The sequence below is a fragment of the Myotis myotis genome, unplaced genomic scaffold (assembly GCF_014108235.1).
Source record: "Myotis myotis isolate mMyoMyo1 unplaced genomic scaffold, mMyoMyo1.p scaffold_m19_p_3, whole genome shotgun sequence".
Taxonomy (NCBI): domain Eukaryota; kingdom Metazoa; phylum Chordata; class Mammalia; order Chiroptera; family Vespertilionidae; genus Myotis; species Myotis myotis.
Window position 1 is genome coordinate 22156842 of NW_023416335.1, and position 288358 is coordinate 22445199.

General features: G+C 38.1%; 4 protein-coding genes and 1 pseudogene across 4 annotated transcripts in view; 3 read left to right on the forward strand and 2 right to left on the reverse strand.

The window, feature by feature from the left end:
* Window positions 1-27476: 27476 nt before the first annotated feature.
* Window positions 27477-108233, forward strand: LOC118649821 (disintegrin and metalloproteinase domain-containing protein 5-like). Its single transcript, XM_036297236.1, has 22 exons — window positions 27477-27531; window positions 28276-28355; window positions 35972-36027; window positions 40734-40812; window positions 41088-41164; window positions 42168-42333; window positions 44228-44293; window positions 48396-48467; window positions 48665-48819; window positions 49604-49685; window positions 57786-57922; window positions 64680-64866; window positions 71368-71463; window positions 75482-75680; window positions 87459-87549; window positions 88141-88360; window positions 92688-92774; window positions 93716-93827; window positions 102750-102906; window positions 105928-105978; window positions 107721-107732; window positions 108149-108233. The coding sequence occupies exons 1-22, from the start codon at window positions 27477-27479 to the stop codon at window positions 108231-108233; spliced, it is 2322 nt and encodes a 773-aa protein (XP_036153129.1).
* On the reverse strand, window positions 31066-31297 carry LOC118649635 (protein kish-A-like). The gene has a single exon (XM_036296963.1). It carries the CDS (start codon window positions 31282-31284, stop codon window positions 31066-31068), a length of 219 nt encoding a protein of 72 aa, XP_036152856.1. The 5' UTR covers window positions 31285-31297.
* A 5628-nt stretch (window positions 108234-113861) lies between the features above and the next one.
* On the forward strand, window positions 113862-186092 carry LOC118649822 (A disintegrin and metallopeptidase domain 3-like). The gene is made up of 20 exons (XM_036297237.1): window positions 113862-113964; window positions 114622-114704; window positions 120468-120523; window positions 124257-124335; window positions 131937-132013; window positions 132464-132638; window positions 139023-139088; window positions 144508-144579; window positions 144804-144970; window positions 145840-145921; window positions 151480-151616; window positions 154549-154738; window positions 162373-162471; window positions 169123-169318; window positions 169813-169906; window positions 170187-170376; window positions 175666-175752; window positions 177172-177292; window positions 183960-184125; window positions 186023-186092. The coding sequence occupies exons 1-20, from the start codon at window positions 113862-113864 to the stop codon at window positions 186090-186092; spliced, it is 2310 nt and encodes a 769-aa protein (XP_036153130.1).
* An 11283-nt stretch (window positions 186093-197375) lies between these two features.
* LOC118649823 (A disintegrin and metallopeptidase domain 3-like) overlaps window positions 197376-288358 on the forward strand; it is a 116943-nt gene continuing 25960 nt past the window's right edge. The window contains exons 1-16 of the mRNA XM_036297238.1: window positions 197376-197478; window positions 198015-198097; window positions 209240-209295; window positions 216373-216451; window positions 230481-230557; window positions 231252-231429; window positions 237316-237381; window positions 255178-255249; window positions 255722-255888; window positions 257948-258029; window positions 268661-268797; window positions 271231-271417; window positions 276012-276110; window positions 282623-282818; window positions 283308-283398; window positions 283669-283858. Of these exons, the coding sequence (XP_036153131.1) occupies window positions 197376-197478; window positions 198015-198097; window positions 209240-209295; window positions 216373-216451; window positions 230481-230557; window positions 231252-231429; window positions 237316-237381; window positions 255178-255249; window positions 255722-255888; window positions 257948-258029; window positions 268661-268797; window positions 271231-271417; window positions 276012-276110; window positions 282623-282818; window positions 283308-283398; window positions 283669-283858 (1863 nt within the window). The remainder of the gene's footprint in view (window positions 197479-198014; window positions 198098-209239; window positions 209296-216372; window positions 216452-230480; window positions 230558-231251; window positions 231430-237315; window positions 237382-255177; window positions 255250-255721; window positions 255889-257947; window positions 258030-268660; window positions 268798-271230; window positions 271418-276011; window positions 276111-282622; window positions 282819-283307; window positions 283399-283668; window positions 283859-288358) is intronic.
* Window positions 211811-213700, reverse strand: LOC118649636 (annotated as a pseudogene).

A 288358-nucleotide genomic window follows, 5' to 3' on the forward strand; every position in this document is an offset into this window, starting at 1 on the left:
TGATATTTGAGAGAGGAAGAATTCTAATATATCTATATCTATTTATTTTCAAATACCATAGAAGTTCTCAATGATCTCTGTCACATTACAGGAGAAACACCAGAGTATTTATTAAAATACAGATTTTTGGGCCTTATCACACATGAAATATTTCAATTTTCATTGCTGTGTCATATAAGAAATAGCTTTAAAATGTTTCTCTGGGTACAGTCTTCAGAAGTTGAATTCATAATTTAGTCTGCAATAAATTTTTATTTTTAAAGATAATTCAAGCACAAAGACATAGAACAAGGTGCAAATACCCATTTTCCCACCATTAGAAACAAATGCTAATATTTTTCTTATTTCTCTTATGAAATGATCATTACACGTACAGCTGCAGTCCACTTCTAGTATTTGTTTCCTACCTGCGGGAGACAATCTTTACACGGAAAGTCATCGTATCTTACATATTTTTACTACATGTGGCTGTATCCATGTGCCATATCTAGACTTATATATTATTTTACATATTTATACTTTTTCATAGATATATTTTCTAATTCTAATTTTTCTTTTGTGGTTTTCCTTTTATCATTTTTTATTTTTCATGAGCAGTTTTCTCAGAGGTTTTTCTATTTTGTTAGTAATTTGAAAAATACAGGTTTTGGTTTTGTTGAGATCCCTATATTATCTTTGTGTTTATTACCCTTAAATTATGCTCTTTTCCTCCTATGTGCTCTATTTACCTTTCCTGTTTTAATTCTTTGAGTTAAATGCTTTATTTATTACTTTTTAGTCTTTCTTATTTTCTACCATATGTTATAAAAGTTAAAACTTTCTCCTTGTATATAATTGTTTTAGATTAATGAGGGAGGGAGGGAGGGAGGGAGGGAGGGAGGGAGAGCGAGAGCGAGAGAGAGAGAGAGAGAGAGAGAGATATCATTTGTTTCCTGCATGATGCACCTCAATTGGGGATTGGACCTGCAACCTTTTGGTGTATGTGATAATGCTCCAACCAACTCAGCCACACCAACCAGGGTCCTTTGTATATCATTTTATAATTGACATCTAGTTCAAAAAATTAGAAATTTCCAGTATGATTTCCTGTTTAAATCATGACTAAATAGTGTTTTGGTTTTTTTAGTTTCCATTTATGTGATTTATTTTTGTTGCTATAAAAAGTATTTCCATTTTTTTTTTTACTTATTGGGAGAGACTTGCCCTTGACCTGTTTGTTTGCACAATGTCAGCAGCATGCTTGGTAGCATTGTGGACACTTTTAGTTTTGCCATGGTAACATTTGTGGGGCATTCCTGTATAAGTGTCCATTGCCTCCATGTCTACAATATCACCTTTCTTGTAGATTTGCATGTACATAGCCAAAAGAACAACTCTTTTCTAAAAAGCTTAAAGAATGTATAGCAGGTCTCTCTCTCTCTCTCTCTCTCTCTCTCTCTCTCTCTCTCTCTCTCTCTCTCTCTCTCTCTCTCATCTCTCTTCCTTTTGTGTTGGAAATGACTGGAAGATGGTAATTCCACCTGAAAGGCCCCATTTATTAATTGGGTTGTCTTGTTAGTGAGTCATTCAGATCTTTTAATCATTTTTAAAATGGGCTGTTTGTTTCCCTGTTATTTGATTTGAGTATTTTTCATATGTTCTGGATACAAGCACTTTATCGTTTATGTGATTTGCATATATGTTCCCCTACTCTGAGACTTGTAATAGTCATTCTTTCAAATAGCAAAAGTTTTAAATTTTGATGAAATCCACGGTTCACTTTCTTTTTTTATAGATCATGATTTTGGTGTTGCACTTAGGAAATATTTCCCTAACCAAAATTCATGAAGATTTTCTCCTAAAAATTTTATAGTTTTAGGTTTTGCATTTAGGCTTATGTTCAGTTTGAATTGAGTTTTATATGATTAAAGAAGTATGGATACAATGGGTTTTTCTTTTGCATAAGAATATCCAGTTCTTCTAATGTCATTGCCTTTTAAGCTTTGTTAAGCACAATTGGAATAGTCACCACTACTGAGGCAATACTCTTTTGAATAACTGCACAACTCACCATGAATTAGGAGATTTTTCTTTTTTTTTTTTTTTTTATTATTAGTTAAGGTATTACAAATGTGTCCTCATCCCCCCCATTAACCCCCAACCTCCCCCCCACACACACTCATGCTCCCATCCCCCTGTTGTCCATGTCCATTGGTATGGCTTATATACATGTATACAAGTCCTTCGGTTGATCTCTTCCCCTTACCCCCGCCCTCCCCTACTTTCCTTCTGGGGATTGATAGCCTGATTGCTGTTTCTCAGTCTTTGAGTCTGTCCCTTTTCATCAGTCTATGTTGTTCTCTATAATCCACAAATGAGTGAGATCATGTGGTATTTATCTTTCTCTGACTGGCTTATTTCACTTAGCATAATGCTCTCCAGTTCCATCCATGCTGTTGCAAAAGGCAAGAGTTCCTTTTTTTTTTACCGCAGCATAGTATTCCATTGTGTATATGTACCACAGTTTTCTAATCCACTCATCTGCTGATGGGCACTTGGGCTGTTTCCAAATCTTAGCTATGGTGAATTGTGCTGCTATGAACATAGGGGTGCATATATCCTTTCTGATTGGCGTTTCTGGTTTCTTGGGATATATTCCTAGTAGTGGGATCACTGGGTCAAATGGGAGTTCCATTTTTAGTCTTCTGAGGTAGCTCCATACTGTTCTCCACAGTGGCTGCACCAGTCTGCATTCCCACCAGCAGTGCAGAAGGGTTCCTTTTTCTCCACATCCTCTCCAACACTTGTTATTTGTTGATTTGTTGATGATAGCCATTCTGACAGGTGTGAGATGATAACGCATTGTCGTTTTGATTTGCATCTCTCGTATAATTAGTGACTTCGAGCAGGTTTTCATATGTCTTTCGGCCTTCTGTATGTCCTCTTTCGAAAAGTGTCTATCTAGGTCCGTTGCCCATTTTTTTATTGGATTGTTTATCTTCCTTTTGTTAAGTTTCATGAGATCCCTGTAAATGTTGGAAATTAAACCCTTATCGGTGGTATCATTGGCAAATATGTTCTCCCATGTAGTGGGTCTTCTTGTTGTTTTGTTGATGGTTTCCTTTGCTGTGCAAAAGCTTTTTATTTTGATGTAGTCCCATTTGTTTATTTTCTCTTTAGTTTCCATTGCCCTAGGAGCATTATCATAGAAGAAATTTCTTCGGCATATGTTTGCGATTTCGCTGCCTGTGGATTCCTCTAGTATTTTTATGGTTTCCCGTCTTACGTTTAAGTCTTTTATCCATTTTGAGTTTATTTTTGTGTATGGTGTGAGTTGGTGATCTAGTTTCATCCTTTTGCATGTATCTGTCCAATTTTCCCAACACCATTTATTGAAAAGACTGTCTTGACTCCATTGTATGTTCTTGCCTCCTTTGTCAAATATTAATTGGGCATAGTGGTTTGGGTTGATTTCTGGGGTCTCTATTCTATTCCATTGATCTATATGTCTGTTCTTGTGCCAGTACCAAGCTGTTTTAAGAACAGTGGCTTTGTAATACAGTTTGATATCTGGTATTGAGATCCCACCTACTTTGTTCTTTCTGAGGATTGTTGCAGCTATTCGGGGTCTTTTTTTATTCCAGATGAATTTTTGGAACGTTCGTTCTAGATCTGTGAAATATGCTGTTGGTAATTTAATGGGGATTGCATTGAATCTATAAATTGCTTTGGGTAGTATGGACATTTTGATGATGTTGATTCTACCAATCCATGAACACGGTATATTCTTCCATCTGTTTATGTCTTCCTCTATCTCTTTTTTCAGTGTCCTGTAGTTTTCAGCATATAAGTCTTTTACCTCCTTAGTTAAGTTTATTCCTAGGTATTTTAATTTTTTTGGTGCAATGGTAAATGGGATTGCTTCTGTAGTTTCACTTTCTGTAAGTTCACTATTGGTGTAAAGAAATGCCATGGATTTCTTAGCATTAATTTTGTATCCTGCTACATTGCCGAATTCATTTATTAAGTCTAATAATTTTTTGATGGAGTCTTTAGGGTTCTGTATGTACAGTATCATGTCATCTGCAAATAAGGACAGTTTTACTTCTTCTTTTCCAATCTGGATGCCTTTTATTTCTTCTTCGTGTCTGATCGCAATGGCTAGTACTTCCAGTACTATGTTGAACAGGAGTGGTGAGAGGGGGCATCCCTGTCTTGTTCCTGTTTTTAGGGGGAATGGTTTTAGTTTTTGCCCATTGATTATGATGTTGGCTGTGGGTTTGTCATATATGGCTTTTATTATGTTGAGGTATGATCCCTCAATTCCTATATTGCTGAGAGTTTTTATCAAGAAAGGGTGTTGGATTTTGTCAAATGCTTTTTCTGCATCAATTGATATGACTATGTGGTTTTTCTCTCTCAATTTGTTTATGTGATGTATCACATTTATTGATTTGCGGATATTGTACCATCCTTGCATCCCTGGGATAAATCCTACTTGGTCATGGTGTATGATCTTTTTGATGTACTGCTGGATCCGATTTGCTAGGATTTTGTTGAGGATTTTGGCATCTATGTTCATGAGGGATATTGGCCTGTAATTCTCTTTCATTGTATTGTCTTTATCTGGTTTTGGGATTAGGGTGATGTTGGCTTCATAGAATGAGCTGGGAAGTGCTCCTTCCTCTTGGATCTTTTGACATAGTCTGAGGAGGATAGGTTTTAGGTCTTCCTTGAATGTTTGGTAAAACTCCCCTGTGAAGCCATCTGGCCCCGGGCTTTTGTTTGCTGGAAGCTTTTTGATTACTGCTTCGATTTCCTCCATAGTTATTGGCCTATTGAGATTTTTAGATTCTTCCTGGTTAAGTTTTGGAAGGTTGTATTTATCTAGGAATATGTCCATTTCCTCCAGGTTGTCTAGTGTGTTGGAGTAGAGTTGTTCATAGTATTTTCTAACAATCCTTTGTATTTCTATGGGGTCTGTTGTTATTTCTCCTCTTTCATTTCTGATTTTGTTTATTTGGGTCCTCTCTCTTTGTTTCTTGGTGAGCCTGGCTAGAGGTGTATCAATCTTGTTTATCCTTTCAAAGAACCAGCTCTTGGTTTTGTTGATCTTTTGTATTGTTTTTTTGGTCTCTATGTCGTTTATCTCCGCTCTGATCTTTGTTATTTCCTTCCTTCTGCTTACAGTGGGCTTTTTTTGTTGCTCTCTTTCTAATTCTTCGAGTTGTAGAGTTAGGTCATTTATTCTCATTGTTTCTTGTTTCTTGCAGTAGGCTTGTAGAGCTATGAACTTCCCTCTCAAGACTGCTTTTGCTGTGTCCCATAGGTTTTGGATTGTTGTGTTTTCATTGTCATTTGTTGCCATGATGTTTTTTATTTCTTCTTTGATCTCACTGGTGACCCAGTCGTTGTTTAATAGCATGCTATTTAGTCTCCATGTGTTTGATTGTTTTGGATTGTTTTTGTTGTAGTTGATTTCCAGTTTTATGCCTTTGTGGTCTGAGAAGATACTTGATATGATTTCAATTTTCTTGAATTTGAAGAGACTTTGTCTGTGACCCAATATATGGTCTATCTTTGAAGATGACAAATGTGCACCCGAGGAGAATGTATATTCTGTGACTTTGGGGTGAAATGTTCTGAAGATGTCAATTAATTCCATCTGATCTAGTGAGTCATTTAGGATTGATGTTTCTTTGCTGAGTTTCTGTTTAGAGGATTTGTCCAGTGGAGATAATGGGGTGTTAAGATCCCCTACTATGATTGTATTGCTGTCAATCTCTCCCTTGATCCTCTCCAGAAGATTTCTTACGTATTTGGGTGCTCCTATATTGGGTGCATATATATTTACCAGAGTTATTTCTTCTTGTTGGACTGCTCCCTTTAGTATTATGAAGTGGCCTTCTTGATCTCTTTTTATGTCCTTCACTTTGAGATCTAATTTGTCAGATATAAGTATTGCTACCCCGGCTTTTTTTTCACTTCCATTGGCCTGAAAAACCTTTTTCCATCCCTTCACCATCAGTCTGTGTGCGTCTTTTTTTGTGAGGTGGGTTTCCTGTAGACAGCAGATATATGGGTCATGTTTTCTTATCCACTCATTTACCCTATGCCTTTTGACTGGGGAATTTAATCCATTTACATTTAAAGTTATTATTGATAGAAACTTGTTAGTCGCCATTTTTGTTCTTTACCGCTGCGTTCCTTCTTTGTTTCCTGTTTTTTCTATTTACAGCAGACCCTTTAGCATTTCTTGCATTGCTGGTTTGGTTGTAATAAACTCCCGTAGACCATTTTTGTCTGTGAAGCTCCTGATTTGACCCTCAATTTTGATTGATAGCCTCGCTGGGTATAGTATTCTTGGATTCAGACCCTTCCTTTGCATGACTTTGTATATTTCATTCCATTCCCTTCTTGCCTGATGTGTTTCTGTTGAGAAATCGGTCGCTAGTCTGATGGGGGATCCTTTGTAGGTAACTTTCTGTCTCTCTCTGGCTGCTTTTAAGATTCTTGCTTTGTCGTTGGTGTTTGCCAATTTAATTATTATGTGCCTTGGTGTCGATCTTTTCGGGTTCATTTTGTTTGGGACTCTGTGAGCTTCTTGGATTTGTGTGAGTTTTTTCCTCCCTATATCAGGGAAATTTTCTGTTACTATTTTTTCAAACAGGTTTTCTATTCCTTGCTCAGTTTCCTCTCCTTCTGGCACCCCTATTATTCGGATGTTGTTTCGTTTAGCATTGTCCCAGAGTTCTCTTAGGCTCTCCTCCTGCTTTTTAATTTTTTTTTCTAGAAGCTGTTCTGTTTGGGTATTTTTTTCTACCTTGTCTTCTAGCTCGCTGATGCGGTCCTCTGCTTCTTCTAGTCTACTGTTGATGCTTTCTATTGAGTTCTTTATGGCAGTGATGTCGTTTTTCATTTCTTCTTGGTTTCTCTTCATTTCCTCTTGGTTCTTCTTCATTTCCTCTTGGTTCCTACACATATTGTTGAATTGGTCTTCCATTTTTTTCATCCACCTTATGACCATTACTCTGAATTCTTTCTCTGACAGGTTGCTTGCCTCCATTGCCTCCATTTCGTTTACTTCCTTTTCTGATGATGCCTGTTTTTCTCTCATATTTGGGTTGGTTCTTTGTTTCACCATGATTTCTCTTCTCAAGGTGTTTGGTTATGTAGTTCTCTCTCTGCTGCGCTGATTCAAAGGCACAAAATACAACACAACAAGGCACAACATACAAGGCAACAAACTAAATGCATTCACGATATTAATAACCCCAAATAAAGGTGACCCCCCGAGCGAAGAGAATTAGGGGATATAGGAGAAAAAAGAGAAAAAGATTAAAGAGAAAAATAAAAAACAAAAAGGAGTGCCGAAATGAGATTGGGAAAAGGGAGAGAAGAAAAAAAACAAAAATACAAAAAAAAAAAAAAAAAAAGTAAGAGAATGAAATAGAGGTGGGGAAGAGGCTATTTGTATGGGGAGAGCGAGGGATTGGAAATTAGATATATAAGTAGGGTGAAATTTAGACAGTGGTTAGAAAGAAGGAATAGGTAAAATCCAAAGCAGGAATAGGGTAAGAGAAACAGGACAACAAAAGGGGAAAAGTGAAGAAGAGAGTTTTGGCTTAAGGGTAAATGTGAGCTAGAGAGAAATGATGCTAAAGGAACGATGAAAATAGTGTGTATAACACTAATCCCAAAATAAAATAAAGAAAAATTAAAAAAATAATAAAAAATAAAATGACACTTGAAAAAATGGTAAAAGGATAGCAATAATACTGGTTAAAAAAATGTAGTAATTAAAAAGGTAAAATCAAGTGATGAAAAAAATAAAAAATAAAAAAATAAAATAAAATAGGTTCTTAATGAAATGGTGAAAAAAGAATTTAGAAAAAAAAAATATATATATATATAAAAATATTCGGAAGTAAAGGTGCTTCAGATCTTCCACTCTTCTTTTTGGCACGCCTCAGTCCTGCCAGGCATTCAGGGGAGTGTTGAACTTCCCTGCGATACACTGTCCCTCCGTGCAGTAAACCACAGACCTGATTTTAAGGCAGCTTGTATTTGTTTACCAGACTGCCTTTATTTGTGATCGCAGAAGAGACAGTTCGTGGCTCTGCCTCTGGGTGGCAGTGTGTCTGGATTGACCTCCGAGGCTATAGGTCCTCTCTATCAGTAGGGTTTTTTTTTTTTTTTTTCCTCTATGGTATTGGGAACTGATTCAGGAAAGACCACTGCCCAGAGCTGGTTCCTTGCCACTGCCCGCTGTTTCCCAGGCTCCCCAAAAAGAACTTTCCCCTACAGGCTCTGTGAATGACCCCAACTGGGGAATCCCATGCACTGGGTTTAATAATCAAATGCACGGATCTAAGGGGAACTGTAACAAGAGCCTGATAGTTGTGCGAATTCGCAAGCCTCCACCTTCCAGGTCTGCGCACAGTCTCTGCGCGCAGTCTCCGCGCGCTCACTCGCCCCTGGCACCAAGCAGCCAGCAGATTGGCAAAGTCCAAGGCTGCTCCCTTACATCCAGTCCAGCTATGGGCTCATTTTTCGCGTTCCCTTCTGCCAGCAGCCCTGTGGGGCCCCTTCCCCACTCACAGGTCACGCTGGTCCCAACGGCTGCAGACTCTGTGGGGCGCAGATTCCGCCCCGTGCGCGCGCGAGCTCGGTCCTCCCTCCAACCCGAACTTCAAACCACACCTTTAGGGGATGTCCAACCTTTCCGTGAGAAGAAGCAGTGCTCGTCTGAGTTCAGGCAGTGACGCTGCTTGAGATCCCTTGTTCCCAGGTTAGTAGCTGGTCTCTGGATGCCGGCAACAACCACCCAAGATGGCGCAGTCTCCACTGCTTAGCTGGCGCACCACGAGAGGCTTCAGCCGCAGTCTCCAACCGTCCTTTTTTTCCTGGGGGTTCTCGGTCTTTCCTAGCTGCAGACAGTCTCTCAGCTGAAAATCCTCTGCCTATTCGGGCTGCATGTTACCCGTTTCAGCTGCTCACCCTTATCTGCTCCAGGACAAGGCACAGGACACGTCCGTTTATACCGCCGCCATTTTTCCTCTGTTTCCTTTCTTTCGAATTAGGAGATTTTTCACCTGAGGTGGTGGAAACACAAACTATTCCTGTCTCTACATGAGCACAGTGGACTGTTCCTTTTCTTCATTTCAAAATCCCGCCCCCTCCTCACCCCCCAACCCCCTTCTCTGGCTCCGGTGGTTTCCTCACTTGCACTCAATAATCAGTCTTCTGCTTAAGAGTCAAGAGGGCTCTAACCGGTTTGGCTCAGTGGGTAGAGCGTCGGCCTGCAGACTCAGGGGTCCCAGGTTCGATTCCGGTCAAGGGCATGTACCTTGGTTGAGGGCACATCCCCAGTGGGGAGTGTGTAGGAGGCAGCTGGTCGATGTTTCTAACTCTCTATCCCTCTCCCTTCCTCTCTGTAAAAAATCAATAAAATATATTTAAAAAAAAAAGAGTCAAGAGGGACCCTGCACAGTCTTAGGAGCTCTTTCCCTTTCTCCTTTTTTTGTCCTGTGAATTCTAGCTGCCTTTCCCTTCCTAGACTCCCTATTCTGTTACCTCAAATCAGAGAAACCTCCGGCTTTGCCTACGTCTGCCTTGCTGTGCTACAGACTGGAAATTCTCACCAGGCAATAAGAAGGGTCAAATATAGGTCTCATCTTTTTTATTCCCTTCTCTCAGAGATCACTATACTGCATTAACATATTAAATGTCTAAAATCACAGTTTCATATATCTTGTCAGGATTTCTGGTTGTTTCAGGTGGGAGGGTAAGTTCAGTCTGTTACTCCACCTCGGCCAGAATTGGAAATATGTCTTTATCATTTATAATTGCATATCTCACATTTGTTTTATTTCCTGAAGTTACTCTTTCATTTCATCAACTATTTTTTCATCTTTATCCTGTTTTATACTTATAGAATCTATTCCTGCAAAGATCTTTATGGATATTCTAAATGTTCTTATCTTAAAGTTTTAAAAATAAATCGTGTTGTATTTCTTCCTCTTTTAAAAAAAAAATATTTTTACTAGAGGCCCAGTGCACGAAATTCATGCATGGGTGGGGTCCCTAGGCCTGGCCGGAGATCTGGGCCAATCAAGTTCCCTGCCTCTCCAACCCTCCCTCCTTCCCTTGCTGCCTGTGTCCACCGCCACCCACCCACCTCCCGGTCGTTCCGTTGTAAGGTCGCTTAGGCTTTTATATATATAGATTGATTTCAGAGAGGGAGAGAGGGAGAGAGCAATTGAAACATCAGTGATGAGAGAGAACCATTGATCAGCTGCAGTGTGGGGATTGAGCCCACAACCCAGGCATGTGCCCTTGACCAGAATCGAACCTGGGACCCCTAAGTTGCAGGCCAAAACTCTATGTGCTGAGCCAAACCAGCAAGGGCTGTGCTGTATTTCTTGGAGTATGACTTTGTTGATTGCTGTGATTGCTGACACTCATGTTTAGTGGTTTGTAATCATAGACTCTTTTATCCTCAGTGCTGATGATTTTCCCATGAGAATTCTGCATGCCCTTGTTGAAGACACATACATGTGGGTTGTTCTCTTTTCCCCCCTGCTTTTAAAGCAAAACTATTTCTACAATTGCTATGCATGGTGTTCAGGGACTTGTAGTTTGTGAACTAGGATCCCGAAAGTATACTTTTTAAAGGCTTGGGATTCCTTCATTGATGCATTTTTCCCATCTATATATCCTCATTTTTTCTACATTCAGAGGTTTGTGTTGCTGTTTTTTTGTCTGTTTTTTAAATCTTGAGACAAACTTTTTATTTCTTCCCTCCTATGTGCACTTTAAAATTTTTTTAAAATTTGTTGCGGTGACATTGGTTAATAACAGTATATAGGTTTCAAATGTATAATTCTATGGTCAGAATTTTTATTATCCCTGTTTCATGGGTGGTATGGTCCTCCTGGCTCCCAGGTTTAATTAAGGTGCTCACTCACAGTTTTATGACATGCAAAGATCTTGGACTTGATTTCTTTCTAAGGAATTAAATCTCTAGACCCAAAGGTGTATCACTGGCTTAGACATCCCTGGAGTCATTCAGTTTTAGCTCCTGTTTATCCTTTGAACTCTATTTTTTATTTTTACTAGCATCAGGAGAAGTCTTTTCTTGTTTTTAACCTCAGCTATGTATTAAATTTTTATGTTTTTTTCCAGCACTCCTCTGTGTGAGGAATGGAAAGGACAAATATCTTGCCTGCCTACTGTGCAGCAATGCCTAGAAGTCAGTAGGGGTTTACATTTACCAAGTGTAGCATTTCTTTATCAATAAATACAAAGTTAAAAAGTGAGGTATGAAGGTAAGAATCAGGCATTCAGAATTAAACCTATATTTTGTATTTAGAAGTGACAAGCAAAAAGCAAGGCAAATCTGTGCCCTCTTAACACTCTGCTCACTGTGGGATTGGACATTTGCATTCTTTCTGGATGAGGTATACGGCTAAATAAGGTTATTTATTGGCATCTTTCTTCAGTGACCTTGTACATTATTTTCTTAATTGATAACCAGTCTAGTAAAGAGATAATAATGCTTATAAAATGGCCTCTTATTCATGCAGTAGGCAAACTTTCCTAGGAGTAACTTGAGACATTATTTTCTATGTCTTTCACTTTCCAGATCAGAAGGCAGTGTTCACACATATAGTACCGGGTAAGTAAATTAGAAAGTTTCTTAATATACATTTTAAAAATTAAAAATAAATTAATGATTCACAATTCAGTTCTACATTTTGTTTGAACTCCTGCAGTTGGTGAAGTAATGCCTTGAAACCAGGTTACTAATGTATAAGATTTTACTTTCTGGTAAAAGTCTTTTATTCATTTGGAAGTCTACTTTGAAGAAACAAGAAATAAAATAGCTTACTCTAATAAGAAATAGGATATGTATAATTAATAAAAAAGGGTGTGTAGTCCTACCTTGGAAATATTGCAGGTTTGGTTTTGATCATTGCAATAAAGTGAATATTGTAATAATGTGAATTTTTTGGTTTCCTTGAGCCCATAAAAGTTACATTTGCATTATATTCTAACCTATTAAGTGTGCTACAGCACTATGTTGTAAAAACCAATGTACGTAATTTAAAATCCTTTCTTGCTAAAAATTGCTAACCATCATCTGATCCTTCAGTGAGTCATGACCTTTTTGCTGGTAGAGGGTCTTGTTTCATTCAGTGTTGATGGCTGCTGACTGCTCAGGGGGATGGTTGCTGAAGGCGGGGGTGGCTGTGCAATTCCTTAAAAATGAGACAACAATGAAGTTTGACTCATCAGTTGACTTTTTTTTTTCCCCCACAAATGATTTCTCTGTAACATGTGAGGCTGTTTGATAGCATTTTCCCACAGTCCTTTCAAACCCCACCACTACTTTATCAGTTTAGTTTATGTTATAATCTAAATCTGTTGTTGTCACTTCAACAATCTTTACAGCATCTTCATTAGAAGTAGGTTCTCTCTCAAGAAACCACTTTCTTTGCTCAGCCATAAGAAGCAGCTTCTCATCTGCTCAAGTTGTATCATGAGATGGTAGCAGTTCAGTCATATCTTCAGCCCCCACTTCTCATTCTAGTTCTGCCATTTCCACCACACCTGCAGGTGCTTCCTCCGCTGAAGTCATCCTTTGCAGAAGGTTCCCAATTTCCTTTGCACAGATCTATCTATCAGAGGAATCACTGTCTATGGCAGCTATAGCCTTACAAAAATCTATTTCTTAAATAATAAGACTTGAATGTTGAAATTGCTCCTTGATCTGTGAGCTGCAGAAAGGATGTAGGGTTAGCAGGCATAAAACCAACACTAATCTTGTTGTCAGGGTTCTTTATCAGCATTCTTAGGTAACCAGATACATCATCAAAAGCAGTAATATTTTGAAGAACATCTTTTTTTTTTTTTCTTGAGCAATAAGTTTCAATACTGGGCTTAAAAATATTTATTAAACCATGTTATAAACAGATGTGGTGTCATCTAAACCTTATTGTTACATTTATACAGTGAAGGCTAAGCAGATTTAACATGATTCTTAAAAGCCCTAGGTTTTTTTGCAGTGGTAAGTGAGCATCGGCTTCACCTTAAGTCACCAGCTGCCTTAGCCCCTAACAAGAGAGTTCCTTTATTGATCTGTATGGAAATCCTAAGCATTCTTTTGTTGAAGTTTTTCTGTTACCTGTAATTCTTGGTGTATGAATTGTTTAGTTTGCTCTGGCTGTGGACATTACCTTTTAGTGGGGTTTTTTCATTGATTGTAACGCCATCTTAAGCAGCCAGGATTTTTTCCTGATAATTCTTCATATCCTTTTTGTAGAATCCTCCCTGTGGAGATTATCTCATGTTTTGTCTTCTTAAGCCATACATTTTTACAGCATTTGTTAGACCTGCAGATAGAGAATTCAGTGGAAGCATGAATTGGTATCCCGAACCTATACTTGTTAAAGACTTAAGGTTCCTGATTCTCTATGTGATATTTTTGTTCATATTCTTAAACCACTTTTTTTTAAAAAAAAAGCAATTAGGGCGCTTGTGTCTCTAGGTGATCCTTTTCCATCTACACTTCTAAAGAAACTTCCTTGCCACATCCTAAAGACTAATGGTGGAAGCTTTTATCATCTGTTTCATGGATGGAATGGCCTTTCATGGCTTCCAAATTTTGGAGATGGTTAGTTGCAGCTTTCCAGGAGGTCTCCACTCATAACCTAATGTGTACAACGGATTGGTGGAACTCTGGAGTCATCCTGCTTTCATTCTTATTTACCTTTTGTTCTTTCAAACTACATTAGAAATGTCCCTTTCTTTTTAAAATGTTGGTTGGTATTTTGTGATATTTTTTTCAACATATCTCTATGTGTGAGGTTGGAGGGGTACATAAATAACCCTTCAGCCCAGTCTGCCTGATTGTCTAGAAGTCAGTGAGGGTTTTAAATCATGACCTGTAATAATTTGTTTATCAGTAGATAAAACATTAGGTTGGATCCTGGAGGTTAGAATGAGGCATTCGAGATCAAGCATATGTTCTGTGCTGGGTAGTGATAAGGAGAAAAACAAATATATTTATTTCTTCCTTTTCCTAGTTTGGGATTTGAATTTGATATTCATTATTATCTTTTTTATATTGTATTATGAATTTATATATTTTATTAATTGAGAATGTTACTTATTTGCATGCCCTAATTTAGTAATAATTTGAGTTTATTCATTAGTGGTGATTAGTGCTCTAAAAGAGTTAATTCAGGTTATAGAATGGCCTGACTTTCATTTTTTAACAAAGGCAGATTTTTAAAAGAATGAACTTAGAACCATTATTTTCACTCTCATTTAGATCCAGATCAGAAAGCAGCAGGCAAACAGATATTGCCAAGTAAGTAAATTAGGGATTATTTCTTAAAACAAGTATGTTGAAAAATAAGATTAATCAATTGATAATCAATTAATTCCTAAGTATTAATTGAGCAGCAAAAATTGGTACAGTACTATCCAAAAAATAACCTATTTATATTTGTCAATCTAGTAGCTAGTGAGTATTTACCTAAATAAATGTCTTCATTCCTCCAGTTTGTTAATGTATATAGAGAGTTTACTCTTGGATGATTGGTAATGTCTATGGAGCTAACTCATAATTGGGGAAGTTTACTTCTTTATTTGGAGATTCTTCAACTAGAAACTCAGTGTGTACACTCATGCATAGCTGAGTGAATGCTTGCTTGCCATGGTCACTTAAAAAATTTGCTGAAGAAAAACATCATAAAGGAACAATAATTCTATTTCTCCCATTGCCTCTCAGTATTACAAAGTAGTTATAATTAGATCCCCCTCCCTTACCCAAAAGGTGGATATCTCTATGTAATAATACAATAAGTGTTTAATTTCTTACATCTAACAATTTTGGATTTGGGGTCCTTCAGCAGATATAAAGTAGTTGAGAGTTTTCACTCCTCCCCCTCTGATTTAAAAATTCTTTATTTACTTGGTTAGGGGCTGTTTTATACCTTCTAGATTCCTCCAAAGCCCACTGCTATTCCAAGACACATCCAAATCCACAGAGTAAACTTTTTAGGCTGCACATTGGTTGTATAATTCCTCTTATTCCACGTTTCCCTTCATAGGAATGCCTGCTATTCCTGTCCTTTACTTCTCATTTATTACTATGATCTTATTCTCATGGTGACACTTTGCAGTCACGAGTTACTATTAACAGACTAAAAAATAATTTCCATTATTATGTCCTCTCGGTGCTATGGAGCTATTATGGTGCTCAAACTCAGCAATAAGGTCTCAGTTAGCCTTTTCCTTGCCTTGGGCTTATGTCTTATCATACACTGCCATTTTAGAGGATAAAGGCCATGTTTAGTTTGGTCAGCATTGTGTAGCCAGCATGTAACTGAGTTCTTGGTTAATAGTAAGTGCTTAATAAATATAGTTGACCCTTAAAAAACACAGATTTGTACTGTGTGGGTCCACATGTATATGGATTTTTTTCAGTAAACACATAGAATATTATAAATTTATTTTCTCTTCCTTACAATGTTTTCTTAATAATATTTTCTTTCCTCTAGCTTATTATTAGAATACAGTATATAACACATATAAGATACAAAATACTTGTTAATTAACTATTAATGTAATGAGGTTTCTGGTTAAAAGTAGGCTATTAGTAGTAAGTTGTTGGGGATTAAAGTTATACCCAGATTTTTGACTGCACAGGGTCAGTCAAAACCCATGTTGTTCAAGGGTTAGTTGTACTTGTTGAATGAATGAATGATTACTTTTGTATCACTCAGTTATAGCACTTTATTTTTTTATATGAGGTCTTCACACGCATAGGCAGCCAAAACAAACAAACAAACAAACAAACAAACAAACCACCCACAAAGACAAATACACACACACACACACACACACCCGTATGTCTATAATGTTATAACTGCCTCCATTTCTTCTCTCATTATATCATCTCTCCTAGGAGCCTTATTCACCTACACAGAGTGAGAGATTAATGCATTACCCATAGGAAAATGTTCATTTCAATTGGAGTACAATTTGGAACATTAATTTACTGGTCTTTCTGGCTTAGTGTGCACAGGGAAACAGTTTTGGGATAATTCTTTTTATTTGAATTTTAATAATGTCACTTGACACTGTTGCTGTGTTTTACTGCTATAGCATCCACTATAGTTTAAGGTTATTTATTTATTTTGGCTTAAGACAACAGAAATTTATTATTTCACAGTTCAGAAGGCTAAAAGTCCAAAACCAAGTTGTCAGCAGGATTGGGTCCTTCTGGAGGCTCTGAGGAAAAATGTGCTCCATCCCTTTCTCTCAGCTTCCTGTGGTTGCCAGCAGTCGTTGGTGTTCCTGGCTTGCTGCTGCATCACTCCAGCTTTTGCTTTCGTCTTCACATGGCTGTCTTTCCTATGGATCTGTGTGTCTCTACAACTCTACACCTCCCTTTCCTGGTATAATGACCCTAATCATTAGCAGTTAGGGCCCACCCTAATGTAGTATAACCTTATCTTGAACTTGTTACAGCTGTAAATTCCCTATCTCCAAATAAAGTCACATTCACAAATACCTGGTGTTAGGACTTCAACCTAGCTTTTTTGGGGACAAAATGTAAAACACAACACTATATATATATATATATATATATATATATATATATATATATATATATATATATATAAAATTTTTCCCAAGTGAAATCAATACCCTGGTTATCATTAGAAACATAAGCCTATAAATTCATAAAACATATAAAAAACCCAATGTATAAATAAGTATAAAAGATAAATAGGAAATTTCAACATGCAAACTAAGCTTTTTTTCCTTTCACTTTTTGCCTTCTGCTCCCTTACCAAACACAAGGCATGCTTTTCTTCCCACTTAAACTATTTCTGATAATTTCTCCTCAAAAACTCCTAAACATATCTTCCAACTACTTATTTATAGTTCACACATTGTTATTTATTGCCAAATTTTAATTTTTTCATCATACAGTATTAGAACCTTCTCCTTTATAGATGATCAACATAGTTTTCAGATAGTTGCTATCTTGACCAAGGTCACCAAGATAGTTAATGAAAGAATCAGAAGTAGAATCTAGGTTTTTATTTTATTAAATTTATTGAGGTGACATTGGTTAATAAAGTTATACAGCGTATCATCAGTATATCAACAAGTAACAAGTGTTGGCAAAGATGTGGAGAAAAGGGAACCCTCAGGCACTGTTGGTGGGAGTGCAGACTGGTACAGCTACTGCAGAAAGCAGTATGGAGTTACCTCAAAAAATTAAAAATGGAACTGCCTATGACCCAGCAATTCCACTTCTGGGAATATATCTGAAGACACCCCAAACACTAATTCAAAAGAATATATACACCCCTATGTTTATTGACCTGGGGATTATTATGCTAAGTGAAATCAGCCAGTGAGAGAAAGGCAAATACCATATGATTTAACTTATATGTGGAATCTAATGAAAAAACAACAACTAACAAACAAAATAGAATCATATTCATAAGTACAGAGAACAGACTGATAGCCATCAGAGGGGAAGAGGATAGGGGGCTGAGCAAAAAAGGTAAAGGAATTAAGCAAAACAAACAAACAAACAAAAAAACCCCAAAACACAACCATATAGACACAGACAACAGTATGTTGATTATCAGAGTAAATGGGGGTCGGGGAGGTCAAAGAGGGTAAAGGGGAGATAAATGGAAGGATGCGAAGGATAAAATTATACTATCACTGAAGTTTATAACTAATCTGTATTATTTTCTCTGTCAATTAAACTCAGTCTGTCTTCAATTTATTCTTTTACTTCTTTATTCTTTTTGTTGGGGGTTCTGCCATAAGAAGTCTGTGAATATAAAAATAGAAAAGAGGCCCAATAGTTTGATTTCAACACTCGATGATAATTTGTATAAAATATACATTTGGCTGATATTTCTCTTTCATCAAAATTTTGAAAGGAAAGAAGAAACTTTCATAAACATTGTAAGTTTGTCAGATTGTATTATTTCCTTATTTATTTAGCTCTGAATCACAGGAAAACACCCAGACCTAAAACACTAGGTGAGTACATTAAGAGATGTCTCAAAATAAATGTTTGAAATTACAATGAAATTCATAATCCACAACTAATTCCTAAGTTATTTATTGGGTAGATGAATTGGTAAAGTAATATATAAAAATAGTCTATTAATCTTCACTAACCTTGAATGGGCATTTAAGTCACTTAGTCTTTTTTCTTTAGTTTCTTAAAGTTCTTTTAAGTTATTTGGGAAGTTGTTCTTGAGGAGAGGACGGAATTAAACTATTGAATGTAATAAGATATAAGATACGTAAATTAGCCTGTAAAATGAATCAGGGCCACTTTATCCATTAGGCACTATAGTCACAATGCATAAGGCCCGTGAGTTCCCAAGTTCCAAAAAAAATTGTCTATAACGTGAAAAACAAAAATGATTGCTGCACAATATGAAAAAGTAAAGGTAACATGTATCTAAATTTCTAAAAAATGCAAAGATTAACAGAATGTTAATTCATGAACATTTCATTGTATGTAGGAAAAAATGTTGGATTTTCTCATTCGCAAATACTTCTCATTAAATATGACTTTTCCTTAAAAAATCTCAGAAAACTGTAGGGTAAGTTATAGCCAAGTAATATCACAAGCAAAATTACAAAAATTCTTTCTAAAATTCTTTTTTTCTGCCATATGAATTTTTAACTTGCCCATACCCCAACTCCTTGTACGTTTTGCAGTGCAAGGGAATTTATTTGCTCTCAGTACTCTAAGTATGTGTGTCTTTGTTCTCTTCCACAGTAACTAGTGATTTCTTCAGAAGCCCAAGGATGATACTGAATGTCTCACTGAGAAATAGAAATTCTGGCTTCCCTCTCCTAGTCACAGCTGAAGGAAACAATAAACCAAGTGTGGACCAATTTTCCTGCCTGTCTGTTTTTCTCTCTTCCGTCATTTCAGGGCCCTTAACTGAAGATAGTCATCTCAACCAGGCATTCCCATCTATACCCGGCTACCCGAGCTCTTCCCACAGCTCTCCCACAACCCACTTGGGTTTACTGCCTGAGGCCCCAGATGCTGGGGATTGGCACCAACTACTCTTACCCAGGAAGGGCTCTGGGTGGTGGGTGGTGTTCCTCCTCCTGGTCCTTCTCATTGGATTTGGCTGGCAGCATGCGGGTCTCAGTAAATCCAGATATTTGCCCATTTCACCCGTCTCACACCCCAAACCAGGCTTCTGAGAGAGTCTGTGTTCACTTCGGAGGCTGTACTTTAACCCCCGGGCCTCTTGCTGTACCCACCACCTTTCTGCTAGGTCACCCACAGGGTAAATGGGTCATTTGCCTGTGTGCCATAAAGCCCAGTGAAACACAAACAAGGGTTCGCAGTAGGGCCATTCAGCTTTCATGGGCCTGGGACTAAAACAAAACTGAATTGGGGCTTTATTCTTAAGTTTGAATTGATCAGAACCTGACATTCTAGGAGAGATGCAGGCCAAAGTCAGCCACTGCCTGTGTTCTGCACAGGGCCACCCAGCCTCAGCTACAAAGAGATCTGCAGCTGGTTTGTACTTGTGCTGGTTCTATTCTGGTCAAGGGCACATGCCCAGGTTGCAGGCTCGATCCCCAGTGGGGGCGTGCAGGAGGCAGCCGATCAATAATTCTCTCTCATCATTGATGTTTCTCTCTCTCCCTCTTCCTTCCTCTCTGAAATCAATGAAAAAAATAAAAAAATTATTTATTTTAAAAATAAATAAATAAATCTTTATTGTTGAAAGTATTATATAGCCCCCCCCCCTCCATTAACCTTTTCCAGCTGGCTCCTGTTCCCCCACCCTTCCCTCAGGGCCTCACCACCCCATCGTCTGTGTCCATGGGTTATGCATATATGCACAAGTTCATTGGTTGATCTCTTCCCACCTACCCTCTACTGCCTTCCCTCTGAGGTTCAACAGTTTGTTCATACTTCTATGTCTCTGGGTCTATTTTTGATCATCAGTTTATCTGGTTCACTAGATTCCACATATGAGTGAGATCATGTGGTACTTATCTTTCTCTGACTGGTTTATTTCACTCAGCCCACTACATGGGAGAACATATTTGCCAATGACACATCCAATAAGGGGTTAATCTCCAAAATATATAGGGAACTCATACAACTTAGCAAAAGGAAGATAATCCAATTTAAAAATGGGCAAAGGACCTAAATAGACACTTCTCCAAAGTGGACATACAGAAAGTCAAGAGACATTTAAAAAATGCTCAAAGTCACTAATCATCTGAGACATGCAAATCAAAATGACACAATCACCTCACACCTGTCAGAATGGCTATCATCAACAAACAAGTGTAGAGATTGTAGAGAAAAGGGAACCCTAGTACACTGCTGGTGGGAATGCAGACTGATACAGCCACTGTGGAAAACAGTATGGAGTTTCCTCAAAAAATTAAATAGGGAACTCCCATTTGACCCAGTGATCCCACTTCTAGGAATATATCTTAAGAAACCCCAAAACACTCATCAGAAAGAATGTATGCACCTCTATGCTCATAGCAGCACAATTTATAATAGCTAAGTTTTAAAAACAGCCTAAGTGCACATCAGCAGATGAGTGGATAAAAAAAGCTGTGGCACATCTACACCATGGAATACTACAAGGCAATAAAAAGGAAAGAACTCTTACCATTTGTAACAGCATGGATGGAACTGGAGAGTTTTCATGAACTTTACTATGTTGTATTTTCATTATTCTTCAGGTCAAAATGTTTTCTAATTTGTACCTTGAAATTAATTGTGCAGAGTGGTTACCCCAGAGAAGTGAAACTGGGTAGCGGGCAAAGCAGATCTGCATATTTTCATGTTACATAGAAACCATTACTGGGTACAGTGACGTCTTTTCCACTGTAATCACTTTATTCAGTCTTTTGCTTCTCTATCCAGTTTTCTTCAATACAATACAATACAATACAATACAATACAATACAATACAATACAATACAATATAATACAATACAATACAATATTGATGGACCTTAATTATTTTCATTTTTTATTATTATAAAACATTATTGGAATGAATATCTTGATACATATACCTATGTGCATTTGTAAGTGCAAGTATTTCTGCAAAAATGATACTTGGGCATGGAATTGGTGAGTGAGACGATATGTGCATTTGAAATTTTTTGACTGACACTTTTAATTTTCAATAAAATGTGTTAATACCAGTGGGTTTTGTGAGCCTAATTATACTCAGGTGATTCTTGCCATAACAAATATCTACTTCAAAGTGGCTAGATAGTTTTAAATCTAGCCTATTAATTATCCACCCCCTTCCATTGTTTTTTATTGCCTTATTCAGCATCCTAATATAAGTGCTGACTTTGATTATGTCTCTTGACTTCTGTGGGGTGTTTCAGAACTTTTAAGCTCATTCTCTGATCCTGCATTACTCTATCCCCAAAAAGTCTCATTGCTTATTTAGTAAGAAGAATGTGCAAGGAACATTTAATGGATTATGGTATTAGAAATATGTCAATTCCTTTCCTGATTTTTGGGATTTTTTTTCTGTCAGGAAAAAAATATGAAATACTTGGGAAAATGCAAAAGGATGACTGCACATACTTCCAGTGATAAATTTGAGCACAATAGGCCTGCCCAAGTTTACCCAGTTTTCCAGGAGAATACACCCTTATGTGACTTCTATTTACTATTGATTAGAATACTGCCACAGTCTCAGCAAAGATAGATGTTAAACATAAGAATACTGATACGTTGCAAGTGATTTATGTACAGCAAAGATGTAATAATCTCTGCTCTGTATAAAAATATTTCAAAGGTTCAATTTTATTGCTTTGAAGAACATAAGTTTTATATAATAATTTATCTATTTATCCCCTTATAGCTCACTGTTCTTCAAACAGTCATTGAACCAGCTTTATCATCATACTGATTCTCTGAAGAATAATGAGTTTGTCCTAACCGGTATGGTTCAGTGGATAGAGCGTCGGCCTGTGGGCTGAAGGGTCCCAGGTTCGATTCTGGTCAAGGGCATGTATCTTGGTTGCGGGCACATCCCCAGTAGGGGGTGTGCAGGAGGCAGCTGATGGATGTTTCTCTCTTCTCAATGTTTCTAACTCTCTATCCCTCTCCCTCCCTCTCTGTAAAAAAAAAATCAATAAAATATATTAAAAAAAGAATAATGAGTTTAATATTTGATATATACCCATTATACATTTATGTGAGATTCTTGTTTTTAACATTTTGGAAATTATATTTTGATTCTTCCAATGAATAGGGAAATTATGTTTCCAGGAAGCTCAGGGATGAGCAAGCAACATGCTTTCAAATGAGGTTCATGATGAGCTGATGGGTAGGTATGAGCAATAAATGAACAGTTATCAGGCAACTTTACTCTGAAAACAAATGTAATGATGAATAGCAGGCACACAGGCAGCCACTCCCCATCGCAGTACAAAGGCCTGAAGTTTCAAGGATTCATATGGGAAGGTAAGCTTCAGCTAGTACTGTAAAATGAGTTTTCCAAAAGTTGGTACTATTGAAGAAAACTGGATAGAGAAACAAAAGACTGAATAAAGTGATTACAGTGGAAAAGACGTCACTACGTACAAAAGAACCACTTAACTATATTGTGACATTTGAACATGTTACAAAATATGTGTATGTTGTAACCTATCTATCATCTATGTATCTCGGTGCTTTTCAACCTTTAGATGCATCAAAATCATCACCTGCGGCGCCTCATCCCAGAGATTCTCATTCTGTGGGTTTGGGGAAGGGCCTGAGGTTCTGCATTTCTACAAGCTCCTTGGCGTTGCTGACCACCCTTTGAGCAGGCCTGCTGTCGTTAGTTGTCTTTTAGCAAATTGATCAGAGGCTAGAAGCTTTGAGTTGACGCTCACCGTACAAATTTTCTCACTTAAGATATTGGGAAATAACTTTTCATTAGTGTTTTCATCTGTCATATCTAACTAAAGGAATATATTGTCAATGTCAAATGGGGATGCCATTCCCTCTCTAAATTCTAAATTCAATAGCAAGATAGATAAAAGAGGAAGACAAATGTAGATCAAATAATCATTTTTTATTGCTGGTTTAGCTGAGATGAGAATAAGGCTGAGAATATTACTGGCTAAGCTGAAATGGAATATGAAGCTGAGAAATGGAGCTTCTCAAAATTTGCCCCTGAATTAAACTTATACATCTACGTATGCCTCATGAAGGTACAGAAAGGAATTTTGGCCAAAGACCAGGAAAAATTCCCTTCTCTTTATAAAAATTCTCTCCCCTCATCCAATATAAATAGGTTATTTTCATGAGGCAATGAGGAAAAGTTCAGATTCAGAACATGAGAGATAACCATCAAGCAGCGGGCTTTCCAACAATTTTTATTTGTTACTCAAGGTATCATTGAATAATCATCAGCTGTTACCCAAATTAATTTCTCAACTTTTTGCTTATACAGTAGTTTTCCTCTTTGTTTCAAAAGTCCCAGCAGAACTCGAGACCTTTCTCTGTCCTCCCCTCCCCCTTATTGTTCTTCTTTCCCAACCGTCTTGGGAAGGAACACAATTTATTTATACTTAAATTTCCTGTTCACAACCTAATATGTGCTTTTCTACTGACCCAGTGGTGAATGCCCTCTTTATTTTTAATTTATTGGGAGTAACATCTATATATATAAAAGCCTAATATGCAAAATGTCCCCTCGGGTGTTCAACCGACCAGGAGTTTGTTCGCTCGCTATGATGTGCTCTGAGCACCAGGGGGTGGCACGGAATAAAGGAAGGCCTTGGCCAGCAGCCAGCATTCAGGGAAGGGAAGCTCCAGCCGGCAGCCAGCAGCCAGCAGCCAGCTGCCAGCAGCCAGCAGCCAGCAGCCACTAGGGACCCTACCTATGCATGAATTTTGTGCACTGGGCCTCTAGTTGATTAATAAGATCATATAAGTTTCAAGTGTACATTTCTATGATACTTGATCTGTATACTGCATTGTGTGCCTATCACCCAAAGTCCAGTCATTATATATCACCGTATATTTGGCCTCCTTTACCCTTTATTTCCCCGCACCATCTCTTCCCTCTGGTAACCACCACACTGTTGTCTGTGTCTATGGGTTTCAGTTTTATATCCCACATATGAGTGAAATCATATGGTTCTTAGCTCTTTCTGACTGACTTATTTCACTTAGCATGGTATTCTCAAGATCCATTCACATTGTTGTAAATGGTGTTATTTCATCTTTGTTATGGCTGAGTAGTATTCCACTGTATATATGTACCACATGTTCTTTAGGCAATCAGCTGATGAAGGACACTTTGGTTGTTTCCATGTCTTGGTCACCATGAATAATGCTGAAATGAACATAGGAGCATGTATCTTTGCAAATAAATGTTTTCAATTTTTTTTAGGTAGATACCCCAAAGAGGGATTTCTGGGTCATTAGTAGCTCTATTCTTAATTTTTTGAGGAACCTCCATACTGTTTTCCTTATGAGCAGTACCAACTTACTTTCCTACCAGCATTGAATAAGGGTTGCTTTATCAATGAGTGTCCTCTTATTTTAGGCCTATATTGTCCAATATGGTAGCCATTACCAAATATGGCCATTAAGCACTTGAAAAGTGGCTAGTCTGATTGAGACTAGTATCAAATACACATCACATTATGAAAACTTAGTACAAAAAGGAAGGTAAGATGTCAATAATGTTTTGCATTGATTACATGATGAAATATTTTATTATTTTTTCATTTCATTTCTTTTTATTCTTTAATGTAGCTGTTAGAAAACTTAACACTGAATCTGTGGCTTCTATTATGTGCCTATATGACAGGATTAATTTATACCCTAGATGACTGACAATATCATCTATTATTAATTCCGATTACAACTTCATCCTCAGGGCACAAAAAAGTGAGGCTCCTAGCTATTCAGAGAAATATTACAAAGTAAGTAGATTATAAAAATTCTAATGATGAAGAGTATGTGTAAAGACAGTATCACTGCCTTGTCTCTTGAGTCTTAAAATACAATCTCTCGTAGGAATGCCCAAGCTTTGGGTCCCGTGCTCTTCTAGAGACAATGTGTCAAGTGTATCTTCCCTAAAGTAAGCATTTTTAAAAAAAAATACATTTTATTGATTTTTTACAGAGAGGAAGGGAGAGGGATAGAGAGTTAGAAGCATCGGTGAGAGAGAAACATCGATCAGCTGCCTCCTGCACACTCCCCACTGGGGATGTGCCCGCAACCCAGGTACATGCCCTTGACCAGAATCGAACCTGGGACCCTTGACTCCGAAGGCTGATGCTCTATCCACTGCGCCAAACCGTTAGGGCTAAAGTAAGCAGTTTTATATGAGAGAGAGAGAGAGAGAGAGAGAGAGAGTGAGAGAGAGAGAGAGAGAGAGAGTGTAACTAAGAGATTTGCCTGCTAATGAGAAGTTTCACAAGGTTCCTGAGCATATTCTACTCAGCTATTCTTTATCTATTAGAAACAAATGTATAGGATATTCTCTAAGGCAGAATAGAGTCTTAAATCCGCCATTATCCAAGGCAAAATAAACACAAGCTGGTGTTGTTTAGCATATAAATCCAGAACAGGTGAAATGATAAGAACCCTAGGCTGACAGACAAAGGGGCATTTATAATATAGAGATCACCATTTATCACATTTAAAATGGTTGCTGTTTAATATATTTGCTTTGTTGCTAGCTTTATTTAATTTCCAACTCTATGACTTCTCCATCTGTGTTAACTCTCTATACCGTATTCAGAATATAATTTCCCATTTTAGCATGATCTAGTACACACTAGTAAGGTAGGTGTCAATTCACCCCATCCTAGTAGATCTAGGTCTAAGACTGACACTACTGCCTCTCATAAGTTTTGATCCCAAAATGGTATATTTTGTTATTATGTTCATTAATTCTTTCCTCTGTATTCTCGATTCTACTGTCGAACTCATCCAGTGAGTTTTTTTAAAATTTATTTTGCCAATGTATTTTTCCAATTCAAAAATTTCCATGTAGTTCTTCTTTGCAGCTTTTATTTCTTTGCTGAGACTTTCTATTTCTTCAGTTGGTTTCAAGTGGTTCTTAATTTCCCATTAAAGCTTTTTATAATAGCTTTCTTAAAATCTTCATCAGATTAATTCCCACATCTCTCCATGTCATCTTGTGGCAGTTTATTGTCTTTTCTCATTCAGTTCAAGATTTTCTTGTATTTGGTTTGACACTTGGATTTTACTTTTTGAGACTCTTAAGTTTCCTCCAGCACTTCCAATGGCATTGTGGGTAGGTAAGAAACGTCCATCTTCCCACGTGGTCTTCTCTGCGACCACCCTGATACTTGGGGGGGAGTGGTTTCTTGTTCTAGCCAGCAGGGTGGAAGTCTAGGCTCTCTACCCTGCCTCTGCTGATGGGGTTGTGTTTTTCCCTGTGGCCCAGAGGGAAATTGTCAAAGTCCACTGTCTTGTTAGGTTGCCCCTGCTGTGGTCCTTTGGCTGGGGAAAGGAGGCTTTTCTTGGAGATTATGATGATTTTTTGTCTGCTCCTGTTGAGTTTTCCAAGCCACTGGCTCCTCTAGCACCCAGCCTGGGATATATGAGGCAAAGGAAAACTCAAGGCGCTCACTGCCATTTTGTGGCATAAAGAAGTAAAAACGAGGGCCTGCATGATTACAGTGTGGCAATAATAATGGGATATTAAAAGAGGTTTTTTTGAAGTGTCTCTATTTGAACAGGGATTGTATGGGGTTTCCTGCATGCAATAGCTGTCCAATCATGGCATATCCAACAATTCAATTTAGAAAAGTCACAATGTTTGCAGCGGTTTTTGCAAATACGTGCATTTTGCCTGTTTGGCCGGCCTGAAAATGTAATAGGTGGAAAATTGTCTGCTATGAGTAATTTGAGCATTTTTATCGTTATTCCTCCTTCTCGCTGTAACTAGAAATTACTTCAAAAATCATGGACCTAAGTAAACGATACAAACACAAGCCTCACTAAGCACCACCCGAATCTGAGAATTATAAATCACCCCGCCGTTCCTTCCTTAACAGTACACTGAATGTGAGCGAATGCTGTCAGTCTTCCCTGAGCCCTCGCCTGCCCACCGGCTTTATGCCAGCTCACCTCCAAAGCAGCTCGCCCAGGTTTTCTTTAAAAAAAAAAAAAATTATATATATTATTGCTGATAGCATTACAGGTATCTCCCATTTCCTATTCCCTCCCTCCCTCTTTCCCACCTTCCTCTCACCAACCTCCCCTCGGCCCCACCCCCACACCCCCCGCCCGCTTGTTCCTTCTCGGGTGGAGCCACTGCTGCCCTCCCCGTCCAGTTTCGCGCATCTCCTGCTTCTGCGCGAGCTGCCCCTTTACTGGACGCAACGCCTCAACTGCTGTTACTCGGCCAGCGGGACTCCTAGAGAACGGAGCCATGTTCTCTCTTCTGGTCCTTTTCATGGGACTTGCTGGTCTGCAGGCAGGCCTCAGTAAGTCCAGACCCGTGTTCATCCCCACCCCGAGCTTTGGAGGGGACTTGGTTTGCTTAGCGGGGCCTGTACATTTTGGGTCCAGCTTCTAGGCCCAGACCTTACCCAGGCCCCTCTCCTGCCCCACCCATTTTCTCCTTGCCCTTTGCTTCAGGGTCTTGAGGCAAAAAGGCAAAGAGCCAGCCTCTGGGCAGAAAACCTTTCACTTCTCGGGAATGGTTTCCTTTTCCGTGAAATATGTGGTCTTTTCCACATTCAGAATTCTGCTGTTGTAGAAATGATTGCATCACCATACAGAAGGTATTTAATCTAGGATTTTTTTCTGATTGACTGACCGCTGTCCTCAGCCTGCTCCACTGAAGATTGTGGGTCACCCTTGTATTCAATATTCAGTCTTCTCCCTGCAAGATCCCTCTTTTTCGATATACCTGTTCTCCCATTTCCACGCTTTTGCAACATAGTAACACTGTGTTTGTTACTCAGTGTTGCTTACTCAAATTCTCAAACTGCCTAACTAGGGGTGTGTGTGCGGAGAGACAAAGATAAAATAAAAACTTGAGATCTTGGCAAGGGTTAAGAAATTTGTAGGTAAGAGTGGCCAGAAAGACAGTGGAAAGGAAAAGTAGATGCATAGATTATACAATAATTTTTTGGTAATGTAGAGAGACAAATGGAGAACTGGATTTTAGAAATTGATAATGTAAAATCAGGTACCAAAGTAACTTTGCTTATTTTTATTTTTAGATCATCATAAAACATTTCTGCAGAGCACGGTTCCTGAAAAGATTTCATCCACTGACACAGAAAGAGATCCAGAAAATAATGTAATGGGAAATAATATTTTTATATCTTAAATTGTGTTGTTTCTAATGTGAAGACCAGCACTGCAGAACAAAGAGCATTTTTTTAAATGTGTATGAATGTGTGTGACTCCATGTTTGTGTGTTTCTGTTGAGGATGAAGGATTTTAAGGAAAAGAGTCACCAGGGCCAGACTAGGGAGAGGCAAGCAAAGTGCTTGACTCAGGCACAACATTTAAGGGGTTGGCAAAAAGCTAGGGATATTAAAGCAGAGGTTAAGGTGAAGTGAATGAGGTGAGTCAGGATCAGATGTCTTTCTTTAAAATGCTGATATTTTGTTTACCATGTATTTTTTTGCATTAATTTTGATAATTTAAAATATTGCATTCAAATAGTATTTATATTGATTACTGAGTTTTCTGGACCCCTAGTCCTGGACCTGATGGTTCCTCTAGCCACAATAGTCCTCCCCCCCCCCACCCCATCTATGGTTTTGCTTTCTGTAGTTTCAGCTATTCCCAGTCAACTGTTGTCCAACAATATGAAATAGAAAATCCCAGAAATAATCATAAGTTTTAAATTGTGTGCTGTTCTGAATAACATGGTGAAATCTTGCTCTGTCCAGCTCCATCCCACCAAGATCGTGAATCATCCCTTTGTCCAGTGTCTCCACCTCACTTCATCTAATCATGTAGGCACTGTATCATCTCACATCATCATAAGAAGAAGGGTGGCTATAGTTATAATAAGAATAGTGGCCTGGTGCATGGATTCATGCACCTTGAAAGGAAATTAATTAGAAGAAATATTTTAATATTGCTATTTTCTCTTTATCTATAATAGAAGTGTCAGAGATGAAGTGTCAGAGGTATGTTGTGCCAATAGTTGGTCTTCAGACATATTCTGTCGATGACGCTGCTTTCTTTCAGCTTCTGAATGTCAACAAAAACAATTAAATTCACAATCAACAGTGACAGATCGAAACACACGCATGTGATTGGCGCCAGCAAGAGCTTTATATGCATTGTGCATGCGCTTGTCAATGTTTATTTTTAAATTGCCAGTGCGCATCATATGTACTGGCTGGTTGGTCGGATGGTCAGACAGATGGATGGCTGGTCACTTAGCCATATATATGTATGTGTGTGTGTGTATATATATATATATATATATATATATATATATATATATATAGAGAGAGAGAGAGAGAGAGAGAGAGAGAGAGAGAGAGAGAGATTGATTTTGAGAGAGAGGGACCTTGTCACATAACTTTTATTACAAGATATTGTTATAATTGTTCTATTTTATTATTAGTTTTTTATTAATCTCTTACTGTGCCTAATTTATCATTTAAACTTTGTCATAGGTATGTACATATATTAAAAAACATAGTGTAACAGTATATATAGGGTTCATTATTATTCATGCTTTCAGGCATTCACTGGGGGGTTGTCATAGGACCTATCCCCCATGGATAAGGGAGGGCTACTGTACTTGCCTCACCTTTCAATGAGTCAGTGAGGAGCTTAAAGGTGATCAGCACATAGACTTCACAGTTGGAACCCAGATATCAGTACACATTCCTTCTCTAATTCCCCAGGAAAATCTACTTCTCACATGGTCCGTTCTATTATAGGATAATCTAATGTTAGTCATAATTGTAGTCTTGGATTTTGTGTTTTCCTTTTAGTGGTTTTAAAAAACCTTCTCACTCTGTTTCACATAAGGATACACTGTTTGTACCAGGATTTCCTTTCCCCATCACTCCAAATTCTCCAAAGGTAGTCTTATGTCCCTATATACTGGTTCTCTACCTTTTTTTCTTTTTCTTTTTTTTTTTTTTTTTTAACCAGATTCAAAGTGCTGTATTAAAAAACAAAAAAAATACAGTTTGCATTTTAGGGTAATTAAAATAAGTGGAGACCTGACTCTACACAATACAGGATTATCATTTTGTAATTGTTCTGTTTTGTTCTTTTTATTCTAAGAATATAGTTTTACTTAGAAAATGACAGCTGGTCAAATTTACGCTTAAGACATTTATCCGTACTTAACCAGAGAGGCTGCTGGAGCGACTACACCAATCAGCTATTCTAAATCCTTTCACGTTAAATATGAACACTTTCTCAATACTACTCAAGTCACATCTCATTTATCTTTCTCCTTAGAACGGCACAGGCTTCTTTTAAATAGTTTGAAAACCTGCTATAACCTCAGAGTTCGTTAAGAGTAGAGGTACTCTGGTTAATGCTCAAAATGGTGTGGCCAGAGGTAAAGCAAGTATTACTAAATATGAATGCAACCCTTAGCAACACAAATTGAACCCCTTTTTTCCCCAATAAAAAAGCTAGTTCAATATACGGTCTCATTCCATAAAGATATATCACTTCCAAGTCACAGTGAAAGGAACTTGAATAATTTACCAAAATTTTCTACTATGTGCCTTAGAGATACCTCACTAAAAACTGGTATTGGACACAACGAAATGACATTTGCAGAGTGTAATATTGTAGTGACAGTACTGAGATTGATTGCTACAAACTCTTTGAGTATTAAATGGTTACATACTAATTATATAGAACATTGGTCCAATAACAAAATAGAGAAGAGCAGCTGGGAATTTATTTCATTCAATGTTGAAACAAAGTTATCCATTCTTTATATTATTTTCTGCAGATAAGTCCCCTTTTTATATTAAAATCTGATGGCAATTAAATTCAGGTATTTTTCCAAGCTAATGTATGAATAGGATGCTGAAGGCCATCACTATACAGCATACTGCAACATAAGAACTCTTCTGTTCACCAGTTCTGGTGCACTTCCAAAATATACCAAACAATTCAGTTTTATTTCTGTCCAGGAGGCTGGATGCCAAGGATCGGATATAAGCATAGGTACATATAAGCAGCAAGATTACAGTCAACAGACTCTGAAAATTGAAAATGGCAGACATAGTGAGGCCGGCGAAGCCCTTTTTTTCTTTTTGTAGCTAGATTTTATTTACAACCCTCCCCCTCCCCCTCACCCCCCGAGTGAATTCTCAGTCATGCTGTGATGTAGGATTCGAAAGAAGGGTCTCCATTTGATTTTTAATTTAATTTCCTTTTTTTCTGAAATTCATACCAATCCTCTTCCCTTATTATGACTGACCAATCTTTGAATTCTCCATTTGTCTAATCTCTAACATTTAAAAAGGGACATTTAATATTATGGAAATTCAGTGTTTCTTTGAACTATAACAACTTTAAAAGCTCTCTTTTAATATTTTTGCAACAGAAAATTATTATTAATGTGGGCTGTGATTATATTTTAATATATTTAGTATAATATGAGGTAGGACCTTCAAAAATAGTAGGGCTTAGGGGACAATTAGAGAGCTCCTAGATATTACAAATAAAACATGGGGCACCCAATTAAATTTGAAATATATATATATATATGTATATATATATATATAGATAGATAGATATAGATATAGATATATATATTTATATAAATATTGTATGTTGTGCCAAAGCCGGTTTGGCTCAGTGGATAGAGCGTTGTCCTGCGGACTGAAGGGTCCCGGGTTCGATTCCGGTCAAGGGCATGTACCTGGGTTGCGGGCACATCCCCAGTAGGAGATGTGCAGGAGGCAGCTGATCGATGTTTCTCTCTCATCGATGTTTCTAACTCTCTATCTCTCTCCCTTCCTCTCTGTAAAAAATCAATAAAATATATTTAAAAAAATATTGTATGTTGCCATACTAAATAATTTTAAATACAAAAAATTATTGTTCAGCAGAAATAAATTACAAATATCTAAATTACATACCTCTCTCTTTCTTAAGTTGTATTTCCATGATGATTTGACTTTCTTAAATAGTTCCTTGTTTTGCAGAATTTGCTTATAAAATTCCTTGCAGTTATTCCATTTATATTGTAACATAGTTTCTGCAGTGGTCACATCCAATTTATTTCATTGTTTTTTCCACTGAACATTTTCTAGTGAGAAAAAAAACACTGGATATTAGCATTGTGAGATAGTGTACAAAACCTGTGATGACATAAATTGGTCTTAATTTGCTTTTCTATTCTTCACTATTACGTTGCATCTCTCTTTCCCCTTTTTTCCTTTATATATATATTTAAATTAAATTTATTGGGTAAAAAGATCATATAGGTTTCAAGTGTATTCTATGATACATGATCTGTATATTGCATTGTGTGCCCACTACCCAAAGTCAATTAATCTTCATACTTTCTTAATTACTGTAGCTTTATAATAAAAAATTGATCTCTGGTAGCGCAAGCTTCCAACTTTCTTCTTCTTTTTCAAGATAGTCTTGATTATTATTCTCCTTTGCATTTCAATGGAAATATTAGAAGCATTTGTCAGTTTCTGCTAACAGTTCTTCATCTGTCTCCAGATGAGATCACAGTGACAGCCAACACCTTAATTAGTATATTTTAACAATGTGATTTGTTATCCTGATGGACTTAAGTGTTACAGCATTATTGTTTTAATTTGCATTTCTTAAACAATTATTAACATGAACTTTTTGAGGGATAACTTATACACAGTGAAAAATAGAGATTTTAAGTGTACAGTTCTTTGAGTTTTTACAAATGTACATGTTCTTATAATCAACACCCAAATCAAGAAAAAGATTGTCCCAGATATTTCCATATGTCCACCACCCTAATGACACTGTTCTGCTTTCTATCATCATAGATTAGTTTTGTCTATTATGAACATTTTTGTACACATTGTAAACATCTGTATAACCACCACACATTTCTAGGTATAGAATGTCTAGCATTTCAGAAGGAGCCCTCCTATAGCCTCCTAGTCAATACCCAAAAGTAGTAACACTATTCTTATTTCTATCAGCTAGATAAATGATGTCTATTCTTGATACATATGTGATTCCTTATAAATATATATATATATATACATATATTAAATAAATATACGTTTACATATACATGAATACATGTCTGTATATGGTCTCATAACTGTGCAATCTTTTTGCATAGCCTCTTTTTTTTAACCTTCTGTCTTTTAATCTATGCCATTGCATGTAGTCCAGTTTATTCTCTTACATTGTTATATAGTATTCCATTGTATGAATATATTATAATTTTATATCCTTTTGACTGTTGCTGAACATTTAGGTTGTTTCCAATGTGGTGATAGTATGAATAAGATGCTCTGATTATTTTTGCATGTCTTTGGTATGTACATGGTTACTCATTTCAGTTGGATGTGTGCCCAGAAGTGAAATTTCAGTGTCACAGGATTATCTACTAGAGGTCGAGTGCATGAATTCATGCACGGGTGGGGTCCCGAGGGGAGTCGAGTGGGGCCGGCCCTCTGGGTGGGTGGTGGGACACTCTTGCCAGCCTGGGATTGGATCCATCCCTCTGATGTTCACGACAGTTGTTGGGAGCCACCTGGTGGCCGCTTTTATATCCCTTTTTCTTTACAGGTTGTCTAGGGAGGGGAAGCACTCTAGGTGCCGGAGGCCAACTTCCTGTTCTGTAGCATTACTTACAATTTTTTATTGAATTTTGGTGTATTACTTTTGTAGAGTTGACATAACAAAGTAACACAAAAACCGTGGCTTAAACAACAGAAATTGTCTCAGTTCTGGAATCTAGGAGTCCAAAATCAAGGTGTGGGCAAAGTTTGTTCTTTCTGAAGATTATGAGGGGAGGATCTGTTTCAGGCCCCTGTCCTTGGCTTGCAGATGGATATGTTCTCCTTATGAATCTTCATGTGGCTTTCTGCCTTTGAGTATGTCTGTGTCCAAATTTTCTCTTTTGATAAGGACCACAGTTATATTGGATTAGGGCCTGCACTAACGACGTTATTTTAACTTCATTATCTCTATAAAGACCCAATCCGAGTAGGATCACATTCAGAGATCTTAAGGTTGGAAATTCACATATAAAGTTAGAGCGAAACAATTCAACCCAAATAGCTGGATGCTTGTGCCTGGAAAATTGTAAAAACTCTGGATGATATCTCTTTGGAGTTACTGTTTTTCCCCCCTCCTATCAGTTTTGTACATTTTTTTGTTAATTACATTCTAGGGGTTTTTTTTCCATTGTAATATATGTAGATTTAAATTTTTAATGGTACTGTCATATGCCACTGTATTTTTCATATTTGTTTAATAACAAGGGATTTTTAGAGGGCACAGTATTCAAGGTCCCATCCAGACTCCACTTACACCTCGTTCCAGTGACTCTTCTTAGATCATTTATCTGTTGCAAAGAATCTTATTTGGCTATAATAGTAAAGTTAAGGTACTGAAAACTTTTAAATGGCTTTTTCTCTGGCTAAAACAATCCTATATAATAAAAGGGTAATACGCAAATTGACCCCAATGGCAGAAGGACCACTCAACCAGTCACTATGAGGTGCACTGACCACCTCTCAATCTCTTTCCCTGGCCTGATGGTGAATGGGGAACTGGGTATGGGTGGTTGGGAATGCGGGCAGCACCAGGCCAAGGCCCCTGCCCCACCAGTCATCACACACTCAGAGGAAAACCTGCAGCGGGGGCGGGGCCAGCGAGCGGGAGGGAACAGCCAATCTCTCAGTCCCTTCCCCTGGCCATCAGGCTCCAAAAAGGGGACCTGGGGCGGGGGGCAGGGCTGGCTGCGAGCAGCCTGGGAAGATGGCCCTAATCACAGGCCAGGCCTAGGGACCGTATCCGCACATGAATTTTGTGCGCTGGGCCTCTAGTTTTTAAATATTAACCAAATAAATAATTTAATGACTCATTTTCTGTTATGTTCTAGAGCAGTGGTTCTCAACCTTCCTAATGCCTTGACCCTTTAATACAGTTCCTCATGTTGTGGTGACCCCCAACCATAAAATTATTTTTGTTGCTACTTCGTAACTGTAATTTTGCTACTGTTATGAATCGTAATGTAAATATCTGATATGCAGGATGTATTTTCATTGAACATAATGAAAGCATAGTAATTAATCACAAAAACAATATATAATTATATATGTGTTTTCCGATGGTCTTAGGCGACCCCTGCAAAAGGGTCATTTGACCCCAAAGGGGTTGCCACCCACAGGTTGAGAACCGCTGCTCTAGAGGGTTCTCCATACTTGTCTCTGCTCTCTCCCTATCCTCTCCTACATTCTATCCCAGGGGAATGTCCTTGCTTAACTGGAGAGGCAAAGTACAAAGGTAGTTGTTGTGGAATGTTGCTAGAGGTGTAGTGCATTCCTTGTAGTCCTATCTATAGAACTACCAGTTCCAATGAATAGGGAAATTTACTTTCCAGGAGGGCTGGGAGTGGCAAGCAACAAGTTCTCTCAAGTGAGGGGGGCACCTTTGGCATTTACCTTCAGCATGGCGAATTGGTCTCAGCCAAAAGATAGCAGTAATCAGCTAGGCTTTTCCCTCAGATATACTAATTATGGTGACTGGAAGGCATGTGGGGACTCTACCACCTTTTCCTCAGTGTAGAACTTTGAAGCTTCACGTATCCATCCACATAGGAAGGGAAGCACATATAATTATTGTATATTATTATTGATTTAGTCAGCATTTTAAAAGCATAACTGACAGGAAACATTATTTAACATATTTATAATCATTATGAAAGTATTTTGAATTTTCATATTACAGGTTGCTTATATGATTACAATAAAAGAAAAACCATATTTTGTTCACCTCAAAAAGCAGTAAGTAATTATTTTACCTTTTTAAATTTTAATTCTTTGGTTTCTTGATTTTTTAAACAGTTATGAATAGGATAAATTCAAATCAGATGTATATTTGATACCTATATGTATTTGAAATCTAATGTATATTGGTTATTGAATAAAGTCTTAGGCATACAAAAAACAAAAAAATATGATCCACATTTAAAGAATTTATTATGCAGAGTGATATATTCAAACACATTAGTAGAGAAATGGGAAATTTTATTATAATATGGTATTATGATAAGTGTGTAATCAGTAGTCTCTGAAAATCTGGGAAGGCTTTTTGGGAAGAGGTAAGAGATGACTTATATCTTGAGGGAAGATGCCTTTACCTCTGTAAAGAAATGGGGTACCATAGGGGGGCATTATGTTTAGAGGAAATCATATGTAAAACATAGAGGTGTGAGACTAAGTAGATTCTGTGGTGTTCAAAAAAGTCAGTGTGAGTTACTAAAGAACATATTTTGGGGGGATAGAAGTAAAATATTTGGAAAGGTAGTAGGTAGATTCGATTTGTAGAAGATCTAGCATGCCATGGTAAGGATATTGCAAGCCAAAATGTTTTCAAGAATATACTTATGTAGGCTCATTGAGTCTTGTAGGTTGATTCTGAGGGAGCAAAAGTAGAGTAGGGTGTCTAATTATTCTTCCTATCTAATAAAAGAGTAATATGTAAATTAACCATCACTCCATGACAAAGATGGTGGTGCCCATAGTGGCCAAGGCGGGACACTGGTGGCGCCGCCCTGGCAATGCGAGCCCAGCGTCCGCGCCCTGGCCCCATGGAGGGTGGGGAGGGGCCTCAGGCCGGAGGCTGGGGCAAGGGACACTGGCGTCATTGCAGGCCGGGCTGAGTGACCCCCCTCCCACCCGTGCATGAATTTCATGCACTGGGCCTCTAGGATGATTATATAATAATTTAGGTGAGTGATGATTGGTGGCTTGAATATGTAGTATAGGTCATAGTATAGGAAAGAAAACATTCAGTATGCCTTGAAGACAAATTTGGTAGAATGACTGGGAAACAGTGAGAATCTTGGATAATTTAGTTGTTGCTTAAGAAAAGGTCACTTATAGTATAATTAAATGAGGAGCATGAACAAGGGAGATCTTTATGTGAGGAGGGTAAGTTTAATTTGCAGTGCCTATAAGATATACAAGTGGGTTATATTTCATAAATACAGGAATGTGAATCTCTGAGCAGAGATTGGTAATTGAGATATAGATTTAGCAATAATCAATAGTTTGGCTTTAATTTTTTAAAAAATGAGAGCTTATTTAAGTTCTTATAAATAGATTGGTGGCTAAAGACTAAATCCTACTAAAGACCAATATTTTGGGGGCAGGTAGAACAAAAAAACAACAACAAAAAACGCCATGAAGACTATGCCCTAGACCAGGGGTTGACAATCTTTTTCTGTAAAGAGCTCTGGCTACTATGCTATGTACTCTGTTGGAACTAAGCAATTTTTCACTGTAGTGCAAAAGCAGCTATACACAATATGCAAACCAATGAACACGGCTGTATTTCAAGAAGATTTTATTTACAAAAGATGCAGCCAGCCAGATCTGGCCCAGGGGTTATTGCTGTTTGACCTCTGGGAGAGGAACAGAGGAGGGATGTGTGATTACACTGACTGGGTGTGGTTTCCAAAGTGATACTAGAAAGTCTAATACAATGATTATTTTAAAATTGTCTTTTGGGTTTGACATTCTGGTGATTATGAATCTTTTCAGAGCAGTTTCATGGTAAGTAAATATTGGCAAAGTAGAGAAACTGTCTGTAGACTAATCTTTTAATACAAATAGGTTGCAAATTGAAAATATGTAAGAAATAGACGACACAGAGTCATGGGAAGTTATTTAGGATATAATGGCTTGATAATAAATTCTCAGAATAGTGTTAGGATAAAAAGCTGTAGAGAGGAAGTTTGGAATTATAGGACTGAAAAAGGTAGGTATCTTCAACATGTGTCACAGAATGGGATTTGTAGCACGAGTATACGGATTGGCTTTGAACCAAAGTCGTCATCTTCTGGAAATAAAGTTAAGATGTGAGGATGGGTACAGGTTATCTGTAATGAGGTGACATAGAGGTTATGTGGGATGATGGACAGGAGTTGTGCCAAGTTGTTTTGATTGTTACTGAGGAAAATGAGATAAAATTCTGACCGAGTTTGTTGAGAAGAACTTGGTATGTAACTAAGCTTAGTGAATATGAGTTTGTAGCAATGCAAAGGAAATCTTTCTAAATTGTGTTCTAACCCTATATTTTAATTTTGAGATTCAGGTTTAAAATGTGGAATCAATGAGCAATAAAGACAAAGATTTGGAAGTTCTGTGCTAGAAATTAAGACCTATGTTGTTTTAGTATTTGATATTTCTAGCAATTTAGGTTGTTCATTAGCACATATTTTGATATTATTTGTCACTATAGTTAAAATGCCTCTCTCAGTGTCTAATTTATTGTAAACTAGTGGCCCAGTGCATGAAATTCATGCATGGGGGGCGGGGGAGTGTGTGGTTTCCCTCAGCCCAGCCTGCACCCTCTCCAATTGGGAACCCCTGTAGGATCGGAACTAAACCGGCAGTTGGATATCCCTCTCGCAATCTGGGACTGCTGGCTCCTAACTGCTCAACTGCCTGCCTGCCTGATTGCCCCTAACCCCTCTGCCTGCCTGCCTGATGGCCCTCAACTGCCCTCCCCTGCTGGCCTGATCACCCCCAACTGCCCTCCCTTGCTGGCCTGATCGCCCCCAACTGCCCTCCCTTGCTGGCCTGATTACCCCCAATGGCCCTCCCCTACTGGTCCAATCACCCCCAACTGCCCCTGCCTACTGGCCCCATTGCCCCCAACTGCCCTCCCCTGCTGGCCTGATTGCCCCTAACTGCCTCTGCCTCAGCCCTGCCACCATGACTTTGTCCAGAAGGACATCCAGAAGGTCTCTGGAAGGTCTCCTGGTCAAATTAGCATATTACTCTTTTATTAGTAGACTAGAGGCCTGGTGCACAAAAAATTTGTGCACTCGGGGGAAGGGGGGGTCCCTCAGACCAGCCTGTGCCCTCTCGCAGTCTGGGACCCCTTGGGAGATAACGACCTGCTGGCTTAGGCCTGCTCCCGGGTGGCAGAGGGCAGGCCCAATCCCTAGGTGCAGCCCCTGGTCGGGCTCAGAGCAGGGCTGATTGGGGAGTTGGGGTGCCACCCCCTGTCATGCACAGAGCAGGGCAGATGGGGAGGTTGCGATGCCACCCTCAGTCACGATCAGGGTAGGGCCGATTGGGGGGTTGGGGCACCGCCCCCTGTCACACTCAAGGCAGGGTCGATGGGGAGGTTGCGGTGCCACCCCCTGTCACGCACAGAGCAGGGCCCATCAGGGGGGTTGGGTCTCCATACCCTGTCATGCACAGAGCAGGGTCAATCAGAGGGTTGGGGAGCCCCCCCCCCGTCACGCACAGAGCAGGGCTGATCAGGGGGTTGAGGAGCTCCCCCCTGTCACTCACAGAGTAGGGCCGATAGGGGAGTTGGGGCACTGCCCCCTGTCACACTCAGGGCAGGGCGGATCAGGGTGTTGGGGCGGCACCACTGTCACACTCAGGGCAGGGCAGATGGGGAGGTTATGACTCTACCCCATCACACACAGAGCAGGGCCCGTGGGGGGGGGGGTTGGGGGTTTGGGTGCCGCCCTCTATCACCCACAGAGCAGGGTCGATCAGGTGGTTGGGGCGCTGCCACTGTCGCACTCAGGGCAGGGCCAATGGGGAGGTTATGGCTCTACCCCATCACACAAAGAGCAGGCCCCGTGGGAGGCGGGGGGGTTGGGGCGCCGCACCCTGTCACACACAGAGCTGCAGGACGATCCGGGGGTTTGGGCGCTGCCCCCTGTCACGCTGATCCCGGTGCTGGGAGGCCTCGCGGCTCCACTGATCCTGGTGCTGGGAGGCATATTACCCTTTTACTATATAGAATAGAGGCCTGGTGCACAGGTGGGGCTGGCTGGTTTGCCCTGAAGGGTGTCCTGGATCAGGGTGGGGGTCCCCACTGGGGTGCCTGGCCAGTCTGGCTGAGGGGCTGAGGGCTGTTTTCAGGCTGGGACTGAAGCTCCGAACTGCTCCTTTTTTTCTTTTTCTTTTTCTTTTATTCTGGGCCAGCTTTAGCTCTGAGGCCTCGGCTGCTGAAAACAGGTTTCTGGCCTTGGTTTACTGTCTGTATTTGATACACTGTTGTGGTCCGGCTGGCTGAAGCTCCGCTGAGTAAAGCAGGTTTCTGGGTTTTTTTTAGCTTCTTTATTCGCAACATAGTTGCTGAGAGTTGCAGCTGAGAGGCTGGCAAGTCAGGCGGGAACGTTGGAGTTCTCCATCACTGAAGCAAGCAAGCCTCCCTGTTCGCATCAGCTGCCTGGCTGCCGGCCGTCATCTTGGCTGCCAGTTTATTTGCATATCTCGTCCCTACTCTGTGAGTGACAGGGGGATTAGCCAATGGGAAGGGTAGCGGAGTGACACTAATTACCATGTTTCTCTTTTATTAGTGTAGATGATAGAGAAGTATTTGGAAAATAGGATAGGCCAAGATAATTGGCACTGCTTTAAATTTCCTAGTAAAAAAAAAATTTGTAGTATGAAGAGTAATTATTTCTATGCTTTCTGTTTCACAACTTGGGCATGTTTTTGTGCTTTCTGCCTAGATCATTTTTATCCCCAGTTTCTGTTGTTTATTCTTATGACAAATATGACACCCAGAAAACTAACCATCCGTTTGATCAGGTAAGACTTACGGTGTTTTTTTCCTTACATATTTCTTATTCTGAATTTTCTTTAAAAATATGAATATTCTAAACTCCTAGAATATTATTTTACATATTCACTAAAATGAATAAGCTGGACTAGTTCTTATTTCTACATGGCACAGCTTCATTAGGTAAATGCCATACACATTAATGTACTAAGGTAGCTAATCTAATACATGTAAATGCCATATATGGGACGTCCATGTTTAAAATAAGTTATCCATTTGTTTATCTTTGTGTACTTTTTTTCAGATGGATTGCAGTTATTATGGATATATTGCAGGCATTCCAAATTCTCTTGTGTCACTCAGCACTTGTTCAGGACTCAGGTTGTAACCATTTGCCATTACCAGATCCTGCTAGTGTATTAGTTGCTATGCCATATATCTTTTCTGATTCTACAGTCACCTGTGTTATTTCAATTCCCTAAAAAATGAGCAAGAATTACTGACAAAATAGAGTTGGTCACCCTGACAGCATCTGTGCCTGATGGGCGGCTACTTGTGGATTCTTATAGGATCTGCTGCTTGAGGCTTTGAGCAGTCTTGAGTGTAGTGGGTGTTGATTGGTCTCTCCATACTTCTTTAGTTTTCCCAAATTTTTATGTTTTCTTAATTCCTAGAATGGGTGACAATTGCCAAAAACCTCAATCTGATAGATACTTTGCCTCAGCTCCAATCATGTTTAGGCTGGCAGTGTCTTCAATAAAGCCCACAAAAATTATTTAGACATTTAGTGTCAGGGAGAGTTAGGTATCTCAAAAAGAGGAAAGGGCCCTGGTCAGTGTGCTAAGTGGTTAGAGCTTCTCCCCACACACCAAAAGGATGTGGGTTGGATTCCTGGTAAAAGGCACATACCTCGGTTGCAGGTTTGATCCTCTGCCCTGGTCAGGGTGCATGTGGGAGGTAACCAATGGATATGTCTCTCTCAGATTAATGTTTCTCTCACCCCCTTTTTTCCCTTTCACTCTCTCTAAAAAAAAGAAAAGAAAAAAGAAAAGAAAAGAAAAGAAAAAAGGGACTTATAACTAAGGGAGAGAGTGCCTATAGTTCCTACAGACTGGCTTAGAAAATCTGTACCTTAGGAAAGGGTCTTAACTTGTTTAAGCACGTGGATCCATGCCACCAACATAGTTTCTGTAAGATATTTTTGTTAGGATATGTATAATATGAAGCGATACATATCCTGCTGTTACTAGTTCTGTTCTGGGTAACAAACACCTCAAAAAACAAAGAGATAAAGTAGAAACTAAGATGACTTTAAATGTAAATCTATTAGTTTATAGTTTTGGTAGAATCATTTTAGATTTGTTTTGATTATTTCAACATTCAGGGGAATATTGCAGTTGAAAAACATCTCCTATGGAATCGAACCAATGGAGGTTGCATCAGGATTCATGCACATGATTTATGAAGACAAAGATGATTACACTAACATTTCTCTCTTAGGAATCAGTGACATTTATAATTCCAACTATCAATATAGAAAAAGTTCAGAAGTAAGTATTGACTTTTTAATTTTAATATATTCTGTATAATTTTGTGAACTGAAAATGAATTTCAGAGTAAAATTTGGTGACTTGCAAATACAAAAGTTATTTTAGTTTTTCATGAGATTCCTCCATGAATTTTAAAATACATAGAGATAAATAGAGAATGAAATCTCAGAGGGAGGGGTGTGGGGGGACTGGAAGAGATGAACTAAAGAACATATATACATACTAGAGGCCCGGTGCATGAATTTGTGCACCAATGGGGTCCGTTGGCCTGGCCTGCAGGATTGGGCCAAAACCGGCTCTCCAACTTCCCCAAGGGGTCCTGGATTGTGAGAGGGTACAGGCCAGGCCGAGGGAACCCACCAGTGCATGATCAGGGCTGGGGAGGGATATGGGAGTTTGGCCAACAGGGGAGGGACTATGGGAGGGCTCCAGGGCATGTCTGACCCGTCTTGCTCAGTCCTGATTGGCCAGACCCCAGCAGCAAGCTAACCTACCTATTGGAGCATCTGTCCCCTGGTAGTCAGTGCATGTCATAGCAACTGGTCGACCATCTGCCCCTTGGTGGTAAATGCATGTCATAGCGAGCAGTTAAGCAACCTTAGCATATCATTAGCATATTATGCTTTGATTGGTTGAATGGCTGACCGGACATTTAGCATATTAGGCTTTTATTATATACTAGAGGCCCGGTGCACAAAATTCATGCACAAGGGTATGTGTGTCCCTCAGCCCAGTCTGCACCCTCTCCAATCTGGGACCCCTTGAGGGATGTCCGACTGCCTGTTTAGGCCCGAACCCATTGGGGGACTGCTGGCTCCCAACCGCCCACCTGCCTGCCTGCCTGATTGCCCCTAACCGCTTCTGCCTGCCAGCCTGATCACCCCCTAACCACTCCCCTACCAGCCTGATTGATGCCAAACTGCTCCCTGCTGTCCTGATTGTCCCTAACTGCCCTCCCCTGCTGGCCTGATCGCCCCTAACTGCCCTCCCCTGCCAGGCCTGGTTCTCCCCAACTGTCCCCTCCCCTGCAGGCCTGGTTGCTCCCAACTGTCCTCTCCTGCAGGCCTGGGTCCCCCCAGCTGTCCTCCCCTGCTGGCCATCTTTTGGTGGCCATCTTGTGTCCACATGGGAGCGGCCATCTTGTGTGTTGGAGTGATGGTCAGTTTGCATATTACTGTTTTATTAGGAGTATATGCATAGCCCATGGATAGAGACAATAATGTGGTGAAGGACTGGAGGGGACTGAGTGGAGGGGGGCAATGGAGGGGAATGGGGGAACATCTGTAATAGTGTCAACAATAAAAAATAAGTAGAAAATAAAATTGAATTCTTTGTTATGCTTGTTATATGAAAGGTTAGCAAAAACATAGTTAACAGATTTAGAATATAGGGTTAAATAAACCAAAAAATGTTTACATGTGGGCATTTGGACAATTAATGTAAATTATTCCTTTTTCTCAATTGTCTGGCAATTTACATGATATAAATATTATGTGATCTACCTGGCCAGTTTTTTAAACTATATTGTTTGCCAAAAGTAGTTTCCTAAAATTGGTAGCAGAAAATCTTCCCACATGGAAGATTACTGTGAAAATTATTACAAGGCTAAGGAAAGAAAAGCTATATGTTATAAAGTTAATATTTCTAATTTCAGATATTTCTAAAAGCAAAAGATACCTGGGTTCTTGTATAGCTTGGGGTCTCATTAAAAATTATTTTAAACCACAAACTTTTTTTGGATTGAAATTTTCCAAATAGTACCTAAATTTTGTATTTGAAAATACCCTTGTTATATAATCAGTAGTGACATGTTTCTCAGTTTATCTTTGAACATAATTTCAGTAGAAAGTAAATTTTTAGAAATTCCTTAGTATTCATGTTGTATGTTTTTCAGAGAGTTGAATTTTTCAAGTTGATTCCTCAATACCTTGAACTATATATTGTTGTGGATAAAAATATGGTAGGTCCTTTTAATATATTATTATTTTAAAATTATTTAACATTTGTCTTTTACTTGATTTCAATGATATAATAAAAATTTAAAACCCATTTTTGATGTTCATTTTGATTTTAGAACAATTGATAAATTCTTTAAATTATAAATAAGCCAAATTTTTGTTAATTAATTTATTTTGTGTATATGATCTCTAATTGCATTTGTAAAGTGAAGCATATTTTCATTTTCTAAACCTTGTTTGTTATTTTTTCTTTTTTTCAAAAGGACTACATTCTCAATGAAAGTATATATTAGAACAGCGATGGCGAACCTTTTGAGCTTGGCGTGTCAGCATTTTGAAAAACCCTAACTTAACTCTGGTGCCATGTCACATATAGAAATTTTTTGATATTTGCAACCATAGTAAAACTAAGATTTATATTTTTGATATTTATTTTATATATTTAAATGCCATTTAACAAAGAAAAATCAACCAAAAAAATGAGTTCACGTGTCACCTCTGACACGCGTGTCATAAGTTCGCCATCATTGTATTAGAATATCCCCAAACCCTCAAACCCACATGCAATAATATTTAATTGCCTACGCCTAATTGGTAGGGTAGTCTACTGAACACATATGGCACCTCTTTCAGGCAAAGGAAGAAAACAAGTCATCTGTTCTGTTCTCAATTCTTAGTGAATGAAATGACAGAAAAACAAAAGAGCAAAATTTTCATAATGAGGATTCACGATTATACTTCAGATCTTGCATGGGTTTAAGTCAGCCGTGGGCAAACTACGGCCCGCGGGCCGGATCCGGCCCGTTTGAAATGAATAAAACTAAAAAAAAAAAGACCGTACCCTTTTATGTAATGATGTTTACTTTGAATTTATATTAGTTCACACAAACACTCCATCCATGCTTTTGTTCCGGCCCTCCGGTCCAGTTTAAGAACCCATTGTGGCCCTCGAGTCAAAAAGTTTGCCCACCCCTGGTTTAAGTTGTGAATTCGTACAACGTAGGTAGGTAGGGGATTCTAAGCTATAAGGCTGCATTTGTCCTAGATTGGTAAGATATGAAGGCACCTGATGGAAGCAAATGGTATTTCTCCCTGGTGAAATACAACTTTAAATAGGATTCCCACAGATTAATAACAGCCATGTATTAGCTCAAAATCCATTAAAAAAATTAGCCACAGTGAAACAAAACAAAAAATAATAGATTTAGATACACAAAACCTTCAGATATTAATATTTTAAGACATAGGTTATAAAACAAAAATATTTCCCCTAAAAAAAGTTGGTTGATTCTCAAAGAAGTAAATATGAGGCAGGGAAGTGTAGACATAATTGTTGGCAGAGGTAACAAAAATTGAAGTGCGATGGCTCACTAAAGAGTTGGAGAGCTTTTCGTTATAGCTAAGTTGACCCAGTACAAAGCCAATACATATGCTAAAATCATATTCCTGTAAATTTACAAAGCAATTAGAAGTTGGTAATCAAAATTTTAAGCATAATAAACAAAAAGAAGGCAATAAAGGAAAACAAATATTATGTATTAAGCATTTGTTTAATATGGAACAAATTTTAAAGCTAAGGTTAAGTTAAAATATTTCAACTCAAATATTTCATTAGACGTAGAGGGAATAAATACTGCAATTAAAAACAAAAGTTAAAGATTAATGAAAAGCAAGACAAATGACAGTATTTTATCTTTTGTTATGGCTGAGTAGTATTCTTTTCATATATGTACCACATCTTTAACCAATCATCTATCAAGGACACTTCAGTTGTTTTCATGTCTTGGCCACCATGAATAATTCTGCAATGAAAATAGGGGTACATAAATCTTTATAAATAAACTAGAGGCCCAGTGCATGAAATTTGTGCATGGTGGGGGGTCCCTCAGCCCAGACTGTACCCTCTCTAATCCAGGACCCCTTGGGGGATGTCTGACTGCCACTTGCAATCCAGGACCTCTGGCTCCTAACTGCTCACCTGCCTGCTTGTCTGATCGCCCCTAACCACCTCTGCCTGCCTGCCTGATGGCCCCTAACTGCTCCCCTACCGACCTGATTGCCCTTAACTGCTCCCTTGCTGGCCTGATTGCCCCTAATCACCTCTGCCTCACCCACTCCTGGGACCCAGGATTCCCTCCTCTGGCCAGTCACAGGCACATGGGAGCCAGGCTTCCTTCCCTTTGGCTGGCTGCAGGCACCCAGGACTCAAGCTGGCTTCGCCCAGGCTGGCCGCAGTCACAGCCGCAGGGGACCATGGGTGGGTGGCTTTGCCTGGGCCGCAGCTGCAGACGCTGGCTCCCAGGACCGCGGGGTGGGCAGCTTATCCCTCTTCTTGGCCACAGGCGCAGCCACTGGCACCCAGGACCATGGGGCGTGTGGCTTGTCCCTCTCCCGGGCTGCAGCCTGGCTGGTCCCCATTTCTCTCTTGCAAGCTCATTTGTGCCTGACTGGTCCCCATTCCTCTCTTGTGAGCTCATTTGTGCCTGGCTGGTCTCCATTCCTCTCTCCCCAGTGTTGAGTGTCTGAGCCGTTATGGCATTATGGTGTGAGGGCATGATGGCCATTTGCATATTAGCTCTTTGTCAGATAGGATGTTTTGAAAATTTTCCAGTAGGTACCCAGAAGACAGGTTGCTGGGTCATATGGTAACTCTGTTTTTTGTTTTTTCTTTTTATAAATTTATCAAGGTGATGTTGGTTAGTAAGATTATATAGGGTTCAAGTGTACATTTCTATGATCCTCAATCTATATATTGCATAGTGTGCACCTCACCCAAAGTCGAATTATCTTCTGTCTCTGTATATTTGACTCCCTTTACCCTTAATACCCTTCCCACTTCTTTCCCTCTGGTAACCCCCATACTGTTGTCCGTGTCTATGCTTTTCTTTTGTTTGTTGTTCTTGTTGGTTCATTTGTTGTTTTCAGTTTTATACCCCACATATTATTCTTAACTTTTTGAGGAACCTCCATACTATTTTCCATGGAGGCTGTACCAGTTTACATTCCCACCAGTACTGAATAAGGATTCCTTTGTCCCCACAACCTCTCTAACCCTGTTACTTGTCTTGTTGCTAACAGGCATTCCAAGAGGTGTGACGTGGTATCTCATTGTAGTTTTGATCTGCATTTCCCTAATAGCTAGTGAAATGGAACATCTTTTCATATATCTCTTGGCCATTTGTATGCCTTCTTGGGAGAAGTGTCTGTTCAGGTCCTCTGCCCATTTTTTAATTGGATTATTTGTTTGGTGTTAAGTTATATGAGTTCTTTACATATTTTGGATATTCACCCCTTGTCAGAACTGTTGTTTGCAAATATCTTCTCCCAATTAGTAGTTTGCCTTTTTGTTGGCAGTTTCTTTTGCTGTGCAGAAGATTTTTAGTTTGATACAGTCCTATTCATTTATGAAATACCGCATTTAAAAAAGTTATGATTGCCCTAGACGGTTTGGCTCAGTGGATAGAGTGTTGGCCTGCGGACTCAAGGGTCCCAGGTTCGATTCCGGTCAAGGGCATGTACCTTGGTTGCGGACACAACCCGGTGGGGAGTTGTGCAGGGGGCAGCTGATCGATGTTTCTCTCTCATCGATGTTTCTAACTCTCTATCCCTCTCCCTCCCTCTCTGTAAAAAATCAATAAAATATATTAAAAAAAATAAAAAAGTTATGATTCAGTTTCATAAATAATAAAGGGCACAAGTTAAATGCTTTAAACATTGCTTAAAGTCATGTTATTAAGAGTCTCATGCTCTATTGACTGAACTAGCCTGGCAGGCACTTAATAGAACTGAAACTTATATAATTGTATTAAATAAGATTACCCCAGTAAATTTAATGAAAAATTTATAACTTTAGAACTATCATTAGAGTTTTCAAAAAATAACAGTATCACAAAAGACAGAAAAACAAAATCACGTTATTGTGTTTTTATTTATTGCATAAATTATAGCACTTTTACAAATCATTACTTATACATCATTATTTCTTGGATTATAATTGGAATGTAGTCCTATCACTAATTTAGAATATAGTACATTGTATATATAAAGGGTATGTGATATATTAATGGCATTCACCAGTTTTTAAAAGTAATTTATGTTTTACAGTTTGATTACATGGGCTCTGATATAAAGGCTGTAACACAGAAGGTTATTCAGATATTTGGACTTGTTAACACTGTAAGTTTTTAAAAACTCTTTTGTTTATATATTTTGTAAAATTATCTGTAATATGTATTGATTTGTTTAATATTTGGTTGTGCTGTTGAACAGTTTTCCATGATCAACATACCAAATTAAATGTCTTAAATATGTTTTTATAGAAGTTTAATGTAATGTTTAAATTTTAAAAATGTTTATTTGTCTTCTCTTTTTAGATGTTTAGTCAGTTAAAACTGACTGTTGTAATATCTTCCATAGAAATCTGGTCAAATAAAAACAAAATTTCTACTTTTGGAAATCCTTATTCAATATTATACAGATTTTTACAATGGAAATCTGAACATGTCTTCCAGCCTGCATACTTACTTGTGTGAGTATAGTATTCCATATTTGTACAGTATTATAGAAAAAATGAAAAATGATTTCATATGTTAATTATGAAAAATAATCATCTACTTAATATGTACTATATTCTATAAATTTGGTGAACATGATTGGGATGGGGGAAAACTGTAAGTTAAAGTCCTTGTCCTCAATGAGCTAATGTGAAGCGAGACTTAAAAATTTCTAACTGACATAAAATAACCTAATAAAAGTGAAGTTACATAAAAGCATTGAAATAACTAAAGGAGATTAATTATAAGTGATAATACTTTCTTTAATGTTGCTTGGCTTATAAACTTTTACTACCTGTTATATAATCTCTATATTGTGTCTCCTGATTACTTTTTATGTTTTTATTTTCTAATAAATATATTGAATTGTTTTCCTATCTAGAATTTTATGTGCAGGAAAATTTATTAATTTTTGTAAATGAGTGAATAAGTAGGTCACAGAAAATTGAATTTTCAGGGCTGTAAATGTTGAGGGAACCAGAATAATAACTATAAACCATTAGTGCAAATGCATTTGGCATAATTGTTAGGCTTTATCCTTATTACACTTCTGAGTGTTTATCAAACACAAAATTTGCATATATATGCTGACATATTCTTAATGTTGTAGGTATGAGAAAATATGTGTTTAAATTAGGTTAATTCAGAGTAGCATGGTCCTTAGGACATAGTAATTGTTCACTAATGTTTGTTGTTATGAAAATTTATCACCAATAATACCACTCTTAAATGCAATTGTGAGGAAATCCTTATTTTTAGCTTCAAGAAACAAATTCATTTTAAAGGAGCCGTACTGCCTGGAAAAATATGTTATAAGAATGAGGATGCAGGAGTTGCTCTGGTATGTAATTTTTATCCAGTTTGTTCTCATTATTTTCATGTATAAAAATTTCCTAAATATTTTAAAGAATGAATAAATATATTACATAGTTTACTCATTCTTTAATAGTATTTTATATTACTAACTAGAGGCCTAATGGCATGAAGATTTGTGCAAGAATAGGCCTTACTTCCCCTGGCTGCCAGCACCACCTTCACTCTGGCCCAGAGATGCCTTTCCGCCTTCCCACGCTGCCCAAAGGCCCAAAGCGGCTGGGGGCGGGGTGGAACGCCTGCGTTGTTGCCATGGTGATGACTCAAGCGTCCGCCCTGCCCCTGGCTGCTCGGCATCTGCGCAAGTGTGCGCTGCCCACAGGCCCGTCGTCTTTGTCGGGTTAATTTGCATACTCACTCCTGATTGGCTGTGGGCATCGTGGAGGGACAGTCAATTTACACATATTTGTCTATTATTAGTATAGATTTTGGAACATAAAAATTAAACTGTATATAATTGCTTTTAAAAATAGAACAACTATAAGTTGAACTGATCATAATACAAGTCAAAGTTTGTTTTGAACAGTGTTATGCTTGCATCAATATTTATTATATATTCAATAATGTTAATTATTGAACATATCAAATTTTCTCTCAAAATTAAGAATTTGTATACATTCATTAGCTTTTTTATTAAGTGACATTTTTTCTATTTTATGCTAACTATTTTATTACTGCATTCAAATCTTTATACTTTGGAGGAGCAGACTTATAGGAAAAAATAGCTATCAAATATCCATAATCCACTGTTTTCTGGGGAAAGTAAGAATAAGCTCTAACTAAAATGCTATATTCCATTTGTCACAAGTTATTTAAAAACTAGGAAAGGGAACTAACTTGAGAATGTCTCAGAAAAAGATGTGTGCACTGTGATTTTCATATTGAGCAATTTGTGCAGTTGGTTAACTTTTATTAGCAACTACAATGAAGCAAATTGCCATTGACAGATTAAAAAGATTTAAAATCACTTCTGGTATGTATTTTTTATAACATTATGTAAATTTAAGGCCCACAATGTGATGATATGATATATTTATATATGGGAAATTATTTCCACAAAACCTAAGGTTAACACATCCATCATCTCATATCGTTACTATTTGTGTGTGTATATGTGTGTGTGTGTGTGTGCTGAGAATCTTTAAATCTATTCTCTTAGAAATTTTCAAATATATAATACAGTATTGTTAATTCTCATTACTATGCTATACTTTGCATCCCCAGAAACTAGACGTTTGTACCCTTAGACTACTTTTACTCATTCCCACCTCATAGTCCCAACTCTTGACACCACCAATCCATTCTTTGCTTCAAGATTCATCCATATTGTTTGTGTACGTATATGTATACATACATACATACGTACATTTATACATATACTAGAGGCCCAGTGCACGAAATTCGTGCAAGGGCCTTGGCCCTGGTTCCCGCCTGCCCGCTGCTGTGGCCAGGGGCCTCTGCTGCCTCTGTGTGGTCCCTGACCACTGCGGCTTTATCTGAAAGGAAGGATGTCTGGAAGGATGTCTGGTCTAATTAGCATATTACACTTTTATTATTATAGATATAGATATATCACAATTTCTTTATCCACTCATCTATTGATGGACATTTAGGTTATTTCCTAATAACCTAAGGTTATTTCCTAATAACCTAATAACCAAGATATGGTTATTTCCATATCTTGGCTATTGTGAAAAATTTGCATTGAATATGGCCTACAGATATCTCTTTGAGAGAGATTTCATTTTCTTCAGATGTAGGGTACCCCCCCCCGAAATGTATACACGACATTGAATAATTATAAAGGCAGAGTTTATTAAAATACATTTCATTTTCAAAATTGATCTATCAGCTGTTAAAGTGTGTATACATTTTTTTTGGAGATACCCTACACCAACTAGTGGAACTGCTGATCCATATGATAGTTCTATTTTTAATAGTTTTAGTAACCACCATGCTGTTTTCTATACTGGTTATACCAATTTATATTTCCTAAAACAGGAAACAGGCTTCCATTTTCTTCACATTGTTTCCAGTACTTGTTATCTCTTGTATTTTTGATAATAGCCGTTCTAATAGGTGTGGTGATATTTCTTGTGGCTTTGATTTGTATTTCCCTGATGTTTATTGATGTTAAGCACCTTTCAGTGTATTTGGTGGCCATTTTAAATCTTCTTTGGAGAAATGTCTATTCAGGTTTTATGACCATTTCTTAATCAGATTACTTGTTTTTTTGCTAGTGAATTGTATATGAGTTCCTACATTTTGGATATTAACTCCTTATCAAATATATAATTTGCACACTTTCTCATACTCTGTAGGTAACCTTTTCATTTTGTTGATCAGTTCTTTTGTTGTGTAGAACCTTTTTATTGATGTAGTTCCACTTGTTTATTTTTGCTTTTGTTTGTGGTTTTGGTATCATATCCATAAAATAATTGGCAAGACCAATGTCAAGGAGATTTTTTACTACCATTTCTTTTTAAAGTTTTATGATTTTACTTCTTATATGTATATTTAATGTATAATTTTTATTGTTGTTAGTATTACAGATGTCTCACATTTACCCCTCTTTACCCCAATCTTCCCAGCCCCTACCTTCCCTCCAAGGTCTCTGTGTACAAGTATATAAGTTTTTTTGGTTTAACTCTTCTCATTCCCCAGTGGTCGGCAAACTGCGGCTTGCGAGCCACATGCGGCTCTTTGGCCCTGTGAGTGTGGCTCTTCCACAAAATACCACGTGAGGGTGCGCATATACAGTGTGATTGAAACTTTGTGGCACATGTGCAGAAGTTGGTATTTTGTGGAAGAGCCACACTCAAGGGACCAAAGAGCCGCATGTGGCTCGCGAGCCGCAGTTTCCTGACCACTGCCCTAACCCCACATCAAGAGAGATGAAGGGATAGGAATAGAGAGATAGAAACATCAATGGGAGGGAACCATCATTGATTGGCTACATCCTGCATGCCCCCTAGTGGGGGTTGAACCTGTAATCTGGGCATGTGCTCTGACCAGAAATTGAACTGGTGACCCCTTGGTTGCTGGGTCAGTGCTCAACCACTGAACGACATTGGCTGGGGTCACTTCATACATTTTAATTTTCAATTCATTTGTAAATTTTTGTGAGCAGTCTAAGATAAAGGGTCCCGTTTAATTATTTGCATGTAAATATTCAGTTTTTTCAGCACCATTTATTGAAGAGGCTATCTTTGCCGGGACCAGTTTGGCTCAGTGGATAGAGCGTCAGCCTGTGGACTCAAAGGTCCCAGGTTCGATTCCGGTCAAGGGCATGTACCTTGGTTGCGGGCACATCCCCAGTGGGGGGTGTGCAGGAGGCGGCTGATCGATGTTTCTCTCTCATCGATGTTTCTAACTCTCTATCTCTCTCCTTTCCTCTCTGTGAAAAATCAATAAAATATATTAAAAAAAAAAAAAGAAAAAAAAGAAGAGGCTATCTTTGTTCAGTTGAGTATTCTTGACTCCCTTGTCAAATATTAGTTGATCATATCTTCAGGGGTTTATTTTGGGGCCCTATTTCTTACCTATACCATACTTTAAAAAAATGTTTTTCTTGATTTTAGTGAAAGAGGATGGGGAGAGAGAAAAAAGAGACATATGAGAGGGAATCATTGATTGCTTTGCCTCTTGCTACTACCACTTCCAGGGACTGAGCCCGCAACCTAGGCATGTGCCATGACCAGGAATTGATCCAATGACATTTTGGTGCACAGGATGACACTCAACCAACTGAGCCACACCAGCCAGGGCTATACCATACTTTTGGATTACTATAGCTTTGTAATATAGTTTCAAAACCGGAAGTGTGATGCCTTTAGCTTTGTTCTTTCTCAGGATTGTTTTTGGGGTCTGTTGTAGTTCTATACAAATTTTAGCATTTTTTTTCAATTTCTATGAAAAATGGCATTGGAATTTTTAGTAGGGATTGCATTGAATCTATACTATAGTTTGGGTATGGACATTTTAACAATATTAATGGGATATCTTTTCAGTTTCTTTCAATATTGTATAGTTTTCAGAGTAGAGATCTTTCACCAGCTTGGTTAAATTTATTCCTAATATTTTCAGTTATGTTACAATTGTAAATGAGCTTGTTTTTTTAAGTTACTCTGATAGTTTATTAGTGTACATAAATGCAACAGATTTTTGTGTATTAATTTTGTATCCAGCTGCTTTACAGAATTCATTTTTTACTCCTAACATTTTTGTTTGTTTCTTTGTTTTATGAGTTTTAGGGTTTTCTATATATAATAGCATGTCATATGCAAATAGTGACATCTTTACTTCTTCTTTACCAATTTGGATGCCTTTCCCCCTTTGCTTAATTGCTCTAATTAGTTCTTCCAATATTATATTGAATAAAAGTGGTGAGAGAGCACATCCTTGTCTTTTTCCTGATCTTAGAAGAAAAACTTTTAGCTTTTCACGTTGAGTATGATGCTAGCTGTAGACTTGTCCCATAGAGCCTTTTTCTTGTTGTGGTACTTTCCCTCTCTACATACTGTGTTGATAATTTTTAATAAATAGATATTGAATTGTTTCTATTCATTGTTCTTGTTCATAGTTGTTGTTTTTTTAATTTCCCCTCTCTGTTTTTGCCTTCTGTGGTTTTAATTGCCCATTTTATTTAATTAAGTTATTTTTATTGTTGAGAATATTATAGATGTCCCCCAATTTGCCCCATTTGTCCCCCTCTACCTGGCTCCTGCTGCAACCCAGGCCTTCATCACACTATTGCCTGTGTCCATGGGCTATGCATACATGTATATAAGTTCTCTGGTTAATCGCTTCCCACTCTCTCTCCCCCAGTCCTTCTGATATCTGTCAGTGTTTTCCATGCTTTCATGACTCTGGATCTATTTTTGTTCATCAGTTTATTTTGTTCATTAGATTCCACATGTAAGTAAGAACATGTGATATTTGTCTTTCTCTGAGTGGCTTATTTTGTTTAGCACAAAAATCTCCTGGTCTGAAACACTGAACAGACCATCCAATCTCAGAGAGAAAGCAAGGAAAGGGGGGTAAGAGAACAACCAAAGGACTTGTATGCATGCATATTAGCATAACCGATGGACACAGATACTGGGGTGGTGGGGGCTTGTCCTGGGGGGAGGGTGGGACAGGGGAGGTCAGTCTGGGAAAAGGGAGATATATCTAATACTTTAAAAAATAGAAAAATAAAAAAAAGAAAGAAAACATTAAAAAAAAAATCTCCAGGTCCATCCATGCTGTCAAAAAGGTTAAGAGATCCTTCCTTTTTACAGGTGCATAGTATTCCATTATGTAAATGTACCACAGATTTTTATAGTCATTCATCTACTTATGGGCATTTGGGTTGTTTCCCTTCTTACTACTGTAAATAATGCTGCTGTGAGCATAAGGGTGCATATATTCTTTCTGATTAGTGTTTTGGGATTCTTAGGATATAGTCTAAAAGTGGGTCAAACAGCAGTTCCATTTTTAATTTTTTGAGGAAACTCCATACAGTTTTCCACCATGACTGTACCAGTCTGTATTCCCACCAGCAGTGCAAGAGGGTTACTTTTTTTCCACATCCTCACCAGTACATGTTATTTGTTTGTTATTTATTGATGGTAGCCATTCTGGCAAGTGTGAGGTGATACTCAATGTAGTTTTAATTTGCATCTCTCTGATGATTAGTGACTTTTAGCATTTTTTCACGTGTCTGTTGGCCATCTGTATATCCTCTTTAGAGAAATATCTAATCAGGTCCTTTGCCCATTTTTTTTTTTAAATTGGATTGTTTGTCTTCCTTTTGTTGAGTTAAATGAGTTCTTTATATATTTTGAAAATTAACTCCTTATCAGATGTATCACTGGCAAATAAATGTCTCATATTCAGTGCGTTCCCTTTTCATTTTGAAGATGGTTTCTTTTGCTGTGCAGAAGCTTTTAATTTTGATGTAGTCCCATTTGTTTATTTTCTCCTTTGTTTTACTCCATGAGATGTATTGGTAAACATATTGCTATGAGAGATGTCTGAGATTTTGCTACCTATGGTTTCTTCTAGGATTTTTATGGTTTCACAACTTATATTTTAGTCTGTTATCCATTTTGAGCTTATTCTTGTGTATGGTATAAGTTGGTCTAGTTTCATTTTTTTTGCATGTACCTGTCCAATTTACCCAGCACCATTTATTGAAGAGACTTTCTTTACTCTATTGCATGCACTTGCCTTCTTTGTCATATATTAATTGACCATAAAGGTGTGGGTTGATTTCTGGGGTATCTGTTCTGTTCCATTGGTCTGCATGCCTGCATTGGTATTTTAATAGGGTTTGCATTGAATCTATAGATTGTTTTGGTTAGTATGAACATTTTAATGATGTTAATTCTTCCTATCTATGAACACAGTATATGCTTGCTCTTGTTTGTCTCTTCCTCTATGTCTTTTTTCAATGACCCATAGTTTGCTGAGTCAGGTCTTTAACTCACTTGGTTAATTCCCAGGTTATTTATTTAATTTTTTTGTTGCAATGGTACATGTTTTCTTTTATTTCTCTTGCTGAGAGCTCATTCTTAGTGTACAAAAATGCCATTGATTTCTGGGTGTTAATTTTCTATGCTGCTACTTTGTCAAATTTATTTATTAAATCTAGTAGTTTTTGGTGAGGTCTTTAGGGTTTTCTCTGCACAATATCATTTCTAGCAGTTAGATCCTGAGCCAAGGTAATGTTGTTTGAGATGTGGATACCCTCAAGGTGATACCCTCTTGTGTTAATATAGGTCTTGTTTTTGTGGCTCTGTGGTATTATAATGATGCTGAAGCCCTGTTGTGTTATAGGAATTACTAGGCCTGGAACTTGGGACCCCAACTTATAAATATTATTTAAATCAAGGGGCTTGTAGGTGCACAGATAGCAAAAGGGACATTGGTATCTGTGCCAGAGCTTGACTAGCACAAGCAACCACAAATCTTGTCATTGTCTCCATAATTTTGTTTTTCTCAGAATGACATATAGTTGGAGTTATACAGTATGTAGCCTTTTCAGATTGGGTTCTTTCACTTAGTAATATGCATTTGAGGTTCCTCCATTTCTTTTCATTACTTGATAACTCATTTCTTTTTAGTGCTGAATAATATTCCATTGTTTGAAATGTGCCATAGCTTATGTAACTGTTTACCTACTCAAGGATACCATGGTTGCTTGCAAGTTTTGGCAATTATGAATAAAGCTGCTATAAACATCTGTCTGCAGAAACTGGAAATAATACAAAGGAGAGCAACAATACCTACCTATTGATTGCTATATAACTGATTTTACCAAAACTTAGCAGATAAAAATGTAGTTCCGTGGGGTAGGATTTTGGGAACAGCTAAGTGAGCAAAATCAAAGTGTCAGTTAGACCTGTAGTAATCTCAGGCTTCAGCACAGAGAGAATTTGTTTCCAAGCTCAGTCACGTGGCTATTGGAAGACCCCCAGAAAATCTTTTCCAAGTTAACTTACGTGGACCTCTTATTAGGCTGACTTCTTTGCAGAATAGCTGGCTGGTTTTCCCCCAAGTGAGGAAAATGAGACAGAATCCAAGAAGTCAGTCTTTTTCTTACCTATCTTGGAAATGATGACCCATCACTTCTGCTATATTCAGTTAACTAGAAGTATGTCAGTAAGTCCAGCTTACATTCAAGGACATGAATAGCAGAAGGCAGAAATCATTGAAACCTATTTCAGAGGTTGCTTTCTACAGAGAAAAATGTAGAATTGATTATTAAAATATTAGAGGAATTTTTTAAAAAATAATTCAAAGATGAAATATAAATGTGGTGTTTAAGACTCCAAGATAGCTGCTCTTGTCCTTAAGTAATAGAATTTTGAAATTAAACTTTTGTGCTTATTTATCCATGTTTACCAAATTTATCATCCAAATGCTTATATAACGAATTTCATCTACATAGGTATCTTGGATGCATTGATACCTTTTAAAAAATGAATTTCATTTACTAATTTTTTATTATAGTAAGTATTGTGTGTTTTTTTAAATAACAATAAGGTTCTTAGCTGAATCATTTTCTTTTCCTTAAATTTAGCAAGTAGAGGGTTCATCTTTGGAGTCATATGCTGTCAGTATCGTGCAGTTGCTTAGCCTTCATATGGGATTGAGTTTTGACAATACTGATACCTGCTATTGTTCAGGAGATGTTTGCACAATGTCACCAGAAGCAATGTAAGATAATTTTCTTTATTAAATACACATATTCCTTTAAAGAAATTGTTTGGTTAAGAGCTTTTACATTTCCATTAACCAAACTAAAGTAATTGACAATTCCAGAACACAGAATCCAACAACTACATACATATTCTTTTTAAGTACCGTTGGAAACACACCAAGATGGTTCAGCACTTCCCAAGCCCTCCATACCTGGGTAAACTCTCTTCTTCCTACCTTCCAGAGTCTGATTTGTATATATACACTGAGTGGCCAGATTATTATGGCCACCCTGTCAGTACAATGAAGTGAATTAGTTATGCAAATAATAATAATAATAAAACCTTGAGAGTATTTGCTTAGGAAGTTTTCAATAGTCAGTATTTTTGGAAGTGTCAATGAAGTACTGATGGGGTGGTCATAATTACCTGGCCGGTCATAAAAATCTGGCCACTCAGTGTATGTGTGTGTGTGTGTGTGTGTATGTGTGTGTGTGTGTATACACACACACACACATACACACACACATATATATATGTATATACATATATTTTTTTTTCTGGCCTGCTTGAAAGCTCCTTCTAGGAACAAGCCAGATGAATTGTGTGATCTCAGTGATTCAGCCTAAAGTTAAATGCTTTGATATTTGCATTTAAACTGGCATTGTACAATATGAAGATGTACAATTCATGGTAATTACATTTTATTTATCTTGAAAGACACTAAATTGTAAATAAATAACACCATGACCCATTGAGAAAGAGAGACTTTGAAGCAAGGAGAAAAAGCTTTTAATTTTAATATTACTAATAATACTTTTCTCTTGCTTTATAAACAAGGGGGGGGGCTGCATTTTCATTTTGCATTGGTTTCCACAAATTGTGTAGCCAGTTCTGATTGTTTTACATTATCACCAAGACTTGATATCATCAGTATGTTTAATTTGAATCATTTTAGTAAGTAGGTAATATTATCTCATATGGGTTTTAATCTGCTTTTTCCAAGGAGCTAATAATGTGAACATATTTTCATGTTTAATAGTGTTGTATATCTTCTTTGATAAAGAGTTTATTCAAATATTTTTTTCAATTTTTAAAAACAAAATATATTTTTGTGCTTTTATTGAGTTGTAAGAATTGTTCATATATTTTGGGTATCAGATACATAATTTCCTCTTTACAATGCATTTTTTAAGAACATGTTTTTAATTTTGATGTTGTACACTTTATCAGTTTTATGATACATTTTTAGTTAAATTACTGTATATGTGTTTTAGTTGATTTTTATTTTTTTCCATATGGATTTTCAATTATTCCAAGACCACTTGTTTTCCTCACTTAATTGCCTTGGCCACTTTTTCAAAAATCAAGTGACCATATATGTGTGGATTTTTAATAGGAATCTCTATTTTATATCATTAATCTGTATGTCTACACTTATGCAGAAGCATATTACCTTTATTGCTGTACCTTTATATTGAATTTTGAAATCAGGTAGTGTAAATATCCAAGTTTTTTCATCTCCTCTAAAGTTCTTTTTTGGCTAATCTAGGCCCTTTGCATTTTAATATATATTTTATCAGCTTTTAAATTTTTACAAAATATCCTGTTGAGCTTTTAAAAAGCATTGCATTATTTAATTGCATAGTTCCATTTTGGGAGTATTATAATAATATGGAGTATTTTGATATTTGAATATGGTATATGCCTTCATTTATGTAGGTCTTTAATTTTTTCCAGCAATGGAATTGTATTTCATAATTTAAATTTATCTTTAAGCATTTATCTTTAAGTATTCTTTTTTTGTTAGCATGAATGAAATTGTTTACTTATCATCTTCAAATTGCTCTTTTCTAGTACATAGAAATATAATTGATTTTAGTACATTGACTTTGGATGCTGCAAAATTGTTAAATACTTCAGAAGTTTCAGGAGATTTTATTTGTTGATTCTGTAATATTTTCTCTAAACAAGATCTTGTCATTCATCAATAAGAACAGTTAATTTTTTTCTTTCCATCTTTTTGGGTGTAATTCTTTTTTCCTTCCTTAATTACACTTGAATTAACTTCAGCCCAATATGAATTGATATGGTGAGAGTGGCTATCCTTGCCTTGTTTCCAATCTTAAGGGAAAAGCATAAATATATTCTTTAAATATATTTTTACTTATTTTGTTTCTTTTTTAAAATTTATTTTTATTGATTTTAGAGAGGAAGGGAGAGGGATAGAAACATCAATGATGAGAGAGAATCATTGATTGGCTGCCTCCTGCACACCCACTACTGGAGATCAAGCCTGCAACCCAGGCGTGTGCCCTTGACTGGAATCAAACCCGGGACCCTTCACTCCACAGGCCAATGCCCTATCCATTGAGGAAAACCAACTAGAGTGCCATAGTTCTTTTTTTTTTTTTTAATATATTTTATTGATTTCTTACAGAGAGGAAGGGAGAGAGATAGAGAGTTAGAAACATCGATGAGAGAGAAACATCGATCAGCTGCCTCCTGCACATCTCCTACTGGGGATATGCCCGCAACCCAGGTACATGCCCTTGACCGGAATCGAACCTGGGACCTTTCAGTCCGCAGGCCGACGCTCTATCCACTGAGCCAAACCGGTTTTGGCAATAGTTCTTTTTTAAATTAAATGTCCTCTCTTCTAAAATAGTGTCTTTTATTCCCTTGTATAATATGTTGTTTTATTTTTGTTCTTCATCATTTTAATAACTATCTGACTTATTTCACATGTGTGTTTCCTGATATTCATTTTTTGCTCCTAGTAAGCACTTGTTCTACTTTTTACTAAATAACAGTTGCCTATAAAAATGCTCAGTAAATGATGCAAATACTGACCTAAATTAGCTAAGGATACTTGCTTATTATTTAACTCAGGGGTCCTCAAACTATGGCCCGCGGGCCACATGCAAATACAAATATTGTATTTGTTCCCATTTTGTTTTTTTTTACTTCAAAATAAGATATGTGCAGTGTGCATAGGAATTTGTTCATAGTTTTTTTTTAAAACTATAGTCCAGCCCTCCAATGGTCTGAGGGACAGTGAACTGGCCCCCTGTTTAAAAAGTTTGAGGACCCCTGATTTAACTAGAGGCCCGGTGCACGAAATTCATGCATGGGGGAATGTCCCTCAGCCCAGCCTGCACCCTCTCACAATCCGGGACCACTGGCTCCAAACTGCTTGCCTGCCTGCCTGCCCTATCACCCCTAACCACTCGCCTGCCTACCTGGTCACCTCTAACCGCTCTCCTGCCTGCCTGATTGCCCTTAACCGCTCACTTGCCTGCCTGATCACCCCTAACCACCTCTGTCTGCCTGCCTGATTGCCCCTAACCACATGCCTGCCTGCCTGATCACCCCAACCACTCTGCCTGCCTGATTGCCCCTAACCATTCGCCTGCCTGCCTGATCACCTCTAACTGCTTGCCTGCCTGCCTGATTGCCCCTAACCGTCTTTGCCTTGTCCCCCGCCACTGTAGCTTCGTCCGGAAGGACGTCTAGAAGATCTTTCAGCTGTCTGGTCTAATTAGCATATTGCACTTTTATTATTATAGATTTCATCCTTTGATATAGATGATATCCTAAGTTTTTATTAAAACAAAAAGTAGATAAATTTATTTTGTCTTCCTTGTGATAATTTCTCAGAAGAATAGTTTCACCATATTTTTGAGTGTTTTATTTATGTACTTCATAAGCAGTCAACTTTATTGATATATAATTTGTTCATAATAAAATTGACATGCTTTGTACAAGTTTATGATTTTTGAGAAATATATATAAGCTAGAGGCCCGGTGCACAAATTTATGTACCATAGGGTCCCTCAGCCTGGCCTGTGGGATCGGGCCAAAACCGGCTCTCTGACATCCCCCGAGGGGTCCCAGATTTCGAGAGGGCACAGGCCAGGCTGAGGGACCCCACTGGTGCATGATTGGGGCTGGGGAGGGACACAGGAGGTTGGCCAGCCGGGGAGGCCCTGTGGGAGGGCTCCAGGGCGTGTCTAGCCCAATTGGCCAGACCCCAGCAGCAAGCTAACCTACTGGTTGGAGTGTTTGCCTCCTGAAGGTCAGTGCACGTCATAGCTACTCGTCCACTGGTTGACTGTTTGCCCCCTAGTGGTCATTGCATGTCATAGCAAGTGGTTGAGTGTCCTTAGCATATCATTAGCATATTACGCCTTGATTGGTTGAATGGCTGACCGGTCGACTGGACACTTAGCATATTAGGCTTTTATTTTTTTGAACCACAGTGTTAGTCAGGCTATGCATCCTTTCTCCCCCTATAGGAAGTTCTTTTGTGACCTTCAGCAGTCCTTCTGCCTTCCACACTGGCCCCAGGCAACAGCTAATCTGATTTCTACCACTATAGTTAGTTTACCTTGCTCTGCAATTTAATGTAAATTGAATTTGTACTATCCCTTGCATGTTCACTGTATAAGACTGTAATCTCTCTGAATTAGCTAAACATTTATTCTTAAAATTTTAAAATATATAATATCAGTTCCTTTTAAGTATTTGTATGCCAACTTTAACACTAGGGCAATCTCAGTGTTGATTTCTATTGATTGCATTTTTTATTGGGTATGGATCACATTTCCTCATTTATTTGATGTCTATTATTAATTAATTAATTAATTATTATTAGCATATTAGATATGGTTGTTTTATAATAGAAAGCTTGGCCTCTCCTACCTCCTTCTGAAAAACATTGATTCTTTTTCTACTAGACAATTCAACTATTGGGTAATCATTTTGAACTTTATTTGCTTGCTTTTATGTGTGCACCAGTCCGCTAGTCTATATATATATATAAGCCTAAGCGACCGTTAGGACTGGTCAACCGCTCGACCAGTAGACCAGTCGCTATGATGTGCATTGACCACCAGGGGGCAGACATCAATGCAGGAGCTGCCCCCTGGTGGTCAGTGCGCTCCCACAGCAGGAGCACTGCTCAGCCAGAAGCTGGGCTCATGGCTGGCGAGCACATCTGCTGTGGCAGGAGCCTCTCCTGCCTCCGTGGCAGCACTACCAAGTGGCGGCAGCAGGCACTGCGGGACTGGGATGAGCGGGAGCGGCATGGCACCTGGCCCCAGCTCGGGCTCCTCTCCGGCTGCCTGCCTCTTCTCACACTGCTACATCTCTTGGGCTGTAGCTTGGGGATCGCACTGAAACCAGCAGTCTGACATCCCTCAGTGGGTCCCAGATTGCAAGAGGGCACAGGCCAGGCTGAGGGACCCCACTAGTGCACTGTGCACTGGGCCTCTTGTGTGGATATATGGAAGCTCAAGGTATTTCCAACTTGGTCTCCTCTGGAGATCCTGTCGGAGCTTGAATTAGGCTTGTTGGAACTGATACTGAGCAGATTTTAGTATAGGGCAGAGATCAGCCAACAATAATTCATGGGCCAAATTTGGTGGGCTACCTGATTTGTAAATAAAACTGAAACACAGGAATTATACTGGAACGTGTTGTTTTCCTCTGGGCAGGATGCAAAGATGATATTCCAGGTTATTGTCCAGGTAGATTCGAAGAATGAAGCCACGGAAAAAGGTGGAAATTTATTGAGAAACAAGCACAGACTCCCATGTGGGGAGGAGGAGAGAGATCCACCAAGTCCCTCTTTCTTAAGGCTTATAAAGGCTGCAGTTCTTTGTTTCCTGATATCCCCTCTGATTGGTCACTATAGTGGCTTCAGAGCTCAAACCCCAAGAGGTGTTCTCTCTTTTTTCCCCTTTTATTTTTCTATTCCCTAATACCTTCTTCTTTATTCTGTGAATGAGTGGATTCCTCTCCTTTATTCTGTAAATGTGTGTCTTCCTCTCCCTTTATTCTGTAAATGTATACCGTTTGGCAGCTCCCAGCTCCCTTATTCTGTAAATTTATGCCTTCTGGCAGCTCCCAGTTTTGCAGCCCCACGGGTCTCCCTCATGGGCCCCCTAATTCCTAACTCGTCCCGAACCTGCCTATTTTACCCCTAAAAACTCCTTTCAAAATCTTATTACATCCAGTCTTATTGGTTTGCATATTATGTATGACTTCTTTCGGACTATAGTGGAAAATTTCTTAGTTCCAAGAGAGTATACAGCATATAAGCTGATACTATTTACTATCGGCTCCTTATAGAAAAAGTTTCTCAATCCCTGGTTTAGGGCACAGTCTTTAGTCTCTTAAATCATATTCTTTCAAATGTTTTGGAAGGGAGAGAGGAAGGGGAGAGAAAGAGAGAAACACATTGATTGCTTGTGCTAACAGCTTTTATTCTGTCAGGACAGGTACTCCTACTGCTCCTCCCATATAAGCTCAAACAACTAATTTTTATTTGAAAAGTGTTCACTTATGGAGAGAAAAAAAGCTCTAAAATATACTATTAAAGTTAATATTAATAAATAGTAGTAAATACTATTAATAAATATACTATGAAGTGATTCATATTGGCATTTATAGGAAAAAGCATAAAAATAATATTAAATAGATTAAAGTATATTAAATACTGAAGTCAAAAATTTTAAATTCAGTTGTTTGGCACTGGGAAAGTAAGTAAGTATAAAACAGTTCCTGTTTTTACATTACAATAATTTTCTTGGTGACATTGAAAAAGTGTGTTAAACATATTAGCGATGCAATTAATATTTTTGAAAATGTGCATTTTGTTTTCTATGAAAAATAATGCTCTTTAAATCTCTCTTAAATTGCCTTACATTAGGAGAACTGTAGAAATATGTAGCAATAATTTTTATCATACCCATGTTTTTTTAATATTTTAGGCACTCTCGGGGTGTAAAGGATTTTAGTACCTGTAGCTTGGATGAGTTTAAATATTTTGCTTCAAATTCTAGTCTTGAATGTCTTCGTAACAGCTTTCCTATTAAGCCAGTTTACAAAAGAAAAAAGTATGTTTGTGGCAATGGAATATTGGAAAAAGGTGAACAATGTGATTGTGGCCTTGCAAAGGTGAGTAGAAAATTTTTCAAAAACTTTTTATTTTTTATATATGTATATAATAGGTATAAAAGAAGACAAACACCTTATTGTTAAGAAAAATAAATTTAAAGAAGACTTTTTTGAAAAGAAGATGGCAGCCTTTAAGTTTCCTAATTTTTATTATTTTTGAAAATGGAGAGCAAATGTTCTTAAGGTAATGTTTATCTTCAAATATTGTCTTTTGACATTCTTTAGTGTATGAATCAGCCACACACTTAGAATTAGTGACCACAAGAGTATTGAGAGTTCAAGAAATATATTTAACAGCAAGCAGTAACAAAAGCAGACAAGAACATCTGGAGACTATAGACTATTATCAGCGGGATAACAAAATAATATTGTGAGAAAAAAATTTGTATTGACAGGTTATGCCAACTAAAAATATTTTAAAATTAAATCTATTACATGTAGAAAATATAAAAATACACAACAAAGATTAAACTGTAAGATGAAAGATGATGGAGGAGGTATTGGCAACAAAGTGAAGTAGACATGAAAATTCTCAGAGATAGAAATTGTAAAATACAGACTATATTATATTTAAATATAATATGTTAAAAGTATACTTCTGTATTAAAATATGCACTGGGGGTGGGAGGGCCCCTCAGCCTGGCCTGTGCCCTCTCGCAGTTTGGACCCCTTGCTCCTTACCGCCTGCCTGCTTGCTGCTCCCTACCACTCAGCTCGCTGCTCCTTAGTGCTGCCACAGAGGCTCCTGCCACCGCTGCTGCACTCATCAGCTGTGAGCCTGGCTTCCGGCTGAGCGGCGCTCCCCCTGTGGGAGCACACTGACCACCAGGGGGCAGCTCCTGCATTGAGCGTCTGCCTCCTGGTAGTCAGTTCATAGTGACCAGTCATTCCACTGTTTGGTCGATTTGTATATTAGGGTTTTATTATATAGGACAGGATATTGAATGAGAACTGTAAATGAAAAATAAAATTTAAAAAAGAACCAAATAAAATTTTACATCTGAAAAATTTTTAATATATATATTTTTAATTCTCACCTGAGAAAGTTTTTAAAATTGATTTTTAGAGAGAGAAACATCCATGTGACAGAGAAATACTGGTAGTTTGCCTCTGCACCTGCTGACCCACCGGGATCTAACCTAAACCTAAGTATGTGCCCTAACCTAGAATCCAACAGGAAATCCTTCGGTGTACAGATTGAGACTCCAACCAATTGAGCAACCTGGCTAGGGCAGATCTGAAAAATTCTTTTTAAGTGTACCTCCAGGCTCTGGTCGGTGTGGATCAGTAGTTAGAGTGTCCCCCCACACACCAAAGGGTCATGGGTTTGATTCCATGTGAGGGAACATACACAGGTTGTGGGTTCCATCCCTGTCAGATTGCTTAGGCAATTAATTGATGTTTCTCTTTCTCTTTCCCTCTCCCTTCCTCTCTCTCTAAAATCAATGAAAAAAGCATAACCGTAGAGGAGGAGTTAAAAAGAAAAAAAAAATGCTGGTTTGGTTCAGTAGATAGTGCTTCTGCAGGAGGACTGAAGGGTACTGGGTGGGATTCTGATCAAGGGCATGTACCTGGGTTGCAGGCTCAATATAGGGCCCTGGCTGGGGATTCAGCAAGAGGCAACCAATTGATGTCTCTCACATTAGTTTCTGTCTTTCTCCTTCCCTTTTACTCTCTCTAAAAAAAAACCTCAATGCAAAAATGTCCTCAGGTGAGGATTATCCAAAACATACAAACACCCATCCCCAGTGTGATTATTATTATTATTTTTTTAATATATTTTATTGATTTTTCAGAGAGAGGAAGGGAGAGAGATAGAAAGTTAGAAACATCGATGAGAGAGAAACATTGATCAGCTGCCTCCTGCACATCTCCCACTGGGGATGTGCCCGCAACCCAGGTACATGCCCTTGACCGGAATCGAACCTGGGACCCTTCAGTCCGCAGGCCAACGCTCTATCCACTGAGCCAAACCGGTTTCGGCCCCAGTGTGATTATTGAAGGAGTATGTGAAGTATTTGTTGAATGAACGGGAAGGGATGGGACTTCACTTTTTAACTGTTTTAGCAACTCTGCAAGGCAGAGGGTTTATTTTTTATTTTAATTTTTATTGATTGATTATTTTAGAGAGAGGAAAGGAGTGAGAGAAACACCAGTGTGTTGTTTCACTTATTATTCACTCTTTGGGTGCTTCTTGTCTGTGCTCTGACCAGGGATCCAACCTGCAACCTTGCTGTATCAGGAGGAGGTTCTAACCCACTGCGCTGCGGGCTGCCTGTCAGGGCCCCTCAACAAACCCCCTTTGGCATGCCCTGGCCCCTGCTGTGGGCCGGAGATCCTTTGCTACACCAAAGGTTTGGGTTCCATTCTATCAGGGCACCTACTTAGGTTTTGGGTTTGATCCTCAGTCAGGGCTGACTGCTGCTCAGGAAGTGACTGAGGACCGTTGAGGTCTGTGTGCTCTAGTCATTCGGCGGGGAGCTGGGCTTCCATTGCCGACATGGCCGACTCTGATCCCTGCTACCCCTGCTCCTCCATCGAGGACGGCTTCAACTATGGCAGCTGTGTAGCCTCCGCTAGCATACATATCCTCATGGGTAGGTCGACCTTTCCATGGTTTGCCTGGCCCAGCTGCTGCGCAGTCGCTTCAGGAAGTGGATGTCCAGGTTCCCAGGTAGAGTGCCCTCTGTGCTGAACTCCCAGGGAGAGCGGGATCCTGAAAGGGAAAGCACTTAGCTTCACCTCCCCTTGGGGCTCCCAGGCCAGAGTGCCCGTCCTGTGCAGGGCTCAGAGGGGAGAGCTGCCCCAGGGAGGCCCCCTAGCTAGGTACTGAGAAAACAAAACTGGAGCCCTTCCTCCTTGAACCCTGTCGTCTTCAGTGTAGGAAGGGACAGATGAAAGCCTTAGCAGTCTTACTGGGGCATGCTGTGCATGTAGCATGCTGATTGGTCGTTATGTGACAGTGTCCCGGACAATTTGCATATTCCTCTATTATTAGTATAGTTTATGCCCAGGCCAACTTCCTACTAAGAAAACAAAAACAACCTGCAGAAGCACACAGCTGAATAGTCATTATATCATCTTTTCCTGTAATGTCCAACTGATTAACAAAAATTACTAGACATTCAGAGAAACAAGGAGTATGAACCATATACAGGAAAATAGGTAGTTCAGGAAAACTGACTCTGAAAAGTTTAAGATATTGCATTTAACACATAAAGCCTTCTCAGTAGTTTTTATGAATATGTTAAGAGAATTAAAGAAAATTTTGCTCAAATAATTTAAATTATCTTAATGAGTGAGCAGCTAAGGAATCTCAACAAATATAATTAATATATTTAACAACTAAATATAAACATTCTTTTCAAATGTACTTGAAATACTTATCAAGACAGAATATATTCTGAGCCATGCAGTAAGTATCATCACACTTATTTTATTTTGAGAATTAAATTAGAAATCGAGAATAATAAGATATCTTGCAAAACACCCAAATATTTGGAAATGACTATATCATTTCTAAATGGTCCATGGCTCAAAGAAATCACAAAGGCAATTAGAATATATTTTTATTTCATTATTATTATTTTTAAATCCTCACCTGAGGTTATTTTTTTCCATTGATTTTCAGACAGATTGGAATGGAGAGAGGAAGGGAGAGAAAGAAAGATCAGTGTGAGAGAGACATATTGATTGGTTGCCTCTTGCACGTGCTCTGACCAGAGCTGGGGAACCTGCAGCCGAGGTATGTGCCCTTGACTGGGAATTGAACCTGTGACCCTAGAGTGTGCGAACTCATGCTCTAACTACTGAACAACCAACCAGGTCTAGAATATATTTTTAAAAGTGTGCAGATGAAAACATGAAAATATATGCGAATCAGCTACAACAGTGTTTTCAGAAAAATGTATATCTTTAAATATTTATATTAGAGGGAAAGAATAATAAATTATTTGGAATGTAACTCTAGGGAACTAAAATATAACTCTAAATTAAAACCAAAATAAATGGAAGGAACAAATGATAAAGATAAAAGCAGAAATTGATGAGGTAGAAACTATAGAATGAAAATAAAAGCTGATGCTTTCCAAAAAAAGCAATATACTTGATTTGGTATACCTCTTATTGTACTCATGAAGGAAAAATGAGAGAAAAAACTAATTACTATTCTCAGGAATGGAAGCGGGCATATTACCACACACCCTATAAATGTAAAATTATGGAATATTAAAAACTTTATATAAATTAATTTGACAATTTAGATAAAACTGACAAGTTTCTTAAGACACAAATTATCACAACTGATAATAAGATAAAATTTGAATTGTTTATATTTAGTCAATAAATTAAATTTGTAATTAAACTATTTTTCACAGAGAAACTCCAAATCTATGTCTCTTCACTACTGATTTTATCAAACATATAAGGAAAAAATAATGCCAATTATACATGAATCTTCTCATGCTTCTTGAAGAATGTAGGTTAAAAGGAGCCATTTCAAAATAGCCAGAATATTCTATTTTTCTTAAGAAGGTTTGCCCTTACAAAGTGGATTAAAAAAAATCAAAGGACAGCCACATATTTGATTAAAAGAAACAGTATTTTAAAAAGCTAACAAAATAATATTTAAAGTTGGAATACATGAGTCAATGTAAAATAACTTTTAAAAAATATAGCACTGTAGCCTATGGTCAAGTTGTTCATATGGAGTTTCCTCAAAAAACTAAAAATGAAACTCCCATTTGACCCAGTGATCCCAATTCTGGGAATATATCCCAAGAAACTAACTAGAAACACCAATCCGAAAGGATATATGCACCCTTATGTTCATAGCAGCACAATTTACAATAGCTAAGATCTGGAAACAGCCTAAGTGCCCAGCAGATGAGTGGATTAGAAAACAGTGGTATATCTACACAATGGAACACTATGCTGCTGTAAAAAAGAAGGAATTCTTCCCATTTGCAACAGCATGGATAGACCTGGAGAGCATTATGCTAAGTGAAATAAGTCAGTTAGAGAAACATAAATATCACATGATCTCACTCATTTGTGGAATATAATGAACAACATAAACTGATGAACAAAAACGGATCCAGAGACAGAGAAGCATCAATCAGACCGTCAAACCTCAGAGGGAAGGTAGGGGAGGGTGGAGTTAATGGGCAGAGATCAACCAAAGGACTTATATGCATGCATATAAGCCTAACCAATGGACACAGACAACAGGGGGGTGAGGGCATGAGCGGAGGGGGGGGGGGCCCAAGGGGGAATAAGGACACATATATAATGCCCTAATCAATAAAGAAAATAAAAAAATAAAAAAGAAATGGAACAAAGCTGTAGCACAAAAAAAGAAAAGAAAAGAAAATACTAATAGCAAAAAAGGCTACACTAGGAGAGAAACATCTGATATTGGTAGACTACATAATTTAAAACAAACTTGATACTGAAGACTAGAAAAGCTGACTGAAGCCACTGAATTTTGTAAAATACTAGAGGCCTGGTGCACAAAATCCATGCATGGGGTGGGGAGGTCCCCTCAGCCCAGCCTGCACCCTCTCCAATCCAGGACCACTTGGGGGAGGTCTGACTGCTGATTTAGGCCCGGTCCTGGGGATTGTGCCTAAACTGGCAGTCATCCCTCTCACAATCCTGTACTGCTGGCTCCTAATCGCTCACCTGCCTGTCAGCCTGGTTGTCCCTAACTTCCCCCCACTACTGGCCTGATTGCCCCACACTACCTCTGTGTGCCAGCCTGATTGCTCCTAACTGCCCCCCCCCCCCCCGCTGGCCTGGTCACCCCTAACTGCCCCCCACTGCTGGCCAGGTTGCCCCCACCTGTCTACCCCCCCCCCCCACCACCACCACCAGCCTGGTCTTCCCTCGCAGCCTGCTGTTCAGTCATTTGGTCATCCTTCACTAACCCCCCTACCGGCTTGGTCATAGGCAGCCATCTTGTGAGGGTGTGAGGGTTAATTTGCATATCACCTCTTTATTATATAGAATAAATAACTATAGGGCCAGCATCCCAGTGACATCAGAGGTCTAAATAGATGAATCTGGCTTCTGGGACCACCTTTTTTTAAGGGTGGGTTTGGGGATTTTGCCATTTCAGAGAGAAGAATGTTGCTTCTGACAGCTTCACATCAGAGAAGTTCTCTATGTGAACAGATCTGACTAGTACAAGTTATTATCAAAGCAAGAATATAAGAAAATTTTTGAAGAGAATGGTAGTTAACAAGGCATCTAATAATTATTTCCTCTAAAGTGTTGGCTCCGCAGTATGTTCATGTTCAGATTACATGGAGCGTAGTGAAACAACGCTCTTCTTTTACAAACTAGTGAATGAGATGTTGATTCCTATAAATTTCATTGAAGAATGGGATTACTAAAACTGTGAGTGAAGAAAAGCCTCCTACTTTGTAAAGAAATCCCGAGTTGCAGTTTTATTTGATGGCACCTAATTACACATGATTGAGTAATAGCATTTGTTTACAGGATTGTACACATAAAAAATGCTGTGATCCTACATCATGTCGATTCAAAGGTAGGGTAGCCTGTGGTTCCGGGGAATGCTGCACACAAAGCTGCAAGGTAAGAGGCAATATGTATTTTATAATAGCTCAGCATTAATTTCTTGAAATTCTTGTTTAAAGAAGATGGAAAACATATTTCACCCTTCTCATTTTATTATATCCAAGTAACATTGGACCCACTCTCCCACTTCAGTCTTTTCAGCAATCTATCATTTACAGGACTCTCATGTACATAATACCTGATGCTCCTTCTCTACTAACTTGACTTCCCATTTTTATACCTCATTACAAATCTTTCTGGTACCCATAGAGATTTCTCAATGAGGAACATACATCACCCCCACCTATGGGGTCAGAAAGTTTGATTAGCTCCTTTTGTTAGCTAAATTCTCTTCACTGTCTTCTGGTGAAGTCCTCTGTTCCTTTGCAATTCATTCAGTTATTGTTGCAATCATTCAATCCCTCTTTTTTATTGAAAGCATTTAAAGAATTCCTGAGCAGTTGCCCCATGGTGGCACAATTCACTGGAATCTTAAGGAAAAAGGAAACAAACTCCTAAGCAAGGTGTAAACATCTGTAAGATTAGAGAAAGAGTATTTAAAAGATTTCCCCCAGCTTTATTGAGATATAAATGACACATACATAGTATAAATTTAAGGTTTACAGCATAATTATTTGGTAGAACTATATATTGCAAAATATTTACCATGTAAGATTAGTTGACACATCTATCACTTCATATAGTGAGAATATTTAAGAGTTACTATTTTAGCAACTTTCAAATATATAATACGTTATTGTTAATTATAGTCACCATGCTGTCCATTAAATTCCCAGACTTAGTCATTTTATAGTTGAAAATTTGACCTCTTGACCAATATCGTCCCATTTCCCCCACCTTGTAGCATCTGGCAACTATTATTCTATTTTCTGTTTTGGTGAAAAAAAAAATTATATATATATATCTTGTTTGACTTATTTCATTTAGAATGATACCCTCAAGTTTAATCTGGCAGAGTTTTCTTCTTTTTCTATAGTCGAATATTATTCCATTGCATATATACACTATATTTAAAATATACGTTCATCCATTGATGAACACTTAAGTTATTTCCATGTCTGTTGTGTATAATGCTGCAATGAACATCAAGGCACATATATCACTTCAAGATACTAATTTTATATTCTTCAGATGCATAGTCCTAAATTGGATTCCTTTTATTTTAAAATTTTTGAGGTTTCTTTTATCGTATGGATATTGCAACAATATTAGTTCTTATCCGTGAACACAGAATATCTTTTCATTTACTTGTGTCTCTCTCAATTTTTTTCATCAGTGTTTTCTGTGGACAAGACTTTTACCTCCTTTGTTAAATTTATTACTAAGTATTTTGTTCTTTTTGGTACTATTGTAAATGGGCTTTAAAAAATTTCTTCTACATACATTTTGTTGTAAATGTATAGAAATAAAATATGTTTGTACTCTGATTCCATAACCTTGGCTTTACTGACTTTATTTCTCAGTTCCGTTGTTTGATGGCTTCTTTAGGTTTTTCTGTGTATAAGATCATGTTATCTGCAAACAGACACAACTTTCTTCTTTCTTTATGATTTGGGTTCCTTTTATTTACTCCCCCCTCCCTTTAGTGCTCTAGCTAGAGCTCCCAGTACTTTGTTGAATAGGAACTGAGAAAGAGGATGCCTTTGTCTTGTTCATGATCTTTTTTTTTTTTTTAAATATATTTTATTGATTTTTTTACAGAGAGAAAGGGAGAGAGATAGAGAGTTAGAAACATCGATGAGAGAGAAACATCGATCAGCTGCCTCCTGCACATCTCCCACTGGGGAAATGCCCGCAACCCAGGTACATGCCCTTGACCGGAATCGAACCTGGGACCCTTCAGTCCGCAGGCTGACGCTCTATCTACTGAGCCAAACCGGTTTCAGCTTGTTCATGATCTTAAAAGGACACCCTTTAACCTTTTCCCTATTGAATATGACGCGAGCCAAGGCTTGTCATATGTGGCCTTTATTATGCTGAGAAATGTTTTTTTTTTGTATACTCAAATTGTTGAGAGCTTTTATCATAAAAGGGTGTTGAGTTTTGTCAAGTGTGTGTTTGTTTTTGCATCTCTCCAGAGGATAATATAATTATTGCCCTTAATTCTATTAATGGGGTGTATCATTGAAATTCGGAAATTAAACTGAAACACGTGGTTTTCCTCTGAGTAGGATGCAAAAGTGGCTTTCTTCCCGAGTTCTTATCCAGGTGGATTTGAAGAATGAAGCCACAGACAAAAGGTGGTATAGGAAAAGGTGGAAATTTATTGGGAAATAAACACAGACTCCCAGGTGGGGAGGGGGAGAGACCCTCTTTCTAAGGTTTATAAAGGTTACAGTTCTATGTGTCCTGATATCCCATCTTATTGGTCACTATAGCAGCTTCAAGACTCAAACACCATGTGGGGTCCCTCTTTTTTTCTCCCCCTCTTGTGGTAGAATTCTCTATTCCCTATGAAAATCTGTTTTCCTCTTTCTCCCTTTTGTTTTTCTACTCCCTGTGGCTTTCCCCTTATCTTCTGTGAATGAGTGTCTTCCTCTCCCCTTATTCTGTGAAGTTATGCCTTTTGGCAGCTCCCAGTCCCCCAGCTTTGCAGCCCTGCCCCATGAGCCCCCTTTATTTCTAGACTTCCCTAAACCTGCCTATTTTACCCCTAAAAACTCCTTTCATCATGTTTCCTAATTTCCATGTGTTGCATTGTCCATGCATCCTAGGGATAAGTCCCACTTGATCATGGTTTATGAGCCTTTAATGTGTGGTTGAACTTGGTGTGTTAGTGTTTTGTTGAAAACTTTTATATTTATATTCATTAGGATATTAGCCTATAGTTTTCATTTCTTGTTGTGTCCTTATCTGTCTTTGATGTCTTGGTAATGCTGGCCTTGTAAAATGAGTTTGGGCTTTTTAAAAAGTACTGAAAGAATTTGAGAAGAATTAGCATTATTTAAATTTCGCCTCTGAAACCAACTGGTCCTGGGCTTCTCTTTGTTAAGAGGTGTGATAACAAATTCAATCTCTTTAGTTGTGATTATTTTCTTCAAGCTTTCTGTTTCTTCATGATTCATTCTTGGTAGGTTGTCTGTTTCTAGGCATCTGTTTCTTGTAGTTTACATAATTTTAACATATAATTATTCACAGTAGCTTTCTACATTCCTTGGTATTTCTATGTTATCAGTTTTAGTGTCGACTCTTTAATTGAGTCCTGATTTTTTTTTTTTTTAGTTAGCTTACTTAAAGGTTTGCCATTTTGTTTCACTGATTTTTTTTAAAGTTACTTTTGAAACAAATAAATGAGTTTATCAAAGTCACAGGTTACACAATTACTAAACAAAAACCAATTGTGTACAATAGCTTCAATAGCTATGAACAATCTGAAAATGAAGTTACAAAACCAATGCTATTCACAATAGCATAAAATACTTAGGAAAACAATACATGAAATGTAAAACATACACTTAACAAAACATAATTGAAAAAATAAAAATAATCTAAGCACTGAGGAGACCAGAGATATGTAATTGAAGAAGTTATTTTTTTAAAACAGTTGTTTGCAGTGTGGTTTTGAAATAAAATTCCTATGTATACTTACATTTTCTTTTTTTTAAATCTACAAACTTTGTTCTACATGTTTATGGTCTGTATGTTTTGTTTTGTAAATGGTTGCTGATACCTGGCATATGGAGAAACCAAAGGCTACATATCTGAGCATAGCCATAATGGATCAAAAGTAATTTTTATATTAATTCCTTAGATTTACTTTCTTTTTTATAATAATGGTAGCCTGATTATCTTTGAGTTTATCACATCTCTCTGAAATATTACCCACTCATTTGTGCATGATAAATTCAATCACCTACGTTGCTATGCAGTGCTTAAGTAGTTGACAAGAAACATTTCCTCATTGATCTTAGTTAGCAACTTAGAAAAAAATGGATGGAAATTCAAAGTCTGATGAGAAAGAAAACTTGGGTATCACCGATATGTAATCTTTTCTTATGTTTCTTTTTCCTTCTAGCTAAAACCAGGTGGTGACATTTGTAGGAAACAATATGATGAAGATTGTGATTTTCTTGAGTATTGCAATGGGATTGACGCACATTGTGTGCCTGACACTTTTAAACGTGATGGGGAATATTGTAATGGAAATGAATCCTTCTGTTATAAAGGGCAATGTCGGATATTTGATAAACAGTGTAGAGATTTAATTGGAGGAGGTAATGACCATATTTTCTTCTTAGTTCTAAACTCTACCAATTCTGTAGAACAAAAATGTAGATGTAATTTGTTAATAAGTGAAGTCTTGTCTAGTGTATATTATTGTTAAAGGGAATAAAATTTTCTTGATTCTTTAAAACAAACAAAAAACCCTGTGCAACTAGAGACCTGATGCACAAAATTTGTGCAAGAGTAGACCCTCGCAGCCCCAGCTGCCTCAGCCCTCACAGCCCCAGCTTCACCCAGAAGGTCATCTGGACAGTCGTTCTGCTGTTCAGCTATTTGGTTGATTTTCGTATTATGCTTTTATTATTATAGATTCTTATTTGCACATAAAAGAACCCTCAAGTAGAAATGAAGCTTCTCAGGATGGTATATAGAATTTGAGGTGGTGGAGGTTAGTTTAGACTTACATGAAACAAAGGTTTTTACTAGAACAAAGCAGGGCTAGTCACTGGTTGTGTGGATTTCAAAACTGGCTCTGTTCAAAGGGGCTTCCTGAAGAGTGAGGGCTTCAGCTAGTTTAGTTCAATTTGATAGTTTCCTCTAAATGTGAGGATTATTAGCTTCATTGAAATACTATTCATTTTCCTACACATCTGTAGTTTAGATTCTTTGAGAGAGAGAGAGAAATTTTTTATTCTTAGTCCTCCCTCTAGGTCTTCCTTTGCCAGGTCAGAATAGAAAATTCTAAGTAGTGTCCAGATCAATAGGAATGCCAGGAATTTAAAAGGACAGGACATACAGGTTTTGGTAATTATTCTACTTTTGTTCTTTTCTATAGAATTGTAGGTGTGCCAGGCTACATTACAGCAATATTTAAAACATAACTAAGATAAAAACAAATTACCATTAAAATCAGGAAAAATAGAAATGTGTACTTCAGATTCAATATTTCCCCAAATAAAAGCAAGAAAATAAGTCTCAGTACTGGCCAGGTATTTTTAGTATTAGATAGTGGGATGTCAGCTAGATGTTCCCCAGGTATTTTGTTTACTGTTTTATTTAGTATTAACAGTGATTTTTAAAGCCCTCTATGGGAAACTATATGTGAATAAGTATAATAATCATCTCCTAAAATAGTATAGCTGTCTGTATGGAGGAAAGTATAACATGTAATGAATCTTGATTTCAAAAAATGTCTGTCCAATCCAAGTGATCACTGTGTTGATGTGTCTAGAAAAAGATAAGTCTGGCTATCAGTCAACTTTTGTAGTTAATTTTGGAAAACAATCCCATTTTTGTAGCTTCATGTAGATCTTGGAGGCCATAGGAGCTGTTGAAAATAATTACTGTTTTTAAATCCAAATTAACTATAATTCTTTGACTAGATCATCCATGGAAGCCTATGATGGACATTAGTGACTAGAACAGGGGTGGGCAAACTTTTTGACTCGAGGACCACAATGGGTTCTTAAACTGGACCGGAGGTCCAGAACAAAAGCATGGATGGAGTGTTTGTGTGAACTAATATAAATTCAAAGTAAACATCATTACATAAAAGGGTACAGTCTTTTTTTTTTTTAGTTTTATTCATTTTTTTAGTTTTATTCATTTCAAACGGGCCGTAGTTTGCCCACGGCTGGACTAGAATCATCTTAAAGAGGGTTTCATGTAATTCTGAAGTAGGCATTAGCTTTCCAGCATAAAAACTATATATGATTTACAGGCAACAGCCAATAAAAATCTCAGTCCACAGACCTTTTACTTAGTTTAGGATTCATCACAAAGGGAACTTATCCCGAATTATTGCTGAATCAATAGGATTTTTTAGAGGAGAGGGGAGTCTAAGACTTCCTGCACTGTAATGTTGCTGGTGTCTTTCTCCCTCTGGAATATCTTTTCCTCCCCAACGTTATTGAGATATAAATGATATATAACACTATATAAATTTGAGATTTAGAACATGTTGATTTGATATATTTACACATTGCTAAATGATTACCACTATAGTGTTAGTTAACACCTCCATCTTGTCACATAATTTCCATTTCTTTTTTATGTTGAGAACTTTGGTATACTCTCTTAGCAACTTTCAAGTATATAATACAGTTTTCTTAGCTATAACTACTATGCTGTACATTATATCCCAGAACTTGTAAATACTATAACTGGAAGTTTTTACCCTTTGGCCATATCTCCCTATTTCTACTACCCAATGTCTCTGATAATAACTACACTACACTACACTACTCTCTGTTTTCATGAGTTTTTTGGTTTTTTTTTAGATTCCACATATAAGTGATGTTATATATTTGTTTTTCTTTGCCTTATTTCACTTAGCATAATGCCTTCAAGATTTATCTAGGGTATATCAAATGGCAAGAATTCCTTCTTTTCATGGCTGAATAATATTCCTAGATTCACATATATACACACCGCTCCTTTTACATTTATCTGTTGATGGACACTTACATTGTTTGTATATCTTAGATATTGTGAATAAGGCTGCAATGAATGTGGGAGTGCAGGTATTTATTTGAGATCCTGATTTCAATTTCTTTGAATATAGACCCAGAAGTGGGATTGCTGGATCTATTTAGTCCTATTTTTAAGTTTTTGTGGAACCTCCATACTGTGCCCTCTTACAGTCCGGGAGCCCTTGGGGGATGTCTGACTGCCGGCTTAGGCCCGCTCCCCGCCAGCTGTGAGCCTGGCTTCTGGCTGAGAGGCGCTCCCCCTGTGGGAGCACATTGACCGTCCTGCGTTGAGCATCTGCCCCCTGGTGGTCAGTGCATGTCATAGCGACTCATCGTTCCACTGTTCAGTCGTTTTGCTTATTAGTCTTATATAGGAATTGCTGATAACTCCTAGAGGCTCAAACTTAGGAGTAGCTGCTTGTAATATTCTTTAGCATTGAGATCAATGTCACCAAGTGCAGTACACTAGGTTTCCCCATCCATATACAGAAACATTAACACCTGCCTACCTTCATTGCAGTCCTGCCTTGGTAATAAAATGCGATGAGAAAGCACTATGAGTTATAAAATACAAGGGATTAACAAGCCAGATGAACAAGTATATATAAGTACACATAAATGCCTTTCTTCTAGAGATCATTGCAGCCACATAGGAAACAAAACGAAAGAGAAACAACCCCTCTCCCCCAAAACAACCTCTCCCCAGTGGTTGACCCTACCAAGTGAAAAATGTATCCTCTTGATCCCACTACTTTCTCAAAATCTCCTCCAAGAGCATGCCTAACCACAGCAGGTCACTGCAGTTGCTGATGTTTCCATCAAGGAACTTGCACCATCTGGGTTCTGGGAACCCCAGCTGTAAGAGTGTCAAATTTCTGTCCTAAAATGTCCCAAACTTCTGATCACTGTCTTTCTATATTCATTTGAATTTCATGGTAACCTCAATTCAAAGCCTGCCAAATGGAGGCAAGAATAGGAAAGTTGATACCATATATTCTTAAATCTCTCAGGCCCCAGGAGAATTAGGTGACAGAACCACAAAAGTTATAATTTTGGGAGAAAAAGAAAATTCTAGCCAGGAGTAAGTCAGCCAGGGCAGTGGGACTTTGGTGTGAAGAAAACAATGTAGAAATACCTGTTACTCTGAGCCTCAAAAGGTGAGCTGAAAAAGGCCACTATAGAGGATGTTAGGTTGTTCACAGTGGTGGGTTACTGACATGGCTCCCCATGCCCATTAAGAGAACTGTGGATGGATTGGAAGAATTGTTCAAATGGCACAGGCTTTATAAAACAAACAATGACCCATCCCAATCTAACATTTACTGTTTTGTCCATGATGAATTTTTCTTGTAATCAACTTTGATTTTTTTAATATTCTTGATTGATTAAAGTATTACATATGTCTCCTTTTCCCCCATTGGCCTCTACCCTGCCACTCCCACCCCCCAGCACATGCCCTCACCTCCCTAGTGTCTATGTCTATTGGTTAGGCTTATATGCATGCATACAAGTCCTTTGGTTGAGCTCTTACCCAACCCCCACCCCACACCCCTCTACACACACACACACACACACACACACACACACACACACACACTCTCTCTCTCTCCCCTGCCTTCCCTCTGAGGTTTGACGGTCTGTTCGATACTGCTCTGTTTCTGGATCTATTTTTGTTCATCAGTTTATGTTGTTCATTATATTCCACAAATGAGTGACATCATGTGATATTTATCTTTTTCCAACTGGCTTATTTCTCTTCGCATAATGCTCTCCAGTTCTATCCATTCTGTTGGGAATGGTAAGAGTTCCTTCTTTTTTATGGCAGGGTAGTATTCCATTGTGTAGATGTACCACAGTTTATTATCCACTTATTGATGGGCACTTAGGCTGTTTCCAAATATTAGCTATGGTAAATTGTGCTGCTATGAACATAGGGGTGCATATATCCTTTCTGATTGGTGTTTCTGATTTCTTGGGATATATTCCTAGAAGTGGGATTACTGGGTCAAATGGGAGTTCCCATTTTTAATTTTTTTGAGGGAACTCCATACTGTTTTCCACAGTGGCTGCAACAGTCTGCATTCCCACCAGCAGTGCAAGAGGGTTCCTTTTTCTCTGCATCCTCACCAGCACTTGTCGTTTGTTGATGTGTTGATGATAGCTATTCTGACAGGTGTGAGATGGTAACTCCTTGTCATTTTGATTTGCATCTCTCAGATGATTAGTGACTTTGAGCATGTTTTCATATGTCTCTTGGCCTTCTGTATGTCCTCTTCCGAAAAGTGTCCATTTAGGTCCTTTGTCCATTTTGGGGGTGGATTGTTTATCTTCTTTTGTTAGGTTGTAGGAGTGCCCTATAAATTTTGGAGATTAAACCCCTATTGGATATAGCATTGGCAAATATGTTCACCCATGCAGTGGGCTTTCCTGTAGTTTTGTCAATGGTTTCTTTTGCTGTGCAGAAGCATTTTATTTTTATGTAGTCCCTTTTATATATTCTTTTCTTAGTTTCCATTGTCCTAGGAGCTGTGTCAGTAAAGATATTGCTATGACATATATCTTATATTTTGCTGCCTGTGGATTCCTCTAAGATTTTTATGGTTTCCATTCTTATGTTTAAGTCCTTTATCCATTTTGAGTTTATTTTTGTGTGTGGTGTAACTTGGTGGTCTAGATTCATTTATTTTTTTCATGTGTCTGTCCAATTTTCCTAACACCATTTATTGAAGAGGCTATCTTGACTTCATTGTATGCTCTTGCTTCCTTTGAAAAATATTAATTGAACATCATGGCTTGGGTTGATTTCTGGGTTCTCTGTTCTGTTCCATTGGTCTATATATCTGTTCTTGTGCCAGTTTTGAGGACAGTGGCTTTGTAATATAGCTTGATATCCGGTATTGAGATCCCGCCTACTTTGTTCTTCTTTCTCAGGATTGCTGTGGCTATTTTTTTCTTCCATATGAATTTTGGAGAGTTTGTTTTAGGTCTGTGAAATATTCCTTTGGTATCTTAATGGGGATTGCATTGAATCTATAGATTGTTTTGGGTAGTATGGACATTTTAATGATGTTGATTCTACCAATCCATGAACACGGTATATTCTTCCATTTGTTTATATTTTCCTCTATCTCTTTTTTCAACATCCTATAGTTTTCTGAGTTCAGGTCTTTTACCTACTTAGATAAGTGTATTCCTAAGTATCATATTTTTTGTTGTTGCAATGGTTGTAAATGGGATTGTTTTTTTAAATGTCTCTTTCTGTAAGTTCACTATTGGTATATAAAAAAACCCATAGATTTCTGGGTGTTAATTTTGTATCCTGCTACATTGCTGAATTCATTTATGAATTTGAAGGTTTTTTTTTTTACATTTTAAAATATATTTTATTGATTAAGATATTACATATGTGTCCTTATCGCCACGTTACCCCCTCCCCCCCGGCCCCCCACTCATGCCCTCCCCCCCTCCCCCCCGCCCCCTCCCCCCCCCCCCGCTGTCCATGTCCATTGGTTAGGCCTATATGTTTGCATATAAGTCCTTTGGTTGATCTTTCCCCCTTACCCTCACCCTCCCCTACCTTCCTTCCAAGGCCCGACAGTCCAATCAATGCCTCTCCGTTTCTGGATCAGTCCTTGTTCATCAGTTTATGTTGTTCATTATATTCCACAAATGAGTGAGATCATGTGGTATTTAGCCTTCTCTGACTGGTTTATTTCACTTAGCATAATGCTCTCCAGTTCCATCCATGCTGTGGCAAATGGTAAGAGTTCCTTTTCCTTCTTCCTCTTCTTAAAGAATACCTTTCAGCATTTCATATAATGCTGGTTTGGTGGTGATGAACTCCTTTAGCTTTTTCTTATCTGTGAAGCTCTTTATCTGACCTTCAATTCTGAATGATAGCTTTGCTGTATAAAGTAATCTTGGTTGTAGGTTCTTGCTATTCATCACTTTGAATATTTCTTGCCACTCTCTTCTGGCCTGCATGGTTTCTGTTGAGAAATCAGCTGACAGTTGTATGGGTACTCCCTTGTAGGTAACTGACTTTTTTTTCTCTTGCTGCTTTTAAGATTCTCTCTTTGTCCTTTGCTCTTGGCATTTTAATGATGATGTGTCTTGGTGTGGTCCTCTTTGGATTTCTTTTGTTTGGGGTTCTCTGCGCTTCTTTTACCAGGCAGGGGAAGTTTTCTGTCATTATTTCTTCAAATAGGTTTTCAATATCTTGCTGTCTCTCTTCTTCTGGCACCCTTATAATTCTGATGTTGATACGCTTGAAGTTGTCCCAGAGGCTCCTTACACTATCTTCATATTTTTGGATTCTTTTTTCTTTTTGCTTTTTCGGTTGGGTATTTTTTGTTTCTTTGTATTTCAAATTTTTTTTTTTTTTGGAGTCTTTACATCAAATAGTTTATTGATGATGGACAATATCATGTCATCTGCGAATAATGACAGTTTTACTTCTTCTTTTCCAATTTTGATGCCTTTTATTTCTTCTTCTCTTCTGATTGCTATGGCTAACATTTTCAGTACTAGGTCAAACAGGAGTGGTGAGAGTGGGCATCCTGTCTTGTTCCTGTTCTTAGGGGGAATGGTTTTAGTTTTTCCCCATTGAGTATGATGTTGGCTGTGGGTTTGTCATATATGGCTTTTATGTTGAGGTATGATCCCTCTATTCCCACTTTGCTGAGGGTTTTTATCAAGAAAGGATGTTGGATTTTATCAAATGCTTTTTCTGCATCAATTGATATGACTGTGATTTTTACCTCTCAATTTGTTTATGTGATGTATTACATTTATTGATTTGCAGATATTGTACCATCTTTGCATCTCCAGAATAAATCCCACTTGGTCATAGTGTATGATCTTTCTAATGTAATGCTGGAATTTTGTTGAGGATTTTAGCATCTATGTTCATCAGGGATATTGGCCTGTAATACTTCTTCTTTTTAGTGTCTTTATCTGGTTTTGGGATTAGGGTAATGCTGGCATCATAGAAAGAGCTTGGAAGTGTTCCTTCCTCTTGAATTTTTTGGAATAGTCTGAGGAGGATAGAGTTTTATTCTTCTTTGAATGTTTTGTAAAACTCCCCTGTGAAGCCATCTAGCCCAGGGCATTGTTTGTTGGACATTTTTTTGATAATTGCTTTAATTTCCTCCATAGTTATTGGCCCATTCAATTTTTTTAATTCTTCTTGATTGAGTTTTGAAAGGTTGTATTTTTCTAGGTATGTCCTTTTCTTCTAGGTTTTCCAGTTTGTTAGAATAGAGTTGTTTATATATATATATTAAACAATCTTTTGGATTTCAGTGGGTCTGTTCTTATTCTACCTCTTTCATTTATGATTTTTTAAATTTGGGTCCTCTCTCTTTGCTTCTTGGTGAGCCTGGCTAGAAGATCATCAATCTTTTTTATCCTTTCAAAGAACCAGCTCTTGGTTTTTTTTATCTTTTGAATTGTTTTTTTTGGTCTCTATGTCATTTATTTCTGCTCTGATCTTTATTATCTCCTTCCTTCTGCTCACTCTGAGCTTTTCTTGCTGCTCTCTTCCTAATTATTTAAATTATAGAGTTAGATAATTTATTACCCTTTTTTCTTATTTTTTTGAGATGCTATGAACTTCCTTCTTAGGACTGCTTTCACTGTGTCCCATAGATTTTGGATTGTTGTGTTTTCATTGTCATTTGTTTCCAGCATGTTTTTAATTTCTTCTTTGATCTCTTTGGTAACCCAACCATTGTTTAATAGCATGCTATTTAGCCTATAAGCATGATTTGTTTTTATTGTTTTTATTGTAGTTGATTTCTAATATTATGCCATTGTGGTCTGAGAAGATGCTTGATATGATTTCAGTCTTCTTGAATTTGGAGAGATATTGCCTGTGACCCAATATATGGTCTATCTTTTACAATGTCCCATGTGCACTTGATAAGAATGTATATTCCATAGCTTTGGGATGAAATGTTCTGAAGATATCAATTAAATCCATCTGATCTAGTGAGTCATTTAGAATTTCTGTTTCTTTGCTGATTTTTTATCTAGAGGATTTATTCAGTGATGTCAATGGGGTGTTAAAGTCCCCTACTATGATTTATTGCTGTTGATCTCTCCCTTGATATCATGTAAAAGTTTTTTTAAAAATGTATTTGGGTGCCTCTGCATTGGGTGCATATATGTTTACCAGAGTTATATCCTCTTGTTGTATCAATCCCTTTAGTATTATGAAGTGGTCTTCCTTATCTCTTGTTATGGTCTTCACTTTGAAGCCTATTTTGTCAGATATAAGTATTGCTACCCCAGCTTTTTTTTCATTTCCATTTGCCTGGAAGATATTTTTCCATCCCTTCATTTTTAGTCTGAATGAGTCCCTTGTTCTGAGGTGGGTCTCTTGTAGACAGCATATATATGGGTCATGTTTTCTTATCCATTTAGCCACTCGATGTCTTTTGATTGGAGCATTTAGTTCATTTATGTTTAAGGTTATTATTGATAGATACTTGTTTGTAGCCATTTTTTTTTGTGTGCCTGTGTTCCTTTTCCCCTTTCTATTCCTTCTTTCTACAACAGTCCCTTTAGCATTTCTTGCAGTGCTGGTTTGATAGTGATAAACTCCCTTAGCCTTTTTTTGTCTTTGAAGCTCTTAATTCCCCTTCAATTTTGAATGATAGCCTTACTGGATAGAGTATTCTTGGATTCATTTCCTTGGTTTGCATCACTTTGTATACTTCATTCCAGTCCCTTCTGACCTGATGTGTTTCTGTTGATGAATCCTTTGATAATCTAATGGGATCCCCTGTAGGTAACTTTCTGTCTCTTGCAGCCTTTAAGATCCTCTCTTTGTCATTAATGTTTGCCACTGTTATTATGAGGTGCCTTGCTGTGGGTCTCTATGGGTTCATCTTGTTTGGGACTCTCTGTGTGTGTGTGATGTTTTTATTACCCCAAATCCTGGAAGTTTTCTGTCATTATTTCTTCTAATAGGTTTTCTAAACCTTGTTTCTCCTTTTGTCCTTCTGGAACCCCTATTATACATATGTTATTTCATTTCTTGTTGTCCCAAAGCTCCAGTAGGTCCTCTTCCTGCTTTTTAATGTTTTTATCCAATTGCTGTTCAGATTGGGTGTGTTTTTCCTGCCCTTTCTTCTAATTTGTGAATTTGTTTCTCCACTTCTAGTCTACTGTTGAAACCTCTGTTATGTTTTTATTGTAGCTATATCACTCTTTATTTCCTCATGATTCATACATAAGTTGTTGATTTTCTCATTCAGCCAGTTTAGAAATTATATGATCCTTACTCTGAATTATTTCTTGACATATTGCATGCCTCTGTTTCATTTAGTACCTTTTCTGGTGACTCCTTTTCCCCTTTCCTTTGGGGGTTGTGTCTTTCTCTCCCCGTTTTTGCTCTCACAGGAGGATGTAGGTGCTGAGCCATGTAGGGCCTGGCTGCAGCGGTGGGCTCAGTATTAGGATCATGCTCTCTGAAACTTCCTGGTGGGCCCAGGTGCCAGGACACAGGAGGCCTGTGATTAAAGCGGCAGGCTTGGCATGTGGGTTGCACAGTCCCAGACTTGTTAGTGGGCCCAATTGCCAGGTCATGCAGTACCTGGTGATTGAAGCAATGGCTTTCCAGACGGGTTGTACAGTTGCAGGGCCTGGGGCCAAAGTGGCTCACGGTAGGGGAACATGCTCTAGAACTCACAGGAGCCTGCAGCTGCGGGGGATGGAGTCCCAGTGTCTGTGGGTCTGCAGATGAGGTAGCCGGTCTTTTTTCAGAGTGGCTGTAGGTTCTGGGGTGATGTCTGAGGCCAACTGGATATTGGTGAGAGTGGGCTTATAGTCACAGAAGCTCTCCCCTTCAAGATAGCATGGTTTCTGTGTCAGAGCTGGCCACCTCAGGAGTGACTGCAGAGGTTCAGGGCCTCCACACCTGGAGAGCCCAGTCCACCAGCCCCTGAAAGTCCTGCAGGATCTAACTGTCCCTCACTCAAACACACATACACACCACACATCCATCCATTCCTCTTTTGCTCCCTCACTCACTCACACTCTCTTCCTTACTACTGTCTTTCCAGCCACCATTTGGCTGTCCTCTGATTTTTTAAAATGCACTAAGGTGTTATTTAATTATTGAGTTTTTGTTCCTATACTCCCTTAAAATTTCCACTATCACAGTCTTGGTCCTGTATATAATTTGAGGAGAATTGGTAAATTTAAATTGGATTTAATCAAAGCAATATTTTTATTTGGGCAAAACAAACAGAAACTTAATTTCTTACTGGGCATGTTCAAGAGAATGTCTTGCCCTGGCTGGTGGTTCTCGGTTGTTAGAGTGTCAACCTGCACACCAAAGGGAAGAGAGTTCGATTTCAAGTCTAGGACATACACCTGGGTTGTAGGTTTGATCCCCACTCTGGTCGGGGCAAGTATGGGAAACAACCAATCAATGCATCTTTCTCATATTGATGACTCTCTCTCTCCCTTTCTCTCTCTCTCTCTTCCTCTCTCTCTCTCTTTCTCTCTTTCCCTTCTCCCTCCCCTCCTTCCCTTTTACTCTCACTAAAAAATCAATGGAAAAAAATAACCTCTGGTAAGGATGAACAAAAACAAACAAACAAACAAACAAAAGAGTAGGTCTTTTAATAAGAGAAAAGGCTGATTATGGTAGATTCTGCTCTCTATTTTGACTGTTTACGAGCAATATATATAATAGATACATTTATATAATAACATGATCAACCCAACCCATCTCTACCTCTAAATCACCCAGTCTAAGTGATGAAGCAGTTATTGCATACATTTGAATTATTCTCATTTTTAAAATTAGACATAACTAAATATATAAAAGGGCTGAAGTAGATAAACATTTATGTCCTTCCTATTTTTAAAATTCAACAGTTCTTATTTAGTGATTGTTAGGATGCTTTGGAACAGAGATGAGAAATCTAGTATGGAATAGGAACAGTTAAGTGATCTCTGGGTTTGTTATCAGTATTTCATTATGGATATTATTTCCCTCCCATTTTCTTTAGAATAAGAGAAAACTCTATTTTCACATTGGATAGGGAATGAAGGGATACAAGTGATCAATTTAGCAAAAATAAGGTTGCTCATTTTAACAATATAGAACCATTTGAATCATGTTGCTGTTTACTTTATCTGTTTCATACAGAAGAAAGTCTAGCAGGCTTAAAATGACGGGGTCTCTTTTTAATCCTAGTTCTACCCCCTGCTACTATTTAATGCAAGGTAAATTATAAACCTCTGTAGGGAATCACATTATAATGTCCAGTGTGAGTTTATTATTTCTTCAATGATAATTGTAATTATGTATTATAACTTAACTTATTTTTTTTCTTTCAGCTGCTAGAGGTGGTCAATTTGCTTGTTATGATGAGATAAATTCAAGAGGAGATAGATATGGAAACTGTGGAAAAAATTTTTGTTCTTTTCCGTATGTATTAGGCAATTCTAATTTTGTTTGTAATGTAGCTTATATGTTGCTAAGATCCTAGAATATATTATTATGTACAGTCTAAAGTGGTATTTTGTACCAGGTTTTCTTTGTTTCATTATCTGAGAACAATGTTATTACCTATTGCCTACAAATAACATGTGCCTATAATGTTACAACAACAATGACCATAAAATAGCCTCTGTTTATTGTTGTGATGAGCTAGGCATTGTGTTAGGTAGTTTATATACATTATATAATAAATATATTTAATGCATCACACATTTATAGTAAGAGCTATTCTATTTTACTAATGAAAAAAAATTGAAGACCAGCAACCATTGGTTTAAATATCAGAAGCCAATATAGGAGAGATCAGAGTCATCAAATTGCAAAAATCATTAATCTTTTCCCTTGCTACATTGCCTCACAAAACAAAAAGGCACACATCATACATAACTCAGTGGACTCAGGAAATTACTGAGAAAACTCTTGAAACCTGGATTTAAGTCAGTGACATGCCTTTTTAACTTAGCCATATCAGCAATCTATGTTAATATGAGAATTTTTTTTTCTGCCTTATGCTTCTAGTCATGTCATGTGTGGAAAATTAGTTTGTGCCTGGCCACATAAAGCAATAGTATCAAAAGCAAATTTATCTGTGATTTACACACAAATACGAAATGAAATATGTGTGTCTACATTTCTAAGATCGGACAGGATACCTGCCAATGACATAACAACAGTAAATACACCTGAAGATAGAGATAAAACATTTACAGAAGATGGCACTTCGTGTGGTCCTGATATGGTAATTAGAACTATAAAATTATAAGTGTTTTCAACATCTTTTATGGTTATCCTCATTTTGACAATATACCAACCAATGAACTTTAAAATAACCTGATTGAGGCATCATTTACATAAAATTCACCTATGATAAGGGTGTAATTCATTGCTTTTGATTAATTTAGAGTTGTACAACCATCACATCTTCCCTCTTGCCCACTTGCCCATGCCTAGCCCTAAGCTACACAGCCAGTTTCCTCTGTTAACATTTAGCACTAGTATGATACATTTGTCATAATTAATAAACTAATGTTGATGCATTATTATTAACTAAATCTAGTAGTACATTCAGATTTCCTTAGCTTTTACTTAATGACCTTTTCTAGGATTCAGCCCAGAGGACCACTTTGCATTTATTTGCTGTGTGAATTTAGGCTCCTCTTAACAGTACAGTTTCTTAAATGTCCATCTCCCCCTCCCCCCTTTCTTGGGAAGAAGATCACATCATATCAAATATACATGCTTGTTGATATTAATTTTGATCACATGGGTGTGGTAATATTTGACAAATTTATCACTGTAAATTATTTTTTCTTTGTATATTGTACTTCATTGAAAGAAATTACTATGCATAGCCTACACCTAAGGAGTAATAAGTTGTGTTCCACCTTCTTGGAAATTCAGTATCATTCAGTATCATTAAATCATTTTGAATTCTGCATAGTTTTGTCTATTTTTCTCTATTTATTCAATCATATATTTGTAGCAGTATGGAATCCATGGATATTTATATTATAGTTTTGGTTATTATCCAGTATGACTTTTTTTTATTGTTCAAATTGTTCTAACTGGCTATTGGGAGTTCTTTCAACTTGTTTCTATGTTGCTTTGACATACTATTATCATTGTGTGTGCTTTTCTTTTGGAGTGCTTCCTTACTTTCTGGAATGACAAACTGTTCTAGGTCCATTTTGTATATTTTGTGTCTTAGTTCCTAGAATTTGCATTCTCCCAGGAGTCCTGGTTTATTTTAACTAGAAATGCCAGTTAGAAACCAAGATCTAGGGCTAATTGTGCTTTTGCTACTGGAGTTTCACTGGTTTGGCCCTATCAGTAGACAGAACTAGGAAATATGTATCTGACTGGTGTGGCACAGTTGGCTGAGCATGATCTCATGCACCAAGAGGTCACTGATTTCATTCCTGGTCAGGGCACATGCTCCAGTTGCAGGCTCAATTCCCCAGTGGGGGGTGTATAGGAGGCAGCTGATTGATGTTTCTCTCTAATCAATGTTTCTATTTCTCTCTCCCCTTCCCTTCTTCTCAAATTAATAAAAACAATATTTAAAAATATTTTTTCCAAATGTTTTTAATTTCTTGCTCTCTCTTCTCCTTTTAGCACACCTATGATGTGAGTGTTTGAATGTTTGAAGTTGTCTCAGAGGCTTTTTGCACTATCTTCATTCTTTTTTAATTCTTTTTTCTTTTTTCCATTTGATTGTATACTTTTTGCTTACTTGTATTTCAAATTGCTGATTTGATTGCAAATTATTCTTTATTTCAATTAGTGTATCCTTCATTTACAACTGGTTCTTTTTTATGGTTTCTGTTTTTTTCATACTATTGAAGTTTTCACTAAGTTCCTTGAGCATCCGTATAACCATTGTTTTGAACGGTGTCTGGTAGTTTGCTTGTCTCCATTTCAATTAGTTCTTTTTCTGGAGATGTCTCCTGTTCTTTCATATTGGATCTTTTTTTTTGTTTCTGCATTTTGGAAGCTTCCCTGTCTTGTTTTTATGTATTAACTAGAGCTGCTACATCTTCTGGACTAGCTGGAGTGGCCTTCTTTAGTAGGTGCCTGTAGGCTTCAGTGGCACAGCTTTCCCAGTCAACTGAGCTGGGTGTTCCAGGCACCCTGATGTGGACTGTGAGAACTGTACTTTTGTATTTGAGCTTTGATTACTGTTGGCATGTCACTGGGAGGAATTGACCTCCCAGGCTAATTGGCTGTGAAGGCCAGCTGTGACTACAGAAGACCAGCTGCTGCTATACAGGAGCTGACCCTACAAAGCAGAATTTATTTTAGAGGGGCTTTGGTCATCATCTTGAGTGTGTTGTTTGTGGAGGTGGGAGGCTTTTAATCTAGTGTAGTCTGAAGCTGTTAACTTGGTACACTGGCTCTTAGGACTTCTGGGAGGCCCAAGGTCAAGGTCATCCACTGTCTATGATCCGCCTGAGGTACCTGGCATGAGCTACAGAGTGATCTGTAGATGGCTGTTACTTGTGCTGGGGTTGAAGGTGCCCAGGAGAGGCCAAGCTGCAAATCAAGGCTGTTTGCTGCTAGTGTTGAGCCTGGGACCATTTAGCAAGAGGTACAGGGTACACAGAGGCTATTCAGGGGTGGGCAAACTTTTTGACTCGAGGACCACAATGGGTTCTTAAACTGGACCGGAGGGCCGGAACAAAAGCATGGATGGAGTGTTTGTATGAACTAATATAAATTCAAAGTAAACATCATTACATAAAAGGGTACGGTATTTTTTTTTTTTTTTATTCATTTCAAACGGTCCGGATCCGGCCCGCGGGATGTAGTTTGCCCATGGCTGGGCTAGATGCTACTTGTTTGAGAGATTTTAGGAAAATCTGAAGCATGAGCTGCAATAGTCCATTTGTATGGGAAAGCCTCTGGAAACAGCTGAGGGGGACCAGCAAGTTTGGTGTGCCAGGGTGTCAGGGAATCACGAGGGCAGGGTGAACAGACTGAGGCAGTTTGATGGAGACTCAAATATGGTGCCCACCTGCCTGCTTGGGCATGGGGGGACTGTCTCAGTAAAGAAACAATGGCTTTCACTAGCACTTTTTTCTAGCAATAAGCTGATACCCCCCAGCTTTTGCCCTGATGCCAGACTATTCAGTTCCTGCCTATGTGTCTCTGATTCCTTTCAAGCTGCTATCCTAGCTGTAACTCAGAGGGAGTGGCCATGTTCAGGCCTTTAAGGGGAACTGCCTGGGACTCCAGCACCACTCCATCTCACTCAGCCACAATCTCCACTGGTTTGGATAGTAAGAAGCTATGTGGACTTCTCCTTTTGGCACTGGAACCCTGGGCTTGGAGGCCTGGTGTGGGGCTAGGACCCCTTGATTCTCATGAGTAACCTCCACAGGAAAAGCATCTCTTCCAATTTTTATTTGCCACACATAGGTGTGGGAACAGCCAATTCTAGGTCTCTGCCCCTCCTACCAATCTCAATATGGCTTCTTCTTTAAATCTCTAGTTATAGGACATCAATGCTGCTATATTTCAGGTGGTTCTGAATGATGGTTGTTATGTAGTTGTAATTTTATGTGGTTGTGGGAGTATCCTCATACTAATGATTTTAAGACCTCAGTCTCCCATCAGATAGTACTCAAACCTGACTGCTCACAATAATTGCCTGGACCCTGTCCCAGGTATCTGTACTAATAATAGAGGAATATGCAAATTAGCTGGGATGCAATCACATAACGATCAATCAGGATGGGGGTGGGGCTGCAGCACAGAGCTCTCAGCATGCCTGCACCAGGGGTCTGAAGGGCATGGAGAGAAAGGGAGAGCAGATAGGCAGTTAAGGGGATCAGGCAAGGAGAGGAGAGCAGATAGGCAGTTAGGGGAATCAGGCAAGGAGAGGAGAGCAGATAGGCAGTTAGGGGAATCAGGCAAGGAAGGCAGAGCAGATAGGGGGATCAGGCCAGCAGGGGAGAGAAGTTAGGCAGTTAGGGGGATTAGGCCAGGAGGGGAAAGCAGTTAGGGGGATCAGGCTGGCAGGGGAGAGCAGTTGGGGCCATTAGGCCGGCAGGAGAGCAGTTAGGAGCTAGTGGTTCCGGATTGTGAGAGGGATCCTGGATTGGAGAGGGTGCAGGCCAGGCTTAGGGGACCTGTCTCCTCCCTCCCCCCGCCCCCCCGTGCATGAATTTCATGCGCCAACTGGGCCTCTAGTTTTGATATAATGGTCTCAGGTGGAGCCCAGGCATAGGCCTTTAAAAAATGTTCTTCAGTGAATTCTTAAACTTAAAGAACTAATCAAATAATTTTTTCAGGAATATATCTTTCTAAGAGGACTTCTGGAGTTAGATGGTAAGAAAATAAAATTTCCACCTTCTTACATATGATTACAACTTTATAATCTGAAGGTACATAGCTTATTTCACATTTATTTCAATGAATTTACAATTACTTTATTTTTTGGATTTTTATGTCAATCCTTGGTAATATGAATTCTGGAATTTTCTATAGTTTTTCATCTGTATTATCAATGTACACAATAGATTGCTTTCTGACTTTATTTTTCATTTCCTTTTGAATTGTTTTAGTATTGTATCAACTTTACCTGTAGGGAGATTAGACACATGGTTGATTATTCTGCATGCAACGATACTAGAGACTGTAATAACAAGGGAGTAAGTAATTTCAATTTTCATTTTAAGCTACATGTTTTGAAAATTTAATAAACAGTTTAGAGATTTACAAAATTATTTGAATAATTTTCTAAATCATTTTTATACTACGCAGTGCCATTTAATGATCTGTAATTTATAGCTTTAACATTATTTTACTAAGAAATCTTGCCAAACTATTTATTAAAGAAGATAAAGTAGAAACATTTAAGATAATTCTGGATGTATAAAATGTTTGGTAAATATGTGGGGTGGATGTGCTATAAGCACTATGTGTTACAAGATAACCAAAATCATATTAATTTTACAGAGAGAAGGCAGAAACTGGAAATAAAAAGGGGGGGGAGGGGTATATGAATTTTCTTGCTAGTCTTGCTTGTTAATTTAGGGTCTGGGCTGTTATGTGAAGCTAGAAAGTAAATGATAATTAATGGCATGTTACTGGTAATTGCCAATATTTGTGTTTGGCTACATGAAGAGTTGAAAGAATTAAAAAAATTTAACTTGGTAACAGAAGCTAGATGTGCTTTTTTTTTTTTTTAAATATATTTTATTGATTTTCTACAGAGAGGAAGGGAGAGAGATAGAGAGTTAGAAACATCGATGAGAGAGAAACATCGATCAGCTGCCTCCTGCACATCTCCTACTGGGGATGTGCCCGCAACCCAGGTACATGCCCTTGACCGGAATCGAACCTGGGACCTTTTAGTCCACAGGCTGATGCTCTATCCACTGAGCCAAACCGGTTTCGGCATAGATGTGCTTTTTAAGGTATAGATACTTTCAAGAGAAAATTTGTTGAATTGTTTATTTAAGATCAATTTTCTAGAATGGATAGCTTCTTTGGCATAAATTACCTGTTGAATAAGCATAGAATATTCATTTGTCTCTATTGTAAAACATCTTTACACATAAAAAAATGTTCTATTTCCTGATTATTCTAGGTTTGCAACAATTTCCAGCATTGCCATTGTGACAAAGGATTTGCTCCTCCTTATTGCAAACCACAAAAAAATGCATTTGGAAGTCAGGATGATGGGCACATATATGCTGGTGGTTAGTGTCTTTATCTAATGAATATACATATATGCAAACCCCTTAGACATGGACAATTGTGTGAAGACCAATCAAGGGGAGGTGTGGGTGGATGAAGGTGAGCAAAGGGAGAAGGGAAGGAGGACACCTATATTTATGTCAATATTAAAAATGTTTAATGGGAATTAACTAAGGAGGTAAAAGACTTGCACTCAAAAAAAATGTTTAATAAAAAATAAAAAAATAATATGGAGCAGAATGAATTAAAGTATAGATTACAAACTAGATTACCAAAGAATTGAAGCAAAAAAAAGTTTTATTTTTTTTTCATTTTTCTGATTTTCATTCCCTTTATTTTTTATTTATTTATTTTTTAAATTTTATTTTATGGTTTAAGGTATTACAAATAGTAGTACATATGTCTCCTTTTTTTCCCCATTGACCTTCCCCCACCCCCCCCATCCCCCAGCACATGCCCTCACCCACCACCCCCAATGTCTTGCATCCATTTGTTATGCTTATATGCATGCATACAAGTCCTTTGGTTGATCTCTTACCTCCCCCCTCACAATCCTCCTCAGCCTTCCTGCTGTAGTTTGACAGTCTGTCTGATGCTTCTATTACTCTGGTTCTGTTTTTGTTTATCAGTTTATGTTGTTCATTATATTCCACAAATGAGTGAGATCATGTGATATTTATCTTTCTCCGACTGGCTTATTTTGCTTAGCATAATGCTCTCCAGTTCCATCCATGCTCTTGCAAATGGTAATTTTCCTTCTTTTTTTTACAGCAGCATAGTATTCCATTGTGTAGATGTACTACAGTTTTATAATCCACTCATCTGCTGATGGGCACTTAGGCTGTCTCCAAATCTTAGCTATGGTAAATTGTGCTGCTATGAACATAGGGGTACATATATATCCTTTCTGATTGGTGTTTCTGTTTTCTTGGGATATATTCTATAAGATGGATTGCTGGGTCAAATGGAAGTTTCATTTTTAATTTTTTGAGGAAATGCCATACTGTCTTTCACAGAGGCTGTACCAGTCTGCATTCCCACCAGCAGTGCAAAAGTGTTCCTTTTTTACTGCATCCTCTTCAGCACTTGTCGTTTGTTGATTTGTTGATAATAGCCATTCTAACAGGTGTGAGATGGTACTGCATTGTTGTTTTGATTTGCATCTTGGATGATTAGTGACTTTGAGCATGTTTTCATGTGTCTCTTGGCCTTCAGTATGTCCTCTTTTGAAAGGTGTCTATTTAGGTCCTTTGCCCACTTTTTAAAAAAAATATATATTTTATTAATTTTTTACAGAAAGGAAGGGAGAGGGATAGAGAGTTAGAAACATCGATGAGAGAGAAATATTGATCGGCTGCCTCCTGCACCCCCCCCACTGTGGATGTGCCTGCAACCAAGGTACATGCCCTTGATCGGAATTGAGCCTGAAACCCTTCAGTTCACAGGCCGAAGCTCTATCCACTGAACCAAACCAGTTAGGGCCTTTGCCCACTTTTTGAATGGATTGTTTATGTTCTTTTTGTTAAGTTGTAGGAGTGCCCTATAAATTTTGGAGATTAAACCCCTACTGGAGATAGCACTGGCAAATATGTTCTCCCATGCAGTGGGCTTTCTTGCTGTTTTGTTGATGGTTTCTTGTGCTGTGCAGAGTCTTTTTATTTTGATGTAGACCCATTTGTTTATTTTCTCTTTAGTTTCCATTGCCCAGAGCTGTATTGGTAAAGATATTGCTGTGACAAATATCTGCTATTCTGCTGCCAATGGCTTCTGCTAAGATTTTTTATGGTTTCTCATCTTATGTTTAAATCCTTTAGCCATTTTGAGTTTTAGTTTGCTTGAATTTGATTTTTGTCTTTCAATTTGTTTATATGATGTATCATGTTTATTGATTTGCGGATATTATATCAGGGCATCCCTGTCATTTTTTGCATGTATCTGTCCAATTTTCCCAACACCATTTATTGGAGAGACAGTCTTAACTCCATTGTATGCTCTTGCTTCCTTTGTCAAATATTAATTCAGCATAATGGCTTGGGTCGATTTCTTGGCTCTCTCTTCTGTTCCATTTGTCTATATATCTGTTCTTGTGCTAGTACCAGGCAGTTGTGAGGACAGTGGCCTTGTAATATAGCTTGATATCTGGTATTGTGATCCCTACAACTTTTTTCTACTTCCTCAAGACCGCTGTAGCTTTTTGTAGGGTCTTTTTGTTCCAGATGAATTTTTGGAGAGTTTGTTCTGGATCTTGGAAGTATGCCATTGGTATTTTAATGGGAATTACATTAAATCTATAAATTGCTTTGGGTGGGATGGATATTTTAATGATGTTGATTCCAATCCATGAACACGGAATATTCTTCCCATTGTTTATGTCTTCATGTATCTCTGTTTTCGGCATCCTGTAATTTTCTGAAGACAGGGCCTTTACCTCCTTAGTTAAATTTATTCCTAGATACCTTAATTTTTGTGTTGCAATGGTAAATGGGATTGTTTTTTTTTGTTTGTTTCTCTTTCTGTGATTTCATTATTGTTGTATAAAAAAGCCATAGATTTCTGGGTGTTAAGTTTGTATCTTGCTACATTGCCGAATTCATTTATTAAGTCTAGTAGTTTTATGATGGAGTCTTTAGCGTTTTCTAAGTACAATATCATGTCATCTGGAAATAATGACAATGTTACTTCTTTTCCAATTTGGATGCCTTTTATTTCTTTGTCTTGTCTGATCACTATGGCTAGCACTTCCAGTACTATGGTGAAAGTGGGCATCCCTGTCTTGTTCCTGTTCTTAGGGGAAATGGTTTTAGTTTTTGCCCATTGAGTATGATGTTTGCTGTAGGTTTGTCATATATGGCTTTTATTATGTTAAATTATGTTCCCTCTATTCCCACTTTGCTGAGAGTTTTTATCTGGAAAGGGTGTTGGATTTTGTCAAATGCTTTTTATGCATCAATTGATATGATTATGTGATTTTTGTCTTTCAGTTTGTTTATATGATGTATCATGTTTATTGATTTGTGGATATTGTACCAGCCTTGCATCCCTGGGATAAATCCCACTTGGTCATGGTGTATAATCTTTCTGTTGTAATGCTGGATCCAATTTGCTAGGAGTTTGTTGAAGATTGTAGCACCTATGTTCATTCGGGATGTAATTCTCTTTCTTTATATAGTGTCTTTATCTGTTTTGGGATTAGGGTGATCCTGGCTTCATAGAAAGAGCTAGGAAATGTGCCTCCCTCTTGATTTTTTTTGGAATAGTCTGAGAAGGATACGTTTTAGTTCTTTTTTGAATGTTTGTTAAAACTCTCCTGTGAAGCTGTCTGGCCCTGGGCTTTTTTCTTGCTGGGAGCATTTTGATGACTTGCTTCAATTTCCTCTTTAGTTATCAGCCTGTGAGATTTTTTGATTCTTCTTGATTGAGTTTTAGAAGGTCATCTTTTTCTAGGAATATGTTCATTTCCTCTAGGTTGTAATGTTTGTTGGAATAGAGATGTTCATAGTATTTTTTTTTATAATCCTTTGTATTTCTCTGGGGTCTATTGTTATTTTGCCTCTTTTGTTTCTGATTTTGTTTATTTGGGTCCTTTCTCTTTGCTTCTTGGTGAGCCTGGCTATTGGTCATCAATCTTGTTTATCCTTTCAAAGAACCAGCTCTTGCATTCATTGATCTTTTGTATTGTTTTGTTTTTTTTAGGTCTCTATGTCATTTATTTCTGCTCCGATCTTTATTATCATCTTCCATCTGCTCACTATGGGCTTTTCTTGTTGTTCTCTTTCTAATTATTTAAGTTGTAGAGTTACATAATTTGTTAAATTGTTGTTGTTTTTTGAGGTAGGCCTGTACTGCTATGAACCTCCCTCTCAGGACTGCTTTCACTGTGTCCCATGGGTTTTGGATTGTTGTATTATCATTTTCATTCATTTCCAGGATGTTTTAAATTTCTTCTTTGATCTCTTTGGTAACCCAATCATTGTTTAATAGCATGCTATTTAGCCTCCAAGTGTTTGAATTTTTTAAAATTGTTTTTATTGTAGTTGATTTCTAATATTAAGCCATTGTGGTCTGAGAAGATGCTTGATATGATTTCAATCTTCTTGAATTTGGAGAGACTTTGCCTGTGATCCAATATGTGGTCTATATTTGAAAATGTCCCATGTGCACTTGAGAAGAAGGTATATTCTGTGGATTTAGGGTGAAATGTTCTGAAGATGTCAATTAAGTCCATCTGATAGTGAGTCATTTAGGATAGCTGATTCTCTGCTGATTTTTTGTCTATAGGATTTATCCAGTAATGTCAGTGGGGCATTAAATTCCTACTATTTTCATGTTGCTATTGATCTCTCCCTTGATATCTTCCAGATGTTTTTTTTAATATATAATTGGGTGCTCCTGCATTGGGTGCATATATGTTTACCAGGGTTATATCCTCTTGTTTTATTGATCCCTGTAGTATTATGAAGTGGCCTTCCATATTTCTTGTTATGACCTTCACTTTGAGGTCTATTTTGTCAGATATAAGTATTGTTATTCCAGCTTTTTTTTTCATTTCTATTTGCCTGAAAGATATTTTTCCATCCCTTCACTTTCAGTCTGTGTGAGTCTCTTGTTCTGAGGTGGGTCTCTTTTATACAGCAAATACATGGGTCATGTTTTCTTATCCATTCAGCCACTCACTATCTTTTGATTGGAGCATCTAGTCCAGTTACATTTAAAGCTATTATTGATAGGTACTTATTTGTAGCCATTTTTTCTTTGCCTGTGTTCATTCTTCTCCCTTTTTATTTTTTTTCTTCTTTTTACAACTATCCCTTGAGCATTTCCTGGCATGGTAGTGATAAACTCCCTTTACTTTTCTTTGTCTGTGAAGCTCCTGATTTCCCCTTTAATTTTGAATGATAGCCTTGCAGGATGAAGTATTCTTAGATTCAGTCCCTTACTTTGTATCACTTTGTATACTTCCTTCCATTCCTTTCTGGCCTGATATGTTTCTGTTGAGATATCATTTGATAATGTAATAGGAGATCCCTTGTAGACACTTTCTGTGTGTCTCTTGCAGTCTTTAAGATTCTCTCTCTGTCGTTAACATTTGCCACTGTAATTACGATGTGTCTTGGTGTTGATCTTTTCGGGTTAATCTGGTTTGGAACTCTTTGTGCTTGTGTGACTTTTTTGTTTCCCTAACCAGGGAAGTTTTCTGACATTATGTCTTCGAGTAGGTTTTCTAGCCCTTGCTCTTCTTCTTGTCATTCTTACACCCCTATTTTATGTATGTTGCTTTGTTTCATATTGTCCCAAAGCTTCCTCAGTCTCTCCTCCTGTCTTTTGATTTTTTTCTCCTATTGCAGTTCAGATTTGGTATGTTTTGCTTCCTGTCTTCTAATTTGCTAATTTGGTCCTCCGCTTCTCCTAGTCTACTGTTGAAAGCTTCCATAGTGTTTTTTTTAATTGTATCTATATCACTCTTTATTTTTTCTTGGTTCTAACATAGGCTATTGATTTTCTCATCCATCTGGTTTATGAACTGTATGACCCTTATTCTGAATTATTTTTCTGACATATTCTATGCCTACATTTCCTATAGTTCTTTTTCTGGCGATTCCTCCTTTTCTTTCCTTTGGTGGTGGTTCTTCTGACTCCCCATTTTTGCTCTCACTGAAGGATCTAAGTGTTGAATTATGTAGGGCCTGAGGCTATAGTGGAGGGCCTGGTGTTGGGTCTCACAGTTGCTGGTGGTGGCTTCTCCTCTTGTGGTGAAGGTGGGCAGCTGCTACTCTGGCAGGTGTGTGGTCACCAGCTGCTTTCCGGGGTTGTGGGGCAGCTGCTGGCTCCCCGTGTGGTCACCAGCAATGGCTGCTGACTTCCTTGATATGTTTGTGGGTGGAGTCTGTTGGCTCCCCACACATGCGTGCAGTCTCGTGCAGTGGCTGCTGGCTCCCCTCACATGTACAGTCGCAGGCAGTGGCTGCTGGCTCCCCTCACATGTATGGTCGCAGGCAGTGGCTGCTGGCTTCCCTCACATGTGTGATTGCAGGTGGTGGCTGTTGGCTCCCCTCACGGTTGCAGGTGGCGTCTTCTGACTCTCCGTGTGTGTGTGTGGTCACGGGCAGTGGCTGCTGACTCCCTGTGAGGTAGCAGACAGCAGCTGCTGCCTCCCCGCATGTGCATAGTTGCCAGCAGCAGCAGTTGGCTCCCCTGGTACATGTGGTTATGGGTAGTGGCTGCTGGCTCTCACCTTCAAGATGGTGCAGCCACTATGGCAGAGCCGGTGCTTCAGGAGAGGTTACAGCAGAAGAGGCTGCCTGGCCATGTGAGCCCAGTCTACCATCCCCTGAAAGTCCTGCAAGGTCTAGCTGTTCCTCTCTCAGACACACATGTCCACATACTCCCCTTTCGCTCCCTCACTCACTCACACTCACCCTCACTGCCATCCTCCCAACCACCATCTTGGAACCACAAAGTCCCAATCTATTTTTAAAATACATTTTTTTACTGTTGATAGTGTTACAGATATCTCCAATTTTCCCCCCTGTTCCCCCCTTTTTAAAACCTCCCGCTTTTTTTGATTATCTTATATATATTCCTAGTTTAAAATAGTGTTAATACTCATTGTTATATTAATGCTGTTAGAATCTTTCAGGATGTCTTTTATTTCTTTCTTCTGAATTATAAGGGTTCCAATTTAAAATTGGAAATTTCCCCTTCAGAATCTCTACTCCCCTACCCTAGGTTTCCTGAATATTGTTTTAAGATCAATAAGGACTGGATGAGGCTGAGTACAACTGGGGGATACTCCCTGTTCCAGAATGTATGGGAGCCCACCAAAAACAACCTGATTGTAGAAGAGGGATGTCCCCCTTACTCTCTTTTCTTTGGGGGCAAATAAATAATGAATCTCCTGGGCAGGCTAATCTGCAGCTTAGATACTAGGGAGTAGTCATACCTATGGTGACCCACTTTATAGAGAGCTAACACAAAGCTATACCAGATTATATATGAGATCAAAATAAAAGCATGATAATTAACATGTAAGTATACACATATATTATTTTCTCATAAATATGTGAATAGTTAAGTGCTGGAATGATTCCCCAAAGTATCTTTGGAATGAAATAGAAGAAGATTTGAGGCAGATTATGGGGGACTATTTTTTACCAGTGAAAAATGGAGACTCGGGGTAATTAATTAAATAAATAACACCAAACTAAAAGGAGAGCTAATAGAAAATATGCTTTCTTGGCTGTTAGTAGTAGAGTTTGTTAAAACTAGACAGTAGTATAAGGGAAAGAAGTAAGAGCAATTTTTCTGGTTCTTGGAAATTTTACTCATGCTTTTGAGGCCACCTCGGAATATATTACAGTCTTTTCAAATAACTCATGTAGTGTCATTGATCACCCAAAGATTATACAAGTAGCTGAGAATCAATCTGCAGCACATTGTCAGAGAGGTTGATCGTTCCATCTGATTTAGTGGCTTTCTGGTTACAAATATAATGTAATCCTTTTCCTAATAACACTGGGAACCTCAATCACATACACAAAGCAGACAAACAGAAAGTGTTGAACTTCCTACCTAGAACTCACTTGAAAACTTATGAGAAAAACTCACTTATGAGAAAAAGTCAGAAGCTTCGGGGCAGTTCTAATAGGAGTTTGTTGAGATTCAATAATCATAGATAAGTGTAGCTAGAGAGTGGCTCCTCTGCCTGTCTTCTCCTGTTTTCCAATTGGAAAAGAAGCGATAATACTATTCTGTATACATTAAAAGTAGGCAGACTAACAAACTGTGGAGAAAGTAAACTTGACACAGTATAAATCCAGAAAGGAGGCTACTATATATAAAGAGATGGAACCTGAGGAGCCACATTCTCAGTTGAGAATGAATAAGAACTGATGAGAAAAATGTAGATATTAGCATTAGTCAAAAGTGGGTTAATGCCAGGCTTAGCCATGCATTGTATAAAGTAATCCTAGAGCTGTTTTAATTTTTTATTGCTGCATATTTGATTAAACAACTTAGTTAAATAAGTTATTTAGTGACTATTAATTTTTAATTTTTAGAAAGAAATTGTTCTATATAATAAAAGAGAAACATGTAAATTGACCATCCCTCTGCTACGCTCACCAACCAATCAGGAGTGAGTATGCAAATTAACCTGACAATGATGGTGGGTTAATTTGCATACATAGGCGCTGGGCAGAGAGCAGAGTGGGAGAGCCGGAGGCTTGGGGGGACGTAGCTCCCTTGGTTGCTCCCAGCAACTTAATGTCTAGGAAAAATTAAAGGGAAGATATCCTAAAACTTCCAGGAAATCTCCACCAATGAAGCAAAGAAAAAAAATGCCTCTATTATTCTGTGAGCTACAAACAAAACTGGACTGGGGGGGGGTCTCAGACAATTCGCTCATATGGTTGTAAAGACAGACAGAAACTCCTGGATTGGAGAGGGCTCCCCTGAGGGCTCCCAGTTTGGAGAGAGTGCAGGTTGGGCTGAGGGACCCACCCCCAGTGCATGAATCTTCATGCACTGGGCCCCTAATAGTAATATAAGAGAAATTAAATGCCTAGGTTTCTTTCACACATTTAGGTATGATTCCAATAATCTCTGTGATATGCATGTTTGAATTTTGGAGAGCTGTATCAGAAAAGAATTGAAGAATGTTTACAAGTATTAAACATATGCTTCATGAAAAAACATTACCTTCAGTCAAAAATATGGTAGAAAATGGAAAATGCAAAATCATCAGTAAAGCACTAGTGACAATTCATTTTGTACATTAGTTGGTTTTGATTTTATAATATTCCTAATATATATGAATGAAATGTTTAGTGTTTGGGAATAGTGCTGGTAATGATAGCCACTCCACCTCTTCATTTGGGTAATAAAAAATCTCTGACATAATTTAAAATGGCCATTTTCTTTTCTAGGTAAAAGTTCATTGGCCCAAAGATCTGCTTCTTCAAAACGCAGAATTCAACTCATTTTCTACATTTCTTTACCTATGTTTGTCATTATTGCTGCTGTTTTAATAAAGCAGGATAAAATAAGAGATCTATGCTACAGAGGTGAAACTGGAAGTGAAAGGTATATATATCTCTATACTAATAAAGGGTGATATGCTAATTAGACTGGATGTCTTTCGGACGACCTTCTGGACATCCTTCCTGACAAAGCCGGGCCTGGGCAAAGCAGCCCCTGGTGCTGGGAGCCTGCGGCTGCGGCCGGACCAGGCAAAGCCACCCCTGGTCCCTGGCACCTGCAGCTGGCCTGGGCAAAGCCGGCCTGAGTCCCAGGTGCCTGCGGCCAGCCAGAGGGAGGGAAGCCTGGGTCCTGGGTGCCTGTGACCAGCTGGAGGAGGGAAACCTGGGTCCTGGGTGTGGGGGCTGAGCCAGAGACAACTGGGTCAATCAGGCCAGCAGGGGAACAGTTAGGGGTGATCTGGCAGGCAGGCAGGCAGAGGTGGTTTGGGGCAATCAGGCAGGTAGGGGAGACGTTAAGGGTGATCAGGCAGGCAGGCAGAGGGTTTAAGGGTGATCAGGCAGGCAGGCAAGCGGTTAGGAGCCAGTGGTCCTGGATTCCAAGAGGGATGTCCAGGGATTGGGCCTAAACTGGCAGTAGGACATCCCCCAAAGGGTTCCAGATTGGAGAGGGTGTAGGCCGGGCTGAGTGTACGAAGTGACTCCCTTCCTAAGTGTACGGATTTCGTGCACCAGGCCTCTAAAATATATATATATATATATGTATATGTATATATATATATATATATATATATATATATATATATATATATATCCTATCTAATAAAGGGTGAATATGCAAATTGACCATCACACCATCACAAGATGGCTGCACCTACAGCGGAGGTAGGGATTCCGTAACATAAGATGGCTGAGCCCACAGCAGTTGCTGAGTTCCTGTAATGAGCCTTAATGAGCAATCAGCAGGGACCTGAAGCTGTGTGGTGCTGGGCTGGGGCAGGGGACCTGAGCCTGCAACCCCCTGCCTGGTGGGGCTTGACAGGGGACCTCAGGCTGTGCGCCCCCACCCCAGTGCCAGGCTGGGAGACCTCAGGGTGCACCCCCCACCTGGCAGGGCTTGACAGAGGACCTCAGGCTGTGTCCCCCACCTGGCAGGGCTTGATGGGGGACCTCAGGCCGTGCTCCCTGCCCCGGCACTGGGCCAGGGGACCTGAGGTCATGCCCCGTGCCCAGTGGGGCTTGACAGGGAACCACAAGGCCATACCCCCTGCCCCAGTGCTACGCTGGGGGACCTAAGGCCATGCTCCCCACTTTGGCGCTAGGCTGGAGTACCTGAGGCCGTGACCCCTGCTCCGGTGCCAGGCCAGGGGACCTGAGGCCATGGCCCCTGCCATGCGGGACTTGATGGGGGAACTTAGGCCACACTGCCCACCTGTGGAGCTTGACGGGGGACCTCAGACTGTGTCCCCCACCCGCAGGGATGATGGGGGGACCTTAAGGCATGCCCCCTTCCCTGACCCGGGCTGAGGGACCTCAGTCCTCGCCCCCCGCTCCAGGGCTGGGCTGGGGGTCCCGATGCTGTGCCCCCCCACCCCAGCACCAGGCCAGGCTACCTGAGGCCACCCCCCCCCCCCCACCAAGTGGGGCTTGATGGGGTTGGGGCTGGTGGGTCTGGGTCTTGCGCAATTTTGTGGTGCATGTGGGTGGGCGGGGACTTGACTCTGGTTCCTGTGGCATGCCCTAGACTCTGACAAGAGGAAGATTTTCATATACATTTTACTAATTTCCTTTCATCTCTGACATTTCTATTATAGAGAAAGGGCAAATAGCAATGTTAAAATATTTTCTCTAATTAATTCCCTTTTAATGGACACGAATTTCATGCACCAGGTCACTAGTATATATGTAATTCATTAAATAAGCCCAAAAAAATGTGTTCAGATTTCATCAGGTATAATCTAAGACTATAAGTAAAGCAATATGTGGAGAGGCCCAGGGATATATTTAAAACCAGTTTGGTATCCTCTGTATGTTTTCTGGTTTTATTCATTTTACCACTAGGCTTGATGAGACTAGGTGGCACTTTCAGAAAATTAATGTTTGAGATAAGGAGTCTCACACCAGTGGGAAACACCTTTATTAGAGCACCTCTTAGAGATAATATTTATGAACCTGAATGTAAAGGCTATGATATTTTCAAGTTCTTAGAATTATTCTCCATCCCCAGCCAGAGTGGCTCAGTGGTTGAGCATCAACCCATAAACCAAGAGGTCACTGGTCTGATTCCTGGTCAGGGCACATGCCCCAGTTGTGGGCCCCCAGTGGGGCATGTGTAGGAGGAAGCTGATTGATGTTTCTCTCTCATCAATGTTTTTATCTCTCTACTCGTCTCCCTTCCTTTCTCTGTAAAAATATCCATAAAGACATATTTAAAAATTAATCTCCATAACTCTATAAGTGGGAGATCATAATGGTTTTCCAATGTATTATAAACTTTAGATATAGCAAATTAGTAAGTGAAATCACCACATTAGCTGTAATCAGTTACATAAATATTTATGAACTTAGAACACTTCCACTGCACAGCTCTGCTAGCTGTGTGGGTTACCCTAATATTCGAACATCATTATTGAGGCCGTTGTTAATAATTTACTGTATTTTCCTACAGAAGTATTTACCTCTCGTTTTGCATTCCAAAAATTGATAGGAAGAGCATACATAAAGTGTGTGTTATGAGAGGAAGAATGAAATACGTACAAATATATAGAAAATTTAACTGAAATCTTTGACTACTACTTAATGTTTTTTTTGGCTTAATTTGACCTGAAGAGTTAGGGATAACATAGAATTGGAGGGAGGGGCTGTCTGTACAAATGTGGCTTCTCACATAAACTCTTAAAAAATATATAAGATGAGGATAAGAGGATTTAATCAACAAAGCAAGGTGGCTGGTGGCATTTGTTCTAATATTGAGACAGCATCTGTTTTTTTGTATTATTTTATTTTGTTACAAGAAGATATTTCATTTATTGAATCACTCTTTCTTTGAAAACATTTATTTAAATAGTCACTCAATTAAGATTTAAATATTTTCTCCACTTTAAAATAAGTTTTATTATGTTTATAGGTCTGTGTCAGTAGAAGACAGCATTAACAGCAAATTATCCTCAACTGTAAGGTGAGTGTAGAACTGTGTGATTAATCATTTTGCATTGTATGTTTCGAACCACAACACAATAACATTTCTAAAAATTTAAGATGTCTTGTTTCCCAAAGGGCTTCCTTTTCAAAGGGAAGACACAAAGTGGGAAAACACATTTTTAATACATATTTCCAATGAAGACTCATATTCAGATTCTATAAAGAATTTATATGAAACAATAACAAAAGGTGGGAGAACCTACTAGTCAAAATATCTGAAGAGTTACTTCATAAAAAAACATGTAGTATATGTTATAAGAATGAAATATATAGAAAATGTAACTGAAATTTTGACTAATACTTAATGGTTTTTATATCAAAGGGTATCAAAACATGAAAAAATGATCAACATCAGTACTCCTCAGAAAAAGACAAAATAAAAATGAAGGTCCCCTACATTCCTATAAGAATGGATCACATTAAAAGAGGTGACATTTAGGGTTGGTGAGAATATCAAACAATTAGAACTCACACATTGCAGGTGGGAGTATATATATATATATATATATATTGGTACAGCATACTTTTTATCACAGTTCAGCAGTTTATCATCTTCTGAAGCTATTAGGCTTCAATCATATTTGTAACTTACATTTTCATTTTTAAAACTATCATACATATCATATTTACATTTTATATGTACTTTATAATTAATTTAACATTTATTTTCTAGACTTAATGATAAAGGAAATTCCCCATGAATTTTGAATCTTATTATCTAAAATATTTCTCTTTCCTTTTAAGTTGAAGCTGACAGTATTTACCTTTTCCTTTTTAATCTTTTAACTTTAAAACGTATCCTCTTCCAACATCTATCTATATGTGGGTTTCTGTATATTTTGAGGGCAAAGAATTGAGGGGATGAAGGTGTAAGGTAGGGCAGGCAGGTAGGGAGCAGTTGCCAGGTTTTACTTTGCCTTCTCCCCTTTCTGTGCTTACACATAAAACTTTTCCAGTGCCGGAGAGTTTAAAAAATATATTATTATTATTATTTTATAATTGTATTAAAAATAAACTCAATGAAAATATATTAAGGATACATGGGTACATATAATTGGGAAAAAGATTCTGAAATGCATATAAAAGGAAAGTAGGAATATCCAGGTAAATTTTGGTTTTAGACCTAAACTAACAGTGAATTACAATATAGGTAATTTTATTTTCAAACTTCATATTTCTGATTGTTAATATATGATCAAATATTTATTAAAATATCAACGTTACCTTGGTAGATATATAAATTAAGTATACATTTTCATAATCAACACACAAAGACGATTTTCATTAATAATATAGATGCATGTCTTCTTAAATGTTTTCCTAAGTAAACTAAAAAGTACTTTTTTAAACTTAGAGACTATTATGGACATTTCCTATCTTAAAATTAGGCCTATGTAATTATTTTCTGACATTTGGTATTCAATTTAAAAATGAAAAAGAATTTATTTTAAAATTGATTATTATGAATGTTTAGAGTACCTCCAGTTTTTCATTATTACAAATTCCCTGTAAATAATATCCTTAAATGGATACACATTTTGGAGCAATTGTCTGATTATAGTCTCAGGTTAAATCACTAGAAGAGAGATTGATCAAAGCATAAATATAGTATGTACACTCTTATTGTTTTTTGATATCTATTGCCAAATTACCTAATTGTAATGATCACCACCAATCTGTATGTGTCCAGTTGTAACTTCATAAATTATTTACTTTTAGTCAGTTGGACAGGTAAGTGGTATATTTTCTGAGAGGTAGCATATCTTAAAATTTTACTATTTTTTACTGTCTTATTGGCTTTTTTGTTGTTTTTTTTCACTATGTCATTTAGTAATGAGCTATGTCTATAAAGAGTATGACAGAAATGGAAATACAAAATATTACCATATGGAACTAGAGGCAATTTTGAGATGACCTTTAGTATTAGGAATGCTAATTATATTTTTACCTTCTGCCTTTGGGCTGATTTTTCTGTTATGTAAGTTAGGGTTTTAGATCTAGCATACTGTTAACAAATAACATTTTTTAAACATTTTTTATCTTGGTTCTAAAAATATTTTGTCATTTTTGCTTTTGTACTTAAATTTACAATAAACATTTTGACTTTATTTCATGCTTAATTGGTTTCATTTTTCATAATTCTACAGAGTGATTTTAGATTTTAATGGCATTAGAGCCTCATCATTCAGAGTCCCTGGAATGCCAAATATTGCCTTGGCTTTCCTCTCCTAATTCGTTCAGTAAATTGTATGTGTATCAAAGTGTGTGACTCATTCTACGGAACATGGATAAATAGAGTATTTATAAAACCACTTCTGTTATAAAATTCAGAGTATTTGCAGTTAAGACAACAGATCCTTGTTTTGTTTCTTTTTTCTCCTAGATTTAGTTTTCATTTCCTTGATCCTTACAATTACCCGCATCTTTGAAATTACTTGTGTTCGAAATATGTTAGCTCAGAAAAAAAAGAAGCAACTTTGGTATTTTGTTTGTTTTCTCTTACAGCAACAGTCTCTAACAACTTTGGCCTGAAGAGAGGATAAATCCAAATAAATCATCAGAAACTGGCCTAAACCAAGAAGGGATAAAAACATAATTTATTCCTCACCTCTGTTGTCACTACTGAAGGTTTAAATTATGAAATAATAAATAATCTGCATCTGAGTCACCTGAATTATGTCTGGTGTTTATGTATTTACAGCATCAATTTTCACCCTATCTACTCCAACTTGAATCCTGAAGAGGCTCTGAATCAGGGGAAAGCAACCTAGGATCCTTGTCCCATGAAGCCAAGAGGGCCTACTTTTCTGTTTTCCATCAGACGAAATAGTCCTTCACAACAGTGTCCCAATCGGGCAGCCGAACACCATCTGGCAAATACATATCTTTCTCACAAAGTAGTAGCAGTCGCTGTACCCACTGTTATTATCTGCCTCTAAACTCACCACCTTACATCGGAGCGGATTCTGAACTCTCTGGCTTAGCAGCTTCTGTCCCTCCTGCCCAGCACACTCTAGCTGGTTAACATGGAGCTATACCTAAGCTCTCTGCGAGCTCTTAGCCTTACATCTTGGCAGTACCAGCTCTCAGCTCCATCTGAGCTCTCTATCCTTTTCCCTTCCCAGCTGCTCTCTGGCCAGCTAGCTGGTCAGTAACCTGTACATCACTCCAGAGACAAAGAAGGCTGGTTGCCAACAGTGACAATCATTTGGGTTATAGAAGGGCACAGCACACTGTGAGACTGTTGTGGCCTTGCAGCTGCTTATGGTATCGTAGCCTAGGGGCAGAGTGGTCTTGGACATTCGGTATACTATCACCAAAGCCTACACACTCTAGCCTTGATTATCCGGGGACTCTGGCATGCTTCCCATATTGGTTATATCTTTATAGTGAAGTTACTATGTTATGGTGTGCAACTCATGTCTCTTTCCATCTCTGCCTCTAAAAATACCAAGTGACAGTTTGAAATTAGCCTTCACTGAAACTGATAAACCCGTAAGTCTCCCTCCCTGCCCCTCTCCACCCCCACCTCCAGATAGATAGTTGTGTAATATCATTGAGCATACAACTGCCCTTGGGGGTATCTTTTTTTTTTCCTTTTCTATTTTCCTTTAAATACCTTATTTGAGACGCATTTCTATCATGGCTGTACTATACAAATCATCCTGGACAAGAATACTCAATTGCCTCGATGTTTGACCTGGGTTGGCAGAGCCTGTGAGCCATGCCTGTAGGAAGCAAAGAAGGTATATTTCAGATCTGCTTTCTGTTACGGAGAGTAGAGAAGCTGCTAAGAAGTACTATTGTTGCACGACTGAAAGTGGTAAGGTTGGCCAGTCTGTTGTTACTAGTAGAGATAACTTTACCCTATCTTTAGGGCTCTCCAAATACTGATGAGTTGGGCGATCTGAAGAGAGGATCATCATATGAGGCCAATATTTATCAGTTGTTGAAATGACCAAATGAGGAAAGCCTAAACTAAGTAAAATATCAAGTGGCTCTGGGCCAGGGTGAGTTTGGGACTTCTTATAAGGCAGCATTTCTACTTTCACTGTCTCTCTGCGCTGAAATTGTAGAAAGATATGAGCAAAGAACAATTCAAACGCGGAGTTGAAATGTCTTGCCCCCAAACCATTTTGCTTTTAAATTTGAAGAGGAAAATGAGTGCTGAAAAATGAGGGGCTGTTAAAATAAAAATTTTGCATACAGTGAGGAAACTTCTGTTACTCATACTTCCATACAAATTGTGTAAAAGGGCAGTGAAAATTTGGAAACCATATAGTTGTGTAATACTCTGAAGATTGTCCTTCCTAATTGAGAAACATACGGCTTTAGTAATTTTGTATCAGTTAAAATCTGTGCTGTTGTGCAGATATAGCCCAATATGAAATCTTTAATAATAAATAGCTATAAGCTTTCAGAAATAAAAATTGCCTCGTTGCTTACCTGCAGACAAGCTTTGATCCCTGGCTGTTTTCTGAAATTATTTTGGCAAAAGAATCACTTATCTCGGCTGTGTTAAATTCCAGTAATTACCTTCAGTCTTTTTTTTTGTTTTGTTTTGTTTTTTCCTTAGCTGACATTTGATTATTCCTCATTTGAAACTGGAACTGTTTTTTCATGTCTGAAACATTTCCATCTCTTCTTAATCCTAGTTGTTTATCGGCCTCTGAGAATTCTTCCTCAGTTTGCTTTGTTACCATCCACTTACTTGACTTTAAATGATGGTGTTATTGACTTCCATCTGTTTTCATTGAACACCAGCTTGTCATAACTGATTGTGTGCATCATTACTACCTGGGGAGGTTTCCTTTTTCTTTTTCTTTTTTTTTTTTTTTTGGAGGTTTTCTAAAATACTCATTCTGAAGCACTAACCCTAGAGATTCAGATTTGGTGGATATTTCTCTGATAATGCTGGTCATTCTCTTGATACAAAATACTTCTCAGTGCTATTCGCTTACATGCACATATATACAGAATAATGCTTTTTTCTTTTTCTTTTTTTGTTTTGTTTTCAGGTCAATGTTTTGTCTAGTTCATATGCCTACCTAAATTCCTAGTAGGCTCATGATGGACTGGACACAGATTACCAAAATAATTCTTGGTTGTTGTAACTGCTCCTGAGTGTAATATGCAAGGTCATTTTTAAAAAATTTCTTGGGAAAGGGAGAGCCCTACTGAAACAGGTGGAGCTCAGGTCGTGCAGTGTACTCACATGTGGATCACCGAATGATAGCAGACAGAGCTTGCTTACATCTTCAGAAGTACAATGAGAAGTCAAGACAAGTTCCCAAGGTATAAGCTTGCCATAGTTCCCATGGTGGTAGACCTTTTAATGCATCCTTTGACAGGATTGTGGTCACTGATATGGCTAATGCTCCCCTCTGCACCATCCCCTACAAGTCCCTGTGGAATCAGTTTGCCAGTTTCCAAGTTGAATGCCAAACTAATCTCTCAGGTACACCAATGTCAGAAAAGTGCTCTTGCTGCGCTGACAAGGCCTATAGCCATTTCTAAAAGTTGGACACCCTGGAAGCAGATAAGTGTGTGCAAGTAGAGGGACATAATGGCAGCCAGGAATGTACTCTGGATAGCTCCTAGAATAAGGAGCATGGATGATGAAGAGCTGCTGCTCTCTGAAATGCATCTGTTCAATTTTGTCGAGGCTATACCTCCCATGGTCTGCTCCCAATCAATGATGGAACATATTTTTAACTGAACTCATTATCTCTCACTCTCTGTTTGAATCTGCTTCCTATAACATTGGTGACCTCCTATCATCCCAGTTGTTTAACATCTTAACAATTTTACCCTCCTCCATATCAAATGATTCAACAAACCTATTTTTCTCCCTAAAAGGTCTCCGATATCTTTACTACTTTATTCCCCGCCCACTCTTTATTGCTGAGGATGTAGACAGTACTGGCCCAACCCATGGAAAATTCGCCTTTAATGAAGTTACTGCTTCCGGTCTTCATCATTTTAATCCCCTCACACTATTACAAGTTATCATTCTAACACCCAAATCTATCATTCATTTGCACATAAATCTTTATAAAATTTTAAAATTACTTAAGAAAAAAGTTATAAAATGCATTAACATCAGTACAAGTCATTCACAAAACCCAAAATGTCACAGCTACTCTTTAGCTTCACTTGATATCTGTATAGAAAACAAAATTATCTTGGCTGTGATCCCAGAGAACTTTGAACATCCCTCTAACAAGGGTTTTTTTGCTTCTATCTGTGGCATCTCTTGTACAAATCTAGTTTTCTGTTAGTCTCTGATGGACTTGGAAATGGGGAGAGTGTCACACGTATTTTGATATCAGCTTAGTTCCATGCTTGTAGTAAACATGTAAAAAAATAATTGCAGGTATGAACACAAATGATTTGAATGCCTATAATTCTTGCATATTAAAAACTGAGCAGTTGATACCAGTCATGAAAATTAAGTCATTAATTTAAATAATGAATACATATTTCACCTTTTTGTTACTTGACTGAGCAACATAAATTTTTAGAACCATTGAACAACCTTTTAATACTCATCATGCCTTCAGCAACATTTAGAAGACTTCAAAAATTTGATAAGGTTTTAGACAATCAGAAAAGCAGTTTATTTTAAGAGCAACATAATATTGATATACTAAATCTATTAATAGTCATAATTTTGCAAAATATACAAATGCTAATTTTAAAGTATATAAAAGAATTCAAATAAATGAGTATAGTATAGAGCATGCATCACAACAAAACTAAATAATTAGGCTGTGAATATGTTAGTGAAATATTGTATACAGAACTGGCTATTTAGAAGTATAATTTTCTATGCTATATTTGGTACTTGCATATAGTTTTTTTTTGATAAATCACGCTAAAATGATTTAAGAAAAGCATGAAAAATATATTTTCATTGTTTTGTTTTATTTTACATATTGGGAAAACTCAATCACTTTATTGTGTTTATAAATATTGCAAGTAAGGAATGAAAGCACATGTATTCCATAGAGGAACAAGTTAGGAACTGTTCGGCATAGAAATCCTTGCAAAAGTTAAAAATTGGCTGCATATTAAGCCATCAAATGAAAGCTCTTTCCAAGTTAATTCCATGCCTTTCCACAGGTAAACTTCACACTTGATGGGGGAAAAGCTTACTTTTAACTTTTATTTAGTCTGATTAGCTGCAAAAACCAAATTATACACAAGGAATAAATAATGAGAATATAAAGTTGTTTTTACAGGATCACTTCATACTTGTTTTTTTTTTTTTTTTCTGCTTAATACTTTAATTGTAACTTCATACTGGGGGATTAAAACGAATATGTACACACATATTTAGTATTTAAATTTAGGTTTTTTTAAACCAAAGATTTTCTAAGGAATGAACTTACTGCCAATTGAAGAATTGAATATATATATATATATATATATATATATATATATATATTACAATATAACTTTATGTTCATGGGTATGTCTGTATTTGTTTAGACCCGAGACATCTGGCACTAGATATGATTAAAAAAGGCAATTGTCTACTACTAAACATATTGAGAATTTTTATTGTCTTTTTCCTTTAATGCAGTAATTCAGTCTTTTTACCAGAAAGCTATGACGTGAACTCTTCATATTGCCAAGAACTTCACCAACAATAGCTGCTTCCAGAGAAGAAAGTGGCTTTATAACCGAATGTGACCCCCAAAGGCCTTTAAAATGTCAGCCTGGGAGAAATGAGGCACCTGGCAGGAGGCAGGACTCCCCGGCTGAGTCCTCAGTGGTGGGCGGGGCCGAGCAGTCTCACATTCCATCCTCCTGGCCCAGAACTCAGCCCCCTGCGCATGCGCGAGACCCTCAGTTATGCCACCAACTGCCTGCGCTGTGGCGAGGGTCACCTGGCTCGCAATGCTGTTTCTCTTGCTGATCCTCTCAGGCCTCGGCAGGCTGACCTTCGCAGACCATTGTAAGTGGGGGAACCTGCGCCATAGGAGGGCCGCCCAGCACAGTGTCCCCGGGCGAGGCCAGTGTCTCCCTTCTTGCTCCAGATCCCAGGGCCAGGCTGGGGGTCCCCAGTCATGCTGTCAGAGCCACCTAGTTTCAGGGTCCTGCTGAGCCTGGTGGTTGGAGAGCTCAGAGCAGGCCCGGGGCAGTTGGCCCTCACTTACCTGAGTCTGCAGGGGCAGGAGAGGGCGCCCTGCTGCTGGGGCGGTGGGGCCCTAGAGAGCCTGGATGGGGTCCTGAGACCAGCACTTCCTCCCCGAGTCAGGGTTGAGGTCAGCGAGTCCCAGGCTCTCTGGACAGTGGTAGGGCAACACTCTCACATGAGATGGACCTCTTCCAGGAGTCCCACAATGTGTGTGTGTGTGTGTGTGTGTGTGTGTGTGTGTGTGTGTGTGTGTGTGTGTTGGGGCTTGGAAGTTCAGAGTGACATGGCAGGAGAGGACAAATAAATGAAGATGAAGGATGCTACACCCTGGGAAAGCTCACACGTTCTCTTCTTTTTCCCCTCCTCCTCCTCCTCCTCCTCCTAATAGTATAAGCTATGTTATTTTTATTTATTTTTTAAAATTCTTTATTGTTTAAAGTATTACATATGTCTCCTTTTGTTTTCTTACTGCAGACTCTGAAACATCACATCTGCAAATTACAGTTCCACAGAAGCTCGGAACCACCAACAACGATATCGATGTTTCAGAAACACAAGTAATTAAGAAATCACTTTAAAAAAATAAGTGTTTTATTTTTACTGGACTGCAGAACCTAAGTTAATTCATGAATATCCCTTTGTAAAATTTTGTGTTCTAATATATGTGTTTAAGTGACATTTTATCTGAATGACAGCAAGTATTTTGATTCTTTTAATTTCTTAAGTGATATATGAAAATTGTGAAATTATAAAGGTACTCAGTGATATGTTAGGAATCCAAGGAGTGGAACCTCAGTAGCAGGGCCAAAGAGGAATATTTAATTGCCAACTGAAAAACTATTAGATACTGAGGCAGGTTTTATAGAATGATGGTCTGACTGTCTCACATTATGGCACCAAATTTTAAAAAAATCCAGTCTTTATGAGTTTATAAAAGCGATTACTTTAAAAACATAAGTATCCCAAGAGGTTAAAATTTTTAGGAGAGTATAACATATACCGGGATAATGGGAACAAAAAGAAAACTTGAGTGTCCACAATAATAACAGAAAAAGAAAGAAGTACATTTAATGCACTCAAACATCCTTAATACACACACTCAACACACACAACATTATGAGGGTTAAGCTTTATTAAAATATTCAGTTCCGCAGGCATATATAACAATTATAAATTTGTACAACTTTAACATGTACCCTCAGCACATATAAAATCAGATCTTATAGCACTAGGGGGAGACATTTTCAAATTCATTTTCATAGTGAGTCCAAAAAAATATGGTTTTCTCTAAACATAATCCGTGTTGTTGCAAATGGTAAGTTTTCATTCTTTTTATGTGGTCGAGAAATATTCCACTGCATGTAGTATGTACCACATCTTCTTTATCCATTTGTCTATTGATGGCAACTTAGGTTGCTGCCATATCTTGGCTATTGTGAATAATGCTGCAAAAACAAATAACCATAGGATTTAACTTATATGTGGAATCTAAAGAACAAAGGAAATGAAGAATCAAAACACAGACTCATAGGTACAGAGAACAAACTGATGGTTGCCAGAAATGAGGGTGGTTGAGGGGCAGCTGGGTGACAATGGTGACGGTATTAAGAAATACAAATTGGTTCTTACAATTAGTCATGGGCATGTAAAGTACAGCATAAGGGATATAGTCAATAATATCATAGTAACTATGTATGCTGCCAAGTGGGGACCAGACTTATCCAGGAGATCACTTCCTAAATTATATAAATATGTAACCACCATGCTGTACACCTGGGACTAATATAATACTGAATATCAACTGTAATTGAAAAATAAAAATTAAGAGAAAAAATGTTCTGTTCAAATGGTGGTGGACAAATCATAAAGATATAAAGAATACTTGAGAAATAAAAATAAACATTTTATTCAATGGATATATATTAATTGAATGATCCCATGGAGTGAATGCACTGGTTTCCCCTTTCTGCTATTTGTTAGGATTCACTAGACCCCACAGTATATCACACATGAGGCTTTTTAAGGGCAAAGCACCTGGTGCAGCAGGACAAAGAGAATTCAGGCAAATATCAGGATCCAAGAAACACCCACAGTCAGCTCCTCATGAACCCAGTCTCTGCTCCTGAAACATGCTGAGTCTCTGGTTTGGAATAACAAGACCTGGGGGAGGAACTTTTGCCTTGAGAGCCTACTCCTCACAAAGCTTCAGTCACTAGGAAGCCAAGCCAGCCCTGTCTAGATAGGGAGGGCAACACTAAGGAAGCTAACTTTAGCCAGGAAAGTTTTGTTCCCTAAGTGTGCATTACAAATCTCACAGTCCTTTTGACTAAGAAGAGTCAGACACATTCAGGCTGGAGGCATCCCCAGAAATAAAGGCAGAACTTTGCTGATCCTGCTGTAAATCCGGTCTGTCTCCACAGTAATTAATGCTTCTTAAGAATATACAGGTGATTCAACAAAATTGACAAGAGCACGTTAAAGAATTAAAAATCAAACACAGTACAAAACTCCTTATATGGTCACAATTTAAAATTTATCAAAAAGACTGAAATATGTATTTGGTAATTTAAAAATACACATGTACTTAATTCATGAGTTGAAGATGAAGTTTGTTCTCTGTATCTATGAGTATAAAATGGATAATAAATAATAACTAATCAATAATGAAAAAATTGCAAACCAAAGTTTGAGTCATGCTCATAAGATGGTAGAGGGGAATAATTTATAATTACAAATACTTAAATAAGCAAAAAAAGGTCTGGAAATTCAAATTTAAAAATAATTATAACCTTAAAAAAGTTAAAGATGTGACTGAAATTAAGAAGTAGAACTAATGAAAAAGAAAGTTAAGCTAAAATTTTCTGGATCCATAGTATCAAAGGTTGATTTCTGGGGAGAAAATGATATATTTTGGTAAGGTAGACTAAGGAAAATGGAAAAGAGAAGAAAAATATGTAACATTGGGAATGAGAAATATATGAAGGTGTAAATAAAATCTAAAAAATATATGCATATTAAGTGTTATTTGAACGAAATAGTTAAATTCATAAAAATATAACACAACCGACCTAAGATGAAACAAACAGCACTGCTGCTCTTTTCCTATTAAAGTAAAACATTTTTTAAATCATGTGACACCACCCCTCCCGCCATTACAGGCTAAACTGATTCTATGATAGGATAAAGAAGATGTAGTACATACATCCTCCTCAACCACAGAAAAAGATGAAATATTGCCATTTGGGACACATTGGATGCATGCCATGCTAAGCAAAATATGTCAGAAAAAGTTAAGAGCCATTTGATTTCACTCATATGTGCGATATAAAACCAAAAGCAACAAATGAAAAAACAAAAACAAACAAAAACTCAAAGACACAGACGACAGAGGGAAAGGAGGTGGTTGGAGTAGTAAAGGGTAGTAAAGAGTAGTAAAGAGTCCAGTTTACAGTGAGGGAAGATGATGTGACTTTGGGTGGTGGGCACACAATGCAATATGAAGTTCACGTGTCCCCTTTTTTACCCCTTAGCCACTTCCAGCCTGCCCTTGCCCTCACCCCCTTCCCTCTGGCCATTCCCACACTTTTGTCTTTTGTCTGTGTCTAGGGGTTTGGCATATATGTTCTTTGGCTAATCCTTTCATCTCCTTTCATCTAGTTCCCCCTCCCTATCCTCCTCTAACAGCTGTCAGTCTGTTCCCTGTATCCATGCCTCTGTTTCTGTTTTGTTCCTCTGTTTATTTTGTTTGTTAGATTCCACATATTTGTGAGGTCATATGGTATTTGTCTTTCACTGACGGGCTTGTTTCACTTAGCACAATAATCTCCAGGTCCATCCATGCTGTTGCAAAAGGTAAGATTTCCTTCTTTTTTTTACAGTCACATAGTATTCCACTGTGTAAATGTAACACAGCTTTTTATCCACTCATCTACGGATGGACATTTGGGCTATTTTCAGACTTTGGCTATTGTTAATAATACATCTCTGAACATAGGGGTGCATATATTCTTTTGAATTGGTGTTTTCAGATTCTTAGCATATATTTCCAGAAGTGGGATCACAGGGTCAGAAGAGAGTTCCACTTATAATTTTTGGAGGAAAGTCCATACTGTTTTCCACAGTGGCTGCCTTCTGATCAAGAGTGCTCTAGGGTAATCTTTTCTCCACATCCTCGCAAAGCCTTGTTATTTGTTGATGGATTGATTGTAGGCAGTTAGGTGTGAGATTTCCACTAGCGAGGTATGAGTTTCTGTTAGTCCACACCGTCACTAACACTTGGCATTCTCAATCTTTGTTGTTGGCAATTTTGTTAATTTTATTCCCTTTTCGCTATCCTTTTTAGTTTTTGGCATCCCACAAACAGTGATGATGAGTGATATGTAGAATGTTAATAGGCCAATTGGATATGAATTGCAAATATCATTCTTTAGTATTGTTTAGGAATCCACTCTGATTTTGAGTAGCAGGTAGTAGTTCATCTAGTTTATCGATGCTTTTGTGTTTGTTTTTATTGTAGGAAGAAAATTATCAATATTTTAAAATTAAGTATGATGTTGGCTGTTCATTTCATGAAAGACCTTTATTAGCTTTTTGGAAGGTTTTCAAATTGTCCATAGAACTATCTATCTAGAGATACATATAAGCATATATATCGATGTGTCTATGTATGTATACATTTCCTGTCACTGTAGGGAAGTAGCCTTTCATTCCTGGGATAAAGGCCATTTTGTCATGATATATTTTGTTGTTACATTTAATTTGTAAATATTTTTTAAGGCTTTGAAATTATGATCATGAGAAGTGTTTTGCTTCCTCAGAGTACAGTTATCTTGTTGCAATATCTGGATTATACTGTCTCATATAATTAGTTGGGAAGTGTTCTGTCTTTATATTCCATGAATTTTTGTAAGATTAGTATTTTTCCTTATTCAAATGTTTAGTGCAGTTCACCATTGAATGAATATCTCTGGACTTGGAGATTCCTTTGTGAGAAGATTTGTAATTACAAAATTAAATTCTTGATAGAGTGGTTTTAAGCCTATCAATTTTTATTATCTCTCTGTGTCCTTTTGTTTCCATTTTATTTTTCAGTTGTTACCATGTTTTCTTTTTCACTGTTTAATCTATTTTAATTGGATTTTAGCTTTTTTTTTTTTTCAATTAAAGAGCCTGTTTCCTATTAGTGGGGAGAGGGAAATGTTGTTTAGTAGTCAATCTCTATGCTTGGTATGCTCATTGTGACAGGGGTTTCACTACTTATATGTAATTCAGTGGCCCACGCCAGAAAAAACATGGATGTATACACACAACATGATTGTAGGGTGTGTGTGCACATGTGTGTGGATGTGCATAAATATGCATACTAAATCTGTTTGCACCCAAAAACAAAGCTCTGAAAATATGCAGGGCCAAAAACTCAGATTAAAAGAAGAAAGAAACAATGTCACAATAATCTTGGAAATGCACACACGTCTTTTTCAATAGACTACAGAAGATTGAACACTGTAAGTTGAAAATGACATTATCCCAAAATTGCACCCAATGACAAAATTCACGTTCTTTGCAAACATGGAACCTTTACCAGAATTAACTACGTGCTACCCCATAAGAAATGGATACGTTTGATGCTGATGCTTTGAGTTCTCTGAGCTGCAATCTCTGAGGGGATTTGTGTAAACTAGGGTTTGCTCTTATGATGAGCACTGTGGAAGGGGAGGGAAAAAACCAGGAATGGGGAGAGCATCAACTGAGTCTCAACAAGAGGGAAGCTGCATGACCCATGTAAAGATCTGGAGTTGGGGTGAGGGGGCTTCTTATTAAATGTGGACTGTCCCTGAACGCTGTGAGGTAAATCCTGGAGAGAACAGCAAGGTGAAAGTCTGTGTGCAGGCATTGCTTCTGGCAGTTATGGCTACTCCCTTTCACCTTAAAAGGGGACCTGCATTATAGTCCTCGGATTTTCCATGTATCTGTGCTAGAAGCTGAAAAGTAGAACAAAAGATAATTAAATTCAAGTTTCTTCAAAGGTTCCTCAGCATTTCTAAATGTAATCATTGTAAATTACACTTGTTTATGATACGTAATAAATGCCAATGACTCATGCTCTTAATTTGAAATAGTTTTAGACTCCTTGAATTTCTTTCATACTTTCTGTGATTAAAGAAAGATAGCAATATACTTCTATATGTGGATATAATTTTGACAAACACATGATACAATTTTGGTTTACGTGAATGAGTGCATTTTTAAAAAGTATGGCTTTTGATTTGAAGAATTTCACATTTTTAATTATTACTTTCTCTCTGAATACTTTGCTATAGGTCATTTATGCCATCCAAATTAACAGGAAAACATACACTCTCCATCTTAAAAAACAGTAAGTGGCCATTCTTTTTTTCATATACTTGTTTTTAGTTTCTTAAATTTGTATAGTCACTACCCTAAATTGGGACTAAACAAAAGCATGACTATTTAAGCTGTTTAACATGTTATATCTTCTTCATGAATCATGTAAGACTAGAATTTCAGCCTTGATTTTGAGATTTGAAATTTAATTTTAAGCCAAATTCTAACTTAATGATGTAAATATTAAGGTATGTTAGATATATTAAGATTACTCTGTGTAACTCCTTAAAATGCAACCACAATTGCAACGATTAAGGGTATAATTTTATTTGACTAGGTTTAGCTTTTTTTTGTCTTCATGTTACTTCACATATTTACATGATTTTAAGACTTTTACTTGATATTCTACAATACCTTTTTTTCTCACTTTGCAATAGCATGTATTTTTAACGTCTTAAATATTCTATTATCTATCTTCACTCTAGGAAATCAATATTAATAATTTTGCGTGTACTTTTCTCAATTTTCTATTTAAATTTCATTCTTCTATTAGACAAAACCTATCCCCATGTTTTTTATGAAAGTGGAAATAGGGTATTGCAACTGGCAAGTCTTATAAAAATGATGCTTATTTTCCTGCTCTTTGTATATTTTGTAACTCATTCTTTAATAGATAACATTAGAAAATATGTAATATTGATAGGTAATGAGGTAATTTCCAAGGATTGTTGCTAATGAGCCCTGCAATAAGCATTCTTGTATGTATATTTTTATTTAAATAGATTTTGTTTGGTACCCTTGATATTAAGAAATAGGTTTTTGAAACAAGGAGTGTGAATAATAATGACAATAATGATGATAATAAAAACAACAAAAGTAACTGGCATTTATTGAACACATACCATTTGCAGGGCATATTTCTAAGCAATTTGCATGTAGTAACTGATTTAAGATTTTGAGAGACATTGCCAGTGTCTTTCTGAAAAGATGGTAGCAACTTATATTTCCAAAAGCCTGCATGATGTGCTAAAATATTTGATTTCATCTTAACATCAGTTTGTATTTCCCTAAATAATTACTCTGAATATTTATCTATATGTGGCTTGCATATTCATATAATTTTCTCAATATATATTTTTAAATATACTTTACTTAGTAGAGCAGTTTTAGGTTTATAGCAAAGTTGACTGGAATGCACAGATATTTCACATGCCCTCTGCCCCACATATGTATAGACTTCCACGTTAACAACAACTTCCATCAAAATGATATATTTTTATAATTGACTAGAGGCCCAGTGCATGAAATTCGGCAGGGTCAGCTGGGGGGAGGGGCCACAGGCAGTTGGCTGGCTGGCCCCGCCCCCTGGTCGAACTCCCGGTTGAACTCCCAGTTGAGGGGACAATTTGCATATTAGGCTTTTATTATATAGGATTATCCTGGCTTGACATATCATTATCACCCAAAGTCCATAGTTTATATTAGATCAATATTTTTATGCTGTTTTTTTCTTTTGAATGATAAAAAACTGTATAATTCTGAGAATAATTTAAATAATTAATGACAAACGTGGGAAGGCTGAACTTTTGTAGCATGTTCATATTGGGTTTGTCTACAGAGATTCTTTAGGTTAGCTTAGGAAACGTGAGTGGTAACACTAGTATCCTATTTCTTAAGAAAGGCTTTGAGAACTATTGCATGCTTCTATAATTATTTTTCTCTCTCTGCTAAAAGGAAGATGTGTTCCAAGGAGGGGCCATGCCTTTTGCTGGGTTCCAAAGTAAAGGTAGCATGTGGCAGAACCTGAAGTAAACGTGCAAAAAACATCCATTGCTGTTTTAAGGCAATGAGAACACAGGGGCTGTTTTTACCACAGAATCTATATATATAAAAGCCTAAGCGACCGTTATGACCAAACAACTGAAATGACCAGAACGACTAGAAGACTGGTTGACCAGTGGCTATGATGTGCACTGACCAGCAGGTTTCAGATGCTCAATGCAGGAGCCGCCCCCGGTGGTCAGTGTGCTCCCACAGCCAACCTGCCATGGCCCTTCCCCCCGGCTGTCCAACTTACTGCGGCCCAGCCCCTCGGCCAACCAACAACCCACAGCCCCTCCCCCCAGCTGGCCAACCTCCCGTGGCCCCTGCCACTGGCTGAACAACCTCCTGCAGGCCCTCCCCCTGGATGGCCAACCTCTTGAGGTCCCTCCCTCTTGCTGGCTGTCCCCCCAATAGGCCCTGATCTGGAGGCCAGCTGGCCAACCTCCTGGGGTTCCTCTCCATGGCCAGCCAGCCCCCCCAATAGACCTCGGTCACCAGCCAGGCTGAGGGGCCCCATCTGTGCACGAATTCATGCATTAGGCCTCTAGTCCTATATAATCCTATAAAATAAAAGACTAATATGCTAAGTGTCCAGTCACCTGGTCGTCCATCTACACTAATAAAAGAGAAAGATGCAAATTGACCATACCTTCATGACACCCACCAGCCAATCAGGAGTGAGTATGCAAATTAACCACCAAAGATGGCAGGTTAATTTGCATGCACAGGTGCTGAGAGGCCGGTGGCTGGGCAGGACACTTGCGTCCTCACCATGGCAACAACGCAGGCATTCCACACTGCCCCAACTGCTCCAGGCCTCTGGGCAGCGTGGGAAGGCAGAAAGGCACCTCCAGGCTGGAGCAAAGGCGGTGCCAGCAGCTAAGGGCAGGAAGGCCCATTCTTGCACGAATCTTCATGCATTGGGCCTCTAGTTCAACCAATAAAAGAGTAATATGCTAATGATATGCTAAGGCCACTCAACTGCTTGCTATGACATGCACTGACCACCAGGGGGCAGAAGCTCTGACTGGTAGGTTAGCTTGCTGCTGGAGTCTGGCTAATTGGGACTGAGTGAGACAGGCCGGACATGACCTGGAGCTCTCCCGCGGTCCTTCCCTGGCTGGCCAACCTCCCATGTCCCTCCCCAGCCCCGATTATGCACCGGTGGGGTCCCTCGGCCTGGTCTGCACCCTCTAGCAATCTGAGACCTCTCAGGGGATGTTGGAGAGCCGGTTTGGCCCAATTCTGCTCAACACAGGAGCTGCCCCCTGATAGTCAGTGCACCCCCACAGTGGGAGCGCCACTCAGCCAGAAGCTGGGCTCATGGCTGGGGAGCGCAGCGGCCATGGCAGGAGCCTTTTCCACCTCTGTGGCAGCGATAAGGATGTCTGACTGCCGGCTTAGGGGACTGGGCCTAAGCCAGCAGGTGGACATCCCCTGAGGGCTCCCAGACTGTGATAGGGCACAGGCCGAGCTGAAGGGCTCCCCCGCCCCCCCCCCCAAGTGCACTGATTTCATGCACTGGGCCTCTGGTAACTTCATAAACACTAATGATAAATGCATATTTTTTTGTCATTATCATTGGATGGCTACCTTTTAGTAAATATTAACTGGCATACTTATGTTATTAGATTTATTGATGGTTAAATCTAAAAGTAAACTTTGTGGTGGGAACCTAGTAGCTTTGGTTTTTACTTCAGGTGAAGTTGTGTTATTGCAGCTTCCATACTGGTGTATGGTTATACTGGTTATTCTTTTCTCTTATACACACATTATGCTATTAGAAAGCAATTTTGATCATGGAAAGCTGAGTCCATTTAATTTTTTGGATATTTGAGCTTGTATAATTGACAGTAAATTTTGTTTGATTTCATGATTCTGTAACTTAATTTTATCAATGAAATTAATACCATGAAATGTCATTATCTTGGTTGAATTAGGTCATTTTTACATCCTCATTTCCTGGTATATTCATACAATAAGTCAGGAAAGTTGTATCCAGATTCTTCATTTGAAAAGGTAAGTTTTGCTTTTATACTGTGTAGATTATATGTTTTACATGGTTAATATGCCATCGGTGGGGAGAAAAATAATGTTTTATACTCCACTGTATTATTGGGCAAACAGATAAAAAAAATCCAAGTATAATGTGGCAATTACAATAAAATCATATGGAATAGAACAACTACTTTTTAAAATTTAGGAGTTGCTTATTCAAGATGGTCATTTAATATCTGGAAGTATTAGTAGGAGTTTGAGAAGAAACAAACAAACAAAAAATAGATGAAGGTGCTAAAAAAAGCTAAAAACTCCCAAACACACTGAGTAGTTTAAATTGATATATTCTCAGATCTGAGTGGGGAGGTAATGATGGAAATTGTAGATTGACCACTCAGAAAGTGAGGACACAAAAACATATTAGGTACAGAAACTGAATATGTTCAGCGTGAAACATAGGAATTTCAATTGTAACGCAAGATGCAGGTAGGAGTGAAAAAATTTTCAAAGCATGTGAGAAAGTTAGCTTTAGTCTGAAAGGTTTTCATTTTGCCAGAACATATGATTGGGAAGAAACCAGTGTTTGACAAATGATTGGTCAAATTCAATTTCTGAAATTGAATTGGTTGGTTTTCTATTGTTAATTTTTGAGCAATTTATAGATTCTAAATACAGGTATGTATTATTGAAACTGAGAGATTAAAATATATGCATTGTGGTGGGAGCCAGGTGGAGGGGAGTGGACAGGGAGAAAATGGGGGATATCTGTAATACTCTCAACAATAAAAATAAATTCAAAACAAAGTAAGTAAACAAAAAATGGTATCTGGTATAGCATGTTATACTCACCATCTACAGGTAGAAAGCACAACAGAATATTATACATGAGGTACCTGTTTCTAGACATTTGACAATAGGCAGGTCAGGAATTTTCTCTGTGAGAAAAAAGGCACCTAGAAAATGAGTTTCACATTCAACTTGACTCTCTGACTGTGAATAATGTCATAAGCACTGCATAGGGAGGTGGAACCAAGCAGCCACTGAGATTAGAGTTCAGGGATGCTGCAGCTGCTAGGAACTGGAAGGAGACAGGGCTAGAGGTGAATGTTTTGGTGGGAGTGTAGTTGCCTTGTGTTCTTGATTGAGGATTAGGCAGCATATGTGCTGGGTAAGACTCTACTGAAGGGTACAGAGTAAAATGGAAATAATGCTATAGGTCAGTGGTTTATAACCTTTTTTATCTCATGGCTCACATTAACTAATTACCAAAATTTTTCAGCTCACCAAAAATATATATTATTATTGGCTGATCTGACAAAAAAATAGGTATAGTTTTGATTCATTTACACTGGATGGCTATTGTGTTGGATGCTGTCATTATTTTTATTTCACAATCTAATGGAAAAGAGAACTGGGCTCCTGACTAATAGTCAGGTATGGCATGTTTTAAAAATTCTTGCAGCATGCTGGTTGCAAATCGTTACTCTGGGTCAAACAGTATTGTCCAGCCCAGTTAGCTTAGTGTGAGTAGGCATTCAGCTGAGACCAAAAGGGATCTAGAGTAATATCACCCCCATTCTTCACCCCATAGCCCGAAGCCCAGCAATGGGAGGAGTAAGGAGGGTTACCATTAAATTAATTGCCTTCCTCTACAAAATGCAGCCTCTGTAAAGGCTTCCAACATTGTAGAGGAAGACAATAATTCATTGAGGGCAGAAATCAAACCGTAGGAAAATTTAAAACCCAGAAATTAGTTCCTTAAAACAACTAAAAATTAATAATCCTAGTAAGACTTCTGCAGAATAAGAAGTAAATCCATCAATATTAGGGATGAAAGTAGATTTTATTAGTCATAGAGAAAAATATTTGGGAGTATTGTAAATGCTTTACAGCAATAATTCTGTTGATTTATATAAAATGTAAATTTTTATTTCTCTGGAGTACAAACCCAGGTATATGATTGGCAGGCTATATGGTAGGTGTAAGTTTATATTTTAAAAGAAATTACCAAAATATTTGTCAAAGTGCTGTAGTATCTTACACTTCCAGTGGCAATGTAAGAGAGGTGAGTGTCTGCATTCTGGCGACTGTTTGATCACTATTCAAGATTAAAAAAAAATATCCCTTCTGATAGATGTGTAGTGATATCTCCTGTGATTCTGATTTGCATTTCCCAATGACTAATGATGTTGGACATATTTTCATGTGCTTATTAGTGAAATATCCATGAAATGAGTTTTACCAATTTTCTAGTTTGATTGGTTGGTTTTCTATTGTTAATTTTTGAGCAATTTATAGATTCTAAATACAGGTATGTATTATGCGAATATGTATTATGCCAGATATGCAGGATGCAGATATTTTCTCCTATATTGTAATTTTTCTTTTCTTGTTTTTTAATCTTTAATTTCTTTATTGGTTAAGGTATTACAAATGTGTCCTCATCCACCCTTTAACCCCCAACTCCCCCCCACCCCACTCATGCTCTCATCCCCCTGTTGTCCGTGTGCCGGGAGCCGGTCCATCCTTGCTGTTTCAAGGGACCTGGCATATATGGCATATTGTTCTTAATATGTTTGCTCACCTTCTTGGCACTATGTGTTTTAACCAAGGTCTCCTCTCTGAGAAAGGTTGTTTCCCCAGGTAGGGATTTTCCCCTGAAGTTAGGGAGGGAATAAAACCCCTCAACTAAGTGCCAGGCGGGTAATTAATCACTTTAACTACGAACAATCATGCTTAAGCTACATAATCTTTACTCCCTGGAATGGAGATAAGAAACGCCCTAACCTTTGTAATAGAGATTGATAGGATTGAATCAACTGGTATAAATACAGATGTAACAAGACAGCAAAACACAGAACTTAGAATACAGAGCTTAGAACACAGAACTAAGAAGACAGAACCTACACAGAACCCACAGACAGAAGAACTTTGCTGGAGAGAACATGGCAAAAGATCCTGGACTGAACCTGACTACAGAAATTGACAAAAGAACCTGACTAGAACCTGGTTACTGAACCTGGCTGGAGAACCTGGACAAAACCTGGCTGGAGAACCTAGCGAGGGAACATGGCTACAGAACCTGGCTGGAGAACCTGGAGAACCTAGCAAGAGAACATGGACACAGAACCTAGCTGGAGATCCTAAGCAGAACTTCGCTGGAGATCCAGACCAGAACTTGGCTGGAGATCCTAGCTAGAGATCCTGGCTAGGCTGCTGATCAACTGAACGCTATCTCCGTGTCCTTCCTTCTTCGCCGACTCCGTCCACACCTTTGGGGACCCCTGGACCTGCTGGGGTTGGAACCCAGCATCCGTGTCCATTGGTTTGGCTTATATGCATGCATACAAGTCTTTTAGTTGATCTCTTCCCCTTACCCCCACCCTCCCCTACTTTCCCTCTGGATATTGATAGTCTTATCACTGTTTCTCTGTCTTTGGATCTGTCCCTGTTCATCAGTCTATGTTGTTCTCTATATTCCACAAATGAGTGAGATCATGTGGTATTTATCTTTCTCTGACTGGCTTATTTCACTTAGCATAATGCTCTCCAGTTCCATCCATGCTGTTGCAAAAGGCAAGAGTTCCTTCTTTTTTACCGCAGTGTAGTATTTCATTGTGTAGATGTACCACAGTTTTTTAATCCACTCATCTGCTGATGGGCACTTAGGCTGTTTCCAAATCTTAGCTATGGTGAATTGAGCTGCTATGAACATAGGGGTGCATATATCCTGTCTGATTGGTGTTTCTGGCTTCTTGGGTTGTAATTTTTCTTTTCATCCTTTTTATAAGGCCTCTCATTGATCAGACATTTTTGCATTGTTCTCTTGGGCTCAGTGAGCATGCTCAGGAGAGTTCATTTTAATTCTCTGTCAGCTAAATCATTTAACTTCATTTCACTAGGGTCAGTTTTGGAGATTTATCTTATTCCTTTGTGTGAGACATCTTTTCCTGATTGTTTTATTAATTCACTGTTTTGGTGTTTGCTTCTTAGAAGGCTCTCTCAGCCTTCACTTTGGGGGAGTACAGAAGAGGATCCCACAAAACATCCTGGAAAGAGATTTGGGGGCCTCCACTAGCACTTTGTCATCTACAGGGCAAAGCAGGCATCTATTTATTCCTGCGTTCTCTGTGCTGCTCAGCAGAAAGGACCAGTGGCATTTACCATCCCGAGCTGCTGCCTCTGTTCTTTCCCTGACAACCAGAGTGTGTGGGACTCATCAGGGCTCCAGGATTGGTGAGACAGATGCTAGTTCCTTGGGCAATTGTGGTGAAGTGGAGGCACTGCATGCGTGGATCAACTCTTTCCTACCCCAGGAGGAAGCACAGAGCTGGGATTTTCCATCCACTCACTCTGGGCAGAGTTGGGGTGGGGATGAATCAACAGTGTCTGGTAGCCACCGCCTCTATTGCTGCCTGGGTGGCTAGACTGTGCTGAACCCATCAGATCTCCAGGACTCCTGTCACAGATACTAGTTCTTTGGGTCAGCCCCTCAGAAACATTAGGGCCCTGGCCTTGTGAGCAAACTGCTTCCCACCCATCAGTAGGACGGTAACTAGAGGATGTCTTTCTGATCATATGGCAGGGCTCTGGGGCAGAGTTTTGGTGAAAATGTCTCCCAATCCTCCCTACTGGCTTTGGTAACTGATTTTCCACTCTTTTATGTTGTGCAAGAGGCTTTCTATTCGTTTCTGGTTTCTCACAAAGGGAAATTGTCTGTGAAGTGTTGCTGAATTGGTGTGTTTGTTGGGGGATGGAGGAGCCAGGGCTTCTTACTCCACCATCGAATTTAATTTCGATGTTCATTGTATTTTCATAGCTTTTTAAGAATCTTTGTGTGATAATTTCAATACATGCCTCATGTCAATATTAGTATCAGTGGTTGTGTTTTACTGTTTTTGCTTTGATTTCCTTGCTTGTTGATATAGGGTGTGATTTCCAGTTGCATTTCTTTTTTGTTTTCTTTTTTCTTTTTTTTTAATTGTCCAAAGTTTTACATATGTCTCCTTTTCCCCTGATTGGCCCCCACCCCCCTGCAGCCATGCTGCGCTCCCCCCTCCCCCACAGCAAACTCCCACTGCCCCAGTGTCTGTATCCATTGGTTATGCTAATAATATGCATGCATACAGTTCTTTCCTTGCTTTCTGCACCTTTAAATAATCTAAATTTGAAAGCAGTCACCCAGGTTAAGTGTAGATTTAGTGTTTTATATTGTTCCAATGGCAATTAGCCTTTCTTGGGTCCTTTGATGTTATATTGTTGTGCTCTGCTGGAGCTCCTACTGGAGCTCTGCCTGTGCAGCCTGTAGGGGTAAAAGGCACGTTGCTGTGCCAACCTGTATTGCCAGGTGCGGTTGGATGGTGAAGAACCCATGGGAGGGAGAGCATTTCCTCTGACTTCTCCAGCCACAGGATGCCAGTTGTTTCTGCGTTAACTTTTTTTTATATATATATTTGCTAGTGTCTCTTGGTTAAGGAAGATCCTAAGTGGGAAATCTCTCATGAGGATCATTTTCTCTAACTGGGTGCAGGGCCAGGAGCTGAGAGTCTGAATTGCCCCCTGCTGCTGTGTAGAGTTTGGGAAACCTTATACTTTATGAAGGGCTTGTAGCTACAATGTCTGCTGGCACCAGGGCTGGTGGAGGTAGCTGCAGCTGTTGCTTGGCATGGAGCAGGGTGTGTTCAGCTGCTGGCAGTGGGTGGGAGATGGTGTTTCACTGTATTTTTGAGGAAAATCAAATGGTTACTGATGGAGATGTATGAATGGGAACTTAAAATGCATAAGGAAATACATAGGAGAGAATGGGATGCTTCTAAAGTTTTAATAGCACAAGATTAACAAAGGAATAGGACTGATTCTAGACATCACTAGACTTTTAAGGGAAGAGAAGGGAGTATTTACCGAAAGAGAATATTGGGGGAGAACCTGAGAAGACTGTTGCTATGAAAGTCCTTGGGGATGAGAGTTTGAACTAAGGATTATCAATAAGGTGAAAAATTAATGACAAAAATTTGATGAAATGTCAGTTAATGTACTTTTGGTTAATTTAGAAGTCAAATGAAGTTGTCAATTACATGAAATTAGCAGTTACAGACCATGCATATATGAAATGCAGCTGAGATAGGAAAGGTAAGAAAGCTTCTGTCAAGGATGTATTTATTTATATTTTTACTTATTTAGACTGGTTTTGTTATAAGTATTTGTGTTCGCATTCTTATTGGAAAACATGCTTTATTTCTTGGGTACATGCTTAGCACTGAAATCTTTGGATCATTATGTTTATTTTACATTTAACTTTATGAGGAACCTCCACATTGTAAAGTATAACTACTATGCTGTACAGATATTAATACAAAATAATAATAATGTAAACTGTAATTGTGAAAAATAAAATTTAAATTAAAAAATAAATAAATGAAATAAAATATATGTTTTGTGAATCATTTCATCTAATCCATTGCTTGTCTTTTTATTTCCTCAATAATATCTTTTAAAATGTTAATAGACCTTATTTCTGTTCAGCATATTTAGCTTTACATAAGATAAAATGGAAAGTAGAGAAAGCTTCCCTGCACACCCCAAATTCTTAGTTACCCTATTACTAACATCTTGTATTAGTATGCTTTTTGGGTTACAATTTATTAGCCAATACTGATATATTACTATTAATTAAATCTTACAGATTGCATTAGGATTTATTCTTTTTTTCTATTTCTGTTCTGCTTGTTTTGTTTATTTTATTTTTTAGATTTTAGATTTGATGGTTGATAGATATGTATTTATTGCCATATTAATGTTCATATTTTTATCTTTTTTTCTTCTTATTATTCTTATTATACATTTCATGTAATACTGGTTTGGTGGTGGCAAACTCCTTTAGGTTTTTCTAGTCTGGAAAGCTCTTTATACATGTTTCGATTCTAAAAGGTACTGTCAAAATTATAGAAGTTGGAATTATAGCAAAAATAGGCAGAAGAGTGTTAAGAAGAAGAAACTGCAGGTAGACCAAAAGGAAATGGGATATCTGGTGAATAGCATTGGTTAATTCAGAAATCTGCACATTTTATATTATCTAGGACAGGGGTCCTCAAACTATGGCCCGCGGGTCACATGCGGCCCGCCGAAAACATTTATCCAGCCCTCTGGGTGTTTTTGCCACTGCTGTCTGCATAGGAATTTGTTCATAGTTTTTTTTTAAACTATAGTCCGGCCCTCCAACGGTCTGAGGGACAGTGAACTGGCCCCCTGTTTAAACAGTTTGAGGACCCCTGATCTAGGAAGTAAGTTTAAAACCCAAAACTTTAGCCCTAGCCCGGTTTTGCTAAGTGGAAAGAGCATCGACTAGCAGACTGAAGGATCCCAGGTTTGATTCCGGTTAAGGGCACCTACCTAGGTTTCAGGCTTGATCTCTGGTCCTGGTCAGGGCACATATGGGAGGCAACCAATTAATGTTTCTCTCTCACATAGATGCTTCTCTCTCTTTCTCTCTCCCTCTCCCTTCGAATCTCTCTAAAAATAAATGGAAAAATATCCTCATGTGAGGATTAAAAAACAATAAGGGAATAAAACTCTCCACCAAATTTTATTTACAAATCAATGTACCTTTATGTACTCCTGTTTAGGGGCATTGCTTTTATCAAGGATATGCTGCAGAGATTCCATTTTCAGTGGTGACACTTAGCACCTGTTCTGGACTCAGGTAATGGCAAATTCCAGAGATGCGCATGATTGACCATCTTTATAACACTTTAATTTTTCCAAATTCCTTGAGTGATAGAGTGAAAGCAAAGAAAATATAGGCTTTGATTGTGTTTCTTCACATATAGTTTCTTTTCCTCATCCTCCTCTTATATTTTTTTATATTTTGTTGTCTCTATCCTAGGCTTATAGTCATAAAATTTATTCAGGAAAAATCTACTAGTATAAAGAATACTCATATTTATTAGCCATACTAGAACTCAGTGACTTATAATAGCCATAATAGACAGGATATATAAATGGGGTTGAAAGTGAATTTGAGTAAAATGGGATGATTATTTGACTAAATTAGACCATAAAGATCACTGTCAAATTTCTATAAAATGTTTTTATTTAGTATTGATATGCATTTCTCAGTGCATATAATTACTATTATACTTTTTTATGTCAGGGGATTATTGCAGTTCGAGAATATCAGTTATGGAATTGAACCATTGGAATCCTCAGCTAAGTATGAGCATATGCTTTATCAAATAAAGAATAAAGCTGATTTTCTCCCCTTACAAGACAATTATTCTATGATCCATTTGGGAGATGAGGCCTACAGGATTCTGGGGAAGTCAGAAGTAAGCAAACATTTTTTGGAATCTTCATTTTTGCTACTTTTGATAAACATATTCACATTGAAATTTGTTATACTTGGAGAACAAATTTAAATTGATATTAATTATATTAAAACCTCATGTAAAATATTTATTTTTAATGCTATATGAATATTTATTAACATATTAATAGGAATATGTTTATTCATATAAAAATTAGAAATGCAATAGATTAACTCACATATTGCAAACATGAACATCCTTATATTTCCCTAATTGCAAATATTTTTATGCATGAATTTGCATAAAATACTGAATTTGCATCCTACTAACATAATGATACTCAGATTTGCTAATTATAATTTTGTCAATATTTTCCTTGCCAATACATATTTTTCTTTGTAAAATAGTATTATTTTGATAGAAAATGTAAAAGTAGAAAAAAGTCAAGATGCTTTTCCATATCATTTTCTAGAGATAATGATCTTAAAATTTTGCAATTTTTGGTCCATTTCTTTGACTATATCTATTTACAAACGTAGATTTATAAATGTATAGATTATTTTAAATAAAAAATGATTTAACCATATATGTTTCTTCTTGCTTTTAAAAGAAAAATTTTTTTGCTCTTAAGAGGACAATGCATTTTCCCACTTATTAAATTATTTTACATGTATTATTTTAAATGAAATAATATTGGTTAATAATGATTAAAATATTAAATATGCTGGTATGTATAAATAGGAAAGAATATACTATAATGCTATTGCCTAGAGGTAAAAGTTGTTGTGCAATCCACTGCATTTATTTTGATGTATACTCTGTTACACTTTTTTATATATTTACTAGAGGCCCAGTGCATGAAATTCGTGCACGGGGGTGGGGGGTCCCCTCAGCCCCACCTGTACCCTCTCCAATCCGGGAGCTCTTGGGGGATGTCCAACTGCAGATTTTGGCCTGATCCCACAGGTTTCGGGCCTAAACCAGCAGTCAGACATCCCTCTCACAATCCGGGACCATTAGCTCCGAACTGCTCACCTGCCTGCCTCCTAATCACCCCTCACTGCTTGGCCCTGCGGCCCCACGCAGCCTGCTGCTCAGTTGTTTGGTCGTCCCTCACTAGCCCCCCTCCTGGCCTGGTCGCCCCACACAGCCTGCTTGGTCATCTGTTCAGCTGTTTCGGTTGTGACAGTCGCTTAGGCTTTTATATATAGAGATGTATAGACTTAAAATATTGCTCCTGCTACTGTTAATATTTACCATATTTTCTAATGTACTGGAACAGGGTAATTGGAAGTAATTAGAAAGTTTCAGATATAAAACAAAGTGCAATCATAAAATAAAATACAGACAAAAATTTCAGAACCTAGAAGAAACCAGGGTTATCACTGCAGGAATGGGGATATGTAAGTGCTGACATGTGTTTTTGAATTTTGGTCTTTCACAGGGGAACTCGATAGTTGCTTTTCATTCTGAATTTGATAGGCTTAAATCTATAGGTTTAATTAAGCATATTTTCACATGCACTAGTGCTATAAGTAGCACATATAAAGTGAACGTTTTCAATATAACAGATTTTTTAACAGAAACAAAAATAATATAAAAGCCATATTTTAGGCACATTTTACATTTATGAAAGTGAACACAAATTTATAGACAAGGTGATCACTTTCATTATAACAACAACTGAAAAATGGAATAGAAATCAAACAAAATGCAAGAAAGGGATTATCTGTTAAAAGCATGTTAGACACATGTATTCACCCAAGCCCTTTCCGTAGAGCCCAATAAAGTGAAAATGGTTATTTTTTTTTAATGGCATATACGTATAAGCACAAACAGCACAGAAGAGTAGTAATAACATGGGAAGTTGAAGAACAGAGGTAGCTAACTGATTTAGGCTCCAAAAAGCTAAATCTTAAACTGGCAATTCGGATAAGCTATAGAAAACTTGATATATACTGCAGTTCTACACAAACATTTCTATAACATATCCAGATTCCTTAGGAAGTGACTTTAAAGTCAGACCTATGAAGAGACTTGGTTGAAAATAAGTATTTAGAAATCCTGTGATCTTCCCCTAATCAATTGTCTCTGTGGTAGACTGATAGATAATTGAAGGCTGTTTCTTTTGGGACACAAGGCACAAATGTGCTATTGTATGTCACAATAGAGGAGAAATACTAATTTGAAAGTAGTGTGACTAAGTTAAACTTAGAGTCCTTGATATTGGGAACCAGACTTAAACATTCCTGGAATGTATTGAAGATCCCTTTCTAGTAGTGAATCACATCAGCCAAAAGAATCAAAATTGACCACATTGAAAGCAGGGTTTTTCTAAACTACAACCCAGACAAATCATCCTCTATGAAGACAACAGCTCTTAAACACCATATGTGGTCACAGATGTTGGAATAAGCTGTTACATGCTCAATTCCTAATATGAAGAGGCAGCAGACATATGATGGAAGAATTTAATATGAATAATAGAGACATGAAAAAAATAAAAAATTAAAAGTTGAGACACCAAAAATACATCAGAATAATACAGAGAATAATAAGATACAGAGAATAATAAAAAATACAGAGTAATAAAATAGAAAAGGTCCTTAGACTATAGAGAGGTAAGATAAAATATTTCATCTACAAAATAAAGGACAGAGTAAAAAATGACATTCAGCAGATAACAGTTCTTAGAAATTAAAAGCATAATAATAAAAATGTACAGTGAACCTAAAGTTCATAAGATAAAATTCCAGTGAGAACACAAAAAGTAAAGTATAAAGATAAGTAAATGATCTGGAAATTTGGCAGATAAGAAATTAAATTAAAATATAAATTTGGGTGCTACAGTAGGAGTTCCAATCATTTTGGAGAAAATTGAGTTGAATAAATCAGAAAATAATCTAAGACAAATATTCAGAATTATTTGAGTTTCTTTACTGATATAAAGAATCTGTTTTCTAATACATTAATAAGATACAGAATGGCATATATTTCATAGCAGCCATATTGGAAGCTAAAAGGCAATACCCACCCAACCCAGTGATCCCATTTTGAGGAATATATCCTAAGAAACTCAAAACACCAATCAGAAAGAATGTATGCACCACTATGTTCATAGCAGCATAATTTACAATAACCAAGATCTGGAAACAGTCTTAAGTGTCCATCTGTAGATGAGTGGATCAAAAGCTGTGGTTCATTTACATCATGGAACACTATGCAGCAGTAAAAAAGAAGGATTTCTTATCCTTTGAGACAGCATGGAGGGACCTTAAGAGTATTATGCTAAGCAAAATAAGCCAGTCAGACAACAATAACAGGTATCACATGACCTCACTCATATGTGGAACCTAAAGAACAAAATAAACTGATGAACAAAATAGATCCAGAGACATAGAAGCATGGAATAGACTGTAGAATCTCAGAGGAAAGGTGGGGGTGGGAAGAGATTAACCAAAGAATTTATATGCATATATGTATAACCCATGGACACAGATAATAGTGTGGTGAAGGCCTGAGGTGGACAGTGGGTGTGGGCTAGAAGAAGTCAATGGGGAAAAAAGGGGACATCTGTAATACTTTCAACAATAAGGATAATTTTTTTTTAAAAAATGAAGCAAAGTAATTTACAGTCTATAATTCTGTATCCAGCCAGAACTACATAATTATATTTTTTTTATTATAACTGTTCTTTCCTCCCTATTGTGGAAAATCCTTCCTAATATGCAAAACAAACCATTGATAAACATAAATATTCTTATCTCATAATGAGATTTTACAAAGAATAATTGCTAAATACAGTGAACTTTTAACCAAGTGAAAAGGAAGAACAACTAAGTACCTACCCTCACACACTGTATTGTTCATGAAAATCTTTGTTAGATCAAGTACCCCTAAATTTTTAAGCAAACAATGTCCAACTCTCAGTGGTGTAACATAAGGCTCATGTCTTGCTCGTGCAGAGACCAAGGTGGATGAAATTCTGGTTGATTCCCTTCCTGGCTTTGACTCAAGGTGCCTAAGGGTCCCCCACTAGACTACATGAATCTAAAGTGAATCAGGAGTAAAGTGAAAACAGAATGTCTCCACATTATACAAGTGAGCTAGGACAGATGCTTCTTATTGATCTCTTCTCTTGGAGAGGGAGCAAATATCATTTGTGGATAATTGGCCATTTCTTATGCTATAACCCAAAGTATAATATGTCACTAATCTCCTCCCTTTGCTCAAGAAAGGTTTGATTGCCTAGCGAGTGGTGTTCAATGGTTGAACATTGACCCATGAACCAGGAGGTAAGGGTTTGATTCCTGGTCAGGGCACATGCCAGGGTTGCAGGCTCAATCCCCAGGAGGGGTCATGCAGAAGGCAGCAGGTCAATGATACTCTCAATGATACTCTCTCATCTATGATGATTCTATCTCCCTTTCTCTGAAATAATTTATCTATATAAAAGCCTAAATGACCATTGCAACTGAACGGATGACCAAACAGGCTGCGTGGGGTGACCAGGCTGGCAGGTGGGGCAGTTGGGGTCAACCAGGCCAGTGAGGAGGGGGTAGTTGGGGGTGATCAAACTAGCAGTCAGAGGCAGGTAGGGATGATCAGGCTGTCATGGGGGCAGTTAGGGGCAATAAGGCTGGCAGAGGGGGCAGTAGGGGCAATCAGACCAGCAGGCAGAGGTAGTTAGGGGTGATCAGGCTGGCAGGCAGGTAAGTGGTCATGAGCCAGCGGTCCCAGATTGTGAGAGGGTTGCTTGATTGCTGGTTTAGGCTTGATCCTCAGGAGTTCTGGATTGGAGAGGGTGCAGGCTGGGTGGAGGGGACCATACCCACTCCATGCATGAATTTTGTGCACCGGGCCACTAGCATATATGTGTATATATATAAAAGTTTGACTTGCCCTAGCCAGTTTGCCTAATTTGATAGAGTGTAGGCCTGTGGACTGAAAGGTCCCAGGTTCAATTTCTGTCAAGGGCACATACCTAGGTTGCAGGCTCCTCCCCGGCCTGGGTCCTGGTCAGGGCATGTGCAGGAGACAACCAATTGATGTGTTTCTCTCACATTGATGTTTCTCTCTGTCTTTCCCTCTCTCTTCCACTCTCTCTAAAATCAATGGAAAAATATTCTTGAGTGAGGATTAAAAAAAGAAAAGTTTGGTTGAAGGAACTCCATGTATTAAACAATAACCAGAAAGAAATAAACGTGGCTCATATGAATGAATACAAATATAAACAATATAGGAAAAGCAAAATTTAAAGCGAATTAAAGCCAATGTTGATATAATTTTATATTCACACACTGACTCATAGGTGCCACATGTTCTTTAAAGTACTTTATGTACAGCCTATCTTTCAACAGTTCTAGAATTATACCATGACCAAATGTAGGCAAGAATGTGGAAAAACTGGTTTTTAATTCTTGGTGAAAATGCAGAATGATGAAATGACTTTAGCAAACAATCTGGCACTTTCATACCACTTTGTAGACCCACAATTACTATACGACTCAGGTATTCCATTTCTAAGTACCAAGAAAAATGAAAGAAAAAAATTGCACAAAGACCTGTACATTAATATTTATAGCAGCTTTATCTATAAAAGCAAAAATGCCTATATCAGTCAAATGATCAACAGGTAAATGTATAAACATGTTGCAATGTATATCTCCAATGACACACTGCTTAGAAAAAAACTAATGAATTATTAATAATCACAACAGGGATGAATGCTTAATGAAAGAAACCAGATAGAAATGAGTATATGCCATATGATTTCATTTATATGAAATTCTAGAATAGATCATTGTAACTTATATTGAAAAACAGCATATCATTGGTTTCCTTGAGCTGTGTGGCTATTAACTTGGAAGAAGGTAATGACAACATTCTTTGTCTTACTTATGGAAATGGTTACATGGCTGTATATATTAACACCAACACATAAACCTGTATACTTAAAATGGATGCACTTTATTGTGTGTAAACCCCAATAAAGTTAGTATAAAAATTAAAAATATAAAAATGATGCTAAAATAGAGGCAATATTTGGGGGAAAGTTGATGGGAGTTTGTTAGCTTGAAGGTTGGAGCAGGATCCTAGAAGAGGGTTGTGAGAGAAAGGAAATATGGCTTCTCCCTCATTGTAGCAACAATTTTTTAAAAAGATTCTAATTATCAAAAATATAGAGTAAAAGCTTCTGATTGGTTCCTAAAATATTTGTTTGGAATATCACCTGCTTATTTACTTAGTTGGCACCTGTCCTTTTATTTTCCTGTTATCTGTATTTTTATGTATCAGTATTTATTTATCTGTACCTCTCTGTGTGTACATATCTAATGTACATAATTACAAACCACATAAGAATTTAAAAAATGTTTTATTTATCTCATGTCCTCTGTTTCACAGAAAAAGTCAGATGATGTACTATTGAAAAGAACTTTGAAAATACAAATCATTATGGATAAAGCCTTGGTATGCATTATTGATACATTTCCTCATATCTTTGTTTTGTGTTTAAATACAAAAGGAATAAGAAACATCCTTTCTTTTTTGCAGCACAGAGGTATTTTAACATGATCAAAATATCTCAGTACAACAAGGCATAGAAAAATGTCAGTTGCCTCTTCATTGAAATAGATATCAATACCAATATTTATGGCATTGATATCTAAATCAATATGGAATTCTAGTAAGAATGTATAATTTTTGTGTGGAAGGCTTCCAATATGCGATAATCCATCTATATATATATAAAAGCCTAAACGACCATTATGACCAAATGACCAGAATGACCGGAATGACCGGTCGACCAGTCACTATGATGCACACTGACCATGAGGGGGCAGACACTCAAAGTAGAAGCTGCTGCCTGATGGTCAGTGCATTCCTGCAGCCAACCTCCTGCAGCCGGCCAACCTCCCTTGGTCCCTAACCTTGGCCAGCTAGCCTGCAGTCCCTCCTCCTGTCCTTCCCCCCGGCCGGCAGGCCCTGATTGGCCCGGTCCCGATTGGGACTGGGTGAGATAGCCCCAATTGGCCCTGATTGCTGGCCAGGCCTAGGGACTCCACCCATGCACGAATTCGTGCACCAGGCCTCTAGCTGGAATACAACTAGCTGCAGATATTTCTGAATTTACCCCCAATTGTGGTGAAATTTTCTTTCTTAAATTTATTTCCATTTTAAAACAAGGCATTTCATTTTTCCCATTTGGTGGTCCGTGTTATTATTTTCTTTTATAAGATTATTTTATGCTTTATAAACACTTTGGTTCCCTGGTAGAAGTTCTGCATGTTAATGATGGGAAGAATTATTCATAAGAATATTCATTTAGTTATGGAAATTTTTAACAAAGCCATATAGCTTAGAAGTTAAAATGTCAAATTTGTCCATTATCACTGATAAATTTTTCCATCAGGTCTCTCAATGAGTGCCATAATGTTCTATATTTTCTTCACAATAGGAAATATTCTGGTCTCTAAATAATTTTTTTAAAAACAATAACAGGAATGAATAGATGAACAAAATAATGAAGAAAAAATACAATTTTCTTTTCCAAGAGATAAAGTATTTGCATGTTTTCCTGTTTTTAATAATACACACACATATATGTATATATTCAGGTACTTTTGCTTTATATATGCTATTTTGTAAATGAGTTTATGCTGTCTCATATTAATGTGTTATTTCAATTTAATTTTAATATATTGTCCAATCAATATATTTAATATAATTTAATTGATTTTACGAGCTAATCCCCTTTGAGGGGCATTTACATTTTTTATTGTTGTTGCTGCTACGTGGGAATAATACTGTGTGGCCTCTTCATTAGGATGTTGAACACATCCTGAAATATCTGCAATTTTCACTCACCTTTCCTAGTGTATGTCCTTATAATATTTCGTAATTCCTTTGTCCATATGTGTCTGTGTGCACCCCTTAATTTCTTGGTGTGATTACACATGATTTTCCTAATTTGGATTTTTAACCTTTGAGCTTTTTTTTTTTTTTTTTTTTAATATATTTTATTGATTTTTTACAGAGAGGAAGAGAGAGAGATAGAGAGTCAGAAACATCGATGAGAGAGAAACATCGACCAGCCGCCTCCTATACATCCCCCACCGGGGATGTGCCCGCAACCCAGGTACATGCCCTTGACCGGAATCGAACCTGGGACCCCTCAGTCCGCAGGCCGACGCTCTATCCACTGAGCCAAACCGGTTTCGGCAACCTTTGAGCTTTAACATTGGTTGAACCACTGCCTTTACTAAATGTTTGCCCTTGTCTGAGAGAGTTTTTTTCTTTCCTATATTTTCTTTCTGTTGCAAAACTAAATAACCAAACAATACATACATTGTAGCTGAACCTCATGTACGTGGGAAAGTTAGAGACCTACATTCAGGAGAGCTTCAGAGATAAAAAGTGGGACTGCAGTATATATGACCTTCTGAGCTAGGGATGAGGTAATGTGCTATGGGGCTTTTGAAGGGTCACTGCAGGATGATAATAAGAGCAGATGTTTAGTAAATAAAAGTTTTCCTTGCCATGTCAATGGATTAAAAAGATTCTTGCTGTTAACGTCTAATATTTATGATCTTGTGTATTCTTCTTAAAAATGTCCCTATAACTTTTCTTGTAATAGTTGTTTAGAAGTGATGAACTTTGTCAGGGAAATCTTTATTTCTCCTTTGATTCTAAATAATACCCTTACTGGGTAGTGCAATCTTAGTTGTAGGTCTTCGTATTTTGTAACTAAATGTTTTGTGCCAGTCTCTTTGGCCTGTAAAGTTTTTGTCGAGTAATCAGCTTAATAGTCGGAAGTACCTGATTTTCTCTCAGTGCTTTAAAAATTCTCACTCTGACTTGAACATTTAGCATTTTAATAATGATATATATTGGTATAGGCCTTTTTTGGGTTCATCTTATTTGGTACCTCTGTACTTTCTGGATTTGTATGTCTACTTTCTTTACCAGATAAGGGAAACTTTCTGTCATTTTTTTTCCCTAAAAGCTTTTCAATTATTGCTCTCACTCTTTTACCTCTGGTACCCCTATTGTGTGAATGTTGGTATGCCTGATGTAGTTTCAGAGGGCCTTTAATATATCCTTATTTTTAAAATTTTGTCTTTTCTTCCTTTTTTCTATTTTTTTGTTTGTTCTGATTGTGTGTTTTCTGTGACTTTGTCTTCCAGATCACTGCTTTGATCTTCTACTTCACCTTATCTTTTGTTCCTTCCCTCTAATGTACTCTTCATTTTTTGTTATTATAGTCTTCATTTCTCACTGGTTCTCTTTTATGTTTTCTATATTCATTTTTTGTTTCCAATAAATTTGTTGACATTATCACTGAGTTCCTCTATTCTTCCTCTAAGGCAGGGGTCCTCAAACTACAGCCCGTGGGCCACATGCAAATACAAATATTGTATTTGTTCCCGTTTTGTTTTTTTACTTCAAAATAAGATATGTACGGTGTGCATAGGAATTGGTTCATAGCTTTTTTTTTAAACTATAGTCCGGCCCGCCAGCGGTCTGAGGGACCGTGAACTGGCCCCTGTTTAAAAGGTTTGAGGACCCCTGCTCTAAGGCATTGAGCACCCTTAATACCAGTGTTTTGTACTCTTCATGTGATGGATTGCTTTTCTCCATTTCGTTTAGTTCTTTCTCTGGAGTTTTGTTCTGTTTTTTTCTTTTGGGACACGTTTCTTGCCTCCTTGAATTATCTGACTTCCTGTGTGTGTTATGTTTTAGGTGTATCAGCTATGTCTCGTGATTTTGGCAGATTAGCCTTATCTAGTAGGTGTCCTGTAATGCCCACTGGCAAGTCTCCATGGTCACCTGAGGCAGATGCTCCTGGGTTTCATTTTTGTAGGTTATGAGTGCCCTCTTGTTGAAGTTAATCCTTAGTTACTGTTGGACTGTCAGTAGGTGGGATTGACCCTTAGGTTGACTGACCTTGAGGAAAGGTTGTGACCTCAGCACATGAGCTGTTGTTCAGGGACTGTCCTCACAAAAAAGGATGTGATATAGAAGGGCTCTAGTGCCTGCTGTGTCTGCCCTTTGGGGGTGTTTTTTTGGAGCTGGTTTGGTGTTGCTCTGCTGTGATCTAAAGCCAGCCATGAGTGTGGGCCTCATGAGAGGGACTCTTGTGCAGGCTAAGGTCAGCCATTTCCTGTGCTTTGTTGGGGCCACCTGATAGGATCTACAAAGTGATCTGAAGTTGGTTGCTGCCTATGCTTGTAGGTACCCGGGTGTGGCCAGGCTGTGAACTGAAGATGTGATTGGGGCTCTTAGTAAGAGGCATAGGGCATGTCCAACACCAGCTGCTAGTTGTTTGGGGGTTTTGAACCTTTGAAAGATTTTAAGAAAGTCTTCAGAATAAGCCAAAGTAGGTGGCTTATGTGGAAAAACTGCTGGGAGAGATTCAGGCAGGGTGTGGTGTGTGAGTTTGTTGGGGTGGGTTTCAGGGAATCACTAGGGAGCAGCCTTTTCAGCATTTCTGGTCCTCATACCATTTTTGTGATAGCTTCCTCTTTTTATCCTAAGTCATAGGCCTTGTGTTCAGCTAGTCTTCAGGAGATTCTCTTTGATGGCTGTTCTGTAAGTTAGTTGTAATTTTGATGTCATTGTGGGAAGAAGTGAGCACAGTATTTACCCATCCGGCCATCATGACTGCATGGCAGCCTAGATTTCTTAATGATTAAGGGAACTATGTTAATATCCTTTACTATGACAGTTAATTTCTATTTATAATTCTCTTAAAGTTTATTTTATACATTTTTTTGCTATGTTATTAGTTACCATGAAGTTTAGAATGCTTCCTTCTTTCTGATGAATTGAATATTTTATCAATGTTCAATTATATTGATAAATATTATGTTTATTTTTTGCCTCAAGCTTTTTTATAATAATGTAACTATTATACTATTAATATAACTATCGTATTATATGGCATCTGCTTTTTATCTAATAATTTTTTGTGCATATTTTCATACTTTTAATACTGTAATGTCTTCATAATGAAGATGTTTTTAAATTTGAATTTGCACATAGTGGTTTTTTTATAGTTGTTGCCATTTGGGGTATTGATAATTTGTGATTATTGACTCATTTCCATAATCATATATTTTTCTTTTGTGTCGCTTTTTACATTTTTAGCCTCATAGAGGTCCATCCTCACCCATACCACACACATGCTGTAGTGTATAAATTTATAATGTGGTTTATTGAGAAAGGTCATATACAGATAAATAGCAAAGTGCAAACGATCTCCAATGAGCTAGGAGAAGAGAATCATAGACTCCCTTTTGTCTTTATCAGAGACCTGTGGCCAATGCATTTTCTTTTCTGTCACTAGTCTTCTGCAGACTTGCTGGAAATTATTGAAAATCTCAAACTGCCACTTTTGTGCTTTTCACAAACACTTAGACATGTGTGTGAACATATAATATGAAGGATTTCAGAGAAAATATTAATTTTGTTCTCTTAAATGAGGGTATATTCTTAATTTTTTTTCACGATTATGGTACTCAGAGCTCTGTGTTAGACCAAAAGACTTAGTGGTTTAGCTAGAGACTTGAGTTCTGGTTCTTACCCTTAGCATTTATAATCTTAAATTTTGACCCTTAATTTTTGTATCTTAAATTTAGGAATTTTAAATTTTGACCCTTAATTTTTGTATGTGTAAACAGGAAGATAATCATAACTCTATCATTTTAATTGTATTGACTAATATGTAAATGCTATAGGTTTATGCCTAAAACTTAAGCATTTGATAAATCTTAATCTTCTGCTTTTATCCTTTCACTTAAGCACTTATTGTAATATTTTATATATATTGAAATGTGGTAACTTAGTAATTTTCACCGGAAATTAAGAAACAGAATTTGTCTTTCAGTATGGTTATATGGGCTCTGAAGTGGCTGCTGCAACTGAGAAAATTGTCCATATCTTTGGTCTTGTCAACACTGTAAGTTTTTATGATCCATAAGAAACATTCTCATTTATGCAATAACATTATTTGTATGGGTAAAATTTACATTGTTATAAAAGTATAGTCCTACCAAGCTGTTTTACTTGCAGTGGGTTTCATGCCCAAATTATAGCAAATTGAATATATTAGCATTCTGTATAGAGATGTAATAATATATTTCTGATTGTCTAAACTGTATATCATGTATCTTCTGTTTTCAGATGTTTTCCCAGCTGAAACTGACTGTTATGTTAACATCTTTGGAGATCTGGTCAGATCAAAATAAGATTTTATGTACTGGGGATGCTAATGAACTACTACAAAGATTTGTGTCATGGAAAGAAAGCAATTTGCTTCACAGGTCCTATAATATGGCATTCTTGTTGATGTAAGTTCCTTATTTGCATTGATAATAGTGCTTATCAAATTATTTGATATATTAGCTATAAACAGTATATACCAAATTTTATATATAATGACCAAAAATAGTGTATGAGTACAATGTTGGCAAAATGCAAAATAAAAACATCAGATAACAAGGTGAATCAAGGTCAGGTTTGGGAATTCAGGAGCAACATTTCCTAAGAATAAAAATGAATGATGACAGTTTGTACATCCTACCTCTCTTTTTTTTTCTTAGCATTTTCTGTCTCTCTACTTGCACTCCAAGCCAACATTTTTATATACTTTAAAGGTTTTTCTATGTGCAAATCATGGCAATAAGCTTTCCTGAGTTTTACATCCTAGCATTATATCCACCCAGAAGTGACAAGGGTGTTGATTAATTTTTTGGAAGGATTAGCCACTGCTGGATTCTGGGATGTGTATCAAATAATGTTGAAGCATCTCTTAGAACCTAACTTTGCAGACTATCTACCCCAACACAAAAATGATTAATCACATTGGACTTGATATGTAATATTCACATTTAAAAAAAACATAGCTTTATTGAGGAATCCAATTCTTAAAAAGTGATTGAGCCCTAATCGGTTTGGCTCAGTGGATAGACGTCGGCCTGCAGACTCAAAGGTCCCAGGTTCAATTCCGGTCAAGGGCATGTACCTTGGTTGCGGGCACATCCCCAGTTGGGGGTGTGCAGGAGGCAGCTGATTGATGTTTCTCTCTCATCGATGTTTCTAACTCTCTATCCCTCTCCCTTCCTCTCTGTAAAAATTCAATAAAATATATTTTAAAAAAGTGATTGAGTTACTAATAATTTAAAATGCACTTATTCTCAAGAAAAATTTTATTATTTAGTTATAGGAATTATCCTAATTACATGGGAGCAACATATCATGGAAGGATATGCGATCGAAAGCTTGCTGTAGCAATTGCTCTGGTATGCATTTTATTCCTATTTCTTCAGTAATTACATACCCTTTTGAAAGTTAATATATATACTTCAAGAAAAATACATACAGTGTATCAACCATACTGTTTTGACATATTTTAGAAAGTGATTTTTAATGGATTTAGAAACTCAAATGATGAAATTTTAAAAGGATTTTTATAATGGTAAGATACATATACTAGTAAAATATAGTTATCTTAACTATTTTTAAGTATACAGTGTTAAGTTTATTTATATTGTGTGAAACATATCTGCACAACTTTTCATCTTGCAAAGCTGAAACTTTGTACCCTTTGAGCAACATGGCCCTATTTTCCAAACCTCCTAGCTCCTGGCAACCACCATTGTACTCTGCTTCTGAGTATGACATTTTTACATTCCACGTATGAGGGAGATCATGTAATATTTGTCTTTGTCTGGTTTATTTCATTTAGCATTATCCAAAGGCAGGGTTAAATTATTTTTATGGCTGAATAATAGTCCATGTATGTATGTACGTATGTATGCATGCATGCATGCATATGTGTGTGAGTGTGTGTATGTGTAACATTTTCTTTATCCATCTGTCAATAGATACTTAGGTTGTTTATATAGCTTGGCTATTGTGAATAATACTGCAATGAAATAGCAGTGCAGATACCTCTTCTATTTCAATTATTTTGGATATATACCCAGAACTGTTTTTGCTGTATCATATGGTAATTCTATTTTTAATAATTTGATGAAACATCATACTGTTTACACCAGTTTATAATCCTAGCAGTTCACATCATCAACACTTGTTATTTTCTGTTGTTTTTTATCCTCACCTGACCCCAGAACATGAGGTCAAAGAGAGGAAGGAAGGAAAGAAGAAAGGGAGGGAGGAAGAAAGAGAGAGAGAGAGAGAGAGAGAGAGAGAGAGAGAGAGAGAGAGAGAGAGAGAGAGAGAGAGAGAGAGAGAGAGAGAGAATGAATGAGAAACATAGATGTGAGAGAAAAATATCAATTGGTTGCAGCCTGGGGATTGAACCTGAAACCTAGGTGTGTTCCCTGACTGAGAATCTAACCTGCAACCCTTTTGTGTATAGGATGTTGCTCCAAAAAAATGAACCACCCAGCCAGGGCATATTCTGGGCTTTTAAATAGCAGTCATCCTAATTGATACGAGGTGATATCTCATTGTGGTTTTGATTTGCATTATTATGATTATTAGTGATATTGAGCATCTTTTCATGTGCATTTTGGCTTTTTGTATATCACCTCTGGAGAAATGTCTATTCAAATCTTTAGTCCTTATTTTAATTGACCTATTTAACTTTTTGTTGTTAAGTGGTAGGAGTTCTTCAAAGTATGGATATTAATCTCTTATCAGATATATGATTTACAAATAATTTCTACCATTCTGTACGTTGTCTCTACACTTCATTGATTGTGCCCTTTGAAACACAAAAAGTTCAAGTTGGATGTAGTCCCATTTGCCTATTTTTGCTTTTGTTGCCGGTGCTTTTGGAATTATATTCAAGAAATTCAAGAAAATATATGTCACAAAGCTTTTCCTGTGTGTTTTATTCTAGTTGTTTTGCAGTTTTGGGTCTTATCTTTAGATTTTTCATCCATTTTGAATTACATTTTGCATAGGGTGTAACATAAGGGTCCAAGTTTACTCTTTCCCATGAGGGTATTCAGTTTTCCCATCACCACTTATTGGAGAGACTTATCTTTTCTCCATTCGATATTCTTGTTGAACAGATTATCTTTTCCTCATTTTGTGTTCTTGGGAGCCTTTTTATAGACATTTGAACATATATATGAGGGTTAATTTCTAGGCTCCCTATTCTATTTCAATGATTTATAGGTTTTTCTTTAAGTCAACATAACACCATTTTTATTGCGTTGGCTTTGTACTATCTTTTGAAATCAGTAAAAGTGAGTCCTTCTACTTTGTTCTTTTTTTCAAATTGTTATTCATGGTCTCTTGAGATTCCATAGGAATGTTGAGATTATTTTTATTTCTACTTCTACCAGTAAATGCCGTTGTGATTGTTGTGGGGAATGCATTGAATATTAAGATGCTTTTGGAAAGTAGTGACATCTTAACAATATGTTGTCCTCCATTTATGGACATGGACTTTTCATTTATTTGTGTCTTCTGTAATTTCTTTCAGCAATATTTTGCATGTTCACTGTACAAGGCTTTGAAAACCTTGTTTAAGTTTGTCCCAAGTATTTCACTTTTATATGCTATTGCATCTTGAATTACTTTTCTTTTTAAAAAATAGACATAATTATATTTTAGTACACAACTTTTGTCTAACCAAAAAATAAAATACCACAGTAAAATAATAACAAAAAAACATGGTATTTCATTTGCAATGCATGACAAATGGTTAACATCTCTAGTCTTAAGGAGCTTTTAGAAACCAGTAACAAAAACACTAATCAGCCCTAGCAACTGAAAAAAAGAGAAAGAAAATGAAATAATACAAATGACAATTAATGATTAAGAATTTATGACGATTGAGTTGACCAATGACAGAAAATAATTTCTTTGCAATATCACACAATCAAAGAATAAAGACACTAATATCTATGTTTTCGGTTTTGAATGATTTTGTACAGTTTCTACTCCCTCCCTTAAGCAAATGCTGGGACATAAATTGATGAGGAGTATCTACATTATGAAAAAGCTACAGTTGTGACTAAAAATATAAATTTAGGATACTTTAGACCTAGAATTTCAAATTTTGGAAATTATTTCAACAAATTAGTCGAACAAATTCAAAATGAGCTATATAATAACCAATATATATGCCCCAAAGCACTACTTGCCTATCAACTGTTCATCAACACAAACCAAAAGGACGTGCACAAAACTCCATTAATCGTAGATAAGAGCATAGGGAATCTAGTCAATACAATTATGGTAACTGTGTGTGGTGCCAAGTGGATACTAGAAACATCAGGGGGAAACTGTGTGAAGTATATGTTTGTCTAATTACTGTGCTGTACACTAAAACAATACAAAATAATACTGAATGTAAGCTGTAATTGAACAATAAAAAAAGAGATTATATAAACTGGGGAGCAAAATTAAAAGGAAAACAAAGGCACTTGAACTAAAACTGTATACTTAACAAATTTCTATATCCTCTAGAATCTCAAATAGATGATTGTTTAATGAAAATATTTTACCCCATGATGAGTGAAATTAGGAACATATTCACCTAGTACTCATGGGAGCACTGGGGTAAGGTGTTGCAATGACAAGTCCTAGGCTTCTCTGTAATGATGTCTCTTCCATTCCCTGGATCCAACAGCAGCAGTGAAAACAGTCAACAATGCCTGGGTACAATTCTCTCCATGACACACTTTAGGTCACTTTTAAACATTAAAGTTTCTGAGTCTCATGTTTCTGATCTGCAGGGAATGTCCAGTGCAGTTGAGATTATTCGTTTTAAGTATATGGAAACGTAACACATTTGTTTTGATTTTATATCCTGCAATTCATTTATTAGTTCTAAGAGTTTCTTTTATGTGGAATCTTTAGTGTTTTCTCTGGCTGCTTTCATCATTCTCTGTTTGTATTTGGTCTTTGCTCCTATTATAATGTGTCTTTTTTTGTGATTCTCTTTGGATTTACTCTCGGTGGAGTTCATTGAATATTTTAAATCTGCGTGTTCATTTTCTGCCACAGTTTTCCAGCCCATTATTTCTTCAGTTAAGCTCTCTGCCCCTTTCTCTAACCCTTTTCCTTAGGAGACTTATAATCCATAGACTGGTCTGCTTGCCAGTGTCCATGGGCTCTTTATATTTTCTTTATTCTTTTTCTTTTTTGTCCTCTGACTCAGTGATTCCAACTGACCTATATTTAGGAGTGATTGCTTCTTCTGCCTCATTAAGTCTGCTTTTGAATCCCTCTGCAGTGGTTCTCAACCTTCTGGCCCTTTAAATACATTTCCTCATGTTGTGACCCAACCATAAAATTATTTTCGTCGCTACTTCATAACTTTCATAACTGTAATGTTGCTACTGTTATGAATTGTAATGTAAATATCTGATACGCAGGATGGTCTTAGGCGACCCCTGTGAAAGGGTCATTTGACTGCCAAAGGGGTCGCGACCCACAGGTTGAGAACCGCTGCTCTAGGGAATTTTTAAGGTCATTTATTGTATTTTTTTAGTGCAAGAATTAAAAAACATAATTTATATCTTTTTGTTAATATTATACCTGGAATTTATTTCAGACATTTAAGTCTTGTTCATCATTTGAAAATCAATTAATGCAATCTAGCCCATCAGTATACCAAAGAAGAAAAATCATGTGATCAATATCAATAGATATGAAAAAAGCATTTGACAAAATCCAGTACTATTTATAATTAAAAAATATGGCAAACTAGGACTAGAAGGGAAATTCTTCAATTGAGAAAGAACATTTATAAAAAATCCTATAACTAATATCACTACCTTTTGGTGAGAAACTAAATGCTTTTCCACTAAGATATGGGAAAGGCAAGACTATAGCTTGCCACTCCAATTTAATATTGTACTGGGAGGGAAAAACACAATAACAAATGCTGTGAGGATGTGAAGAAATAGGATCTCTCCATTCATTGTTGATGAGAATGAAAAATGGTGCAGACACTGTGGAAAACAATTTTCAATTTCTTACAAGATTTGACATACTTTTACCATATGATCCAGATATTTTTCTCTTTGGCATTTACAGAAATGAGTCGGTTAATTACACCCATATACAAACCTGCACATGAATGTTTAGAGCAGCTTTATTCATAACTACCAAATATCAGATGTCCTTCTGTAGGTGAAAGGGTAAACAAACTGGGGTAAATCCATATTAAGGAATATTATTTCGTGACTAAATAATGGGCAATTTAGTCACTAAAAGACATGAAGAAAACTTAAGTCATTAGTCAAAGAAGCCAATCAGAAATGGTTAAATACCATGTGATTCCAACTCCATGGCATTATGGAGAAAGAAAACCTGTGCAGATAGTAAAAGATCGTTGGTTGTGAGGGGTTTATGTCTTCCTGACATTACTGCTTCTCAAGTATTTTATTTTCTCCTTTATTTTTAAAGAAAAGAAATGCTACTTGAAAGGTTACAGTATTCTGCCTTATTCAGAAAAATCAAATAATTTGACTTTTTTCCTAAAACTACTTATGAAGTCAAAACTGAATGCCAACTTAACCCTTAAGAATTTGTGTATTCTTTTCATGGGAAAATAATACAGTGACTGAAAAAATGCTTATTATAAAAAAAATTTTAAATTATTTTTATTTAAATCAGCAACATACAATAAAAGTGTAAAATTGCATTAATTTGTTTCATGTCAATGCCATTTGGATTTAAAAAAAACACTTCTTAAAACAATCCACTACAATTTACCATATTTTCATATTCCTAAGAAATTATTGAGCTTTAGAGTGCTATTTTCTTAAATGTGTATTTGCATTTAGGTAGTATGACCACGAATTATTTATTGAAATGATCAAATGGGTGAAGAAATAACTTAAGCAACGTATTTTTTGTTTGTATTTAGTATCCAAAGAGGATGTCTTTAGAGGCATTTTCAGTAGTTATTGCACAGCTGCTTGGAGTTAATCTGGGGTTAAGTTATGATGACAGCTATAATTGTAACTGTCCAGGAACTACATGCATTATGAATCCTCAAGCAATGTAAGATGTTGTTTCTATCAATCTATATATTTTTTGATAAATGTTTGCAGTAGTTTTTGATGTATAATCTCTTGCATGATCACTTAAGAGTAAGACTATTTTTATTAAATATATTTGTGCTTTTTTAAAACATATGAAATAAAACTAGGATTTGATATTGTAGAAAATGTGCTTAATATTTCTATATTCAATGTCTAGAAAGAAAGTGTTTGTTGTAATGACTTTCTGGGGCTTATAGAGTCTTGAAGTGAAATTTATTTATCATTTAAAAAATGTAACAAGCATTGACTGTGTTGCAGAGTTTTATATGTTTGCCTTATCAATGGTTAACAAGATAGGTAAGTTCTAAATATCTTAATGTTAGCCCATTAGGAACAGGAAAGAAAAAGTGGCCATAGAATAAACAAAATATAAACATCTTATGATAGGTGCCCAGAAGGAGGTAAATAAGGAATACATGGGGAGAGGAAACTTTTTAATAACGTGGCCTAGGAAGTAATTCTGGGACCTGAAGAGAAAGAATGAATTTGGTCATGTAAAGAACTTGTTAAGTACTTTTTAGGGAAAGCAAGTGACTGATATTTGTATAGCAAGAAGCTTGAAAAACTCAACAGATTAGAATAAGGAGATTGAGCGGGGGGTTTGGGGGGAAGTGATAAAAATGCAAAATAAAAGAAATAGCTTGGACTATAAGGACATATATAGAAGGCATAAGGAGAATAAAGTAAAATGCAAGGAGGCTAAAGAACAATCCATCAGGGAAGAAGTCCAGGAGTAACTAACATGGGGTATGTAGGAAAGAGCCTGATTGTGTAATCATGATGTGAGAGGTGGGATTTTATGATCAATGTAGCAAACCACATTTTAAATTGATTTATACAGAATGGCTAATAAAAATTATCTTAAAAAATGAATGAACAATATATCAGAGTGAAATCATTATAATAATATTTGGGAGATGATTCTCATAAATGCAGCAATTTATTAAGATCAAGATAAATGAAAATGGCAAGTATTATTGTAGATTTTTGGATAGCACAACTTATTAACTGATATTGAAAAAGGCAAATGTTAGGAATGGAGAAGTTGCAAAATCTTTAGGCATTTTGTATATGTTATATTGGAGGCATCGAGTCATTCATTAGAGTTAAGTGCACAGTTATATGGATCAGGATCTCTGAGGACAAGGGATCTAGAGTGTGTGAGCCATCAGCATATTGATGGGAATTAAAACCATGGACAGATAATTTAGAAAGGAGTTGAAACTAGTAAAAGAGGTGCCCTAAGATATAGCTTTGCATTCTTGTCATAGAAAGGAAGGCACTATTAGAATAAAAACCAAGATAGGATGGCTCCTTCCCTGGGGAGTACTATGTTTTAAAAAAGGGAGACGATGGAATTCGGATGGTAATTTAGTCCCCACAAGTCTCTCACAAACTAAAGAATAAAACTAGGAAAAAAACAAAGAGCAAAAGCATATTCTATGTTTCCAAAACTGGAATGCACCAAGTATACCAGCAGGTGGGTTCAAACCGCTAACAAAATAAAACCTACATGAAGTAAGTAGCTGTGCAGGAGGAAATAAAATTAACACAGTGGGATCTCTAAAAATCTGAGAGACCTGGGAGCTCAGAAATCATTGACTCATCTGCACACCCCAAACTTGACCCTATTGAGCCTGAAATACCATGAAGCTCATGCCATTACTGGAACCCAAATTGGTGGGAAAATTGCAAATATCTTGCATAACATCAATGTAATTATAAGAAAGCATTTCATAAACTGAAATTGAGGAACAATTTACCAAAAAATCAGGCTGTAATAATAAAACTTTTGAGGTCATAAAATCCAATGAAAAATCATAGGTGACTAGATTAAGGATACATGAGAACTAAATGCAATGATTGATTCTGAACTTTATCCTTTTGCTATCAAAGTTCCAATATTGTGCTGAAGGAAAATTCTGAATAAAATTTTACGATTAGGCATTGATAATATGTCATCACTTCCTGGTTTTAAAGTATCTGTTTTAGGTGAATTCATTTCTATGTATGAATTACACATTAAAATATTTACACTTATGAAAACATGCTAACCTTGGTTGGTGTTAGTTGAGCATAGTCTCATGCAGGTTGCTGGTTCAATTGCTGGTAAGAGCACATGCCCAGGTTGAGGGCTTGATCCCCGGTAGGGGCCATGCAGGATGTATCTGATTGATGTTTCTCTCTCTCCCTCTCCCTTCCTCTTTCTCTAAAATTAATGAAAACATATTTAGAAAAATATTCTGATGTTAACTTTTTACTGTTTCAGGAAAAAAATATTGGACTATATTTGTATTATTTTTCTAAGTTTTAGATTGTTACACGATTAAACAAAAACTCATTCAACAGTACACATAGAAATATAGAAATTTGAAACTAAGAAATAATCTAAGGCTTATACATTTTATATACTTAATGTTGAGATCTTTTAATGGATTATTACCAAGGAACAAGTGTTGATTTTTCACTAATACAATCAACTATCTTTTCTTCTTTAATTTTCCATATATATTTTTTAGTATACTTAATATTCTTAATTCTAATCAGTGCTACTTATAATAATGATTATAAATATGATGTTGACAATAATAATGCAAAAATGAATATTGGGGCATACTTAAATAGTTTGTTATTCCAGGCATTGTTGTTTTTAATATATTCTAACTCATGTCACCTTAACTTCTCTACTTTCTAGATTTCTATTACATTAAATTACAATATAAATGAACTCGTTGCTTACATTTATGACTACCATTAAAAATCAAAGCACTCTCCCCTCCTTCTTGTTTTTCTCTGACTGAAGGTGTACAGAATTAATAATGCTATATTGACGAGTGTGACTTTGATAGTGATTTTATTCCATTTATCTAAAGAATATAATTTAATTTTAGACGTTCCCGTGGTGTAAAGTCTTTTAGCAGTTGCAGTGTGAATGAATATGAAGGTGTAGTTTCACAGCCTGGATTTGAATGTCTTCAAAATCAAACCATTTCAAAAGTGGTTGTCCAAGGAAGACTAGAACCAAGCTGTGGTAATAAACGTTTGGACTTTGGAGAGGAATGTGATTGTGGCCCTCCAGAGGTTAGTGGCAAACATTGATAGCTTACCTAAAGATTCATTTTTGCTTGTTTGTCATATAGTGCTATAAATATAGATGTGATACAAAAGGGGGGGGGCTTTTGTCAAATGCTGCACCATTTTATCAAATTTCTAAGACATGGAGATAAGGGACATGTGAGAACTGACTCATCTGAATTTGAAACATTTGAAAAATTTAAGTATGGAGTAAGTATAGCATGGATTCAATACGATTTTCTTTGTTGTGTAACCATTAATAGCAACAGTCACCTTTCTGTATCACAAACACCAGTCCCTTCAATAATATAATCATCACCTAAATCATCTGGATTCTTCCCAAGCGAGTGCCTTGGTTCCCTAAGTTATAAAATGTGTGTTATTTACCTCCCCATCCTTGCATCTGGGAAACTTCATTTATTTTAACCTGATTGCACAGAATTGAATAAATCATAATCCATCATTCATTATTGTTATATTTGTTTTTTGCTATTATTTTTTTTCAGTTGTGCTTGGTAAGATGACTAATCAAAGAAGTTTGTTGTGCCTGTCTTCATATACTTATGCATGGTGAAGTTGATTGATATAGATTTTTTAGAAAATATGAAAGGTCTCTCATTATTAGGAATAAAATTCTGTATAACTTGATTGCATTATAATTGAATGACTCAAGTTTTCTGTATCTTTATTAATTTTGATTGCTTTTCTCCTCAGAACTTGAGAAATAATATTGATACCTCCAACGATCCAGTTGTATTTGCCTAACTCTCACTAGAACTTAATTCATTCTTTATATTTTGAAGCTGTTTTATGGTGCAAACTTAAATGCAATTGGTTTTCTTCCTAGAAATTAACTTTTTACCTATAAAGAGTGAATATTCTTATATCTATGTTGCTTTCTGTTTTAAGTATACTTGGTCTGACATAACTACCTCTAACTCCATCTCCATCTCTGTTTCTATCTCTGTCTCTGCTCTGACTCTGTCTCTATGTCTTTAGGTTCCTTTGAGTTGGCATTTCCCTGATATTACTCTATTCTCATTTAGTTTTTTTGTACTATTTACTTCAATACCTACATTGTTTTAATTTATTATTTGATCTGTATTTGATTTGTAAAGTTATTAGTTTAGATGTTATTGTGATTAATAGTTTGCATATTTAAAAATTAACTGAGGTCCATGGTTTATTCTTTTTTTTTTTTTTCCTTATGGCTTCTTTCTGCTCGAGGATCTCTTCCAGGATCCTTATTGTATTAAGTTGTTATGACTCTTTACACCCCTCTAGAATGAATTTCTGTAAGTGTAGTTCTCTCAAAATTTTTATATTTTCTATGTCCATTTTGTTACATTTGTTTTCTAATTTAATTTTAGCTTATTTCTTCTGACCTGTGTGATCCCCCACCCCCACCCCCCACACACACTATTTATTTTCAGTGATTTAGTGGGTATGCATTTTTTTCCTCTTTAGTGATTATCTTCTCCTTTTGACCATGACTGTTCTTGCAAGTCTGCTGCTGCATATGTGCCTGCATTTCTCTAGGCTAGTTTTGTGATCTACCCTTGAGAATGTTCCATGTGCACTGGAGAAGAATGGATAATGTGATGTTCTGGGATGAAAAGCTCTGATAAGTGAATGTGCTATAGCCTTTCATCTATTCTAGTATGCCCCTTTGTATATCTGTGATGTCTGTGATAACTTCTCCTCTTTCATTTCTGATTTTGTTTATATAAGTCTTTTCTCTTTTTTTGCTCAGTGAGTCTGGCCTGGAGACTGTCATTTTATTAGTCTTTTTAAAGAACCAGTTCTTTGTTGTATTAATTTTTGTATAGTATTTTCTTCTCTATTTCATTTAATTCTGCTGTAATTTTTATTATTTCCTGTCTTCTGCTGACTTTGGGTTGGTTACCTTTGACCTTTTTCTAGTTATTTTTTCTTATTATTTTCTTATTAAAAATTTTAATGTTGACACTATTGCAGATGTACCTCATCCCACCCGCCTTTGCCCACCTCCACCCACCCCACCTCTCCTTCCGTTTACCTTCACCACACTAATATGTGTCCATGGGCTGTGCATATGTGTTCTTTAACTGATCCCTTCACCTTCTTTTTCCAGTCATTCTTATCCTCCTAGTTCATTTTTAAAACTTGAGTTTAGAGAGAGAGAGAGAAAGGAAGAAAGGAAGAAAGGAAGAGAGAGAGAGAGAGAGAGAGAGAGAGAGAGAGAGAGAGAGAGAGAGTGAGAGAGAGAGAGAATTTGTTGTTCCACTTTTTTATGCATTTGTTGGTTGCTTCTTGTATGTGTCCTGACAAGGGATCAGACCTGCAAACTTTCCATATTGGGACCATGCTCTAAGCAACTGAACTACCAGGTCAAGGCTCATTTTCTAATTCTTTAAGATGTAATGTTTGGGTGTTTACTTGGGATTTCTCTTGTTTTTTGAAATAGGCCTGTAATGATAAACTTCCTTTTTTTATTACTGCTTTCACTGCATCCCCAAAATTCATATGTCATATTTTCATTCTCATTTGTCTCTATATATCTTTTGATGTCACCTTTATTTCTTCTTTGACCCAGTCTTTTTTAAAAAATAGTATATTGTTTAATCTTCACATGTTTGTGGTTTTCTTTACTTCTTTTTTGCAGTTGATTTCTAATTTCAAAGCTTGTGGTCACAGAATGTGCTTGGTTCAATTTCAATCTTTTTGAATTTGTTGAGGCTAGTTTTGTGATCTACCCTTGAGAATGTTCCATGTGCACTGGAGAAGAATGGATAATGTTCTGGGATGAAAAGCTCTGTAAATGTCAATTATGTCCATTTTGTCTAATGTGTCATTTAAAGTTAACATTTTTTTTCGTTGATTTTCTGTCTGGATGAACCATCCAGAGCTTTGATTGGAGTATTACGGTCCCCAACTATGATTGTGCTTTTGACTGTTTCTCCCTAGAGTTCTGTTAGTGCTTACTTTATGTATTTTGCTGCATGCTATGTGCATATGAATTAAGTGTTATAGCTCCTTAATGTAGTGCCCAATTTTTCATATAAAATGTCCGTCTGGGTCTCTCTTTACCTTTGCCACTTTGAGATATGTTTGTAAGGTATAAGTGTGGCCGCACCAGCTTTTCTGTGGATGTCATTTGCTTTGAGATATGTTTGTAAGGTATAAGTGTGGCCGCGCCAGCTTTTCTGTGGATGTTATTTGCTTTGAGATATGTTTGTAAGGTATTAAGTGTGGCCGCGCCAGCTTTTCTGTGGATGTCATTCGCTCGGGGAATCATTTCCAACCTTTCATCTTGATTCTAGCTTTTTCTTTGCGGCTTAGAGGCGTCTCCTGAGGAAGCAAGGCTCCGTGGCTCTGTTTCTCTGTCTCGAATGCCAACCCGCCCACAACCATGGCTGAACCCTATGCTGTGTCCTTGCCCAGTTCCTGTCTCCAGGCTCAGCCACAGCTCATTCTGCTCACTCCTGCAGGAATGTCCGTGGAATCTCTTTGCTTCTACCAGATGAAGGGAGTGCCAGCCACTACACGATTCCTCCACTCTCTAGCCATGAGCCACTTACTGGCTGCAGTAGAGCTTCTGTGGCTTGTCTCAGTCCTTCTCCCTTCTCTCCTCCCCCATTTGCTCCCACTCGCCTACCTTTAGATATTTCAATGTGCAGATCTCTGAAGCATTTTTGTGAGTTGACCAGGGAATCCTTTGTTGATTTATAGCTATTCAAATTGCTGAAATTTTAAGGCTGAAACCAAGGGGATCCCTCAAGCTGCCATTCTTTTGATATCATTCCCTCTGTAATTGATTTTTATATATACTATAATAATATCATCTTTTTCAATTACAATTTTTTAATTGATTTCAGAAGAATAGAGAGGGAGAGAGAGTTTGAAACACCAATGATGAGAGAGAATCATTGATCTGCTGCCTTCTGCATGCACCCCCCTTCACCCCACTAGGAATCGAGCCCTTATCCAGGGAATGAGCCCTTGACTGGAATCGAAACAGGAAATCTTCAGTCCTTAGACCAATGCACTATCCACGGACCAAACCAGCTAGGGCAAAAATATCAACTTTTAAAGATCACAATTTATTTAAAGACTAGAGGCCCGGTGCACAAAATTTGTGCACTGAGGGGGGGGGGATGTTCCTCAGCCCAGCCTGCACCCTCTCCAATCTGGAACCCCTCGGGGGATGTCTGACTGCCAGATTAGGCATGTTCCCACAGGAAGTTGGACATCCCTCTCACAATCTGGGACTGCTGGCTCCAACTGCTTACCTGCCTGCCTGATTACCTCTAACTGCTCTGTCTGCTAGCCTGATCACCTCCTAACCACTTCTCTGCCACTCCGATCAACACCTAACTGCTTCCTGCCGGCCCAATTGCCCCCAACTGCCCTCCCCTGCCAGCCTGATCATCTCTAACTGCCCTCCCCTGCCAGCCTGGTTGCCCCCAACTGCCCTCCCCTGCTGGCCTGGTCGCCCACAAAAGCCCTTTCCTGCCGGCCATTTTGTGGTGGCCATCTTGTGCCCACATGGGGGTGGCCATCTTGTGTGAGGGTGTGATGGTCAATTTGCATATTATCTCTTTATTTTATAGGATTGTCCTCTCATTGCTGTGAATCAATCTTGGTTATTGACCAAGTAAACATTTATGAGTTTTTCTGTTTTTTTCTACTCTAATGCCACCATTTTAATTACTATAAATTTCTATTAATTTGTGGGATATGATTATATATCCTCCAGCATGATTTTTTTTGGTGATCATGGCCTTTTGCATTTAGTAAGAATATCTGATTTGTTTCTTTTAGTTTCTACAGATAAAAAGACGGAAGAAATTGCATTGAACCTTAGATAAATTTGATGTTAGATAAAATGGAGGTATATGCCTTCATTTTTTATTTCTTTTAATTTATCTCAACAGTATTTTCTAGTACTCCTTATATAGGTTTTTTACTGATAAACTTTTAAATTTTTACTGTGATGTTTTAAAATTTTTATGATAGTTTAAATCATATATTTTAAAATGTTTTCTTTATTACTCATTTTTAAAAATACACTAGATATTTATAGTCTTAATTTTTTACTGCAATCTTGCTGAATTTATTTATTAATCCCATTAGTTTTTTTAGAGCAATTTATCTGTTAGGAGCATAATGTGAATCATATGTATTTTATATTTTCTAGTAACATTTATAAAATAAAATAGGTGAGATAAATTTGCATAATATAATTTGATTTAATATGTCAAATGTAGTATTATTTCAACATATAATCTGCATAAAGTTATTGTTGAGTATTTTTATTTTTAATATGTATGTGTTAATACATTTTATTAATAAAATACATATAGGCATATGCACACACATACACAAACACAAACACATGTGAATAAGTATAGAAACAGAGAGACATCATAAGAATTGGCTTATACAATAATGGAGACTTTGTCATGAAATTGAACATACTGTCACCAAACCTAGATGTCAAAATGAAGGAAGATCCAGGAGGAAGGAAGAATAATTGCAGACTTAACTGTTCCTTCACTCCATTGAGATGAGTCAGCAATCAGCCACTTTAAGTTAATGCTGTCATGAGTTTTGATTCTATGGATGTTGGGATGGAGTGCATGTGTTTTGCCTAGGAGGTAAACATGATGAATCTTTGGAGACCAGATGGTGAAATGTGATAGAATATCCCCCAAAGCTTTGCATGTCCTAATATTAATAACTTGGAAATATGTTACTATACATGGCAAAAAGTACTCTGAAGAGATGATCAAGTTTAGGATCTTGAGAGGGAGAGATCTCCTATGTTTCTTAGTGGGCCATATGTAATCACAGGGATACTTATTAGAGGGAGGCAGGCAGGTCAGAGGCTATGTGAGAATGATATTTGAAGATGCTACATCACTGGTTTTGAAGATGGAGTAAGAATCCATAACCCAATGAATGCAGGTGCCCTCTAGAAGCTGAAAAGGCAGTAAAATGATTTTTCTCTATAGTTTCCAGGAGGAATGAAGAACTTTCAAAATCTTAATTTTAGTCTCTTGGTCTTTTGACTTCCAGAACTGTAAAATAATACTAGCACATGCACGTAGTTTTAAGCTACTAAATTTATGGTAATTTTTACAGCAGAAATAGGTAGTAAGTATAAGATTGAATTAATTCTGTGTTCCTTGTGATACACAAACACCTTGAATGGATTTAAAGATTCCTAGCAAATGGACTGCAGTTTTTCTGCAGAGAACAACAATTTCTTTATCACAGCATGTGTAGATTCAACACTTTGGCCATCTGGGCAAGATAATTTCTACCAATACATTTGTATCAACCCCAGAAGCAGCATTTGGGTGGCATGAAGTCAAGATCCAAGTTTTAAGAGACTGTTAGTAAGGATTGTTAGTGTGAGAAAGATGTAAATACATGAAGGAACTCTGTAGGAGGAAATCAATATTCCAAGAGGTTCAAAAGGAGCACCTAACGATTTTCATTAACTGGGTCAGTGATATGATAGATACAGTAATCAGAGTAGAAGTACGCGTCAGAGGAAAGTTTACAAGAGCGTTTGTTTTTCCTTAGATAATAAAGGCACACCTCCAGATATATACAACGTGGCTAAGGGGAATCATGTCAGTGTTCAAAAGTTTGGGCAAAAGCTGTCTACCTCCAAAGTCAATAAGTCTCAGGTTAAGTTTTCCTGATAGAATGGCTATTCAATCCTTAGGTTAAGGGCAGTGATGATAATCTGGTACAAGATCACCAAAGCATTCTGAATTATATTCATTTGTGTTGTTTTCCTTCTGGCTAGCTCAGTTTTTGAATTGTATATCATTAATATACAAGTACTTATAAGTAAAGTAAATAAACAGACTACCTCAAGGGAAATTGGTGCATAGAAATATAAAGTAAACCAGAATGTGCATATATATTCAATATGAACACATTATTAGTACAATAAATAAATTGAAACAGACCTAAATTCCTAGTTATTTTTGCCTATACGTTTTGCTAATTTTTAAATATTCTTACCAGTCTAGTAAAATATCACTCTTGCACTGAATAGACAACTATAAGAAAGTTGGAAATCAGAGTATACTATTATAAAGAGCATTTATTCTTTTTGTTCTCCAAGACTCCAATATCTTTTTGAATTAATCTTTAATATAAAATTTTGGAGCTAAAAATAATAATGAAGAACAATTTTCTCTGAATAGGTTTTTATAATGATAAAATATTTTAATTTAGAAACCTCTATTTTATCACAATCATAACTTGTAATATATTCCCATAATTATTTTTGAGAAGACTTGATAATATGGAAAAGTACTTATGATGTACTCAATGAAAAAAACCCCTGAAAACTCATTGTTCATATTTTTACAAAATCAAAGAGGATTGAAAATGATTAGATTAAATTATTAACAGTTCCATTTCTTGAGCATGAAATCATGAATAATTTATTACCATTGTCTTCTTTACTAAAACTATATGAAGTTTAAATAAACAGTGTTACAAGTAAATATAGAAGTAAACATTATACTGTAATTGTAATTAACTTAGAGACAAATTTTAATACCCTTTGACAAATGAAATTATTTATTTGATTTAAAATTTCTATTATTTAACTTGATTGTATTTGCTTTTAGAACTGTAGTTTTGCAAAATGCTGTAATGCGAACACTTGTAAATTGATTGGAGGTGCAAAATGTGGCACTGGAGTATGCTGTAATCGAAAAACTTGTCAGGTAACCTCTCAGAATATTACATTTTTTTCTTCACGAAGTTTTTATGTTCTTGTGCATTAATTATGGTTCAGGTTTTTAAAAACTTGTTTTTATACACCTTTCAAATATGTTACTTTATGTACCCTCTTTATACACAGTTGGTTTTATAATTTAGGTGATATCCTTAGGTCTTTTTCTCCCTACTATTTAGCTCCACCACTCAAACAACTGTGTTGTTTCAATTTCTACTCAAGATCCATCTGGTTATTGCACTCAATACCAATTCCAGATTATTTGGGTGCTATGAATTCCTTGCAGCGATGCCTGAGTGAAGCTCTTCATCATCAAACAACTTACGATAAAATTATAGATGAGCCAGCTAACACACACTTGACATGCAATGCTCCAATAAAAGACAGTGATTTTTAAAAAATCCCATTTTGAAAGTAACAGAAAAGGAATCCATGTAGAATAATCATCAACATGCAACACAAACAATAGTGGAGTTTGCCTTGGGCAAAGACTTCTAGCCTAGAAGTGGATTGAATTGATTTCCCTTCGGAAGTTTTCCATTCAAGTTTTTCTTTGTAGCCACATCTGAGCGGAGATTGGTTAGGATTTGCCTTCTGTGGATTGCATCATTATAGCACCTCATTTAGTATCACTTTCAGGATTCTATGACAAATATAAAAGCTAATTAATGAGAGATTTTGCTTGCCAGATGTGTTTTCTCTGTGTCAATGGAATCTCTCACAGCATTATTCTACTTTGTTCTATATGTGTTCTTTTTTACTCTATAGGCTAGTAAATAGAACTAATGGTCGTTTGTGTTCAAGGCACATGAATGTAGAAGGCAGTGTAGGGTTCCTACTTCTTAGCAATAAATCTTATTGCCTTTCCCTTCATTAAAGCTCTCATTTTAACCTTTGTCTCCAAATCACCGAATATGGCTTTTCTAAACAGCCTATTGCCGTTTATCTACATCCCAAAGGGTAGTTCTTTAAAATGGAGATAATCACTACATTTGGTTGAGTGAAAATTCACAGTACAAGTTGCTAGGGAGAGCTTCAGGGCAAGAGTTAAATCTACTTTATTAGTTTAAATTAATTTTATTATGTGGTATAGTATAGTACTTTGCTTTTGCTCTCATTTTGTTGTATTGTCAATCAGCAAGCTAGAGAAGATGCCTTACTGAGCCAATTAGTTAGGAGTCATTTTTAGTACGTGCAGGTTCAGAGCAGAATATCTCTGTCAAATGCCGAACAAATAAAGGAAGGAGCATTCCCTTTTTATATCTTTCTAGGTCTTTGTGTAAGTTATTTTTGCAGACAGCTTGTAATGTTGAGTATACATCATATCTAACAAACACTTATCATATTTATACAGACAACTTGTAACCTTGAGTACATATCATATCTAACAAACACTTGGCATGAGATTATTATCAGTATCAGTGTATTAGCCCCTTTAGATGGCTAGCTTGCAAGGTCAGACAGTTAAGTTTATCTTTTCTATTATTTAAGTTAAATAACAAAGTTATTTTTACAGAATAAGAGACCGTCTAAAAATAGCAGAGTTGACTTATGGAACAAGGGACTAGCAAGAAATAGCAGAGAGCTTCAAAACAGCAGTTTCAAACAGCAGTTTTTCTAAAGGAGGGATCATTACTATGTGTCAATTTAAGGCTGACAATTGTCTTATACTCTGCTCTCTTTCATTGTTGGCTATCAGTGTAAAAGGCTTCCTGTTTTCTTCTCTGTTTTACTTTCAGTTAGGCTAGTTTCCACCAATGCTTTTCCAAAATTTAACAATTTTACTTAATATTTTATAAATAACATTTCTACTCAAATAGACAAAAATCCAAGTGCAAAGCTGTGGAAGATAATAATTTAACCAGCTTTTTTACTGAAACATAACAGTGAATAGCTTATTTCTAACTAGTACTCAGAAATTTCTATTTGTAATTTAAAAAATTGTATTTGGTACTGTATTGGTACAATTATGTATTTGTCAGTTGCATCTTTTTTTTGAATTTGTTCAAAATGATGTTTATTATAAATTCCTTATACATACACTTTATTTATGTGTGAAAAAAATTTAAAGACATGACCATTGTAACTACATGTAGACTTCAGATTCAAAGTTACTAAAAATTTGAAATAAAGATAGTTTCCAATATTATTTTTATTTCACACTTTAGATATACTATAATTTTAATGGCATAGTAGAACAACAAAGGTGAATACTTCTACATATACAGCTTTAGTTGTTTGAATACCAAGTGACTAATATATCATTTAACATTACTTAACTTCATTTTTTTAAAGAATAAGCTAATGAGTTCTTTTATTTTCTAAAAATATATATCAAAATATTTTGGAATTTGTTTTATAACAAATAAGTCAACACTTATAACTTCTTTATTTTATTTAAAAAATACAAAATTTTTATTTATTCATTTTAAAAATCTTTATTGTTGAAAGTATTATATATGTCTTTTTTTTTTTTCCATCATTGACCCCTTCTAGCCTGCCTCTGTTCCCCCTCACCCTTCAGCCTACCCCAGGTCTTCACAACCCTATTGTCTGTGTCCATGGATTATTCATCCTATCTAATAATAGACAAAGATTGAAATTGACCATACCTTTGCTACACCTCCCATTGGCTAATCAGCGAGATATGCAAATTAACCACCAACAAATATGGAGGTTAATTTGCATACATAGGTGCGAAGCGGCGGAGCGAATACTGAAGGCGGCTCCGGCTGGAGTAGCGAGGGCTGTGAAGGAGGCTCCGGCCGGAGTGGAACCAGTTTTCCTCTGGCACCAGGGACCCAAGCCTATTGCATGAATCTTTTCGTGCAACAGGCCTCTAGTATATGCATACAAGTACTTTGGTTTATCTCTTCACCCCTCCTCCCCCACCCTCACCTACCCCTGCCTTCTCAGAGAAAGATAATCACACAAAATCACTCATATGTGGAATCTAAGGAACAAAATAAACTGATGAACAAATAGAACCAGAGACAAGCATGGAACAGACAGACAAACGTCAGAGGGAAGGTTAAGATTGATTAACCTGGGAATTTATATGTATATATGCATAGTCCATGGACATGAAGCAGGATTTTTTGGACTGGAATACGCACTGTTCCCCTGGGCAAGATGGTTCGCCAGATTCTTTGTCTGAGAGAGTCGAAGAATGAGTCCACGGAAGTAAGGTGCTATAGCAAAGGTGGAAATTTTATTGAAGAAAAAGTATAGACTCCCACGTGGGGAAGGGAAAAGAATCTCACAGCACAGACTCCCACATGGGGAGGGGGACAGAGTCCCATGGAGTCCCTGTTTCCATGGTTTATAAAGGCTGTAGGTCTTTGTGCCTTGATATCCCCTCTGATTGGTCACTATTCCCTTAGACTGGTTACTATAGTAACTCCTGAGCTCAAAGGTCGAATCTCACATGGGACATGTGAGGTTTTCCTCCCCTCCCCCCTTATTGTTTTCCTATCCCCTTTGGGTCTTCTTCTTCCTCTGAATGAGGGGCTTCCTTCCCTATATTTTATAAATATAGACCTGCTGCTGCTCTGCAGCCCTGTGCTTCTTCCATGGTTCCCTTAATTTCTAAAATTTCCTAAACCTGCCTTTTTTTCACCCCTAAAAATTCCTATTTCAGACGCAGACAATAGAGTGGTGATGGCCTGAAGGGGCAAGTGCAGGGTGAGGGGGTCAATGAGAAAAACAACAACAGGGACATCTGTAATACTTCCAACAATAAAGATTTAAAAAGTTTGATCCCAGCCAGGAAATAAAAGATTTTATAATTAAAAAAGAAAAAAGAAAAAAATAAGGAATAGCATTCTGGCTTTTATTCTTGGGAAAAATCAATGGGCCATTTGCCCATTTTTAGTCAATACTATATGAAACAAAATTTTCTACCTGACACAATTCCTTTAATTTTTATTTTCTTTTCAACCACAGTTTACATCTACTACTATTCCTCACCAGTTTCAGATGTATAGGAGAGTGGCCAAACACCCATGCACTTTACAGAGTTGACTCCCTGCTGCCCACCTAGCCCTGTACCCAGTTTTCTTGATATTTTTTACTATATTTCCCATGCTGAAAACTGCATCTCTGTGGCTATTCTGTAGCTACCAATTTGCACTGTTTAATCCCTTCATCTTTTTCACCCAACCCCCAAACCCCCTCCCCTCCAATAACTATCAGTCTGTTCTCTGAATTTATGAGTTTGTTGCTTTAGTTTGTTCATTAGATTCCGCATATAAATATGTGAAATCATATGATATCTGTCTTTCTCTGACTGGCTTTTATTTCACTTAGCATAAAACTCCCTAGGTCCATTCTTGTTGTCACAAAAGATTGTATCTTGATAATGGCCAAGCAAAGGAAAACAAACAAACACTCATGAAGCTCAACTTCATGCTCAGGTGAAGATTTCAAACAGGAACAATAGAATTCTTATTCTGGACATCTATTGAATAGCCTCACAGTTCTGTTGACAGGGCTCAAACAAGGTTTCTGCATATATAATACAGATAGCTCATTGCACCTCCTGGGTTTTCGAGTCCACAGTACAATATTTCAGAAGCGTAGAGAGATCCTTTCTTTTCCAACATCTGCCTCTCTGCTTGGTAATGGAGGAAACCATGCCTGATCCTGCTGAGTTAAATTTCCACTCCCTGTGTCTAGGGAGAAGTGTTCTGATTATCATCCTGAGTCCGGAGCATATTCCTGATTTATAACCCCTCATGGTAGAGGTGGAGTAGGTCCTGAAAGAAAAATTATTTGAAATAAGAATGATGTCCATTGAGCAGTAGTTTAGGATTATGGTAAAAACTAGCAACTGAGTTAGTATAGCATATCAGGAATACAATTAGTCCCAAGAATTAAAGTTGAAAAATGAATATGCATAGCCTGATATCAGATATTTTCTATTGTTGATCTTGAAGTAAATATTTAGTATCAATCACCACAGCATTATGACTATGAGAGCTTTCACTAGACCCTTTTTTAAATATTGAGGTGAAAATCATAAAAAATAAAATTGACTATTTTCAAGTGAACAATTTAATGTCATTTATAATATTCACAATGTTGTGCAGCTACCACCTCTAGCTCCAAAAAATGTTTATCATCAAACAGACAAACATGCTCTCCTTTCTCCCTTCCTGTCAGTCTCTGGCACCCACCAATGTGAAACCTGCCTTTCAGGTTTCACTTATTCCAGATATTTCATGTAAGTGGAAGCACACAATGACCTATAGTGTCTTGCTTTCTTCATTTAATGTAGTGATTTAAAAGTTTATTCATTCTTAGATTATATATCAGTCTACCATTCCTATATCTGGCTGAAAATATTCTGTTGTATGTATATACCACAACTTACCTATTCATTAATTGATAGACATTTGGGTTCTTTCCAATCTATTTTTCTAGAACTTTTAAGTAAACTTTTAATTTGCTAAAAAGGTAATAGAATCCACATGTCTGTTTGGATTCTTATTTACACTTTTTGGTTAGTACTTTACAAACATATTTCGTTCAGAAAGATAAAAAAAAATGAACAGTGTCCCTTTTTCTCTGACAGTTAGGTGTAATCATAAAATCTGAGCACCAGACTTTTTAAAAGACTTCATTCTAGAACTTCTGCTTTGGTAACAGCCCCCACTTACTATGTCACTGGAAACCAATTTTAAATTTCCCATTGTTCTCACATTGGAAGTTACTAGAAAATATGAGAGAGCTCAACACTATTTTAAAGGCAATGCATCCATGCTTCTGGTTCTGTTTTGTTCATCAGTTTATTTTGTTCATTAGATTCCACATATTAGTGAGATCAAATGGCATTTGTCTTTCTCTGACTGGCTTATTCTGCTAACATAATACCCTCAAGTCTGTCTGTGCTGTCACAAAATATAAGAGTTCCTTCTTTTTTGCAGTGGTGTAGAAGCAGGGACACATGGAACAGTCTGATAAATGTCAGAGGAGAGGGGCGTAGAAGGGACTGGATAAATAAGGTGAAGGATTTAGGTAAAAAACATATATGCATAGCACATGGACACAGACAATAGTGTGGTGAAGGTCAAGGGAGGGGTAGGCAAGAGTGTGTGAAAGTGTCAAAGAAATCTGAGACACCTGCAATAGTGTCAACATTAAAAATGTAAAGGCAATGCAACATTTTCTGATGAAAATTAAAAAAGAATGTTGACTTATGTGTTTAACATTTCTGCATCTTTCAGAAAATTGCATACATACTGTCTCAGAACTTGGCATTTGGTATGAATACATGACCTGATTCCATTATGTTCATATTTAGTTAAACTTCATAATAGATTAGCCCCTAGTAAATTATTTCAAAAGAAGGGTGTTGTGCTCAGTGGATACTATGCACAGTGACTGTGCTTAATGTTAATACCATCAGTTAGGAATTTGAGTTATACCGCTCCAGTACTGAATTATGGTATGTGATCTTTGACAAGTCATTTAATCTTTCATCATTCTTAACTATAATGACAGTTTATCTAAATTATAGTAGAAGATAACAATACCTTGCTTGGAGTAGTGTGGTAAGACTTGATTAATTGTCATGTGTGAAGCAGTTTGTCGTTGTATAAAAAGTATTACAAAAAAATTGTCTCTATTTGTCTCACAGATGATAGAAAGAGGACGTCTATGTCGGAAAGGCATAGATCCATGTGATTTTCCAGAATTTTGTAATGGAATTTATGAGACTTGTCCGTTGGATGTAAAATCTGCTGATTTAGAACCATGCAATAATAATACCGCCTTTTGCTATAAAGGAATATGCCGAGAACCGACTAAACAGTGTGCAGAGTTATTTGGAAAATGTAATAGTTGTGTTTATTTTTCTGGGATTCCTTTTTAAACTGTATTTTTCTAAAGTCAGTAATTCACCCTAACCACAAGGAAAGGTATTGTTTATTTAAATCCAAATTTAAAAATAAAATTGCAAATCAAAGCACCTTTGAATTATGTCAAGAGGCAAAATAGGATTACTAAGTATAGGATAAAGACACTAGGACATTAGTGAAAATTCAGATGATTGGTGCAAAGGGAATATATTGTTAGAATTGTAGATATTAAATCAAATGACTGATTTCTTAGTCATTTCTGCAATTTGATACCAACTTTTCCCTTCTCAAGTGGGTAGTTTCTGGGGAGTGATTCTCACTCTCAAAGAGCCAATAGGTGACATCAAAAATTTGGACATGGCACCCACTGACTGGACATTGCTGCTGTCCAGCTGTCTCTATATTAATATACCATATTTTTAGTTTTAATTGTTTTTTTGAGATGACTAATTGGAACTTTATGTTTTCAGTTGCTAAAAGTGCTGCGTATGTATGTATAGAAGAAGTGAATTATCTCGCAGATGCATTTGGAATCTGTCTTCACAACAAACGATGTCATTTTCAGTGTGTATTTTTAAAAAAAACTATCCATTTTTCAAATGCGTGTATTTGTGTGTATATGTTTTCTGCAATGAGTCACTTAATTCAAATGAAAGATGACTATAGTACATACAGATAAATTTATATGTTGTTCTTCATAAGATGGTGTATGCACTGAATAGCCTTGCTGTTATGGTTTGAGTAACATTCTGAATTATCCTCATACTTTGAATTATTATTTACCTAAAACATTAGTCTTATAGTAAGTGACACGTGGGAACTTTTCTCTGCTTTATATTGCCAGGGATACCTTTTGTGCAAAGTTAGTTTGTCAATGGACAAACTCACGGGTAATATCATGGAGTCCATTTGATATTCAATATACTTACCTTAGAGGCTATGTATGTATGTCAGCAAAACTGAGAAATCCTTTATTAGCGGGAGAAGTGGATGTAACCCGCGTAGCTGATGGCACTATATGTGGTGAAGATAGGGTAAATATAAATTCTTCTTGATTTTATATGATGTGTGTGTCCGAGTGCCTGTGTGTGTGTGTGTGTGTGTGTGGGAGAGAGAGAGAGAGAGAGGGGGAGAGAGAGAGAGAGAGAGAGAGAGAGAGAGAATATTAAGATTTTTTTAATTTGCAATCATACAAACTGGTCACTGTATCTTAAGATTCAAAGGTCAGATTTCTGCTGGTCAAAGGATCACTTGCTTTCTGATCTGTTTTATTATGAACTTTGCTATAGATATTTAAACTGGTTGCCTCACACTTGAGAATCTGAGCCTCTTTATTAGGCTAGGATTTGGTCTGCAATAATTTGTGTAAACAGAGAACAAAAAAGAATCAAATAATACACTAATAATTAGAATGGAACAATCTGAATACTAAGAACAACAACAAAAGACACCCTAAGTATTTAGTCTTACAATAATTAATTGGAATGAATTTGATTATAATGACAGTAAAACATTTATTTACTTGCTTATTAGCCTACTCCCCTAATTATTTCTCCAAAAGCATAATATACTTGTTGAAAATTTGACCCTCCAACAAGATACAATAATAAAAGAATCTAAGCTTTATTTAATTTATTTTTCTTAAAAACATTAAGAAACATGATAAATGATTTTTAGACTATTATCACTAAAAATAATTGACTAAAGAAAAACATGCATAATTAGCTTACATTTTAATTAAAATAATTTACAATGAGAAGCAGTATTTTAAGAATTAAAAAAATAAGAAGAAAAATGAAGTGAGTAAATTTATTTCAGAATGCAAAGACATTTTAACATAAAAATAATAAAGTAATTACAACGGAACTTACTGATACTAGCTACATTGTTGGCAAAAGTATGTTCAGGCTTAGAAAAAATCTTATGAGAGTTTATTTGAGCCAAACTGACAACAATTGCCAGGATGAAAAATCTCAATAGGTTGAGAAAGTGCTCTGGAGAATAGCAGTTTTACTGCTTATTTTATACATCAGAATCAAAGGGGAAGTTATAGGGGTGGTTACCTGAAATCCATTGGTTGTAGATTAGGCAGGCTGGAGAAAGCAAAGCTGGGAAATCTGTGAGACTGGATAAAAAGTAATACAAATAGACACATACTTCTTTTATATTGGTGGGCACAGGAGGGTTTGCTGGGAGCCGGTCCATCCTTGCTGTTTCAAGGGACCTGGCATATATGGCATACTGTTCTTAATATGTTTGCTCACCTTCTTGGCACTATGTGTTTTAACCAAGGTCTCTGAGAAAGGTTGTTTCCCCAGGTAGGGATTTTCCCCTGAAGTTAGGGAGGGAATAAAACCTCTTAACTAAGTGCCAGGCGGGTAATTAATCACTTTAACTATGAACAATCATGCTTAAGCTACATAATCTTTACTCCCTGGAATGGAGATAAGAAACGCCCTAACCTTTGGAATAGAGATTGATAGGATTGAATCAACTGGTATAAATACAGATGTAATAAGACAGCAAGACACAGAACTTAGGACACAGAACTTAGAATACAGAGCTTAGAACACAGAACTAAGGAGACAGAACCTACACAGGAACGAGAAGACAGAACCTACACACAGAACTTAGAACTCAGAACCTAGACACAGAACCTACACAGAATCTAGAGACAGAAGAACTTCGCTGGAGAGAACATGGCAAAAGATCCTGGACTGAACCTGACTACAGAAATTGGCAAGAGACCCTGACTAGAACCTGGTGACTGAACCTGGCTGGAGAACCTGGACAGAACCTGGCTGGAGAACCTAGCGAGGGAACATGGCTACAGAACCTGGCTGGAGAACCTGGAGAACCTAGCAAGAGAACATGGACACAGAACCTGGCTGGAGATCCTAACCAGAACTTCGCTGGAGATCCACAGCAGAACCTCTCTGGAGATCCAGACCAGAACTTGGCTGGAGATCCTGGCTGGAGATCCTGGCTAGGCTGCTGATCAACTGAACACTGTCTCCGTGTCCTTCCTTCTTCGCCGACTCCGTCTACACCTTTGGGAACCCCTGGACCTGCTGGGGTTGGACCCCGGCAAGGGTTGATAATGAATATTTAGAGCACGTGAAGATGGTATGCAGGAGCAAGGTAGCACTGAGGGCTTCTGTGGTCTCTAGCTCTGGTACAGAGACCACAGAACCTTGAGTTGTGCTCTGAGGGGTCTGAAAAAGGAAATTACTCTGACATGCCTAAGGTATGTTATTTTAGATGCAAAAAGACAATCTATAGGCTCAGTTATGGTAAATACTGACCTCTGTCAAGGAAGATTCTAGCCTAGGACATGAATACACACGAAGACTCGCTTTTAGTTATAAATTTTTAGTTTCAGACCAACTTATGTGGTTACTTTCTGTCTCTGAGTTTATAAAACCCACAATCCAGGCCTTTCCTGAGCTTGTCAGGTTTAGCATATGGCCCCTTTCTGTCCACAGCATTATAAAGTAATATATCTTCCCTTCAAAGATCATTTAAAGCAAAGTGAAAAGGTATTTACTATAAATAAGGCAGAGTAAACACAGAACTTTATTAACTAATTTAATCATTATTTAATTAGAAAATAAAGCAGCGAAATGGCACACGCCCATGTGTGCGTGCACATCACACACACACACACACACACACACACACACACACACGTCAAATATATTTTGGGATTGGTCTCTGGTTTCTGGCACAGAGCTCCCATAGCCCTTGGAATTTCCTGAGTGATAACAAACAATGTTTTGTGTTATTCATTCCCGCCCAAACAGACCAATGGAGTGATTTAGGAGAGGCCTCTAGATAGCTTTAGGATTGGGCTGGCCACCAAAGAGACTAAATGGTTAGAGGATTGGAACTTTTAGCCACGCTCCCAACCCAGCCCCACAGAACAGAACTCCATGATGGGGAATGGTATGGCTGAAGAGTGAACTCTATAGAAACTTTGGACTGTGAGATTCGGAGAGTTTCTAAGTTGATGAACTCATCACCTCCTGTGCTTTCAATATGCCTGGAGCGGACATAGAAACTAACTCCCCCGACCCCACAAATAGCTTATATTTCTTCTACTTGGCTGTTCCTGAGTTGTAGCCTTTTAATAAACCAGTAAACATAACTAAAGTGTTGTTTTGACTGCTATGAGCCAAATAGGCAAATTATGAAACCTGAGTAGGAGTTTATGGGAACCTCCAATGTCTAGATGGTTGGTCAAAATTAGGGTGGTCTGGGACTTGCATCTAGTATCTGAAGTGGAGGCATCCTTATGGGCCTAAGCCCTTTAATTTGTGGATCTGATTCTAACTCTAGGTAGATAGTGTCAGAATTGAGTTGAGTTGAATTGTTGGACATCTACTTTGTCAGAGAATACATCTTAGACTATATAAGTATGTCAAAATATTTATGTATATTATGTATGTGTGCATACAAGCATACTCAAACACATCCCCACACGTGTTTTGCCCATATCAGTGCAAAAATACCTCACAATATTGAGCATATAACTAAGAAACATGAAAATGTTTCACCTTACTTGTGACTACATAAATACAAAGTAACTTAGTATTAAGTTGTTGTTTTAATCATTTTTTATTTTTCAATAACAGTTGACTTTCAAAAGTATATTAATTTCAGATATACAGCATAGTGGTTAGACATATATAAAATGTATGCAGTATAGCTTACTGTTTGCAAGTTAGCATTTGGGCATTGAAAGTAATATCTGATGGTGAGAAGAATAACATTATCATTCTAAAGTAAGTATAAATTATCACATATTTTCTGGAAAGTGATTGGGAAATGTGTAAGGAGTCAAATATCATATTTTTTTATCCATTGCTAATGGAATAATGTGAAATTAATTTTCTGATATTAGGAACTATTCATGGGTATAGAGCAATTATGATGTTTGTTATAACAGAAAAGTTATGAAGACTTGTTAAATGACAATTATAGGTTGGTCAGATAAATTAAAGTTTATCCAATACGCTATTTCTTTCTAAAATAACACTTGCATGTAATTTTTAATGACATGGAAGGATATTAGTAAAATTATGGTGAGTGAGAAATCAGAGCACATCCTTGAAAACATGCATTTCTGCTGTTTGGATTGCACATGGAAATTTTGTGGGTTGTGATTTTAATAAAGTAGAGGTGATATCTTTGGTTTAAGTGGTCTTGCTGGTCATCCCCAAGTCAAGATTGTAGCAAGCCTGTGACTTTATGTCTTAGTAATTGTACCTTTATAACAAGTAAAAAATAAAGATTTTAGAAGTAGCCTTAGCATCAAGATATTGTGGCCTTGATAGCATTCAAAAGCATTTAAAACCTAGGATGATCCCTGAAAGATATGCAAGTAACCGCTGCATTGAAAACTGCAAAGCATTACTAGAGAAGCAAAGAAGACTTACATAAATGAGGGGTAAGCAATACTGATTAATTGGAAGACTTAACATGTCAATGTTCTCAAAAATCAATTGATTAATATGATGCTATCAAGAATCCAAATCACAGCAGGTATTTTTTTTTGGAAGGGGGAAATGTGTTGTTGGGAAAATGAAAGATTGATTTAAAGGTTTATATGGAAATACAAAAGGCCAAAAATACAAAATAGCGAATGTAATTTTAAAGATGAAAATGGAAACTGGACATTTATACTACTATATATCAAGACATACTATAAAGTTAAAGTAATTAAAACAATGCAATATTGGAACAAGGATAGATAAACTGACCTATAGACTAAACTGGTAAGTGGACATCCCCTGAGGGGTCCCGGAATGTGAGAGGTTGCAGGCTGGGCTGAGGGACCCCCTGACCCCACTCAGTACACGAATGTCATGCACGGGGCCTCTAGTTTATGATAAAATCTCTCAGCAAAGTGGGAATAGAATGATCATACCTGAGCATAATAAAGGTCATGAATGAAAAATCTACAGTCAGCATCATATTCAATGGGCAAAAACTAAACATGCTTCTCTTAACATAAGGAACAAGGCAGGGATGTCTGCTTTCACCACTCTTATTCAACAGATTTATGTGTTTTATATACACAGTGGTGGGCAAATGGAGGTTTACAGTCATGTGTATGTAAAATGCAGAGTAGACTACAAATATCTGTAAATATTGTAAATAATTGTTACCCGCATGTCTTTTTCAATACTAACAACTGCAAACCTATGCTTGCACATCCCTATACTTACAAATCTTGAGCATCTCTATTTGTAGCAATAATGATTGCTCAACTCTTTACATTTCATGGTGGTTGTTATTGTTGCTTGTTTTTAAAATGGTAGGTTTGTCTGAATGGATCTTGTCAACCTGTGAGTACCCACAAAGATAGTCGACTCTGTAATGCCACAGTGATTTGCCGTGGAAATGGGGTAGGTAATGCCTATGTGTGGTTTTATTTAAAAAATTCATGTCAATAACATTTCCAGGATAATAATAAGGTTCAGAATTAATTTATGTGGAAATTTCTTATGGAAAATTAAAGGCAAATAAGGAAAGCAGTTTCCATAATTTATACTTATGTACATGAATTATGTGTTCAATAAGATTGTTATAGGTCTCATGAGTTCATAAGCTTTGAACTTTGTACAAAATACAATATAAAACAATCTTTTAAAACGTTACATCAAGAATGTAAACGTTTGGAAATATATTTATTAAAGATTATATAGACACATTTATACATAGATATAAAATTATAATTAAGTGTATGTTACTGAAATATATTTAAATACATACAATATATTTACGTTACACATATAACTTATGGTCTAATATTTTGTGAGAGCAGAGTTTCTTATCCGATTTCTTAAATTGTTAGCAATAAAAACTGATGGGCCAAATGTATGCACCATAAAAATTTCAGTAATGTTATATTGTCTTCAAGAAATAGTGTACCAGTTTTTGCTCCCACTTGCTGTGAAAAAAAAAAAAAAAATGGTGCATTTCCTCCAATTCTGGCCAAACTAGTTTCTCAGTTTTTCAATGTCTTCTAACATGGTAAATCCATTGTTAATTTTCATTTATTTAATAATTAATGACACAGTTCTTAAGCATGTATGTATGGTCATATTTTCCATTTGTATTTCTATTTTACCATTCATTGTGAAAGTTTTGACTGGATTATAGAAATTTTGTAGGCTTTGGAAGGTTTCCAAGTATGCCTTTGGCTTCTGCCATATTGATGCTTCATGTATTGTACTATAGTAATCCAGGAAAAAATGATGTGCCTTTGAGTTTTTATTCAAGATTTTCTCCCAAATAACTTAAATGTCCTATTAGTTACAGTTTATTTTCTGTTGTTTTTTTTTTAAATTTAATTTTAATTGAATTTTTGCATAAGTTTACTTCTAGATTCTCTATTCTGCTCCGACTCCTCTTTTAATTCATACACCAGCTCATATTTATAGATATTTACTAGCAAGATAAATTTTTCTATTTGTGTCTTTTTAAGCAAATTTTTCCTTTTAATTCTCTCTCTCTCTCTCTCTCTCTCTCTCTCTCTCTCTTTTAAGTTGGGTCTTCTCACAGCAATTTTTGTATCTGACACAATTCATAAAAATTTTAAATTTCCACAAATTTATATCTAGCTTCATACTTTCTATGCTTCTCCAGAATAAGATATTTCAGTTTTATAAAAAATGTTATCTACTTTTACTTAAAAATATAAGAGATAAATAATAGGAAATTCATGTGACATTTGAAAAGATGTTGCATGGACATTTGTTTTATTAAATTTTATTTAAGAATTATTTTCCACATTAAAATAAACAATTTGTTTTTGGTTTTAGGTTTGCAATACTGAATATACTTGTCAATGTTTTCGTGGATTTGCTCCTCCAAATTGTAGAGAAAGTCCATCATCACCAGGAGGAAGTATCTATGACGGGTATTGGGGATTCATTTCTGACAGTTAGTATCTCGATCAGTGTGATCCCACAGAAATTTCTGCACTTATAGACATGTTTGACATCTCCACTGTTGATAAGGCTGTTGTGCACCTGACATGTAGATAGTGCAACTGAGGAAGTAAAATTTTCACTTTATTTTATGTTACTTAATTTAAATTTAAATGGCCACCTGTGGCCAGGGGGCTACCCTATAAATCATACTGTCAATCAAAGTGTTGTATACCTCTTTAATTCAGATCTAGAAGTGAACTTTTCATTAGACTTCTCCTTAATTTTAACCACGGGCGCTCAAACATTGCTATTTATATAGCAGAGTTTTCTAGATTGGTGCTATTAAATTATAGAATGGGCGACAGATTTTTATATAGTCCATATCCCAAGGATGTTAACTATTGTGATGTGCTAGTTTATAACTAAGTTGCATTTTGAAGCTGAACATACTATAGAAAGATAAAAATAATGAAATCTTTCATAACTTTAGCAAATGGCTAGTAGATGGTACCAAAAGTTCCCGCTTATTTGGTGAACATTCATATACAAATGTGGTATATTATATTTCTCTAAACTTCACCATGTATAAATCTCATAAGGGCTTATTTCTACTAATGTCTTTTCATCATTGGTACTTTTGTTGTTATATATTTTATTTATATATTATATTATAAAACTGACAAGACATTATTATTTGCCTTTAGTAGCTAATAGTTTCCTAAATATTTTTAATATTTGTATATATTATATATTTATATATTAATATATATTTGTATATATTAGCCCACTGAGTTACTGTTTTTGGGGGGCTTTTCAACTCTTGCAGCACATTCAAATTTCCCTATGGGTCATTTCCTTTCAGACTGAAAAACTTCCTATTGTATTTCTTTTTGGTCTATTTTGCAGTGACCATATGTTTCAGCCTTTGTTTGTCTTTAGAGTGGTTTTATAATGTCTACATTTGCCAAAAATATTTCAGTGGAAGTAGATTTCTAACATTGAAAATTGTTCCTCTCAGCTGTTCAAAGATATAATCACACTGTATCCTGGCTTCCTTTTCCTGATGAGAATACAGCTGTCATTCTTCTTATGCATCTCAATAATATAATTATTCTTTTACTCTTTGTCTTTCAGGCTTATTTTCTGTTTTTGATTACCCACTGTCTCACTATGATTTGCCAAATGTGTTTTTCTTTGAATTTATCCTGTTTGAAATAAATTGGCTGAGATTCTTGAATCTATAGATGGATGTATTCTTGGAAATTTTGAAAATAAAATCCCAGCCTTTCTCTCTTTTTAATGCTTATTTTTTATTAAACATATTTGCCTTTTAAAAATGTATATGCATTAGTGCCGGGAGCCGGTCCATGCTTGCTGTTTCAAGGGACCTGGCATATATGGCATACTGTTCTTAATATGTTTGCTCACCTTCTTGGCACTATGTGTTTTAACCAAGGTCTCTGAGAAAGGTTGTTTCCCCAGGTAGGGATTTTCCCCTGAAGTTAGGGAGGAAATAAAACCTCTTAACTAAGTGCCAGGCGGATAATTAATCACTTTAACTATGAACAATCATACTTAAGCTACATAATCTTTACTCCCTGGAATGGAGATAAGAAACGCCCTAACCTTTGGAATAGAGATTGATAGGATTGAATCAACTGGTATAAAAACAGATGTAATAAGACAGCAAGACACAGAACTTAGAATACTGAACAAAGAGAGACAGAACCTAGGCACAGAACCTACACAGAACGTTCTCTAGAGACAGAAGAACTTCGCTGGAGAGAACATGGCAAAAGATCCTGGACAGAAACTGGCCTCAGAACCTAGAGACAGAACCTAGCGAGAGAACATGGCAAAAGATCCTGGACTGAACCTGACTACAGAAATTGGCAAGAGAACCTGACTAGAACCTGGTGACTGAACCTGGCTGGAGAACCTGGACAGAACCTGGCTGAAGAACCTAGCGAGGGAACATGGCTACAGAACTTGGCTGGAGAACCTGGAGAACCTAGCAAGAGAACATGGACACAGAACCTAGTTGGAGATCCTAAGCAGAACCTCTCTGGAGATCCAGACCAGAACTTGGCTGGAGATCCTGGCTGGAGATCCTGGCTAGGCTGCTGATCAACTGAACGCTGTCTCTGTGTCCTTCCTTCTTCGCCGACTCCGTCTACGCCTTTGGGAACCCGGGGACCTGCTGGGGTTGGACCCCGGCACATTAGCATATTCACTCTGTGGTATACAATTCTATGGGTCCAAAAAAAATGAACAGACTTATTTGCCCATCAGCTGTCATCATGATACATAATAGACTTAGCACCAAAAATCCTTCCTCTGGCTCCGTTTTTTGCAGTCGTCCCCTACTGTTAATTCCCGGAAAGTAGTTACCTGTTCTCTGCTCCTAGATATTCGCCTTTCCCAGAATGACATATGCATTTGAGATTCATTTCTGTTGTCATGTTTTAATAGTTCATTAATTTTTATTTCTAACTAGCCTTCTATTAAAAAGATGTACTATAGTTAGCTTATCAATTCATCCATTGAAGGTTATTTGTGTTATTTCAAGATTTTGGCAATGAAGAATAAAGCTGATATAAATATATAGAATTTTATATACATATGTATAATATATATACTGTACATATAGAATATACATATATTGTCACATTTTGGTGGGTAAACAGCTAAGGATAAGATTGCTGGGTCACTTAATAAGTGTATCATTTTAGTGAGTGTACTTATAGTTTTATAAGAAATGGCCAAATTATTTTCAAAAGTGGCTGTACCATTTTTCCTTCACCCCATTCATCAATGAGAGAGCCAGTTTCTCTGCACAGATAGCACGCACCTCACAAGCACTTAGATATTGTTATTTTTGATTGTTTGTTTAGTTCAATTTTGTTTTGCCAGTTTTAGATATGTAATGATCTTTTATTGGGTGTTTATTTAATTTATAGTTATATATTCACAATAAATAGCAAAAACTGTAAAAGGAAGTTTCGTGTACCCTTCAGTCAGACTCCATCAATGAAACATGTCTCAATACTATAGTCCAATATCAAAACCTGGAAGTGGACATTGACAAAATACATAGATCTTTTTCAATTGTCACCAGTATGCACTCACTCACTTCTGTATGTGGGGGCACATATTTAGTTCTGTGCAATTTTGTTACATGTTCAAATTGATGTAGTCACCACCACAATTGAGATGCAGAACTGTACCATCACAACATGTATTATCACTAAACTAATATTAGTCCTTTTTACAGATACACTGATCCCTTCTTTCCTCCTTTCCTAACTCCTGGCAACTCCTGAACTGCTCTGTCTCTCTAATTATGTTATTTCACAAATGTTATATAAATACTTTCATACAATTTGTCTCTAAGATTGACCTCTTTCTCTTGTATAAATTTCATGAACTCAATATAAGTTGTTGCATATATGAATACTTCATTTTTTATTGATGATTGGTATTTCTTTGTATGGGTGTATCAGAATTTCTTTAATTATTCACTCATGAAGGACATTTGCTTGGTTGCCAATATTTAGCTACTGGTATCATGATTAGATCTGCTATGAATATTCATGTGGAATACTATGAATAAAAGTAAATTTTTAATTCTCTGGAAAACATGCTCATGAGTGAAATTAATGGATAGATAGTAAGACTTTTATAGTTTTAAAAGTGGTTATAATTTGCACTTCCCTAATGGGTAATGATATTAAATATATTCAATGTGTTAATTTGGCCTCTGCATATCTTTTAGCGAAAAGTCTGCTCTGCTCTCTTTTATTCTGCATTAGACTGAGTACAAATGATAAAATACACTCCTCCATCAATATTCTTTTCTTTATCACTGTGGGCAGTAAAATAAAATTTATGAATTTTCAGTTTTGTCCAGTAGAAACTAACATAAAAAGAAAGAAATGGACCCCAGGGTTCTTTTTTACCTTCTTGGAAATGGATACAGTATATTAATTTGGAGACCAAAATCAGAAAACTGCAATTTTCCAATGGAATAAATTTTGGAAACCAGATATAAACCCTTGCTTATGTGGTCCAATTATTTTCCATAATGATGCCATGATCATTCAATGGAGGAAAGAACAGCCTTTTCAGCAAGTGGTATTGGCATAGCATATATCAACAAGCAAAAGAATAAGCTTGGATGTTTACTGAAATGATATGCAAAAATTAACTACAAATGGATCAGAAATTGAATGTGAGAGCTAAAATGATAAAATTCTTAGAAGAAAGCAGAGGGAATTATTAAAAACATTGGGTTTTGCAGTAATTTATTGGCCATAGGACCAGAAATAAGCAAAGAGAAACAGATACATTTGAATTCATAATCATTAAAAACTGTTTTCCAGCAAAGAGTATGATCAACTCAAAGTGAAAAGGATTGCCCATGTTATAGGAGAAAATGTTTACAAATTATATATCTGATGAAAAATTAATATCCATTTTATGTAAAGAACTCCTACAGATTTACAACAAGAAAACAACCAAATTAACAAATGGGTAAAAGACTTGAATAAACATTTCTACAAATAATTTACCCACATGGTCAATAAGCACATGAAAACATGCTCAACATCTCAAATTGATAGGATATTGTGGGCCAAACCTACAGGCTTATAAAAAAATTGAGAAAATATTGCGTTGATGAGGATATGAAGAGAGTGGAGCCCCTGTGCATTGTTGGTGGAATGTAAAATTATGCAGCCTTTTTGGAAAATAGTATAAGCACAAGCAAAGAATGAAACAAGAGATTGATCCAACTTCATCAAAATTAAGAACTTTTATGCTGCAAATGACACAACCAAGAAAGTGAAAGACAAATTACAGAATGGGTGAAGATATTTGCAAATATTGTATCTGATATGCAGCTTGTATATCTAGAATATAAAAAGAACTCTTACAAGTCCATAATAAAAATCCAACCCAATTAAAACTGAGAAGGGGTTTAAATAAACATATCTCCATAGGAGATATACCAATAGCTCATAAACTCATGAACATGTGCTAAACATTTTAGAAAAATATAAATCAAAACCACATGAATCACTAGTTCATACTCCTTAAGTAGATTATAATAAAACATATTAGGCAACATGTTATTAGTGAGGATGTGGAGAAATTGGGATCATCTTAATGCTATTTTTCCAGCAGTGCTCAAGCTCTGGTATCTTATTTTCAATCTCAAACCAGTAAGAGCTGCTGTTTGATTAGCTTCAGGTTGGACCTCTACCAAGGACACTTGGAAGGCTATCACAACACTTCTGGGTCCCTAATCTACAGAGCAACTGTTTCACCCTGCAGATCCAGCCATTTCTGCTGCTGTGAACTCTGTGCCTTGCTTCATTAACTCACTGAAGTGCTGCCCTTTGCTTAGTACCCCAGTTCTCTGCTGACATCAGCAAATTTTCCATAGGTAGAGTTGAATTCTCATAAACTCAACAGCATATTAAGTTTCCTTCCTATATTATAGTTTTGCATTTCCTGTTGACTTCCAGAAATCACTTTCCTCATGTAGATTGTCTTGTTTTATATTTTTATTATAAGAGGGCTAGACCAGCACCATTCAATGGCAATATTTCATCAGAGCTGAAGTGGAAGCCCTACCTTCCTTAGGGCAATGGGTATCTCTCAGTCCAATAAGTAGGTGCAATTCCTTTAGTCAGCCTTTAGTGCATGAGAAGAAAGATCCACTTCCATTATGATACTGTGAGTGAAGATGGACTAGTGGAGAATTGACCTTTTCAGATGGATGAAGCAGGAAAAGGAGAGTTTTAAAACTATTGTGTTCTCCCATAGTGTATGACTGCTACATATTTGCATGATTTCAATATTTTTGCATATATTTTCCAATTTATTTCTATAACACATAAACATTGTGAATCACTTTATTTTAGTCAAATCACTGCTTATCAACATGTAATTGGGTTTTATTTCTAAGTTATTGGACTTTTCTCTTTTGTGTGGGGGGAACACTAACTGCATTTACATTTAATATTATCACAGGTTTATTGGTGGTAATTCTGGTCGCTTAATTTAGTTTTCTGTATTCTAGTTGTCTGGAATATTTCTTTTGTTAAATTGGGCCTAGTTTTCATAGATTTAAAATGTTTTCCTATAGTATCTTCTAACACCTATAGGAATATCTATTTTTTCTAATTAATATAATCAAAATTAGGACAACATCATCTTACACAGTCAATATGAAAATTTCACCTGGTTTACTATCATTAATTGGGCTTTGCAACCTTGAGTTATGTCAATAATTTTTCATTAAATCATTTTTTTAAAAACAGTTCTTTTGTATGCTCCATATTTTTAAACTGAAGAGCTTATTAGGTTGTAATATCCATTTCATCTGTTTTCAGCAGGAATTAATAGACAAGAATATGATAAAATACATTGGAATATAAAATATTAAAAAAGATTATATGTGTAATGATTTGAAATAAAGTATGACAATGATATTGATATGTGTTGAGTGGCATGAATATACAATGCACTTTGTGGCATAGTCATAGAATATTGGAAAACACTTTTAAATTTAATTTTATTCATTGTATGACTATTATTGGAATCACAAATTTTTATAAATCAAAATTATAATATGATTAAATTTAACTTTAAAAATTATTTCATATTTTCAGAAAAAGTTGCATACATGCCTACAACATATCATCGTTCTGGTCTTCAAAAAGGTTTCCTCTTGTTCAGTGTCTGCCTTTTCCTATCTCTCCTTATTTTAATCGCCATCATTGCTCTTACATGGAATAAAATGAAATTTTGGAAAAGAGAGGGAACACTAAGTGAAGGGTAAGTAAACTTATTATTTCTTATATTTATATTGAAATGTATTATGGAAAAAATTAAAATGTAATTCAGAATATTACAAGTAGGAATTCTTGGATGGATTGGGTTGATGGGTAGAAATACTGACTCTCAGTATATAGTTTGTTTTTTTCAGGTTGTAGGCAGGTAGGTACTCTTCATGTGCGTATAGGCCCAGGAGCAACTGAAGCTACTCAATAAATCCTCAGTGCCTTTCAAATAGAAAGCCATTCAGGTAAAATTGCTTTAGGAGGTTTTTGTTTCCCAAGCAACCCCACATTCAGGAGTGCCATGGAGATTCATAGAGATAGGGAAGCCAATTTTATGAACAAAATATGTAGAAGGTAAGAAAAATGTTAGACAGCAAAGAGTAAGAGAGAGAACACAGGCTACTGCCCATTTTACACATAATTAATATTTCTCATGTGTGTCTACAGTTAGAATTAGGGTACTTGCTTAGCTTTACACACCAGTAAAAGCTATAATTTGATTAGTGAATATTCAGGAAAATGAGAATGCAGAACAGAAGATAAATAAGTGGGTCTCTTTTTTCCATGCTAAAGAAAAATGCTTTTCTTTCTTACTTTTGGAGAGATAAATACAATAATGGTAGAAAATCTTCAACACCTCTATTTGCCAAATTAGTTAATTTTATTTACAGTATAAACAAGTGAACAGTAACTAATTAAAGTCAGTGTATTATTCTGCCTGATTTATATAGATATTTACATAATCATCAAATTGATATAAATGAACTTGAATGAATATCTGGCATAAGTCTTCTTGTGCCCTTGCTTAAGACTTCTTGGACAAATCTGAATAGTTGCTGGAAGTAAACCTGACTTTTAAAAGAGATGTTATAGTGGGGAATGATTGATCATAACTAAAACTGGTCTTGACAGTCTAAGTTTTAGAGCAACACTAAGGAGCTTCAGGGTTGCAAGGATAAGAAATGATGTGGAGCTGAATCATCAGTGGGTGGTAATGAACTGCACTGTCAGGAGCTACTGTGCAGTTCGTTTCATCACTCAAAGGCTTTATGATTGACACCATCTCTTCCTGTGTATGTTTGTCCATTCTCAAAAAATGACTGCTCTGCCTGCACAAGGCAGAGAATACCTATCTAAACTTTGACTAAATTCATTAAAAAAGAAATCACCAAGAGTCAGTCTATAATCAATGCCTCTTAGTTCACATTCTCAAGAGACAGAAGGAAATCGGTGTGGAAGTGTACCTAAATTCAGCCTGTGTTCTGTCTGGACTTATAAACCTGAGTTAGTTGTTCAAATCTGATCTTATTACCTTGGCCAAGGAATTATAGCCATGTAGCAGGAACCTGGGCACCATGATATTTTTCTTCCACAGGAACTGTATAGTTATTGGAGTTTTCCAAAGGAAAAATTGGAGATTATAAATACCACCAAAAGTAACTACATGTAGATGAAAGACTTAGAGGCCTCACTAAGGACCTCATGAATGATAGTGAAAAGTTAGTGATTTACATAGTTTTTGGTAGAAATATCGTAACCGGATAGATAATAATTTAAATATTTGCCTATTTGCATATAGGTTACCTTTATAACTTTGGATGTGCATTATTTACTTATATATCCCTCTTTTCTTCCTTGTAGAGAAGATAGAGAAAATAGTAGATTGGTTTTTAGTTTGAAATGTATATAAGCTTAATATACTTAGTAGTTAGGTCAACATTAGAAAGATCAAATATTTAATATAGCCTCATGGAGTGAAGATGGGAAGTAAGTAAATAATGATATATATTTTTTGAGTTATTAGTACAAATATAGCTTTGTTACTTTTCTTGATTTTGCTTAAGATTACCATATTTCCTAAACCTAAAACTAATGTTATTTCTTTTATACAGAACTACTAGTATGTTAGAAGACAGCAGTGATGATAGCAGCAGGACATACACAGAGTTAAAGGTGAAATGAAGGGTTCAAGCTGTTAACAAAATATCATTGCCCATATATTTTTAAAATCTTTAATTATACCTCAGTATGAGATCCATTATTTCCATGTTGATCATCATTACTCTTAACTTGTAAATATCTTATATTAAAACAAAAGCTAATTAAAATTTTATTTTGGACTCTTTAGAAATAGTCAATGTCAACTAGTTTTAGTCAGTGATGTTTTTTTCAACTATTTTTCTTTTCATAAAAGAAGTGACTTTGAAGAGATTTAAATATATTCTTAAAATAGTTATGAGTTATCATGTATCCTGCTCATTTACCTAATGTGCTAACTGATAGACTTATATGAATTATTTCCAAACATTTACATTTCATCCTCACTAAGATCCCATGATTTTGGTTATTCTTGTTTTATAAATGAGAAAACAGACATATGAATTTAAATAATTCCCCATGTGTATAGAATTTTAGTAAGTTTTGGAGCTAGAGTTTAAGGTAATCTGACTCAAGGGTTTAAGTTAAAAACTCCACCATTTTGACACATATAGCCTGTTGTATAACTACATGTGGGGAATAAAATTTACATTTACTGAGGATGTATTAGAGGCCATGGAAAATGTTACATGCACTCTCTAAGGCAGAAAGACAATAACTTACTCTAAGATGTAATAAAGTCAGCATATGTATATAGTTTTCAAATTTTAACTCATATGATAAAGAAATCACGACATTTGACATATTAGGCTTATCACTTGGGGTAAATGGAAGAATTAAAAAATCAAATCATGAGCGAGGTCAGAGTTCATCCAATAAATTATGTGTCATTCCTCCATATTTGACCTTGAGAGTTAAGTCAATGTATCTGTTTCCTCATCTGCCACCAGAACACATTTATAACTCAAAAGCAGAATGTAAATTAGTCTTATTTTTGACTAGACCAATCTCTACTTCTTTGATTACTGTATTAAAATCCACATCTGAGGTGAGGATTTTGGTACTTGGCTCACTGTCTTCCTTTCATGTCCTTGTCCTCCAATCATAGTCTTATCCTTGTGCTGGGTTATCTTCCCTTAAACTAATCATCACCACCCAACTTCAGTCATTTTCTCCTAGAGCAGTGATGGTGAACTTATGACACGCGAACTCATTTTTTTGGTTGATTTTTCTTTGTTAAATAGCATTTAAATATATAAAATAAACATCAAAAATACAAATCTTTGTTTTACTATGGTTGCAAATATTAAAAAATTTCTATATGTGACATGGCACCAGAGTTAAGTTAGGGTTTTTCAAAATGCTGACACGCTGAGCTCAAAAGGTTCGCCATCACTGTCCTAGAGCAATACAGTAATCTTGCCACTTCTCTGATTTCTTCCAAATCTTAAGTTATAAATTCAATATCTTGCTTTGTTTTACATTTTTTTCCCTTTTTTTTTTTTTTTTTTTTTTTTTTTGGTCTTTCTCAGTCTTCATCTGCCATCAGTACTTTAGAGTTGCATTAAGATCTTGCCTCAAAAATTTGAAATAGTGGGTTTGGCACTTAGTCCATAAGCAACAAATACATTTCATAAGTTGATTGTATTGTGTATTGAAAGTGATTAATCCGATGGGAAAGATTAGGGCAAGAGGGGTAATTGGAAGAGTTGATGTTGATGAAAGAATTTGATAGCAATTTTTAAAAATATGGTTGATTAAGAAGGTCCTATTGAGCAAGTGATATGTAAGCAAAGAATTGAAGGAGGTGAAAATATTTACCCAGTTTAGATGTTTGAAAGAACATCTCAAGGACTCACAGGATCATCTAAAATGAAGCTTTTATTTAAATGCAAAGCATACAGCACAGCAAGAGAAAGTGCAGGCAAGTAATGAAGGTCAGAGACACCCCTCAGGTACAAGGTCTCAAGGTTCCTTTAAAAATGTTTTTAAATAGATGATCATCAATTTCACTGCCCTTATCTTGGCAAAATGTGAAAGCAGGCATCCAGCCTTTCCCAGAATTAAAGATAGAGCTTCACCTTTTCTCCCATAATTCAATGCTGTCTTACACAGAAATTCAGCTGGCAGAGTTATACTTGCATATATCTGGGCAGGAACTTTCCACATACTAGAATGATCCAATGGGAAAAAAAGTCAGGAATATTTATTAAATAACAGTGATGTCAGTTTATCTCGAGCAGAGTTGAAAGAAACAAGGACAGAGAATAAAATTGAAGAAACCAGATAGTGGAGAACTCCTGCAATAACCTAAGAGAAAACAGTATGGTACCTAAGACCAGCAATAGTAAAAACAGGTTTAGGAATAAATTTTTTAAGAAGAACTAACAAAATGAATTGACAGCTTGGATGTAGACTAAGAAAAAGTACATAAATAATGTTTATTGATCAAGAGCAGGATGATAGGAAGGGTAAAATGTAAACCCAGACCGGTTTCTAAATTTGTGCTCTTAATACATTTTAAGATTTATTTTTAAATGTTATGAACATTGAGAGGTAAAATCTACATAGGTAATCATGAGCCAAGACAATTGTCTGGTGTGCCCTGGTAAGGAGTTTACATTTTGTCATATATGAATGGGAACATGTGAAAGTATTTTTGAAGTATACTGGGAGGCATTTAACATGATATAGTTTGCTGTAACGAGGCAGTGAAAAATTCAGTCAGATTCAGGCAGGACTAGAGTTGAGCGAAACATCTATGAGAGTATGGACTACACAGGAAAGATGTGCTGAGGGCAGGTTTGGAAAAGAAGAAAAGATCAAAAAGGTTTGTGGGATATAACAGAGGTCAAGTCCAGTAAGTGGTCAGTGAAGGATATATTTGAGGTAGAATAACAAAGAATTATGAAGACTAGAACATTTCTGACAAAATTGAAAATCACACCTCTTACTAATGACATATTGTAGAGTAGGCTAGAAGCACTTTGGTTTCGGAAAGATGATATGCAGGGGAGTGAAGTGTGAGTTCTGTTTTGAATATGTGTATGTGGGATGCCTGATGGATATGCACAGAAAGCTCTCAGAAGTACTCCTCCTCTGTAGACAAAAATAGACCAAGTAATCATTATTATTATTATTTATTTCTTCCGATATTTTTATTGTTCTTTTCCTCTCTGTTTCCTTGTGGGTGATTTTCTTTTATCCATGTGAAGCATAGAGACTGTGTAAGTGAGATATTTATAAATTTACGATATATTTACCAATTTATGATATATTTTTAATGTGGCTATCACAAAAGGTTCAAGAAAAAGAAATGGGTTTACAAATTTCATGGAACACAGGCACAGATTGTGACAGTATAACCAGTGTTTTATTAGACTATTTAAATGCTATACCTGTAGATGCATAGTAAAATTAGATAGTTTTATTAAGTAAAAATTTAACCTTTCTATTTTCTATATTTCTTTCACAGCAGTAACTGGGCAATATTGTCAAAAAAGCCATAGGTTGGAGAAAAGATATTACCAAGAAATTCACTTGATCCAAAAATGAATAAACATCTGCTTTTTTCTCCTTTTGTTATGGATTAAAGCTTTCAGTTTCACAAACCAAAATAAATCCTGTGAGTGAAAGTATATAGGCTTGTGCCTGCTGATTCTTCTACCTGCTGGGATCCTTTAGTGGAAAATAAGTGGTTTTGCGTCTTTTGAATGTGGGAGGCTGTTACATCCCAAGGAGGACATTCCTTCATCCACTGCAGCTGCCTGCCTTCAGATACCCAAGGCCATGCTAACTGCTCCCATCTCAACAGAGGACACCTACAGTCCACATCTCTCCAATACCTTGTGATTCCCTTCCCCATACATTCCAGGCTTGGGATTTGAAAGGTTGCCAAGTAAGCCCAGCCCCAAGCCCTAAAAGAGTCACTAACATCCCACTCATCTTCAAGGATTTGCTCCCACTGAGTTCCTGGTCATAGATAACTATTCTGTCTCCAGGTAATACGTTCTTGACCTCATGTAACTTGCGATCTAGGCTATATCTTTGTTCTTTTGTGGCACCCAGTTTGCTGCTCTTTCTTTACTTAAAGCTGAGCTTTTCTGGGTGAGATTTTCTGGCTTTAGTGTTGCTTCTCCCCATCTTGCTCTTACTGAGATAGGTACACTTCTGCATACCTCAAACCATTATACATGGGTTAGAAACCATCAGCCTCCCTGGAGATAATTAGGAATTTCAGATTCTCCATTAATACGAAAAGATGTTCTTGGGTCAGGATTGGGAGTACCTCGCCACAAAGGCTAAGAATCTCCTTTTCTAAATGTCCATCAGCTGTGGAGGTAATGATGCTTTTGCCAGAGTAATTTTAAAAAACTCAAGGGATCAAAGCCTGTCTGCAATAAGCAATGAGGAAATGGTTTGCATTTTGATTTTTGAGAACTTACATCTGTCATTAAATAAAGATTTCATACCAGAGTATACCTATATAACTTTTAATTAGTTTATTTTTATTGCTATTGAGTTGAGTTCCTTATATAGTTTGGATACTAATCCATTATCAGATGTAAAATTTATAAATATTCATTCACATAACATAGAAAATCTCTTCAGTCTACTAATTGTTTCTTTTGCTGTGCAGAAACTTCTTAGTTTGATGCAATTCCATGGTCTATTTTTGCTTTTGCCACCTGTGTTTTGGGATCATACCGAAAATACTGCTGTCCAGACCACAATCAAGAAGCTTTTGCCTATGTTTCCTTGTAATTGTTTTAGAGTTTCAGGTCTTATGTGTAAGTCTTTTATCCATTTTGAGTTTATTTTGGTGTAAGATTCCAGATCAGGGCCAATTTCCTTCCTTTGCATGCAAATATACAGTTTTCCTAACACCATTTATTGAAAGGATTATACTTTCCCCAGTGTGTGTTCCTGGCAGTCCTGGGCTGTTCCCACATTTTAGTTATTGTGAATAATGCTACTGTAAACATTAGTGTACAGATATCTAATTGAGACCATGCTTTCAAATTTCTTTTGTGTGTGCGTATACTCAGAAGTTGGATTGTGCTGGTCCATACAGTAATTTTTGTATGTGCCATGACTGGAGATCCAACCTGCAACCTTGGGATATGGGGACTAGGACCACACTATCACCAACTGGCCAGGGCATGAATGTGTGATTTTTAAAATATTAAAAATATTATTTGAAAAGTAAATATAGAAACACTTGTTATTCAGACAAAATGATTCTTTAACAAAGTAAGTGTAATAATAAACATAATTTTAAAATGGATATGTATGGACTCTGGCATGTAGTTCATTCAGTTGGTTAGAGTGTCTGGGGATATAACATTACAGTTCCAACTCCAGTCAGGGCACATACAAGAAACAAGCAATGAATGCAAAACTTTGTGGAACAATAAATCAATACTTCTTCTCTCTCTCTCTCTTTCTCTCTCTCTATCCCTCTCTCCATTTTTCACTCTCTCTCTATAAATCAATAAATAAGATAAAATGGATATATATTAATTGATTTGGGCCATGTTGTCCAGTAAGAATAGCCATAAAACAAGAATAATTTTTTAATTTCAAGCAATTCTGTATCATCATGATCATTGGTGTTGGCCCAACCTTCTGTGGCACTGTACTTTGCAGATGTGATGTTTCAGAGTCTACAGTAAGGAAAACTGGTGTGTGCTTTACACACACACACACACACACACACACACACACACACACACACACACAGACACAGAGACACACATACATACATTGTGTGATTCCAGGAAGAGGCTCCTCTCATTAGATGCTAAGCACTGTCAGAAACTGTCCTTCTTTGGCTCTCAGCTTGAAGCTCCAAGCAATCCACAGGTTGTGTCTGTCTCCATAGGACTTGGCTGCAAGTAGGAGGGCCCAATCTGCCCTCTAAAACAGGTTCCTTAGCAGCCTGGGGTCCAGCAAACCTTGGTTGGTTCCCGGGACTCTGCCTATGCCTTCCTTGGCCTGCTAGCCAACTGTCAATCTTAATCACTCAGAAGTTTGTTTCTGAAAGGGCTTTAGGTGGGGGAAGTGCTGTTCAGATTTCAGGGAATTTTGTGGGTGTGTTTTCCTGTCCCAGAGCCTCTGTGAGTGGCCCAAAGTATTACTCTGCCCTGTATGCAGTCCAGTGGGATCAGCTGGAAAGCTGGAATTTCTATCAGCCTTCCCAGGGGGGAAGTGCCAGTCAGGTTCCTGGGTGAGTGGGTTGGACAGCCCCTCTCCCAATCATGTCACTGACACTCCCTGAGGCTGTTCAAACCTGTAGACTTGGCCTCTGCTTTTGTAGCCTCTGAGAAGGTCAAAATTCAGGGTGTGGCAGGCAGGACTCCTGAGGGTAGGGTGCACTGAATCCCCTAGGGCAGGGTTTTATCTTTTCATGTCCTACAAACTACTGGGAGCTGCTAGCTCCTTTCAGGAAAAATGGTCATTTCAGCCCAGCAGGTGTGGCTCAGTGGTTGAGCGTAGACCAATGAACCAGGAGGCCACAGTTCCATTCCTGTTCAGTGCACATGCCAGGGTAGTGGGCTCAATCCCCTGTGGGGGGTATGTAGGAGGCAAATGATCAATGTTTCTCTTTCATCATTGATGTTTCTGTCTTTCTCTCCCTCTCCCTTCCTCTCTGAAATCAATAAAAAAATATTTTTTTAAAAAAATTGCCATTTCAGTTTGGGGGCATATGACCAAATGCAGGACTCCTGGCCATCGCTTTTCTACATCTCCCCTCAATGTTTTTCACCCCAGCTTCTCCTTGGCACCTCAAGTCTGCACCTCCCTCCCTGTACCAAGGCCTCCAGTGAGTAGCTGCAGATTAAAACTCCTGTGCTCTGGGTTTAAAAAAAAAAAAAAAAAAAAAAAGACACACACAGAAAAACAGAAACTGAGGCTGTCGTTCTGATCAGCTCTGGACTACTGGCTCCAGACCCTGCCATGGCCACAGCCCTGCCACCTTTCACAGCTGAATGTTTCGAGGGCCACAGGTCTTAGCACTGGTGCTCCGAGCGGTGGAGCCCAGCCTGGGTTCCAGGCCTGGGTCTCCCCAGGGAACAGACCCTCCTGTAGCCAAGTGTTCCCTCCTCATCTTGGCCTGCCACCTTGGAAGCTGGGTCAGGTCCTCTCCTGACCTCACCCTTCCTACCAGTGTCCAGGTATATTCTGTCTGCCCTTCCTATAAGTCTGCTCCTCAGCGGGGCCTCAGTTGGTGATTCCGGGTATATGTTCCCCGCTTCACTTTTATCTAGTCTAACTCTGGAGGTGGCAAGAAGGGTCTGCCTGTTAGGCTGCCGTTTTATCCTACACATCAAATTGAGGAAGTTCCTTTATATCAGGGGTTCTCAACCTGTGGGTCGCGACCCCTTTGGCGGTCGAACAACCCTTTCACAAGGGTCGCCTAAGACCATCCTGCACATCAGATATTTACATTATGAGTAATAACAGTAGCAACATTACAGTTATGAAGTAGCAACGAAAATAATTTTATGATTGGGGTCACAACATGAGGAACTGTATTTAAAGGGCCAGAAGGTTGAGAACCACTGCTTTATGTCCTTAATTTATTGAGTGCTTTTATATTGAATAGACATTGATTTTTCTAAAACTTTTGTACATCTACTGGCTTGATTAGATTAGCAGAATATTAATTTACTAGAGGCCCGGTGCACGAAATTCATGCACAGGGGGAGGGGTGTCCCTCAGTCCAGCCTGCACCTTCTCCAATCTGGGACCCCTTGAGGGATGTCTGACTGCCGGTAGTCAGAAATCCCTCTCACAATCCGGGACTGCTGGCTCCCAACCGCTTGCCTGCCTGACTGCCTGATTGCCCCTAACTGCTTCTGCCTGTCAGCCTGATGACCCCCTAACTACTCCCCTGCCACCCTGATCGATGCCTAACTGCTCCCCTGTTGGCCTGATCACCCCCAACTGCCCTCCCCTGATAGCCTGGTTGCCCCAACTGCCCTCCCCTGAAGGCCTGGTCCCCCTCAACTGCCCTCCCCTGCAGGCCTGGTTGCCCCAGCTGCCCTCCCCTGCTGGCCTGATTGCCCACAACTGCCTTCCCCTGCAGGCCTGATCACCCACAACTACCCTCCTTTGCTGGCCATCTTGTGGTGGCCATCTTGTGACCACATCAGTGTGGCCATCATTTGACCACATGGGGGCAGCCATCTTGTGCAAGGGCCTGATGGTAAATTTGCATATTAGATAGGATTGGATATTACATAAATTAATATTTAGAAAAAGACAAATTATTAGAATACCTCAGCTGAGAACAGTGTATAATTCCTTTTAGATGTTGCTGATATTATTTTGCTAATTTTTAAAAAATAAATTTTGTGCCTGAATGCCGTGGCTGACTGGCAGACCCTGAATGATGGATAAATGATTACTCTAACACACGTTTCTGTGAGAGGGCTAAGGCACTACTTAGCGTAAGCAATACTTGGCTGTCGCCATCAAGTAGCCCTGTTCGCCTGCCTCCTTTGGCCAGTATTGTCATAACAGCTTGAACTAAAATTAACCTCTAGATATGATCAGCAAGGTAAGCATCCTTGATAAAGCACATGCTTTTCTACAAGGTCGGGTCTTTAAAGACTAAACATAGAGATTCTAGCAAAACACCCCTGGGATCAGACTTGTTTGGAAAAGTCGAGGTAAGGGCTGCCGCCTTTGGCAAGGTCCCCTCAGAGGCCCCCCGACCTCTCAGAGATTCCTCCTTACAGACCTCCAACCAAGTCACCTGCTTCCCTACACCAGAAGGATGGAAATATGAAGAAATAGAAGAACCCAGCTTTGCCATCTCTACAGAAAGATGTCTGATTGGACAGCTATCCATTAACAAAAACAGCTCTGGGATATGTTGCTTGAGCAGAGTACTGTGGACCCGAAAGGTGGCCACGCAAGTTCAACTCCAAGTCAGGGCAAATGCACGTGTTTTGGTCTCTGTCCCTAGTATGGGGTGTGCAGGAGGCAGCCAATCAATGATGCACTCTCACATCAATGTTTCTTTCTCTCTTTCTACCTTCATTTCACTCTAAAAATTAAGTTAAAAATCTTAAGCAAATTAGAAAGATCTCAAACAGACCAACTTAACACCTCAAGGAATCAGAAAATAATAAGCCCAAAGTTAGCAGAGGGAAGGAAATAATAAAGGTAAGATGAGAGTGGAATTAAATTATATAGAGGCTAGAAAAAGAATAGAAAAGATAAACAGAACTAAGAGCTGTTTTCTCCAAAGGTGAACAAAATTGACAAACCTTTAGCTAGAAAAACTAAAAAAATAAAAATAAAAGAGTAAACTCAATGAAATATAATCAGAAATAAAGGAGATACTATAACTGATACTAAGATATATACAGAATCATAAGAGACTATTATGAACAATTATACATCAACAAATTAGAAAACCTAAAAGAAATTGGTAAATTCCTAGGCTCCATATACCCAATGTTATGGTACTTTCTAAAAACATTTTGCTCTCTAACTCTTCCTCAGCATCTGATTCTTGGAGAATACAATAGGGACATTCATTACTGACTCATTACCACCAAAAGAATAATCACTTTCTCAGTTTTCATTCTACCTGCTCTCTGAAATGCATTTGCAGTACTTGACTACTATTTTATTAAGTAACTCTATTTTATTTTTAATCACCATATTACCATCTTAATATTTGATCATTTTATCTTCTGTTTGTATTCTTTGCCTGTAATCCTCCAATCATCTCTATTACCCATAATTCTACTTTAAGTCTCCTTTTTCTTTCCATATGCTTCCTCTTAGATGTTTTTTATTCACTCTTTTCCTGCATGTTATTCTTTAATGTGCTCACAAATGTATATTTTTCAACTCAAATCTCTTGTGTCAATCACATATTTCTAACTCCTCCTCCATATTCTATACCTACTATTCCATAAGCACCTCCAATTTAACATATTTTTAACTCATTATCTCTTTCCTGATTTAATCTGATTCTTATAACATTGGTGCTCTCCTCTCCTCTCATCCCAATTGTTTAGTCATCTTAACAATTTCATCATCCTCCACAACAAATAATTCAACAAACCTATTTTTCTCCTTAAATATCATATATATATTTAAATCCTTTTGGTTAAGAGTATTACGGATATCCCCCCTACCCTCCCCCCAATGCCTCCCTCCACCCAGTTCCCTCACCCCCAGGCCTTCACCACCCTATTGTCTGTGTCCATAGATAATGCATATATGCATATAAATTCTTTGGTTAATCTCCCCCCCCCCCCCCCCCCCGCAAACCTTCTTCCCTCTGAGATTTATCAGTCTGTACCATGTTTCCATGCTTGTTTGTTTATTTTAATTTTTAGATTCAATTGTTGTATTTATTGCCATTTTATTCTTCATATATTTTCCTCCTCCTCCTCCTCCTCCTCCTCCTCTTCCTCCTCCTCCTCTCCTTCTTCTTATTTTTCTTCTTCATCTTCCTGTTTATAAAATATACCCTTCAACATTTCATCAAATACTGGTTTGGTAGTGATAAAGTGCTTTACCTTTTTCTTGTCTGTCAAGATCTTTTTAAAAAATATATATATTTTTATTGATTTCAGAGATGAAGAGACAGGGGAAGAGCAATAGAAACATCAATGATGAGAGAGAAGCATTGATTGGCTGCCTCATGTATGCCCCACACTGGGGATTGAGCCTGCAACCTAAGCATGTGCCCTGATGGACTTGGAACTAGGAATAGTGTCACACGTATTTTGATATCAGCCTAGTTTCAGGCTTGTAGTAAACATGTAAAAAAATAATTGTTGATATAAACACAAATTATTTGAATGCCTATAAGTCTCCCATCTTTTCTAAGAAGCAAGCTGGCAATTGAAGAGTTGATTTATATTTGTTTTTTCACAACATCTCTTTATGTTCATGGGTGCGTTTGTATTTCTTTAGACAGACATAAGTATAAATCTGCGACATAGTAGAAATCTGGCAGTATATATGATTAAAGCAGGCAGTTGTCCACTACTAAGTATTGTGTAAATTTCTATTGCCTTTTCCCTTCACTATAGTAATTCAGCTATTGTACCAGAAAGCTATGACGTGAACTCTTCATATTGCCAAGAACTTCACCACCAATAGCTGCTTCCAGAGGAGAAAGTGACTTTATAACGGAATGTGACCCCCAAAGACCTTTAAAACTTCAGCTTTGGGGAAATAAAGCACAGGCAGCAAATAGGCTCCCCTGAGCTCCTGTGCTCAGCTGGCCCGTGGGCGGGGTCGTCAGTGGTGGGCGGGGCCGAGCAGTCTCACATTCCATCCTCCTGGCCCAGAACTCAGCCCCCTGCGCATGCGCTAGACCCCTCAGTTATGCCACCAACTGCCTGCGCTGTGGCGAGGGTCACCTGGCTCGCAATGCTGTTTCTCTTGCTGATCCTCTCAGGCCTCGGCAGGCTGACCTTCGCAGACCATTGTAAGTGGGGGAACCTGCGCCATAGGAGGGCCGCCCAGCACAGTGTCCCCGGGCGAGGCCAGTGTCTCCCTTCTTGCTCCAGATCCCAGGGCCAGGCTGGGGGTCCCCAGTCATGCTGTCAGAGCCACCTAGTTTCAGGGTCCTGCTGAGCCTGGTGGTTGGAGAGCTCAGAGCAGGCCCGGGGCAGTTGGCCCTCACTTACCTGAGTCTGCAGGGGCAGGAGAGGGCGCCCTGCTGCTGGGGCGGTGGGGCCCTAGAGAGCCTGGATGGGGTCCTGAGACCAGCACTTCCTCCCCGAGTCAGGGTTGAGGTCAGCGAGTCCCAGGCTCTCTGGACAGTGGTAGGGCAACACTCTCACATGAGATGGACCTCTTCCAGGAGTCCCACAATGTGTGTGTGTGTGTGTGTGTGTGTGTGTGTGTGTGTGTGTGTGTGTTGGGACATGGAATTTCAGAGTGACATGGCAGGAGAGGACAAATAAATGAAGATGAAAGATGCTACACCCTGGGAATGCTCACACGTTTGTCTTACTGCAGACTCAGAAACAACACATCTGCAGATTACAGTGCCACAGAAGCTTGGAACCACCACCAATGATGTCGATGTTTCAGAAACACAAGTAATTAAGAAATCACTTTATAAAAATGTTTTATTTTTACTGATCGGCATGGCTCAAGTTAATTCATGAGTATCCCTTTGTGAAATGTGGTGTTCTAATTAATGTATTTAAGAGTCATTTTATCTGAATGAGAACAAGTGTTTTGATAGCTTTAATTTCCCGAGTGATATAGGAACATTATGAAGTGATAAAGGTACTTAGTAATGTGATAGGAATCCAAGGATTGGAACCTCAGTGGCAGGGCCGGAGAGGAGCATGAATTGCCAATTGAAAAACTATTAGACACTGAGGCAGGTTTTACAGACTGAATGGTCTGACTGTCTCACTTTATGGCACTCCCCCCAAAATCCAGTGATTATGAGTTTCCAAAATCTGTAATTCCAAAAACATAAGTATCCCAAGAGGTTAAAAATCTTAGAAGAGTTTAACACATACCGGGATAATGGTAACAAAACTAAAAGAAGAATGTCCACAAGAACAGCAGAAAAAGAAAGGAAAGCATTTAGTACACTCAAACACAATACACATACTCAACATACCGAACATTAATGAAGGGTAAGCATTTTTAAATATTCAGTTCACTAAGAACATTTAACAATTATAAATTTGTAAAACTTTGATAAGTGCCTTCAGCACATTCTATATAATAAAAGGCTATTATGCATATTATCCCCTCAACCAGGAATTCAACCAGGAGGTCAATGAGGAGTTTGACCAGGGTGCTGGGCCAGCCAGCCAACCGCCCGTGGGCCCTCCCCCTAGTAGCCCCACCCTGATCTCCCCACCTGTGCATGAATTCAGGCACCAGGCCTCTAGTGTAAAATAAAATCTTATAGCACTAAAGGGAAAAATTTTCAAATTCATTTTCATAGTGAGTCCAAAAAATTATTTCCTCTAAGCATAATACCCTCTAAATCCATCCATATTGTTGCAAATGGTAAGATTTCATTTCTTTTAGTGGCCATGTAATATTCTATTACATATAGTATGTGCCACATCTTCTTTATCCATTTGTCTATCAGTGGAAACTTCGGTTGCTGCCATATCTTGACGATTGTGAATAATACTACAAAGACAAATACCATATGATTTCACTTATATGTGGGATCTAAAGAACAAAATAAATGAAGAAATAAACAGACTCATAGATACAGAGAACAAACTGGTGGTTGTCAGATATAAGGGGGGTTGAGAGGAAGCTGGGTGACAATGGTGAAGGTATTAAGAAACACAAATTGGCTCTTACAACATAGTCATGGGCATGTAAACTACATGTAAAGTACAGAATACGGAATATAGTCAATAATATCATAGTAATTATGTATGCTGCCAAGTGGGGACCAGAATTATTTGGGGGATCACTTCCTAAATTATATAAATATGTAACCACCATGCTGTACACCTGGGACTAATATAATATTGAATATCAACTGTAATTGAAAAATAAAAATTGAGAGAAAAAACATTTTTTTTCAAATGGTGGTGGACAAATCATAAAGATATAAAGAATACTTGAAAAACAAAAATAAACATTTTATTCAGTGGATATATATTAATTGAATGATCCCACGGAGTAAATGCACTGGTTTCCCCTTTCTGCTATTTGTTAGGATTCACTAGACCCCACAGTGTATCACACATGAGGCTTTTTAAGGGCAAAGCACCTGGTGCAGCAGGACAAAGAGAATTCAGGCAAATATCAGGATCCAAGAAACAACCACAGTCAGCTCCTCATGAACCCAGTCTCTGCTCCTGAAACATGCTGAGTCTCTGGTTTGGAATAACAAGACCTGGGGGAGGAACTTTTGCCTTGAGAGCCTACTCCTCACAAAGCTTCAGTCACTAGGAAGCCAAGCCAGCCCTGTCTAGATAGGGAGGGCAACTAAGGAAGCTAACTTTAGCCAGGGAAGTTTTGTTCCCTAAGTGTGCATTACAAGTCTCACAGTCCTTTTGACTAAGAGTCAGACACATTCAGGCTGGAGGCATCCCCAGAAATAAAGGCAGAACTTTGCTGATCCTGCTGTAAATCAGCTCTGTCTCCACAGTAATTAATGCTTCTTAAGAATGTACAGGTGGCCCTAACCGGTTTGGCTCAGTGGATAGAGCGTCAGCTTGCAGACTCAAGGGTCCCAGGTTTGATTCCTGTCAAGGGCATGTACCTTGGTTGTGGGTACATCCCCAGTAGGGAGTGTTCAGGAGGCAGCTGATCGATGTTTCTCTCTCATTGATGTTTCTAACTCTCTATCCCTCTCTTTTCCTCTCTGTAAAAAATCAATAAAATATATTTTAAAAAAAGGAATATACAGGTGATTCAACAAAATTGACAAGAGGACGTTAAAAAATTAAAAATCAATCACAGTACAAATCTCCTTATATGGTCACAATTTAAAATTTATCAAAAAGACTGAAATCTCTATTTGTAATTTAAAAATACACATGTATGTCCATCATTCATGAATTGAAGAAGATATCATACATTACAATGGATATTAGATAACTAATGTTTAGGAATTAAAAAACTACAAACCAAAATACTTTACCTTGAGTCATGCTCTTAAGATGATATAGGGAATAATTTATAATTACAAATACCTGCAAAGCAAAAAAAGTTTTGAATATTAGAACTTAAAATTAATTATAACCTTAAATTTTAAAGATATGGCTAAAATTAAGATGTAGAAGTAATGAAAGAGAGAGTTAAGCTAGAATAGTCTGGATCCACAGTGTCAAAAGTTTATTTCTGATAGAAATGTAGGACATATTTTGGTGAGGTAGACTAAGGAAAATGGAAATGAGAGTAAAAAATATGTCACATTTTCCCTAACCGGTTTGGCTCAGTGGATGGAGCATCAGCCTGTGGACTGAAAGGTCCCAGTTTCGATTCCGGTCAAGGGCATGTACCTTGGTTGCAGGCACATCCCCAGTAGGAGGTGTGCAGGAGGCAGCTGATCGATGTCTCTCTCTCATCGATGTTTCTAACTCTATCCCTCTCCCTTCCTCTTTGTAAAAAAAATCAATAAAATATATATTTTTTAAAAAGTCACATTAGGAATGAGAAATATATAAATGGGTAAATAAATTATCAAACATATATGCATCTATATTTTTTTAAATAGTTAAATTCATAGAAATATAATAGAGCTGACCTAAGATAAAACAGACAGCACTGATACTTTTTTCCTTTTGAGAAACTAACACATCTTTAAAATCATATGACACCACCCTTCCCACAATCCCAGGATACACTGATTCCATGGTAGGATAAAGAAGATGTGATATGTACATAGTACTCAACCATAAGAAAAGAGGAAATACTACCATTTGTGAGAACATGAATGGATATTGAGAATACCATGCTAAGCAGAATAAGTCATAAATAGTTAACAATCTTCTGATTTCACTCATATGTGGGATATAAAACCAAAAGCAACAAATGAACAAATAAGAAAAACAAACAAATACTCGTAGAATTAGACAACAAGCTGTATAGTGGTTACCAGAGGGAAGCAGGGTGGAGGAGGTAGTAGAGGGTAAGGGGTGTCAAATATATGGTGAGGGAAGATGATTTAACTGTGGATGATTTGAAAATACAATATGAAGATCATATATCATAGAAATGTACACTTGTAAGGTATATAATCTTATAATCAAACTAGAGGCCCAGTGCATGAAATTTGTGCACAGAGGGGCATCCCCTCAGCCCAGTCTGAATCCTCTCCAATCCAGGACTCCTTGGGGGATGTCCGATCCTTGGGATTGGACCTAAACCAGCAGTCGGACATCCCTCTCACAATCCTGGACCACTGGCTCCTAATTGCTCACCTGCCTGCCTGCCTGGTTGCCCCTAACTGCCCTCCCTCCCCCGCTGGCCTTATTGCCCCTCACTGCCTCTATGTACCAACCTAATCGCCCCTAACTGCCCCCCCCCAATGGCCTGGTTGCCCCCAACTGCCCTCCACTCCTGGCCAGGTCACCCCCAACTTCCCCCTCCCTGCCAGCCTAGTCACTCCTAACTGCCCCCTCCTCCAGCCTGGTCACCCCTTACTGCCGCCCCTGCCAGCCTGGTTGCCCCTAACTGACACCACCCCCTGCTGGTCTGGTTGCCCCCAACTGTCCTACCACTGGCCTAGTTGCCCCTCACTCTCCCCCCTGCAAGTCTAATTGCCCTTAACTGCCCTCCCCATGCTGGCCTGGTCACCTCCAACTGTCCCCACTGCTGGCCTGGTCGCTCCTATGGCCCCCACTCTGGCTTTGTCTCCCCATGCAGCCTGCTGTTCAGTTGTTTGATCATTCCACTTTTAATTTTGGGGGAAACTCCATATGTTTCTACAGTGGCTGCATTCCCACCATCAGTGCACTAGGATTTCCTTTTCTCCACATCCTTGCCAACACTTGTTATTTGTTGGTTTATTGGTGGTAGATAGCCATTCTGGCAGGTGTTAGATTTCCACTAGCAGGGTATGAGTTTCTGTTATTCCACATTCTTACTAATACTTGGCATTCTCAATATTTGTTGTTTGCAATTTTGCTACTTTTATTCCCTTTTCCTATCCTTTTTTATTTATTTGTCATCCCACAAATAATGATGATGAGTGACATGTAGAATATTAATAGGCCAATTGGATATGAATTGCAAGTATCAACCTTTAGTCTGGGGATTGCCTTTTAACATTCTTAATTGTTTCTTTAGATCAGCGGTTCTCAACCTGATATGCAAATTAGGCATATTGACCCCTTTCACAGGGGTCGCCTAAGACCATCAGAAAACACATATATAATAACATATTGTTTTGTGATTAATCACTATGCTTTAATTATGTTCAATTTGTAACGATGAAATTGGGGGTCACCACAACATGAGGAACTGTATTAAAGGGTTGTGGCATTAGGAAGGTTGAGAACCACTGCTTTAGATGCACAACAGTTTTTAATTTTGATGGTGTTTAATTAATTAACTATTTATTTTATGGCCATTCTTTTTTTGTCTATTTAATAATTATTGACTAACACAAGGTCATGGAAATATTCTCCTATAGTTTCTTCTCAAAACATTATAATATTAGTTTTGACATATCTGTGAACATTTCTAAGATACTTTTATCATATGGAAAGGCGTCAAAAGTAATTTTTTCCTATGGCCTTCATGTAAGTCAATAGATACTCATAGGAAAAATATTATTTTTCCTTTAATTTAAATAGGCACCTCTGTCCCCCCCCCAAAATTATCTTTTGTGGATTTATTCTAAACTCATTTTTTTTTTCTAGGTGATATAATTGTTTTTAAACAAATGGCCCACTATCTTAATTACTGTAGCTTTATAGTAAGTCTTGAAATTTAGTATTTAAAGTCTTTCTGTTTTTGCCATGGCTACTGTGGCTCAGTTGTTTGAGCTTTGTCTCATGTACCAAAAGTTTGCTGGTTTGATTCCTCTTAGGGCACATGCCCAGGTTGCAGGCTTGGATCCCCAGTAGGGGGCGTGCAAGAGGCAGCACCCATGGATATTGCTCTCTCACATTTATGTTTGTCTCTCCCTTTCTCTTCTCTCCCTCCCTCTCCCTTCATCTTTCTCTCTAAAATCAGTTAAATAAATAAATATATGTCTTTCTACATTTTGCTTTTCTTCAGAATTTTGTCTATTTAAAGTCTCTTGTTTTTATGTATATACTTGAAATTATCTTGCCAAAATTTTACAAATAAGTTGTTGGATAACATTCAAACTACAATTAAATTTTGATTGTAATAAAAACTTAATATCAATATTTCCAATTCATGGTATTGATACATCATTTTCTTAGCTCTTATTTAATTTTCTCTTTTATAGTTTGTAGTTTTATGTTGAGGTATGCATATGTTTTTATTCTGATGCTTTCGTAAATGGTATTAATAACATTTATCTTTCCAATATTTTATCTCTAACATTATAGAAATAAAATTGATTCTTATATATTTAACTATATCAATATTTGCAAATAATAAATCACTGTCATAAATAATAGTTTTCTGTTGTTTCTTTTGGCTTTTCTATTTGTTGCATTCATATCAGTTGCAGAAAAACACAGTTTTTCCCCCAAATCTCTATGCCTTTTTTTTTTTTACTGTCTAGGAATCCCCTATGATGTTGAGTAGCAGGTAATAGTTCATTTAGTTTATTGATGCTTTTGTGTTTGTTTTGCTTTTATTGTAGGAAGAAGCTATCAATATTTTAAAAAATAACTATGACATTTGCTGTAGGTATTTTGCAGTTGTCTTATTGCAATATCTGGTTGATACTGCTCCATTTAAGTAGTTGGGAAGTGTTCTGACTATATTTCATGCATTTTTATAAGATTAGTATTTTTCCTTATTCAAATGTTTAGTGCAGTTCACCATTGAATGAATATCTCTGGACTTGGAGATTCTTAAAATTTAATTCTTGATAGAGTGGATTTAAACCTATTGATTTTTATTATCTTTGTATGTTCTTTGTTTCTGTTACATTTTTCACTTCTTACCATGTTTTCTTTTTCATTGTTTAATCTATTTTTAATTACATTTTAGCTATTTTTTCAATTTATGCACCTGTTTCCTATCAGTAGGGAGAGGAAAATGGTGTTTAGAAGTCAATCTATATGTTTGGTATGCTAATTATGACAGGGATTTCACTGTTTATATGTAATTCAGTGGCTTATGTCAGAAAATATGTGTGTGTTATGCACAAACATGATATAAGGTGTGTGTGTGCACATGTGTTGGGGTGTGTATAAATATGCATGTGTGTTTATATTAAAACCTTGTTTATATTGATATATCCAATTTTAGTAAAGAAAAATGGGGGGGGCAAACATATATGGCAAAAGTAAACAACAACATATTTGCTTTATACTCTAATATACAAATTTCTTTAAAAGTAATAAGTGTAAACTTTCCAACTACATCAGAGATGGCCACTTTGGGTGAAAAAATTAAATGCTATCTGCAAGAAATACTCTTTAAATATAAGACAAATAGATTAAAAGAAAAGAATGTAAAAAATTTAAACTGAAACCCTAATCCATAGTAAATGTAAGTTGATAAATTGATATAAAAGAAGTAGCCTGCAGGACAAGGCTATTAATAGGATAAGTAATTGCATGTCCTAATATTTATCTTAATGATAAATATCTTCCTTTATCAAGAAGGCATAATAATCTTAAAAATATTTGCATCTACTAAGAGTGTATCAAAACATGACTCAAAAATATGTAGTAGTAAAATAGTTGACAAATCCACAATTACATTAGAGATTTTAAAATGATTCTCTCAGTAAATTAAAAAAAATACACCTTAACAGTGATATGGAAAAATTAAAGTGGTAATAGTCTCCTTGATTTTAATTGACATGTGTAGAAGACAGGCAGTGGGTATTGAATTCATATAAAATTAATTTTCTGTAGTAATTATTGATAAGGTTTGTTATAAAACTATCATCTTGATATCTGTTTTTCCCCCAATAGGTTTCTTTTGACTAAAGTAGAAATGCAATATCTGATTATAGATTATACTTACAATCATGAAAACATTTTTATTAATAAACTAGAGGCCTGGTGCATGAATTCATGCATGGGTGGGGTCCCTCAGCCTGGCCAGTGATGGGGAACAATCGGGGAAGTGGGGGTGTGGTTGGCTGGGGGGAAGGACTGTGGGAGGTTGGCTGGCCATGGGAGGTTGACTGTGGGAGCACACAGTCAACCTGCATTGAGCATCTGCCCCCTGGTGGTCAGTGCACATCATAGCAACTGGTCGACCAGTTGTTCAGTCGTTTGTTTGATTGCTTAGGCTTTTATAAAGGGTGTCCCAAAATTCACGCAAGAAGTAATTTTGATAGAAAACACAGGTTTATAATTAAAAATTGTAATTTTGTTATTGATTCATAAAGTATACAGTATAAGATTATGTATGGAATAGCATATTGGGCAAAATATCCACAACGTGTCACTGTGTGGTGCAGATTTTGGGCTGGAGGCATCATAGGACCATTCTTCTTCAAAAATGCGGCTGCTCAGGCAATAAGAGTTAATGGTGCTCGCTATCACAACATGATAATCCAGTTTTTTGTGCCTAACTTGCAAGATATGGATGTGGACGACATGTGGTTTCAACAAGACGGTGCCACATGCCATACAGCCTGTGAAACAATTCAATTACTGCATGAATCATTTCCTGGTCGTGTAATTTCCCGTTCTGGTGATCAGAATTGGCCGCCCAGATGATGCTATTTAACGCTGTTGGACTTTTTTCTTTGGGGTTTTTTGAAGTCTAATTTTTATGCCAACAAGCCCACTACCACCCATGCCTTGAAGGAGGAAATTGAGCACTGTATCAACGAAATTCAGCCACTTATGCAAAACGGTCATGGAAAATTTCAACAAAAGAGTGTGTATGTGCCAGCAAAGCCTTGGATGCCATTTACCCAATATGCTATTCATACATAACCCTATACTGTATACTTTATGAATCAATAAAGAATTACAATTTTTAATTATAAAACTGTGTTTTTCTGTCAAAATTACTTTTTTGCGTGAATTTTGGCACACCCTTTATATATAGATAGATTTAAAGAAGTTGCCCACAAAATTCTACTAGTCAAAAGGCTTTAAGCCTTCAGGCAATATTTAAGAAAAGATAAGTATCTTTTTCAGAGAATAGAACATAAATCAATCCTTCAGAATTTTAATCATTTTAAGAGGTTAATGTAACGTTGTTATATAGCAGACAAATAAAGTGGGAGAAAAGAAAGTTATAGGTTCTTATACTTGAAGAATATTTAAAATTGAAATTAGCAAATAATTGTGAAACATTATGACCAAGTAGCTTTATTCTCTGTGGAAGGATCTCTTAATATTAGAAATATGTATTCAATAACTCACCACACTAACATATTGAGAAAAATAATGACTATATCCAGAAAGAATATTTCAGAAAATTATTCACACATTTACACACACATACTCACCAAATACTCACACAGTATCTCACTTTAGAAGAGAACAGACTCAATGAGATTTACATGAATCTAAGTAAAACAATAGCACCAAGAGGAAACTGTAACAAGTGTCAAGCTTAATGTTATGAATAGTAAGGCATTTTATTTTAGGGCCAGAGTAAGGCAGAATTTTTATTATTCCCATTTTATTCAATAATTTATTATATAAAAATCAGGGAACAGAAATGTAGAACATGTAGGTTTTAGATACAGGGGTGGGCAAACTTTTTGACTCGAGGGCCACAATGGGTTCTTAAACTGGACCGGAGTGCCGGAACAAAAGCATGGATGGAGTGTTTGTGTGAACTAATATAAATTCAAAGTAAACATCATTACATAAAAGGGTATGGTCTTTTTTTTTTTTTTTTTAGTTTTATTCATTTCAAACGGGCCAGATCCGGCCCGTGGCCTGTAGTTTGCCCACGGCTGGTTTAGAAGGTAAGACAGAGACCAACTATTGCATAGATCAGGCTTCTGCCTTCAATAACTGGATATTTGATCATGCCATTATTTGATTTCCACAATGTAGAAGAGAAATTATACAGATTTATTCTCAAACAATAGAATAAAGATAGGATACTAAAAGAAGTAGTACTCAAAACTATTCTTTTTCTACATACTTTGTGTAGATATAAAAAGAAAGTTACAAAGCACATCATGAAATTTGTAAGATTTGGGAGTCATCTTTATATGTACAATACCCTGGAAATTGCTACTTGTTATTATCTTTCAGATGCATCTCTAAATTATAAATAAATATGTAAAATTTAAAAACTACTTCTCTCTATATAAAAGCCTAAGTGACCATTAAGACCAGATAACCGGATGACCAGCTGGTAGCTATGATGCACACTGACCAACAGGGGGCAGATGCTCAATGCAGGAGCTACCCTTGGTGGTCAATGTGCTCCCATGGCCAACTTCCCACAGTCCCTCCCTCCCCCCTTCCCCCCCCACCCCATGAAGGCCAGCTCTGATCGCCCGATCGCCAGCTGTGCACAAATTTGTGCACCGGGCCTCTAGTATTACATAAAATGGATCAAAAGTTAAAGTAAAATAGTTAAAACATCAACAGTAGATTGGTGTAACTATACTAATATCAGAGTAGAATTTGAAGAAATACTTTCAGAAATAAATGCTACCTTATTATTGATAAAGTGCTCAATTTATCCTGAAGATATCAACATACTAAATCTGTTCGCACTCAACAACATAGCTCCAAAATGATGCAGGGCATAAAACCCTCAGATTGAAAGGAGAAAGAAACAATGTCACGATAAACTTGGAAATGCCAACACACCTTTTTCAATAGACTGCAGATCACTGAACACTACAGGGTTGAAAATGACAACACAGAAAATTGCATCCAATGACAAAATTCACATTCTTTGCAAACATGGAACCTTTACCAGAATTAACTACGTGCTACCCCATAAGAAATGGATATGCTTGATGCTGATGTTCCAGAGTGTGTTCTCTGAGCTGCAATCTCTGAGGGGATTTGTGTAAATTAGGGGTTGCCCTTATGATGAGCACTGTGGGAGGGGAGGGAAATAAAAATAGGAATGGGGAGAGCATCAACTGAGTCTCAACAAGAGGGAAGCTGCATGACCCATGAAAAGATCTGGAGTTGGGGTGAGGGGGCTTCTTATTAAACGTGGACTGCCCCTGAACGCTGTGAGGTAAATCCTGGAGAGAGCAGTAAGGTGAAAGGTTGAGTGCAGGCAGTGCTTCTGGCAGTTATGGCTACTCCCTTTCACCTTAAAAGGGGACCTGCATTATAGTCCTCGGATTTTCCATGTATCTGTGCTAGAAGCTGAAAAGTAGAAAAAAAGATAATAATAATCAAGTTTCTTCAAGGTTCCTCAGCATTTCTAAATGTAATCATTTTAAATTACATTGATTATGATAGGTAATAAATGCCAATGACTAATTCTCTTAATTTGAAATAGATTTAGACTCCTTGAATTTCTGTCATACATCCTGTGATTAAAGAAAGATAGCAATATACTTCTATATGTGAATATAATTTTGGCATACGCATGATACAATCTTAGTTTACATTTTAAAGAAGTATGTCTTTGGTTTGAAGAATTTCACATTTTTAATGATTATTTTCTCTCTGAATACTCTGTTGTAGGTCATTTATGCCATCCAAATGAACAGAAAAACATACTCAATCCATCTTAAAAAACAGTAAGTGAACATTCTTTTTTCATATAGTTTTTAGTGTCTTAAAATTGTATAGTCAGTACCCTAAATTGTGACTAAACAAAAACATGAATATTTCACTTGTTTAACATGTTATATCTTCTTCATGAATCATGTAAGACTAGAATTTCAGCCTTGATTTTGAGATTTGAAACTTAATTTTCAAGCCAAATTCTGATTTAATGATGTCAATATTAGGCATGTTAGATAGATTAAGATTACTCTGTGTAGCTCCTTAAAATGCAACTACAATTGTAACAATTGAAGGTATAATTTTATTTGACTACTAGAGGCCTGATGCACAAAAATTTGTGCACTCGGGGGTAGGGGGTCCTTCAGCTGGGCCTGTGCCTTCTCACAGTCTGGAACCCCTTGGGGGATGACCACCTGCTGGCTTAGGCCTGCTCCCTGGAGGATTGGGCCTAAGATGGCAATCAGACATCCCTCTGGCAGCCCGGCAGCCCTCGGGGGATGTCCATTTGCCAGCGGGGAGCAGACCTAAGCTGCAGTCAGACATCCTTAGTGCTGCTGAGGAGGCAGGAGAGGCTCCCACCACCACTGCTGTACTGGTAGCCATCAGCCTGGCTTGTGGCTGAGCAGAGCTCCCCCCTGTGAGAGCACATGACCACCAGGGGGCAGCTCCTGCATTGAGCATCTGCCCCCTGGTGGTCAGTGTGTGTCATAGTGACCAGTCATTCCCAGTCTTTCTGCTGTTAGGGTCAGTTTGCATATCACCCTTTTATTATATAGGATAGAGGCCTGGTGCACAGGTGGGGGCCTGCTGGTTTGCCCTGAAGGGTGTCCCGGATCAGGGTGGGGGTCCCGCTTGCGTGCCTGGCCAGCCTGGATGACGGGCTGGTGGCTGTTTGCAGCTGGTCACACCTCCTTCAGGGTGGGGGTACCCACTGGGGTGCCTGGCCAGTCTGGGTGAGGGGCTGAGGGCCATTTTCAGGCTGGTGGGTGACTGAAGCTCCCAGCCTTTTTTTTTTTTTTTTTCTTTTTAATTCTGGGATTTATTTACCTTCTATAGCTGTCACTGGAGCTTAGAGCCGGCTCCAGCTCTGAGGCTGTGTGTCGTAAGTGTTTCCCTCCACGTCCTGCATGGTTCAGGGTTTGGGTCTGGAAGAGGAGCCACACAACAAATGAAAAAGAAAAGACACAAGATAATTTGGGAATATTGGGGGACCAGGCGGCAAGTCCAACTCAAGAGGAAGGACTTCCACTGTGCTCAGGCCTCACCAAGCTTTTTATAGTGATGGGTAAACAAGGTAGTGGTTACCAACGTTACACTTTTCTTGTGAGTTTCACTTGTTTACACCATGGTTATACTTCCTGCACTTCCTCAGCCCATTAGATTCCCAGATAAGATCTAGGGAGTGTTATAAGGTCAAGCCTAATTATGCTAAGAGGACTGTGCCCTCTAAGCTAGGACTTGTTTGTGACTTTGCCAGCAGGTCAGTCCGAGGCTTAGCCCTATATCAGTTTCCCACAGCTGTGGCTGGCTGAAAGCAGGTATCTGGGTTTGTTTAGCTTCTATAATTGAAACTCTGTTGCCATCACTGGCCACTCTAAGCTCTGAGCCTGCTGGCGGCTGAAAGCAGGTTTCTGGGTTTGTTTAGCTTCTATAATTGCAACATGGTTGCATATGGAGCTCAGAGCTGGACTGCGGCAGGCGAGGAACCTTGGCTTCCTCGTCACTGAGCAAGCAAGCCTCATGTTCGCTTCAGCTGCCTGGCTGCTGGCCGCCATCTTGGTTGGCAGTTAATTTGCATATCCTGCTGATTAGCCAATGGGAAGGGTAGCGAAGTTATGGTTAATTACCATGTTTCTCTATTATTAGATAGGATGTTTAGCTTCTTTTGTCTTCTTGTTATTTCACATATGTACGTAATTTTAAGAGCTTTACTTGACATTCTAGAATATTTTTTCTCATTTTGTATGTACTTTTAGCATATTAAGTATTCTGTTTTCTATCTTCATTCTAGGAAATCAATATTAATAACTTTGTGCGTACTTTTCCCAATGTTCTATTTATATTTCATTTTTCTATTAAATAAAACCTACCCACAATTTTGTTTTTACGAAAGTGGAAATAGGGTGTTATTACTGGCAGGTATTATTGATTAATGGTGCTTATTTCCTTGCTCTTTATGTAGTTCATAACTCATCCTTCAATAGATAACATTTAACAGTATGTTTTATATACATATATGTAGGGTTTAACACACCCTTTCAATTTGTTTTTAAATATTTTTAAGGTTTAAAAGTGTTTAAACTTTGTAATTTCCAGTAGGAAAACATTATCTGAATGCATACCATAATGGCAAACCATTGTGAAATGTTACAGCTGCATTTGTGGTAGAGGGGTCGGGATTCTCTTCAAGCACCCCAGCTTTTGTCATGAGAAGGTCAGAGGTACACTGGTTTGTATTATTGCGACATCCATTGGGCGATCCAAGTTGCTTTTCCTTCAGCAAGGGCTTTATCTGTCACAAGGGCATTATGCTGGCCCTCCAAATTTGGCTGACAATTTACTGATGACATTCATAACCTTTGGGTTGCTCTGATATTTTGACATATTTGCTGGGTTCTGAGCCACATCCTAGAAGGCCACCATAACTTCTGGATTCTGCATGGCTGAAAGAACCTCTGGATCACTAAGAATTTCATTGAGCTCAGGCATTCCTGCTATTCCAGGCATGCCTCCTCCCATTCCAGGCATGCCTCCAGGAAAATTACCAGGCATTCCCCCAGGAAAGCCCCCTGGAAAAGAGCCATACTGAGCTCCTGATTGACTTCTGGCTTCTTCCTCTCTCTGGGCTTTCTCATGTTCTCCCTGAGCCTTCTTAACCCTTTCCATTCTTTCTTTGATCTCTCGCTCTTCCCATTTCTACTCATACTTTCTCCGATGTTCTGCAATTTTCTGAGCCTTTGGTTGAACTTCTTTCAGCATTGCAACAGCATCTTCATTATAATCCAACTTATATGCAAGGGCAAGATCACGGGCTGCTTCTTCCCAGTGGCCCAGAAGTCTGTGTGCTTTCCCTCACCACTTGCCAGGCTGAGCTGAATCAGGATTTTTCAATAGCTCTGTCACAGTCTCGATGGCAGCATTTGGCTTCTGTAATTTGATGAAGACACTGGCTCTCTTGGCATACAGAATGGCCAAACGAGGAGGATTCAGCTTGATGTCATCTGGACCCCTCAGGGGATGTTGGAGAGCTGATTTGGCCCGATGGTAGAATGACCAATCCCTATGATGTTCACTGACCACAAGGGGGCAGACGCTCAATGCAGGAGCTGCCCTTGGTGGTCAGTGAGCTCCCATAGTGGGAACGCCACTCAGCCAGAAGCTGGGCTCATGGCTGGCGAGTGCAGCGGAGGTGGCAGGAGCCTCTCCCGCCTCGGAGGCAGTGCTAAGGATGTTCCACTACCAGCTTATGCCTGCCCCCTGTGGGGAGTGGGCCTAAGCCATCAGTCGGATCCCCTCCCAAGTGCATGAACTTTGTGCACTAGGCCTCTAGTATTGTTATAATTGATTACCTAAATCCACACATCATTACAACCCAAAGTCCATAATTTATATTAGATCAATATTTTATGCCTTTTTTTCTTTTGAATGATAAAAAAGAAATGGATAATTCTGAGAATAATGTAAAGAATTAGTGACAGACATGGAAGTATTGTGCCTACACTATTTAAATTGAAGTGTATTGCCCATGCCTGGTAATAGTGAAATTTGTTATTTCCTTACCCAGATCTATTTCTCTTACTTCCCAGTGCCAATCACAATTACAATAATGGCAATATTCTTATGTTTTATCTTCATTCATTTATGTCTAGAGATCAATAAGAATCCTAATGTTTTGAGTATTTCTTAATAAATGTAATGACTCAATACCATATATTCCATCAATTTATTTATATTAATATGGTGCACCACAAAAGTACACCCAAAACTTTACCTTTTCCTATATCTTCACTCTTTTCCATATAACTAAGTGTGTGACTATCATCAAGAGATGGGATAAATACATTTCCGTCAGTCCCCCCACTATCCAGCCCTTGAATCTGAATTCACTTATGCAAGGCCAAATTCATGATGTGTGGTGCCTCAGGGCCTTATGGTTAGAAGGGCCCTGTATTTGGTTTAATGTTCCAGTGTTGCTGTCCTGAGATTCTTAATAGTTTTAGACAAGAGGCTTCTCATCATTTTTACCTCGGACCCCACGCTTATATAGACTATTTGATTTCTTTGGCGAAAATGTTATTACCTGACTTGATTCAAACAGAGGCTTGAAAAGCTCTCATGCTTTTCTGCTTTCTTTCCTGTTTGTCTGCCATCCTCGTGACAATATGCATAGGCCAGCATGCTGAAAGCTAGATACATGTGGACTACAGCCAAGGTGCCCTAATCATTCCTAAATATGGCTGAATCCAGTACCATAGATCAAGCCTGGCCAATTAGCAGAACTTCCATGGCCAGCCACATGTGACAAAGAAGTGTGAGCAATAGATACGTATTCGGTTGTATGTGGTTGTTTATTATACAACATTTTACATAATGTTACTTTTCTGAGATTCATATTGCTCTGTGCCAAATGAGTTTATTTTTACTAGACATACAGCCTTCAAATGAATATTTCTCATTTATTAATTATCCACCCATTATTTATAGCAAGGAAAGCTTTACTATGGATATCCCTAGCCATGACTTCCTGGGCACCAGTGAAATTGATGGGTAATAAATAAGAAAATTCTCATTGCCAATTTTTACTTCAAAGAATTATACCAGTTTTCACTCACACCAACAATTCAAATGCATCCCTATACTCTACATTGCCAACAAAATGAGTATCTTTACTCATTTATTTTGTTAACCAATGGATAAGAACTACTACTTTATTGTTGTTTTAATATGCACTTCACTGCTTCTTAATATCATATAGTATCTTTTCAAATGTTTACTGACCATTCTAATTGAATTGCCTCTCCCAAGATTTTGTTTTTTCTTTTGGGTTTTTATTTTTATTCATGTGTCTTCAGTATTTATTTTCAATCTGTGCCTTGTCATTCTGCTTTTCTTTCTTATTTTCTATAATCAGATTTTGAGAATTTTTGTTACTACAGAGCAGTGGTTCTCAACCTTCCTAATGCCGCGACCCTTTAATACAGTTCCTCATGTTGTGGTGACCCCCAATTTCATTGTTACAAATTGAACATAATTAAAGCATAGTAATTAATCACAAAAACAATATGTAATTGTATATGTGTTTTCCAATGGTCTTAGGTGACTCCTGTGAAAGGGTCGCTCGGCCCCCAAATGGGTCGCGACCCACAGGTTGAGAACCGCTGCTATAGAGATTAGCCCTTTATCTGTTCTATATGTTGCAAATATGCCACCCTATTGATTGTCTTCTTACTTTCTTTGTGGGATTTATTGATACAAAATAAAATTTTATCATCATTATATTTTTATTTTCCTTTCTAGGTCCTCCTCAGATTCCTCTCTTGTGCCTCTCACATCTAAATTTATATCGTAATATTGTTACTTTATTTTTTTAAATTCTTACATTTAAGATGTAAATCCAGTGCTTTCAGTTACTTAAATGTCTTGTATTTTTCAAATTTTATCACTGTTTTGTATTTTTTTTCTGTTGTAATTTTATGTTAATTCAGATATTGTTCCCGTAGAATACTTTCACATTATATTCTTTAGAGAGAATATGCAGATGGCATGCTTTCTGAATCTGCATATCTGCAAAAGTCCCTTTTGTTTTCCTAATTGAGTAATTTGGTAATCTGTGCAGAATCTGTGAGTCTTATTCTTTTGCTATAAATTCTTGCAATTTGATAGAGTCCATTTGATAGATTGAATTTTCCAGTATGTTGTCTGTGTGGATGGTTTTATATTAATTCTCCCTGATATATTATTTTTCCCAGGTACTTGCACCTGAACCAGCCCAGGCCATTCAGAGATTTTTCCATAAGAGTGTATATAAAATGTGAACTGATCAATATCTGTTTTTCTCAGGGGATCTCTCTAGTTTTGTTATGTGACTGGAGGAAAAGGAAAGGTTATCAGGAATGAGAGACAACGAAGAGGACTGAGAGTTCGTGGTGACTGAAAGTACCCTGCGAATGCTCTAGTCCTCTCAATGCTGGCCTTGAAATGCCTTTTGGTGTTTGGCATCCTTGAGAAAGTCCAGTCTCCCTACAATAAATAATGTTGTTAGATTGTTCCGTGATGACCACTTTCTTCCAGGAGAAAGACTTAACTTCTGAGGCATGTTTATATTGGGTTTGTCCACAGAGACCCTTTAGGTTGGCTTATGAACTGTGAGCAGGACACTAGTATCCCGCTTCTAAACAAAGGCTTTGAGAACTATGCTGTGCTTCTACAATTTTTTTTCTCTTTCTGCTAAAACGAAAGTTGTTCTCCAAGGAGGGGCCAGGCCTTTTCCTGGGTCCCAGAATGAAGGTAGCATTAGCCCAACCTGCAGTAAATGTGTGAACATCCATGAAAGGGCGAGGGCTATGCCCTCCATCTTACAAGCAAGGGATGTGCGCGCCATAGAGATGACCCCTGGCGTGGTTTCTTGGGGATCTTGAATTCTGGGCATAACAATCCATTGATTGCTGTTTTAAGGCAATGAGAACAATGGGGTTGTTTTAACGGCAAAATAACTGCATAAAAACTAATAATAAAAGCATGTTTTTTGCCTTTATCAACTAATGGCTACTTGTTTGTAAATATTAACTGGCATTAGATGTATTGATGGTTAAATCTACAAGAGAACTTCGCGGTGGGAATCTAGAAGCTCTGGTTTTTACTACAGGTGAAGCTGTGTCATTGCAGCTTACTGGAATCTGGTTATTCTGCTTATTTTTTTCTCTTATACACACATTATGCTATTAGATCATGGAAATATGAGTACATTTAATTGTTTAGATATCTGAGCTTATATAATTGAAAGTAAATTTGTTTAATTTTATGATTCTGGAAGTTTCTTTTATTAATTAAATTCATACAATGAAGTGTCATTATTTTGGTTGAATTAGGTCATTTTTAGACCCTCATTTCCTGGTATATACATACAACAAGTCAGGAACGTTGTATCCACATTCTTCATTTAAAAAGGTAAGCTTTCCTTTTATTTTGTGTGGATTCTATTTTTTACCTGCCATTAGTGAGAAGAAAAGGATTGTTATATACTCCACAGAATTATTGGGCAAACAAATAAAAAATCCAAGTATAATATAGCAATTACAATAAAATCATATAGGATAGAACAACTACTTTTTAAGTTTAAAATTTAGGAGTCACTTATCCAAAAAGGTCATTTAATATCTAGAAGTATTAGTAGGAGTTTGAGAAGAAACAAACAAACAAAAAATAGATGAAGGAGCTAAAAAAGCTAAAAAAAACCCCCAAAACCAACAACCCCAAACACATTGAGTAGTTTACATTGATATATCTTAGTCTCTGAGCAGGGAGGTAATGGTGGAAATTGTAGATTGACCACTGAGAAAATGAGGACACAAAAGCATATTAGGTACAGAAACTGAATGTGTTCAGTATGAAACATTGGAATTTCAATTGTATCCTAAAATGCTGGTAGGAGTGAAGAAATTTTTCAAAGTATGTGAGAAAGTTAGCATTAGTCTGCAAGGTTCTCATTTTGCCAGAATATATGATTTGGAAGAAACCAATGTTGACAAATTATTGGCCAAATTCTATTTCCTTATTGTAATTGAGAGAGTAATATAAATCCATATAGGCTCAGCCCATGGACACAGACAATATTGAGATGACAGCCTGGGAGGGAGGGGGATGGGAGTCAGATGGAGAGGACTTGGGGGGGGGTTCAAAACGGAGGTCATCTGTAATACTCTCAACAATAAAAATGAATTAAAAACAAAATAAATTGAAAAATGGTATCTGGCATAGCATGTTAAACTCACTATCTACAAGTAGAAAGCACAATAAAATATTGTACATGAGGTACCTGTTTTTAGACATTTGGCAATAAGCAGATCAGAAGATTTCTCACTGAGAGACAAGTCACCTAGAAGGTGAGTCTCAAATTTAACTTGACCCTCTTACTGGGAATAATGTCTTAACCACAGCATAAGGAAGTGGAACCAAGCAGCCACTAAGAGATTGGAGTTCAGAGATGCTGAAGCAGTTGGAACTTGAAGGAGACAGGAACAGAGATGAACAGAGCCTATCAGATATATGTATTTGGGGGGAGGGTAGCTGCCTTAATGTCCTTGATTGAGGATTAGGCTACATATTTGCTGGGTAAGACTCTACTAAAGGGTAGAGAGTCAAATGGAGATAATGCTATAGGTTAGTGATTTTTTAAAATATATTTTTATTAATTTCAGATAGGAAGAGGTAGAGAGAGAGAGAGAGAGAGAGAGAGAGAGAGAGAGAGAGAAACATTAATAATGAGTTAGAATGATTGATCAGCTACTTCCAACATGCCCCCTACTGGGAGTTGACCCCACAATCCTGGCATGTTCCCTGACTAGGAATTGAATAGCGATATCCTGGTTCATAGGTCAATGCTCAACGTCTGAGTCATGCCAGCTGGGCGAGGTCAATGATTTTTTTTTTTTTTTTACCTTTTCTGTCTCATGGTACACATAAACTAATTACAAAAATTCTGTGTCACACCCGAAAAAATGTACAGGTATAATTTTGATTCACTGACACTGCATGGATATTGTTGTGTTTGCTGTTGTCATTTTTTTTTTTTTTCACTTGACAATGTAAGGGAAAAGATGCCTCTGCCCCTGACTAAATAATCAGGTATTACATGTTTTAAAAATTCTTGCAGCACACCAGTTGATAATCGTTGCTCTGGGTCAAACAGTGTTGGAAGATAATGGGTTGTTCAGCCCAGGCAGCATAGTGTGAGCAGGCATTCAGCTGAGACCAGAAAGGCTCGTTCTTAGGAGAAGGCATCTAGAGTAATGGGTATTTTTATCACCCCATTCTCCACCCCATAGCCTGAAGCACAGCAATGGGAGGAGTAAGGAGGGTTACCATTAAATTAATCACCTTCCTCTACAAGATGCAGCGCTCTAGCCCCAGCTGGTTTGGCTCAGTGGGTACAGTGGTGGCCTGCAGTCCTAGGTGTGACTCCTGTAAGTACCTTGGTTGCAGACTCCTCCTGGGCCTGGGTCCTGGTCAGGGCTCATGCAGCAGGCAACCAATTGATGTGTTTCTCTCACATCAATGTTTCTCTCTGCCTTTCCCTCTCTCTTCCATACTTCCTAAAAAAAATCAATGGAAAAATGTCCTCAGATGAGGATTAACAGAATGAAATATCCTATAAGGGTTCCAACATTGTAGTGGAAGGCAATAATGCACATAAAAGCAGAAATAAATGATATAGAAACATGAAAAAGAAAACATTAAAGCCCAGAAATTAGGTCTTAAATTACTAAAAATTAATAATCCTGTTAAGACTTCTGCGGAATAAGAACTAATTCCATCAATATCAGGGATAAAAGGAGATTTTATTAGTAACAGAGAAAAATAAATATTTGGGAGTATTTTAAAAGCTTTACACCAGTCTGTTCAATGCGTCTATGACTCTGATTCTATTTTTGTTCTTCAGTTTATGTTGTTCATTATATTCCACAAATGAGTGATATCATGTGATATTTATCTTTCTCTGATTGGTTTATTTCCCTTAGCATAATGCTCTCCAGTTCCTAAGGCAGGGGGTGAGGGGGTAAGAGATCAACCAAAGGACTTGTATGCATGCATATGAACATATGGGGAGGTGAGGGCCTGTGCTGGGGGGTGGGGGCAGCCAGGGAGAAGTCAATGGAGGAAAAAGGAGACTTATGTAATACTTTAAACAATAAAGAATCTAAATTGAAAAAATAGCTTTGCACCAATAAATCTAATAGTTTAGATGAAATGCAAATTTTTATTTCTCTGGAACACATACCCAGGTATATGATTGGCAGACCATATTATGAGTGTATTTTTATATTTTAAAAGGAATTAATAAAAGGAATTAAAGCAGGGGAGGAACAGTGGGTTGGAAGAGATCCACCAATGAACTCATATCACATATGCATAACCCATGGACACAGACAAAAGAATGGTGAAGACCTGGGTTGGGGGGTGGGGCCAGGGTGGTAGAGGTCAAGGGAGGAAACAGGGGACATATGCAATACTTTCATCAATCAAGATTTTTGTAAAAAAGGAATTACCAAAATATTTGCCAGGGTGTTGTACTATCTTACATTTCCACTGGCAATGTATGAGAGATGAGTGTCTGCATTCCAGCCGTGGTGATCACAATTCAGGATTAAAATTAATAGACCTTCTTATAGATATGGAGTGATATCTCCTGTGATTCTGACTTGCATTTCCCAGTAACTAATGATGTAGAACATATTTTCATGTACTTATTTGTTCCCTTTTTGTGAAATATCCCTTAAATGTCTTTTCCCATTTTCTAGTTTGATTTGTTTTTTAATAAATTTTTTAACAACCTATACATTCAAAATAGAGATATCTATTATGTGAATATGTATTATGCCAGATATGTGGTATGCAAATATATTCTCCATTTTAGTCATTTGTCTACATTATTTTCAAAAGGACATTGATCAGACATTTTTGCATTTTTCTCTTGGGCTCAGTGAGCATGTTCAGGAGAGTTCATTTTAATTCTCTGTCAGGTAAATCATTTAACTTCATTTCACTAGGGTCAGTTTTGGAGATTTATCTTATTCCTTTGTGTGAGACATCTTTTCCTGATTCTTTATTTTATTAATTCTGTTTCGGTGTCTGCTTCCTAGAAGGCTCTCTCAGCCTTCACTTTGGGGGAGTACAGAAGTACTGTTTTGTTTCCACAAAACATCCTGGAAAGAGATTTGGGGGCCTCCACTAGCACTTTACCATCTTCTGGGAAAAGCAGGCATCTATTTATTCCTGCGTTCTCTGTGCTGCTCAGCAGAAAGGACCAGTGGCATTTACTATCCTGAGCTGCTGCCTCTGTTCTTTCCCTGACAACCAGAGTGTGCGGGACTCATCAGGGCTCCAGGATTGGTGAGACAGATGCTAGCTCCTTGGGCAATTGTGGTGAAGTGAAGGCATGGCATGCGTGGATCAACTCTTTCCTACCCCAGGAGGAAGCACAGAGCTGGGATTTTCCATCCACTCACTCTGGGCAGATTTTGGGGGGGGATGAATCAACAGTGTCTAGTAGCCACTGCCTCTATTGCTGCCTGGGTGGCTAGACTGTGCTGAACCCATCAGATCTCTGTGAGAATAAACAAGTCATCTTTTCTGTCGAGGAACAGTTTAGACAGCCACCATTTTGGACTGCATGACTTGGCAGCTGCTATGTTGGCCGCGTGGCTTGCAGCTCCCTGGGGGGCCGCCATCTTGAAATAGCAAAGGCCAACCCCTTCCTTTGAATTAGCCAATCCTGAAAGACTGTGCACCTGAGCTCCAATCAAGAGCAAGGGACAGGTCATCTGTGTCAGAGATTATAAAGCGGAGCAGCCCACCTGCTAGGTGTGCATGTACTTCCAGACCATGTGTGCACATCCTTCTATGTAGAAGTAAAGATGTTTGCCTTGCTGTCTGGCTCCCCAGTATGTTTTGTATTCTACCAGAACCCCCGGCTTGGGTGGCTCGCCTTACATATAACAGTTTGGGGGTGCGTCCGGGATACCGTCTGTTGCCACAAGGAAAATAAACTCCTCTGCTGAGGAGGTGCACCCCGCTGCCAAGTTGTGGCGGCCTCGGTGAGGAGGCAGAGCCATTACCCATGGGCCAACTACGAGCTCAGAATCAAGAGTCAGCCAGCAACGCAGGAAGGGCCCAAGCAAGACCCACGGCAATCAGGTAACCTCATGTATGAGCCAAGGTAGGAAATGGACTGAGTACTACTTTGGTGATTGGGTGTCCTCGGAAGTAGGGCATATGTGACTGGGATGTGTCTTGGACATACAGCGAGTGAAGAGATCTGATCTGTGGTTCTGTTCTCCTGTGAGGGAAGTGGCCAGAGAGGGATGAAGCAGATCTTGGGGAGTATGAGAAACCTCCAACATGGGAGGTTAAGTACATAGTCACAAGCGACCTGCCGAGGATGAGAAACAGAAATGCTAGGCCTAGGGAATATATTCCACTGAAATAGCCCATTGGGAGAATGCTGAGGTGATGGAGAGGCAAGTTCCCGGACCAGGGACAGAGACATTGCTCTCGGTGTAAACTTTTAGTGTTGCGCGTGCCTGTATGAGAATGTGTGTTGATGTTTTATGTCTGTTTTTGTTTGTTTGTTTGTTTAATTTGTTTACTTAGCTAGTGAAATTTCTGTCTGTCTGTGATGCAATTTTGGCTAACTTTTAGGTACTTTAATTTGCTCTTCCCTGATTTATGATTTTGCTGTGCTGGGTTAAAATTTTAAGATTCTAAGATTAATTTAAAAGTGTAAAATTTGTAAAGATTGCAATCCAGGATAGTTTAAAACAAAGGCCAGGCAGTTCCAAGACTGTTTGTTGTTAATAAAACATTATCTTCTCCACCTGAGGCAAAGCAGGAAGGGAAAGGAAAAAAAAAAAAAGCCAGAGGTTTCCAAGTGGCAGAATGGAAGACGGTACTTGGGTGCTTGCTGAACTGGGAAGGGCGGAGAAATTTGCAAAACCCCACCCAGCATCACCTCCATTAAACATCCAGTTGTCAGCATTGGTATTAATTGGAACAGGGTCAGAATAGGACCAGAATGGGACTGGAATGGGACCAGAATGGGACCGGGATGGAAGCGAGTGGCCCGAGATGGGAAGTAGGTGGCCCGCGCCTTCTTTGATGTCACAAACCTGCACAGGCCAGCTGAGCCAGAACTAAGGCTGACCTTGGGGGCACGCAGCAAGAGAATGGGCAGTTCTTGAATGAGGATGGACCACATTCCAAGGGTGGTCCTGGAGGCATAGGACTCCCAGCCAGATTAGCGTGTCCTTTCTTTGAACAGAAGGGGCAATGATAGTTAACAGCATAATTCAAATCCCTGTTACAAAATTAGTCAAGAAAATGCTTTAGGTAATAATTGGCTTTAAAAACCTCAAAGTTGTTAAGATATAAAGCTTTTCAGGAAAAATCTAAAAATCTAAAAGTGATCCCAGACAAATGGGATCCCTTGAGTTGCCTCGCCCCTTCCTATGCCAACCTGAGGAAACAGGTTGAGACAACCTGAGGAAATATCCAAGATGGCCGATTTACAATCCCAGTCAGGCCCTTTGGCCACCATGCTACCAGAAACAAGCTTTTCTAGGCTGCGAAGGAAGTTGGAGCAGTAAAAAAAAGAAAAAAGAAAAAGAAAAGAGTTAAAGCCTCTACTGGAAGACCCACAGGGCGTAGCTGGCCAATTAGATCAACTATATACAAGTATATACGTGGACAAAGTTAATGTCCATTTTAGGAATCCTATTCTCGGGAGAAGAGAGAGCAATGACTCGAAGGTCAGCTATGATTCCAAGGTCAGCTATGGTGGTCTGGGAGTGAGAGTACCCGACTGGCCCTGGGGCACTTCAAGCAGAGGTAAATTTTTCAAACCAAGAGCCCCAGTGGGACCATAACAACATAGACCATAGAGGTCACATGAGAGACCTTAGGGAGCTAATCATTAAAGAAATTAGGGAAGCAGTTCCCTGGTCTCAGAACCTAAATAAAGCCTTTAATATTCAATGAGGCAAAGAAAGGTCTTCCAAATTTACCAAGACTGCCCTGACCGGTTTGGCTCAGTGGATAGAGCGTCAGCCTGCAGACTCAAGGGTCCCAGGTTCTATTCCAGTCAAGGGCGTGTACCTTGGTTGCGAGCACATCCCCAGTTAGGGTGTGTGTAGGGGGAAGCTGATAGATGTTTCTGACTCTCTATCCCTCTCCCTTCCTCTCTATAAAAAATCAATAAAATATATTTAAAAAAAATTTTACCAAGACTAAAAGATCAAATGAGAAAGTACTCTGGCCAGACCCAGAAGACCTGTTGGGCCAAGAGATATTATAAATTACATTTTGCCACCAACAGTTGGCCTGACATCTCAAGAAAGTGGCCTAGGGAAGGGCTGGCCCAGAAGGTCAGAAATAGAAGCGGCAGCACTAACCTTAGGTAATGTATCTCTAAGGAATAATGTAGCAGTTTATACATAATTTTCCAAAGTCTTTCCAAAGTCTAACTTAAAACTTCGGAGTTTGCTGAATTAAATAATAAAAATTATTAAATATCTAGGTTTTTAAAATGAAATATTAAGCTGAGTTTGCCTTGTTTGAAAAATCTAGAGGAAAAAATGCATAAAGTATAGAAATTCATTTTTGAGAAAAATAAATCTTTTATTTTCTATGGAAAAATTAGTAGTTCAAAATATATTATAATCCTTATGTGTAATATGTGTGGTAAAATTTCACCTAAGATATAATATTTTATTGGTCTGATACAAAAAGGATTAATTGGTCCAAACCAAATTTTTAATATTAAAACTGGTTTAAATTTAATTAATGTCTTTTAGAATAATTACAAAAAGTGTGTTGATAAATGTTAATCTAAGAAACTCTGACTATTTACTTTTTGGTAAATTATTGAAAAATTAAGGTTTCTAAGAATGAAGAATTCTAATACATTAAAAAAAAGAGGAAAGGTCTGTACAAATTGCTGATGATGTAACAGAGAGAAAGAATATTGGAATGGAGATGCTTAATGGAAGGACTGAGGCATGGTTATGCATTTTGAAGGAAAAAGGTGGTTATTTCTGGAAATTGTAAAAATGATTTTGGAAGCTGTAAGAATGTTAGCAGAAATTATAATCTATAATAATAAAAGCATAATATGCTAATTAGACCAGATGTCTTTCTGGACGTCCTTCCAGACAACCTTCTGGACGAAGCTGGGGCTGTGAGGGAAGCTGGGGTCCCGGGTGCCAGAGAGAAGCTGGTGCCGGCAGCCGGGGGAAGGAAGGCCTACTCTTGCACGAATTTCGTGCATCGGGCCTCTAGTAAGTTTATAAAAAAGAAATGTTAAAAGGAATTTGATTAAATGATAAAGGCCAGTAAGCCAGGACAGAGCAGGGCAACTGAAATATTAAAACAGCAGTTTGCAACCATCAAGAAAACTCTGTCTTCCCTAAACCAAGGACACTTAAAAGTCAGTAATTTACATTTTGCCTCCCTAAACAGAGGGTAAATAGTTTATGCCAAAGTTCTTAGGAAGACTGATGGGAGAAATCCAATTAATGTCATTTGCTGTCCACAACCAAGGACAAATGAAGTTAGAAAATAAGCCTTATTTTGGTCAGTTCTTTTCTAGTAAAATAATTATATTAATCAGGTATTTAATAAAAAGATCATCTTTTAATCATAGGAACTGAAGTTTGCTGGCCTATGTTCCTATCTAATACACTTTAATATATAATCTTTTGGTAAAATCAAATTTGACAACTTTCTAGGGTTTTAATTTTAAGAAAAATTTTTTTTTTTTTTAACCTGGAGTTGACTATAGGTGATTCCAAGAGGCCCTTGAATGCCTCAAGATCTTCCTACAATGGAAAGTAGGAACCACTTTCTTAAGAACTGTGTACTGGGTATCTCTTCTATTTTAATCACTCTCAGGTTAGAAGGCCTCCTGACCCAAGGCCCTCTTGAGTTTCCGGTTCATCACCATTGGCTGGAAAACTACATTTGTTCTAATCAAGATTTGGAAGGGAAGCAAGTTGGAACCCTCCTGGGAAGGACCTTACCTGTCTTGCTTACCTCGAGACTGCTGTTTGGAGCGAGGTTGGACCCATCACACATGGGTTGAGGGTGGACACACCTCAACTTGGACAGCCATACCAGGACATGTCCCCTTGAAACTGACTCTAAAAACTGTGAGCTGTCTTAATAACCATCATGTACTGGGCTCTATTTGCTTAAGGAATCTGGAAAATTGCAGGGGCTTACAATGTGGGCTGGAGAAATGTGTGCAATCTGGATCATGCTTACCCAGTTAAGTTATTGGTTATAGATAACTTGAATGACTTGGATATTTCAGGTCAAAAGATTGGCTAGGACTAGATTTAGGAGTAGGATGTCACAGGACAAGATCCCCTAGACCCGTGGTTGACAAACTGTGGCCCTCGAGCCACATGCTGCTCTTTGGCCCCTTGAGTGTGGCTCTTCCACAAAATACCATGTGAGGGCGCGCGAACAGTGAGATTGAAACTTCATGGCCCAGGCACAGAAGTCGGTTTTTGGCCTGGGCGAGTCTATTTTGAAGAAGTACTGTTGATATTTGGCTCTGTTGACTAATGAGTTTGCCGATCACTGCCCTAGACTACTGTCACCACTATGCAAATAGAAGTAGGATATAAGAGAACGAATGCCCAGCTGGAATGGATTACATATTCTGTACATGCCCTGAGTAAAAGCGATTATTATGCTTGTATGGCAGGAAGACTAGAGGCCCAAGGGGTCCCATTCCCATTCGGATGGACCTCAGACAGTAACGGGATGGAATGTGTGCTTGCCTTGTACCAGGGGGAAACCACCTGGGGAAACGCTTCCTGTAAGACTCTCGCCTTGTTGTTCCCACCCAACAGAAGTAAAGATCTAGGACCCCCCCAAAATGATCTGGCCCGTCCTCCAATGTAAACTATGCCTCTCAAAGGGGGGAACAGTGCTCGGAGTTTATGAGAAGTTTATCCAGATGTGCAAATAGCCAAGCATCTTCCGAAGCCCATCATGCTGCACTGTCGATACCCCCAGCTGATGTCGGGTGGTGTCATGGGGGACCCTGACTTGTGGCCTTGCCCAGCAGTTGGAGTGGAACTTGTGCTCTGATTGGTTATCCCTTTCACGTTGGCATATCATAAACCTTTTTCAATGGACAGACTAGGAAGAGGAGAGAGAGTCTAAGGGGCTCCTTTGATCCCCATATACACACAGATCCCCTTGGGGTTCCAGGAGGAGTGCCAGGGAGTTTAAGGGTAGAAGTCTGTCCTGTGCTGGTGGTCACTGTGAACAAGAATCTGGTGGATTAATTATATTTACTATCACCAGCAAAGGCTTGTTAACTACACTCGAGACGCAGTTAAAGGGATAGTGAAGAGCTAGATGCCAGCAGTAGGGTGACCTGGGGGAACAGGCAGAAAAAGGAGGAAGATGTGTAATGTTGGGGTCAGTCCTGTACACGCATCCCTGACAACACAGCAGACAGACGTCACTGAGGCCCTAAAGCATCGACAGTTTTAGTGACGAGAGAGCTGGAACCGGGGATCGAGGGTCCTTTCTTTAATGCACTAGGGTGATGGTGTCCACATTCACCCCTTGGATTAGGAGCTACAGTGATGGGATGGGGGGGTCTTACCCAAGGGTTAATTGAAATGGCATTGACCAAACAGCAAATTAGTCTCCTCCTAGACACTGCAGAGCATGAAAGTCAATGAATGTGAGCCGAGTTTGAAGAAAAGAGTTTCAATAAAGTATAGGGGGGAATTGTGAGAATAAACAAGTCATCTTTTCTGTCAAAGAACAGTTTAGACAGCCGCCATTTTGGACTGCGTGACTTGGCAGTGGCCATGTTGGCTGCATGGCTTGCAGCTCCCCTGGAGGCTGCCATCTGAAATAACAAAGGCCAAACCCTCCCTTTGGATTAGCCAATCTCAAAGACTGTGAGCCAGAGCTCCAATCAAGAGCAAGGGAGAGGTCACGTGCATCAGGGGCTATAAAGCCGAGCAGCCGCCTGCTCTGTGTGCATGCACTTCCCGACCACGTGTGCGCACCTTTCTACATAGAAGTGAAGATGTTTGCCTTGCTGCCTGGCTCCGAGTATGTTATGTATTCTACCAGAACCCCTGAACTAGGGGGCTCACCTTATTTCTAACATCTCCAGGACTCCTGTCACAGATACTAGTTCTTTGGGTCAGCCCCTCAGAAACATTAGGGCCCTGGCCTTGTGAGCAAACCGCTTCCCACCCATCAGTAGGACGGTAACTAGAGGATGTCTTTCTGATCATATGGCAGTGCTCTGGGGCAGAGTTTTGGTGAAAATGTCTCCCAATCCTCCCTACTGGCTTTGGTAACTGATTTTCCACTCTTTTATGTTGTGCAAGAGGCTTTCTATTCGTTTCTGGTTTCTCACAAAGGGAAATTGTCTGTGAAGTGTTGCTGAATTGGTGTGTTTGTTGGGGGATGGAGGAGCCAGGGCTTCTTACTCCACCATTGAATTTAATTTTGATGTTCATTGTAACACATTTTCATAGCTTTTTAAGAATCTTTGTGTGATAGTTTCAATACGTGCCTCATGTCAACATTAGTATCAGTGGTTGTGTTTTCCCTTTTTTGCTGTGATTTCCTTGTTTGTTGATATAGGGTGTGATTTCCAGTTGCATTCTTTTTTTTACGTTATTATTTTTTTTATTGTCCAAAGTTTTACATATGTCTCCTTTTCCCCCTATTGATCCCCCCCAGCCATGCTGCCCCCCTCCCCTCCCCTCCCCCCCAAAGCTCCCACTGCCCCAGTGTCTGTGTCCATTGGTTATGCTAATATGCATGCATACAGTACTTTGGTTGCTTTCTTCATGTTTAAATAATATAGATTTGAAAGCAGTCACTCTGGTTAAGTATAGGTTTAGTGTTTTCTATTGTTCCAATGGCAATTAGCCTTCTTGGGTCCTTTGATGTTATATGGTAGTGCTCTCCTGAAGCTCCTGCTGGAGCTCTGCCTGTGTAGCCTGTAGGGGTAAAAGGCACGTTGCTGTGACAAACTGTATTGCCAGGTGCGGTTGGATGGTTAAGAACCCATGGGAGGGAGAGCATTTCCTCTGACTGTTCTTCAGCCACAGGATACCAGCTGTTTCTGTGTTAAATTTATATATATATATATATATATATATATATATATATATATATATATAATATATATATATATACATATATATATTATATATATATATATATATATATATATATATATATTATTGATTTTTTACAGAGAGGAAGGGAGAGAGAGAGTTAGAAACATTGATCAGCTGCCCCCTGCACACCCCCCCACTGGGGATGTGCCCGCAACCAAGGTACATGCCCTTGACCAGAATCGAACCTGGGACCGTTCAGTCCGCAGGCCGACGCTCTATCCACTGAGCCAAACCGGTTAGGGCATCTGCGTTAACTTTGCTAGTGTCTCTTGGTTAAGGAAGATCCTAAGTGGGAAATCTCTCATGAGGATCATTTTCTCTAACTGGGTGCAGGGCCAGGAGCTGAGAGTCTGAATTGCCCCCTGCTGCTGTGTAGAGTTTGGGAAACCTTATACTTTATGAAGGGCTTGAAGCTACAATGTCTGCTGGCACCAGGGCTGGTGGAGGTAGCTGCAGCTGTTGCTTGGCATGGAGCAGGGTGTGTTCAACTGCTGGCAGTGGGTGGGGGATGGTGGTTCAGCTTAGTTTTGCAAAAATCAAATGGTTACTGATGGAGATGTATGAATGGGAACTTAAAATGCATAAGCAAATACGGAGAAGAGAATGGGATGCTTCTAAAGTTTTAATAGCACAGTATTAACAAAGGAATAGGACTGATTCTAGATTTCACTAGACTTTTAAGGGAAGAGAAGGGAGTATTTGCTGAAAGGGAATATTGGGGGAGCTTCTGAGAAGACTATTGCTATGAAAGTAAATGGGAAAAAAAAGAAAAGAAAGTCCATGGGGATGAGAGTTTGAACTAAAGATGATCAATAAGGTGAAATATTAAGGACAAAAATATGAAGAAATTAAGGTACTTTTGGGTAACTTTGAAAAATAAGTGAGATGTTCACAATTGAAGTCAAATTAATGTTGTTAATTGCATGAGTCGGCAGTTACAGATCATATACTTAAGAAATGCAGCTGAGAAAAGAAAGATAAGAAAGCTTCCATGAATTACTGATTAATTCATTTATTTATTCATTCATTTATTACTTATTTAAACAAGTATTGGTATAAGCACTTGTGTACAAATTTTTTTTTAGAAAACCTGTTTTCAATTTCTAATATATATGCTTAGAAATGAAATTTCTGGATCATTAGGATTATTCTACATTTAACTTTATGAAGAACCTCCAAACTGTTTTCCAAACCAGTTGCAGGTTTTCACATTCCTATCAGCAAGGTACCAGAGTTCCAAGTTCTCCAGATGGGGATGGGGCTTGGAGGACTGGGTGAAAAAGGGAAGGGATTAAGAAGTACAAGTTGGCATTTACAGAATATTCACAGGAATGTAGAGTACAGCTTAGAAATTATAGTCAATGATATTGCAAAAAGTATTTATGGTGCCAGGTGGGTACTAAAAATATCAAGGGAAACACATTGTAAATTATCTAATATGAAATAATATTAATGTAAACTGTAATTAAAAAAATAAAATTTAAATAAGTAAATGAAATGAAATATATGTACTATGAATCATTTCATCTAGGTCATAGCTTGCCTTTTTATTTCCTCAATAATATCTTTTTAAAAGTTAATACACCTTTTTTCCCCCAGCATATTTAGCCTTAAGAGAAAAAGTGGAAAGCACAGAAAATTTCCCTGCATCCTCCCAAATTAGTTACCCTATTATTAACATCTTGGGTTAGAATGCTATTTGGGTTACCATTTATGAGCCAATATTAATATATTACTATTTATTAAATCTTACATTTTACATTAGGATTTATTCTTTTTTTCTGTTTCTGTTTTGCTTGTTTATTTTATTTTTTTAGATTCAATTATTGACATATATTTATTGCCATTTTATTGTTCATATATTTATTGTTATCTTTTTCTTCCTATTATTCTCGAAGAAGTATTACATTAAAGTATTACAATTCATATAATACTGGTTTGGAGGTGATAAACTCCTTTAGCTTTTTTTTTTTCTTTTTTGTTTGGGAAGGTACATGTCCTTCTATTTTAAAAGGTCCTTTCAAAATTATAGAATTCTTTATTATAGCAAGGATTTTTTTTAGTGGGATTTATAGGCAGACAAGTGTTAAGAGGAAGAAATTATAGGTAGATCAAAAGGCAATGGGATATCTTGTAAATAATATTGGTTAATTGGATAAATCTCTACATTTCATAATGTCTAGAACGTAAGTATAAAACTACTTTAAGTACAGATCATTCATGAATGTACCTTTATGTACTCCTGTTAGAGGCATTGCTTTTACCAAGGATATGCCGCAGAGATTCCAAATTCAGTCGTGACACTAAGCACCTGTTCTGGACTCAGGTAATGGCAACTTCCAGAGATGTGCATGATTGACAATTTTGTGTAACACTTTAATTTTTCCAAATTCCTTGAGTGATAGAGTGAAAGCAAAGAAAATATGGGCTTTGGTTGTGTTTCTTCTCATATGTTTTCTTTTCCTTGTCCTCCTCTTATATTTTCTATTTTTTTAAAAATAATTTTATTGATTTTTTACCAAGACTAAGGGACAGGATAGAGAGTTAGAAACATCGATGAGAGAGAAGCATCGATCAGCTGCCTCCTGCACACCCCCTACTGGGGATGTGCCTGCAACCAAGGTACATGCCCTTGACCGGAATCGAACCTGGGACCCTTTAGTCCCTAGGCCGACGCTCTATCCAGTGAGCCAAACCAGCTAGGGCATTTTCTATTTTTTGTTGTCTCTATCCTAAGCATACAACCGTAAAATTTATTCAGAAAAAGTCTACTAGTAAAAAGGATATTCATATGGATTAGCTCTACAAGAACCACAGGGACTTGTAGATGACATAACAGACAGATGGTATAAAATTAGGTCAAAAATTAATTTGCGTAAAATAGGATGATTCCTAGATTTAATTAGACCATAAAATAACTATCAAAATTTGTATAAAAGTTTTTATTTAGTATTTACATTTCTCAAAAGGAAAATCTATAGTAATTACTTTTATGTCTTTTTATGTATTTAAATATTCAGGGGACTATTGCAGTTGGTGAATGTCAGTTATGGAATTGAACCATTGGAATCCTCAGCTATGTTTGAGCATATGCTTTATCAAATAAAGAATAATAAAGCTGATTTTCTCCCCTTACAAGACAATTATCCTATGATCCAATTGGGAGATCAGGCCTACAGGATTCTGGTGAAGTCAGAAGTAAGCCACCATATTCTGAAATTTTCATTTTGCTACGTTTGATAAACTTATTCTCATAGAAATTTGTTACATTTAGAAAACAAATTTAAACATATTAATTATATTGAAACCTTCTCTTATAAGATATTTAAGTATTTTATGAATATATGAATAAGAATATGTTTAGTCATATATAATTTGGAAGTATTCCTTGCCCCTAATTTCACGTTTTATATATATGAAAGCATAGTATGCTAATTAGAGCAGAAGTTCTTCCAGACTTCCTTCTGGGACATAGCTGGGTCTGCAGCTGCGGGATCGAGCCAGGAATTCAGGCAGAGAGGGAGGGATTGACGCTGCTGCAACTGGGAAGGCTTACTCTTGCAAGAATTTCATGCATCGGGCCTCTTATATATGTATACAGTTGCATTGTTATTGAATTTGCATCCTACTAATGCAATGATACCCAGATTTGCTGATTATTATTTTGTCCATATTTTCCTTGCCAATACATATTCTAACTTTGTATAAAAGTAGTATTTTGTTAGAAAATTTAAGAGTAGAAAAATTCAAGATGTTGTCCCAAATATCATCTACAGATAGTGTTCTTAGAATTTTGGAATACTTGGTCTAATTTTTACAATGTATCCTATCTAATAAAGAGAGAATATGCTAATTGTCCCTCAAGCCATTACGAAGATGGTGGTGCCCACAGCCAATAAAGAGGGAATATGCTAATTGACTGCCCTTGCCTCAAAGATGGTGGCACCCACAGACACAAGATGGCTGGCATGGGAGGGCAGTTAGGGGTGACCAGGCCAGCAGGGGAAGGCAGTTGGGTGCGACCAGGCTTGCAAGGGAGGGCAGTGGGGTGGGACCTGGCCTGTAGGGGAGGGCAGTTAGGGGTGACCAGGCCAGCAGGGGAGGACAGTTGGGGGCGACTGGGCTGGCAGGGGAGGGCATTTAGGGGTGATTGGGCCAGCCAGGGTGGGCAGTTGGGAGTGATTAGGCTGACAGGGGAGCAGTTAGGCATCGATCAGGCTGGCAGGCAGAAGAGGTTAGGGGCAATCAGGCAGTCAGTCAGGTAAGCAGTTGGGAGCCAGCAGTCCTTGATTGTGAGAGGGATGTCAGGCCTAAACTGGCAGTCAGACATCCCCCGAGGGGTCCCAGATTGGAGAGGGTGCAGGCTGGTCTGAGGAACACCCGCTCAATGCACGATTTTCATGCACCAGGCCTCTAGTCTTATAAACGTGGATTTATAAATTTATAAAATCTTTTTTAAACAAAAAATGATCTAACCATTCATGTTTCTTTGAAATTCTTTTTTTGCTCTTCAGAGGACAATGCATTCTTTCACTTATTAAATTACTAATGCCCTGGTGCATGGATTCTAAACATTGAAAGGAAATTAATTACAAGGTGGTCAGCAAGGTGGGACTGGGTGAAACCAGCCGGACATGGCCTGGAGCCAACCTCCCCTGGTCCCTCCCTAGCCAGCCACACCTGGGGTGGTGCCACGGATAGAAGGGTATCTTTGGAGTGAGTGGGGTATCTCTGGCAGGTGGGATACCTCTGCCTGGCCTGTGTGGATTGGGCCAAAACGGGCTCTCCAACATCCTCAAGGGTCCTGGATTGTGAGATTGTGGTTCTCGGGTGACACACTCCAGAATCAGGCTCCCTCTTCTCTGGTTCTAGGGTGCGTCACCCAAGAACCACCTCTGCCAAGTCACAGCAGCTCAGCAGCTCCTGTGTTGAGTGTCTGCATCCTGGTGGTCAGTGCGCGTCATATGGAGCAACCAACCAGCCAGTGAGAAAGTCGCTTAGCCTTTTATATATATGTATAGATTTTACGTGTCTTATTTTAAGTAATATTCATTAACATATTATATATATGTAAAAATTGCCACTTAATTCTTGTTAAAATGCAGCATGATCAAATGACTTTAGGAAAAAATCTGGCACTTTTTTTTCCCACAAGGAAACACAGACATGAAAATTTATTGCAGTCACTTAAGACATTGGTGTTAATATTATTTCCCAACAGAAAAGAAAAACACATCTGGACTGTCTCCAGTTTGCCCTCACAGAAAAACCATAATCTACAGTTATCAGAAACTAGTTGGTAAATTAAAATATTGTAACAACTTTCTAGAATCTTCTTTTTCATGATACTCATTAGAGGATCCTCTCCATGTCAAAGGATTCACTCTGGGGCTGCTTAAACCTGGTTGAATGACCTCACCATCTTGTGAAGAACCTCCTGGGCCTCCTGGTTGTGTTGCTATGCTCTTCCAGGGTGAGGGGGGACAGGGTGTGAGGACTCCTGTGGCATTCACTCTGGGGGAAGGGGAAAAGGAAGGGGCCTGAAGTCTGTCCCTTACAGAGGGAGCACAGTGGCCAGAGACCCAGGGTGCCATCAGCAGGGGACCATAGGGCCAGCACATTGTGAGCCTCCAGAGGGCAAGGCATGGAGGGGCTCTCAGCCTTCACATGCTGAATCTGCTATCTCCACTGCTCCACCACCTCAGCCTCACCTTTGGCAGGGCATAGAAGGAGGGGACCCCACCTGCTAGGGGCCCCAGGCTGTTGGGGGGCCCAGCCTGCTGGGAGCAGTGGCTACACCAGGCTGCTTAACTCATGCCCTGCTCCAGCAATCTGGCTCTTTCCTACCACTCTGGACCCCCACAATTACTGTATGACTCAGGAATTCCATTTCTAAATACCAAAAAAAGAAAGGAAAGAAAAAAATTGCACAAAGACCTGTACATTAATATTTATAGCAGCTTTATTTATAAAAGCTGAAATGGCTACAAATGATCAACAGGTAAATGTACAAGTAAGTTGCAACGGATATTTTCAATGGCACACTACTTAGGAAGATACTAATGAATTACTAATAATCACAACATGGATGAATCCTGAATGAAAGAAACCAGATAGAAATGAGTACATGTCATATGATTCCATGAATATGAAATTCTAGAATAGATCATTGTAACCTATGTTGAAAAACAAACAGTAGATCATTGGTTTCCTTGAGCTGTGTGGCTATTGACTTGGAAGAGGGTAATGACAACATTCTTGGTCTTACTTATGGAAATGGTTACATGGCTGTATATATTAATACCAACAATGTAACTGTATACTTAAAATGGATGAATTTTACAGGGTTTAAGCCACAATGAAGTCAATATAAATACCTAAAAGTATAAAAATGATGGAGGCAATGTTTGGGGGAAAGTTGATGGGACTTTGTTAGCTTGAAGGTTGGAGCAGGATTTTGGAGGAAGGTTTTGAGAGAAAGGAAATATGGCTTCTCCCTCATTGCAGCAACAATTTTTTTGAATATTCTTTTTTTTTAATATATTTTATTGATTTTTTACAGAGAGGAAGGGAGAGAGATAGAGAGTTAGAAACATCGATGAGAGAGAAACATCGATTAGCTGCCTCCTGCACATCTCCCACTGGGGATGTGCCCACAACCAAGGTACATGCCCTTGACCGGAATCGAACCTGGGACCTTTAAGTCCGCAGGCCGACGCTCTATCCACTGAGCCAGACCGGTTTCAGCTGAATATTCTAATTATAAAAAATATAAAGTAAAAGCTTCTGATTGGTGCCTAAAATATTTGTTTGGAATCTCACCTGCTTATTTACTTAATTGGCATGCATTTTCTTATTTTCCTATTATCTGTATTTTTATGTGTCAACAAGAGGCCCGGTGCATGAAATTGTGCACTGGGGGGGGGGGTGTCCCTCAGCCCAGCCTGCACACCTCTCGCAGTCCGGGACCACTCAGGTGATGACTGCCTGCTGGCTTAGACCCGACAGTTGGAAATCCCTCTCGCAGTCAGGAACCCCTCGCTCCTTACTGCCTGCCTGCTTGCTGATCCTTACCACTGCTGAGAAATTTGGATTCCTTCCTCTGTGGTCATACAACTGTCACACACCAGGCAGTCACTCAGAAATAAGTTGGCATCAATCAACTTATGGAATTCTCCCTTCTCTCCATTCTACTGAGCCGCACTCCAGGCGTTGACTGCGGCATTCTCTTGGTCATTACTTTTTTTCCAAAACGTTACAAAGTTTATCCTATACTAATAAAAGACAAACATGCAAATTGACCATACTTTCACTATACCTTAAGCCATGCCCATTATCCAATCGAGGCGACTATATGCAAATTAACCCAGCCAAGATGGCGGCCAACAGCCATGGAGCTGGAGCGAGCAGGAGGCTTGCTTGCTCCAGTGATGGAGGAAGGCAAGTTTCCCCGCCTGTCGCGGCCCGGCTCTAAGATCCACTGAAAGCAACAAAGTTTCAATTATAGAAGGTAAACAACCCCAGATACCTGCTTTCAGCCAGCAGTGGCCACGGAGCTGGAGTGAGCAGGAGTGGGTTGTCCCTGGTGATGGAGGAAGCCACGCTTTCCTCAGGCCTCCGCTAAAGGCAACAAAGTTTCAATTATAGAAGGTAAACAAATCCCAGAAGAAAAAAGAAAAAAGAAAAAAAGGAGAGGCTGGGAGCTTACATCGCCAGGGTGCTTGGCCGGCCTGAAAATGGCCCTCAGCCCCTCACCCAGACTGGCCAGGCACCCCAGTGGGGACCTCCCACCCTAAAGGGGGTGTGGCCAGCCTGAAAACAGCCATCATCCCCTCACCTAGGCTGGCCAAATCTCCTTGGGGTGAGGGTCCCCACTGGGGTGGACATCCTCCGAGGGGTCCCACACTGCAAGAGGGCATAGGCCAGGCTGAGGGACCCCCCGAGTGCACAAATTTTTGTGCACTGGGCCTCTAGTATGAACATAACCTACAGAGATGCAGCCTCCTTTGTAGAAACAGGGAAGGAAGGGTGGTTAAGTAAGGCACAGGGAGCTGCAGCAAGCACCAGCTGTGGGAGGGCCAAAGGGGACAGGGAGAGGAGGTTGGCCCTGGGGTGAGGCCCTAGAGACATTGCTCGGAAAGTAGGAATCTTCTCTGAGTGCCACATTCTGAAGCTGAACTAATTGGCCAAGCTGAGGCAGAGGTGAGTGGCCATATCAGTCATTTTTGGTGTTGTTTACCCTTTCCCACCCCAGCTCTTTTGTAAAACCTAGAGCCCTGTATTTGAAAGGTCCCATCCAGAGCAGAGGCCCTGGAAGGGGGTGAGAGGAAGTGAGCAGGGCAAGTTTGAAAGCAGATATGCCTGTGTTCTGAGGATGGCTGGAGACAGTGGTGAGAGGTAGCAGGGGAAGGGCTCTCATACATACCCTTCAGGCCACAGGTGAAGGAGGCCAGGGGAGTAGGGTAGGGATGGGGCAACATGGCCCCAGCCTCTTAGGTATCCATGTCTGTCCTCTGTGCTGTAAATGGAGGAAAGGGTTGCCTCTGAGGAGGGGCCAGGTCAGGCCAGGTGACCATCATGAGTTCTGGCTGAGGTGATGGTCCTCACCTTGAGATGCCATCTAACTGGTGATGGCAGAGGGCCCAGTGCCTCTTCGCTTCTTGAAGAACATGTAGTCAATGAGGAATGTGGCTTCCAGCAGTACAGGCTTCACTCTCACGTCCAGATCCAGCGGGAACTGCAGGCCAATGTCATGTGCATCTGTGCGGGCTTCTTGGAGTAGCCCTTCCCCCAGATCAGAGTCTGAGGGCCGGGAGGAGGGATGAAGAGGTCTGCATTTCAGCCGCTTGCCAGTCCCCGCTTGCCAGTCACCGCTGCCACTGATTGATCAGCTCCAGCTCCCTCAGCTCCCTAGCCTCGCATTCGGTTGACCTTTGGTTGTTTTGGATGTTATGGATCCTGGGTTTTTATATATGAGGATATTTATTTATCTATATCTCTCTGTGAACATATATAATGCACATAGTTATAAACCATATAAGAATTTAAAAATGTTTTATTTATCTCATGTCCTCTGTTTCACAGAAAAAATCGGATATTGCACTATTAACAAGAACTCTGAAAATACAAATCATTATGGAAAAAGCCTTGGTATGCATTATTGATACATTTCATCATATCTTTGTTTTGTGTTTAAATTCAAAAGGAATAAGAAACATCCTTTCTTTGTAGTGCAGATATAATTTAAAGTGTTCAAGATGTGTATTTCAATACAGCAGGGCATAAATATATGTCAATTGCTGCCGGGAGCCGGTCCATCCTTGCTGTTTCAAGGGACCTGGCATATATGGCATACTGTTCTTAATATGTTTGCTCCCCTTAGCGCTGTGTGTTTTAACCAAGGTCACCTCTCCGAGAAAGGTTGTTTCCCCAGGTAGGGATTTTTCCTGAAGTTAGGGAGGGAATAAAACCTCTTAACTAAGTGCCAGGCGGGTAATTAATCACTTTAACTACGAACAATCATGCTTAAGCTACATAATCTTTACTCCCTGGAATGGAGATAAGAAACGCCCTAACCTTTGGAATAGAGATTGATAGGATTGGAATCAACTGGTATAAATACAGATGTAAGAACACAGAACTTAGAAGACAGAACCTATACAGAACCTAGAGACAGAAGAACTTCGCTGGAGAGAACATGGCAAAAGATCCTGGACTGAACCTGACTACAGAAATTGGCAAGAGAACCTGACTAGAACCTGGTGACTGAACCTGGCTGGAGAACCTAGCGAGGGAACATGGCTACAGAACCTGGCTGGAGAACCTGGAGAACCTAGCAAGAGAACATGGACACAGAACCTAGCTGGAGATCCTAAGCAGAACCTCTCTGGAGATCCAGACCAGAACTTGGCTGGAGATCCTGGCTGGAGATCCTGGCTAGGCTGCTGATCAACTGAACACTGTCTCCGTGTCATTCTTTCTTTGCTGACTCCGTCCACACCTTTGGGGACCCCTGGACCCGCTGTGGTTGGACCCCGGCAAATTGCTTCTTCATTGAAATGCGCAGACCAGTATTTATGGTATTGATATCTAAATCAGTATGCAATTCCTGTAACAATGTGTAACTTTGTATGTGTGGGAGGCTTCTACTACACTATAATACATTGGATTATAACTAACAGCAGTTGTTTCCAATCCACCCCAAATTGTGGTGGTGGTGAAATTTTCTGTCTTAAATTGATTTCCATTTTAAAACAAGTATTTCTTCTATTACTCAATTGGTGATTTCTGTTATTGAGTATTTTCTTTCATAAGATTATTTTATGCTTTTTTATAAATACTTGTGATGCCTGGTGGAAGTTTTATATATATATATATATATATATATAATTATATATATTTTTATATATAATTTTATTTATATATAAAGTTTTATATATAAATATAAATATACATAAAATTAATAATGGGAAGAATTATTCATTGTAATGTTCATGTAGTTATGGGAATTCTTAACAAAGCCATATAGATTGGAAGTTAAAAAGTTTAATTTGTCTGTTATCACTGATATTTTTTCACCAGTCTCTCAATGACTGCCATAATGTTCTATTTTTTTTTCTTTTTAGGTTCTTTATTGTTTGAAGTATTACCTATGAATACCCCCCCCATTGTCCTCTCCCCATTCATTCCCACCACCCCTCTGCAAATACCCTCACCCCACCTACTGACTGTCCATGGATTATACTTATATGCATGCATACAAGTCCTTTGGTTAATCTCCCCCCCACTTCTTGTCTCTTCCCTCAGAGGTTGGATGGTCTGTTTAAGGCTTCTGTATCTCTGGATCTATTTTATCTTGTTCATCAGTTTATCTTGTTCACTATATTCCACATATGTGTTAGATCTTGTTATATTTATCTTTCTCCTAGTGGCTTATTTAGCTTAGCATAATGCTCTCCAGGCCCATCCATGCTGTTGCAATGGTAGGAGTTCCTTCTTTATTAGAGCAGCATAGTATTCTATTGTGTAGATGTACCACAGTTTTTAATCCAATCATCTGGTGATAGGCACTTAGGCTGTTCCCAAATCTTAGCTATTGTAAGTTGTGCTGCTATGAACATAGGGGTGCATATGTCCTTTCTGATTGGTGTTTCTCCTATCTTGGGATTATATTCTTAGATGTGGGAATACTGGGTCAAATGAGAGATATATTTTTAATTTTTTGAGGAAACTCCATACTGTTTTCCACCGTGGCTACACCAATTTACATACCCACCAGCAGTGCACAAGTGTTCTTTATTCTCCACATCCTACCCAGGAATTGTAGTTTGTTGATTTGTTGATGATAGTTATTCGGACAGCTGTGAGATGGTCATTCGGACAGCAGTGAGGTTGTCCTTTTGATTTACATCTCTAGGATGATTATTGACTTTGAGCATCTATACTAGTAAAAGGGTAATATGCTAATTAGACCAGATGTCGTCCAGATGACCTGCCAGATGTCCTTCCTGAGAAATCCAGGCCGGGTGAAGCTGCCCGCCTACAGTCCCAGGTGCCAGCAGCTCTAGCTGCGGCCCAGGAGAAGCCGAAGCTGCCCGCCTGAGGTCCAGGCGCCAGCGGCTGTGGCTGTGGTCGGGAAAAGGAGAAGCTGCCCATCTGCCCGCAGTCCCAGGTGCCAGTGGCTGTGGCCAGCCCAGGCAAATCTGGCCCGGGTCCCCGGTGTCTTGGGCCGGCCAAAGGGAGGGAAGGCCGGGTCCCGGGTGCTTGAGGCCGTCTGGATGAGGGAATCCTGGGTCATGGGTGTGGGGTGATCAGGCCAGCAGGGAAGCAGTTAGGGGCAATCAGGCAGGCAGGCAGAGGTGGTTAGGGTCGATTAGGCATGCAGGCAGAGGCGTTAGGTGCAATCAGGCAGGCAGGCATGTGAGCAGTGAAGGAGCCATCAGTCCTGGATTGTGAGAGGGAAGTCCGACTGCCTGTTTAGGCCCGATCCCAGGACATATCCCAAGGGGTTCTGGATTGGAGAGGGTGCAGGCTGGGCTGAGTCCACCCCACACTGTGTACGAATTTTGTGCAATGGGCCACTAGTGTTTTCATATGTCTCTTGGCTTTCTATATCCTCTTTTGTAAGGGGTCTCTTTAGGTCCTTTGCCCATTTTTGGATGGATTGTTTATCTTCCTTTTGTTAAGTTGTATGAATTCCTATAAATTTTGGAGAGAGATTAAACCCTTATCGAATATAACATTGACAAATATGATCTCCCATGAAGTGGGCTTTCTTGTTGTTTTGTTGATGGTTTATTTTGATGTACAGAAGCTTTTTGTTTTAATGTAGTCCCATTTGTTTATTTTCTCCATAGTTTCCATTGTCCTAGGAGCTGTATCAGTAAAAATATTTCTACAACATATGTCTGCTATTTTGCTGCTTATGGATTCTTCTAAGATTTTTATGGTTTCTTGTCTTACATTTAAGTCCTTTATACATTTTGAGTTTATTTTTGTGAATGGTGTTACTGGTGATCTAGTTTCATTTTTTTGGCATGTATCTGTCCAATTTTCTCAACACCATTTATTGAAGAGACTGTATTGTCTCCATCATATGCTCTTGTGTCCCTTATCAAATATTAATTGAGCATAATGGCTTGGGTCAATCTCTGAGTTCTCTGTTCTGTTCCATTTGTCTATATGCCTGTTCTTGTGCCAGTACCATGCAGTTTTGAGAACTGTGGCTTTTTAATATAACATGATATCTGGAATTGTGATCCCTCCAACTTTGTTCTTCTTTCTCAGGATAGCTGCAGCTATTTGGGGACTTTTTATATTCCATATAATTTTTTTTTGGAGCATTTGTTCTAGATCTGTGAAGTATGCCATTGGTACTTTAATGGGGATTGAATTGAATCTATGGACATTTTAATGATGTTGATTGTACTGATTCATGAGTATGGTATATTCTTCCATTTGTCTATGTCTTCTTCTATCTCTTTTTTCAGTGTCTTATAGTTTTCAGAGTACAGATCTTTTACCTGTTTAGTTAAGTTTATTACTAGGTACCTTAATTTTTTTTTTTTGTAATGATAAATGAGGTTGTGTTTGTAGTTTCTCTTTCTGTGCTTCATTGTTAGTGTATAAAAAAGCGATAGATTTCTGAGTGTTAATTTTATATCCTGCTACATTGCCAAATTCATTTATTAAGTCTAATAGTTATTTATGGTGTTTTTGTGGTTTTCTATGTACAATATCATGTCATCTGCAAATAATGATAATTTTACTTATTCTTTTCTAATTTTGATGCCTTTTATTCCTTCTTTTAAAATGTATTCCTTTTTTTAAAATATATTTTTTATTGACTTCATAGAGGAAAGGAAAGGGAGAGAGAGATAGAACATCAATGATGGGAATCATTGATCGGCTACCTCCTGCACTCCCCCTACTGGGAATCAAGCTTACAACCCAGGCATGTGTCCTTGAGCAGAATCAAACCCAGGATCCTTCAGCCTACAGACCGACACTCTATCCAATGAGTCAAACCTACTAGGGCTATTCGTTCTTGTCTGATTGCTATGGCTAGCACTTCCAGTACTATATTGAACAGAAGTGGCAAAAGTGGACATCACTGTCTTGTTCCTGTTCTTAGGGGAAATTGTTTTAGTTTTTGCCCATTGAGTGTGATGTTGGCCATAGGTTTGTCATGTAAGGCTTTTATTATGTTGAGGTATGATTCCTCTATTCCCACTTTTCTGAGAGTTTTATTAAGAAAGGGTGTTGGATTTTTATCAAATGCTTTTTCTACATCAGTTGATATGATTATGGGATTTTTGTCTTCAATTTGTTTATGTGATGTATCACCTTTATTGATTTTCAGATATTGTAACAGCCTTTCATCACCAGAATAAATCTCACTTGGTCGTGGTATATAATTTTTCTAATGTAATGCTGGATACAATTTGCTAAAATTTTGTTGAGGATGTTAGCAGCTATGTTCATTGGAGATATTATCCAATAATTCTCTTTATTTGTAGTGTCTTTATCTGATTTTGGGATTAGGGTAATGCTGGCTTCATAAAAAGAGCTTGGAAGTGTTTCTTCCTCTTGAATTTTTTTGGAATAGTCTGAGGAGGATAGGTTTTAGTTCTTCTTTGAATGTTTGGTAAAACTCTCCTGTGAAGCCATCTAGACTAGGGCTTTTGTTTGCTGGAAGTTTTTTTTATGACTGCTTCAATTTCTTCAGTAGTTATATGCCTATTTAGGTTTTTTGATGTTTCCTGATTGAGTTTTGAAATATTGTATTTTTCTAGAAATATGTCCATTTTGTATAGGTTGTCGATTTTGTTGGTGTAGAGTTGTTTGTAGAATTTTTTTTACAATCCTTTGTGTGTCTGTGGGGTCAGTTGTTACTTCACCTCTTTCATTTCTGATATTGTTAATTTGGGTCCTCTCTCTTTGTTTCTTGGTGAGCCTGGATATAGGTTCATCAATCTTTTTTATCCTTTCAAAGAACCAGCCCTTGGTTTCATTGATCTTTTGTACTGTTTTGTTTTGTTTGGTCTCTATGTCATTTATTTCTGCAATCTTTATTATTCCTGCAAAATTTATTTCTGTAATCTTTATTATTTCCTTCCTTCTGCTGGGCCTGTTGCTCTCTTTCTAATTCTTTAAGTTGCAGGGTTAGATAATTTATTATCAGTTTTACTTGTTTTTTATGGTAGGCCTGTAGAGCTATGAACTGCCTACTCAAGGCTGCTTTCACTTGTCCCATAGATTTTGGATTGTTGTGTTTTCATTGTGATTTGTTTCTGGAATGCGTTTATTACTTCTTTGATTTCTTTGGTAACCCAGTCATTAATTAATGGCATGCTATTTAGCCTCCATGTGCTTGATTTTTTAAAATTGTGTTTATTTTAGTTGATTTCTAATTTTGTGCCATTGTGTTCTCAGAAGATGCTTGTTATGATTGTTACCTTCTTGAATTTGAGGAGACTTAGCCTGTGTCCCAATATTTGGTCTATCTTTGAAAATGTCCCATATGCATCTGAGAAGAATGTGTAATCTGTTGCTTAGGGATGAAATGTTCTGAAAATGTCAGTTAATTCCATCGGATGTAGTGAGTCATATAACATTGTTGTTTCTTTGATGATTTCTTGTTTAGGGATTTATCCAGTGGTGTCATTCACAGAAAGGAAGGGAGAGAGATAGAAAGTTAGAAACATCGATGAGAGAGAAATATCGATCAGCTGCCTCCTGCACATCTCCCACTGGGGATGTGCCCACAACCCAGGTACATGCCCTTGACCGGAATCGAACCTGGGACCTTTCAGTCCTCAGGCCGACGCTCTATCCACTGAGCCAAACCGGTTTCCGCATTCCAGAAGCTATTTTTAATGTATTTGTGTGCTTCTGTATTGGATGCATATACAGTGGGGCCTTGACTTACGAGTGTCCAGACTAACGAGTTTTTTGAGATACTAGCTGTCTCTCGACTGATTTTTTGCATTGAGTTGTTAGAGTAATTTGAGTTAACGAGTTCCTTAATGAGCTGCTTAACGAGCTCGGTCTCAGAATGAATTAAACTCGTAAGTCAAGGCCCCACTGTATGTTTACCAGTTATATCCTCATGTTGAATTGCTCCCTGTAGTATTATGAAGTGGCCCTCCTTTTCTCTTCATGGCCTTCTTACGGTCTATCTCTTGGGGCCTAGTCTATTTTGTCACATATAAGTATTGCTACCTCTATTTTTTCTCATTTTCATTTGCCTGAAAAATGTTTTTCCCATTCCTTCACTTTCAGTCTGTGTGAGTCCTTTGTTGTGAAGTCGGTCTCTTGTATACAGTGGATATATGGGTCATGTTTTCTTTTTTTTTCTTTTTTTTTTTTTAAATATATTTTATTGATTTTTTACAGAGAGGAAGGGAGTGGGATAGAGAGTTAGAAACATCGATGAGAGAGAAACATTGACCAGCTGCCTCCTGCACACCCCCCACTGGGGATGTGCCCGCAACCAAGGTACATGCCCTTGACCAGAATGCGAACCTGGGACCTTTCAGTCCGCAGGCCGATGCTCTATCCACTGAGCCAAACCGGTTTGGCTGGGTCATGTTTTCTTATCTGCTCAGCTACCCTATGTCTTTTTTTTTTTTTTTTTTTTTTGAGCATTTAGTCCATTTAAATTTAAGGTTATTATTGATAGGTACTTGTTTATAGCCATTTTTATTCGTTATTCTTGTGTTCCTTCTTCCCTATTTATTTCTTCTTTTTAGAGAAGTCCCTTTAGCATTTCTTGCATTGCTGGCTTTGTGTTAATAAGCTCCTTTAGTCTTTCTTTTTGTCTCTGAAGCTCCTGATTAGACCTTCAATTTTGAATGATAGTCTTGCTGGGTATAGTATTCTTGGGTTCAGTCCCTTGCTTGCATTACATTATATATTTCATTCCATTCCCTTCTGGCCTGATCTGTTTTTGTTGAGAAATCAGTTGATTGTCTAATGGAAGACCCATGTAGGTATCTTTCTGTCTTTCTCTGGCAGCCTTTAAGTTTTTTACTTTGTTTTTGATGTTGCCAATTTAATTATGATGTGTCTTGGTGTGGGTCTTCTTGAGTTCATCTTGTTTGAGACTCTGTGTGATTATTGGACTTGTGTGGCCTTTTTCTTCCCAACATCAGGGACATTTTCTGTCATTATTTCTTCAAACAGGTTTTCTATTCCTTGCTCACTTTCCTCACATTCTGACACCCCTATTATGCTAATGTTGTTTTATTTTGTGTTGTCCCAGAGCTCCCTGAGGAGCTTCTCCTGCTTTTTAAGGTTTTTTCTTTTTTTTTTTCCTGTTGCTACTCTGCTTGGGTGTTTTTATCTACCTTGTCTTCTAACTTGCAGATGCGATCCTCAGCTTCTTCTAGTCTATTGTTGAAGCCTTCCATTGTGTTCTTTATTGGAGCTATGTCATTCTTCATTTTCTCTTGATTCCTTTTCATGTTGGTGGCATTCTTATTCATCTCCTTATAAATTCCATTGAATTATGTGTATTTGTCACCCAGATGTTTGAGCATCCTTATTACCATTACTCTGAATTATTTCTCTGACAAGTTACTTGCCTCCATTTTATTTCATTCCTCTTCTGGTGATTCCTATTTTTCTTACTTTTGGGAATTGTATTTTTGTCTCCCCATTTTTTGCTGTAATGTTAAATTGTTTCTATGTCTTAGGTCCAACTGCTTTGCTACTCAGTTTCTTTTGTGGGTGGTGCTATGTAGTTGGTGATTTTGGGGACTCAGTGGTGCTGTCTCTCAGATCTCCTGAGCTTTGTGATGTAGTGGATCCCCCTACTTGAGCTATTTGTGTTCTCTTGATGTGGTTGGGTCTTGAATGTTAGTTTCTCATTTGTGCATAAAGTCTCATCACGAATTGTCTGGCAATGTGACTCATCCCTGGCCTTGTTATACAAGTTGTTGTGGATGTGATAATGACTCCAGCTCTTATGAAAAGGGTTGCCTGATGTCTCGCTGGTATGTGCTCACTGTGATATCCTGGAGTCCACAGCCTGGGATGAAAGGGTCTTGGCGCCTGAACCTCAGGTACTGTGACTTTGGCCAATGTTCTGTGAGTCTTGCTGGGGTAGCGTCGCTCTCCACTCACTACAAGTGTCCTGGATCCTGTGACAGTGGGAGGCAGCTATAGTCTGCGGTTTTGGCAGTGGGACTCTGACCAGAGTGATTTCCCTCTGTTAAACACGAGGGTGTCCAGAAGCCAGAATCTGGGGATGTGGGAATCTCAGAGTCTGTGGCTGAAACACCATGACCTTGTCCAGGGTGTCGAGTCCTCCATAACTCACCAAGTTGTCCAGAAGCAGGCAGCAGGAGGGGGAAGTCGCAGATCCTGCTGAGGGAGCCATGCGCCCTTGGTTGGAGAGGCATGTGCCCAGTGGCAGCTCACAGAGGGGCCCAGGAGCTGTCTGCCAGGGCTGTGGGCTCATGGATCACATGCTGGAGCAACGCTATTGTGGCGTCCTGATGCCAGCTGCCAGGGAGGGTAAAGTCAGAGTTTCTTTTTCAGGAAGTGTCTTTTGGGAGCATTTAGATTTTTATTCTTGTTCTTACATGGGAATGATACTATATGGCCCAAAACTAGGACCATAAGCATTCAAATTATCCCATACCACAGCCACCCCCATGAAGTTGTTAAAATTAAATCTAGAAAGCTTACTTTCGTCTCTCGAGTAACTATATGCCTTCTTATTGTTCCAATAACAACAGAAGGCATTTTCAATGCAAATATCATCATACAAAGAAAACCTCCAAAGATATTTTTAATAATATTCCCCTTTTGTGTTCAATTTCTCTGTCTTAAATTTTTAAAGTATGACTCCATAAACAGCATATTGATAGGTATGTTTTTCTATTCTATCAGATAATTCTTGTCTTTTCATCAGAAGATTTAGTTGGTTTATGTTTGTCAAAAGTTCCAATTAGTGTTCTATTTGTTCCATCAATTATTTGCTACTTTTTTTCAACATTGCTATACTAGGATCAGTGGGTTATTTTAGCATTTGTTAGCTCTTATGTTCTTTTTTTCTGCTATATCCCTCATTCCAGTGGTTTCTCTAAAGGTTCTAAGTAAAATTCCTTACTTATTATGATCTAGAATTAATTTTACATCCTCCATATATGATGCAACAGCTCATAACAGTAACATTCCATTAAAAATCTTTGTGATGCTATACTATGTTTTCTTCCTCCATGTGTTATGTACCCCAAAATAAAGTTTTTAAATTAAAATTTCAATTTCTGCATAAAGAATTTAAGGAAAGTTGAAAAGGAGTTCAGTTTTTATCATTTCCAAAGCTCTTTATATATATGTATATTTTTTGTAGATCTATGCTTCTAATATTTCTATTTAGCGTGTTGCATTCTCTTCATCTTTTGTTCATCTAAGTTAGCTTTATTTCATCTGTACTTTTAAATATTTTAACAAATTATTTGAAAGTATTTTGAAACTTTCAAAGAAGTTTTAAGAATTCGAATTATACAAAGAACACAACTATATTCTCTTTACCTAGATTTATAAATATTGTATCTTATTATTACTTGTGCTTTCTTCATTTGAAAGTTAGTTGTAGATTGTATCATGGAGCTTTTCTTTTCTAGTGTGAATTTATGTAGAAGAAGATTATTAGCTTATATAACCACAATCAAGTTATCCATCTAAGGAAAAATAAAATTGTCAAAATAACTTTTATCAAGCCTAATATAATTTTACTGCATTGTGGTGGATAATATAATATATGTGCTACTATGTTTTATATCCTAAGAACTATTTTTTGGCCTAATATGAGTCAAGAGATATAAACCTTTCATGTATATTTGAAAAATATACATATTCCATTGGTGAATATAAGCTTTTATATATGTATATTATTTCAAAACTTTGCTTGAGTTTTCCAATTACAGTTAACTGCTGGGGCTTACCAGCAGACACTGAGCAAAGGATGAATGATTGCTCTGACACATGTTTCTGTGAAAGAGAGGGCTAATGGACTGCTTGGCTATAGGAACCAAACAGCCCCATTCGCCTGTCTCCTCAGGCTTTTATTGTAACAACAGCTTGAACTAAAATTAACTATTAGATACTATCAGTAGGGTAAGCATCCTTGAGAAGACATATGCGTAGTGTTCTCTAAGCAAGGACGTTTTCAAGTCTAAATATAAAGATTCCAATAAAACACCCGGGGGCTCAGATTTGTTTGGAAAAGTCAAGGCAGGGTCTGCTGCCTTCGGCAAGGTCCCCTAGAAGCCTCCGACCTTTTGGAGATTCCTCTTTACACACTTTCCAAACAAGTTCTGTGCTTCCCCACAGTTAACCTACAGTTTAACCTATTTTCCACCATGTTCTGTGCTCTGCTGCCTGCTACCGACACCCACCATGTCCCGTGTGTGGCCCCTGGTGGTCAGTGCATGTCATAGCGACCGGTTGTTTGGTTGTTCGGTTGTTCCGCTGTTCGGTCTATTTACATATTAGGGTTTTATATATATAGATTTTGGACTGTATTTCTGCTGGTGTACAACATAGTGATTAGTCATTTATGTAACTTGCTAAGCAATCCCCTCAATAAATCTATTATCCATGTGAACCATACATAATTATTACAATACTAGGGGCCCAGTGCATGAATTCATGCACCTTGAAAGGAACTATGAGCCGTGAGGGTGTGGTGGGCACAGGGACACCCTCAGTGCCCCTGCCCAACCCCTCCTGCCATGGCTTCTGGTCCCCTGTCTGCCTGCAGCCCCGCTCCAGCTGCCACCACTTGCATGCACTGATGGTGCAGGCCCCGCTTGCACCAGCTGACCACATGGAGTGATTGGGGCCAGTGCTGTCAGGAGGCGTGAATGGTGGCTGCTGCCCCAATTGCCCATTAAGAGCAAGGAGAGGTGGAGAAGTCCTCCTTGGGGCCAGCAGTTGCCACTCACAACCGCTGATGGTGCTGAGTGATTGGGACCAGCACTGGGCACCAGCAATGGGTACAAGCAGCGGCTCCGGTACCAGCTGTGGGTGCAAGCAGGGCCAGCACCAGCAGTGTTGTGTGAGTGACGGCTCTGGCGCCAGCAGCGGGTGTGAGTGAGGCTGGCACGGGCATGAGTGCCAAGTGGGACTGCAGCATGCGGGAGCAAAGAATTTTCAGTAACCACCTGAGGCTTGCCCCAATGACAGTGACCGGCGCCCTGCCGTGGTCTGGTGTCCCCGCTCACCTGCTCCACCATCCCGCTGCAGCCAATGCCCACCATGTTCCGTGCTCTGCTGCCTGCTGCTGACACCTGCCATGATCTGCATGTGGCCCCTGGTGGTCAGCGCACGTCATAGCAACTGCTTGTTCGGTTGTTCTGCTGTTTGGTCTATTTGCATATTAGGGTTTTATATATATAGGTTATGGACTGTATTTCCTATGTCAACCAGTGGTTGTTGGTGCCTATTCAACACCAACCAGAATCCCCAATTTGGGGTGTGGTGAAGCTGAAAACTTTATTCAGAGCCAAAGAGGTCAATGGTCATAGAGCACAGCTGTAAAAACAGCACAGTGTGAGGCAGGCCTGGGCTAGACAGCTCTGCTCTGCTCCTTGCCAGTCTGCATTGCACTGCACTGGCCTGCTCCCCTGGGCTTTGATATGCTCCGTTCTGTGCCTGTCTGCTCTGGCCTGCTCTGGTCAATTGCAGCAAGGGACCTTATGTTTTTTAGCTCAGCCAGGTAAACACAGTCTTCAGTGTTTGGTTGAAAGGGAAAGTGTGCTCCAGGATCCAGAGGGCAGCTGGCTTATGTAGACAGAAATACATGCTCCTTGTTTCCCGATTATCTCATTCTAGACTCCAATTCCTTGCAGTTTGGCCCAAAAGGCATTGTTCTGATTAGTTGGAATAGAGCTGCTCTGGTTTGTCAGAGTTACACAGCTCTGATTGAATGGGGAAAGCCTCAGTCCTACCTGTTGAAAGAGGATTCCAGGGACTCCTTTATAAGGACTGGCTCAGATGGCAGAATCACAGTGCATGCTAGTGATTAAGTGCAGGCTTCTCTCTGAAGTGCAGTTTGCATGAGAGGCTCCTGTGTAGAAATGGATGCTACCCTAATTTTTTAATAATTTGAGCCCTGTAGCCACCATGAGCCCTTTTTAGTAGGTGTCCTCTTTCTCAAGATTCACAGCTATGCAATAAAAATTGACAGTTGTTTTTTTTTTTTTTAAACTGGCAAATTGTACATCTTAATCCTAATTCCCATTTTATGCATTCTCCCTTTCCTTCCAACTGTCAACAATCAATTTGTTCTCTGTATCTAGGAGTTTGTTTTTGTTTTGTTGTTTGTTTGTATATGTATGTATGTATGTATATTACGCATGTAAGTGAAATCATATGGAATTTTATTTAAATTATTCACTAATTTTTTCTTTTCTTTCTTTATTATTTTTTAATTAAAAATTTCACTGTTTACATTATTGCAGCTGTTCCCCTCTGCAACCCCCTTTTACCTACCTCCTTCTCCCTTGGTCAACAAAAAACTATTGTCTCTGTCCATGCAGTATGCATATGCATTTTTTAGCTAATCCCTTCACCTCCTTTATTCATAGTCACCCCCTCCCCTTGGGCATCTGCCAGTCTCTCTTATACTCTGTAGGTCCATTTATGCTGCAGCAAATGGCAAGATTTTCATTTTTTATGGCTGAGTAATATTCCATAGCATATATAACACAACCTTAACCATTCATCTATCAGTGGACACATAGGTTGCTTCCATATTCTGGTTTTGTAAATAATGTTGAATTGAACGTAGTTTTTCAAATTATAGTACTGTTTTGGATTTATTTGGATAAATATACCTAGAATTGGAATTGATGGCTCATATGGTACTTCTAGTTATTTTTTTTCAATTAATTTATTGGGGTAACATTGGTTAATAAAATTATATAGGTTTCAAGTGTGCAATTCTATGATAAATTATCTGTATATTGCATTGTGTGCCAGCCACCTAAAGTCAAATCATTTTATCACTATACATTTGACCCCGTTTACTCTATACCCCCTTTCCTGTGGTAACAACCATACTGTTGTTCCTGTCTATGAATTTTTATTTGTTTGCTTTTTTAATTTTTTTGAGGAACTCTGAAATTGTTTTCCATAGTGACTGTTGATCTATTGATGATAGTCATTCTGACAGGTGTGAGTTAATATCTCACTATAGTTTTAATTTGCATCTCTCTGATGATTAGGACATACCTTTTCATGTGCCTGTTGACCTTCTGTATGTCTTCTTTGAAGAAGTCCTATGCCCATTTTAAAGTCAGGCTTTTGTTTGTTTGTTTTTTCATTTGTTTTTGATGTTATAAATTGTACGAATTTCTTATATAGTTAGGATATTGACCCTTTATCAGATATATCATTGGTAAATGTCTTCTTACATTTAGAAGGTTGATTTTCATTCTTCGATGGCTTTATTGCTGTGCAAAGCTCTTTAGTTTGATGTAGACCCATTTGTTTGTTTATTTTTTTGTTTCCTTTGCTTGAGGGGACATTTCCAAAATTATATTACTCAGAGTGAAGTCAAATAGTTTACTGCCTATTGTTTTCTTCTAGGAGTTTTAGGTTTGGGGTCTAAAATTTCAGTCTTTAACCATTCTGAGTTTATCCTTGTACATTTTTGCAATAAGGAAATGATATAGTTTCATTGTTTTCATGTGTCTGTCCATTATTTCGAGATCATTTATTGAAGATACTGTCTTTATCCCATTGTATATTCTTGCCTCAGTTGTCATACATTAATTAGCCATATAGGTGTGAATTTGTTTCTGGGCTCTCTGTTAAGGTCCATTGATCTATGTGTCATGGAGTACCATGCTGTTTTTATTATAATACCTGCATAGTATAGTTTAATATCAGGTAACCTGATATTTCCAACTTTGTTCTTTCTTAAGATTACTTTGGCTATTAAGGGTCTTTTTGGTTCCATATATATTTTGGGATTATTCTAGTTCTGTAAAAATGCCATTGGTATTTTGGTAGGAATCTCATTAGATTTTTAGATGCAGTGGGTGGTATGCATATTTTAAGATACCAATTCTTTTTTTTTTTTTTTAAATATATTTTATTGATTTTTTACAGAGAGGAAGGGAGAGAGATAGAGAGTTAGAAACATCGATGAGAGAGAAACATCGATCAGCTGCCTCCTGCACATCTCCTACTGGGGATATGCCCGCAACCCAGGTACATGCCCTTGACCGGAATCGAACCTGGGACCTCTCAGTCCGCAGGCCGACGCTCTATCCACTGAGCCAAACCGGTTTCGGCGATACCAATTCTTTCTATGGATGAACAGGGTATATCCTTCCATTTATCCATATCTTCTTCAATTTCTTTCTTTAATGACATAGTTTTCCAAGTACAGTTGTTTCAACTTCTTGGTAAAATTTAATCCCAAGGTACTTTATTCTTTTAGATTTAATTGTAAATGGGATTGTTTTATTTTTCTTATTTCTCTTTCTGTTAGTTTGTTCTTGGTGTGTTAAAATACAAATGATTTCTGAATAATCAATATTGTAGTTTGCTACTTTACTGAATTCATTTATTAGTTTTAAACATTTTTGGTTGATTATTTGGGGTTCTCGCTCTATAGTATCATTTCATCTGCAAATAACAGTTTCACTTCTTCCTTTCCAATTTGGATGCCCTTTATTTATCTTTCTTGTCTGCTGTGGCTATGTCTTCCAATACTATATCTACACTAATAAAAGCCGAGGTGGCCCTCGTGCCCTCTCACGACACCCTCACATCATCACAAGATGGCCACCCCCATGTTATCACAAGATGGCCTCCTCATGTCATCACAAGATGGCCTTCTCATGTCATCACAAGATGGCCACCACAAGATCCCCCCTGCTGGCCTGATTGTCCCTAACTGCTCCCCACTGCTGGCCTGATCGCCCCTAACCACCTCTGCCTCGGCCCCTGCCACCATGGCTTTGTCCTGAAGGAAGGCAGGGTGACTAGAAGATATCAGGTCAACCCAGTCTAACTAGCATATTACCCTTTTATTAGTATAGATTTATGTTGGATTTTGTCCAATGCTTTTCCTTCATTTATTGATATGATGAGAATTTTTTCCTTCATTTTACTTATATGGTGTATCACATTAATTGAACTAGCCTTGCATCCCATGAAAAAATCCCACTTGATCATGGTATATGACCTTTTTAATGTCACACTGAATTCATTTTGCTACTATTTTGTTGAGGAATTTTACATTGATGTTCTTCAGAGACAGTGTCCTGCATTTTTATTATTTTTTGTAATGTATTTGGTTTTGTTATCAGGTTAATTCTGGCATAGTAAAATGAGTTTGGGAGCCTTCTTCCCTCCTCATTCTTTTGGAATATTTGAGAAGACTAGGTATTCATTATTTAATGTTTGGTAAATTCACCTGTGAAGCCATCTGGTCCAAGTCTTTTGTTTGTTGCTGCTTTGATTTTATTAGCAGTTTGTTGTTGTTGTTGTTGTTTTCAGATTTTCTGTTTTTTCCTGATTCAGACTTGGAAGACTATATTTTCCCAGGAATTTGTCTGTTTCTTCCAGGTAGTCCACTTTGTGCATATAATTTATCATACTATTTTTATATAATCTTTTGCATTTATGTGGTACCAGTTTTCACTTCTCTTTCATTTCCAATATTTTTTATTTGAAACTTCTCTTTTTTGTGATGATTTTGAGTAAATGTCCATCAAATTTGTTTATCTTTTCAAAGATCCTGATCTTGGTTCCATTAATCTTTCCTATTGTTTTTGTTCAGACTATACTTTGTTTATTTTTACTGTGATCTTTATTATTTTCTTCATTTTACTGACTTTGGTTTTTGTTTGTTCTTTTTCTACTTTCTTGAGGTGTAGTTATAGTGTTTACTTGCGATTATACTTGCTTTGTGAGTTATGCCTCTCTTGCTATAGATTTTCCTCCTAGCACTACTTTGGCTGTGTGCCATAGATTATGGATGATTGTGTTTTCATTTATCTCAAGGTATCTTTTTAATTTTTTATATTATTGTTAATTCATTTCTTGTCCAGTAGCATGATATTTATTCTTTATGTGCTTTTTATTTTTCACTTTTCTTCTGATAAGTTATTTTTTGTTTCATAGAGTTGTGATTCGAGAAGATGCTTGATGTGATTTAAATCTTTACAGTTTTTTTTATATCCACACCAGATGATAAGTTCTTACTGATTTTTGAGAGAGAGAGAAGGAGGGAGAGGGAGAGAGAGAGAGAGAGAGAGAGAGAGAGAGAGAGAGAGAGAGAGAGAGACCCATGTAAGAGAGAAATATTGGGCAGTTGCCTCTTATATGCACCCTGACCAGGGATCAAACCTACAATATGAATATGTGCATGTGCACTGATCAGGATTTGAATCCAAAACCCTTTGGTGTACAGGACAACATTCCTATCAACTGAAAGACACATTCCAGGGCCAGTCTTCTCAAATTTATTGAGACTTATTTCCGGCCTAACATGTGGTTTCTCCTACTAAATTATGCATGTCCACATTAGGCAAAATGTCCTGCAGTTGGTCAAAATGTCCTAAAAGTCTCAATTGAATTCATCTGCTTCTCAGGGTACCTCCTTAGCTTAGATAACCCTCTCCTTGCATAACTGCCACACTGTTGGTATGGGACCAGCCTGTTCAGTGTTTCTGTTTCTCTTATCCATTTTGCCATCGCTTCCTCTTTTTATCCTAAGTCATAGGCCTTGTGTTCAGCTAGTCTTCAGGAGGTTCCCTTTGATGGCTGTTCTGTAATTTAGTTGCAATTTTTATGTCATTGTGGGAAAATGGGAAAAGGCAAGCAAGCAAAGCACTTACCTATCCTGCCATCATGACAGTAAGGTAGCCCAGATTTATTAATAATTAAGGAAACTATGTAAAATCCATTACTATGATACTTACTTTCTATTTATAATTCTGTTAAAGTTTATTTTATACATTTTGTTGTTGGGGGGGCTTAAGTTTTTATAGTAATGTAATGATTATGTTAATTAATATAACTATCATATTATATGACAACTGCTTTTTGTCTAGTAACTTCCTGGTATATAATTTCATATTTTTAATATTTCTATGTCTTCATAAAGTAGGTGTTTTAATTTTAATTTGCTCATAGTATCTTTTTTATAGGCTTTGCTATAAAAAAGTATTTATACATTCTTGGAATGTTAAATTTTGATGCTTAATTTTTGCATGTGTGAACAGGAAGATGTCATAATCTCATAATTTTCATATTATTTATTAATATGTAAAGTCTGTATGTTTATTAAGCATTTGATAGATCTTTATCTGATTTTGTCTTTCACTTAGTCACTTATTATAGTATTTCATATCGAAATGTGGTAACTTAGTAATTTTCACTAGTGATTAAGAAATAAAACTTGTCTTTCAGTATGATTATATGGGTTCTGAAGTGGCCATTGCAACTGAGAAAATTATCCATATCTTTGGCCTTATCAACACTGTAAGTGTTTATGCTTTGTATTCTAAATAAGAAGCGTTCTCACCCTGACCAGTTTGGCTCAGTGGATAGAGCGTCGGCCTGCGGATTCAAGGGTCCCAGGTTCGATTCCAGTCAAGGTCATGTACCTTGGTTGCGGGCACATCCCCAATGGGGAGTGTGCAAGGGGCAGCTGATCAATGTTTCTCTCTCATTGATATTTCTAACTCTCTATCCCTCTCCCTTCCTCTCTGTAAAAAATCAATAAAATATATATATATATTTTTTAAAAAGAAGCATTCTCAATTATGCAATAGCATTATTTGTATGAATAGAATTAACATTTTTATAAAAGTATAGTCCTACCAACCTGTTTCATTTCCAATGGGTTTCATCTTCAAATTACAGTAAATTGAATATACTAGCATTCTGTATAGAGATGTAATGTTATATTTGTGATTGTCTAAACTGTATATCATGCATCTTCTCTTTTCAGATGTTTTCCCAGCTGAAACTGACTGTTATGTTAACATCTTTGGAGATCTGGTCAGATCAAAATAAGATTTTATGTACTGGGCATGATAGTGAACTACTACAAAGATTTGTGTCATGGAAAGAAAACAATTTGTTTCAGAGGTCCCATGATATGGCATTGTTGTTGATGTAAGTTCCTTATTGCATTGTTTATAATATTATTTGATATTTTAGCTATCAAACTACATACAAATGTTAAGTATAATGACAAAAAAGAGTGTATGAGTACAATGTTGGCAAAGTACAAAATGAAAACATCAGACAACAAGGTAGCATAAAAAATCATGGTAGGCCATTATTCTCAGAGTGGACTATTTACCTGTGAAAATATAATGAACGGGGAAATATAGGAAGTCTTGGGATATACATGGGCCTCTGAGGTTTTAAAGATTTCTTTAGATGCAAATACCTGAAACCATCATTTTCACATTAAATAAAATATAATAAGTTAAGAGAATGCAATAATCCTATATAATAAAGAGGTAATATGCAAATTAACCCTCATGCCCTCACGAGATGGCTGCCTATGACCAGGTTGGCAAGGATGTTAGTGAGGGATCACCAAACAAATAAACAAGCAGGCTGAGTAGGGTGATCAGGCTGGCAGGGGTTTAGTGAGGGGTGGCCAAATGACTGAACAAGCAGGCTGAGTAGGGTGATCAGGCTGGCAGGGGTTTAGTGAGGGGTGGCCAAATGACTGAACAAGCAGGCTGAGTAGGGTGATCAGGCTGGCAGGGGTTTAGTGAGGGGTGGCCAAATGACTGAACAAGCAGGCTGAGTGGGGCAACCAAGCCATTGGGGGGTTAGTGAGGGATGACCAAATGACTGAACAAGCAGGCTGAGTGGGGCAACCAAGCCATCAGGGTGGTTAGTGAGGGATGACCAAATGACTGAACAGCAGTGTGGGGTGACCAGGCTGGCAGGGGGGGCAGTTGGGGGCGATTAGGCTGGCAGGGGAGGCAGTGAGGGGCAACTAGGCTGGTGGGGGGGGCAGTTGGGGGCAACCAGGCCAGCAGTGGGGGGGCAGTTAGGGGAGACTAGGTAGGCAGAGGGGGGCAGTTGGAGGTGACCAGGCTGGCAATGGGTCAGTAAGGGGTGACCAGGCTTGCGCTGGGGGGGGGGGGAGCAGTTACTAGCAACAAGGCCAGCAAGAAGGGGAACAGTTAGGGGCGACCTGGCTGGCAGTTAGGGTATTTAGGGGTGATCAGGCTGGCATGCAGAGTCAGTGAGGGGTGATCAGGCTGGCGGGGCAGGGCAGTTAGGGGCAAGCAGGCAGGCAGGCAGGTGAGTGATTAGGAGCCAGAGGTCCAGGATTGTGAGAGGGATGTCCGACTACTGGTTTAGGTCCAATCCTGCAGTTGGACATCCCTCGCAGGGTCCCGGATTGGAGAGGGTGCAGGTTGGGCTGAGGGGACCCCCCGTCGGGCACAAATTTTGTGCACCGGGCTCCTAGTTGTATATAAAGCTGGTTGCAATTCACCAGGTTAAAATGGTAATGTGCTTACCTATGGTATTCCTGTATTGACCTGAGTTGTAGCTATTTAATTACTTGCAGTATACCTTTCAAGGGATTATGTATAGATTTTTATTTTAATAATTTAATTATTTTAGATTTAAAAAACTCATAATTTTGAAGTCGGAAAGAATTATAGAATAAACTTATAAATATTTTGGTGTATCCTGTAGAATCTAAGGTGAGGTTTGGGAATTGAGGAGCAACTTTAAGAACTAAAACGAATGAGTACAGTTTGTACATCCTATTTCTCTTTTTCTTAGTGAGTCTGCTGCATATTCTGTCTCTCTATTTGTGCTCCAAGCCAACATTTTTATATACATTAAAGGTTTTGCTATGTGAAAATCATGGCAGTATGCTATCCTGGCTGTTACAACCTAGAATTATATCCACCCAGAACTGACAACAGTGTTGATTAAATATTTGGAAGGATCAGACGCTGCTATGTTCTGGGATGTGTATCAAATAATGTTGAAGCTTTTCTTGAAACTTAACTTTGTAGAAACTATATATGGTTACCCAAATACAAAAATGATTAAATGCATTGGAGTTAATATGTAATATTTGCATTTTAACAAAAACATAGCTTCATTGAGGAATCCAATTTCTTTAAAAGTTATTAAATTATTAATCATTTAAAATGCACTTATCCTCAAGAAAATTTTAATTATTTAGTTATAGGGATCATCCAAATTACGTGGGAGCAACATATCATGGAAGGGCATGCGATCCAAAGTTTGCTGCAGGAATTGCTCTGGTATGCATTTTATCCCCATCTCTTTAGTAGTTATGTACCCTGTTGAAAGTTAATATGCACTTCAAGGGGGAAAAGTTCATATAGTGTATCTACCACACTGTTTTGACAAAATTTTAGAAAGTGTTTTTTTATAGATTATGGAAACTCAAATGGTGTAATACTAAAAAGGGTTTTTATTATGGTAAAATACATATAAGATGTAGTATCTGAACTACTTTTAAGTACATAGTGCAGTAGTGTTAAGTTTATTTACATTGTGTTAAGCTTATCTGCAGAGCTTTTCATCTTTCATAACTGAAACTTTGTACCCTTTGAGCAACATGGCCCTATTTTCTAAACCTTCTAGCCCCTGATAACCACCATTCTACTCTCTGCTCCGCTGAGTATGACATTTTACATTCCATGTATAAGGAAAATCATGTAATATTTGTCTTTTCCTAACTTATTTCACTTAGGATTGTATTACCCTGCTACATCCATGTTTTTGCAAAGACAGGATTTTTTTATTTTTATGGCTGAATTATATTTCATTTTGAGTTACCTTTTCATATCCTATATAATAAAAGCCTCATATGCAAATAGACCCAACATGGAATGACCTGTTGGCCGGGGTGGGGCTGGCAAGTGGGTGCCAGCGGAGGTGGTGGAGGGGCAATTGGGGGAGGAGCCGGCCACTCACTGGCTGGTGCCATCCCCTGCAGGTCGCCTCCCACAGAGGGAGGTCAGACTGCAGCTTAGGCCCTCTCCCCTTGCCAGTCGGATATCCCCTAAGGGCTCCTGGTCTGTGAGAGGCGCAGGCTGGGTTGAGGGATCCCCAACTCCCAGAGTGTATGAATTTTCATGCACCAGGCCTCTAGTCTCCATATGTAAAAGCATAATATGCAAATTGGCCAGACAGCATAACAACTGGTCGCTATGATGTGCACTGACCACCAGGGGGCGGACACTCAACTCAGGAGCTTCCCCCAGCCCTCAGGCCCAAATTGCCCTATCAGGGGGCTGCTGGAAAACCTCTTTGTCCCTTCTCCCGGCTGGCAGGCTCTTATCGCCTGATGGGAAACAGGGAACCAGGGGTGGGTGGCAGTGGACGTGGGCGGTGCCAGGCCAAGACAGGTTCAAGTGAACGGGGCCTGATCACCCTGCTGGTCACCCCACACACAGAGGGTGACTGGCGTTGGTGGTGGGGAGTGGGGCCAGGTGCAGGCAGCCATGGAAGATTGGCCCTGATCACAGGCAGACCTAGAGGCCCTACCCATGCAGAATTTTGTGTGCTGGGCCTCTACTGGTATAATATAGGGGTATATAAGTATGCCTATGTGTCTGTGTATGTAATTGTGTGTGTGTGTAATATTTTCTTTATCCATTCATCTGGCAATAGACACTTAGGCTGTTTCCATATCTTGGCTATTCAGAATAATGCTGCAATGAAAGGGCAATGCAGATATCTCTTCTTTTTCAAATATGTTTGATATATACTCAGAAGTTGGTTTGCGGTATCATATGGTAATTCTATTTTAATAATTTAATTACTGCTTACAATAGTTTATAATCTCAGCAGTTTACAGTGCATCATGAAACATCACCAACACTCGTTATTTTCTGTTTGTTTTTTATCCTCACATGACCCGATGACATGTTTAGTTTATTGATTTTACAGAGGAAGAAAGGAAGTGAAAGAGAGAGAGAGAGAGGGAGGGAGAGAGAGAGAGGGAGAGAGAGAGAGAGAGAGAGAGAGAGAGAGAGAGAGAGAGAGAAATAGAAATAGATGTCAGAGAAAAACATTGATTGCTTGCTGCCTCTAACCTGAAATCTTGCTATGTTCCCTGACTGGGAATCTAACCTGCAACCCTTTGGTGTATGCGTTGATGCTCCAATCAACTGATCCACTCAGCCAGGGCTTTTTTTCTGGATTTTTAAATAGCAGTCATCCTAATTGATATGAAGTGATAGCTCATTGTCGTTTTGATTTGAATTCCTATGATTATTAGTGATGCTGAGCATCTTTTCATATTTTTTTTTGATTTTTGTATATCATCTCTGGAGAAAGGTCTGTTCAAACCCTTAGTACATATTTAAATTGAGCTATTTGATTTTTTGTTGCTAAATGGCAGACGTTCTTTATATAATGGTTGTTAACCCCTTACAAGATACATGATTTGTAGATATTTACTCCCATCCTGTACGTTGCTGCATTGATTTGGTTTTAGAAACACAAAACGTGCATGTTGGGTGGAGTACAATTTGCCTATTTTTGCTCTTGTTGCCTGTGCTCTTGGCATTATATCCAAGAAATTAGCGTCAATCTCAATGTCATGAAGATTTTCCTCTATGTTTTATTCCATTTGTTTTGCAATTTTGGGTCTTACCTTTAGATTTTAATCCATTTAGAGTTATCTATTGCATATGGTATAATATAAGGGTTCAAGTTTATTCTTTTCTATATGGGTATTTATTTTCCCATTGACATTTATTGAAGAGACTTATCTTTTTTCCACTAAGTATTCTGTTGAACAAATTATCTTTTTCTCATTCTGTGGTCCTGGTAACCTTCTCGTAGATAATTTGAACATATATGTGAGGGTTAATTTCTAGGCTCTCTATTCTATTTCAGTGATTTATAGATTTAAGTCATTACCACGCTGTTTTTATTATGTGTGCTTGGTTCTATACTTTGAAATCTGTAAATGTGGTTGTTCTACTTTGTTCTTCTTTTTTAATATTATTATGGTCATTCACTGTCCCTTGAGATTCCATATGAATTTTGAGCTTATTTTTCTTTCACTTCTACCAGCAAATGCTGTTTGGATTGTTGTGGGGATTGCATTGAATATTAAGATTGGTTTTGTTATTAATGACATCTTAACAATATTATGTTTTCCATCCACGGATGGACACTTTTTATTTAATTGTGTTTTCTGTAATTTCTTTCAGAAATAGTTTTCAGTGTTCCATCTACATTTCTTTCACCTCCTTGTTTAACTTTGTTTCTAAGTATTTCTTTCTTTTTTATGATATTATAACTGCAATTACTTTCTTTTTAAAAACAGAAAATGATTACATTTTCGTATACAACATTTGTACAACCAAAAAGAAAAACACTGAAATACTACAATAAAATAATAAAAAAACATGGTATATCATTCACACTGCATGACCAATTGTTGACATCTTTAGTCTTAAAGAGCTTCTAGGAACCAGTAACAAAAACATTAATAATCAAGGAACTGGAAAAAATGAAATTATACAAATGACAATTAAAGAATAAGAATGTATGATGACTCAGATGAACAATGACAGAAGAATAATTTGTCTGTAATATCACACTGTCAAAGAATAAAAACATTACCTAATATTTTTTAGTTTTGAAAAGTTTTGTACACTTTCAACACTCTTAAGCAATAACTGAAAGACCAATTGATGAGGAATATCTACAATTAGTGGAAAAGCTACAGTTTTGATTCAAAATATAAATTCAGGATATCCTCAACCATAGGATATCCAATTAATTGAAATTTTTTTAATCAGATGGACAATTTCAAAATGAGTTGTATAGTAGCCAATGTATTGCCCGAAAACACTAATTGGCTATCAATCTGTTTGTCAGCACAACCCAAAAGGATGTGCACAAAAATCCATTAAGAGTAGATGACAGCATAGGGAATCTAGTCCTTGCAATTATGACTGTGTATGGTGTCAGGTGGGTACTAGAAGTATCGGGTGGAACACTTTGTCAAGTATCTGGTTGTCTAATCACTATTCTGTACACCTGAAACTAATCTTACCTAATAATAGACAAACATGTAAATTGACTGTCGCTAGCTATGCTCCCCAGCCAATCAGGAGAGTATGCAAATTAACCCAATAAAGATGGCGGTTAATTGCATACTTAGGGGCGAAGCGGCGGAGCGAAGACTGAAGGCTCCATCCGGAGCAAAGGCCTGGGTCCCGGGTGCCAGAGAAAAACTGGTGCCGGCAGCCAGGGGAAGGGAAGGCCTTTTGCACAAATCTCTTTGTGCAACGGGCCTCTAGTACAATACAATACTGAAAAAAAAATAAACAACAGTATATAATATGGGGAATAAAATTAAAAGAAAAAAAGTAGAACTATATACTTAACAAATTTCTATATCCTCTAAAATCTCAAAAAGATGATTTTTAATTAATATATATGAATATGTTATAAATTTACCCTATCATAAGTGAAATTAGGAACATGTGCACTTAGTACTCCTGGGAGCACTAGAGTAAGGCCTTGCAATGACAAGTCGAAGGCTTCTCTGTAATTATGTCTCCCCCATTCCCTCTCCTGGGATTTAGTCCAACAGCAGCAATGAAAACAGTCATCATAACAGTACAATTCTCTCCATGACACCCTTTAGGTCACTTTCAAACATGTGGTTTCTTAGTCTCATGCTTCTGATCTGCACGGAATGTCCACTGCTTTCAGATTATTCATTTTAAGTGTATGGATACACAATAAAGTTTTGATTTTATATCCTGCAATTCATTTATTAGTTCTGAGAGTCTTTTATGTGGGATCTTTTGTGCTTCCTACATATAGGATCATGTCAGCTCTGAATATGGATAATTTTACTTCTTCCTTTCCAAGTTAAAAGTCATATATTTTATTGCTTAATTGCTCTGGGTAAGTTTTTGAATATTAAATAGAAGTGGTGAGAGAGAGAACATCCTGTCTTATTTATTATGTTGAGGTAGATGTCTCATATTCCAATTTTCTTGAGGGTTGCTTATCACAAAAAGGTATCGAGTCTTGTGAAATGCATCTTCTGCCTTAGGTGAGATGATCATATGGATTTTACTCTCATTCTGTGAAATTGGTATATTACATTGATAGATTTTTCCTATGTTAAATAATCCTTGTATTTCAGCAGAAAACAATCTCACTTAGCCATGGTGTATGATTTTCCTAATATGATATTGAATTCAGGTTGCTAGTATTTCTGTATCAATGTTCATCAGGGATATTGGCCTTTAATTTTTTTCTTGTTGAACATGTTATCAGGGTACTGCTGACCTCATAAAATGAGATTGGGAATATCCCTTCTTTGATTCTGTGGAAGAGTTTGAGAAGGATTGGCATTACATCTTTGTAAAATGTTTGGTAGATATTGCCAGTAAAGCCATAAGTTCCTGGGGTTTTGTTGTTGTTGTTGTTGTTATTCTTGTTGTAAGGTCTTTGAATTCTGCTTCAGTCTCCTTACTAGTTATTTGTCTCTTCATATTCTGTTTCTTCTTGACTCAGTCTTGACCGGTTGTCTGTATCCTTCCCTTCTAGCTTATTAATAACCTGAATGTAGTAAGGTATTGAGCTTTGTCTCAAATGTAATGAATACAGTCATGCACCACATAATGTTATTTAGGTCAACAAGGGACTGCTTCTATGATTTTCGTTACAGAAGATTATAATGGAGCTGACAAATTACCATCACATAGTCAGGTCATAGCCGTCATAACGTCATAGCACAACACAATAGTCATGTGTTTGTGGTGATGCTGGTATAAACAAACTTACTGCACTGACAGTTGTATAAGAGTATAGCACTACAATTATGTACAGTACATAATACTTGATAATGATAATAAATGACTATGTTACTGGTATATGTACTTACTATTTGTACTTTAACATTATATTAGAGGGTACTGTTTCTACTTATAGAAATAAATTTGCTGTGAAACATCATGCCATTTTATACCACTAGCATCCTCCTACATCTTGTGTTATTGCATCTCTTGATTGCATCCTTTTCTTTTGTGCTTGACCTAATCTCATCTTTTATTGCTCATCATGGCCCCTGAGTATACGAAATCACTGTTGCTTGTAAGCACCCACTTTGACTAATTGATCTGGTAACAAAATTAAGAGTGATTAAGTACTACAAAGGAGAAAACCAGGCATTATTATGGCTTGCCAGTCAGGTACATTTCATTCTACCACAGCCAGAGCTTGAAGAACAAGAACAAAGTGACAGCAGCTGTGAAAGGAAGGAAGGCAGCAAAACTAACAAAAGAAACTTCCAATGACCTGTAATGAAGACCAGACCAAAATCATAGAAGCTGTCCCTTGTTGATCTAAATAACATTATGTGGTACATGACTGTATTCATTACATTTGAGACAAAGCTCAATACCTTACTATATTCAGGTTATTAATGAGTTAGAAGGGAAGGATACACACAACTGTTCAAGACTGAGTCATGAAGAAACAAAATCTGAAGAGACCAATAACTACAGAAGTGTATCTCTCTCTGCACCACGGTGATCATGGCCAAAACAAAAAATTTGTTTGTGATGCTAAACAGAATTGGGCCCAATTACAATGTTGGATTTACTGTCAGCTTTATGTGGTTTCCATAATTCCAGAATCATTATTCACTATATAATAATCAAGTAAGTGGTGAGGATGCCAGAGCTGATATGAAGACAGATGAAGAATTCTTGGGAACTGCCGGGAGCCGGTCCATGCTTGCTGTTTCAAGGGACCTGGCACATATGGCATACTGTTCTTAATATGTTTGCTCACCTTCTTGGCACTATGTGTTTTAACCAAGGTCTCCTCTCTGAGAAAGGTTGTTTCCCCAGGTAGGGATTTTCCCCTGAAGTTAAGGTGGGAATAAAACCTCTTAACTAGTGCCAGGTGGGTAATTAATCACTTTAACTAGGAACAATCATGCTTAAGCTACATAATCTTTACTCCCTGGAATGAAGATAAGAAACGCCCTAACCTTTGTAATAGAGATTGATAGGATTGAATCAACTGGTATAAATACAGATGCAATAAGACAGCAAGACACAGAACTAGAGACAGAAGAACTTCGCTGGAGAGAACATGGCAAAAGATCCTGGACTGAACCTGACTACAGAAATGGGCAAGAGAACCTGACTAGAACCTGGTGACTGAACCTGGCTGGAGAACTTGAACAGAACCTGGCTGGAGATCCTAACCAGAACCTCTCTGGAGATCCAGAGCAGAACCTCTCTGGAGATCCAGACCAGAACTTGGCTGGAGATCCTGGCTAGAGATCCTGGCTAGGCTGCTGATCAACTGAACACTGTCTCCGTGTCCTTCCTTCTTCGCCGACTCCGTCTACACCTTTGGGGACCCCTGGACCTGCTGGGGTTGGACCCCGGCAGGGAACTGATTGCCATAGAAAATATTCAAAACGAATAAGACCTCCTACGCTGGAATAGATGCTTGAAAGGACTTTTATTCATAAAGAGCCAAAGTCAATGCCAGGTTTGAAGACCTTTAAGGATAGAATAATAGTGTTGCTTGGGGCAATGTAACAGGCTACAAATGGAAATTCTTTGTAATCTGGCCCAGTGAGAACCCCTGGTCTTGTAAGCAAATCAATGAGCATGCACTGCCTTGCACTCCAGAAGCAATAGGAAATCTTGGATGACTCAGCTCCTCTTGCAGGGTGCCCTCCTGAATTGCTGTGCCAGCAAAATGGAGTACTGTTTGGAGAAAAATAAAACACCTTTTGAGATTTTGGTGTTTGTTGATAATGCTCCCAGACATGCTCTTTTAATTGGTGATCTTTATCTTAATGTTAAAGTGGTGTTTCTCCCTCCAAACACCACCTCTTTGATTCTTCCAATGGGTCACAGATTTATAGCAGATGTTAAGGCCTGCTATCTAAGGAAGTCCTTTGCCAAATTATTGCTGCAAGCAAAGGAGCCACTGAGAAGACACTGATGCCATTATGGAAGATTACAGCATATATGACCGAATCAAGAACCTAGCTTGGGCTTGGGGTGATGTCATGAAGGAATGTATGTGTGATATAGGGAAGAAAACACTCAAGAGGTTCCTCCAGCCTTAACCGGTTTGGCTCAGTGGATAGAGCGCTGGCCTGCGGACTGAAGGGTCCCGGGTTTGATTCTGGTCAAGGGTATGTACTTTGGTTGTGAGCACATCCCCAGTAGGAGGTGTGCAGGAGGCAGCTGATCAATGTTTCTCTCTCATGGATGTTTCTACTCTCTATCCCTCTCCCTTCCTCTCTGTAAAAAATTAATAAAATATATATTACAAAAAAAAAGAAGTTCCTCCATGACTTGAAAGATTTTACTAAGGACGGAAGGTTGCAAAATGCAACAAGGCTGTGGTTGACACTTAAAACTTTAACCTGAGTGTGGATGAGGTTGACATTGAGGAATTCCTAGAGGATTTGATTTCTGAGAATTTGGAGGAACTACAGGAACACATACCTGAAGAAGAGTTAAGAGAAAAGAAATCTTCAGGAGATGGAAAAGAAGGAATTCCCCCAGAAAATATTGTGTTCAGGTTTTAGCAGAAGCTTTTACAGACATCAACAAGCTCATTAAAAAGTTTGAAAACATGGGTCCCAACAACAAAATGTTTCATTAATAGAGAGGAATGTTTATCCAATTTGTTGACCTACAATTTCCACAGTATTCTCTTACTATCTTTTCTAAAATGTTTGTGACATTAGTTGTAATGTCCCAAATTTCTTTCCTTATATGGAGCCTTATTTCTTCTTCTCTTGGTTACTCTACCTAACAGTCTGCCAGTGTTCTTGGCCATTTCAAAGAACCAAGATTTTGTTTATTGACTTTCTCTGTTTTCTCCTATCTGGATTTTATATCTATTTATTTGCTTGGGTTCATTTTGTTCTTTTATTTTTAGCTCTTTGAGGCTTAATGTTATGTTTTTCATTTGAGATCTTTCTTGCTTGGTTGGGGTTTTTTTTTTTTTAATATGGTTTCTAATTGATTTTAGATTTATTTATTTTTTAAAAATATATTTTATTGATTTTCTTACAGAGAGGAAGGGAGAGGGATAGAGAGCTAGAAACATCGATGAGAGAGAAACATCGATATGCTGCCTCTTGCACACCCCCCACTGGGGATGTGCCCGCAACCAAGGTGCATGCCCTTGACCGAAATCGAACCTGGGACCCTTCAGTCCGCAGGCCGACACTTTATCCACTGAGCCAAACCGGTTAGGGCTGATTTTAGATTTAGAGAGAGAAGAAGGGAGAGGGAGAGAGAGAATCATCAATGAGAGAAAAAATACTTTCAGCTGCTTCCTGCATGATCCCCACCATGGGTGTAAGCCTGCAATCCAGGCATGTGCCCTGATGGGGAATGAAAAAACCAGTGACCCCTTGGTGAATGGGATGGTGCTGAACCAACTGAGCCACACAGGCCAGGGTTCTTTGTTTTTAATGTATGCATTTACAGCTAAACATTTTCCTCATAGCCTAACTTCTGGTGGATCCCATAAGTTTGGATATGTTCTTTTTTAATTTTCATTTTTCTGAAGGTATTTTCTAATTTCCTTTTCACTTCTTTGGATTCATTAATATTTAAGAGTATGTTGTTGAAGTCTCACAGTCATGTGAATTTTTAAGCTTTTCTTCTCATTAATTAGTAGTTTCACGCCATTGGCATTAGAAAGATACCTTGTATAATTTCAATATTTTCAAAGTTGTGAGACTTTTGTAGCCTAAAGTGGTCCACACCGGAGAATGTTTATGCACTCTTGAAGAGAATGTGGTATATTTTGTTCTTATTGCATGGAATATTCCATACACCTATACTCACATAGGGTCGGATACAAATTGGTTGGGACGCCTTCACAGTAAGGACTGATCAGGAGGCTGCCCGTCCAGCAGGCGCGGGTGGGCGTGGACTTGTAAGTGAGGAATGGGGCGGGGCCGCGGTGGCCAAGGGTCCACAGGCACAGGTACAGGCCTCCACCTGAGGGGCGGCTACCAGGTGAGCGCTGCGGGTTTGGCGAAGCGGCCCTCCAGGGGCCACTGCGGAGAAACCTGTCGGTGCAGGTGTGCGCAGAGGCCTCCCCAAGGCGGCCCTGGCCGCGTGTCCGCCTGAGGGGCAGCTCCTGGGTGATCGCCGCGGCTCCGGCAAAGTGGCCGGCCAGGAGGCAGGCGGCCAAGGGATGCAGAGCTGCGCCGGGGTGGGGTGCACGGGAGGGGGCTGGTGCCCAGGGTTGGGGCCTGTGGGCGGAGATCTGCCTCCCCCGCAGAGTGTGAGGTTCTGTATCAGCCACAAGACATGGCCCATGGGTTGGCCCAGCTGGGAACAAGGGCGATGGCTGCTGGTGTGGAAGGATGCCCGCGGGGAGGGGCAGGGACCCGCCTTCCAGAGGCCGGGGTTGAGGAGTGGCGCCACCTTGTGGAGGGACACCGCGCTGCTGGGTACCCCACCGAGGTGGCCCTTGCCCTGGTGGCTGTTGCCCCTCCTGGGGAAGGCCACTTTACCACTCACCTTTCTGCTCCTTGGCCAGACCAGTGACCGCCAGGCGCCTGCTCACTTGAGTATTCACTGGAAAAATAATAGTGACTAAAGCAATGTTTATTCTCAAAAAAAATTATTTGGATTTCAAACACTAACGAAATAAAACCACAAAAATCGCGCTAATTTTCTCAGTTTCTTGTCAATTCCATTTGGACTAAAAATACCATTTCTTAAAAAAATAAAACACATCACAATTTACCAACTTTTTATGCTATTTTCTTAAATTTATATTTGCATTTAGGCAGTATGCCCCCAAATTATTAATTGAAATGATCAAAAGGATGGAGAAATAATTTAAGCAATACTTTTTTTTTTTTTGTATTTAGTATCCAAAGAGGATATCTCTAGAGGCTTTTTCAGTTGTTATGGCACAGCTGCTTGGAGTTAATCTGGGATTAAGATATGATGACATCAATAATTGTTACTGTCCAGGAGCTGCATGCATTATGAATCCTCAAGCAATGTAAGGTGTTGTTTCTATAAACTCTATGTAGTTTTTGGTGGAATGTTTGTAGTAGTCTTTGATGTATAATTGCTTGCAATACAACTTATGAGTAAAAAAGATTTTTATGAAATATATACGTTATTTAATGACTATTAATTACAACCAGGATTCGATATTGTAGAAAATGTACTTAATATTTCTATATTCAATGTTACAGTCTACAGAGAAAGAATTTGTTGTTAGTGACTTTCTGGGGCTTGCTATAGTCTTGAAGTGAAATTTATTGATTCATTTTGAAAATGTAATGGGCATTGACTGTGTTGCAGGGTTGTGTGCTTGCCTTACCAATGGTTAACAAGGTAAGTAAGTCCTAAATATCTAATATTAGTGCATTAGGGACAGGAAGAAAAAGTGTCCATAGAATAAACAAAATATAAACATCTAATGATAGGTGCCCAGAAGGAGTAAATAGGGAATTCATAGGGAGAGGAAATTTTCTAATAGTAGTAATGTGGCCTAGGAAATAATTCTGTAGGGCCCTGAAGAGAAGGAATGAATCTATTCATCTAGAGAACGTATTGAATACCACTGAGGGAGGGCAGGCGAGTGAATCTTGGATGGCAGCAAGCTTGAGAAACTCAACAGACAACTAAGAGGAGATTGAGGGGCTAAGGGGATGACAATGAAAAGCAAGAGGCATGGCCTGGACTATAAGGACACATATAGAAGGCATAAGGGGAATAAAGTAAACTGCAAGGAGGCTAAAGAACAATCCATCAGGGAAGAGGTCCAGGAGTAACTGCCATGGGGCATGTAGGATAGAGCCTGATTGCGTAATCATGATGTGAGAGGTGGGGTTTTATGGTCAGTGTGACACACCACATTTTAAATTGATTTATACAGTATGGATAATAAAAATTATCTTAAAAATGAATAAAAAATACACAGAGGGAAATCATAATAATATTGGGGAGATGATTATCATAATTACGTCAATTTATTAAGATTGAGAGAAGTGGAGATGGCAAGAATTATTTGTAGATTTTTGGATATCACAAGTTAATTAAAAGGCAAATGTTTAGTGAAAAAGGCAAATGTTTTCGGGTAGGAGAAACTGGGAAATCTTGAGGCAGTTTTAAATGCTATATCGGGGGCCCTGAGTCATTTATGAGTTAAGTGCACAGTTAGGATCTCTGAGGACAAGGGATCTAGAATATGTGAGCCATCTGCATATTGATGGGAATTAAAACCATGGACAGCTCATTTAGAAAGAAGTTGAAACTAGTGAAAGAGGTGCCTAAGATGTAGCTTTGCGGGCTTGTCATAGAAAGGAAGACAATATTAGAATTAGAGAGGATGGTTCCATTCCTAGGGAGGACTATGTTTTAAGAAAAGGGAGAAGATGGAAGTCAGATGGTAATTTAGTCCCCCCAAGTTTCTGACAAAATAAAGAGTAAAAGTAGGAAAACAAACAAAAAAAACCCAAGGCATAATCTATGTTTCCCAAACTGGAACACACCAAAGTTACCAGCAGGTGGGTTCAATTCACTAACAAAATAAGACCCGCATGAAGTAAGTAGCTGTGCACGAGGAAATAAAATGAACACAATGATGTCACTCATTTGTGGAATATAATGAACAACATAAACTGATGAATAAAAACAGATCTAGAGACAGAGAAGCATCGATCAGACCCTCAAACCTCAGAGGGAAGGGAGGGGGGTTGGGGGAAGGGGGAGAGATCAACCAAAAGACTAGTATGTGTGCATATAAGCCTAAATAATGGACACAGACACTAGCGGGGTGAGGGCAAGAGCGGGGTTGGGCAATGGGGGGATAAGCACACATATGTAATACCTTAATCCAGTGGTCAGCAAACTGAGGCTCGCGAGCCACATGTGGCTCTTTGGCCCTTTGAGTGTGGCTCTTCCACAAAATACCACGTGCGGGCATACACGTACAGTGAGATTGAAACTTCGTGGCCCATGCACAGAAGTCGGTATTTTGTGGAAGAGCCACACTCAAGGTGCCAAAGAGCCACATGTGGCTCGTGAGCCGCAGTTTGTTGACCACTGCCTTAATCAATACAGAATTAAAATAAATTAACACAGTGGGACCACTAAAAATCTCACTGACCTGGGAGCTCAGAAATCTTTGACTCATCCACTTAAATAGAACTTTTGTGTGTCAAGCACTGTTGTGTTTTAATATATCCCTAACTCATGTCACTTTAACTTCCCCTACTTACTAGAATTCTATTATATTAAATTATAATATAAATGAACTCGTTGCTCACATTTTCTATGACTTGTATTAAAAATCAAAGCACTCTCCCCTCCTTGTTTTTCTCTGTCTGAAGTTGTACAGAATTAATATGTAGTGCCATATTGAAGAGTGTTAGTTTGATACTGATTTTACTCCATTTATCTGAAGAATATAATTTAATTTTAGACGTTCCCATGGTGTAAAGCTGTTTAGCAGTTGCAGCGTGAATGAATTTAAACGTGTAGTTTCACAGCCTGAATTTGAATGTCTTCAAAATCCAACCATTTCAAAAGTGGTTGTCCAAGGAAGAGCATCAGAATGTGGCAATGGAATTGTGGAAGGGGAAGAGCAATGTGATTGTGGCCCTCCGGAGGTTAGTGTCAATCATTAATGAGTAGCTAAAGACTTGTTTTTCTGCTTATAAGATTGTGATACAACAGGGAAGGGCTTTTTGTCAAATGCTGCACCATTTCAACAACTATCTAAGACATGGAGATATTGGGCATGTGAGAACAGACGCATCCTGAATTTGAAACGTTTGAAGAATTTAAGTATAGAGTAAGTACAGGTAAGTGTACCATGGATTCAATACGATTTTCTTCATTGTGCTACCATTAATAGCAACACTCACCTTTCTGTATCATAAAAATTAGCACCCTCAATAATATAGTCACCTAAATCATCTCCTGAATTCTTCCCAAGTGAGTACTGATTCCCAAAGTTATACAATGTGTGTTGTTTACCCCCTCTTCTCTTAATTTCCGTCCTTGCATCTGCGGAACTTCATTTATTTTAACTTGTTTGAACAGATTAGAATAAATCATAATGCATCATTCACTATTGTTATATTTATTTTTTGCTATTATTTTTTTCAGTTATGCTTGGTAAGATAATTAATTAATCAGTGAATTTTGTTGTGACTGTCCTCATATACTTATTCATTGTGATGTTGTGAATGATATAGATTTTCTAGAAAATATGAAGGCTTTCTAATTATTAGGGAAAAAATTCCGTATAACTTGATTACATTACAATTGTAAGTGAATGACTCAAAATCTCTGTATTTTTATTAATTTTGATTTTTTGATCTCTCAGCGCTTGAGAAATTATATTGATACCTCCAATGATAGTTGTATTTGCCTCCTCCTCACTAGAATTTACTCAATTCATTCTTTATATTTTAAAGCTGTTTTACATGGTGCAAACTTACAATAGTTATACCTTCCAAGATATTAACTTTGTACCATCAAATAGTGAGTCATCTTATCTCTAATGCTGCTTTCTGTTTTAAAGTCAGACATATCTACCTCTATCTCCATTACTATCTCTGTCTCTCTATCTCTCTGTCTCTGTCTCTATCGGTATGCACACACCAGCTTTCTTTCATTTAGCATGTCCCCGATATTTCTCTATTATCATTTAGTTTTTCTATACAATTACCTTCAATATCTACATTGTTTTCACTTATTATTTAATCTGTATTTGATTTATAAGATTATCACCTTAGACATTATTGTGATTATTCTTTCTATTATGTTTTCATTTTTACCATGCTTATTTAATGTTTAACAATATCTGGGCTACCTTCTCGAAAATAACAGTGTGTCTGACTCAACTAGTTTATATACAATGTTTGTTAATATTTCATTTCTGTCACCTCACACTTTATAGTAAAAAGTACATTGAAGACTTTATTAAAACATAGTTACTTTATTTTACCTACCATTCCTTTAGTTTTTTATATGTCAAAGATTCCTTCTAAAATTATTTCCTTAAACTATATTTTAGGACAACAGTACTCTTGAAAAGCAGTACTCTACCTATGATTGTTTAGCAATAAAAATTTTCATTCTCATTATTTCCTTGTGATATATAACACACATGAGGTATATACATGAAATATGGATGGAGAGTGTAATGAATTATAAGCACCCGAATAATTTGCACTTAGGCCAAAACAAATTTTACCGATGCCAAAGTTCTTTTTGTGTCTTCTCTCTATAACATGCCTCTTCCCACAAACCAACATATAGTATTTGATGGTAATTGTTTCAGTACTTTGCTGCTCATCATAGTTTTACATCTTATTTTTTGCATCTTTATGCAACTTGGTTTGGTTGACTGTTTACTACCTTTTTACAACTTACAATCATATGGTTTACATGATCTAAGAAATTGGTCTTTCACCCAATATTGTACTTGTCATGTTTATCAGTTTCCTTAAGGTAGGTATAATCCAATTGTTTTCATTGTTCTTAGTATTAATTTTATGAATATTATAACTTATCCTTTCTATGTCCATGAAAACTTAAATTTATTTCACTCTTTGGCTACTAAGATTCATGCAGTTATGACTGTTCTTGCACATCCCTGCTGCTGTACATGAGCCTGCATTTCTTAAGGGTGTATACCAATAGGTGAATGTGCTATGTCAAGAGTTATATATGCATATAAAACTTTGAATTGAGGATATCTTAATTATTTTGGTTTTCTTATGCTTGAATGGTCTTTTCATATCTTTTGCACATTTTCATCAGTATTCACTGCTTTGAAGTGTCAGCAGTTTATCATCAATATTGTAGGAGGAGCATTTGTATGCTGTTTCTCCAGTAAACTAAGTTTTCTTGGCATGAGGTGAGTTTTGTAGGGAGGGGTGCTAGTGATCTTATTATTTAGGTAATCAGTAAGTGGGCTATTTCTGGTTTTTGTTTGTTTCTTTGTTTTTTTCAGATGGACAGTCTCCTATTTGTGGTTTATCTCTGTAAGAGGCCATTTGGTTTATATGGAACTTTTGGGGTGGTTTCTCACCCAATTGATTTGCATTGTTTCATAAAGGGGACTGTAAACAGAATGGGTATATTTGAACACTGATTTGTTGTTCCACTTACGTAAGCATTTATTGGTTGATTCTTGTATGTGCCGCCACAAGGGGTCACACCTGCAAACTTATTGTATCTGGAAAACACTGGAACCATCTGAGCAACCCAGACAGGGCCCTTTTTCTAGTTCTTTAAGATGGAATGCTAAGTTGTTTATTTGGGATTTCACTTGTTTTTGAGATAGGCCTTTACTGACATAACTACCCTCTTATTACTGCCTTCTCTATCGTTCTCTATTTTTTTTTCTATTTTGCTTAATCCCTCAACTCCCAACGAACCTCCCTCAACACCCCAACCACCCCATCACAAGAGATGAATGCCTGCTCCCTACCTATGAATGTGTTTCTATTTTTCTTAGTAGGTCGGCTTGTTCATTTGCTTTCACATATGAGTGAAATTATATGGTATTTGCCGTTCTCTCATTGTTCTATTTCATTTAGTATTATGTTCTCCAGGTCCATAGGTAAAATTTTCTTCCATTTAGAGCTAAGCAAATAATGACTACAATTTTCTCTGAAACATTTCTTATAATACCAAAATATCATAATTTATAAACCTCTATTTTGTCACATATTTCATCACAATCATAACTTGTTATACATTTCTAAAATTATTTCTTGAGAAGACTTGATATGGAAATATAATAAAAGAGAAACATGCAAATTGACCATACCTTCACTATGCCCCAAGGCATGCCCACCAGCCAATCAGAGCGACTATATGCAAATTAACCCAACCAAGATGGCGGCCGGCAGCCACAGACCTGGAGCAAGCAGGAGGCTTGGTTGTCCTGGCGATGGAGGAAGCCAAGCTTCCTACCTGCCCTGGCTGGCTCTGGCCTCTGCTGAAGGCAACAAAGTTTCAATTATAGAAGATAAATAAACCCCAGATATCTGCTTCCAGTCAGCCTCCACTGGGAGCTTGGGTGGCTGGGGGCCATGACTAGCCTACAAACAGCCATCAGCCTCTCACCCATGCTGGCCAGGCATCCAAGTGGGAACCCCCACCCTGAAGGGGCTGTGGTCAGCCTGCAAACAGCCCTCAGCCCCTCACCCAGGCTGGCCAGGCACCCCAGCAGGACCCCCCCCCCCGAAGGGGGTATGGCCAGCCCCAAAACAGTCCTTAGCCCATCACCCAAGCTGGCCAGGCACCCCAGTGGGACCCCCACTCTGAAGGGGATGTGGCCAGTCTGAAAACAGCCCTCAGCCCCTTACCCAGGCTGGTCAGGCACCCTAGCGGGACCCCCACCCTGATCCGGGACACCCTTCACAGCAAACCAGCTGGCTCCCACCCATGCACCAGGCCTCTATCCCATATAATAAAAGGGTAATATGTAAACTGACCCTAACAGCAGAACAACTGGGAATGACTGGTCACTATGACACACACTGACCACCAGGGGGCAGACACTCAATGCAGGAGCTGCCCTCTGGTGGTCAGTGTGCTCTCACAGGGGGAGCTCGGTTCAGCCACATGCCAGGCTGATGGCTACCAGTACAGCGGTGGTGGTGGGAGCCTCTCCCGCCTCTGCAGCGCTAAGGATGCCTGACTTCAGCTTAGGCCTGCTCTCCACTGGCAAGTGGACATCCACTGAGGGCTCCCGGGCTGCCAGAGGGATGTCTGACTGTCAGCTTAGTTCCAATCCCCTGGGGAGTGGGCCAAAGACAGCAGGTGGTTATCCCCCGAGCAGTCCCAGACTGCAAGAGGGCACATGCCAGGCTGAAGGACACCCCCTGAGTGCAAAAATTTTTGTGCACCAAGCCTCTAGTGTATTTGATAAAAAAATATAAATGTAGAAATTCATTGGTATGTATATGTTTACAAAACCAAAGGGGATTGAAATTAATTGCATAAAATAAGTAAAAGTTCAATTTCTTGAGCATGTAATTATGCATAATTTATTACCATCGTTTTCTATATTGAAAATATCATAATTTCAAATGAAGCAGTGCTATAAATACTAGTAAATACAGAAGTAAAAATTATACTGTAATTGTATTTAACTTAGAGACAAACAGTTTATTTTGACAAATAAAATCTATTTGATGGCAAATTCTAATTATTTAATTTGATTGTATTTGCTTTTAGGAATGTGATTTTACAAAATGCTGTAATTCTGAAACTTGTACACTCACTGTAGCTGCAGAATGTGGCAGTGGACCATGCTGTGACAACAAAACTTGTCTGGTAAGCTTTCTAAATATAACCGTTTTCCCTCATGAAATTGTTGTTTTCTTGTGCTTTCTTTCTGCTTTAGTTTTTTAAAAACTTGTTTGTACACATCTTTCAAATATGCTACTTTACGTACCCTATTCACGCACTGTTGGCTTTAGAATTTAGATGATGTCTTTAGGTCTTTTTCTACCTACTATTTAGCTCCACTACTCTCTGTATTGTTTCATTTTCTATTCAAGACCCATCTAGTTATTGCACTCAATACCAATTTTAGATTATTTGGGTGCTATGAATTTCTCACGGTGCTGCCTGAGTGAAGCTCTTCAGCATGAAACAGCTTACGACAAAATTATAAATGAGCCAGCTAACACACAGTTGACATGCAATGCTCCAATAAAAGACAGTACTTTTAAAAACCTGATTTTGAAAATACTAGAAAAAGGAATCTATGTGGAATATGTAGCATATAAAGTAGTGAAGTTTGCCTTGGTCAAGGACTCCTGGCCTAGAAGTGGAGGATTGAATTGATTTCTCTTGGGAAGTTTTCCATTCATGTTTTTCTCTGTAGCCACATCTGAGAGGGGATTGGTTAGGTTTTGTCTTCTGTGGTTTGCATCATTATAGCACCTCATTTAGTGTCCCTTTCAGGAGTCTATGACGGACATGAAAGTGGATTAAAGATATTTTCTGTTTCAATGAAATCTCTCACAACATTATTCTGCTTTGTTCTATATATGTTCATTTTTACTCTGTGGGTTAGAATTAGAATCAATGGTCAGTTGTACTTAAGGCACATGAATGTAGAGGCCAGTGTAGGGCTTCTACTTCTTAGCAGTAAATCTTGTTCCTTTTCCCTTCATTAGAGCTCTCATCCTGACCTTTGTCTCCAAACCAGTGCAATACAGCTTTTCTAAATAGTCCATTGCATTTACCTACATCCCAAGCTCTTTAAAAAGGAGATAATCACTACATTTGGTTGAGTGAAAATCCACAGTACAAGCTGCTAAAAGCTTCAGGGCAAGAGCTAAATGTACTTTGTTGGTTGTCATTAATTTTATATGTGTTAGAATAGAACTTTGCGTTTGCTCTCATTTAAGACTGCTCTCTTTCTTTATTGGCCCTAAGGGTAAAAGTCTTCCTTTTTTCTTCTCTTTTCTACTTTCAAGTGGGCTAATTACACCAATTCATTTTCAAATTTTAACAATTTTATCTAATCTATACTAATAAAAGCTTAGGTGGCCTTCGTGTGCGACATTGCCACAATATGGCCACCACAAGATGGCTGCCACAAGATGGCCATGCACACAGAGGAGGCGTGGCCCGCTCCGAGTGGTGAGGCCTAGCAGTTCTGCGGCTCTGTGTGGTGCAGAGGAGGCCAGTCCTTGTGTCTCTGCTGCCTCGCACAGAGGAGGCGGGTCCCAGCGGAGGAGGCAGAAGGGGAGCAGTTAGGCTTCAATCAGGCCTGCAGGGGAGCTGTTAGGGGGAGATCAGGCTGGCAGGCAGAAGCGGTTAGGGGCCATCACGCAGAGAGGCAGGCGAATGGTTAGGAGCCAGTGGTCCTGAATTGTGAGAGGGATGTCCAGGAGTCCCAGATTGGAGAGGGTGCAGGCCAGGCTGGAGGGTACCCCTCCCCCACCCCCCGCACAAATTTCGTGCACTGGGCCACTAGTCTCTATAATAAAAGGCCAGAGGACATAGTGTCATGACCAAAACTACCGCTCAACCAGGCTCCATCAGGTGGCATTGACTACATCCCCGTCTCTAATCCCTGGCCTGGGAGTGGCGGCGGAGTTCGACTGGGACTGGTGAGCAGGCTGAATGGCTGACCTCTTGGTCCCTGCCCCCAGCCAGCAGGCTCTGATGAATCAGTGATGGTGAATGGGGGAATAGGGGTGGGTGACGGGGGACCGGGCAGCTGTCAGACTGTTGGGATCACCAGCTCACTCCTGGCTGCTCGGGAGCTCAGGCCTGTGGGAAAGCGTGCACTGGTGACTTCACCTCCATGCGCATGTACCGCCCCTGCAACAGTGGTGGCGGTGCCCGCGTAAGTGGCCCCGAGCAGGCAGTGCGTTCCATCAGCAGCTGGCACACCTGCATGGAAGTGAAGTCACTGGCGCACACTTTCCCATAGGCCTGAGTCCTTGAGCAGCCAGGGATGAACTGGTGATCCCAAAGGCCTGACAGCCCAGCGATGGAGGCAGCATATGTCTTGGGGACTGGTGAACAGGCAGAGATGGCCCTGATCACAGGAGGCTAGGCCTAGGGACCCTACACGCATGATTTTGTGCGCTGGGCCTCTAGTGTTTTATAAATGACATTTCTATTTAGATAGAAATAAATCAAAGTGCGAAGATATGGAAGACAGTAATTTAACCAACTGTATTGCTGAAATATAGCAATGAATAACTTGTTTCTAACCAGTACACAGACAATTCTATATACAATTTAAAAAAATGTAATTGGTACTGTATAATACATGTTATGTAGTGGTCAGTTGTGTCTTTTTAAAAAATTTGTGCAATATGATGTTTATTATGAATTTCTTATATATACTTTATCTGTGAAATTTTTAAAGATATGAGTATTCTAACTATATGTGGACTTTAAATTCAAGCTTACTAAAAATTGAAATAAGGCTTGCTTCTGATACTATTTTTTAACACCTTAGATATAGTATAATTTTAATGTTATAGTTGAACAACAAAGGTGAAAACTTCCAGATATACAGCTTTTGTTATTTAAATATCAAGGGACTAAAATATCATTTGACATTACATGACTTCACTTTTTAGAAGAATAAGCTGAAGAGTTCTTTTATTTTCTAAATAGTGGTTAAAAAATACTATTATCATATTCTGGAATTTGTTTTATAATGAAAATCAATCAAACCATAACCACCACTTAGCACTTTAGTAGTATTCTATTCTATTACTAGAGGCCCGGTGCACAGAATTTGTGCATGGGGGCGGTGTTGTGTGTCCCTCAGCCCAGCCTGCATCCTCTCCAATCTGGGAACCCTAGAGCAGTGATGACGAACCTTTTGAGCTCGGCGTGTCAGCATTTTGAAAAACCCTAACTTAACTCTGGTGCTGTGTCACATATAGAAATTTTTTGATCTTTGCAACCATAGTTAAACAAAGACTTATATTTTTGATATTTATTTTATATATTTAAATGCCATTTAACAAAGAAAAATCAACTAAAAAAATGAGTTCGCGTGTCACCTCTGACACGTGTGTCATAGGTTCGCCATCACTGCCCTAGAGGGATGTCCAACTGCCTGTTTAGGTCCGATCCCACTGAGCCTAAACAGCAATCCAGAACTGCTGGCTCCCAAACGCTCACCTGCCTTCCAGCCTAATCACCTCCTAACCACTCCACTGCCAGCCTGATTGATGCCTAACTGCTCCCCTGCCTGCCCGATTGCCCCTAACTGCCCTCCCTTGCTGGCCTGGTCACCCCTAGCTATGCTGCCCTGCAGGCCTGGTCCCTCACAACTGCCCTCCCCTGCTGGCCATCTTGTAGTGTCCATCTTTGACCACATGGGGCGGCCATCTTGTGTGTTGGAGTGATGGTCAATTTGCATATTACCTCTTTATTATATAGGACAGTGGAGGAATTCATGCACCTTGAAAGGCACTGTGGTCCATGAGGCTGCAGTCAGCACAGGGGCGGGTCTCAGCCCATCCTCTGCGCCCCAGCCCACCCCTCCTGCCATGGCCCCCAGTCTCCTGTCTGCTGGCAGACCCGCTCTCATTTGCTGATGGCACTGGCCTTGCTCACACCCGCTGATGGCACGGAACGATTGGGGCTGGTGCCAGCATTGGGTGCGAGCAGCGGTTCCAGCAATGGCTGTCAGTGTGAGCGGGGCCAGCACCAGCAGTGGGTGCAACTGATGGCTCCTGCACTGGCAGTGGGTGCAAGCAGGGCTGGCGGTGGCAGCAGTTGCAAGAGGCAACTACTGGCACCAATCACCCCTTTAGAGCAGGGGGCGGTGAAGAAGCCCTGAGGGGGGAATGCGGCCAGTGGCCATTGCTCACACCTGCTGATGGTGCCAAGCGATTGGGCTGGGAGCTGGGTGCCGGCAGCCGGTGTGAGCAGTGGCTCCAGAGTCAGCAGCAGGTGCAAGCAGGGCCGGCGCTGGCAGCAGGTGTGAGCTCTGGGCGGGACCATGGCATGCGGGAGCAAAGAATTTTCAGTAATCACAAGAGGCTTCCCCAATGACAGCAACCGGTGCCCTTCCTTGGTCTGTCACACCTGCTCACCTGCTCCATCATCCCACTGTGGCAGACGCCCACGATTTTCAGGGCTCAGCCACCTGCTGCCGACATCTGCCATGTTTCATGTATGACCTGTGGTTGTCAGCTCACATTATAGCGACTGCTTGTTCAGTTATTTGGTTGCTCTGCTATTTGGTCTATTTGCATATTAGGGTTTTATAGAGAGAGATCAGCCAGAGTTTAAATTTAATTCCATTCATCACCAGTTTCAGATGTAGAGCAAAGTGGTCAGACAACCATGCTCCTCATAGAGTGGACTCCCTGTGGCCCACCTGGCCCCACACCCAGTTTTCTCCACATTTTTTACTATATTCCCCATGTTGCAAACTGCAACTCTGTGGCTATTCTGCAGCTACCGATTTGTACTGTTTAATCCCTTCCCCTGTTCTAGCCAGTGCCCAGCACCTCTACCCTTTGACAGCTGTCAGTCTGTATTTATGAGTCTGTTTCTATTTTGTTTGTTTCTTTAATTTGTCCATTGGATTTCACTTACAAGTATGTGAAATCATATGGTATTTGTCTTTCTCTGACTGGCTTATTTCAATTAGCATAATACTCTCTGCTGTCACAAAAGGTTGTATCTTGATAATGGCCAAGCAAAGGAGAACAAACAAACACTTATAAAATTTAGGAAAAGAGAGTCTTACTTAGTGCTCAGGAGAATATTTCAAACAGGAACAATAGAATCCTAATTCTATTGCATATCCTTGCAATTTCGTCGACAGGTCTTGAACAAGGTTTCTGCAAGTGTAACAGAGATAACTCATTGCATCTCCTGGCATGTCTAGTCCACAGTACAATATCTCAGAAGAGTAGAGAGATCCTTTCTTTGCCAACATCTGCCTCTCTGCTTGCTAATAGAAGAAACCATGCCTCCTCCTGCTGAGTTAAATTTCCACCACTGATCCTTTCCCTGTGTCTAGGGAGAAGTTTTCTGATTATCATCCTGAGTCAGAGCAGATTTAAAATTCATAATCCCTCATGGTAGAGATGGAGTACGTCCTGAAAGAAAAATTGCTTGAAATGAAAATGATATCCATTCAGCCATATTTTAGAAATATGAGTAAGACTAGTATCTGAATTAGGACAGAATTTCAGGAGTCTAATTTGTCCCCAAGAACCCAAAGTTGAAAAAAAAATATGCAAAGCTTGATATAACATATTTTCTATTGATCTTGAAGTAAGTATTTAGTATAACCACAGCATTACAACTATGAACGCTTTCACTAACTAGATCCTATTAAAAATTGAGGTGAAAATTGATGGACATTTGGATTTTTTCTGATCTAGTTCTCTAGAGCTTTTAAGTAAATGTATAATTTTATTTAAGTAGCTAAAAAGGTAATAGAATCTAAATCAGAGTTACAAACACAATGCTCTCACTTAATCTTTTTACATTTTTGGTTGATACTTTACAAAAATATTTGTTTCAATAATATATCTATATCTATATCTATATCTATATCTATATCTATATCTATATCTATATCTATATCTATATCTATATCTATATATATATATATATATATATATATATATATATATATATCTTAGTAAATCAACAGGGTCCTTTGTTTCAAACAGTTAGGTCCAATCATGAAACCTGAGCAACAGCCTTGTGAAAAGACTTCATCCTGAACCTCTGCTTTGGTAACAGCCTCCTCCTGCCCCTTACTCCGTCACTGGACTCCACCTCTAATTGACCATTGTTCTCACATTTGAAGTTACTAGGAACAATGAGAAAGCTCAACACTACTTGAAAGGCAATGCAGCATTTCCAGATGGGAAAAAAAGTCGCTGACTTGTGTGTAAACATTTCCGCCTCTTTCAGAACATCACATACATACTTGCCTCCGAATATGGTGTTGGGTGTGACCTGATGCCATTATGTTCATGGTCACTTAAACTTCATAATAGGTTAGCATAGAGTCAATTATTTCAAAAGAAGGGTGTCGTGCTCAGTGGATAACATGCACAGTGGCTGAGCTTAATGTCAATAGCATCAGTCAGGAATCTGAGTTATATCACCCCTGTTCCTGTACTGAGTAGTATGTGATCTTTGACATTTCATTTAGCCTCTCATGATTCTTAACTATAATGACAGTTTATGTAAATTATAATAGCAGATAATAATACCTTGCTTGGAATAGTGTGGTAAGAGTTGATTTATTGCCATGTGGGAAGCACTTCAAATCATTTGAATAAAATGTATTCCTTCCCCCCAATTTTATTTTTCCCTCACAGCTATTCCCAAGAGGACATATATGTCGGAGAAGCATTGATCCATGTGATTTTACAGAATTTTGCACTGGAACATCTCAGATCTGTGTGCCAGACATGAAAGCTATCAATTTAGAACCATGTAACAATAAAACCGCCTATTGCTATAATGGAGTATGTCGAGATCCAGCTAGACAGTGTGTGGAGTTATTTGGAAAATGTAATAACTGTGTGTGATTTTCAGGGGTTCATTTTGGGACTGTGTTTTTCTAAAGTCAGCATCTCACCCTAAAATCCACAAAAATATATTGTTTATTTAAATCCAAATTTGAAAATAAAATTGCAAATCAAAATACCTTTGAATTATGTCAAGAACAAAATAAGCTTAGTAAATATAAGACAAAGAGAACAGACCGTTAGGCAAATTTCATGAGATTGGTATATAGGAAATAGATTACTAGAACTGTATATCAGAAAATAAATGACTGAGTTTTAAGTCATTTCTGGAAGATGATACCACTTTTTCTCTTCTCAAGTGGGTAGTTTTTTGGGAGTGTTTCTCATTCTGGAAGAGCCAGTGGGTAACATGAAATACTTGCAGTAGATGCCATTGATTGGATATTGCTGCTGTCTAGATGTCTCTGTATTAATGTACCATACTTTAGTTTTAATTTTTGTAAGATGAGTAATTGGAACTTTTTATTTTCAGTTGCTAGAAGTGGAACGTATCTATGTGCAGAAGAAGTGAATTTTCTACAGGATGACTTTGGAAACTGTCATGAAATTCGATGTGCTTTTTAGTGTGTATTTTAAAACCTACCTATTTCCCAAATGCATGTATGTGTTTGTGTGTATGTGTTTTCTGCAATAAGTCACTTAATTCAAGTGAGAGATGAATTTAGTACATATGGATGAATTAATGTGTTGCACTTAATAATATGGAGTATGCTCTGAGTAGCTTGGTGTTATGTTCTGAGTAATGTTTTATTCTAATATTTTAATCGTTATTTACCTAAAAAATTGTGTCCCAAAGTGACATATGGGGAATTTTCTCTTCTTTATATTGCCAGTAACACCTTGTGTGCAAAGCTAGTTTGTGACTGGACAAATACACGTATAACGGAAACGAGAAATTTTGATGTTCAATATACTTACCTGGGTGGCCATATATGTATGTCAGCAGCTACAAGACTCGATTCAAAAGTCACAGATCCAGATAATACCTATGTAACGGATGGCACTATATGTGATGACCAGAGGGTAAATATAAATTGTAATTGATTCTATATATGAGGTGTATGTGAATGTCTGTGTGTGTATGTGTATGAAAGACACACACACAGAGAGAGAGAGATTAAGATTTTTTTATTTACAATTTTATAAACTAGTTCCTGTATCTTAAGATTCCAAGATCATAATTTCTGTTGGTCAATGGAATACTTGCTTTCTTATCCTTTTTATTATGAACTTTGCTATAGATATTTAAAATGGTTTTCTCACACATGAAGCTAGAATTTGGTCTGCAATAGTTTGTGTAAACAAAGGGCAAAAAAGAATCAAATAATACGCTAAAAGGGTAGAATGGAGCAATCTGAATACTAAGAACAACAGTAACAAGAACAAAGAAATATTTAGTCTTGCAGTAATGATGAGAATTAATTTGGTTATAAGAAAAGTAAAACACTTATTTGTTTATTAGCTTAGTTCTTTCTCCAAAGCATAATGTATTTGTTAAAAATTTGGCCCTTTCATAAGACACAGTAATAAAATAGAGTCTAAGCTTTATTTAATTTTTCTTAAAATTTTAAAGAAACATTATAGAAAAGTGATTTTGAAACTATTACTACTAAAACTAGTTGACTGAAGAAAAAAGTGCATAATTATCTTACATTGTTTTTTGTTAGTCCTCACCCCACGATATTTTTCCATCAATATTTAGAGTGTGGAAGCAGGGGGAGAGACAGAGAAACATGGAGGTGAAAGAGACACATCCATTGGTTGCCTCCCCACTTGCCCAGACCAGGGCCAGCGGTTGAGCCTGCAACCAAGGTAAATGCTCTTGATCAGAATTGAACTCAGGATGCTTCAATTGCAGGGCCAAGGCGCTATCCGCTAACCCAAACTGCCTAGAGCATTATCTTATATTTTGATTAAAATGATTTCTATAGAGAAACAGTATTTTAAAAAAGGAAAAATAAGCAGAAAAAAGCAATGAATAAACATTTTAGAACGACAGAAGACATTTTTATATAAAAATAGTAATCACAAAGGAACATACTGGTACTGAATACATTGTCCACAAGAGAGTGTCTAGTCCCAGAAAAATAACCTATAAGAGTTTATTTGAGGCAAACTGACAACAGTTGCTGGGAAGCAAAACCTAAAAGGATGGATACAATGCTCTGGGGATTAGTGGTTTTATTGCTGATTTATGCATCAGAATCAAAGAGAGACCATAGGGGTGGTTACCTGGAATTCACTGGTAGCCTGGAGACAGCAAAGTTGGAAAATCTCTGAGATTGGATGAAAAGTAATACAAATAGACACACACTTGCTTTACCCTGGTGGGTATAGAATGTTTGATAATGAACAGTTAGAGCCCATAGAGATGGTATGCGGGATCAAGATAGCAGTGAGTTGTTCTCTGGTCTCTAGCTCTGGTGCAGTAGTTGTGCCATGAGGGTTCTGGAAAAGATTACGGTGACATTCCAAAGGTATGTTATTTTAGATGCAAAAGGACAATCTACACGCTCAGTTAAGATAGACTGACCATTGTCAAGGAAGATACTAGCCTAGGACCTGAATACATACCAAGACTCCCTTTTAGTTAGACATTTTAAGTTTCAGACCTTCTTATGTGGTTACTTTATGTCTCTGAGTTTATAAGACCGACCATGTATGCCTTCCTTAAGCTTGTCAAGTTTAGTATGTGGCCCCCATTTTATCCACAACATTATAAAGTAATATGTATTCCCTTCAAAGGTAATTTAAAACCAAGTGAACAAATGTTTACTATAAATAAGTCAGAGTAAATATATTAACTAATTTAATCATTCTTTAACTAGAAAAGGGCAATAAAATGGTACACACACACACACACACACACACACACACGCTTGTATGAATCATATAACACCAAAAACATTAACACTAAGTTGACATTGATGTTAGAAATACTCTTCAAAGACTCTAAAGTGGTCATCATTAACATGTTTCAATGAGCACTTGCAAACATTCTGGAAACTAATGAAATGATAGAAAGTTCCAGCAAAGATGTAAGCAGACATAAAGAAGAATCGCTTAGAAACCCTAGAATTGAAATATATAACAATGTAGAGCGGGGCAAAAATAGGTTTACAGGTTATGGAAAATAATACAATGCTGCTATGTAATAAAAACCTAATATGCTAAGTGTCCAGTTGTCACATCGGGTGTTCAACTAATCAAAGCATAATATGCTAATGATATGCCAAGGCCGCTCAACCGCTTGCTATGATGTGCGCTGACCACCAGGGGGCAGACAGTCGACTGGTCGACCAGTCAGTATGATGTGCACTGACCATCAGGGGGAAGATGCTCCAACTAATAGGTGAGCTTGCTACTGGGGTCCAGCTGATTGGGACTGAGGGAGACGGGCCGGTCACGCCTAGATCTCTCCCGTGGTCCCTCCCTGGCTGGCCAACCTCCTGCATCCCTCTTGGCCTCCCATCATTCACCGGTGGGGTCCCTTGGTCTGGCCTGCAACCTCTGACCATCTGGGACCTCTCAGGGGATGTCAGAGAGCCAGTTTTAATCCCACCCACAGGCCAGGCCAAGGGACCCCACAGGTGCACGGATATGTGCACTGGGCCTCTAGTTAATAAATAATAATACAAAAATGAACTCTGTGTTTCCTGTCCTCACAACTGTAAACATACTTGTGCCCCACCCTGTATATAAAAACTCAATGATGGTCTCAGCAGCAGAATAGTGGGGACAACAGAAAAAATCAGTGAAGCTGAAAAATACCCAAATTGAACAACAGAGTGAAAATAGGATGAAAAAATGAATAGAGCCTCAAGGATATGGGGAGTTATAGGAAAATATATAATACCCAAGACATTGGCATCCTAACAAGTAGGAGAAATAACTTAAGGTTGGAAAAGTATTTGAGGAAATAATGCCTGGAACATTTAGAAATTTGGCAAAAGGCATAAACCCACAGATGAAATAAGCTGAAAGAGAATTATATAGAATCAGTCCAGTGAAATTCATGGTGGGATACAGCAAAATAAAATTTTGGAAAAGACAAAGAAGGAGAATCTAAAAAGTAGTGAGAGTGAAATTATATCTATGTACAGGAAACACAGCTACAATAATGGAAATAAAACAATATAGGAACTAGACATACAAATGCTACAGAAGATTGCCATTAACTAGTCTTTTACCATCCTATCTAATGGACTCTCACGCTGTCGCAAAAATTGGGGCAACCACAGGAACATGGGGGAAATGTGCTAATTGACTGCTCCACCTTCAAAGATGGCAGCACCCACAGCCAATAAGGAGAAAATATGCTAATTGAATGCCACATCCTCAAAGATGGTGGCACACATAGCCACAAGATGGTCTGCAGGAGAGGGTAGTTGTGGGCGATCAGGCCAGCAGGGGAGGGTAGTTAAGAGTGACCGGGCCAGCAGGGTAGGGCAGTTGGAGGGGACAAGGCCAGAAGGGGAGGGCAGTTAGGGGTGACCGGGCTGGCAGTGGAGGGCATTTAGGGGTGACCAGGCTGGCAGGGGATGGCAGTTGGGGGCCACCAGGCCAGCAGGAGAGGGCAGTTGGGGGCATCAGGGCCGGCAAGGGAGCATGTAGGTTTCGATCAGGCTGGCAAGGGAGTGATTAGGGGGTGATCAGGCTGGCAGGCAGAGGCAGTTAGGGGCAATAAAGCAGGCAGGCAGGCAGGCAAGTTGTTGAAAGCCAGCAGTTCTGGATTGTGAGAGGGATGTCCAACTGCCAGTTTAAGTGGACAATACCCCAATGGAGAGAAAAGAAGAAAGAAAAGAAAAAGGAAGTGAAAGAAAGGGAGGAAGGAAGGAAGGAAGGAAGGAAGGAAGGAAGGGAGGGAGGGAGGGAGGGAGGGAGGGAGGGAGGGAGGAAGGAAGGAAGGAAGGAAGGAAGGAGGGAGGGAAGGAAGGAAGGAAGGAAGGAAGGAAGGAAGGAAGGAAGGAAGGAAGGACAGAAGGCTTTGACTTTACTTTCTTCCTTCACCAGGAGCTTTAAACTGGCAGTTGGACATCCCCCAAAGGGTCCCAGATTGAAAAGGGTGCAGGCTGGGCTGAGGACAACCGCCCCCGCCACCAGTGCACAAATTTCGTGTACTGGGTCTTCAGTCCTATATAATAAAAGACTAATATGCAAATCGACCAAACAGCGGAATGACCGGTTGCTATGATGCACACTGACCACCAGGCGGCAGATGCTCAACGCAGGAGCTGCCCCCTGGTTATCAATATGCTCCCACAGGGGGAGCACCACTCAGCCAGAAGCTGGGCTCACAGCTGGCAAGTGCAGCGGTGGTGTTGAGAGCCTCTCCCGCCTCTGAGGCAATGCTAAGGATGTCTGACTGAAAGCTTAGGCCTGCTGCCCATGGAGTCGTATGTTTTTCCATAGGACTCTGGGGTTGCAGCTCCTCTAGAGCACTGTGAGGATGATCATCTAGGTTCTCTCCTTTGCTACTGCATTGGATGTGGTTGCCTTCTCCTTCTTATCCATCAGTGGACT

What these genes read in the sequence shown, in the direction of transcription:
- LOC118649821 (XM_036297236.1), top strand. Translation starts at nt 27,477, where the DNA reads ATGTTCTCTCTTCTGGTCCTTTTCATGGGACTTGCTGGTCTGCAGGCA. An exon ending in GTGATTGTGGCCTTGCAAAG is followed by an intron (nt 64,867 to 71,367) that starts GTGAGTAGAAAA and finishes ATTTGTTTACAG; the next exon opens with GATTGTACACATAAAAAATG. An exon ending in GGTGAAACTGGAAGTGAAAG is followed by an intron (nt 102,907 to 105,927) that starts GTATATATATCT and finishes TTATGTTTATAG; the next exon opens with GTCTGTGTCAGTAGAAGACA.
- LOC118649635 (XM_036296963.1), bottom strand. Translation starts at nt 31,284, where the DNA reads ATGTCTGCCATTTTCAATTTTCAGAGTCTGTTGACTGTAATCTTGCTG.
- LOC118649822 (XM_036297237.1), top strand. Translation starts at nt 113,862, where the DNA reads ATGCCACCAACTGCCTGCGCTGTGGCGAGGGTCACCTGGCTCGCAATG. An exon ending in TCGATGTTTCAGAAACACAA is followed by an intron (nt 114,705 to 120,467) that starts GTAATTAAGAAA and finishes ACTTTGCTATAG; the next exon opens with GTCATTTATGCCATCCAAAT. An exon ending in GTAATCGAAAAACTTGTCAG is followed by an intron (nt 162,472 to 169,122) that starts GTAACCTCTCAG and finishes TTTGTCTCACAG; the next exon opens with ATGATAGAAAGAGGACGTCT.